The following is a 288,358-nucleotide window of genomic DNA, read 5'->3' as shown; positions in this document are numbered from 1 at the left end:
ACTGCGAAAAAAACAAAACAAAATCATTATTTAATAAACTTGATAGATTTTTACAATTTTTACTTCCTGACAAGTGAAAAAAGGACTTTTTGTGTTTTATAACTTAAAACCACTGAGCCATCTGATTCAACCCTCAAGCCAATTTTCCTATTTAAAAAACAGTCCAAAAACAGTAAAAGTAATGGTTGAAATTTTCCTCTAGAAACAAAGTAGTTTAAATGTAGGAAAATGTGTTCAGTAAGAAGTTTGATACATAAATCAAAACGTTAAAAATGTCCTAAATGAATCTCCTATGTAATGCATTGTACTTGCATTGTAAGTACTGTATCACTGCACAGACAACAGTCTGAGAATACTTGTGAAAATGCTTATTTTCATATTATAATACTTATAATATGAAAATTCATATTTTCATTATTATTATTATTATTATTATTACACTGTCAGCACAACATTTTTAATATGGTAACATCTTATTTTAGGGTCATTTAACTAGTTGCTCATTAGCATGCATATTACTAGAATATTGGCTGTTTATTAGTACTTATTAAGCACATATTAATGCCTTATTTTGCATGACCTATTTCTAAATTCTTAATCTTACCCAATACCTAAGCTTAACAACTAACTTACTAACTATTAATAAGTAGTAAGTTAGTTTATTGAGGGAAAAGTTAATAGTGAATATGTGTTCCCTATACTAAAGTGTTACCTTTAATATTTAGTATGTGATATGTTTTGCTGTAATGACATCAGCAATCGAGCTGACATGAACAAAACTTGATCATTATCCAGCATAATTTGAGAATGTCCCAAAGTGCATCTTGTGCTTCAATGGAAGCAAGAAAATCTGTACAAAGTTCACCTGCTCAGTGTCATAACTTCACTATTAATTAGTAACTTAGAAATCTTAAATATTTGTGCAAATCATCTATAATGTTTTTTCTATTATTATTATTGTTGTTACAATATTCTAAAACTAAAGAATAGGGGGGGGGGAAGAATCTATATTATAAAAACAAACATTTGAGTGGCTGATTGTTAGTGTGGTCTCAGACATTTGGACCAACCTGTATATCATACATGTTGGCGATTCACCAACAAATAAACCATGTAAATTATTTAGATAATAATGACTAAACCTGTTACTTTACAATGACAATTTTGTCCAACATTTTCTGGCAAATTAAGTCAGATACTTAAGTTGGATATAAGTTGGTCATGTAGTACAATTGTTAACGTGTGAAATACACAGTTATTTTTTCTTTAAAATACAATTTAAATTTTCCTTACTACATCACATTGCCACTTATTGTTAGTGTGAGACAAGTATGACTTATAACTTCACCTTTTATGACAGCTGCTTTCTTATAGTAAACATATTCTAATAATCAGTTAATGGTAGACATCTTGAAATATATTTGGGTCTATTATTACTTCTGTCTTCTTTTCTTTGTGCCTAAAGGTAAAATGTGTCTCAATCCATCTGATCAAAATTATATTTACAAAGGAAAAGTAAGCTTAGGTTTCATTCCTAATGCATGTGAAATACTTACTGCTCTCTTACAGTTTCAAGACTGCAAACCTGATATACTAATAAAATGAGGCTGTTGAGATAAACCTTCCTACTACAATGTACCTTCTCTAACATAGTTATGCTGAACTTTGTAATATTAGTTTGTAGTGTGTCTGGTGCCTTGATGTCCTGTTTCCTCTTGTCTCTTTCTTATTGCACTTACCTGTATCTTGTCTTCCAGTTAGCTTTTGTGTATTTTTAGACCCTAACATTGTCTCCAAAGGCTGGGAAATGGAGTGGAAATGTGGGCATTTTAAGCTTGTGCATTGTCTTGTTAGCACAATTTTCGATTAGTTTGTAGTGTTAGTTATCTGCTACACGTGACTCATTTTAGTGTAATTTTGTGAATTGGTATGACGAAACACAAAAATGCATAGTTGATATAAAAAAATGGATGACTAGTAATTCACTACTTCTTACTTCTGAAAAAAAAAAACAGAGATTTTTATTATTGGACCAAAGATTTCTGCACGTAATAACCTAGAATACTGTCTAACACTTGATGGCTGCTCTGTTAAGTCTTCGTCGTCAGTTAGAACCTGGGTGTGCTCTTTGATACCAATCTTTCATTTGAAAGCCACATTTCTAGCATTTGTAAAACCGCATTTTTTCCATCTTAAAAATATATCTAAATTACATATGCTCTCAATGACATATTCGTAACAGTTAGTTCATGCGTTCATGACCTCAAGGCTAGATTACTGTAACGCTCTACTGGGTGGTTGCCCTGCTCGCTTGCTGGTCCAAAACGCAGCAGCTAGAACCAGGAAGTATGACCATATTAGCACAGTTCTGTCAACACTGCATTGGCTCCCTATTAAACATAGTATACATTTTAAAATCTTGCTAATTGCTTACAAAGCACTAAATGGTTTAGCTCCCCAGTACTTGAGCAAGCTCTTAACGCATTATAGTCCTTCACATCTATTGCGATCTCAAAATTCTGGCCAGTTGATAATACCTAGAATATCAAAATCGACCTCAGGTGATAGATCCTTTTCCTATTTAGCACCTAAACTCTGGAACAGTCTTCCTAGCCTTGCTCGGGAAGCAGACACACTTTGTCAGTTTAAATCTAAAAACACATCTTTTTAACCTGGCATACACATAATACATTATCACATTACTATAATTCACATCGGTTAAAGGATGGTTAGGCTGCATGAATTAGGTCAATCAGAACCAGGAACAATTCCCATAACAACCGATGTACTCATTACATCAAAAGAAGAATGGCATCTACGCTAATATTAGTCTCTATGTTTAACCCGAGGTTACCGTAGTCAGCTATATCCGGTCCATATCCAGATCGATGGAGGGCCTGCACCTAGACATGACCACAACGCAGCCCTGAATGTCAGCAGAGACTGTGTCTACTAGACAATCCCCTGTGAAGGCCTCGTCGACATGACAGCTATCGACACAGATCCTCAGCAAAGACCACTACAACCAGACAGGTCCTCCACACAGACCTATGACCAGCTTCAGCTCCATAACAGTGTAATGACTCTGATCTTCAAGCAGAAGGAACTGGATGAAATATTTGAATGCTACCAATCCACAGTCTGAATTCTGACTTGTGATGCAGCCTGAGTCACTGTGTTCGTTCGTTGGCCAGAGGAGAACTGGCCCCACGACTGAGCCTGGTTTCTCCCAAGATTTTTTTCTCCATTCTGTCACCTGATGGAGTTTGGGTTCCTTGCCACTGTCGCCTCTGGCTTGCTTAGTTGGGGACACTTAATATTCAACAATATAATTGATCTGACTGCACTGAGACTATTGGTTGAGAACTGAACTGAGCTGGACGATGACATCACTCTTTTCTGCACTGTTTAACTGCTTTATTAATGAAATTAGCTAATTTAATAATTGATGATCTTTGCAACTGAACTGAATAAACACTGAACTGACTTCTAAACAATGACACTTTTTTCTTTTAGAGCTGCTGTACAGCCAAAATTAACTTTGCATCATTGCACTGCTGTACAATCTGTACTGTATAAAGTGCTATATAAATGAAGATGACTTAAATCTTTGTTTACTTATAGGGGAATTTTCTATACAGACTGCTGTGGTGCCATCTAGAAACCTCCAGGAGTGTAGTAGACCATCCATGTGTATGGAAAACAGGCTACGTTTACACTGCGAGCCTTAATGCTCAATTTGGATGTTTGCTCAGATCTGTTTTTTTTTTTTGTTTTTTTTTGTATAGCTGTTCACATTGTTTCACATTGTTGTTTTAAATGTGGCCAATATCAGATTTCCAGTGTGAACAGATCATGGTTCTGAACTGACCTGCATGCGTAAAAGTACGATACAACCGGGGTTGCCAGGTTTTTACCACAAAATCCACTCAATTGCTTCTCAAAACTAGACCAAAACTAGCCCAATCGCATCCCGTGGGGTATCCCTGTAAAAAAAAAAAAAAATCACAGTCCAGGCATTAAATATCACATTAATATGGTCGCTTCAACCCACAGAGTTGCAAAAACAACCCGTTGAAACAGTGAAAAAGTAACCCAATTCTGTGGGAAAATCGCAAACTTGGCACCACGCACAGTGCACTGTCATACAGAAGTAAACACAGAGGGCATTAAAGTAAGCGATTAAGTGTTTATTTATAGTGTGATCTGCCGCAGAAGCCAGCGAAATTATGCGCAGGCAATATAAAAAATAAAGACAATGATGTGACAAAAGAGAGCAGAGTTTTTATAAACTTTTATGATGCGAACCCTCATGTTTTGCTTGTATTACAGAGCTGTCTCTGTAATACTTACGAGTTCTGACACATCACTGCCCTTCTACTGACTACCTTTCACAACTGTATTGATAACGTTGGGTATGTAAAATCTTTGAATAGACTCCCATGAGTGCAGAATCATGACGAATGTTGATCTCCAAAAATCGCATGAATTCCGATATAACTGTTCACACTGCGGTTGCATTACAAAACATCTGACCTGTATTGGATTTAGTACCACATATGGAAGTGGCACAAATCAGAATTGAAAAGATCAGATTCCATGTGGTTTGTACTGTTCACACTGTCATGGGGAAAACAGATATGAGTCATACGTGGGCAAAAAAAAAAAAAAAAAAAATTCAGATTTGGGCCTCATTTACCTGCAGTGTGAATGTAGCCATGGAGTCATAGCGGATAAGACGATACATTCTACACAACACACTAAGCCATTTTTCAGTCCTGGTCCTGGGGACCCACTGCACATTTTAACTATATTTCAAGGGTGCTGATCACAGTGTTTTTTAAGTCAGACCCTGCATCCCAATGTGCATACTATCCACCTTAAATAGTATTGAATATTAATGTCACATACTATTTAGAATGGATAGTATGCACATTGAGACGGAGGAAGAGTCTGATTTCTCTCGCCTTAATAACTTCTTGACCCATGCTTTCTCTTACTTAGCAAATGATCATCATTATCATGATTGAGAACATTGGAACAGCAGCCAGGACAGAGAGTGAGAGACTTAGATTATGACTACTGAGCTTAATGCCTGAAATGGAAACACCTTGCGTTTCCGCTAATAGTAGGATTAGAATTCCTCATGGCTACATTTGCATCATGGCTACCAACCACAAAAACTACACCTATTACCCCTTCATGAAACCTAAACATTCTAATAAAAAGTAAAGTCTAGCATGTATATTCTTTCAAGAAGAATATCTTTGATGAGCAGGTTAAGAAAATGCTCCTTGGTCTTCTCCTGTGATCCTGGTTGAAAAACCTAATACTTCCTTTTGGTTTTGTATCAGTGATACGGGGCTCTACAGCAAGACCATACCTAATGCTGGGCATTCGGCCACATTCCTGTTAATAGAGGAAGTGCTGGCTGAGCTTTAAAGGTAAGATCTGAGGTAAACTATTTCAAATACTACAGGCCAGTATGACTTTCTGGTGATAATGCAGATATATTTTTAAAAGTAGAAATATTTTTAAATCTCTGAACAAAAAGTCCACATATGCATGACGCTCAGACAGGCATTCTGACTTCTCAAAGCAATGATTTAATTGATGCTCTTAATTAACTATTGGTTAATTCGTTTTTTACTTCTACAAGCACAAGACTAATAAACTAAATAAATGGAGGTTGATTACCATCAAGGCACTCCATCTGGCTAGGATAGAGTTTGCTAGAAGCCATTGAAAATCAGAAAAGAAGAATTCTGTCAGAGTGCTGGAATAACGCCACAAATAACGTCTCAGGTTACGTATGTAACCATGGTTCCCTGAGAACAGGGAACGAGACTCTGCGTTAATCGCTATGGGGAACCGTCACTCGTGACAGGTGTCCGAAATGCCAAAGAATCACACCTCTCCAATCCTATTGGCTGGCGACAGCCTATGACGTGAACATGGCACGAACCCAGAAGTATAAAGGGGGCGCCCGAGGAAGCAGTCAACACCTACTCGTCTTGAGGGACTGTCCAGCAGGCAGCCCGAAGCATGGCATGGCAACGCAGAGTCTCGTTCCCTGTTCTCAGGGAACCATGGTTACATACGTAACCTGAGACGTTCCCTTTCGAAAGGAAACTCAACTCTGCGTTAATCACTATGGGGAATGATATACCCACGCCGCCATGCTAAGGAGAGTGCATGCCAATATGACTAGACAAACGCACAGCAGTTTCCAGAGAAACGCCGGGAGCAAATCCCCCTCGGGTCACGCAAGGCTGTCAGTGACAGCATTCCCTACGGCCAACAGCCCAAGCTGAGCCTAAAAGAGGCCCTCCGTAGAAAGCCTTCCAAGGCTGCCTAGGGCATCTGGGACCAGCATTCCGTGGAAAGTGGTCCCTTAAAGGGAGTGTGGCCAGGAAAACAAAGGGAACCCCGGCCAGTCACTAGAGGGGAACAGAGTCACCCTCAACGCCACCAGGGAGGCCGTACCAACTTGGCGAAGGCCAGAATTAGTCTGGGCCAGCCCTGTCTGTCACACAGAATCTCCATAGCGCATTCTTCAGAGAAGAGAGCAAGTAAGAGCGACTGCGAAAGAGCAGTGAGCAACTCAAACCCACGCGCAGAGATGGGCATCCTGGAGAGCAGAACTCAGCTGAGTGCTATAAATACTCGTATTGAGGGGAGTAAAACCCTGCTCATCCTGGGATCTACTCAGTGTCTGACAAATGCACCTGAGGAGGCTGTGCGCTAGAAAAACCCCGGAACAGGGGAGCACAAACCAGCCTAGGGGGCTGGTCTCAGCGGGAGACTTCACAGAAGTCTACAACCAATGACCAGCTTAGGGAGCTAAGCACAATTACAAAGTCAACCCAAAGGGAAGTACGAATCTCAACCTAACAGATAGACCATACTGTAGGCACATAATTATGGAGGCCGGAAAAGAGCCTACAACATAAATGAAGTTCTGAAGAAGAACTAAATTCACACCAGAGACATAAAAAACGGATTGTGGTATTCCGGGGTGGCAAAGAAGCCACTCGCCTAAAACAAAAGTACCGTAGCGCACGACCAACCATACAATAAGGCTACTGTGGGTGCCCACAAACAGTCTATCCGAACACAATCCAGCGAGCAGTGTACTCGGTAAAGAACCTTTTGCTCTTTAAGCAAGAGGAGTACAACGTACGCCATCAAGCGCTAAAGAAGGCCCCATGGGCCTATAGCCTCAGCAGGCACGTGGCATCAGCTCGTGTTATCAAGCTCCAGGCAAGACAAACCGACTACGAAGGAGGTTAATGAGTCAGCCGGAGCCCTGGCCAGCCAGCGACATAAATGCCCTTTTACTGTTTTCAGTAAAAACTATTAAAGAAAACACAAAAAAGGTGTAAGCCAGCATGTTAGTCAAGGAGGCCCCGAGTGCCTACCCGTCACACGCGGCGTCAGCTAGCGGCCACTAAAGTTCTAGGAGCAAAAATAGAACCAAGTAAACAACAATGGTAACTACTTAGCTCAACTAGAGCTAAAGGAGACCAAGCTCAAGGAAGTAAATGCATAAAACCACACAAATAGCTGGTTTTAACACAAGAACTTACCCTGAGAGGCAAGCCACTCAGAAAAAGTACTCAGTAAAAGCACCTTTTACTCTCTTAAGCGAGAGGAGTACAAAGCCTGAGCTCCAACATGATACATAGGAGGCCTAAAAAGGCCTACGACTCGTAAGCACGTGGCAACAGCTAGTGGCGATCAAGACCCATCCATGGTGATGAGTCAAAATAGAAACCAAAGCAAACTGAGCCAACATGCAAACTAAAGGGAGGCCCTACTAGGGCCTATAACCTATGAACATATGGCACCAGCCAATGGCAACTAAATGACTAAACCAGCCAGCAGGCCAAGTACTCGTAAAAAAACAACACTTGGAAGAGTATGCACACACAGCACTTGAGAGAGGCCTGACCTAGGGCCTACTCTTACTCTACTTGGCAGTGTAAGTCAGAAAAATAAAGACTCAACCATGGAATGAGTGCAACATAACCAACTCAGCTGTGCTAACATGAAGATTAAAAAGGAGACCTGAAAGGGCCTACTACTTTTAACACCATGTGGCGCCAGCCAGTGGTCATAATAGGGACCAAGCTCCAAGGGGACCAGCTCTAGACCCAACAAGCTAGTTGTGGGTAACTAGCTACACAACCTGAGCTAAGCCTACACAATCCAACAGGCAAATGTACATGGTACAAGAAACATATGCTACCATGGTCTAAGGGAGGCCCCAAGGCCTACTACCTCAAACGACATGCGCAAAAGCCTGAGGCAGTGCTAAGATATGTGAGCAAACTCATGATCGTAAACCAACAGCGCCCAAGACAAGCTGTACCTGGAAGAGAGGCTACTAACAAAAGAGCCAACAATCTAACAGTAAATGTAAAACAGTTGCTGTGGTCAGGATCAACCAGGAGTGAACAAGACCAAATCTATTCTAAGCAGAATAAGGCCATCTACACTCAACCTGAGTGTGCAATCCAACAGGTGATGCACTCAGTGAAGCACAAACCCTAACCGGGGAGTACAAAAAACACCAGGCACTTAGATAGAGGCTAACCAAGCCTACAATCCAGAGACAGGTGATAACCTGTGGCAGCACTAAGTAAGCTCACATAATCGAAGATATGTAGGGCTGCGGCTAAGAACCCAAAGCAAACATGCTTTGTAAAACATGCCATCCAACAGGATAAATGTTTCACAGCCTTAACAACAGAACTAAGATCTGTGATGAACCCTTGAGAACGAGAGCTAAAATCATTTAGCATCGTACATTCAACTTGAATAATATCAATGGGCTCATGCGGAAACATAAGCATGACAGGTTCTGAAAGTGGGGCCTAGCAACACTGCACAGCTACCACCTGGGGGAACAAACCAGGAAGGCTAACAACAGCCTATAACCTTAGCTGTTAACCCTAGCCATAGCACCTACATATAATGAAGGGGAAAAGGGCATATGGCTAACATCTCCCTCGGGAGGCGGCCAGAACTAGGAAATAAACACCCTGAAAAAGGGGGTAACAAAGGGTGATGTAACAAACAAACACCTAACCTAGCTCTAGCCTAGCTACAAGCTAAGGCCTAGCAGGCTTGGGCTTCACTTTGCAACCTTCAAACATGAAGGGAAAAATGAAGCACTACAAGCCAACCAAGTCAGGTGGCAGAGACAGGCCGACCTGCATACAAATAACTGAAATTGCAAGTGCAAACTCAAACAAGACTATAATATAGCTGAAAAGCTGCACTTAACACAGGGAGCTAAACCTAGCGGCCAAAAACAAGGCCTGCAAGAAACTAGCCAGCCTATTGATTCAGTTATTTTGCCCAAAATAACCCCTTCACAATTACTGACTATATGCTCAGGAAAACTATACAGGAAAATAAGGTCTCAACTTTTAAAACATAAAAATTAGACCCATCTTACCTCCTGCGGCTCGTAGAACAAAGATTTCCCTTCCTTTCTTAGTATGAAGAAGGATAAAATCCAAAGTTCTTTTAAGCCTAAAAGTACTTTTCACTATCAAGCCAGAAGGCGGGCCTTCAGAAAAATATTCATCATGGGCCAAACCGTCAGCCTGACTGTCAAAAGCCTGAGCACATAGATGTCTGAAATGCTCCCGGGAGGCGGAGGAAGAAGAGAGAGAGCGAGGGCAAACAAAAGAATTGCCCCGCAAGAGAGAGGAGATCGATCAGCGGTACTGTCGGCGCCTCTGATCGATCACCTCCCTCAGGTCCTGCTTCTTCCTCCTCGCATCCCGCCGTCTCTGCGACTTACTCCGAGGAGGAGGCGCACGAGCGGCAACACTGGATTTCTGGGCCTGTCTCTGAGCCTCGACTCGAGACGGGCACTGCCTCACGGGACAGACCCTGCCCCTGGTCCAGATCCTTAAGCAGGTCAGCCTGGTAGGCTTGCAACACTGCCATCGTGTGCAATGCCGCACCAGCCTGACCCGCAGCAGCGTAAGCCCTGCCATTCAAACGTGATGTCATTTTCAGCGCTTTGGATGGCAGGACCGGAGCTCTCAGTGTCGGTGCGCTCCCTGTAGCGAGATAGTTCGCAAACGTCTCATCAACAGGTGGCATCGACGCATACCCATGCTGGCCCAATCCCTCAACATCAGCGAAACTAGCCCGCTGATATCGATGAATTCGGGCCGAGTATGGGTTCTTCCATGCCTTCTTGATCTCAGAATGCAGATCGGGGAGGAATGGAAGGCTCACTGGAGTTATTGGGTTATGGTCCGAAAGGAACCATTCGTCAAGCCTGCCACGAACAGGCTCCCTCCTAACGCGCTCCCACGGCAGCTGCAGCCTGCTCCAATAACTCCATATACGCCGGGCAGGGCGGCCTGGAGGGAGCCGCGGGCTCGCCCGCTTCTCCCTCCACGGCCATCTCCTGCTCTCTGGGGCTTGCAGCCAGAAGAGCACTCGCTCCTGGATCCGAAGACGTCAAAGACAAGACGTCATCGTCATCCAGGAGCACGTCCTCGTCAGCCGCTTCGGTTTGAGAAAGGTTTACGCCCTTCTCAAATTCCTCAGCGAGCTCCACCTGTGAGCCGCATGATTTCAGCCGCCGCTCAGCCTCAGCACGAGCAGGGAACCACCAGGCAAAGGTGCCGACGCCTCTTCCCTTGAGAAGAGGGCCAGACGAGAACGGAGCGTCCTCATAGGAAGACGCTCACAATTAACGCAGACAGCGCCCTCGAGCACTGTCCGCGCGTGCTCTTCGCCCAAACAAAAAACGCACAGGTCGTGTGAATACTCCGGTGTTAGAAACCTGGGACAAGGATCAGCAAACGTCCTGAAACGTTTGTCAGTCATGATAGAAAGTAATACCTTACCGGAGATGAAATCAATGGCAAAGACAAGACAGTCCCGAAAGACGAGAAGATGTTGACTGCTTCCTCGGGCGCCCCCTTTATACTTCCGGGTTCGCGCCATGTTCACGTCATAGGCTGTCGCCGGCCAATAGGATTGGAGAGGTGTGATTCTTTGGCATTTCGGACACCTGTCACGAGTGACGGTTCCCCATAGCGATTAACGCACAGTTGAGTTCCCTTTCGAAAGGGAACTGAATGATTTGTATTTTCTAAAGAAAGTCACTTTCATTCTCGTGTGCAATATTTTTCATAGTGAGGACATAGCCCTTTTCCCCTTTAAGTTCAAAAACATTTGTGTGTGTGTGTGTGTGCATATTTTTTCCCTTTTATTTTCTTTCATCACGTTTTTTTTTTTTTTTTTTTTAAACTTATCCAATATATTGTTAGGTTTTCCTTCCAAGTCAGATTAACTGAAACGGTTTGTGTTTTTGTAGCTACTGCTTATACCCTAAAACAGATTTGGTTACACTTTAGACATTTTACTGACTAAAAGTAATGTTGAACCTAAATGCTCGAGACTGAGCTTACTTTCCTGAGGGTAATCCACAATTGTAACCCATATAACAGGAATAGGGTCAAAACCACAGGGCAAACAGTCCAGATAATAACAGAGTCCAAGACACAGGCAAAAAGGGAAATCCTGGGAGACAAGAAGTTTAAAACCATGACACAGAAAACCAAAACTAGCACCCAGAAATGCAGTGTAATACATACAAGACTTCGCAAAGAATGAGCGAATACACAGCTCTTAAATAGGCAAGAGTAAATGAGATAACAACACACAGGTGGACATAATCAGAACATGATTAGTCCAGGCAATAGGTTATGGAAAATGTAGTGAGATAAAGGAGACAGGAGGAGTGCCCTCTGGTGGCAATCATAGGCACTCCGGCTGGCAGGCGTGACATGTCAAATAACTCTTGTTAGAGTATTAGTTTAGTATTACTAGACTGTTAGGTTAGGGGTCAGCTTAGTAGAATAAGTTGACATGTAGTTGCAAAGTTACTTATAGTCAGTAGAATGTCTGTTGGGGAGCATCAAAATAAAGTGTTAGCAGATATTAAGCAGACAGTCTATTAATACTGTAATGACTGCTAGTTATTAGAATGTCTAAAGTGGACCATCAAAATAAAGTGTAATCATATATTTTTATTCAAAAAATGACGCAAGGCATTCCAAATGGAGTTTATGGAGTTTGTGACATTAGGCAGGTAATAATAAGCTATTAAACTTGCAGTGCCCTCTTCGTGTCTGGTAGGTCTGGTAATGTTACATTTCTGTTTGCTAACATTAACTAGCTAGCTAACATCTCACCATTACTGAGAGTTAATTTCTTAATATAATCGGCAGAGTCCTTGCTACCTAGGCTTCCAAAGTAACTGATGCTAGCCATTTCCTCACTGTCACACACCTAGATAGTTGTCACACGTCTCATGTCTTGTACAGTATGTTTACAGTATCAAATTTCTTTCAAAATGTGGCGGGTTGTGACGTAGCCTTGTCGTAAACATTTAGGATAGAAAGGCTCAACATCAAACAAAACCAGGTAAGTTCATAAATTCATAGGGTATGTCAGGTTTTTATGATTAGCAAACTTAGTTGGACAATTTCATTCAGAGACCTGATGACTAACGTTATAACTTAGCCTTCTAGTCAACTGTTGTTAGCTAATATTTTACATAATGTTATATTAATATGCAACTGAAACACAAACAAACAGATCCAACTCTGAAATAGCAGTTTATTATTGAGTCAACAAGAATTTACAAACAATGTGAAATCTATGTTAATTACAATGGTTGATTAACGTTACAATCTTCTACAGGTGTTATGCCGAGTTCTGCATAACGTTACATGCCAAGAATTGCATGCACCTCCAAGTACTGTTTAAAAACGATATAATATTCTTTGTGGGGTTCATTAATGGTGATAATTCAGCAGAACAGATGTTGTAGGCTACCTGCAGAGATTTGCATCCACCTCTTCTCTCAGCGTAAATGACTGTTACCTCCTGTGAGGTGCACTTTAAAAATCAAAAGTTGAGAAAACTTAAAAGTTTAAGGCAACCAGCTTCAGGAGATTTTTGAGTTTTCTCAACTTGTTGTAAATTGAACTTATGACAATAAGTTGAGAAAACTCAAAAATCTCCTGAAGCTGGTTGCCTTAAACTTTTAAGTTTTCTCAACTTTTGATTTTTTACAGCGTTCATGCAGAACTCGGCATAACACCTGTTAGCGTTTTTGCCCCCTGAATCCGCGTGCATTCAGTATTGTTTGTATACAAGAAACCCATCTATATGTGGTACACTAGTTAAGGCTGTAAATGTTGTTTATTTATTTATTTCTGTTTAATGCAATTCCATGATGGTAAAGACTCTTATTTAGGAATTTAAATCTCAAAGTGTTTTTGGAGACCATGTGCATTATTATAATAACACGGGGTGCCTAATGCAGTATGAAAACAACAGAACAATAGAACCTTTGTCACAAAAAATGGGTTTTCATAAAGCAGTGTGAGGAACATGAGGCAGTGAGTTTGAAAATGAGAAAATAACTGTCAGATAAAGAACATATGTTTTTGTTTATTTCCTTATCCTGCGGTGAAAGATAAACTGAGATGGGGAATTATTTTGTCAGGCTACCACTGAGGAGTTAAAATAACTTCCAAAAAACCGCCAAACCAAAATTCTCGCTGCACTGTTCCCCGTGTGGCAGTGCAGGAAACATCCAGGGAAATTCCTGAAAAAAACAGAGCTTGTAGAAGAACGAAATCTGAATCACACTGGCGAGTTTATCAGCAGCCGGTCCAAAACCACAGTCTTAGTACAGAGAACTGGGCAGAAAATAGGCCAAGCTACAGTATGTGTCTCTGGAACAAATTAATCTAGATGAGCTTATAATCATCACAATCACAATTTAGTCAGAGCTTGGGTCAAGATATTATTATAATGCAGGTGTAAATTTTTAGATCTCATAGTAAGTGTTTAAAATAATTGGTACTTTTAAGTGTTTTGTGCTTTGTCAGCCTCTTTTGAAAGCCATCTGTACAATTAATAGTCATGTTTTTAAAAACTTTACACTGCTTACAGCTGGTATTAAGATCCGTTGCAGTTAATCTGAAACAGAGAGCACTAAATACAAGTGTAAACAGGATCCAAACGTTTTGTGATCTAACCACTGAAACCAGATACAGAGGTACTGTGGTACTGTTTAATGGTTTTACAAGAAGGATTGTAAATCAAAACAGCTAAGGTCAAATCTTGCCCTTCAGTCGATTTCATTGGTCAACTCAATCATGCAGTCACCTGTTAAGAAAAGTTCAGTTCTCAGATTTAGTTTAGAGTTCAGAAAAATCATGGATGGATCATATTGTGACAACTAGTAATGCTATCTATCAGGATGTACTACTAACACTATACTAAAGTTAAGGTTGAGGTTAGGGGTTAGTAGACCTACAGTATTTGTTTCAGTGTTGTGCAGGCAGTCAGCTCTGTGACTGACGTGACCAGTGAAATCTTTAGAGTCAGCTACAGGGAGGGTTTTAGGGTTTTAGGAGGCTAGTAATGTAAGTGTAAGTGAACTACCCTAAAATAGGTTTAAATGAATAAATACAGACATAAATTACACTGACTGATTGTCATGTGGTGGCTGCAGAGAGCTTGTTATAGACCACTTTGTAAAGACAGGATAGAATGCACCATGAGAAAAATAGAGGTCTTTTCTCTGAGTCCCTGATTCCATCCGTTCTTTTCCCCACCAATGACAAGATTTTCCATCATTTATGACGCAATGCTTCCCTGCCATTTAATTTCTCTGGCAATCCGGCATTTTCCCTGTTATACGGTACACTGTTATGCATCTTCTGAAATAGTACAGCATCTGCAGATCCAAAAACAAGTGAAGAAGATCAGAGTAAACCAGGAGTGGATAGAAGTTGCTTATGCACATATAAAATAACGTGTTCATCAAACATTCAACAGCATATAAATCAAAACTGCCTAAGGTTACTGAATATAATGTCGAACCCATGAAGAGGAAACGACTGTGAAGCTTTGGGGGTGTTAATGGATGTGTTTTGATCATCATTTGAATCCCATCTTTGACAAAAATGCGATTCTCTCAGCTTTTTGTTTGAAATGTGTGTGTGTGTTTTAATAAATTTAAAGGTTATTTAATTTAATAATTTAATATTCTGGGGGCCATGAAAGGTTTGTGAATATGATAAAAAATGCTGGCATTGGCTGGAAACTTTTTTTAGAAAATGCTGGTGGAGAAAGAGTTAAGAACTATTCAGTGAAAGATTCTTTGGGGAACCCAAAATGGTTCTTCTATGGCATCATTGCAAAAATTATCTTTTGGAACCTTTATTTTTTAAAAGTGTACGTTATTGATGTTGGACCTTTTTTGGCTTGTGAAATTAGTGAAAAATAGCACTAATGTGACCGCACCTTTATTCTCTCACACCCTACATCACTTTTGTGTCGTGTCGTGCACAAATACACTTGGGAAGCACTTTAATTCGATAGTCCACTTTAGACATTCTACTAACTAGAAGTAACTTTACAACTACATGTCAACTAGCAGTCATTAGTATTAGTAGACGGTCTGCTTAATATCTGCTAACACTTTATTTTGATGCTCCTCAACAGACATTCTACTGACCATAAGCAACTACATGTCAACTTATTCTACTAACCTGAACCCTAACCTAACAATCTAGTAACTCTAATGAGAGTTAGATGAAAGGTAGTTGCAAATTAATGAGTGTTAGTTGACTTGACATGTAGTTGTAAAGTTACTTATAGTATGTCTAAAGTGGGCTATCGAAATAAAGTGTAACCTACACTTGAATGACTTGAATGGACAAGGTCATGTTAAATGGCTTACAAGCAATGTACGGATAAAGAAGATAAGGAGGAAAATTGCAATTTTGATCACAATCAGTGTGGTTTTTGTTCCACGCAGCAATGTTTGAATACCTTATTTTGGTGTGCTTCCTCATGACATGTCCCGCATTGATTAGTGAGCGACGTATAGGCTTGCAGAGTGGTCACATGCATTTTTGTCTACCTGGTTTCAGTAATCTCATCAGAAAACTTTTTGCACCATATTGGGGCCAAAAGTTTTCTGGAGACCAGGTGGGACTTGTCTCAGTCAAAGTACGGAAGGTCTTATTATGACGAAACCTTTCAGGAATTTCATTTCATTCCTTTAAACACATGCCTTCTAATTGGATCAGACATGTCAGTCATGGATTAACCCTCAGGCAAAGAGGGGGTCAAATATGTCACCTTATCTGTTCACGATTGAGTGGAGTGGCATTTTTGGCTAAGTTGCCTTTCATATTTATTTCCTTGTAGATATAGTCAAAAAAGAGGCCCCATCTGTTCATAGGGAAGGACAAATCCTGGTTAGAATAGTCATCACTTCTGTGGGAAAATTAAGAGAAAAATCCAAAATATTTGACTATTTTTGAAAGAAAAAATATCAATTTGAGTAAAAAAAAAAAAAAAAAAAAAAAAAAGCCAGAAAGTCAAATAAATGAAGCTAAAACAAGACTCAATGACAGACTGCAACATACTTTGTTTTGCAGATTTAAAGAAATTAGGTAAATAAGACGTTGGAAAATTACTTTAACTGAAATACAGTTACATTTAAGGACTAGATGGTAATATCCCCTACATTTGCACCTTTCTGAGATGAGTGGGGAACAGATGTCGAGGTAATAGGGATAGAGGGAAGGAAGTACAAAGCTTCATTGCGGTCACGTGGGCACCCTCTTTCCTTGGTGTTTCGATGATATATGCCCACAACACCTCCAGAGGGCTCATCAGAGACAACTGCCATCCCAGTTGCGCCCCCCTCTGCTTTTAGCCTATTCTGTGCTCCAACTGTTACAAGGCCCAACTGATGTCCCTCCTCTTAATCCAGAGCCACTTGTTCAGGGGCACTGGAGAGGGCCTTAACAGCTTACCATTGGGCTTGGCCTCTGATTCCTAAGTCCTTAATTATTTTGATGACAGATTGGTACCTACAATTTCGGGTGGGAAACAAAGCCTCTGTGCAATGTGCAAGTGAGAAATGTCCACCGGTGTATATACAAATGTCCAAGTTTGCAGTACTTTCTGGAAAGGTAAGTCCACAGGTAAGTAGTGTCTGTTAGTTTGCCATGCTGCCTCCTTTATGCTGGCTTTCTTCCTGGTTCCTGTCATGTGATCAGTCACATGACAGGCAGACCCATACACATTTAAAGACATACACACATTAAAACAGATAAGAGGAATAAAAATGGCTAAGACAACATGTGAACCAATTAAAACTCAAATATACATAAAACCATCATGTTATATATTGAGCGGTTAAAGCACGTCTTATGTGACAGTGCCACAACTCTTCTCATAAGATTTGCACCTTTTTAAGCATAACTTTTGGGAAGAGTTTGCACCTCTTCCTTTGTCAAGTATGAATGCTGTCTGAATACTACATCCGTTGCAATGTTAACATTGTCATGTGATTTCCCTGCCATTCACGACTCCTCTCCCATGGTCTATGGATAGTAAAGTGTCCAATGGATGTGAACTTTAGAATCATGGGAGTAGTAGGTCATCTGGGTACTTTTATTGCCTACTGTTCTATTAAAGCTGCAATATGTAATATTTTCTGTCCGCTAGAGGCCGCTAAAGGCCAATTCAAAACAAAGGCGTAGCTTGATGATGCCAAGTTTGAGCGCGGAATCTTGGGACATGTGGTCTTCACCTCACAGCCGGTGGAAAACAATTGGGATAGGACTCGGGAAGAAATCATGTTCATGGATGCGATTATTAACGTTACTGTAGTATGAAGCAGAGCAGGACCGAGTGTTGTGGGAGCTGAACGAGGCCGCTGGAGCGATTGCACAACACACGCCTCACGAGCAGCGGAACTTTCATTATGCCACATTCGCCGGCGCCGCTTCCGCTTTTCCGGTCATGAGTATGAGGTAACACAGCTCTGTTTATCATATTAGATACATTTGAGTGTGTTGAAAATGATATTATAACGTTACTCTGTGCGTTCGCTCGGCGGCTGCTGTGAGACACTTGTTTGAGACACACTGCAGTAAACTAGATCGATTTTAGAATCATAGAATCATATTAAATGCTGGATGGCTTGTTTTGATAAATGGCATGCAATTAATTTTAAAACGTACTGTATGATGGAGAAAATGCTGTATTACTATTACTAAAAATAAAGCTGCATCTGATTATGCTATGTTAGCTACTTGACAAATTAATGTTTTTCTCTGAGGCATGGTAAAGCATGGTACTCGCAAAAAATCAAGAAAATTAGATTTAAACAATAAGACTAAATGTGTTGAGCTATATAACAATAATTAGTTTTCTGTCTACAAATATATCAAAACAGATGTTCCCTTGTCTATTATAACATGTAAATATTAAAGTGTCTTTGGTGTTTCCATGGTTTCTACAAAATAAAACCAGAAACCGATGGTAACGGGGGTATGACGCAATTGACAGGCGACTCCTCACACGTCCCGGAGCCTTGGTCAATTTTCTCACAATTTACAAATAGTTGGAAACATTTGGGATATTGTAAGTACTCAAGTGAACAAAATATATAACACTGGTCTAGTGGTTTTTGGATATTTTACTGCAAAATTCTTACATATTGCACCTTTAATACTGTGAATTCAGACATACTCTTTTCACCTATATAATAGGGAGATATGCGTATTCAGACACAGGGTTGGTGTCTGAGACAAATTATTAGCTCAGAGTAAGAAAGTCAACAGTTTTTTTTTTTTTAAGTAATCCATAAAGTTTAAAAAAATATTATTGACAAAAATGTATCTAAAAATACTGTCAAAATTCCACAGGAATTGAATATGACCAAGAATTATGAAAATGACATTGATGAGTGTCAGAAACAAGGTTTTTTTTTTTTTTTTTTTGAAGATTTCATGGAATATCAAATACATAAATGTTTTCATTTATAAAATATTTTAAAAATCACAGAATGCTGGGTCAATTTGACCCTCTTTAAGCTTTCTAGGGTTAATTATGATTTCTTATCTTGTTTTGGCCAAATTCTAAGGTCTACCTGTGCATGATCTTGTCTTGTTTAGTTTAAAGGGAACATCGGATGCAAAATTCACTTTTACATGGTGTTTGGACATAAATGTATGTTGGCAGTGTGTCTACACAACCACCCTATAATGATAAAAATCCACCCAGTGCTTTTTTATTAATCCCCACAAATCATAAGCACTTTGTCAGATCAAGCCGTTCACAGATTCTTGGCAAAGTGATGTAAATTTGCACAGGCCCCTCCCACGACTCTTGACGAACACTGCTGTTTTAGCATAGACCTGCCCTGAGTGAGCTGTACAGTCCGCCATTGTTTCGACACCGCGCAGGTGTAGACAAGAATGTCTCCAAACTAACTGAGGCGTTTTGTTATTGGATATAAGAATGAACATAGCAGTCATCCTTTACTCTCAAGATCTGAGCCGCTGAAGACGCAGTGGATTAATTTTGTTTTTGAAGGGAATGCGCCCCCAGATCTACCTATATTATAGGTTTTTTTTATGAATCTTTGCAAATCGCCTTTCCTAATAATGTGCTAGTTAGCAAGTTCCACGACGAATGCGGCTAAAGTTAAAGGCCAGTTCACACCGCACAGAAAAAACGCCAACAAACATGTCTGTTGGAGTTTGTTGGATCAGGACGCAGCCTCCGAAATGAGACGCAGCTAGTGTGATACCCCTGTCGGCGTCTGTTGCCGTTGGTCGGAGTTTGTTTTCACCCGACTGAACATGTTTAATCGACGTTTGTTGGGTCGGGGAATGTCTGAGCAGTGTGTTATGATTTTCCAACAAACAATAACAAACTCTGACGTAACCTGACCTGGTCACGAACCGTTGCCATGACGATGAGGCGAGTCCCTTGCAAAGACTGCTGTTTGATCGCGCCGGCGCCTCACGCACACACAACAAAGCACTGCAAACGTGACATCGCGGCTTGTTTATTATCAAAATTACAGTCAAACAAACATATATGTCGTCATTTCTATTTAGAACCTTCTGACTGTAATTCATAACTGCACGTTTCAATGAACAATGCATTAAGGTGATTGTCTTATTACAAACTGTGCACATTTTATGTAAAGATAACATGGTAACACTACAATAATACATACAATAGTTAATGACTAACAAGTAATTTTCAAATGTATTTTAATCGTTTTTGAGCATTTATAACTGCATAAATAAGAATGGTGAGTTCAATGCAACACCTGCCAAATAGTGTTTACAGCCCGCTCACGGAAGATAAGGGTGGGGTGAACAGTAGCTCATTATCATTTAAAGGGACATGCACCGAAATGGCTCACTGTGAACAGAGCTGTTTTTGACAAGGTAAAAGGGTGTTTTTTTACACAACCATTAAGAAATTTTAATCAAAAATGTTATAGACTTTTCATGAAGACCCTAAAGAATCATACTAAGTTGTGGAAAATTGTCATCCGATGTCCCCTTTAATAATTTCTTTGTCATGTTTTGTTTAGTTTGCATGGTTTTCCCTGTTCCTGTTTTCCTGAGTTCTCATTTCTAGTTTGTTGCCATAGTTTCTAATGGAGTTACGCACATGTTTCTTGCCAGAATGCTCTGAGAATGTTTCCTGTTAGCTGGGCAGTCCATTGACTTGTGAGCTATATTCTAAGTCTTCTGAAGTAAGATGACTGTATATAACATCAGAAGACAGACTATAACGCACACTGGTGATTTCACTGGCGGCCAAGAATCATATGGACTCGTATCTGGATGTTTTGATCATTTTGGAGCTTGACAGCCCCAGTCCTCATAACAAAGAAAGGATGCTTTTTGAAATGTATCTCAATATCTGAAGACTATATCTAGGTCTTGGTGCGTTTCTGCAGAATCCTTGCTAAAAAAGATTGTTATCAGGCTAAAATTTCAGTATTAGTTATCATCTGCTAAGTGATGCAAAGCCCAAATATCAAGATGTGTTATCATTACCGACCGAGACCAGGATTCGATCAATTTATGGTCAATTATGGATGTAATGTAGATTAAATTTAGCGTGAATGTAACTAAATAAAACCGGACTATCCACATAAGCAACCATTGATTAAAACCTTGCAAAAACATGCAGTTAAAACCATGAACCACCATCTAAACAGCAAAACGACTTGATTTTTTTTTTTTTTACATTCTTAACTCTCACTTTTACATTTTTGTGCAAGTCGGACTACATGCCCAGTACAGTTTTTATACTGCATATATGCCTGGTACTGGCAGGCAGCAGGGCCCCAAAGTGACTGTTTTTTCAAGATTCATTTCCCTGCCCTGTGGGATCCATGTGGAATGGGGATTTTAATCCCAGGCTGTGCATTCCCGTGATATGCAAGGTGCCTTCTGATGTACCTCTACTTTCAAGTGACTGAAAGGAAGAAAAAAATGGTAGTTGAAACTGAGGATATAAAAATCCATGTGGTTCCTAGAGTTTAACATGCTCCTATTTTACTTAATGACAGCAGAAAAAACATGAGCTGACATGAACAAAACCGGACGATCATGTTCTCCAGCATAATTTGAGAAGGAAGCAAGAAAATGTCTGTGCAAATGAAATGGCATTTTCAAAATTAAGCTCCAGCTGTCAGTGATATGTAATTGTAGTACTATATTTTATGATTCATATTTTTTATCATGATTAGACAAGTTAATTAGTCCAGTACTGCAGTTTCAGTTTGACCTGTTTCAGTTCACAATCACAATATGTTATCTAGTTATAAGACAGCATAGTTTCCCTATAGCCATTAGGGATGCTCCAATCAGGATTTTTTCAGCTGATACCGAATACCGTTTACGTTTTTTTTTTTTTGTCATCATGATTGGCCAATACCCATACCCTTTATATAAGTAATAATTAAGCTCTCTGTTGAATGTCAGTTTTTTTGTTTTTTTCAGATAAGTAATACCACAGAAGTTATTTACAGTAATGCTATAGATTGTTGTTTCAATTGAGAAGTACAACAAATATTAATTTTACAATGAACATTTTCATCAGGGCTTATGCAAAATGGGATACTCTGGCTCAGGCACGTGCACAGATAGACCTCAAGTGCTGTTCAAGCACCTGCCCTTTTGGCCTCTGACTAGATACGTGCCTTTTTGCAAGACATTTTTTATTTTATTTTATATTTTAGTTTTTGTTTAAATTTGGCCCGTGGCATCAATTCTCAATCAAAGTGTGTGCCCAAAAACATAATATAGTTAAGCAATATCACATAAGCAAGAGTGGGTTTTTTTTTTTCCAATATCAGCATGATTGAAAAATGTGATATTCATTTTATATAACAGATCCATAAAAAATAAGTTGATTATATGAATTGACTATTTTTAGACACAACGTTTTCAATTTTGACTGTTTTTGCTTTATTTTGCCAACGCAAATATTTATTTTGCTTATTTTGCCAAAATAGTTCCAAACAAAGCAGAGAAGATCATAGAGTCAGTGGACACTTGCTTCTTTCATGAATGAATCAGCCGGTTTGAGTGACTCGGTTGAATGAATGATTCTATGATTCACTTATTATGACTTGCCGCCACCTACTGGCAGTTTTAGTTTCATATATAATATTAACATTTCATTTTTCATAACATTTCATATTTCTATATTCAAAATGTTATATTTAGAACAATAATCTCATAATATTATTTAGGCATTGTAATTGCAGTGTAAATGGATTTTGATAAATGATGGATTTTGTTGATACCGATTTAATTGATATAACAGCCCTATATATAGTGTTAAATAGTGTAATTAATGAAGAGATGATCAACAATATGTAACTTTACTTTTTATGAATAATTACGAAAGGTGTGCTCTTTTTTTTTACTTGAGCACCTGCCTCCCAAAATGTCTGTGCACAGCCCTGCTCTGGCTTATTAAAGAACCTACAAGACTTAATGTCAAACTGAACATAATTACAACCCCTAAGGTGTAATTAAACATTGTCCGATATGTGACTGAGGACAAAAACAAATAGAAACACTGCAACTCCTAAATGAACAAAATGAATAGTCTGATACAAAAGTGATCAGAAATATTATTCAGCCAGTGCTGAGTATTTGTGTCCTTCCTTCCTACGTCCTACTTAAGTAGGTAAGGCAAGATTTTCTTTATAAATTCAAGCTTTTCTGCATTTTGGGGTCTATTCCTCTTTTCATCCAAAATATATGCAGCTGTACTGAATAGTCGCTCACCATCAACACTCAAGTGCTAAACTTGAAGCACTAGAAATAGAAATACAACATAAATTGTATAAGGTAATCAAATGCACAAAAACAGTGCATAATCTTCACAAAAGTGTTTATTATGATTAGTTAAATGCAAAGAGAGACACCAAGAACAGCAGCAGCTTTATTAGCTTGCTTTCACTTTAACACCGAATGCACTGTCTACGTTCACTTAAGACATAATGAATGTTTTAGAAGATACTCGCAAAAACTGGCATTTTGACACATAAGTGTGTGTATTTGACCGTTCAAGCCCAGTAAGATAAGTACTTACGCGCTGTATGAGCAGCAGCTTTATGTGCATGCGCTCCAGGTGTGTCACTGCGCTCAGAACCGTCTCACACATATCGAACGAGCACTGATTCATGCTTACTGCGCGTGAGCGGTTTCAAATCACTTGTTCCTAAATCACAAGGCTTAAAAACGCATTGTTTCTTGAGACCACATAATAATTTCACACTGGTGATGACATGACTGCGGCACTAAATCTGACGTCATCAATTTGCGATCAGTTGGTGAGATCGGCCTATTTCAGTGACTCCCGATGGAGTCACATAATGTGATTATCGGCCGAAGACTCCTATGTTCATTCTTATGTCCAACAACAGAACGCCGGGATTGCTTACGGACATTGTTGACGCTACAGCTGCTCGAGAGCAGAGAAAATGGCGGACAGCGTACAACTCGCTGAGGGCGGAAACTATGGTAATGAAGGACTGTCAGTCAGCGGCTGTGGGCGGGGCTTGAGCAGTGTGACCTCACAGCGCTCAGAGAATCAAAACGGCTTGTCTAACGAGACTGCTTTGGTTTAATGGGGATTTTTTTTTAAAAAAAGGAATGGTTGGATTTTTATCATTATAGGGTGGTGGTGTTCACACACTGCCAACACACATTTATGTCCAAACACCATGTAAAAGTGGATTTTGCATAATAGGTGCCCTTTAAAAGTAAGAATTCTGTCTCTCAGAAGCATTAAAAGAGCAATGGTGAGGCCAAAAACACGCACTGGATACAATTTACTGTCAGATTTTAGATATTAATCAAATAATTAAAAATGATTTGAAATTAAAAGTTAAATTATACACCATAACAAACATGCAGTATTCAGTGTGTTCTCTATATGATGAAGAGTTTGAGATTGAGCCCCTCCGTTTGTCTGGAGCCCCTGAAAAAAACGTATATTTACAACCCTGGTTATTTATTTGAATCATTTTTATTTTTATCAAACAAATTTGCTCCCACTGGGCCTTAACCACCCTTATATGCCCACTTGAATAAACAGTTCATTTTACTAACAGCTCTGGAGTCTCCAGTGTGGTCCCTTGATTAATGGGTCTGCAGATAGGGCATGTAATAGGTAAAGCATTGTCAGAATAAATAAAATGTTGAAAGCATTGACCTCTGTAATTACCAGAGACTTGGCATTAGGTGATGGCATTAAAATAACGTTCTCTTGCGTGTGTGTGTGATTTAATAACATACATATGACAACTGATTCAGCTGTAGAACTGAGAGCGGGTGGTGCCTCGCGGGCTGATAGGTGCTCACTATAAATCCTCAAAGGGGGAATTGAGCGCAACTAATACCATCTGCTGCAGAAACCCGAGGATGCTTTTCTGTCGCGCTCCGCTCTTCTGGCACCCCGCAAATCTGAAACAAATGACAGACTGCTGCATCCACGTGGGAATAAAAGAGTAACGAACAAAATGATACTTTTAACTGCAGTTGGATCACTCAGCACTTCTGGTCAATCCTGGATTTTAAACTGATCTTTTTCACGGAGACTATCTGGAATAACTGGGATGGCCAATGTGTCATTAATACATTTGGGAATTTTGCTTTTTATTGGACTAACAGTCGCAATGGCCAACGGTGGGTTTAGATTGCATTGCATTTACACGAAGAAAACGTATGTAGCCTACTGTTATTTGACTAAAATCATATACTTTTAAGCACAGAACACTTTATATTTGAAAACTTTAAATATGCCAGTTTATATTGTATAGACGCATAATTGAGGCGTTAGATGATGAATATGAGTTGTTTTATATCGAGGTGACTTCAGTGGTGCGCATTCAGTGGTGCCGACTATTTTAAAAGGAATGTTTTTTTAAAGAAATAAACATATTCTAAATTATGCAATGTAAATGTGAAAAAAACGTAATTTTCGGACGCAAAGCAAATTGTAATTTGGCGCCGCTGTCACAGGAACGTCAAAAACCTGATGCACAATGACGGCAGTGATCGAACAGCGTGAATCATATTGTTTACCTCATATTGTTTAGGTGAAAATACGCGCTCTGACTAAATCTTTACATATAAGTTTGAAGCCTTTTGTTTCGAATTTCTTCAGGGTTCAACCCTTCATTATTGGGTTGTGACCCTGTGCCTCACTGCATAGTTCGCACCCTGAATAAACTAAGGCTTGACCCTTAAAATAGGCTACTTTCAATGTCACCCATAATAAGGCGAAATTATAGGCCTATTTTTGACTTTAATACATTCTTACATGAAGCAGTTTTTTAGGATATTACATCTATCACATTCTTTTTAAGGTGAACGCTACATACTTCGAACGTTTAAAGTGACAATGTAAAACGATTTATAGAAAAAAGGTCAGATAGAAAGGCGTTTATCGTCACGTTTTAGTGCTGCTGCAACATGAGATCATTTGAATGAATAGAGTTGCCATTGTTCTAATTAAAGCATTTTCATATTCAGGCTTTTCCTCGTTTCGTGAAGATGCGCTTGTGAAAAACAAGGCGAAGGATTTAATTAAAGTATCAAGTGCGACTCCTAAGCAGTTTGGTGATTCTGCTAATAAACCTGGAGCGTGTTATTTCTGCCAGCTCCTAAAACCACGGAGGAGAGCCAAGAGATGCACATGTTACACCTACAAAGACAAGGAGTGTGTTTACTACTGTCACCTGGACATCATCTGGATCAACACACCAGAGTAAGTTTCTGAGGCTGTTGAGTTGCCCATCAAATAACGTCCGGATCAACAGGTGCTCGAACCCGACAAAGGCTTTTCTTTGCCGAGTGGGAGTGTGTTCTTGACATGCGGTAATATTTAATATTTTTTGGATGGATTTACTGATCCTCTTACTTTAAAGACAGAGTTGTATTAACAATGGCTATAACAATCTTTAATCGGCATTACATGGTCAATGGCATAACATAAATAATACTGAATAAATGTGACAACATTTATGAATAGCCTAGGCTACTTGAACACCATGTGAACATTAAAGCAACACTATGTAGCTTTTCGACCTTAAAATAATGTCTCTAAAATTATTTCAGTGGTAGAACAACTCTTAACTGGACGAATTCTACTGCCGCTTGTACCTGAGCAGTCTCTTAGCGGCTACAACCACACTCTGCAAGCTTCGTGTCCGGGGCTGCGTTCCAGTTCGTTTTTTTATGGCCTTCCGTCGCTAACTTCCCTCAATCTCGTTGAGTCGGATGTACGTCATTGCTTACGTTGCACAAGTGCCCACTACTGGCGGAACCCTTGCAAAGGGCTGAATTGGAACGTTCTAAGCCCTTGATCACTTGGAATCTGCTATGGAGTTGATTTATTATTTACATTTTTTCCCTTACAAAACTGTTTAATGTAGCATTCTGTATGTAAATAGGTGTGTTTTGGTTGTTTTAGATATTTAAAAAAAAAAAAAAAAAAAAAAAATTATATGTCAGAGTTGTTTGTGGTGGGGTAAATTAAAAGCGATATGCAGTGACGTCACAGCTGCCTGAAGTGTACATATGAAGTAGACTCGCTCCCTCTGTCAAAATTGAGGGAGGGGAAGTACTTAGGGAAGTTAGCGAGTGCGTGTCTAAAAGTGGAGTGGAACGCAGCCCGGGTCAGTACACACAGCCCCGCCCATCCCCTGTTAGGAAGAGTGCGACCTGCTTTACGGCATACGTCACATATTTTACTTGTAGCCCGGGTGGAGTTAGCCAACAGCTAATTATAAGACGAAACAATCTAATACGCAAGTCATAAACCATGCGGACAACATTTTATTCTATTATACAAATTACACCCTTTGCAAACAATGCTATACGAACTATGCGAGCAAAAAAACTAGGCTAACATACTAGAGTTATTTTTGTCAGTGTACTTTTCAATTCTGGAGTAACAATAAATAAAACTATGTAATGATATTTATAGAACATAGTGTAACACGGGCTACTTTACCTGGTCGGTAGACATGGTTTCCAAAGAGGTTTCGCCAGTTCCCTCAGCTTAGTCTACAAATTCATGTATACTGCGCTGCCCACAGGGAAGCTTATTACAGCGACAGTATTTACGACACTGGTAACAGACAATTGCGCTTATCAACCACATGGAGGAACCGTGAGCAAAAACGACCCTATAGGTCGTTTTTCAAGCACCTTATTACGACCTATATTTACATTTTAAAGTCATGCGCCCTCTAGCGGCGTAAAAATAATGACAGTGTCGTGTTACGTCTGTCGTCATGAAATGAAGTATGACTGTCGTTACCAATCAAAATGTGTGTTCATTTAAATGCAATGTGTGGACTTTTTACACCATTTGTCCTATTTCCATTTATCAAAACTCATTTTTTTATTAACGACTACAACCACCCCACCACTAAACCTACTCTTAGTGATTTATAGTGCATACACACTTCATGAGCACATGCATTTCCTGGGATCGAACCCACGATCGCATGATCACATAATTGCATATTGTTATATATTGTAATGCTCTGCCAGTTGAGCTACGCGAAACCCGAAATATACCGCAGACAAAAGGGAACAATGCATTAAAATGAAAGTGTCCTGTTGTCAATAGGGGCGCAACTTTACAAAACGCTCCTATGGGTCGTATTTCAGGGAAGTGACAAACATAGGCGTATTGGTTGGAGTATATGTCGGAGATAAATGAAACAATCAAACCACCAACTACTGTGACATTTAATTAGAAGAAAAATGGTAGAATAAAACAATTAAAATTTGGTTGCTGAAATGAAAAATAATGAATGAAAAATGTTTTGCTGCATTATATTTTAACTGTAACTGTAAAAAGAAAGTGAAAAGTGAGCTATTACATTTGGCAGTCTATAAAAACTCAACAGAGGCACGTGGACAAACCTTCTCCTTTCTGTCAAAACTGAATTATTTCTGGCCTGCCCCCTCCTTATCAGAGATAAGATTGCAAACGTCTTGTGTAGTTTAAACAATTCACATTCATGAATCTTATCCAAAATGTTCATAATAACAATTTATTGTGCATGATGATGATTAATTTTCCTTAGAGTAACTTATCTTTATTGAGAGAGCCATAGTAGTTTCGGGAAATGTTTCAGCTTCTGCTACGAGCTCCGTCTTAGTAAATTAGCAAAACTATATGTTTTTACTAATGGCATTTTAATTTGTGTGTGTGTGGGGGGAGGGGTGATTAATATTCTCAACCAGTTGTCTAGCATATAATACTGGCTAAAGAGAAAAGACGGAGATCAAAGAGATGCTTTCATGACAGGATGTTTGCAGGAGTAACTCTTAGCAGATGAGGCCTTTAGCTCCCTGAGTACAGCTGTTCAGATTTACTGAGCCTCGGAATCTGCTTCATTCGACATAAGAGTCATTTATTGAGGTGTTACCAAAAAAAACACAAAGTCTAATGAACTGAAAGGTGGCCCGTGATGAGCTGAACTGAGATATGTCATGTAATCAATGAGCTGTTACACTCCTCAAACTAAGCCTGCTGTGTATGATCAGTCTTAGGGTCTGCACTTTTGAGCTGAGGTGTATTTTTAATGAAACGCATAGATTGTGTATTTTATTGCATCTGTTATTCTTACTGAAAAAATTACTACATTTACATGTTCAGTATTACTACTACATCTTCTAACTTTCTTGCCCATGAACACACAGAATCTGCTCATGCTGAACTCTGCTGAAAGCTCTAGATTTCTGCAGAACTGATACGCCTGTCATTCTCTAAAGTTCTATGCTTCCTTGTAACTCTTTGGGAAAAAGGTTCAGTGTGGTTCTATATAGAACCCTAGGGGTTTTTATTCAATTTTAAAGAACTCTTTATGCCAAAAAAAGTTCTATATAAGGAGAAACATCTTAAATGATTGATAATGCTTTAATGTTTAACAGCTTATTTCAGTTTTTTTTTTTTTCTAGTGATAAAGTATAAAAAAATGAATTAAATGAATTAAAACAAATTAATTAAAACTATATGCATAAAATGATCCCACGATGGTTACCCCTAAAAAGTTCTACATGTGAAGTGCCTGACAGAAGCCTTTAAGGTTCTGTACTCATAGAACAAACAAAGGTTCTACAGTATATAGAAAATTTATGAATTCATGAAAACTAAATCCATAAACCCTTAAAAGTTTCTACATACGAAGCACTTGAAAGAACCCTCTAGGGTTCTTGAACCTTTTCTTCTAAGAGTGTGCTTGTTTATTAAACATTAAGGCTCATTTAATAATGCTGACAGCTATCAATAAGGGTCCAGTTCTCTCAGTTTTATGTGTTTTACCATATTCCAATCCATGCTCATAGGTGTTTGTACAGTGAGGTTGGGATGCCGATCACATTCATAATCTGGGATGGTGCTGACAGTTTTCTGACCTCCATATTATGCATGGTTCAGTGTCACATTTCAGTCCTCTTGAACGATTGTGTATGTAACCTGCTCCATGAGTGCAAACGAGAGATCAAACTAGGGCAGTGAAACACTGCATAAAGACTCTAAGCACACATTAAATCCTTCTGGTTTAAACTTTCAGCCTCTGACATTTTAAGGTGGATGGAGACATGATATACAGTATAATTTTGAGGGAGAATTTGAACTTTACATAAAAAAAAAAGAAGCTGGGTCAAATCCTAAGTAAATCAAAGCATTGAAAGCATTTCTCACTTTCACTGTATGCCTTTAAGCAGTGCTGCAGTAGTGTTTTCTGTAACTCCAAGGTCATACTGTAACCCTTTCCCCTTTGTGTATTGGCAGGCGCACTGTCCCATATGGCATGTCAAGTTATAGAGGCTCCCAGCGGGTACGGCGTTCTGCTGAGGGCAGCGTAGGAGGTCAGCGCTGCGCGTGTGCTTTACACAGCGACCAAGAGTGCACCACTTTCTGCAGTCAGAGGTAATAATAAACCCTCAAACCACTAAAATACCAACAGCTCATTGAAAAAATGTGCCTCTACCTACATTTTTTTCAAAACTCCAAAAAACAAAACAAAGCTTTACATATAATTCACTGCAGTTTTCAGTTGAAATGAAGAGTAGAGGCAGTAAAATACCGAAAACTTACAATTCCATTTTGTATTTTTACATTAAGTATGTAATTAATGTTCTATTTTTTAAAACCAAGTATAAATCTCATTAATTTAGTGTTTTGTATATATTTTTACTCCATTATAACTAAAGGCAGTAACCATTTAAACAATATATTTTATTTGTAAACAAATGTTCAGCTGTTAATATTTTTGGATCATCAGTCATCAAGCTCAATAAACACTGATCACAGATATGAAGATGTACCTTTAATTTCACCAAGCTGACTGCTCACTAAAACCCCCACAGTCATCATGTTTTCAGGCCATTTCAAGTTTGATTTTGACGTGACATAAAGTGGTGATATCTAAGTGGCTTACTTACTCTAAGCTGTTTACTTACATTTTAATTAATACTTCCATTGACGCTGACCATTCAGGCTGATTCGAAACGCAAATGAAAATAAGAGGCAGGATTTATCGCACAAACCAATCATATCCAATCATAACTGATCATATCTAATCATAGCACGATGGAGGCATTGCCTCTTCTCACGTGACTTTCCCCCATTTATTCTCAATTACCCCCCACTAAACCCAGCGCAGGCTTTAGGGGGTCTGTTAAAACTCAATGGGCTCAGAAGAGGCACTCCTGCTATACCTTTACCGGTGACTTTTATGCTTTTTAATGTCACATTTTGTAATATTTGCATTGATTTATGTTTGTAATATGGATTTTTTTCTCATCCAATTTTTTGAGGAGGCACTGTCTCCCTTACCTCCTCGGAGGAAATGCCCCTGGTTGTGCGTTATTTTCAAAAAAATGTAATAGAGCGTTAACCTTTTAGTGCCATTCATTTCCAAACTGCCACAATATAACTACCAACATAATAACATTGCCAGATTCACATTCGTCTGTTTCAGATGAAACTAAACATGCTTTTAGTGCCACTCATTGGACATGTCACTTTGAAAGTGTTACGAAATGTGCAAGAAATAACGTAATATCATTTAGCAGAAATGTCACCACAGGCACATTTTTCCTTTAAGCCTGGGTTTTGTGTCTAATGTGTATCTGAATGGGATGTGTTGATTCATATAGATTATGTAGTAATATAGTACAATTATTTGTGTCTTTATCTAAATAACTTCAAACTTTAGGCGCATACAATGTAACTCTTTTCATTAATAGAATTGAAAATAACTTACACCAGCTTTCGCTATCCCATCAATACTTTGTTTTCTTTTCCATTGTTCTCCTTCAGTAGGGGCAGATCAACATGATCATCCATTGGAGCACAGCTAAACTGATATTCACACATCTGTTGGACTGCCTCTTCATTCTTCTGTCCCAACACCTGGAGAATCACCTCAGAGAAAAGGTTCATGTCTGTCCAAAAGGAAGGCCATCAGAATTCCATTACGGAGAGGGAGAATTAAAGAGCTGAGTGAAGGAACAGAATGTTTTAGGGAGTATTTACGCTGTGATTGTGAAAGCATTACATAACAGCACCTAAGCTAAAGAAGAAGCAATGCATTGACCACCACTCTCAACGTGACCATGTGTGTCATATGCATTTAAGTGAAATGTCTGTGATGGTCTGAATTTGACTTGCCACTACAACCTGACTTCCAAATCAGACATGTATGGTGGGGTTGAATAAGCATTTTAATGCAGGATAAATAAACTTTTTAGACCAATCGCCATCATGTAATGGTAAATGACTTTCTTAAAATATGTCTTGAACAATATATTTAAAATAAAATGTACTGTACAGAAAACTCTTCATTGCAACATTGGCTTATTCTAAAAAATATGTTTGTATTTAATATGGTCTTTCATAATTTGATACGTGTATTAAGTGTCCTTGTGAGTATAAATAATTAACGAATAGACAAAAGGAAAATTCCTGGCTCTCTCAGAGCATAAAAGAAACCATGTATTTCATGACTAACCACAAGATGTCCATTTTAAATGCCACAATAATATACAACATATGAATAACTGTCTGAGATACAGAGTATATGCAATAGATTATATATTTATTACACTAACCAAACATTTTACAATACATTCTCCAAATTGAAATAAAATGACAATATTATATTATATTTCAAACCATTACAAGATAAACCATCCTTTATTTATTCAAAGCTTTTAGTCTTTTTTTTTTTTTTTTTTTGAGTCAAAAAACTTTGAGTCAAAGATGCTGATAAAATGCATTAACTGAAATGGATTGTGCCTGTTCTCACTTTTCACGGCTCACATTTGTGCAAAAAGTCCTGTAGAGATTCTCTGTTTATTATTAAATTAAAACCTTTTCTGTTTTTATATCCGTGAGTTGTATTATTGTTTGTTCCATATGGAGCTCAACTGTGAGCAACAAACATTAAACTAGAGAATGTTGAGATTATTCTGCTGAGCTAATTTGAAACTTGCGGCTCAAATGTAAAATTAATGCCTTCTGGCCTCAGGCTAGAATACATTCTCTCATTACTTCACAAAGGTACGTCTTATCCTTTCACACGGGGGGCCAGGCAAGAATTGTTTGCTGTCTTGGAATGTGCCCTCAATACACCCTCCTAACCGGGAAATAAGAGGTCATTTCCCATGGTGCATGATGGGAGAAACACACAGAGAAGTGTACATCAAAAACAGGTGTATCACAGTTCTCATCTAGAAATATTGTGTTCAAAGACAATAGGCTTTGTGATTTTACTTGTGATTTTACATTACTTCAACTCTTTAATATTGTGAAGATCAAGCCAAATAAGAATGACATGTGTTTCATTCATTTCAACATTTCACAGCTTATCTGTGTAAAAGCACTTTTTCACAGACATCTGTCTACAGCAATGGCAGTAAAACTTAATTTTATCTAAAATATGGTAGTTTAGTGAATGAGAAGGCTGGCCAGGCTTCAATGATCTAAAAACATACCAGTTTTTTAACTGTAAAATAAAATGAATGGGCATTTGGATCCTAAAGAGAAATATCTCAGTGTTCTACACACAACCTTTGAAAATATTGCATGTAATTGATGCAATAATGATGCGTTAATGAAAATGTCTTTTTGTTGGCTGCATGCTGATTTCAGGCCAGTACTCAAACATTTATTATACTCAGCTGACACAGAATGAACAATTTCTCAGATTTTTACAAGACCACCAAGGGACGACCATGAGTGAGGTTAATCCACATGAATCTATCACCAAAAACAAAACTCGTTTAACATGTGTTGAGTGAGAAATTTAGCATTTCTTTTCATATGACCATAGTGAAGCCTGACTGCAGAAAATCTCCCCGGGACACTCCATATTTTTCCTGGAGCATAGTTACTTTTTTGCTTGATGTGTCCCCTTCAGGATGACTTACTACATTTAAAGGCTGATTTTGGCTCATTGGCACATTTTATCTGCAGAGCATGACAAAGCTACTATAGCTAATATCTATAATAGTTTAAACAGAAACATTCCCATCCAAGAGATCATGCAATACATTTGTTACCAAAAGCTACATACTTACAAAACATGTCAATATCACTTTACTTCTCTGTAACAGATAAAAGACACAATTTTGCAATTAAAAGGTAACATTTCGGCACTCCTGTCACAAATTGATGTTTTATGGAGTCCTATTACATTCTTCTGTAGTGATTTTGGTCTAGCCTCACATGAGGGCACCACAAATGTAGTTATTTATAGTCTTAAATATTAATATTAATATTTTGCATTAATATTAATATTGAGTCAGATGATTCCTTCCAATATTTCGGGGCACCAGTCAAGGAGTCTACACTTCCATTCCACCTAAATCTTTCTGATTTATCAGAGGTTTTAAAAAAATCATGAAACATTATGTCCAAAACACATTCCACCTTTGTCACATTCTTGATTTCATGCTAAAAGATTCATATCAGGTGCTGCTGGTGTGAATCACATACGATCCATACACAAGAATCTTCAACCACATTGAAAAAAAAAAACATTTTCTTCCTCAATATTTTTGTCTTGTTTTCCATTACAAATATCTAAAAATTCTTATATCAAGATACATTTACTTGAGAAGCAAAATGACTTTTTGAAAAAATGTCAAAATTAAGTTTATGCTTAAAATAAGAACAAATATCTGGCAGTGGAATAAAGGGAAAACAAGATTATTTTTCTGACTCCATTGGCAGATATTTATTCTTGTTTTAAGGACAAACTCGCTTCATTTTGATACCTTTTTTTTTTTTTTTTTTTTTTCAGTAAACAAGACCTAATATATTTAGTCAATGTGCTTCTCAAGTAAATGTATCTTGATTTGAGAATATTTAGATATTTGGGTTACACTTCATTTTAATGTGTCCTTGTTAAGGCCAGGACAAACCAACCTGATGTCAAAGAACTAGCGACAATGGCTTGGTGTGTTCCGGGCTTTATATGTTTAAGTACTGAGTAATAATATAATTGCTATAGGGTTAGGAGTAGGGTTTGGTTTAAGGTTAGTTGCATGTAATTATGCATAATTTACTGTTACTACAATAGCACGTATATGTAACACGTAACAAAGACACTGAAATACAATGTTACTGATATTTGTACTGGAAAACAAGACAAAAATAATTAGGAAGGAAATCATTTTGGTTACAAGTTATTTCGATAGTCCATTTTAGACATTCTACTAACTATAAGTAATTTTGCAACTACATGTCAACTAACAGTCATTAGAATATTAGTAGACTGTTAGGTTAGGGTTCGGGTTAGTAGAATAAGTTGACATGTTGTTGCAAAGTTACTTATAGTCAGTACAATGTCTGTTGAAGAGCATCAAAATAAAGTGTTAGCAGATATTAAGCAGACAGTCTGCTAATACTCTAATGACTGCTAGTTGACATGTAGCTGAAAAGTTACTTATAGTTAGTAGAATGTCTAAAGTACTCTATCGATTTTTGATCATTGATTTTTTTGCAGTGAACATTAAATATGAATCACATTATTGCCTGTTTGATGGATCTGCTCATACACCATTCATCAGTTACTGTGGAGAACATCAGTCACAGAGGGGAGACTCTCACATAATAAAAAAAATAATGCGAATATGGATTCATTTGTACTCAGTGGGACCTAGACCATGAGAACACAAGAAAAACAATTCATCTTGAGCGCCACCTGTTCTTTCAACCATATTTTTAACTAATAAGATCTCCTGTCCCCTCATCTGCCTACAATAGGTCAAATAAGGTTCAACTCAAGATGACATTCATTCACCAAACAATAAGAGATGCTTCTCCGAAGATTTGCTGCAGTTATGTGCGGTTCGTTCACAGTTCAGAAAACGTTGTCATGCATTCACTACAAATAATCAAACCTGCAGAGGAATTCAAGAAAACCTGACCATATGGTAATATTGCAGTTGTTCACATTCAGTGTATAGCACAGTCATTTTCAACATGGTGTAGTTGTTCAAACAGCAGATATAGCTGTCCAGCTCAGTTTGTTTGATCATTAAGTGTTATACATCCACAAGTGAAAGCCAAAATAATAGCAATAGCCGGCCCCTAATGGATTGTAAGTCCATTCCAGCAGCCAAACTGTAGTCACGATATAACAGACAGCTTCATGTTGGTATAGTGGTTCATGTAATAATGAAGAGTTGTGAGCTTAAAAATGTATGTACTCGAGTGGTAATACTGTATGAACTAATAAGACTTGTTTTCAGAGAATATATCTTGAATTAAGTTTGTTTTTCTTACACCTAAATATTTTTTTCTTTCACAAAATGTTGTTCAATTTGTATGCTTAATAGGGTAGAAAATAGTTGTAACTACTGACTAAAATGTAACATTCTGTGAATATTGGGCTGAAATTTGCATAAAACTGAACATTTCTCAGATTCCAGCAGGACACAGCTTTTGGTCAAAATAGCAGTTCTAAACCCAGAATGTTATTAAGTAAATAAGTGCCTGTCTTGTTTTTCAGCACACTGCTGTGAGGTCAGAGGTAAGACTACTTATTGGTGGGTTTGGTCTCATGCCAAATTTCATTGAAAGTCATACATATTGCATTGGTTTCCCTTCTGATTTGGAAATAGCTGGGATTCAGTGTGTCAAACTGTGGGATACAGCAATCTATCAGATGTTCTGTAAGAAAAGTCAAGTAAACTATTGGCCTCATGAGGATTTATCTGCCAGGAATTTCTTTCATCCAGTTAACAAGTGGAGGTGAAGAAAGAGGAAAGGCTTCTTAGTGTCCACTGGGACGCATCGAATGGAAATGGCAACACAAGCAAGAGGAAATGTTTAGCTCTCCGCCTGATTGCACAAAACAACACAAAGCACTGGAAAGTCAGATTTTTCTTTTTTTATGAGAAAAATTAATTGCCAATACATCTGTTAGTTTAGTTTCAAGCAGCATTTAAATGTACAAGCAATTATTTAAACACATTTAAAATCAGTTTAATACATTTGCTAAGTAGTGTGTTTTTGATCCTGATATTCAAAACATCACAAAATGAAAATATCTTGAGATTATTAATAATGTTGATGTAGTTGTGAAAACGATCCCCATTCACACGGATCCGTGAAAACTAACATACACAACTAAAATAGCTGTATTCTGCTGCCAGGCCAGTAGTTTTGTAAAGAAACATTACGCACGTATAGACTGAACATGTAACATGCATGACATCACCGTTTCACAGATTCATGATTTTATAGTTTACATGGGGATGATAACGATATCATTTTTACAAACTTGCACTTCGAAACCAGTTTTCAAAAATTTGCATTTTCAGGCCCCCAAAATGGCGTTGTCGTGTGAATTACCATGGCACGTGGTGTCATGTAAACAGCCCTAACGCAGGTAAAACAGAAACCTCATGTGACAGGAACCTGAGCCTCAACGTAATACAGCGTTTACAGATATAGGCCTCATATATTTTTTTCACCAAAACATTCCGTTTACACATTTTTCTCAAAATTAGCTGGTTGTCTGTGATTTGGCTCATAAAAAGTGTTTGAGCATGGATCTGCGAGAATACTGCATTTGACAAAATTCACAATTGATGCAATATTAATAAATAGCTACAGTTAAAATATACAAGACACAATTGTATAAAATTCAATTGTTGTGGATTAAATTTATGTTTGATATTTCAAGAGCTTAAAAAGGCCTGTTCTTTTGTTTTGTTAATGTGGTAAAGTCTCCAGAACATATATGGTATGCCTCCCAGTAATTTGGCAAAAAGGTGCTCTTTGAGTGTCACTGAAGTCAGTTAACTGCTCATTTGATTCTTTCAGGGCAAATGTAAAGCACCCCTTAAAGGAACGTTGGATTGCTGACATTGCAGTTGCTGTAAGCTGAATGGTAATGTGGATGGATGCATCTAAGGCTTTTGTTACCAGATAATATACAGCAGTAAAAACGGGTTGATTTAAATGCTGCCTGACAGGTTTTCAAGACTTGAGGTTAATGCTCTACAATTGAAGTAAACAACTGCACACATGACTGTAGGTTATCTTCTGAATTGTGGATCTTGTGAAACACTCTAAAATGGTATCATTTCAACATCTATGTTTCCATCCATTTAACGTGTCACAACACTTTGTCATTTGTCTTGATTTCCTTCATTTGTAATTCATCTCAAAGAGTGTCATTGACTTTTCACTGCAGGTGTAACATTGGCACCCCTTTGATTTGACCAAACAATTTAAGGCAGAAAATAAACTTGAAACTTTTAAATGTAAACTTTTAATTTTGAAATGTTTAGTCACTGATTAAATGTCTTTTTCCAAATGTCATCAGGATTCAAACAGCAGTAATCTTATGGGCACCCGCCCATCTAACAAAATATATTATAAGAACGTTTTGCTAATGATTCCATTAAGATATTAAAGCATTATTTCCTTTAATTTAATTTGATCATTTTGAAACATTGTGGCAATGTTACTTTTGAATGTTCTTGGAACATTCTGAAACAAGTAGTAACATTTTAAATAGTTAATGATTATGAACATCCAACTAAAACATTTCAGAAAAAAATGTTCCATGAACAATGTATAGATAATGTTTTTGTAACTGAGCAAACATTCTATTACCATTACTGGAAGAACATTTGTTCATAACTGAGAGAACCTTGCCAGAACGTTCCCAGTTCCCTGTTAAATGTGAAGTGTAATTTCTGTGCCGCCAGCAGCACCAAACACAACTGTTGCTCTCACACCATTGGTTGAAAATATGCTGCTAAATCCCTCCCAGTCTGGCCATTTAAACACACAGACTCAAATTCCATTTGGTGCCACAAACTGCACACAAATTACGCATATCACCTTTAACAAATTAAACTTCTGATCCTAATAACTCTTGTCAACATATGTAGTTGCATCTGTTGCATTTGGCTGTTGTTCATTTTGTTGGCTCGTGGTCTCACAGATTCAGGGGTGGGTCTCCCAAGTGCTCTCCTGACATTTGATTTGCAGCCGTATAGTGATGAAGCATGACATAAAATGTGTTTGTAACATAAATCAACAAAACACATGGTGGTGTGTTTCCTTTCATTCACAATCAAAGCCTAATTAAAAGGTCTTTGGAGTTTAACATTGAACAAATGCTAAATAGCATAATAAAGATCAGATCCAATCATCCAATCTTCACTTCTTTTAAGAACATTATTTTATCAATCTCTTACGAATGGCTTGTCTGTAAACTTGCGCATCTCATGCTTTATTGACTGCATGTTGTATGACGGGTCTGAGCATCTCTAGAAACAAATCACCAGTGGTTTAAGAAACAGACAAACAGGGCATGCATTCAGGACATTCAGGCAGACTTAACAGACTTTGCAAAGACACTGGGAAATAGTAAGCTTATGCATTCCACCAGGTACTGTTTGGCACTATGGCAATATGTGCATACAGATGTGTTGCGCTTTTGCAGCCAGAGAAAACAGAATATAATAATTAATTCAGTGGGAGATAAACATTCCAGTACTTCTGGGTCATGGCTGAAACAGGCATTGATGATACAGAGCATGTTCAGATTTGAAACAGCATCATTGACAGAATAAAGTAGATGCCAGACCAATGTTATTCACTTACTTTGCTTGAAGTTATGTGTTGCGCATGTAATCATGAATTTTTTTTTTAATTTTTTTTTTTTTTGAACTGGCAACTAAGCCAAGATCCTGGCATTGGTTCAGCTCATTTTTATTTATTTATTTATTTTATTTATTTTTTATTTATTTTTTTATGTAAAACTTAAAAGTTTGCATAGTTATTTATGGTAGGGGAAGATATCCCCTTAAGAAAAATGTTGAGCATGTTTTAACCCTAATGTTTTAAAGTTGTAATGTAATGTGAAATACTAAATCTACTATTCTATTTAAAATAGTTTTTTGACAATTGAATAACTGAACAACTGATGACAGAAATAAAGATTAATCTGAAATGTACATTTATTCTATTCTTATATACAGTCATACTATGAATATAAATACATATTTAATTGCCCATTTTTTAACTGAAGATATGTCAGTAGCAACATTATGAATTGAAATTAACCAATAGGTTTTAATAAATAGCGATAATCTCTGAAATGTACATTTTTGAAAAATAACTAGAAACTACTTAAGTATTAAATTAAAAAATTATAACAACACGCCATACCCCAAATTATTTACTATAATTAATTTAATTCAATTATTTTGGCTGACTTAAATTTTATTGTTGCCATGACTTAAAATCTGAAAATCCAATAACCTATGTATCTTATGTAACTTATTTAAAATGAAAAGTTTTACCAACAAAATTCAAAATCACATGAACAAAATCACATGAACACTCAAAATGAGTCAAAATGTACAGATAAAAACTCATTTAACTCCTGAACACTTAACAAAACTGATCATGTAGAGCAGACAAACAAACTTTCACTAACACCACAAGACAACATGATCACATTCATTATTCCTGCTCTTAAAACCTAAAACAATTTTTCAGAGAAGGTCTGTTTGAAGTATTCTTCCATCTCACCTGCTGTGCTTTTTCTATTATGATAAAAACAGACTGTATCGTAATAGAAAAGCTGAATTGACATACATGTTCCAATTTGTTTGGTGTTGTTGGTGATTATATTGTTATCACTGTGATTGTTGTAGGATGGCCTGAGTAAGATCAAAATTTCATTTAAATTATTGTGTTCAAATTTTAGCTTTTTTTCTGGAGAGAGACTTTTAGATATCTACTGGTAAACACATTTGTAGAAATGTATATTTAAGCCTTGTGCATATAATTGAGTATCTGTTCCAAAAGTTAACACCAAAACTATTTCCACACGCCCTACTGTAACACCTTCAAAACAATTAAAACCTTTTTTAAAAATCCTCCATTGCCAGCCATACAAACAAGGTGCTTAACAAAGGCGTCTCTCCTGAGTTGAGTGCAAGGAAATCTTCCACAGAAAATTAGGAATGTTTTGCTCATGAGAACCAAAATCTACAAGAATTGAGTTGGTAGTTTAAACATTAGATTCGACACTGACATCCAAAAAACACAGTGTTGTTGTTGTGCCACAGAGCTCAAGGCCAGTGTTTTTACAGGTCAAAATTAGCAAGGTCCAGGTTTGTCACTTAGGTTCATGAAGTGTAAAATGATTCAAGTGTACGTAATGTATGATTCATGAATATCATATGAATGAAAGAAGAAATGATGACATCATCAGAGATTTAGGGCCAGCTTGCACCAGCGTAAACCCTCTTTTGCCGTTAAAAAAAAAAAAGAGTATTTACTAATGACACCCAGTGAAAAATTAGCGCTGAAAAGGTGTGGACACGGTTATTTTTGCAGCTGAACTTATTGCATATACATTTGTAGGAGTTTCCCTTTCAAACCCAAAATTTATGGGAGGAGAGTATTTAAATGAATCACGCAAGGTGATTTACTGATGTTTGCGCTCGTCAATTAACTGACGTTTGCGCCATTTTTAACCGCCCCCCCCCCAAAAAAACCCTTCTTAAACCAGACCCTAACTGGTAGATTGCGTTGGTCATTATGGAAGTCGTCAGTAGATCAAGCGCAGAACTTTCCACTCCCATCGGCGCTTTTTTGGAACTGCGCTCTCACGCTAATTTGCCCTGTTTAGTAAATCTGGCCCTTAGACTGCTTCATAGTACAGTTCTCAGGAAACCTGACTCCAGTCAACTCCTGATCCCTTCACCCCATTATTTTCTTCCTCTCTGCACTCAATGACAGTAAAGACAAAAGATCCTTGTCTTCAGGTTCTGTCAACAGGTCTCTCCTGTCAACATGCTGTTAGCATGCAATGGAACAATTTCTTGAGTCAGTTCTTAACTATATATTATACAATACCATTCAAAAGTTTGGGATCAGGAGAATTTTTATTTATTTTTATTTAGTTTATTTAAAAAAAATTAATACTTTTATGCATTACATTGTTCAAAAGTGACAGTATAAGGTCATATTAAAATAAATGCTTTTCATTCTAACTTTCTAATTACCAATGAATCCTGAAAAAAATATATAGTTTCTACAAAAATCTGAAGCAGAAACTGTTTTCAACATTGATAATAATCAGAAATGTTTCTTGAGCAGCAAATCAGCATATTAGAATGATTGTGACACTGAAGACTGTAATGATGTATATATATATATATATATATATATATATATATATATACACACATTAATTCCTTCTTTTTGTTCTCTCTCCACCCTACTATCTTTATTAAACTATAATTGAAAAGTTAAGATTTTTTTAATATAATTTGATAGCATACAAATGTTGGAAACAGCGTGACCTAAAATGTGTATAAACTTCACCTGATGTGAATATTTACATTTATGATGTACTAAAATTCAAAGTGGCCATCAAACAGAGTTCGTCAAAACACTGAACAGCAGCCAGGGATCCCAGCAGTGACCCGAAAAAGCTTAAAAAACAAAGACAGCTACAATGATTTAACAATGATTTATACCTCAGATGTTTCATTCCAGAACAATACAGATGTTTATATGAAAAACTACATTGGAGGAATTTTTTTTTTTTTTTTTTTGACACACAGGTGCAGGTAAATGGCTTGACTATGTGACCTAGGTTATTGGAAAAATTACAGGATCACATTTCAAACCACAACACATTAAACTACAATGTCAACCTGTTTATTTATTTATTATTTAGTTGAGTGGTGCATAACTTGTTTAAATAACAGCGCTCTCCAACCTCAAGAGTTCATTTCCTTAGGATCATTAAGTCCAGAGTTTGGCTGCATGGCGTTCAGAGAAAGAAAGGCTGAAGGCCCCGAGGCAGAAGGTTAATATGGTCTTTTTGCTTGCAGAGTGAAACAGGAAAAAAGTTCCCAGGTTGGTTGTTCATCACAGCAGGAGTAATGGGAGAGAGTTATGATTTATGTTTCTGTAGAGTAAGGACATAAGTAACTTGACTTGACTATAGGTCTATTCCTACTTTCCACTGTGGGAGTTTTTCTGCTTAATGAAGTGAACAGTGACGAAAAGCAACACAGTTGTTAACAAAAGAGTTAAATTAGTACTAAAAGGAAAAACTCCCTTCTTTACGGATGGCAAGCCAAATTTGTTTACCCTTATCCTAACACAATTAGTCATTTTAAAACATACGTCATAAATTCTGAGAGCCATTAAAAATGATTATTGCAGTGCTCAGAAGAGACGGTTCAGCTTCCCTCAGGTCTGTGTGTGTCTCCACAAAGGCTTACAGCACAGCTCACACAATTTGTAATGAGAATGCCATTGCCAATAAGCATTTCCAAGGAGATCATGCGGGTCTGGGAAATATTAAAATTGTTTGAAGAGTTGCAGTCTCCATTATGCAGTTACAGCTGTGTTTTCCTTACAACTAGATGAGAAGGGTTAACATTATTTTCCTTAATTGTTATTTTCCTGCTTCATCCCATTTCTTGGTTCATTTTCTTCAGCTTGTTAGTTTAGAGTTTTTTGTTTTGTGGTGACACTAAGCTGTCAAAACATCTTTTAGACTTTTACTGATAAGGACTGTGAGATGTCTGAAATCCCGCTCTAGGAGAAGGAAATTAGCAGCATTTTGAGATGGTGTCAAACTAATCCTCTGGAAAAGTATATCAGATATCCTACACTCACTATACCGTCTTCCAGCCTCCATACTAACTAACAAACTTCTCATTTGCAACATTGAAACTTTTATTGAACGGAATTGAATCAACATTGAACTGACTCAAAATGAATCTTTTATTTCGAATCAGTGGTTCGGAGCGTCAAATTCACGTGATTTCAGCAGTTTGGCAGTTTGATACGCGATCCAAATCACTGATTTGAAACAAAAGATTCATAAAGCTTCGAAGTATTAAGGTAGAACCACTGTACACAGTGAGAGGTTCGGTGTCATTGCTGTCTATATAGAGGCCTCACTGAGCCATCAGATTTCATCAAAAATATCTTAATTTGTGTTCTGAAGATGAACAAAGGTCTTACGGGTGTGGAACGACATGAGGGTGAGTAATTACATTATTTTAATTTTTGGTTGAACTAACCCTTCAAGACAAAATGAATACCAGGTAGCTGTCAGTTTACTGTTAATTTACTAAAAATAGCCAAAAGCAGAAAATCCTGAAACGCAGGAAGTTAACTTAACCATTGTCTGCAGCTGCGTCTCATTTCGAAAGCTGCGTCCTCTGGAGGTCACATTTGAAGGCTGCATAAGTCATCAAGTATGTCTTATTTAAGAAAAGTAACCATAATAAAATTGACTGTTATTCCTCTTGAGGTGTAAAATACTGTAATTTCTTTCTTACTTTGCAATCTAACAGTTACTTTTCTTAAATAAGACCACCTCGATGACGAATGCAGCCTTCAAATGCGACCTCCGGAGGACGCAGCCTTCGAAATGAAATGCAGCATGCATGTGTAGGTAGAGTGAGGTTGGTGACCTTGACCTGTCTGTAGCTTTAGCTAGGCGCGGCTTGTTGGGTTTCTGTTAGTCTCGCACAGCCAGGCCTTCAGTCAGACGGCAGAAGGTCTGGACCAGCAGCTTTCACTGGCTAAAGACCGCCGAAGAGGCCGTCTGACTGACAACCGATCACAGTTCATTTTGTTAAAAGGATTAAAAGAAGAAATTACTTTCATAATGTAGTACTGAAATATATAGTAGACACAGGGATAGGAAAACAAATCTGATAGGTCACAAAAATTAAAACATACAGATATAAATGGGAACGCACATGCTGGGTTTTTTGGCATGGGAGCTGAACACGCAGCAGCCAGAAATACAGCACTGTGTGAATCCGAAATAATAAAAGAATAAAGGCGAAACTATCATCCATGTAAGAAAAGAAACAGGTATGTGCCTATGGTGCAGAATACGGCAACACTCCAAAGAAGAAGTTTGTTTTGTTTATTGTCATGTTTAGATGCGTGAAAATGTAAAGTCGATGTCTCTACAATAACAGACTGGTGTGCAACCAATAAATCATTCATTCAAGAATGTTGTGCAAATTTAATGCAACAGTGGTGCATCACTCTCCAAAAATTTGGAAGATCCATTTAGTTGATCCTGAGTTTAGTTGAGCGCTTACATTGTCACAGCTGTAAACATGACGGCTTTCTTCTTACATAAGGGGGTTTGGCATAACAACGGTCTAGGCAGATCATTAAAGAATTCAAGCAATCAGATGACGACTTTGAAGTGTTTCCCATTTTGTGTGCCTTAAATATCAGATGTTCAGTCAATGGTCATCTGAGACTAGGTTTCTGTAAGAACCAATCAATCCTACAGGACAAAAGACAACGGCGCACATCAAAAGGTTATTGCAGACTTTTCAAAAGAGTTGTGCCAGTTTGTTTGTTTGAGTACATTCCATCACCACGTAGTCTTCTGAGGGCATTTGTGTTTGGTGTCTTTGAAAAAAGTTCACACGCTTTCAGAGGTCACACACACATCTCACAGAGTTAAGTAATGAAGACATCATAAACACTACATTGGATATTGAACATTGTCTCCAGTACCACGGCACAATGAAAACAGCAAAAGCTCTCAGCAAGAAGGATATTTCAGTTTTGTTGGGCGGGTGCGGATGAATAACAACTTACTGCAAGGTATTCACCCCAGGCCCCAAGCGTATTTGGACATCAGCATTTGAAGGGAACTCATTGTGAGAAGGGCTCTAGCAGCAATAAATGCCACTGAGGGGCAACCAAGGGGCAAGAGTGTTTAAGTGTTTTATAAAGACTAGCCAAGGCCTACATCTACACATCCACAATAAACATCTCATCTTACAATTCCAGAAGCCCTCACACTAAGGTCGAAAAGCATTAGGGACGTGTTTAAACTACCGCAACACTATAACACTTCTGCCAAAACCAGAGTGGCATTCCTCATGAAAGTCTGTGGCTGGGTGTCATTTACGTAATTCTATTGCTTGTTACCTTTCTTGTTCTTTAAGAATAAAAAGGAGAATGACAATAACTGTTTCACACAAGAAAGAATTTTTCAATTACTTCCAAAAACTTGCAAAGCCTCTTGTTTGCACATAGAAACTCAATGAATCCCAGGATGACGGCCCTTCGAGAATTTGCTGGAGTCGGACAAACGCAGGCTAAAGAAATACAATCAAAACAGAAGGTTCAAATCCATGTCCATCCCTGCAATGTGAACTGTGATTTTTGAGACCTATTAGATGCATACCAATGTTGAAATGCAATTTTATTTTCATCTCATTTTCAGTCTAGCATGAAGGAAAAGTTAAAGAACTGTTTTCATGCCTAATGCTTTCTCCATAACTCAAGGTTTGGCTTCATTCTGAGGCTGTATTGTGTTATTAGAATGTCATCCAAGTTTTGATTTAGGAGTTACATTCAGATCACCTATGATGCATTCAAGACGGAGGTCATTTTCTGATAATCTGCATTCTTTGTGGTGTTTTCATCTACATTAAAACTAAATACTGACATTCCAAATACCATGACAGCACAAGATGAGCCAATAACCTGAAATGCAAAGCGTTTGAGTAGAAACACACTAGTAGCCTATTCTTGTTTGAGAAGGTGCAGACCTTCGTCTGGTGTTCATAAAGTTTTGATTTATGATTAATCTTAGTGGGGAAATGCAATAGTGGTTTTAATTCGCTATTTTCCCTCATACTACCACAAACAATTAGCCTCAGTGCTTTTGTGGTATGTACACTGGTTAATGTCATCGGCTTCCATTCTTCTGGGAAGGCTTGCCACTAGACGTTGGAACAGGGCTGTGGGAATTTGCTCCCATTCCGACAGGAGCATCAGTAAGGTCAGGCAGTGATGTTGGGCTCACCGTTTCCATTCATCCCAAAGGTGTTTAGTGAGACCAGTCGAGCTCTTTCTCAATGGATTCCTTAATGGAGCCCACTTTGCGCACATTGTCATAAAGAAACTCTTCTGAAACTGTTTTAAGTTTGTAAGTGCACAGTTCTCTAGAATGTCATTGTAATAAAATGATTTTCTTCCTCAGTATTTTGCTATGAAAGTCAATGGCTACTGTCTACTGTTTGACTAACAACATTCTTTAATAATGACAACATTTTCATTTTTGGGTGAACTGTCCCTTTAATTTAAAGTGAAAACACGTTTATTTTTCTAACCCCATTGGTAGACATTTTTTTCTTGTTTTAAGCATAAAGTCACTTAATTTTGATATATTTTTCAGAAAACAATACTTGTTATCTGTGATTTTGCTTCTCACGTAATTGTATTTTGATTTAAGAATGTTTGGGTATTTGTACTGGAAAACAAGACAAAAATACTGAGGAAGAAACTTTTTGCATTGTGAGATTCAACTGCTGGAATTAATTGGCCTGGTTATCAGAAGGTGGTGTCCACATACCTTTAGCCATGTAGTGAATTTATACAAAAAAAATGTAAATAAACTCAGAAAAATACAACGGAGCTAGTCTTTAGTTTAGCCTGAATTTTAAATGCTTAATAACAGCAGGATTTCTCGAGCCTGTCAAGCTCTTAAACACTGAAGAAAGACAACAGACAAGTCCAAAGAAAGCTGCATGGAAGATGATGAATTGATTTGTAATTATTTGTCAAAGTTTTGACAGAACTGTTGTCTACAGTCTCACAAGGAAAATAAGATTGTTACTTCATAATTCAGAAGCCAAAAGCAACAGTATTTGACTCAACAACTGAGACTAAGAATAAATGCTGTAGAAAAAACATTTGCTTTTAGACAACTGTTCTGCCATCTTATCTGGAAATACCTTCCATATTTAATAAAAACCTGGGCATTTTCTTCAAGCTATTCACGATTTGGGTCTCTAGTTGTATGTTGAGTAATGCAGCAAACAGACAGCAAATATTTGCGGTCTTCTACTCAAAGTTGCCCTTTGGCAAGTGCAGTGTTTAAATTATATGTTTGTAATAATGGGGCACAAATAAAGCAGGAACAGACAGTCTCAGCTTTGACTCATCTCTGCGCAAACTTGATGGTATTCGATCATTATGATTGTACACATCATGGCCCGAGAGCTGATTTGTTCCTGGCCATCCTCCGTGTTAATGGGAGTGTAAAGATCTCTGTGTCATAAGAACAAGTCTTTATCGTTAAACATCACAGCAGTATTTTTGCACATAAAATTAGGCCGGCTTTGCATAACTGTATGTTATGAACCTGTTGAATGTGTTTTCACATGTCGTTCTCCTCTAGTGGAATGTCTTGTTTTGGAGATTATATAACTGAGAACAGACTTCTGTTTCCCACCTCATTCTGACTCATGAATTCATCACACTGGATGGCATCCAGGACTGTACCACTGCACGCAACCTGGAAAACCATCCTCTGCCATTTAAACTAACCCTGCTAAAATGTGACCTCTCATTCTCATTCTGCTTATTTTAGATCAGAGTTTTAGTGGAGAGTTTCACAGCGACTGTCTGTACATTAAATGATCCCTGTTCACACAAGTACATTGCAACAACCATAAAAACACTACAAAGACTAAAGAAACACTGCCACCTAGAGTCAGAGAATCGTCCGTGCAATAGAATGGCTCCTTGGATGTTAAAGGTTCTTCATAGAACCATAAATGGCAATAAAGAACTTTTATTTTTTTAACAGCGTATAGACCTTATGTACCAGAGAAACGAGCGCGCAGCCATCTTTAGAATTTTGTGTTTGAACTTCTGTTTTTGCATTAGCTCTGTACATTTCTATGGCATCGCTGAAACAGATGTCATAACAAGTAGACTGGGAAGATTTTAAACTGAGTGGTTCATTCCTAATGCTGTGGAAATGCAAACCGGAAGACAGAACACAACGAGCGCAGCGCTGGAAAGGGACGGGGCTACAGCTAGGTTCTTGTTTAACTGCTGATAAAAATCACCACCTTATTCCTGAAGAGCGTACTGCGTTTTGAATTATGGGTGGCACTGCCGGTTTGAGGAACTTCCATTCAAAAAGACTGAAATTAATCATTTCAAATAAGGTTGCCCTACAAATAAAGCTTATCTGTCAGTTTGACTAAATGAGCCGTCCATTTTCCTTCACGTTTTATTTTCAGACATCATGAGAATAACGTAACGCTCGGTATTTTAACGTGACATGTTTTAACAAGAATATGGCAAGAGCTCTTTTCAGTCGCTGCATTCTTTTCCTTATGATTTTTTTTTCCTTTTGCATTCCACTATAATAGTATGAAAAAAGACAACATATACTGCACATTTGTGGTCTGTTCTCCCAATTTAATTTATGATACATCCCATTAATAATTCACTGGAATGCACAAAGAATCTCTCGTTTTTCTCCTCATGTCTCTTTCCAGGTTTGTTTTCACAGGTAAATACAATTTATCATCTGTCAGAATGACAGAAATCACTTTGAGATAGTAGCACACAATGCTGAAGTTAATGAACATTTTTGATTAAGGCAACGTATGTTACATAATACAGATATAAATTACTACAGTGATATTTAACCCGTCCGTAATTGCTGTGGTCAGAATTGCACTTTTGGGTTATTCATGATCTGTTGAAAGTACCTTGTTGATGCTTTTACACTTTTAAATGTCCTTTTAATGTTTGATGGTTGAAGGGTGAGTAGAATAATGTCATCTCATTGTACCACGTTTAAAAAAAAGAAAAAAAAAAAAAAAAAACAAGTATTATCGCATTCATAGAGCGTTGAGTTACACCCATAATTCATGCAAAGCATCATGGGGCGTCGGAATAAGGTGGAAACACTATTTATGTTGCCAAACTAAAGGAATCATTACTATTATCAGCTCTGAACTTAAAATCAACTGAAAGCAAAAATCATAAAGTGATGAAACATTGAGTTTACTGAGTAAAAAGAATACATTGTCAATTTAGAACATGTAAATCACACATAATTACACCAGAAATAAGCATGTTAATGGGTTTTCAGACACTGCCGACAAGTACTGAATTTGAATTTGTTTGTTTGCTATGTAGAATCTATTTTTTTTTGCATTATGCTCTTCAACAGTTCAGTTTTGCTTCTCATTCCACAAAACACAAGCAAGACCTTTAAACACAATCAAAATAAAAGCACTGAATGATGAAAAGACCGTGTGAGCCAGTCACCAAAAAAAAGAAAGAAAGAAGCGAAGAGCTTGCATTGGTCATCTGCGGAGTCAGTAAAGTCATGGGTGGTTTGCGTTTACTTCAGTTCAGTGCAAATGTTTCCAGGTTCAAGACGAATATCATTTCTTAAGGAGGCTGTTAATCGCCTTCATCTCATCATTGCTCAGAGGGGCAAGGTTATATCCTCTCAGCTCAGGCTTACCTGTGCAGGAAACAGAGAATATTAGATGCTCCCACATCTACTAATATTTCACGACAGTAACCTGACTCTGGCAGAAAATACAGAGTAGATATTTACTACACACTGACCTAAAGATGAGGTTTTAAACATGCCAAAGTATGAATGAATCAGGACGGTAAGGCAACTCTACCTTGTATCTCATTGAGACGATTTACTTTTGCTTTTAGCCTTTTGCGGAGGTCAGTTATTTCCTTGTCCAGCTGTTCTTGGTCTGTTGAGAACAATATAACATAAATAACAGCAAGCGGCCAAGTAAACATGTATTATATGGTTGAAGAAGGCATGCTCACCTTTAAGGATCATGGATCTGGTGCGCTCTTTGGGGAATTTGATGAACATATTTCCAAAACACACCTTAACATTATCTAGATTAGATTGGATTACACGTTATTGTCTTGTTCAGAGGCAAAGCATCAAATTAGCATCCAACCAGAAGTGCAAATAGCAATAAACTGTTTAAAGCAGTGGTCTCAAACTCAGTTCCTGGAGGGCCACAGCTCTGCACAGTTTAGCTCCAACCAGCTCCAACTCACACCTGTTTGAAAGTTTCTAGTAATCCTGAAGACCTTGATTAGCTGGATCAGGTGTGTTTGATTAGGGTTGGAGCAAAACTGTGCAGAGCTGTGGCCCTCCAGGAATTGAGTTTGAGACCACTGGTTTAAGGCAGGAACACACCAAGCCGACGCTGATGAACTAGTGCCGACGAAAGCAGACTACGGGGTTGGCTCACGTTGGCAGCGTCTGGGTCCAAAGTTGACCTGACACACCAAACCGACACTCAACAGCCAACGGCCAAGTAGCACGTCCGTTCTGCGCCTGCTTAAGATGAAATGCCGACGGTGCGGAACACACTGAGAAAACTTGCCCGACAGCCGACCGTCGACTTGGTGTGTTCCTGCCTTTAAAGTGTTAGTTCACCCAAAAATGTAATTTTTGTCATTAATTTCTCACCCTCATGTCGTTCCACACCCGTAAGACCTTCATTCATCTTCAGAACACAAATTATGATTACTAGGATGTCTTTAGTACCTTTCTGGACCTTGAAAGTATTGATTATATTGCTGTCTATGGACAAGTCATATCTCTCGGATTTCATCAAAAATATCTTAATTTGTGTTCCAAAGATGAACGAAGGTCTTACGGGAGTGGAACAACATGAGGTTGAGTAATTAATGACAGAAATTTTCATTTTTGGGTGAACTAACCCTTTAAGTAATATTATGTTTCAAATAGTATCAGGAAGAGCCTCCTGAGATCCAGACATTCTACTGATTAGTGTCTGAATTTCTTTAAGATCATATATGCCTTATACTGTATCATCTTAGATATTAAATACATAAAATGTGTTTGGGCATTAGGGTCATGATAACTTTCTCTTCTGGGTTAAAAACAAATGTCTGACATCACAATAAAAAGAAATATAAATAAAGACTATTACTATTAAATAAATACAATATATTCTTATGAAACTTTAGCAATTTTTAATGCTGGATTTTTTTCCCCATTAGAGGTTGCCCCAAAAACACATTAATATATACACTAACACTGTATATATAAATCATCATGTAATATATTTCATAACATAGATTTAATGCTTATCAAATACAGACACTAATTGATGTATAAACTACAGAAATACATGTAACCATATTTTATAAACATCTAAAAACCTAAACGCTAATTTCTGAAATATGACATAAATGCGAATGCAACACATAAAATACGTTTGACTGTCGGACAACAATAATCAGATCACATTCTCTGACAGGCTACGCACGTAATAAACAATATTTTGGACTTGCCGTTTGAGGAATGATTTCGTAAAGCGCTGAGAGCTTCTCGATTTCTGTTTCTCCGCAAATCCAGATCCACTATCTGTCAATATTTAAGCGACAATTAGTTTACACTATTTTAGCGACACTTCTTCTTCCACTACAACTTTTTATATAATTCTAACGTACCTGTTGTTTGTCAGAAAGAATGTCTTCTGCAGCAACCTCTACTTCAGTCAAATGCTCCAATATTCGCTGCGCACCCTCGTCCATGCTTGATTCTGCATATTGTGCGCTGGAAAAATAGGCTCGACTGATCACGGAAACAAGTTCTGCTTTATTTCAGTTCCGCCTGCCATGCGCTGAATTTGGAACCACATACTAACATACTACTCTTACTATTTTTGCCATAGAAAGATATAGGGGAAATATTAATAGTATGTTCCCACATGAAAAAAATGCTATAGTAATTTATAGTAAATACTATAGTGTTTTGAACCATACTATAGTAAACTGGAGTATACTGTATATATTTTAGTATTTAACATTTTTTAAATGAATGCTACAGCTTACTGTAGTATTAACTATAGTGAACTGATAAACTGTAGTGCATTGTAGTATAATATACCCTATAGTTGTAGAAAACTTAGTAGTATTGGGTAAAGTAAATTGTTTATATTACTATAATTGTTATATTACCACAGCAACTATAGAATTACCACAACAAATTAATTCAAGTACTTTACTATAGTATGGTTCAAAAGCCCTATAGTATTCACTATAAATTACTGTAGTATTTTTTCACTTGGTTAGCATGCAGTTCCGAATTCAGAATGGTTTAGGTGAGCTTTTGATAATCATTTCTGTAAACCCTAGTCTTTGCTACAAAAAAGCATTTTAACATTTCTGCTTTCGCTGACCATCTAAAATATACAGTTAATCTGAAGCGTCAATCTCAAAAAAAAAAAGTATGCCTATTTATTAACATCTTGATATTATTATTTCTATACATGATGGACAACTCGACTTTTGCTCTTTGCTTTTATTTTTATTTCATACATTAAGAAAAGGTTGTAATATCAGTGACGATAAAAAATTAATCAGCTAAAATAGTGTCGAAACATTAAATACTCTGATCAGACTGTATAATCAACTACATTTTAACATAATTTTCTTTCTTTTATAACAATCAAAATCTTTTACATGCATGAAACATCAAGAATGACCCTAGTCAGGTGGCCTGCCCATCGCATCACATCATAAGTGTAGCCTAAGTGTAAATTAACAAAATGGAAAAGGTAGCATGTGTAGTAATTGACTCTTGTCTGAACACATTTCATTGTGGATTTAACTATGTTCATTTGTTACCCAACAGCTGTTACAATAGGATAGTTAACACAAAAATATCCTAATTAAACAATATTGAACGAGGTGTTCTGAATTCAAAACCACTCGACTGAACAAGCTTTGACCTTCAATAGCAACATCACCATAACGCCCTTGTGACAACTATTGCCAGTCTTCCCTAATTCAAAATATGAATCAGATTAAATTAACTTATAGGCATTTATTTTATTCAACAGAATATTGTAGCAGTAGTGTTGATAACAAAATTAATCTGTTCTCAAAACATCTGGACTTACTTTGGATATGGCTATAACTTCTCCCATGTCAAGAGTGTAAAGAGCTTTACAAGCATATTTTATTTATAGTCATCACATTGACCTTTTGAATCAGACACAGAATAGGAAAATTAATAAGTTATACAATGTAAGATGACTGCTTTTGCTCACTGGGACAGTCGAGTTGGGGTATGGTGCGCAGACACGTGAAGTTTCATCTACAGCACGTCATTTGTGACTGTAATCTCTGGTCATCTTCTGCGAGTGGTTAACCATTGTTAAGAAACTGAACATTACATACACTGCTGTAACTGAATCATCTGTGACGTATAAGTATTGCTGAAAAAAAAAACATTGTTTATTTTTATTTAAGCGCTGATAAAAGATGCTTCAGAGATATTAATGTAGATATACTGCTATTACAAACAATAAAAGAACAGTTACTAAAAATAAGAATTTAAACAAATAAACATGCATAGAGTTCTACTGAAACACAACTTAAACTTCATTTTTAAAATAATGCAGTCATAAACAGGCAAAATGGTTGTGCTGAACTGAAGAGGCTTAAAGGCCCGTTCACACCAAGAATGATAACTATAAAGTTAAAGATGATAACTATAAAGTTAAATGCTCGAGCTCTTTAAAGCAGGATGGATTCTGATTGGCTGTCAATGTTTTTATCGTTCATCAGCTGGAAACAAATCATTCTGAAATCGATTCCAACGATATCGTTCCTCTGTGTCGTTATAGTTGTGGTGTGAACTCTGCTAATCTTTCATATTTACAATGTTTTTTTTAAATGATATCTTTGTTTTTCATTAGCATTAGCATTCTTAGCGCGAACGGACCTTTAAACCACTAAAAAGATTGGGTCTCATTTACTAATAATTGCGTCGGTTATTCGTATTTATACACAGAAAAGAACGTGGCTGTATTTAAGTCCACTTTTTTATGCCTTTTTCTCGCTAACTTCCCTCCGTCTCGTTCACTCGGATGTACGTCATTGCTTACGTTGCACGAGCGCCCACTACTGGCGGAACCCTTGAAATGTGTTTAAATGGAACACCCTAAGCCCTTGATCACTTGGAATCCAATAAGTAGCTGATTTATTGTTTATATATATTTTTTTCCTTATGAATTTGTTTACAAACCATTTTGCCTGTATGTATGCTTGAACTTCACTATAAGATTTCAAATGATAAATCAATACTGTTGAAAATGAAGACAACTTTGCAAAACGTTAGTGTAACATCATGTGATGAACTGACTTCATACATTCACTAAAATAACAGGGATCTGTTGCACACTGTAAATGTCACTGCACAAATTTCTCGTAACTTGGCTTGATATTCTTTTATCAATGAAATTCATTCATTTTACAGTAAGTTTTCCAGGTCACTGTATTGAAGTTACTTTGTGACAAATTCAACGTGTTTCTGCTTCCGGGTCAGTCGACTAGTTGCAGAGTCTTTCGATCTTTGTAACCCATCTGAACATACAGCACAAGACAGTTCTGAGTCCTGCTGTGTTTTATCTGAGCTCTTCCCTTGTTCGCTGCGTCCTCGTGCCCTAAAGCCAGCCTCGCTCACGCCCACACAGGAACGACTCCTCTTTTTCACATCACCGATACTGTCAGTTGTAGCTGCAGTAGAAGCTTGGTCCGAGCTGTATGTGGAAGCAGCAGGATTGCGAATGTTCCCGACAGCCTGCATGCGCCTCAAGTGTCTGCTCTCGCTCAGAGGGTCGCTGAGTCTGTGCTCGCGGGATCTGAGTCTGGGTTCCAGCTGATTAGCCCTGCTCTCGCTGCTGCTCCGTTTAGGCAAACCTGAGGCCTGGCGCTTCTTCTCCAGGAGTGGACTCAACCGTGTGTGGTGATGGTAGGCATAAGAGCGGCACGATCCGTTCAAGACGGCATACTGATTCTGGCAATGTGGACAGGTACAGCTTGAAAGCTGAAGGGCGGGAGCACTGGCCAAAGAGGACAGGAGCGTCAAAGGGAACGCGCGCTGACACTGGAGGATACATTTAGGAGAGCTGAGGCTGAGATGAGAAGATGAATGAGGTAAGCGGCGACCTTTAGGTACTGGGGCATTGGATTTGCTGCTGTCTTCTTGGACACTTTTGATCTGATGCCATTCCATCTGCAATAGCCGGTCCAAGTATCTCTCGAGCTGCCCGACGGGCTTGGGCCGAGGAGTGCTCTTGCCGTCGGTGTTCAAGTACACCGCTAACTGTTTGAGACTCCAAGAATTGAAAGGAGGCGGCAGGAAATCTGGATAGCTTCCTCTGAACCTGTCCTGCCCTCGACAAGCAGGTCTGGAGGGATGAAAGTCAGACGGGTCTATGACCTCTGCACGCAGGTTGAGGTCAGGCGGAGAAATTTGAGTGGGAAACGCAGAATATCTTTCAGAATCAGAGAGGTCACTGGCGCTGTCCTCGTCTCCAGGTTTACTTCGCGGTGTACAGCCCTCGTCTTGGGTTCTGCGCTCTGAAGAGTCTTCTCTCTGCACCTTTACAGGCCTTACACTTGAACTTCTACCCCTGCCACCACTCTCTTTTGCACCATTGCTGTTTGGTCTTTGTCGCCTCTCCTTTTGTCCATTTTTGGAAGTCATATGAGATTTGATCTTGGTGTTATGTTGCCTTGAGGAATCAAAGGACAAGTCTTAGAAAATTATATAATATCTGGTCACACTGTTTTACAGTGTTCATGTATTAACATGAATAATTTACATGTACTTGGTGTGCCATTATTTTTTTGGAGTTGCATGTAATTATTCATAGTTCTTGGCTTATTATAATAATTAATTATAATAACATGTAGACTGTAAAATACAATGTTACCAGTTAATGTCTCAGTTGATCTTTGTGCCATATCTAACCTGTTTGTGGTGTTCGCCATGATCAACATTTTGTCAGGTCTTGTCCTTCTTAATCTTTGCTGAGAGTCCTGCAGACACAAGGAAAAAAGCACTTATACTTCCTATGATATGTTTAATATCTACTGGTATTATCTATTAAATTGCCCTCTTATGCTATTTTAAAGGTTTCTAGTGTTGTTTTGAGTCTCCTACAACAGGTTCACATTCATCCAAGATCAAAAACACTTTAATTTTCTCATAATATCCACTGCAGCATCAGCTCTTTTCTCTCAGTGTCTGAAACGGTTCGATTCAGTCTCTCTAACCCCGCCTTTCTGAGCAAAGAGGGCAAAAGAGACACTGTTCAGCCAATGAAGACCATAGACGGCCATTATGCAAATTAGTTACAAACCCACAAGCAGGAAGTGAGACTGAGAGTCCGTCCACCCGGAGACGCGTTTAGCTGTATAGGCAAAAAAAAATTGTATCGTATCGCCATTTCGTCCAGACGGATCCGGCGCTTTGGAAGCTTGAAACCGCTATTTATTTAAACCGGGTCCCAGACTGGATAAATCTGAAAACGACATCCTTGTGTTTTCGTGTGTACAGCCAATATATTTAGTGAAACGATGATGTCATCACCCCACGTCTCGACCCTAGTCAGACACCGCTACGTCACGTAACAGCAACAACAACCACAACCACAATAGTGGACTACATGCTTGTGTTCGTGCCGCAGAAGCTACCGAGCCTATTAGCTTTACTAAAGTTTGTATACAGCACATGCTCCTAGTCTTCTTCTCTATTTTTAGTGCATCTCTGTGGCAGAATTACAGCGCCACATACTGATCTGGCATGTATACTACATCTTTTTGAGTCTGTTTCAGTAGTTTCATGTGTACGCAGATATATAGATGTGGCCTGAATTACTGATGGCTCGTTTCAGCAGTTCAGAAAGTCTTCTTTCTTTTGGGAGACATTAGCCACATTTCTAACTGTCGGGCCGGACGGGACCAACAGCCTCGGACCTCGAGCACTGAGGCCAAAATCAAGCTGCGTTTGCACTGTCAGAGCAACAGAGGGAGCTCACGGACAGACAACAGGATTATGAGTTATACCAGTTAACTGGAGTATATATCATTTATGACATATGTGGATGCATTGCAGAAGTCCGGTATCAACAAAGGCACAGGGAAGGACAAATGAAACACAAAACCAAATAAATACACAACTATAATCATATATGATTTGTCTAAGTTCTTCAAGCAGCTAATAACTCCATTTATCTGCACTGTGATCTTTGAAACTTTGCAGACCTTTTACAGTCACAAAACATATATTACACACTACATGAAAGGTGTGTGGTGAACTTAATTGCATCAGATTGCATTAAATAGAATTATAATTTGTTCTATCTTTTTTTTAATAAAGTTTACACACAAACTATTGCTGTTCAGTACTCACAGTTTCAGATGACAGGCTGATGCCACTATTCGGTGGTGGATGTAAAGGCACCTTTGTGGGTTTCTTGCTTTCAATGAAAAAGTGAGGATCAGGATCAGTTCAGAAGTAAATGGATGATGGCTGAAGTACAGCCCATTCAAAAGCACCAAGAATTTGCTTAACATTTTAAAAATGCTTATCCAAGCTACTTCATCATAAATGGATGACCTGGCAGGTAAATAAAACATGACCTGAATCTAATTATGGTTCTTTTTTCTTACCTTGGTGCATGTCCCAAAGCTTTAGTTTTTGTTCTATCAGAAGAAAGAAGCTTATTCTGACTGTTGTGCACATTGCTCTCCTGTAAGACTGTTCCCATCACTGGCATTTCTCAAAGATCTCCTAAACGGATGAATTCTCTCGTATTACAGCCACGGAGTCTTTTGTTTTGAGGGTTTATCCATTTCCTCGTTCATGTGAGGTTTACTCCCACGATTTATCGACAGTCCCTTTAATCCCCTGTGCATCTGTACCGTTCTGTCGTAAATAATTCAGCGAAGACCGGATCAGCCTGTCTGTAATGAGATGCATCGGTCAAATTAGGCGTTCTGCTCGGTTCTGTCTCATACTGTAGACTAATCGATATGGGGTTAATTGTCTGAAGCCTATAAATGAGGATATTTACGCAGGCGTGTATTCCAGCTGTGAGGATGCTGAAGCGCGCATTGCTGTGTGGGAAATGTAGTTAACAGTGTCACAGGCTCAAAGTCGCTGTACTACACGATACTGTATGTGCACTGTAAGCGAGCGACGCGACAAAAATACAACCCGACGCGCGCTATTTAAGACAACTTCATTGATTGTGCTAATTATGAGCGCGTTCTCGTTCATTTAGAATTGCTCTCGCGAATGTAAATTGAGATCTCTCTGAAATGTTAGCGCTATGCATTGTTTATAGACATGCAGGACGTGAGAATGTCTTATATCATGTACGGTGGTCTAATAATAATCGCTGCTGTGGTTTCGCCTACACCTCCCTATGGGATCAGTAGTTAAATGTCATAGGCTCTTGATCTCTGCGTATATTATTACAGCCACTCTGGGTGAAGTGGTCTTCTCCACTGTAAAATTAATATGTTGTGTGTTTTTTAGTTTTAACTGGACATTACGAGCGCGTTCTTCGTAATTATATTCCTCACAGCCTACAGTGAGGTAAGAATCTGTTGCCAGATCTAGAGGTGTATCGCTTGAAAGAGACCCGTCAACTGTGTGTTCATCAAGTGTTACGCATTTGTTTTTAGGCTTTAGTATTAGGTTAAAGGGATAGTTCACCCAAAAATGAAAATTCTGCTCACCCTCATGTCGTTCCAAACCTGTATGAGTTTCTCTCTTCTGCTGAACACAAAAGAAGATATTTAAAGAATGTTGGTAATCAAACAGTTGATGGACCCCATAGTAGGAAAAAACAATTCTATGGAGGTTTGGAACAACATGAGGGTGAGTAAATGATGACAGAATTTTCATTTTTGCGTGAACTATCCCTTTAACATAGCCTAATGAAGAAATTAACTAGCGTCTCCAAAGGGGCACTTTATCGCAAAGGGTTTTTTTTTTTTTTTTTTTTTTGGTTGGTTTTTTTAATGTCTGAATGTCTTTACATTAATATAGCAAAGTTTTTCACTGAAAATTGACATTATAAAATAGAATTACGTATTTATACACTTTATGGTTGTCTAATATTAGTGGTCCATAGTTTGTAGAAATGCCAAAAAATCTTTTAGTTCTGGCAAAAGTACAGAAAGATGCTACTTGGAAAATACAACAACACTCATATATTTTCAAGCCTACGTGAAACTACATAACTAGTGTATTAACAAACTTTGTTCATCTTCTTACATATTCTCCTTTTGCTCATAGTAAACGCAGTGAGAATGGAATCCCATCCGCATGGCTCTGGACCTGCCTTGCAGTTCACAAGCGGTGTTAGTGAAGTATCAAGACCTGTCCAGACCTTTCATCTTCGGGACATCTACAACCCCAAACCACTTCCACAAAGGACCCCGGTGGCAATTCGGCCACCCAGCCCAAAACCAGGTCCTCCTCAGGAGCCCGTCGTCCGGCGTAGGCCGTCCTGTGAGCCGGAGCCAAAGCCCATCATGAGGAGACGGGCGAAATCTCTCTCCTCCTCCACAGACGAGCATTCCTGCAGGAACGTGCAGGTCCGCTTCGTTGATTCCTTAGGGTTGGAACTGGAAGATGTGAAGTTCTTCAAGGCCAGTGAGGACCCGCTGGTGCCGGTCCACGTCATCACGAGACTGCTGGCAAGTTCTGAGCTGGCCTCCAGGAAGAAGCTGGAGCTCTCCCTACCCTACTTCCAGCCGTCCTTCCCTGACAATCTGGGTGCCGAGGCTGGATTCCTCAAGCGCTTGTGCCAGCAGAGAGTTTGCCTGGAGCAGGTGTTTTGCTCTGAGCTGGGAATTATAGGAACCGTGCAAGTGCTGAACGTAGCCTATGAGAAAGAGGTTATGGTGCGCTACTCGTTCACAGACTGGAAAAGCAGCGCGGAGAGTAAAGCGAGCTGGACCTGCACCATCCACAGACACGGGCCTGATCCAGAGTCAGACATGTTTCGTTTTCACCTGCCTGTCCCACCTTTCATCGTGCAACCAGGTGCCATGCTACAGTTTGCCATCTGCTTCCGGGTCAGAGGATTTGAGTACTGGGACAATAATGGTGGATGTGATTATAAACTGACCTGCCAGACGTACAAACTGACCGTCCCCAGAGAGTGTGAAGACAGCCTGCTGCATTTCATCTGACTCTCCACTCAAGCTGCACTGCGATACAGACCTACACACACACAATTCAAGGTTCATCTGATAGAGCCACACTTTTGCACAAGCATTTTAAAATGGAAGTTATCATTAAAATGGCTCTTATTTCAGGACTGACTTCCACCCAAGAACAATTAGCTTGCAATACCTGATCGGTTCAGTATTATAATTGCAGGAGGAGACTTTTGTCTTTAATTGTCTGTTCAAAAATAGAACAAACTTCATGCCCATTATTTCAATTCCTTTAGAACTCAGAGCTCGTCTGCTGAGATATACTGCACGTTATAGTGCTCTTTACATCACTGAAGGGTTAGTTCACTTTCAAATGAAAATTAGCCTAAGCTTTAGATGGCTTGACGATGAGTAAAGCTTGGGCTGATTTTCATTTGAAAGTGAACTAATCCTTTAACATCTCTTGGAGAAGTCTTGTTGTGTGTAAGATTCTTTCTCTAATTATGTGATTGATTGTCTTGCATCAGTTTTACATGCTAAACATTTTTGGATTATTTGGTAACACTTTACAATAAGGTTCCATTTGTTAACATTAGTTAACATGAACTAACAATGAGCAGTACAGCATATATTAATCTTAGTTAACATTAATTTCAACATTTACTAATACATTTTTAAAATCAAAAGTATCTGTTAACTTTAGTTAATGCACAGTGACACAAACATTGAACAATTGTGGTTTTAGTAACCAACATTAACAAAAGTTAATAAATGTTGTAAAAAAATATTGTTCATTGTTAGTTCATGTTAGTTAATGCATTCATGTTAAAAAATGAGAGCTTATTGTAAAGTGTTACCAATTATTTAGTGAGGTTTAGTACATTTTTTACTCTTGTGTCTAGTTAACATCTTTTCCTGGTGTGATATGTGGAATTAGACATTAATGCACAAGCTGACTTAGCAACTTATTGTATTATGCACTTATTCGATTCTAATGTATTGCATGTTACTCATTTCACCCCAGCAAAACAGGGTTATTTATGCTCTTAAATTTTGCATATTTAGAAAAGGATAAATTTGAGTGATCATTGTTATTCCCTTGCGTTGCCGCTCTTGTTGACAGAGATTTCTCCAGGCAGTAAATGGCATCTGAGGAAGGCAGTCAATGCGCTTCTGACTCTACAGCTGTAAGGACACATGAGAGAAATGCGAGGTCAGTTCTAAAAATATCCATCGTCTTTAAACCAGTAACAAAACTACTATAAGCACACCTTCACCTTTGACACATAGCCTGACAGCTGAGTGTTTATCTGACATTCTCTATTTGATGTAGATTATTCAGCCTGGTTGTGTTTTCTACTGCAATATAACTTGAGTAAACCAAAGTATTCATCATTCATCAAGATCATTACCACTAAATTGAGAGTTATTGTCCTGTTTTATGATTAAATGTTTGTGAATTTTTTTAATTTGTTATATTTTATTTTTATTTTCTTTCTCTCTGTAATTGAATAACAATAACTGTGAAGGGGTTTGTTGATATTCAAAGAGAACCTCTCTGATTTTCAGCAGTACTGTGAGCGAACACTAGATGGAGCTGTGAATCTTGAGGAGCTCATGCAAGCCGAATTCTTCCACATAAGATTGGGAAAAAGGGACGATAAAGACAGGCTGATGTCCACAATTTTAAATATTCTCTGTAAAAATGAACAATTTGGAGAACATATATATTGTAAGTTTTTTTTTTTTTTTAGTTTAGCTTATTTTATTTTTTTTATCTGAATTTTAGTGTTGGACAATGTGCAATATTACATATTCATAGGCACTACTGATTATATGTAACTGTATCTGTATGACAAACTGTTGCCTTATATGTCTGCTGATGTGTGTGAAATAAACTAGATGGACCCTTTTCACATTTCCAGGGTTCTCAGAAGCGGAACTCGTCATAGTTGGGTAAACTTCTACAGCGGTGAATGGAGATGACAGCAAATATAATTTTTGTATTTTCATTTGCTGTAATAGCAAAAGAAAAAATCTGCAACAGTGTTTCCACAACTTTCCAAAAGAGGGAAAAATATAGAGATTGATTATGTTGGTCAGAAGGGAGAAAGATGTCAAATTTTCTGTCACTTCCTCAGCTGCTGTAATAGAAACACCTGCACAGAAGCGTTAATTTGTTTTTTGTCATTTATACCCTACTTGAGAATCTCTGCAATTTGTTTGTTTTCTGATATTTTCCTCAAGATAAAAAGGAGTCTGAGTACAAAGACACTCGATGACAGAATCAGCTGCTTGTGTTTCAGAGAAATATTAACCCTGTGCTTCAGTGGATCAGGCGTCCATTTCCTCCACTGAAGGAGGCTGACCCAGTTTAGGAGCTCATCTCTCATGCATGAGCTTCATTAGGGGTGTCACGTAAATAACTAGATTGTAAGTGCAACAGCCATATAAAAGAGGAGATTAGATGTAGATCTCATTATATTTACATTGGATTTGCTGTCTTGTTTAGGGAAACGGATGATACCAGTGAAATGGTATATGTCTGAGAACGTAAAGCCATATTCTACATTTACAGTATGTGACTTTGTCATTTACTCATAGACAGACATCCAGGGGAGGAAGTGATAAGCACTCATCATTACAGCTCTTTGTGTTATATCACACGTGTCAGTCAGTAATATAATCAACATGCTGAACGTAAACTGTTCTGAGAGCAGACCTGTGGAGCTCATGCAAACACAACTCTACTGAGAACAGATCAAACTGAAAAAACACACATCTGATGCTCTTAAGGCGCTGCATGGTACGGCTGATCAGGTACAGTGATCTGATCTGACACAAAGGTACTTCTGTCATTCACACATTGTGTTGTGCAGATGTTATAACACCAGTGGAGAATCTCTGCCAGCGTTATTTAAGTATCATTGAGATACTTTTATAGTTTTTATTAATATTTTGAATTACTTTGTATTTTTATATTTTCTGTTTTCATTTTAAAGATACACTATGTAACTTTTTTTGTTCAAAATTAACAAAATTTAAATAATGAGTCAATACATCATCATTCCTTCTTGTAAAATGTGGTACGCCTATTATAAAGCCCTGGGTGTATGTTTTTTACGTGAACGCTAGGCGAACACACAGCCTTGCAAAGTATACTTCATTTGACTCGTACACGTCCACAGGCCTTCGATGCTTGCGCAGTTTAGAGCAATCTCTCTCCACGAGTTACAGCCCATGTAACTCCATCTTTCCATCTTTCATACTAGAATTGTACAAATGAGGGTACTTTCTAACCTCTTCACACAATCTAGGCCTCCGTCGCTGTGGCTTGCATGCGTTCTGGTCTGTTCTGTTTATGCAGTTTTTCTTCACCTACCTTGTAAATCGACGCCCCCAGGGCACGGCTGCCACCTTGTGGATAAACTAATTACTATAAAAAATATTAAATGTGCATGCGCGACCTGCGCGTACAAAATAAGCGCGGTTACAAAAATTCGATGGTGTATGTACAGTACTTGTGTCCTCTTCTGATGACAATATTCACGCACACTGTACGATGATCCTTGTGTATGCGTACTAACTGAAGTATACAGGCTTGTTCGAGATGCATCGGCGCTGCGCAGACCGATCGGCATACAGGGCCGTCGCCAGAATATATAGAATGGGGGGGCATTCGGTTTTCATAGGGGGGCACACATTTTTATAATCTGAGAAACAGACGTTCGCCAAAATAATAACGTCCCGTATTTATTATTAATGAAATAGACTTCTATATCTAAAGAAATAGACTTCTATAATGAAATAAAGTTCTATATTACCACAAAAACACAAGATAGTTGATCCTAATTAGATCAAACTACACCAAAAACGAAACCCCTTTGCATTATGGCAATACATACTTTGCAAACACGAGGCACAAAAGCTTTTCAATTCCTCGAACAACACAATAATAAAAACGATACATACCAAATAGCAATAAAAATATGTAGGCTAGCCTACATCTGTAGCATATTGATGTGTAACTAAGATGTACTCACCATTAAAATAGTTGAAGGCGGCGGGTCTCCGAGTGATAGTCATTTATAAATATAGCCTAATTATGTTTGAAGTTCAGTTTTGTGTAATAATGCGTTAAATATTAATTTTCTGATCATAGGCGGAGGGTGAACCAACTCCAGGTTAAGGAGATGTGATTCCCATTTAAAAACACATTTAAACAGATTTCCTTGAAATAGTTTTAACTTACTTGTCACAGCACAACCTACATATCCCGCAAAAGTCCACAAAAGGCGCTCCCTTTATAATCACTAAAAATCTCACTCACCTTAGTTCAGACATTGCGATCTGAAGACGTTCTGTAACAATAAATTAAACTGACTGCATAATTACACAACAATTTACATAATTGTTTGTTATAATGGGTTAGGGAATATTTGCCACCATCCACAACTCAGAATCCACTCACCGCTCAAAACGAGTTTTTGTTCAGTGCTAGGTTACACCTGGTCATTGCGTTCCAGAAATCAACAGATTTGTTCGTGATTGGCTATATTGCTCAACGCTTCAAGAACACGTTGTAAAGCCTTGTCGTTCTTCAGAGCGCAAACACAGACGCGTACTGGATTGTTTGCCAAATATGTTTCGCCAACATGCTAATATTAACTGATCCTAGACCAGTAGTTATGTGCAGTTTTTTCCTCTAAAAGCAATCAGAAGCAGCAGCAGGTAGGCAGTGGTTTGAGTGAGAAAATAGTCTCAAGTCCATGGCCGGCCTTAAACACACTCCGCCTAATTTCTGTTTCATATTTCTGAAGATAATGTGTTATTTAAAGTTACCGTTGTAGAGACAGTGTCCCTATGAGCTAAATGCTGCTGAAGACTTTTCGTTATGGAATATGTAAATGGCCAGATCCACAGAAATAAGGTTTTTCTGCTCTCTATCGGAAGTTTGCTGAATGACTATACGATTAGGGGGGCACGTTGTGTCATCTGGGGGGGCACTGCCCCCTAATGCCCCCCCTTGGCGACGGGCCTGTCGGCATATGACATCAAAGTACTGCAAGCATAAAGTTTGGTTTATACTCGAGGTGCTCTCTGTGAAAATGACATCATCGCAGTGTGGGCGGTCGTGAGTGTTTAGTGCTGGCGGTGTCGCTGTCTCTGACTGTGCGATCTCTCTATGGCAGGGAGGGTCACGTCGGTCCTGGAGAGTTCAGCTCCAACCCTGGTAAAACTCACCTGCCTGTAGACTTATCTTGTCTTCTCGGAGATGACGAGAACTGAGGGGTTTGAAATGTTGTAAAAATGACACTGAGATGATGGTGTTTTAATCACTCAACAGGTGAGTAAGGTGTTTTATTGAACAGATAAATGGCCATGTAGCTTTCTAACAGAGTTCACTGTAAAGCATTATCTATTATGAAGTTCATTTCATTATGGTTGTTGTAGCTGTTCTGGAGTTTATTTTCAAGGAAATGCCGTGTCTATTAATGGATAAAGCTACAGTCACGTCTTCAGCTTGAGATCCTCTTCATCTAAACTGGTTAAATCTCTAGTAGTGAATGTTTTATGAGCAGCAGGAGAATCACATTCATCCGCACAGAGCCGAAGCACAACCAAAACAATGTTCTTCCACGAAAATGCATGCAGTTTTGTTTTTTAACCACTAGATGGACAAAAGTTAGTGTACTTTCAGTCTTAGTTAAATTTTTAGTAATTTAATATTTTTTGTCATTTTGATTTTTATTATTATTTTTAAATAGGTTTATATAGTTTTTATTCATTTGTATTTCTATTTTAATTTGTTATTTTAGTACATCAAGATAAATGAAACAGAAATGTTGCTATATAAATATTAAATAAATGTTAAATAAATAAATGTTAAATAAATATGTTAACAAGTTGTTATATGGCTTATTTCAGTTAATGTTTACTTTCTTCAAGTAACAATGTTGTTGCTTTTTTTATTTTAGTTTCAGTTAATAACCCTGATCTCTGCATAACAAGACATTGGTTTGTTTCTGTTGTTTATCTCACATGATTTAAACCTGTACAGTATACAAAAGTGTTAATGTGATACAAGCATGAATTTCAAGTCTTAATATGAACTACAGGGATTGAGTCATTTGGGAGTGGTCAGTCTGAAGGTCCTGAAATTGCCACTGTGTGAAATTACACATTTCACATTGCAAAGGAAAACTGCAATGCACAAAATGTTCCTATTATCTTCCAGATAATAACCTGTGGTGAGAAACACGCCTGTGTCTGTTCCAGCCGTGAGCGGTCAGAGGAGCTGCCTGTTTCTGTTTTAGAGAATTTACTACATTAGCCAATCAGAAACACTCTCTGCCAGCAGACAGACTGTCTGTGTAATTTATTAAAGTGTTGAATGCAGCCCTTACTGACAACTACTGTCTCACCAGAGGAAGACCTTTGTTCTCACAGGTTGGAAACAGCTCTGTCTCAGCTCTATAAAAAATCCTAAGGAGAATAAAATTAGACATAAATGAGACAATTGTTGTTGACTTATAGTAATAATATGGACAGATCAGGGGTGTGTTTCCCAAAAGCAGCGCTAGCCAACTACAGTCTCAAGCTCCCCTGAATTGTGTTGGGAAAGACGGAACTTGTGATCATAGTTGGCTTTGGGAAACACACCACAGATCATCTGGTATTGGAAGAAACTGAGAAGAAATGTTTGCTTTTTATATTAAAAACACATTAAAGAATTAGGGGTATTTTTTATTTTTTTTTCAATAGTCTGCATGTCAGAACAGATGTTATAGTTAACTAAAACTAAAACTATTAAAAACTGTTTTGAGTAATTGAAGTAAAGCTGAAACAAAATAAAATAAAAAATATCAGATGAAAAACCTAAACTTAGATTCACATTTAAATGATAATTAGAAATGTTGCTTTGGAGATAAGTTGAAGTGCTAAAATTATTAAATAAATAAATAGATAAAATTAAATAAATGAAATAAAATAATAACAAATTCAAGTAAATGATGAAATTAAATAAAAAAAATAAATAAATAAATTAAAGCTAAATAAAAAAGTATAAATCAGAGAATGACTAGTTGTCAACATTGCTGTAGTTTCCAAGGTTTCCATGATTGTGTAAATATCGTGTCTTTGTCTTTATTAATTAATGTCAGACTCTTATTTTTGGTCTTCACATCTTCATTAAGAGGGAACTCGTGTCCGTGTGTTGTGAGGTGATTAGTGTGTTCTCTCCATCCACCCGACACCACTGACCTGCTTTCTGCTGACCGTCTGCAGCGGCTACTCTGTCATGATGGAAAAACTTTATTAAACACTGCCTTAATTCAACAGGACCAACTTTAAATCGGTTTATTCACAATAAATGTCAAACTAAAGCCATGTTTTCCCTCCTCACAGTTCTCTGTGTGTGTGTGTGTCTGTGTGTGTCTGTGTGTGTCTGTGTGTGTGTGTGTGTGTGTGTGTGTGTGTGTGTGTGTGTGTGTGTGTGTGAATAATGAGATCTGGTGTTTTCTTCAAGGACTTCCTGACAGCTTATGTCAGACTACTGTACGTGGATCGGTTTGTTAAAGACACAGAAGGAATGGATGAATTCTCCTCTTCTCACACACGAGATCACTGATCAAAATATGGATCTTCAGTAAAGTTGTTGTTTGGTAACACTTTACAATAATGTCCCGTTAGTTAACATTATAAACCCATTAACATGAACTAACAATGAGCAATACATTTGAACAACATTTATTAACCTGTTCATGTTCACAGTGCATTAACTAATGTTCAAATATACACCTTTATGACATTATCATTAACTAAGATTAATAAATGCATTAGAAGTATTGTTCACTGTTCATGTTAACAGATTAAACAATATTATTCAGATACAACTTTTGATTTAATAATGTACAGAAAATGTTGAAATTAACTTAACTAAGATTAATAAATGCTGTGGAAGTATTTTCATGTTAACGAATGTAGTTAACTAATGTTAACGAATGAAACATTATTGTAAAGTGTTACATTGTAGTAATAAATGTAGTAATTCATCCATCCTAAAGTCCATTTGTTTATCCATCCGTCCGTCCATCCATCTATCCATTCGTCATCCATCCATCCATCCATCCATCCATACATCCATCTGTTCATCCATCTGTCCATTCATCCATCCAGAAAAGAAGACAGACATTGTTGTTTGATAAAAATCCAAAGCTTGTACTGTACAGACAATAAATAGTCCTTGCAAAGGTAAGACATGATTTCCGTTCCTCATACTAACATCTATACAGCTGATATGAAACTCAAGTTTTAGTAGGAGCCCAGAAACGTTGGGGTGTCACTACAGCACCAACACTGGTGTGGGAAAAAGGTTCGAAAGAGTCACATGCTTGATCCCCAATCCCCCCATCCCGCCCCCCATTGGCATCAAAAAGCGACCGTTTAAAACAGTCCATTACAAAAAAAAGAAGAGAAAAAGTCAGTGTCTTTTTATTTAAACAGTCTTCCAGCATCCCACGAGAGTCCCCTGAAAAGGATAAAGGTTCGATAATCTACAGACTGAGTGGAGTTTGGAGGGTTTTGGCTTCTTCAGGCTGAAGCTCCAGAGACACGGTCTCCAAGGTTCACTAGCGCCCAAATATCAGGCCCTCCATGCAGCGCCCATGGACAGCCTCCTGAGGTCTTCGACTTCACAGAGATACCGTTAGCATATTCTTCACGGAAGAAACCTTGCTATGGTCGGTGGAACCTGCGGTGCAGAGGGAGAAGACACCTGTAAGAGCCGGCCGACAAAAAGCCAACCATCATCCATCAAAAGTGTATTAATAGCAGAGCGGTGTGTGCGTTTACTGCGCTCAGCAGGACCTTGTTCAGCTATTTGTGCCCACAGAAATGAAGTCTAACGTAAAACAGACGTAAGCTGAATGTGAGCAAGCATTTGTTACATGTCGGCGAGGGCTAGTGTGTGCTGATTCTGCACTTTCAGAGCAGCAGAGATACGGCTATATTTAGAACAACCTCCCGTATTGATCTACTGTACGTGTCCCGCACCTGTATCGTTACGCAAGAGACTGCGCGAGCAGGTGCCCACAAGTGATCTGTCATACATGCCATGACTTTTTTGTGGTAAATGCTTATGCAAACATGGAACGATATATGGAAACAGGCCACAAATACACAAAGAGGAAATGGAAACACAGACTGACCTTGTCAGGTGCTTGCTTGACGCATGAACCTCCATTTCGTTGCTCTTGAACTCGTTCAGCTCTTTGCGTATCGCCGCCTGCGAGGCATAAACAAAAACAATGAGCCGCTGGACACAGATAATGCAGAAAGAAGATCACCTGATGCTGTATATGATACGGCAGTTCTGCAGAAGATTAATGCCCATCATCCTCTGGACCTTGTTTATTCACTAACACTGCCATTCAAAAGATTGGGGTTGGTAAGATGTTTATTTATTTTTGGGAGATAGTCTCTTCTGCTCACCAAGGCACCATATATTGGATCAAAAATACAGTCAAAATTGTGAAATATTGTTACAAAATAAATTGCTGTTTTCTACTTTAATATATATTTTTTAAAAAGCTGATTTTTCAGCATCATTACTCCAGTCTTCAGTGTCACATGATCCTTCAGAAATCATTCTAATATGATGATTTGCTGCTCAAGAAACATTTATGATTATTATCAGTGTTGAAAACAGTTGTGCTGCTGTGAAACTGTGATACATTTTATTTTTCAGGATTCTTTGATGAATAGAAAGTTCAAAAGAACAGCATTTTTTTTAAATAGAATCTTTTATAACATTATAAATGTCTTTACTGTAACTTTTGATCAGTTTAATGTGTCCTTGATGAATAGAAGTATTAATATATATTTTTTATTATTATTTTGGCTTATTTATTTTTATTAAGTAATTCGATAATGCTGTGTGGAACTGTTTAACACACCATATATTAATCCTTTCTGTAGAAATCCACAGATTTCCCCCATGATTTTTTTTTTATCAAATACTTTTTAATTTATTTATCATTTTACTGATTTGCTATAACATGATATTAAGATATTGTAGATCCATAAAACCTACACTGTAAAAAATGATATGATCTGTAAGTCATGGCAATACAAGATTCAAATCGTTTTGTTTTTTTCATGTCAGTTTAATATAATATAAAGTTGAAATGACTTTTACAACCAAGTACAACCAGCAACTTAAGCTTTTAAGTTGAAAGAGTTAGAGGTTTTTTACAGTGTAGTATTTTATATAACATCAAATGCATCACTGAGAGCGCTGGTCTTGTGTGTGGTGTCCTGTAGGGGGCACCTGTGAGTCCAAACACACACACACACACACACACACACACACACCTTATCTGCGGCCGACAGTCTTGTCCAGGGCTTGTCTGCTCTCCTGTCGTAATCCTGAGCTTTGGCCACTTCCACATAATCACTGAAACGGATCAGGATCTTTCTGTCCCGCAGCTCGTCGACAGTGGGCCGCTGGTTGAGCTGGACAGACGAGGGAAAGAGAGAGCTTCAGTCAAACAGCTGCTTTAACGAACACTTTTAACAAATTATAAATTCTGTTTCAGTCTGTTGTGATGCCAATAAAAGACACACTACAGTCAGGCTCAGGATGAACTCCATTACTCTGCAAAATAAATAGTTATTTTGATTCAGGTCATTCCTGATATCAGTAATAAATACAGTTATTTATTGACCGTTGGCCATTCTTCTGTTTCTACAAAGCCTCTCAGGTTGTGTTTCAATGATATGACCACAGACGGGGCTTTGCGTCATTTAATGCTTTAATATACATCAATCAAAGCTTTTCCATTAACTTCAGCATTGGCAGAATGCAATATTTACAGAGTGGAGGTATTTGGGATTGTTCTCTTAAGAATTGTAATCTTGTCCAATCATTATCAATAGGCTAATATTCTTAAAAATATTATTTTTATAGGGCGACATAAGGAGTTTATAGGCAAACACCCTTCTGAAACCTAAAATGACAAATGGGACACCCTACGGTCTTGTTGACATGCTCCATTTGGGACAGGGCCAGTGTGTGTAGATTCAGGATGAGATCCACACACCTTTCTGTTCAGTCTTTGCTTGATTTCCCTCCTCTCCTCTTGCTCTGTCTGGTCATTCCTCTCTGCAAATCCACAAAAACACACATGAGAAGAAGCACAGAGGAACAGATCGACTCGCTCGACTTCTACTGCTACAGCATCTTTAAGATATTCGTTTCTCTTCATTAGGCCTAAATGTCAGTATATATTTTTATATATTTACTTAAACCCATATTCCTATTTTTGTGTCTGGGTTCCATATCAAACTCATGTTAAATCAGATCTCTTGAACATCTGTTGGCAGCTGTCCTGAAGACCCTCGACAGCAGATTACAGCGTTTCTTTAACAGGCTTTATTCTTTCACAGCACAGGATAACATTGTTCTCTTACATCTCCCTCTGTGGATTATCTGAATCTGTGCTGCGGAGGATTTAACGGGACGCACGTGTCGATCCAGAATGATTAAACTCGATAAACCACTTCTGAAAATGCACTTAATGTTCCAGTTCTTCTTTAGACACTCTGCTTGTTGCTCGTCCTTGCTTTGACTCGTACAAATAACAGTTGAAGAACACATCTTTCTCATAGTGGAAAAAGATTCTTTAGACTATTAAAATGTTGTTCACACTAAGAAATACATGGTTATTTTTAAAAACAGAGAGAGGTTCTTCTATAGACCTTATGCACCAGAGAAACAAGAATTTTGTATTTGAATGTGCATTTTTGCGGCAGCTCCCTATATTTCTATGGCATCACTGTCGAAGAGTAATTAGCTGATGAAGTGAATTTACTTATTGTAGAGTTAATGAAAGTTATCATGAGCGTTGTAATGTTGGAAGCGGACGTCATAGCTAATGTCAGTAGAACGGGAATATTTCAAAACGAGCGGTTCATGCATTTCATGCTGTGGAAAAACAAACTGGAGACAGAACACAACCAGCAGCGCTGAGAGGGGCGGAGCTACAGAAGCTCTACAGCCACACCCCCTCCAACCTTTCTGAAACCTTTATTTTTAAGAGTGCAACATTGTCTCAAATCACAGTTGTCTGAGAGTGTCTGGAGCGTGTGTGTGTGTGTGTGTGTGTGTGTGTGTGTAGAGTCAGCAGACAGCTGCAATAAACAAGTGAGCTGAGGACTGAACACACCATCAGAAGAACTAAACACAAAATTCCATTTACACTAATAAAGAAAAGCCTAAACAGAAAATAACTACTCAAAGATAGAGATCACTAATTATTTAAATAAACATCAAAAAAGGTATTATAAGGCATTATAAAGCAATTAAATGAAGCTGAGCTCCATCCAGACATGTGCAGACCTGTGTAATGATCTGTAATCACTGAAATCACTGTCAAGATCCACAGATTTACACCTATAATCTCTCTGTTCCAAACCTGTACGAAAATACAATCGCAATCTGATCTGATCATAAAAACTTTATAACCTCTGGCTGTTCATTAGACTTGCATGGAATATTTGTAGCTCAAATTCATTTGTCACACTGGAGGACTGAAGAAATGTGATTAAATATGGTGTCCAAGAAAAAGTGACCATTACAAGACATACGGTTGTGACCTTAAAGATATATTTCTACCTGACCTAACTCTTAAAATTGACTTTTGTGGTGTCAAGCACTTTTGTTGAATACAACCAGTTCAATTAGACATGATCACATGAAGCAGAATTTTAGGTTGCCTGACAGAATTGCTTTACAGTGAATAAAAATATACATGTTCTTTTAAATATAGTAAATATGCATTTAAACATGCAGGCAACAAACATTATTGCAAATTGTGACTATTTAACAAAAACACAGACAAATCCATTATAAGTTAATTTCCAAGAAAAGAAAAGAAAAAAAGAAAAGAACAGGTGTGATACTCACGTTTGAGGATGTTTCGGCTCTCCAGCTCCTCCACAGCTGGTCTCTGACTCAGTCTCCTGCGGAAAAACACCAAAATCACGTTCTGGACCATTTTCATTCAATCTCCAAAGTGTCTGTGACAGTCTCTGATCAGCAGCGCGCTCCCGTGAGTGTCAGTGGGGATCCCGCGATCCGCGCATGTTACAGGCGAACCCTGCGTCCCATCTCGCGTCTAAACATCGCCGAGGATCATCATATCTAAAGCACTTCCACATCCACATCTAGTATTATCTGTGCTTGAAATTCCCTGATTTCACGGAAGGAAGCGAACGGCACTTGTTCATGGGTGCGCGCTTACTACAGGAAAGCCTCATCGACGAAGAAATAAGTAGAAAGAGTCGGTTTGTATCAAAAAGGAATAGAAAAGAGTGAAAAAGACGCAGAGATGAGCATCTGGTCCTGAGTTCTCTGAAGTCTCAGAGTGGTGTGATCCTGGAGATCCTTTACGCATCATTTATAAAGGGGGCGGCGCGTGCGGGAGAGATTCCCACGCACACTCAGTGCGCGCGCTGGAGGAATATGCTGCAGTCAGGGAAAATACAACCTCCATCCACTCCTCTGAGGGATGCTTTAATATCGAAACACATCTATGTTGATCTCAACAGAACATATGAGAAATATAGACCGATAAATTAGAATAATTCATTTGCAACAGGACACTATTGTTCGAAGGGAGAAGAGTGTCGTTTTAATGCTGAAGAGAGTGTAAGACCCGCTTTAATTCTGACAGTCAGTGTTCTGGGTTTCTAAATGCGTGTTGGGCGGGGCTCTCATATTCATAAGAAAACATATGCGTGTGATTATGTAATCATTCAGCTTATTTCAGCATTAATGCTTTTTTATGATGTTTATAATGACACGATAAACGCTTCTCAAAAACTTCTGAATCCTAAAGATGACTTTCAAGGGATTGGCTCAATAAAGCCTTAAATTAACCAACGGCAAATCCCAGAACAGCAAAAGGATCACGTGTTTGACAGCTGATAAAATACACTCAATGCATACACTCCGTTACCGAATTTGTCATTTACAGAGTCTCAAAATGAATAATTGAATTAATAACGTTGTTTTAATCAGCATTAGCACATTATCACACTTCTATTTGTTAAATGTCTGTCAGAGAGCTCTCAAAACATGAAACATCTGCAGATGCAATATAGTCTAAATCCATCTGTGACAAACACACACATGCTCATCCGGACGGTGATGTGCTCATCTGAACACAAGCAGAGAGTTGTGATGGTGTTAAAAATAGATTTGACACATTTGTTGAATGAAACATGACTGATCTTGTTTTATCGAATGGTGCTGCTCAGATAACAGGACGAGAACAGTCCTGACGCTGAAACCCCCGGTCACTGGGGCTGTATAAGTGACTGCTTATATGGTTTCACATCACTTCTTCACTGATGGATCCACATGACAGCTGAAGTATTCTCTGTAATGAACGTTGTGTTCGCCCACTTTAATTGTCACAGCAGAACATGACGCCATGAATCACAAACAGCAGGCTTAAGGCTGACTTCATGAATACAAACTGCTGTTGAAAAATGCAGTTCCAAATAACAGAAGGATATTTTTAAATCCTTCCTGATTGGCCCAGATCCTGGAAATATTATCTGTGGACAGATTAAACCGAGCCATGAGGCCGGAAGCTCAGCTGTGATACCATATTCACCGAAGCCTTTAAAGTCCCCATGAAATCATAACTGACAATTATTATGTTTTATGGAATATTGCAGTGTTTATTATAAATGATTCATCAGTGCACATCATTATTGTGTTAAATTCATGTTCCTGGTAATCTTGAATCAGAATCTTCTCCCTCTTGCAGCATCTCTTCTCTTCTCTGATGATGAGGGCGGGGCAACCTGTCACTCACATGAGATCCACCAATAGCAAACCACAACCATCCAATCAATTCCCCACAGACAAAATCAAGCCCCGCCCTACATTTGTTCTTGTTCCAAAAGTGTTTCACTCGGATATACGACACAATAGAGAAGAAAAGACCAGCGCAACTTCCCTTTCATGATGACTTTAAATGCACTATAAACAAAACACAAAATAAATAATGGTGAATTCCGCAGGTTTTAATAATTTGTCATTTAAAAATTAACATTTATTTGTTAACATTAGTTCTAACAATGAAAAGTACTTCTAAAGCGTTTATTACATTATTAAAGTCAAAAGTTCGATGGCTCAGAGGTTGGTTTGCTCCTGTCAGAGATCAAACCACATGTAGTGTACATGAAATCAGTGCTTCCCGTATGAAACTAACAGACCACAGAAAGGCAGGGTGTGAAAAATTACGTAAAAACCTGAAATACATCTAAAAGCCATATAAATCCAGCATTTATTTCTGAAATATACAGAATGTGCTATAGAGAGAACACTTATGAAATCTTCATTGGGGCTATTCAGAGAAATGTACTTTTTAGCACAATACAACATCTCAAAAGGTGTTTAGTTCTTTATAATACAGAACGCCCTGCTTATTCAGACACATAAAGACGCCCCAAACCCCGAGGTCTTGCTCCTTCCTGATGAAAACTTCTTCCACTTATGAAACATGAGGACTCGATGTATATTAAGTGACCCAGCGATGTGTCAGAGCGATAAGCCGTCTACAAGAACAGTTCGTGATGGGAGTGTCAGTGAGGGGTTGTGAGTCGGCCTGGATTTCACGGGCTGCCGTGCTTACTGAGCTGTGCCTTAATGCCCGACCCTCACCCCGGCCCAGCCAGCGGAGGAGCTACGCTATGAAGGAAGTTTCAGACACTCGCTGGCTGCATGGGTGGCCATTATGGCTTTGATTGACAGCCAAGTGTGTCTAGGACACCCTGAGGGACAAGAATGCCAAGGATCATTATAAAAGTTTACATCCATGCTTAAGAATAGTTTGAGCGTTTATGTAACTTCTAGGGTGCTTCTTCCAGTGCCATTTGGATTCCTGACTGCATGCTAAAAATGAGATGTACAAGACAGATGAAAGAACAAAAATCTTCATTCCTTGTTTCTTAGTCTGGTACGCATCTGCTTGAAAAAATTGGTGTAGAAACAATGTTCACTCAGAAATTGCTAGTAGATTTCACACGTAATCGCAAAGAATCAGCAAGTAAAGCATTGACTTAAAGTGAAACTTTGAAGTAGAAAGACTGAAATAGTATTTTCTTGTAAAATGTACTCCAATAACCTTCAAAATATAATTTTAATGTATGTAATGAAGCAGCTATGTATCCTATTGGGATATTTGGGATCATTTTGCTGTATACAAAAAACATGAATATCATAAAACATCATAAATATTGTCCATTAAGTTAACAACAGACTGTGTCATTGGACAGAATTAAGACAGATGTTTTAATATCATCTCTGATGTTTACTTCAATAGCAGAAATGATTTTAGAGTAGTTTGATTCATTTCTGTGAATCATTTCAATCCATTAATCACTCTGATTCAGATATTTGTTTGCATCACCACTCAGAAATCTTTAAGTTATTCTCCGCTTGGCATTTTACAAAAATATATGCCATTCAAAAGGGTTAGGGTTGGGGATGAGTAAGACAGACAGATCATACCTTGAGTATTTAAACTGCATTTGGACTGTATTATACTATTTTACCTGCATTAACCCTTTGAGTCAACATAACAACAGCTGATTAAAATGATGTGTCAAACAGAAAGGCTGTTGAGCCATAATCAAAATGCTGTTTCTACTGTACACTTTAGTAAATATATATATATATATATATATATATATAAAGGCTTAGACATGAAAGCAAGTTTATTCCGAGCTGGCTTTCAATAATTCATCAAATCTCCGGCTGACCCCAGGTCTGCTCTTTAGAACAGAGCGACACATGAGACGAAGAGCCATAACCACGACCGGATCGGCGTGAGCTCCGATCTTCAAATGCTCGCCACCCGCTGATGTACTTCACAAACACACCACAGCTCTGAGGCACAACACATTTCAATGATTAATTACAAGAAAATGGATTTATTGACACAAATGGCCACTCTTCAGAAAGGATGCTTGGCCTACCCTAAATGCATTATAAATACTATGAGAAAGCATATTTATATTGAATCCAGACAAGATACTAATTGCTTCATGCATTGTTTTTGACCTATTCAGCTCTTTCCCCCAAATAGATCGTATCCTCATGTGGCCAGAGCTGGGAATTAACACAAATCGATTTGCTGTTGGGTTAAAACAATGTCTGCTATTGGAGGAACTGTCTATTTGTGGCCCACATAACAACCCAGCTCTTTCCAGCCATTGATTTTCACTGGAAACAGCTTGGTGGATTGGGGCTGTATGAGATGCTATAGTATATATTACATCTCACTGTAGCCCTAACGCTCAAAATAATTAATTTTTAATTAATTACCTCAAATGTTTTGAGTTTTGCCAACTTATTTGGGTTTACAGTGTTAGGGTTAGGGTTGACAAAAAAAAACATTTCTTGTTGCATTTGGTTCTATATTTTGTTTGTTATTATTTTGTCATAATGTACCATATTTTTGGTAACACATTATATTAAAGGGGGGGTCTAATGCTATTTCATGCATTCTTGCTTATTTACACTGTTAAAGAGTTGGATTCTCATGCTAAACATGGCCAAAGTTTCAAAACACGAGTTGGGTGTATGACAGGAGTATTTTCTGCGCTGCACTAGAGAAAGATTCATTTTGTTTTTAGACCACGACATCAACAATGTCACTAAAGAAGTATGTTTTTGGTTGTGAGGGAAAGATAACCTTGTTCAGCTTGATGTGTGGATGCAGTTGTGCAAGTGTGTTTGTTTGTTCCCGGCATTTCGGTGACAAATGTTTAAACGAGGCTCAGTTCGAAGCTGGATTTGCAGATCGTTTGAAACTGAAAGATGGAGCGGTCCCGGCAATAAAAGATCCTGGTCATGAGTCAGAACCGCAGGCGCTAAGTAAAACTGCATCAAATGTCTGTGTTTTGTTGGCAATCGGCACGTAAGCGCATATAATGTAAAAAACACGAATGTATAGTGAATCAAAAGTTATCCAGGGATAATGCGATGGTGTATTGTGTGTGTTTAAATACTTTAGCTGACCACCTGTAAGTGTCCATTTGTTTATTATGCTTGTGACTCTTTAGCTCCGCCCACGACACGCCTCCAGGAGCAGTTCAGCTGTATCTGTCTTTTATAAATCTGATAAAACTAAAGACTCTTCAGAGATATGAAGGATGCTATACTACTCTATAGACACTCAAGATTATCCTGAGATTGGCAGAAACTGTGTGTGTTTAGTCCCCTTTAAGGTTCAATTTGTTAACATTAGTTAACACAAACTAACAATGAAAATTAATTCTAAAGGATCTTAAATAATAATATCAAAAAGAACAGGTTTTCCTGCTTGAATGTTGATTATTTTCCTCATATTCTCCATTGTTGCAGCTCCTCTCTTCCCAGTCTGTCAGTAACGCCCTGTTTATTTCCTGTCTCTATGAAGCCCCTCCTTCTGAAAAGCACAATGTGCTCTGATTGGTCGGCTGAAGCAGTGTGTTGTGATTGGTGTTTGGGAAATGTCCCGCCCCTTACCATAACCACCAGTTTTCAACGCACTACTAACTAACTCAACCAGGCCCCGCCCCTTTATTCTGCGTATGAATTATTTAAATGAGGAATATTGTGAAGAAAACTCAAGATGGAGGCGTTTCAGAAACACTGACACTGATATAGAGAAGAACTGGAACTTTACAGAGCTTTTTCATGATCAAACAGTAACATTACACACTAAAGACAGATGAACATGGGAAAAAGCAGAATAAAGCCTCTTTAAACAATGTATTGATCATTGTTGGCTAATGTTAGTCAACGCAGTAACTAATGTTAGCCTTACTGTAAAGTGTCACCATATGTTTTTACACTCCTGTAGACTCGTGTACTGATGAATCGTTCGCAATAAGACCAGGAATGTAAAGAGGGTCTTTCTTGAATCAGGACAAAAGATTTGAAAGGATGTGAAGATCTGGAAGGCTCTGGATGTGGGCTCTGATGGTTGGCTGTGTATGGTATTGTGCCTCAGATGACTTAATTAGCACGTGTATTCAGATGTAAATATAGCGCTTTCACTGTTGGATGGCAGCATGTAATTCCAGGATCGGGGCTTTTTTGGAGTTGTAAAGACGATGTCACATCCGGTGCTGGCGTCATGTGTGTCTCTATGATATCTCATAGTTATGAAGTCATCAAGCATTGGGCCGGTGCCCGGGATGTGAGGCAGAGCTTAATTTAGCAGAGAAAACAGGCCAGGAACACACAGTCAATAACTCCAAACCGGCCTGAACGTCCATCACATCACATCACAACACAACACAACACAACTCGAGCTCATGATTCACCATCAGAACGTGTGACAGATCCACCGGGGAACATGAACAATGTGAACTGTATCATGTTTGTCCTGAACATGAAGCAATAATAGAAATAAAAGCCAGCTTGTGGAAGTCAAGCAATCAGGCACAGCACTTTGGTCACTGTGTAACAGGACGGCTGTTTGTGCCTTTGCTTTGTACTGTAAAGAGGTTTCCTAAGGAATTAATATTTCAGAGAGACTCCTCTACAGTGCCACACATCCAGCCATTATTGACTGGCCACTGTTGCCTAGCAACTCCAGCTGCCATGGAACGCTCTGGAGAGGGTAATGAGCCGCCGCGAGTCGTGAGTCGTGATGTGGGCTATAAACTGCTGCTTCTTTAAATAGCAACGGACTGGGTTTTTACACTGGGGTGTTTTCTGGAAGGAGGGACTATATATTCCCTAGTATTATACAGTACGTGACATCCGTGCCATCGGCATCAGTTTATAGTAATGTTTTCATGAGGCACTGCAGCTTTCACTGTGAGATAGACAAGACATCTGTTTTCTTTCTCTTAAAAACAATTATTAATTCAATTTAAACAGTAAGATTTTGTAAGGGTTAATGTACAGTTTGCTGATCATCTTCACTCATTTTCAGGATCTGATGTTAAATTGCTTAAGAAATAAATAATAAATGGGCATGAAATATTTGTTTGAGTTGAAATAATAATGCAAGAAGAAGAAGAAGAAGAAGCGTGTATACGGAGATTTGAGACTGCCTCGTTTGTTACACACTTAAGCAGGATTCCAGAGAAACGTGAAATAAGACTGTAATGAAGACTTTTGTTCTGTTTTCTTTCATTCATGAAGAAAAGACAGCTCTATTTTGATCTTCACAATCATTATATCATGTACACTGTAATGATTTTTCAAAGTTGTGAATAAAACAAAGATTATTGGAGTAAGTTTTACAAGAAAATACTGTTTGAGTCTTTCTACTTCAAACTTCATATTAAATTCGATGTGTTCCCTGCTGTTTCTTTGTAATTAATTGTGAGATTTACTAGCAATTTCTGAGGGAAAATTGTTTCTACACCAATTTTTTTCATTGTAATAGTACGCCCAAAAAGAAAATACTGTCATTATTTAACCACAATTTTGTTATTTCAAGGCCGTTTATTCTACGGGGCTGTTGAATGTTTGAATCTGATTGGTTGACGAACATTCTAAGGTGTGCAGTTATTTTCAGGGAAGTAGTTCCAGGCAGATCTTGACCGCATTACAGTTCCATATCACTTCGCCAAACGATTTCAGTTATTTATTTCAAAGGTTCTTAAAGCCGAAAACAGCAAAAGAAACAAAACCCACAATGACACTGACCAAGCAAATAAATATAGTAAAGAACAGGATAAAAAAAACAATTTTTCCATGTTATTTGCCACAAAATTACGTTTTATTATGAATAGAAAGCACATACTCTCTTTCTCCCACACTCTCTCACACACACACACACAGTACGGACACACACTCACACAGAAACGTGTTATCAGTGCTGCTCTGACGATTTTATCAGTAAAATAGTTTAGCAATTTAAAAGCTTCATGCCATTTCTCACTAGTGAGGTAATAATGCCACTGTTCTTGAAGCAGATAAACTTACACACTACTTTTCTCTGTGTCTGATTTAAAGCGGACAAAATGCTAGATCCTATGAGCCCGTAACTGACGAAAATAACCACCATTTTAACCCTTCCGGTCAAATTCAGCGATGCCAACATCAATGCCAGCTTTATCTTGTCGATGCTGGCTCTGTTTGGCGTCGGACGGTTCTTTGCCTCCACCTCGTGCGTGTGGATGACCCCTTACTGGATTACACTGTGTGTTCACCACACACTCCACAGCTTCAGTGGCTTCTGTATCGAACTCGAGGGGTCTTTACTCAATTTTAAAAGACCCTTTATGCCAAAAAGGTTCTATATAAGGAGAAATGATTTCATAATACCTTCACGTTTGACAGGTTATTTCATTTTTTTCTAGTGATAATTATGAGCTGCACAATTTATAAAATTAAATTAAAATTTAAAAAAGAATTAAAACTAAATCCATAAATTATCTCATTTCTATATTCTCAGGTTCGAAATGAAGCACCTAACAGAACCCATACAGAACCGTTTCTTATATGAACTGCTGTTGTATTGAAAAGTGTGAAGAAATAATGATAATGTACATTCTGGTGACCTATCCTTCAGTCACACACAGATCTGCTATTTTTATAGCTGTTGTATCAACAGATTGGAGCACTGACAATCAAAGATGGCATCCTAAATCTAGGTGAAATCTGGTTTCTGGAGCATCTGTGAGTGGGCGTCTTGTTATTTTAGCACCGAGCCGTCGCCTCAAAATCAGCATCGGACTCTAAACAGCCAGCTGTCTTCATCTCCCTCTCTCCATCACGAGCTCGGCTCCGCTCTCATGAATGCTCATGCATAATTCATCAGCTCGCCTGTCTATATTTAGCTGCAGCTCGGGTCCTGTGGGGAGCCGGCATCACTGCTTCAGAGGACTATTGATAGTAAGGTCATCCCAGGAGGGGCTCGAGGATCTGCCGACCAGACGTAAGATCGTTACGGCAAGCCAAGGTCGATGAGGAACAGTGGGCCACTACGACAGGATTGGACTGGAAAGTGGCGGTACGGTGGGCTGCGAGGGGGCCGAACGCAATCTCTTCCCTCCTGGAGGTAGCAACAGTGACGTAGAGGATTGATCAGGAGTCCTGCTGCAGTTTTTCAGTGCGACTGACAATGCAGCAGGTTAAAAATAGCATCGGAGAGGAATCCCCCTTCCCTACCAACCCACTGCTCTGCAGTCTGGCACAATTCAGATGCTGATGTGCAGAAAACAGTGTTACACAAGAACACACACACAAAGAAATTATACAACAGAGAATGGGAAGATCATGTCAATTGATCTGAATGACCTGACAGAGGTTTGTTTCCTAAAGGCTACAGTTACATAATGTTGGTACAGTAAAACAGCAAAACATACTCAGAGCTTCAACAGCAGATCATGCATACGCCATTTACTGTCAGAACGTCTAACTAAATGAACACACAGATCAAATAAGGTAACAGTGCAAATATAGCCAAAAACTGAGTTCTCAATGCAATTTTCATGATGCTGATTCTCATCATGATCACTGTGACTGTAAACCATCACATCTAAACCAAAAGTGCACTCAACTCAATATGCTGATAGTTTTTGTGAATATTTTGAATTAGAATTTATTTTTATATTTCTGTTTTCAATTTAATTTTAGTTAGTTCATATGGATATATGCTTGCTATTTATTTGATATCTCTATGAATAGGACTTTTTAATAATTACTTACACTAGGAAACACTAACATGATTCTGTTTACTTCAGCAGATGGTAATAAAGCAGCTTTAACAGAGGGAGGAAAATACCCCAGACTATATTCAGCTATAATCTATAAGAATATGTACATATTTGCCTAGAAAGAGGGTGTTTTTGAATGGAAAGTAAACAAATTTTCCGACATACCACAACGATTACAAAAAATTGCTGTAAATTTAACAGGACATGTTTTTTCATTGTGCTATGTAAATTTTGATGGCCTGTTCTTCAAGCTGTATCATTTAATCTGCACTGTTTATGGTGCTTCAATCATAACTAAAGATTAATTGACAGGGTTTTTTTAGCTTTCCAATAATAGGTTAATATATAAATTGTCATTCTGTGCTGTATCAATGCATACTTGAAGGAATGAAAATGACAAATTACATCTGTTTATTATCTCAACTAGACAGCAATGATAGAGAAAACGGAGACTTTGTGTTTTACACGTCTCTTAAAGACTTTCTGTGTTCAGATTTGCAAAGATACCAAAATTCTCAATATGAAGCTCTCAGTATGAACTTTTTCCAAGACCGAACGGTTGATATAGTTCAATGCAACATTACTAAGAACTCCATTAAGTCTCACAAACTATTAAACAACTTTTCAGAAATAAGCTCTTGGTACTAGAGCAAACTGGTCAGAGCCGCATGAGAGGCTACTGCTGAAACACACGGCATCAGTTTACTGTTGACCAGTCTTTCTTGTTAAAGATGATTTCCCAGCACTGGACAAAAGAGCTGATGTGTGTCATCCACAGGCTCCCCTGCTGTCGCTGCGAGCGGGAGATCCACACCTGTGTTTACACACCGCACACGGACAGATCGCATTACACTGACTCGCTGCTGAGCGCATGATGCCTCATACTTCTATTTCACACGGGTTTCTTCAGTTTCTTCCCATAAGACCTTTGAGTAATTAAATACCATCATAAAGTTCCTTTCATATCTGGTCATGCAAGAATCTCCATGTGTTTCTGTGCAAAACATTGATCTAGGACATTGTTTACAGATCCAGGGATCTCCAACCAAGCCAGCATAAAAAAGCTAGATTTTCATAATAACACTTATTATGATCTTACATTAATACATTATAATGCTTAACAGACAGTTCATTAATGATTCAAATGATAATAAATTTAAGTTGTATTTAGCTGACCCCTGGCGTTATTAATTATTTTTACCAGTTTCTCATTATCTGTTCACTATTGCTAATGTTCATGCTTAAAGTTACAGGGTTTCACCTCAAGGCTGCACTGTAAAAAATGAATGTGATTTTAACAGTAAAATATTGTAAAAACGCTACAGAAAAAAATTGTAAATAGGTTAACAGTAAGTTCCAGTACTATATACAGGGAAAAACTGTAAAAGCTCTTACCAAACATTTTATGTAATTTTCACAGTAAAATGCTGTAAATTTTACAATTTTTAGAAGTAAAAAAGAACAAATCAATGTTTAATTTACAGTCAAAAACTGTAAACTGATATTCCCACAATTCCCTTTGTGACACTCCACATTTGAAAGTATTTTGTTTAAAAAATCATGTTTCTTAATAGTTTTTGTTATCAGTTATGTACATTAGGGTTTTATGTTACATCTTCTGTTGTTTAATGAATGTTTATTGCATTATTTAAGTGTTGTGTGTTACCATGATGGTGTTTTGCATTTGCGTGAATGACTCTTTGCACCTTCTTTGTATTAGTATATACTTAAGCTCCTGGAAAAGCTATTTGTGATGAACTCTGATTCTTCATGTGGCTTTCTCTTTTACCGCCTGCATTATTATGGTGGTTGTCAGTGTATGTTAAAGGTACAAAACAGATTTTAGTAGTGTGCATTGTTGAATTTACTTGTTTACATTCAAATTTTCTTGTTTGTAAATTACAGTTTTATACTGTAAAATTGACAGTTTGTTCTGTAAATGTGTTTACAGTTTTTCTGTATTTTTTACAAAATTATTCTGGCAACCACAGCTGCCAAAATTATTTTGTAAAAACTACAGAATATTTTTTACAGTGTGGAATTCTCTACAGGACTCTTAAAATCAGGCATCAAACACTAAGTGACTGAGGATCACAAACTAACATCTTTTCAAGTCATTCCGAAACACAACAAACGTCTCTCGTGATAAATGAAAAATGTGTTCTAAAATCAGCTCAAAATATCAAACTGATTGTTTATCTTCAGATTGTGTTTCCATCCAATCAGAGGATCTCAAACATGAGTTTGTGTCTATCGTTATGTGATTTTTTGTGAGATCTGCGACTGCTGAAAATCTGTAGACTGGCTCTGAAGAAAATCTGGGCAAAAATCATATAGTGCTTTTCAGACTTAACCCTGAGAGTAAAACTTTGACACAAAACTCGTCTCACACAGTCGAGATGAATGTTACCTCAGATCATACGGTTTGTTGACAAACTAACAATCACTGACATCACTTACATTTGATCAGAAAAACTAGTTATTAGGTTATTGTGGAAAGAAACCACTCTAAACTACAAGAAAAAGGTTGTCTTGTTTTCCAATAGAAATATCTAAACATTCTTAAATCAAGAAGCAAAGTGACTGAAGAGATTACGTCTTGTTTTCTGACAAAAATCATCAAAATGAAGTGAGTTTGTGTTTAAAACAAGAACAAATATCTGCTAATGTGGTCAGAAAAATAAACTTAATTCAAAGAGAAAACAAGATTTTTCTGACTCCACTGGCAGATATTTGTTCTTGTTTTAATCAAAAACTCACTTCATTTTGATTCATTTTTTCAGTAAACAAGTCTTAAAATCTTCAGTCATTTCTCTTCTCCAGTAAATGTATCTTGATGTTTAGATATTTGTACTGGAAAACAAGACAGAAACACTGAGGAAGAACATCATTTTTGCAGTGCAGTCCCACCTCACGTCCCCAAAAACATCATCTGATGCCCATCATGTGTTGATTTGTGTACAGTGATGAAGTTCACACACACACACACACACACACACACACACACACACACACACACACACACACAGTGATATGTAACTCCCTGAGGCAAGATCTGCCTGGGATCAGTTCCTCTTATCACCTCAATAAAGTTCATCCTCATTGTGTCCAGCATCGATCTTCGCACTCGGTTGCATAAGTGAGTCCAGTGGAGCCTTACATAAGCTGTTTGTGTGAGTTCTCCATCCAAGAGACCGTCAGCACCACACACACACACACACACACACACACACACACACACCACAGGGGCTCGCTGTACACTTGCACCTGTAACAACACGACACAGAGTAACCCTTCAGCCTAACGCTGTTAATAAAGGCAACGTTTCACTTCTGAAAGTCCAGATTTCAACAACCATTGCCATTTAGCTCATCACTGAATTTCCCACAACATCTTCTGATCTCAAATTTGGTTACTAAAGGTGCGGTCACATTCACTCTTGCTCAGTGAAATCCAGTCATTTCAATTTGATCCCATGATTGGAAGTTTTGTGTAAGGGCGAGTGAGGACAGTAAGGACAGTAAGAGCACATTGGGACACTAATGACTCTATTTCCGGCGACACAACATCGTTCTTTACACCATATTTATGAACCACAGTAGAACTGATATATTTCTGACATTATGTTTTAATGTTATTTAAAGTACAGTATGATAAATACTTTGCTATTTTACGTGCAACATTTCAGCCATAAATAAATTATAAATGTTAGCTAGAATATGTTTATTAACTGTCTACAGATGTATGTTTATGTTGAAATATATAATAGTTTGTATTTTTAAAAACATCTATCATGTGTCATTATGTCTATAGTGAGTTTGCTCAGCGCTTCAGAACTTCTGTTAAGGGAACATCGTGAGCACCGATATTCCCTGGTTTTCATGGTGCATTGTGGGACTTTTTAGGGAGTGAACGTGTCAGTGCAGTGGTAGGATTCTGTGATTGAAACAGCCCTTAAAATGGCCGACTCCCTGATCAGTGCCCTGACTACTGAACTAGGGAGCTCATTGAGACGCACCCTCAGTGAAACATTGATAATGTCTCTGGCCTCTTAAAGAGATTTTCTTAGAGTTCACCCAAAAATTCTGTCATCATTTACTCACCCTCATGCCATCCCTGATGTAAATGACTTTCTTTCTTCAGATAAACACAAATGAAAAATGATTTTCCTAAAAATTATCTCTGCGAGTCCATATAATGCCACTGAATGGCTGCTGCTCGGCTGACGCTTGAAAAACCACAAGCAGCGATCGTGACGGTGATCCACACGACCCCAGTGGATCCATCAATGTCTTCTGAAGCCAGACGATAGGTATGTGTAAGAAAAATACTAATAATTTAAACTGGTTAAAATATAAACCATCACTTCCGGCTCACTGTTAACGTGTGTAGTGAAGTGAAGCACAGAGGACCTCCGCTTCTCCAGCTTCACGCATCACGACGTCCCTCACGAACGCTCATATGACAGAAGACCAGAAGCACTGATTTATAGTTGAAAATATTACTATTTTTCTTACACACGGTTATCTTTTGGCTTCAGAAGACGTTGATTCATCCACTGGGGCCACAATCGCTGCGTGTGTTTTTTCAAGCACACATTCACTTGCATTATATGGACTCACAGATGGATTATTAAAAAATCTTCATTTGTGTTTATCTGAAGAACGATATACATCAGGGATGGCATGAGGGTGAATGATGAGAGAATTTTCATTTTTGGGTGATCTATCTCTTTAAGAGCTGTATTTAATAGTGGTTCTTGCTAAGGCAGTGTTTTGAACAAACCTGTAACACATTAAACTTCAGTGTTTATCTCATGAATGATTCTTCAAATCATGTGTCTTGTCGAGGAGAGCTGTGCTGTTACTTTAGAAAAAAAGGTACGGCACTTTGTCACTGGGGCAGTACCCTAAGGTACAAAAGGGAAAAGGTACATCTTTGTACCTTACTTACCCCTAAATGGTACATATTAGTACCTTTTCCCTTTTGTACCTTAGGGTACTGCCCCAGTGACAAAGTGCCGTACCTTTTTTTCTGAAAGTGCTTAAGTAGCCAAACTTACAATTGTATTATTATTATTATTATCTTGTAACTTCTAAGAAATATCCTTCTTATTACTTTCAAATTTGTCACAAAGGTGTGAACTATTGAGGGTGTGTTTACGTAGAAAATGAATTGTGGCATCCTGCGACATGAGGCCGAAAGCTCTCACGTGGAAACATAGCGGGAGCAGGAGAGAGAATGTCAGAGGAAGGTGAGATCTCTGATCTGTGAACGTGTGATTCTGCTGCAGAAGACCCCGAGGTTCAGTACTGAAGCAGCTCAATGACACTGACACTGGATTGATTTGACATTTTCTAAATATTACTCTGACATGTCAACCAATGGTGTGAGTAGGGGTGAGCAATATGTCTCGTGTAAGATGAAATCATAATTATCTTTTTAATGATGTGTGAGCTGACATTATAGCATATGTCACTTGCCTTGCAAAAACCAAACAAAACCACCTCTTGAGAGAGCATGCTTTCACTGCGTGATGTAGCCTGTTTTAATGCCGTTAGAATGCCATGAAATTCAAGACATACAGGACTATTTTTTTACCCATGAGATGTGTCTTATATTTATACCAAATTAAATAGTTAAGCAATATCACACGAGCAAGGGTGCCGTTTTTCCCAAATGTTATGTCGATTTTATAAAACAGTTTAATAAACAAGAGTTGTGTCCCAAATGACGCACTACACACTATGTACTTATGCACTATGTACTCACCCATGTAGTGTGTGAGGCTATTTTGTCATTCGTCACCAGTGTCTGAAGCCCCGCCCCCTCTGCTACATAATTAAAGTTGTGACAGTCGAGTGCATGAAGTGTCCATCTTTCTACACTTCGTTTGTTCGGTTAATTAAGTGCATCATCCTGATATATAAACTGTACTTTTTCTATTTGTAATTTTCAGTGTGAACACACACTATTTACACTACAAAACATCATAGAATAGTGCACAAGTACACCGATTGGGTCGCACCTACAGTATAGAGTTATGATTTTGAGTCACATTTTAGACACAATATTGTCAAAATGTTCTGTTTTTGCTTTTTGTCAACTAAAATTTCCAAATGAAACCACATCAGAACTGTTTTGTGTCTCTAAATAAATCCGCAGTTTTAACAAATCAGTTTAATGAATGATTCAATAGTCCTGAAACTGAATACGCCATTTCCATACTGCATATTAGGTGGAAAACAGTATGTGAGCCGAGTAGTATGTCTGAATTCACAGTATTCATAAAACTCACCGGATTACCTTCTGCTTACAGCAATATTCTGAAATGAGCATATGATGGATACTTACTATCCCATGAGGCCACCGGAGCGAGGCAACTGATGCCGTAGGTCACATGACAGTGACAACATGGCGGATGTAGTATGTCTGAATAAAAATGCTTTCAAGCCACCTCTGAGCTGCATTAAACCGTCTGTGTAAACACACCTAAAACCCACTTCAGGTTCAGTGTCTGTGCAGCTCTGCGGTGGAAAGATGAAAACCAGCACAAAAACACAAAATATCGTCTAACTATCGTTATTAACAAAATCCCAGAAAATATCAAGATATTTTTTTTTTTGTCAGTATCGCACACCAAAGTATACTTTGCGGTTAGGTGATCCCCTTGCAAGCACATTTTCTTCAGAAAACACTAAAATCTAGTTTATACTGTGCACTAACTGAACATGTGAAGCTCAGGAGACGTTTGTTGGGTTAATCAGACGAGACAGTAAAGCTTCACTTTACATAACAGAGCAAGCAGTCGCTTATAAAGCCTCATTCTCTCGCTCGGCCCTGTTCTTCTTACTCCAGCAACTCTCCAGTTATTTACAACCACTGGGATTACACACACAATGTTCTCCATTAATATTTGATTAGTTCAGTGATAATCACAGCTGAGGAGGAGCCAAGCACACACCGGCAGAAACCGCTGTTTATTACCCAGTCAGTCACTGAGGAGGCATAACCAGATAATGACTTGAGTAACTTCAGCAAGAAACATAAATGACAATCAAGTCTGTCGCATGAGGATGCTTGAATTATGCAACCACTATAAAAAACACAGGAAGCCATCTTTGTGACAAGAAAACAGGAAATGAAATTCAAAGTGAGAATACTAAGAGAAAATACCACTGCAACACAAACATGAATTACTTTTGTAAGGATGAGCAGGTGATTGTTTTTCCTCTCATGAAATGGCTTTCAAACCACTTACGGTGAGCAGATGTCCTGTTCTGCATTGGGCAGTGCTGCATTTCCCCGGAAAAACAGGACATCTGGCTACCCTAAAAGCTCTCCGTAGAGACGGACACAAAAAGGTTTACAACCTAAAATATCTTTGACAACCTAAAATATCAAAACCGTTTATCTTTAAGTTTATCTTTATGTTTAAGATCAACCCCATGTCTGATTTTGATTCATTTGAACAAATCTATTAATAGATCCTTTTTCACACCACCAAAATATCAGTTAAAAAATCTGTAAGGATCACAGTTGAAGAACTGCAGATGTTAGCTGGTCTGGGGTCAAATCTCTACCATTAGACTCCATCTATATATAATCACCACTGCTTCGGGAGGGTTTCCATAAAAAAGTGTTTCATGTCATCAAATAACAAACTTGTGCACCTACAGAAATTCACTTGAACTTTCAGTGGAACTAGGTTGTGTAGTCGAATGAGACCAAAACAGAGCTTTCTGAACACAAAACTACAGGTGTTTGGCATTGACAGCTTTTCATTCAAAGGCCCCAAGACAACTTTGAATGGAATCATAAATATGTTATGTTGGTTGGATATTCCAGCAGGACAAAGATCCAAAGCACACCTCAAAATCACACAAACCCAAAACTAACACAAAAATCAGAGTTTTTCCATGCCCATGTAAGTCCACCATAGAAAAACAGAGCTGCTGATATTAGTGTGATCGCTCCACAGAAACAGAAAAAATGTCATAACTGGCTGAAGTGCAGTTAGCGTGTGCTGTAGATACACACACACACACACACACACACACACACACACACAGAGGTTTGTTTTGCTATCTTAGTGAGGACTCTCCATAGGCGTAATGGTTTTTATACTGTACAAACTGTACATTCTCTCCTCCTACCCCTAACTCTACCCATCACAGGAAACATTCTGCATTTTTACATTTTTAATAAAACATTGTTTAGTATGTTTTTAAAGCTATTTTAAATATGAGGACTCATGAAATGTCCTCATAAAACATGTTTACGCCGTAATACCAGTGTAATACCCATGTCATTATACAAATTTGTGTCGTCATAAATCATGAAAACAAGCACACACACACACACACACACACACACACACACGGACATTAAGCTGAAGGCTGAACACTCAAAACTGACAGATACTGATACAACACCTAATCTATCTCATATTGAGACATAACAATAAATGTCCAATTTTGTTCTCCGTAAAGTCTTGAGGGTTGGTTAATAATGACCAAATTCTCATTTTTGAGGCCAAGGATTACTGTAAGTTGTTCAACAGTTTAATCAGAGTTTATGAATTCAAAGCCCAGCATTAGTGACAAACTTAATATGACATGCACATTCCAAAGCTAAATAATGTACTGAAAAGTGTTTTCTTGATTTATTTTCACCGCATGAGTCACTCTAACTAAATCACAGACCATCTTTAAAACGAGTGCTTCTCAGCCTGTGCTTGTGCTCAATGCTCACTGTAAACCAGAGTCCTGAAGTAAAGCTGCTGAGAACTACATACACCTTATTACTGAAATGAGTACGCTACCATTCAAAAGTTTGGGGTCAGTAAGATTCTTAAAATGTTTCTGAAAGAGTCTCTTCTGCTCACCAAGGCTGCATTTATGTGATCAAAAATACAGTAAAAATTGTGAAATATTTTTACAATGTAAATCAGCTGTTTTCTATGTGAATATATAGTAAAGTGTAATTTATTCCTGTGATCAAAGCTGAATTTTCAGCATCATTACTCCAGTCTTCAGTGTCACATGATCCTTCAGAAATCATTCTGATATGATGATTTGATGCTCAAGAAACATTTATGATTATTATCAATGTTGAAAACAGTTGTGCTGCTTCAGATTTCTGTGGAAACTGATACATTTTATTTTTCATGATTCTTTGATGAATAAAAAAAGTTCAAAACAACAGCATTTATTTGAAATATAATCTTTTATAACATTCCAAACTGTCCCTTTTAAATCAAATGAATGCGTCTTTGCTGCATATAAGAAATAATATAAAAAATCATACTGACCCCTAACTTTTGAACAGTATAAAATATTTGTGTATGAAGCTTGAATCCACCTGCCCAGCTCAATGACGGGACATGGAGTAAAGAGACTCACTTGGCAAGCTTCATTTCAATCTGCTGGCGGATCTCCTGGCGTTCCTGATCACTGCGCACAGGGAAGATGTTCCTGTCCTCCAGCTCCTGTTTACTGGGCCTGTTACGCAGCTTCACCGCCAGAAGCTCTTTCCTTATCCGTCGTGGAAGTGTACCTGCACACACAAACACGTGTACAGGGTCATTAATGATGGAGAAATCTGCACAAACAAGGGTCAATTATACACACACACTCATACCCGAGGCTGATTTTAATAAAACTAACCGGTTTAAAAAAATAACATAACAAATCATTTCAATATTCATTGTATAAAATTGATGTATATCAGTTTTTATGACTGTGTCAAACATCTTTAGAATATTGTGTCATTTCCACTATAACCATTAATTTTTCTCCTAATATAGTTTTTGTTGATCAGAGTCAGTGAAGAGCTGGAGATGAAATATGAGATATGTGAAGAAAACAAAGATAAATCAAGGTAAATATCACTTGTGAACAGAATATATTTGTGTGTAATATATTTTTTGTTTCCAGTCAATCTGTAAATATGTTATTTTAGTATTTCATTGTGTTTAGAATACACTAAATCATTGCCATAAAAGACAAAGGAGTCTTTATTTCAATGTTTTTATCATTTCCCCCATCAAACGTTACCAGACATCTTGCTCCTCCAAATTTGCTGTTTGTTTTCATGACTTTTTCATGCCCTGTTTCGTTCAGTCCCAGAGTTCCTTCTGTTTGTGCAGTCTGTCTCTTTCTCATCATGACAGAGAGCATCAGAAGTAGGACACCAGATGTTGCTGCCCAATCAAGTCTAGAGGAAGAAAAGCCTCTTCGTTTCCGAACGCAACAAACGCAACGTTATTTACAGCCACTCGGAGACCAATTTGTGAAGTAAAATACCAACAATACTTAGATTTTTCTGGGGAAACGCGAGTAGTGCTTGCTCGTTTAACCCTGAAATGTGTGAATGTTTCGTCAATCATTATTACACATTCGGGTCTATATCTAACACGGATGGATCTCTAACTGCAGCAAGAGTATAAAACTCTCCTGATATCTTAATAACCTTTACAGAAGAATAAAATAAAGCATATTTGGACCTTGGAAGGGTTGAATTTTTTATAGCAGATGTTTTCCCATTATCACTGTCCTCGTCAGAGCTCATTTCTCAGTACACTCAGCATCTGCTCATATTCACCATCTCAAACAAAACTATCATTTTCAACATCTTCAAAGTCAATATTTTGATCAATGGCAGCTTCTTCAGATCCACCATCAGTGACACTAATATCTGACTGCGTTCAGAACTTGCTCATTTCGAGCTGTTTCAGGTTTTGCTGATGACCCTCGTGTGTTTTTGTGTTTTCTGCCTGCATTAATTTGAAGCATCACGTCATCATTGTGTATCAGACACTGCCACCTTTAGGAGTGAAGGTGAACTGCACTTATTGAGTCATCAGAGATTCAATTATTGTTGCAAAAACATTGAAAACAGAAAATATAAAGGTAAAAGCTAATTAAAATATTAATAAATACTATAATAGTAAGTATATAAATAATACAAAAATAACACTGATCCCAAATCTCAGTTCAAATTAAACAACAGTAATAATGATAGTCTGTTTTTTTGGGTTTTTTTTTTTTATTAAACAGATACTTTGTGAAACAGTTAATCTAAAATAATAATTCTCATGTAACACCTGTGATGTGAGAAACACACCGGAGATGACGGACTCGTTCCAGCTGTCGGGGTCGCTGAAGTATTCGTCCAGACGCATGTTCTCCTTGTTCTCTTCTGCCTCTTTCTTCTCCATCTCTCCGCTCGGCTCGTTCTCAGTGCTGGCGGCACGGGACAGACGTCCATCCGAGCGCCGTCTGGGTGAACTACGGACCTCCTTACCGTGGAAACTACATGAAAGCAAGGAGGTGCATGTAAAGGAATTGTTGAAAAGGGAAGATGATGCATCTGAACTCCCTGACTGACTTCAAATCTGTCTCATCTGAGGGTTAAATGCAGTTAAATGAACCGCATTTATGCCTTAAAAGTCATACTACAAGAACAGTTCACCAAAACATGTGATACAAGAGAACGATGTGATTGCAGTCGCTGTCAGACATGGTGTGATGCATTTAAAGGAGCCATTTTTAATTGAACAAAACTTAAAAGTTCTGGTTGAAAATTTTCAGTGCATAACAACACAAACACTGCCATTCTGAATTATTTTGCAGTCAGAGATTTTTGTTGTTGTTATAGTTAAAAGAAATTAATAGCGAGAATACTTTAAATTGATCAAAAGTGACAGTAAAGACTTTTACATTGTTGCAAAAGATTTCTGTTCTGAATAAATGCTGTTCTTTTGAAACAACATAATTCTGAAAAAAAAAAAAGATCATGTGACACTGAAGACTGGAGTAATGATGCTGGAAATTCAGCTATTATAAATTGTAATAATATTTCACTGTTTTTACTGTATTTATAATCAAATAAATGCAGCCTTAGTGAGCAGAAGAGACTAAAACATTAAAAACCCCAAACCCCAAACAAGACTACATAGCACACAATTCATGTGAACGATTTTATATGGTTCTTTTTGTAAATGATGATAAAATGATCTCTGAAGAACTGTCCCACTGAGCCTCTCACCTGTCCTGCCGGTGTTTGGAGGCCAGCGCGCGGTGCAGTTCCTCTATGATGCAGCTAGGGGGCAGCTGAGGGTGCAGGACGCCCAAGTGAGGCGAGCCGGTGGGGGTGGAGATCCTGCCCCTCAGGGCATCTTTGGGGAGGGTGAAGTTGCGGGGCAGTGTGGCTGGAGCAGGCCGGATATGATTGGAGTGGGTACCTAATGGACGAAAAAAAAAAGATTTCACTTTTGTCGTTTTGTTTCATTGTTACACTCCTCTGGACTAAACTAGAAAACATTTATACATGCAGTTGATAAATTGGTACTGACTGTCCAGACTGCCCAGTCTAGTAAGCAGCTTCACAGGAGGTTTGGCAGGAGGAGTGTGGACTTCTCTGAGCGGTGGCTCCTCCTTCTTCTCCTCGTGGCCCTCAGGGGCCTCGGGGGGCCCGACACTGGCCTCTACAGAGGGCCTATCCTCATCCTCACTTTGCCCAAGGTCCCCTTCTGTTTCCGTCATCTCTGTGGTGTCTCGAGCTGAAGAGAGATCAGGACAGAAATGTGTGTTCTGTGATCTCTGTCGCCACCTAGTGGTCATTCAGTGCTGCTCATTCTCTCAAGACAACAGATGTGTCCATTTCCCACCTTTCATTGTCATCACTTACAAAATCATATTCACAAAAACACAAAGTGAACATGCACATACCATGCATACTTATCAAATCAAATCTGTATTTATAATTGTTAAAGTCAACACGAAACAGCCTCCACAACCCATTTTACTTCCCTAATGACGCATATTTCTGAAACAGACAGAAAAGTCAGACAGGACTTGATTTTATCCACTGGGAATTGACTGGAGTGGCATTTCATATCAGATTGGGGTCAATGAGTTTGCAGTGGATTGTGGGGGATCTACTTCTTACCAACAACACACTTGTTGGAAGAGGCTGTTTGACGGGACGTGCACTGGGAAGAAATGATGTGGGATTTACTAATTGATAAGTGATTTACTGATTTTCACTCAGATATTGTGAGAAAATTTCACACATAATTATAAAGAAACCAAGTAACAGTATTTTCTTGTAAAGCGTACTCTACTAATGTTTGTTTTATTCACAACTTAGAAAAATCATTTTTACACTGTGGAGGCTGAAGGTCAAGTTCACCATTACATTACAATAACATTACTGTAAAACATTACAACAGCAACATTATAATTACTTTATTAACTATTGACAATATTTAAGGAAGACTATATCACCTATTACAGTAGCCTAAAACACTGCCTTAATAGATATTTAGCAAACGGCAGGACTTTTTCCAGGTATATTTTGAACCATGAACACAGCTAACAAAAATCTACATTCCCATTTAGTTATGAAAACATTATTTCTGAATGTTTCCTTCCAGTTCAAACATCCAGTTTTTTAAATGTTTTCTCTGTTTGTTTTTGATTGTTTTTTGTTATATGAAAGTTAAAGAAACATTCCATTTTAGAATTTCGCAGTCATCACAGGAACGTTACTTTTGAATGTTCTCTGAACGTTCTGAAACAAGTCGTAACATTTGAACACTTAAAACGTTAAAAAAGCTCCATAAATGATGTATAAATAATGTTTTTGTGCTAACATTTTGAGAACATTATTAAAGACCAGATCATTTTGAACAAATGTTCTATTAAAGTGCCCCTATTGTACTTTTTTGAATATTCCCTTTTATATAGTGTGTAATAGTGCTGTTTGTGCGAAGTTTCACAGATCAAAGTTCAGATAAATAGAGTTTTTGTCTCTTAAAAGAAAGAATCGATTCTGAACTGAAACGAGTCGTCAGTAATTCAGTAATTCAGTCTCACTTTCTACTGAATCTACGTATGTTTGTAACTAATTTGCATAATGCCCGCCTCTGGTCTCTTTGCCCCGCCCTCAATCACTGTAGTTGTATCTGAGACTGGAAGAGTTTGGTTCGTGTTGTTCATGTCGAGAAGACGCTGTTTTCTGCTGCCAAAGCAAATCCACTTTGATGAGATTGATACGGTAAAACCCACGCCATCGTTACTGTTCGTATCACTGTGAATCAAGAGCTGAGATTCAGATATGATAATGAGCGTTTGGTTTCTGACCAATCAGAGCGGAGCAGCTCTCAGAAAGGCGGGGTTTAGAGAGAGCGAATCCTTGATGGAAGCGTTTCAGACACTGAGAGAAAAGAGCTGATGCTGCAGTGGATATTATGAGAAAATTAAAGTGTTTTTGATCTTGGATGAATGTGAACCTGTTGTAGGAGACGCCAAAACAACATTAACCTTTAAAATAGCATAAGAGGGCACTTTAATGTTACTGTTCATAACTTTGAGAGAACCTTGTCAGATCATCAGCTCAAGTTCTGAGAACATTCCCTGTTAGCTGGGAACACATGGGCAATCATTTATTTCTATTGGACTAATGAAATACAGTCAGGAATGTGCATTAATAATGTTAATAGCCTCGGATGTAGTTTCGCATTGACTCTTTTGTCATCTGTTTCACAAGAGACCAAGTCCTGACCTGTAGACAGATTGTCCTCATCAGATCCAAGATCCTCAGAGTTGCTGGCCAGCGGCGCCATAGGCTCGTCCTCTCTCTCTTCTGCGTCTGAATCCTCCAGCGCGGGGCTTCCGGGCTCGTCTGTATTCCCACCGCAGGCCAGGCCAGACTCTGCAAGCATGAGAAAACCGGTCAGTCTTAACGGCCATCATCACTTCCTCATAAAAACCTCACAACTCTCCTGGTGGTCAAACAGCACAAGCTGATCTGGCTACAGTTGTTCATGTTCGCTGCAGGAGCGTTTGGCAGTGTTGGTGCAGTGAAGAGCGTGATGTGGCGCTTTCTCACCCATGCCAGCCTCCGCCAGCCCCTTCCTGACAAGATCCTCACGGTTCTGCCTGCTGGGCACTTTCCTCTCCAGCGCTGCGGATTAAACACAGATCTCACTGAACACAAACACTACAACACTTCTGTCTCGAATGCTGCTGGACAGATACTAATAATCATTTATAAAAATTACAGCTTTCAATATGAAAATGATATTGTATGAAATACGTGAAAAATGTTAAACAATGTTCATATTTAACACCATTAACAAGTTCATTCAATTTGTTATTGTAAGGTCAAGCTTTATTCGTAATAAAAGTCATAACTAAAGATGATGTCAAGGACATTTTTATTATTTCAGCCTAATTTTCTAATTATGTCAAGCTCTAAATTTTATTTTATTTTTTTCGGGTAGAAACTGCAAAAATTCTAAAAAAGATTAGAAAAGTTGTTAAAACTACTGTAATTATAAAATGTAATCATTTAATTTATAATTATTTTATTTAATTACTTATTAATATTATTATTATATATATAAATATATAAATAAAAACTTAATATTTTTTAAATACCAAATTTTAAATACATTAAAAAATAAAATTAAAATTCTTTTTAATAATACATTTTTAAAAATAATTTTGACTAAACAAACAAACATCTTTTCAGCAACTTTTCACTGCTTCTACACCTCCGCTTGTCTGTCAGTCAGGATTGTTCAGTATTTCTGTAGGTCACATCCTCATGAGTGAGTCATTGAATCATTCATTCAACCGATTCTGATTCATTCAGAAACAAATCACCAGTACAATTCTGCTCAGAAATTATTTGCATTGACTGACAAATATAGACAAAGTTACTTATATTAGTAAGCAATACTATGTCTAAAATATATGTTACTCAAAATTTGCTACTGTATAAAATAAATATCACACTAGCAATTGTGCTGTCGAGCTGTTATTCGGCACAAAGTCACAGCTGCTCCTTTTGATATTTATATTAATCACACTGTTACTTGAGTGATTTTGCTTAAATTCAGCACATTAATCAGTCAGAATCCAGAACCGGAAATATTCATTTTATTATTGCCATTATTTTAGTATAATGAAATAGTATGACAGCAATGACGTTTATTTGATGATTATTATTCAGCAATTAGATCTTTGTTTCTGAACTCACCTGTAGAGCCCTGTCTCAGTTTTTCATTTTTCTTTTTCCTCCACTTCCAGGGTTTGAAGATGCGGCCCAGGCTGGCCAGCTTACTGCTGCGGCGGATGGGCGGTGTTCGGACCCCTGACACCAGACAGCCGGAGTGAAGCGTTCTGTGCGGATCCATCACATCTACAGCACAAAACACACAAGCAGGAATCTTCTCAGAGGAGGTTTCCATCAGAAACTAATTTCGACTCATCTCTCCGTTTGTAAAAACAAGCAAAAATCACGTGTGCAGTATGAACTTTAATGCAGCTGCAATTTTTACAAACTTAAGGACAAGTCTAAAGGTTTTATTCTGTTTGTTTTTTTGTAGTGATCAACAGCGTACCACAAGTGCTGCTGATAGAAGAACACGGCTTCAACATTAAAGTAAGCATTTAAACTGCAGCTGGAGTAGGTGTGTTTCAGTCAGAATGAATCCAGTCCTATTTCAGGTTCTAGTTCTGTTTGTATTCATTAATTCATTGCAGTCGGATTCACATATTCATTTACATATGCATTAAATTAATTCCAAACATTGCGTTCAGAACCAGAAAAAATGCTACCGTGATGATGTTACCCACGGAGAGTGCAATTGTCATTTTTTGCCTTGATGATATATAAATATAAAGCTGAAGCATTTGTCAAAAGAGCTTTTTAGCAAATATTTCGTATATTTCGATTCGGGTGTTTACATGACTGCTTTTCAGTCCGATTAAAGCATCAACCCACTGAGTGCATGTACACATAGCTACTGACTGCATCACAAAGTGTTTTGGAGCCTGTTCACACCAGTATTTAGTGTCCACTGACATCAGAGCACCTGAGACGGACGATAAGAACAGCTGTGAGAGCCGGTGATGCTCCGCGGGGACTGAGGGTGTCTGATATCAGCAGCAAGGTCCAATCTCAACATACATGGGTGAGCATTTGCTGTGCCAACATGATTTGTTTACCAAGGTGGAACAGCACATGGGTCATCTCCCCTGACACAAAACATCAGCTTTAATTAAAAAAATATAGCCCGTTGGCCCTACTGTTTTACTGAAATGAAGATGAAGTGTTTTTTACTTTGTACACAGATGAATCCTGTTCTAAGACAAACAGCAGGAGACAGAGCAGCATCATGTATGTCTCACAGGGTCTGCGCAGACACAAACAAGTGACTGTTAAGTGCCCTCTTATGCTATTTTAAAGGTTTCTAATGTTGTTTTGGCGTCTCCTACAACAGGTTCACATTCATCCAAGATCAAAAACACTTTAATTTTCTCATAATATCCACTGCAGCATCAGCTCTTTTCTCTCAGTGTCTGAAACGCTTCCATCAAGGATTCGGTCTCTCTGATTGGTCAGAAACCAAACGCTCATTATCATATCTGAATCTCAGCTCTTGATTCACAGTGATACGAACAGTAACGATGGCGTGGGTTTTACCGTATCAATCTCATCAAAGTGGATTTGCTTTGGCAGCAGAAAACAGCGTCTTCTCGACATGAACAACACGAACCAAACTCTTCCAGTCTCAGATACAACTACAGTGATTGAGGGCGGGGCAAAGAGACGCTGTTCAGCCAATGAAGACCAGAGGCGGGCATTATGCAAATTAGTTGCAAACCTTCGAGCAACAAGTGAGACTGAATTACTGACGACTCGTTTCAGTTCAGAATCAAGACACAAACTCCATGAACTGTGAACTTTGAATCTTTGCAGATCTTTTACATTCACAAACAGCTCTATTACACACTACATGAAAGGTCATATCTGAAAAAGCTTAATATGTGCACTTTATAAGACAATCCTGTATTACCCACGGAAATCAAGTCAGCTTCGATTCACCTGCAACTCAAGACACAAACTGCTCCTTGGTTCACTGACAGATGAGTGAAGCTTCAAATCCACACCCACTTCTATACATCAATCTATCAGACAGGCTGCCACTGGACTAATCTGTCCGAAACCCCATCAAACACACGACTGTATCTCCAGTAGGAGCTGCAGGGTGCAGCACAGGCGTCTGCGGCTCGAACCCTGCGCCGCAGCAGGAATAGAAGCAGTCTCTGCCCACACAGTCTGGCTGCGACGGAGAGCTGACACCTCAGGAGGAGTGCAGATGAACCGTGGGCAGTGCTGAGAGCTTCTATCTCTGTCTCTTTCTTCCGATTGTCACACCTAAACGCACCAAAGTGAAAAAACAACAATAACAACACCTGTTTATATCAGAACGAATCGTGATGGACGTAAAATCATCTATAATACGTTTATATAAGTTGTCCTGGTTTGCACCAGCCGTTCACAAGTTCTTAAACTGGATAAAGTCCACAGAGGATCAGTAACTACTAATTATTTTGTGTACTAATTCAGTCACACCTTTAGTTCTTAAAGCAGAACATCACTAGTGACGTAAACTGATCGTACATGTCAGGTGCGGATGAAGGGATGAGGCCAGAACTCAGGTGCATTAATAAAAAATAAAACAGAAACAAACAAAAACTGCCCCAGAGGGGAAAACAGGATGGCAATTGATAAGACAGGACAGGACAGATACAGCAGGACACGATGGACAGAACCTGAACCATACTTGAGTAAAAGTACAGATACCTTACAGTAAAAATTACTCCATTACAAGGTACAGACACCAATTCCAATACGGCTTGAGTAAAAGTCTTAGAGTATCTGATTTCAACAGTACTGAAGTATTTTACTCAGACTGAATGCAGGTTCAAAGATGCACTCGTCCTCGACACCTGAGAGACACGCCAGTGAAACACAAGAAACAGCTGATTTATGAGGAGAGCGATCACGTGTTTATTTTATAAAATCAAAATAAAACTGAACACCTCAATACTGCGATAAATCAAGGTCGACACAACAGCCTCTTAAAGGGACAGTTCACCCAAAAATGAAAATTCTGTCATCATTTACTCTCCATCAAGAGTCAAAGTGTCAGTTTGTAGCTGTTAATGGAGGGACAGAAACCTCTCAGATTTCATTAAAAATATCTTAATTTGTGTTCTGAAGATGAACGAAGGTCTTACGGGTGTGGAACGACATGAGGGTGAGTAATTAATGACAATTTTCATTTTTGGGTGAACTAACCCTTTAAATATCTACAAACACTCAAGTCTCATTTAAGCTCAAGTGTTCAAAAAGGGAATAGGCAACCAATATCCTTCAAAAAGACAAATATAATCATGTTTAAAAAAATGAAATAGTCAAAGTCTGCTTGCACTGGTCTGGGCCTCGTCATGACCTCATCTCATCAGTGAAACACCTGCGATTCAGCAACGACCTGCTAACACACTCGCATTCACGTGAAGTAGCCTTGTTGACAAGTTTGGGTGATTAAGGACAAAAAACACAAGATATAGTACCTCCAATGCCCTGTAGATGGCGATATCGCTTCTTTATAGCAGAAATTACTGCAGCAGAAAAAGTTAGGTGCCAAGCCAGACGTAACGAGTAACTTCATCACTCATCATAGATATACTGCAGTAAAGAGTATATACTCCTTCAAAAATGTAGTCAAGTAGAGAGTAAAAGCTGCCAATATCTTTGATAATCAGTAAAACAACAGAGTAGCCAAAATGATACTGAAGTACAGTAACTAATTACATTTACTCAAATACTGTACCACACTGATGATGGATCCGGAAACACTTCTGTAAAGCTGCTCTGAAACTAACTGCGTTATACAAACTTGAACTGAATATTAAAGAATTGCTGTTGAGGTAGGGTTAGGGTTTACTGCATTTATTATTTCATCAGATGCTGAGGGTGGACTTGAGAGATTCTGAACATTGAAACGCATCAGTCAGTCTCAGAAGTGTGATGTTGTGTTTTTCTGGTGTGTGGATGGAGCGACTATAACATCAGTGAAGGAGCACGTCTCCTCCAGATCAACTTCACACACGCTGTCACCTGATGAAATATCCAGATGAAAAGCATGTGTTTGTCTACAATTATCCAGTCTAAGAAAGTCTCGCGTTGTGTAGTTAAGATCGACGCTGTGCTGCGTATAATGCAGAACAAACTGCGTATGAATGTACTGCAGTTATATAAGAGCTCCAGTGAGAGCAGAGGATGTGTGAGCGGTCAGACGGAGCCAGACGAGGTAAAGCGGGTCAGCTGTTGGTGTCTCACTGAAGCAGCAGTGCAGAATCCAGGTCAAGCCGTTCAGTTTCTGCAGCTACAGCACGAGCTGGGGTCAGAGCGCCGTTGCCATGGTTACTCCTCCGGATGTGCAGCGCAGCCCCTCGGAGGCGCAGCATCACTAACGGGGGTTGCTGGGCGGACGGGGAGGCTGTTGCCACGCAGAGCGACTAGAAACCCACGAGAGCCAATCGGAGGCGAGCATCCCTCTATTTATAATTTCTAGATGTTGTTTTGAAAAATCCATCATGGGATGCTGAAAATCAATGTATCGTGTGTAAACGTATATCAGGACATATGCACGGAAAAAACCCCAAATGATGGCTTTCCCTGCAGGTGATCCGGTGTTTTCCACTCTCTCTCTCTCTCTGTCATCTCATGCCTGACAGTTTCTTCACATTATCAGACTGGAGAAAATAAACCAATGGGAAGTTCTTCGATAGCAGCCGATACAGACGAGTGTTTCTCATGAATCCAGGTTCCCATCCTCCACACGCACCAACACACACATATAATACGCTTTTTGCACATAATGCAGTATAGTATTAATAATATTAATAATTGAGATTAGATGCTTTACAGAAGTACATTACAGAATGTGTTTCTGTGTTTAAGACAGTGGATTAACTGCACATTACTCACGAGACGCCCTGAAAGTCACTGAATACTGTCAGTGCAAACAAATTAAATGACAGAAAGATGCTGTAAGTTTCTTGTTCTCCTTATTTTTGATGAAGGTTACCGGAGATCATGATATTCTGGAAGAAACTATGATAGCTTTGGTGAATTGGTAATATTTTAGAGTAATGGTCCGTCATTGACACTGCACAGGAGGTAAAGATAAATGAGTAGAACTACATTAACAAGATTAACTAATCAGCAATAGCAAATTTAAGACCAGGATAGTTCCTTATTAGGTAATGAATAATTACTGAATGAAATGAGCCTAATTAAGAATATTAACTATGACAAATTATTAAAACAATGACCAATTATTTACTAAACACAACATTTACGTGTGTCTGAAGCGTCTTTCTTTACTTTGAACATCATAAAGTGTTACCGAGTAGATAAAAATGCTTTTAAATAATGCTCTATATCACTAATAGATCTTGATATACATATATCTATCCAGAAATCATTCTAACATGTTGGAAACAGTTGAGCTGCTTCAGATTTTTTTATAACCTGTGATACTTTTTTCAGGATTCTTTGATGAATAAAAAATTTAAAAGAACAACATTTATTCAAAATAGAAATTCTTTGTAACAATACACACTACTGTTCAAAAGCCTGGGGTAATTTTTTTTTTTTTTTAAGTAATTTTTTTTCTTTCTTTTTTTATGAAAGAAATTAATACTTTTATTCAGCAAGGATATATTAAATTGATAAAAAGTGATAGTAAAGACTTGTATTGTTAGAAAAGATTTCTATTTTGAATAAATGCTGTTCTTTTTAACTTTTTATACAAAAAAAAAAACAAATCTGAAGCAGCACAACTGTTTTCAACATTGATAATAATAATAAATGTTTCTTGATCATCAAATCATTATATCAGAATGATTTCTGAAGGATCATGTGACACTGAAGACTGGAGTAATGATGCTGAAAATTCAGCTTTGATCACAGGAATAAATTACACTTTACTATATATTCACATAGAAAACAGATATTTACATTGCAATAATATTTCACAATATTACTGTTTTTTCTGTATTTTTGATACAAATAAATGCAGGCTTGATGAGAATTAGAGACTTTTTTCCAAAAACATGAATGTGTCCAAAGTTTAGACCGGTCCTGTATAAATACCCTCAATAAAGGCGCTTTGCCGTTTTAACATGAACTATACTATAACGGAAATGATGTAACATTATTAAGAAATTAAACATACGTAATTTTCTTCTCACGCAGATAACAACACAGAGTCGATATAAGTAAACAGATGTTCATAACTAACACACACATTATTTCAGACACTTCAGGAGTTCAGCTGCAGTTTCACTGAAGACCTCATGGTGGAGCCTTTAGTGTGACAGCTGCACTCTGGATCTACACTGCTTCCATCAACAACAACAACAAAACTTAACTGAAGGGAAGCGAGTGGTCATTCCCGCGGCGCTCCGTCAGCAGAATCCCTCACGCGCACACATCATCATCATCATCATCATCATCCCGCGCGATCAAAAGAGCTTTGGTCATTCAATGTCATTCAGTAAAAGCAATATTTTTTCCCAAGCCTTTATCCTGCTTATATATAGAATTACTATCAGAATAACGATCTATTCACAATGAAAAACAATTATTTGCAGGAAAAAAACGTTGCAGACATGTGAGTGCTTTCAGAGAGAGAGAGGATGGTGTGAATGTGACAGAGGAGAAATATCCACAGTGTAGGCTAACCAGGACACTTTTAATTTTGAAAGACAATTTTTGGCACATTCCTTAAAGTCTTGGCTACAAAAGAGCTGTTCAACACCATTATTGCCCATGACTAAAAAAAGAAAGAAAGAAAAACAACAGATCATTTAAAACACAGTGATGTACAGTGGAGCGTTTTCATATATAGAGTAATAATTCATTATACAAGAAGACAAAGAAAAGAAAAGTGTTGGTTTAGATGGGATATAAGTCAGCTAGCCATTACATCTCATCATGACAGTGATGGAATCAAGGTCACTGAGGTCACTGTGAAGAAAACACTCAGAAGATCTCTAGGTATTTTTAAAGTTTCCCTTCATTACACATCTGGAGCCACATGGGATTTATTCTGAAAGCATGTTCAGAACAGAATGAATTTCACAGTCAGACGTCAACGGCAGATCCTCAGTTGTTCACATGATCACACTAACACTACTGATGGACACACGTCACATGACTCCTGAATTACTGCCGAGAAACGAATCATTCTGAAAGGAGATGATGGCATTTTTAAAGTGTTAGTTCACCCAGAAATTAAATTTCTGTCATTTATTCCTCACCCTCATGTCGTTCCACACCCGTAAGACCTTCGTTCATCTTCAGAACACAAATTAAGATATTTTTGATAAAATCCGAGAGGTATATGACTCGTCCATAGACAGCAATATAATCAACACTTTCAAGGTCCAGAAAGGTACTAAAGACATCGTTAAAACAGTCATGTGACTGCAGTGGTTCAACCTTAATGTTATGAAGAGACGAGAATACTTTTTGTGTGCAAAAACAAAACTAAAATAACCACTTTATTCAACAATCTCTTCTCTTCTCTGTCATTATCCTTATGCAGGTGACGCAGTAACACAGTGAAGGCTTCCGTGTTTATGTCTGAATGCCGGCTCAGTATTGGCCAAAGCTGATCACGTGATCAGCACGACGCATGCGTGTGATGCTGATGCAGGAGCCGGCCAATAATGAGTCGGCGTTCTGACGGAGAACCTGGAAGCGCTGGACGTAAACAACGTATGAGAATGACACAGAAGAGAAGAGATTGTTGAATAAAGTCATTATTTTTGTTTTGTTTTTGCGCACAAAAAGTATTCTCGTCTCTTCATAACATTAAGGTTGAACCACTGCAGTCACATGACTGTTTTAACGATGTCTTTAGTACCTTTCTGGACCTTGAAAGTGTTGATTATATTGCTGTCTATGGACGAGTCACATACCTCTCGGATTTCATCAAAAATATCTTAATTTGTGTTCGGAAGACAAACGAAGGTCTTACGGGTGTGGAACGACATGAGGGTGAGGAATTAATGACAGGTTTTGGGTGAACTAACCCTTTAAATTTAGAATTTAGAAAAGAAAGTCACACAGGTTTGGACAGACGAGCAGATTTTCATCATCACAGATTACTAAAGCAGATGACAGTATGTTGAACAGAGCCGATGAGAGGCTGATGGAGTACAGGGAAATGTCGAGAGGTTTGTTTTCTGCCTTCCATCTCTCTTCATGAGCTTTCATGGGCTTGTTAACAAATTGGCAACACAAATAGGTCATGATGTAAAATTGATTAGTTGTGGTCCAGTTTTTAAATGTTTCATCACATTGGCCAAATAATAGGAGTCCCGTGGAACGAGTCTCATTTATCTGATTGTTTATTGTGACAGCAATCAAAATCAAATTCTCTTCTGGATTTCAGAACCAATATGAAAATGAACCATGATCCCGGATGAAGTGAAGTTAACCAGAACGTCCCCAGAGCGACTGTAGCAGTAAATAACGCCGTATTAAAGAGAGAAAGCGTCTCCTTCTCTGAGGACTGGTAATGGAGATCAGTCAATATTTAGAAATATTGTATTACAGACGCGATCGATTGCGGTCGGTGCAGCATGAATGCGGTTTAAAGTCTTCAGTGTTCAGGCTCATGGGAACAGACTCGACAACATCGGAGAAGATGACCGGCATGAATCAAAGCATCAGACGTGTGCAATACAACAGAACTGCAAAGTGCTTTATGATTGATTTTTCTCTGTGCTAAAACAGCACTTTAAACACATACAAAATATTTATGGTCCAGTACTGTCGGCAGACACAACAGCAATAGTGTTTACATTTAGCATTAAATATGCAGGCACTGAGTTCATTGATTTAGAAGGAAATCGTTTTCTTTTTCCTGTCTTTCAGGCGCTGGGAATTCAGTTGTGCTGAAGTCTGTGTGAACGCTGACCCGAACCAAACAAGCGGACCGAGACCCTGAGAAGATGCTCTCGATCGCTTCCAAATGAACTCTGGTGCAGTTCGACTGAAATATGAACACAACACAGAACAAAAACATCTAAACAAACCAAAAACAGGACGTGATGTCACAAGATGTGACCCTAAAAAAGACAGAATGCAGAAGCACACCTGGTTTTTCTCATCATATGTCGCTCATGTTCATTTCAGGTGTTGGAAATGCCGTCTCAGATCTTTGTTTGTGTGTAACGGAGGGATTCCTGCTGTTTTGATTCATTTACACATTTCATAAGCTCTTCATGAGTCCTGAGCTGGTCAAAACACCATCATATGTACACACATACATCGAGCGCATGTCAACTCACAGCATTGTTTTGGATGTTCGGTAACTTCCGTCATGAAATATACGTCATAAAATATACGTCATAAAATATACGTCATAAAATCTGTTTGTTTTTTTTTTTTAGGTTCGGTGTTAAAAATGACAGTGTGACCGCTAAGCGAAGCAGGACTATGGCCCGGTTTCACAGACAGGGCTTAGATTAAACCAGGATTAGATCTTAGTTCAATTAGGACATTTAAGTAGCTTTTATTAACGTTCCTTAGAAAAAAACATTAGTGGTGTGAATCTTGAGACAAAACAATGTCAATGACATATTTTAAGATATAAATAATTAAGATAAATCAGTGCAAGTTTCTTTCAGTTAAAACAGCTCAAACATGCATTTTAGTCTGGGACTAGCTTAAGCCTTGTTTGTGAAACCGGGGTTAAGTGTATCATTTTCTTTTTTGGTCCAAACCAAAAGAACCAAAAGAACCAAACTACAAGTGTGAACACTCCCTAAATGTTAATTGTAAATGATTATAGTAAAGCAATTTCCACAGAAGTTTTTTTTTTCCCCAGAAAGCTAGTACATTGACAAATGCCTGAATATCTCTGGAAGACATTTTCAACAGAAATGTGGCCAAACTTTAAAGAGATGCAGGACAGAAGAAAAAGGGTTAGTGTTTTTGTATACAGTAGGAGAATGACAGGGTAGAGAAAAATTGTTGAATAAAGTGGTTATTTTTGTTTTGTTTTTGCGCACAAAAAGTATTCTCGTCTCTTCATAACATTAAGGTTGAACCACTGCAGTCACATGACTGTTTTAACGATGTCTTTAGTACCTTTCTGGGCCTTGAAAGTGTTGATTATATTGCTGTCTATGGACGAGTCAGATTTCATTAAAAATATCTTAATTTATGTTCTGAAGATGAACGAAGGTCTTACAGGTGTGGAACGACATGAGGGTGAGTAATTAATGACAGAAATTTACATTTTTGGGTGAACTAACCCTTTAATATTTGATTACAATAATCTATAAAAGGTAATCTTCAAAGATTGTTCAAAGAAGATTGAAGATTGTCAATCTTAAATCATGCTAAAAGAAAAAAGACATATATTATCTAAGCGCCACCAGAGGCTGTACAGTCTGATGTGTGGTAATGAGAAAGAGCAGTGGGATTCCTCCGAGACGGATAAAACCGCCACAGGTTGGGGAAGTATAGCTCTATGAAAGTGAGCTGTACAGCAGCCGTGAACACAGAGAATGACTAATGACCATCAGACACTCAGTTCACTTCCGCAGGGCCAGACTTTCTTACAGAGAAAGAGAACAGGAGTTACAAAACTACTCTTATGAAATGTTTATGTGCCACTGCAGCAAATCGCTCACACACAAATACATTTGCGGCAGGCTATTGTGGGTGCCTGATATGATACTGAAATAATGAACAATATTTTCTGTGAATACAGCTTGAAGAGCATGCAGCACATTTTGACTGCAGTGGAGGATTTAGGCAGTGACACACTGGACTCGACACTGTAGTAAAACAAATCAAATCTAAGCAGTCTGAGGCAAACAACTGCTGTCGTGAGTGTAATACAAGTGTCATTCAGCAGCTGAATGAATAATCTCTCTCCCTGAGGATGTCTGAACCGCAGCAGAGGAACACCAGGAAAGTCTATGGGACACTCTCCATTTATCCAAATGCATTCGAGATAAAATCACCTTGATTTGAAATAAAAGACATATACACTTTCATTGCACCTTATGTAAAAATGAATTTAAATGACTAAAACTTCACTAGTTAGTCACGAATGTTTCCCGAAACTGTAGTAGCAAGATCACTTCAACCATGTTGGTTCAAAACCCTGTTGTTAATGACATTGTGAGCAAGTGGTGATCACAATTCATGTCAGATTAGCCATTATAGTTCATTTACACAAAGGACTTGCTATAGCCAGTACACAGACGGCACGCTGCTGTGAGTGAGACACTGCACACCTGAATCACCTGCAGCAGATCTACACAGGTGGAGCTGGGGAGGGTGGAGGGGCGCTGCTGATACAGCACGAACCAATCAGCTGTGCCCTATAGAGAATGATGTGATTAAGGACCTATCAGCCTGTGCCATCTAGAGTTTCATGACAGTACTTTGCATTGCAACTTCAAGGCTTAAGCTAGTCCTAGACTAAAATGCATGTTTGAGCTGAAAGCAACTTGCTCTGATTTATCTTAAAACATGTCAGTGTCATTGATTTGTCTCAAGATGAACACCACTAATGTTTTTTCTCTAAGGAACGTTACTAAAAGCTACTTAAATGTCCTAATTGAACTAAGATCTAATCCTGGTTTAATCTAAGCCCTGTCTGTGAAACCAGACCTGTGTGTTCTTCAAATGTTTAATTACAAATATATTTAAATACATGGCATAAGTTTCAATTGAATTGACATTAACGTAAATTTTAGTTTACCATCAGTACATTTGGCAGCACACTTTAATCATATTTCAAAGACAATCGAAGTAATAATTAAATTACACATAAAAATGTACTTCAGTTCATACTTAATGTTCACTACGTAATGTAAGTCCTACTTTAGTGGGTCAAATAAGCTCCCTTAAGTTCAACTTAATTGCATTTAACATAAATTTCAACTATAATACATTTTAATTTAATTGTAAATAACATGCATTAAATGTCCAAAACATTACATTCAGTTCACATTTCAGTATATTCTTTTAAAGAATATTGTTTAAATAATAAGTACTCTTTTTTAAAATGTGCAAAAGTGTACTTGTACTTCAGAAGGGTTTGATGACATTCACTCTGCACACGGTTAAATAATCCGTCATATTTTACGAGTGGATTTTGCCTGTATGCTGGAAGGATGAAAATCCATAATGAACAGTGAAACCATGAAAATCACTTGTATGTTGTCTGAATAGAGCGCGTCACAGGGGCTGAGATGAGGCGTGACTCGTGACCTCTCTCCGAGCGGGATGTTTTTCTCTCGCGCCTCCTTTGATGTGTGGGTGAGCGGCAGCTACATCCGTCAGCGTGCGGCCCTAATTACCGCCCAAAATCAGGCAAAATCTCTCCAGTCCAAACGCTAAACATGGCTCAACATATGATTCGTCACCATGATTTTTCTCTGATATATGTGTGCATGCACCAAAAAGACTGGAATGTGTTAATTTAGGAGGCTTTTCATACAGCAGGATCTGGTACAGTTGGAGGAGGATCAGGTGGGTGTGTTTGTTCCATGTGTGTATTTTGGTGTTATTCAGTTCTGCAAGCATTTAGGTCAATGCGTGAATCATTCATAAAGACACGAGCAGCATGGATGAAGCTCTTAACCGCACTCCCTCAGGGCAGATTCACATTAGCATGGCATGGAGATAAAGCAGAACATAGGGTTGAGCGACATATGGGGCTCCCTATGGAGGTCAGTAAACCCAACCCCCAAACACACATGACCTTATGGGATGTTCTGTGATTCTCAGCTGGTTTTGTCTCAGGACTTACACTGGCCATCGAGTGGTGAACCAATGCAGTACCAAACAAAGATTCCCTTAAAATAAGACTCTGTAGTGTGCGAATACATTTACTAAAGGAATGTTATTCCCTGGAAATCTCAGCGATTACTAGTAGAACAGCAGCAACATCCAATTCATGAACAAATTGTTCTTTTGAGTCAGATCTTCAGTGAATCAGCTGATTCATAAAACTATAGTCTGTATGAATTGTTTGTGAAATAAACTTCTACGCTTCTCGAGTTCATCCAGTCGCAGTGGTTATCAGTTCACTAGAGATTAAAATGATCAGTGACTATCATCACAAAAATCCTTCATATTACTTCAGAAGACTTGGAATATCGAGCACATGCACTGCTTTTACTCTTTTTGAGTACTTTTGCATCCCTTTTTAAGCATCCTTGTAATTTCATGGAAAATAGTGACTACAGTCTTGAGAACTTGTGCTTTTGTGTTTCACCGAATAAAGCAAATTACAAAATGACTTTGGGAAAATAATGACAGAAACATTCCTATTTTCTTTTGGTAACACTTTATTCTGATGATCCTGAACAGACATTACTGACTATAAGTAACTTTTCAACTACGTCAACTTCTCCTACTAACCCGACCCCTAACCTAACCGTCTGATACTCTAATGAGAGTTCATTGACATGAAGCTGCAAAGTTTCTTAGGCCATGTTCAGACTGCCAGCAAAAATCTGATTTTTTGCATATCAATATTTTATCCAGATGGGTTTTTGAAAGTTTGGAGAGCAAAAAAACACACAAAATCAGATTTTGGAGGTGGTCTGAAATGTGATTCCAATCAGATTTTTACAGATGCGTCTCAGTCTGGATGCTCCGGCTGCTCAGATCAGATTTTAAACTGTCTTTTGCGTCACTCTTAATGCAACACAACGATAACATCAAAACTGGGAATTCCAGAAGTATTCATTCGGTGTTCAGATGGTGTAAGCCCAAAGATTTCAGCATTTTTCTGTGCAACGGAGAAGTTCTGCACCGCGACTCGAGATGATGCAAAGAAACACATGCAGATCGGCTGGTTATGGACACACAAATCTTATTTGATCACTTGCAGTTAATAGTCTGCCTGAAGAGATCTGGTTTGTCTGAAGTCTGAACACAGCCTTATAGTTAATAGACTGTCTAAGGTGGACTTCCGAGATAAAGCGTAACCTTTCTTTAACCCTACATGGTTTCAGAGGAAGAGGCCTCATGTCAGCATCTGTCTAATCTGACTTCTATCCTGTGACAGACGAATTTGTGAAAAGAGTTTGAATGGGTGCACAGCCCCAGACATGACAAAAGCCTTTTTTTGATGTTTATTTTTCTATCCTAACTATGAATGATTATATAATTGCATTTTATTATTTGCATTTAACTGTATTTTCTCCTGCTAATAGAACAGATTTGCACCTTCTTTTCTCTCATGACCCATTGTTCTGGTTTGTTTTGCGTCCGCTGGTTTATGCTGACCGGTGTGCGTCCTGAGACAGCTCGTGTCAGTCTGGTTTCTGGAGCTGTTGGTGTTTGAGCTAATCTGCTCTCCGGCGGCGTGTGCAAATGTGGATTTAATGAAGTGTGGAGCGTCTTGAGTGATGGCTACAGTTCATCATCTCTCTGCTCTCTCAAGCCTGCTTTTTCAAGCTGGTCAGAGCAAAAACAAACACTCCCACTTTCTCTTTCAAGCTCCAGCTAGCTCCCGCCTTCCCCTGTCACTCATCCAAACCAGCCAATGGGAGTGAGGTGTTTCAGAGTCCTGGGAATCGACTGGCTGACAGTGACATCATAACTCTGACGTCGTGGTGCTGAATTTGGGAAGACGGGGAAATCTCTGCGTGGTACTGGAGAAGTCAGTGCTGGAGTTGGACTACAAGGCTGTGTATTGAGTTTCACACACACTGCTGTCAGCGTGACGGATTACACTGATCCAGAGCGGAGAACAGCACAGTGTGACACAGCAAAACACTTTCAACAGGCTTTACTTCACCATACAAAGAAAAAAATGAATGAATTTGTTTCTTGATTACTTTACTATTTTAAGATTGGTGTGGACTAATTAAAGTTTTGTCAAAATTTGTGAATATTTTTTTCTTCTTCATTCATCCATCTATTTTCCAAATCGCTCATCCTATGTAGGGTTACAGGAAGTTTAAAATACCCTGGATGGACGGCCAGTCAATCAAAAATATTCACTAATAATTTACACATAAAAAACTGACAAACTATAAATACTATAATCAGTTGACTGTATCATAAATTGTGTTAATACTTTGTTAAAATAAGAATATCAACTCTTACTTTTGAAAGACAATAACTTTATATATGGTGCACTTTCAGATTTAAAACATTGCAGGATGTTTTCATTCACTTAGAGCTGTTACTCACTACATGAAAAGGCATTTTCAAAAATCCATAATAGGGGCACTTTAAACACAATCTACTAAATACAGACAATGTCATTATAAAGAAAAACAACAAATGAAAAAAATATATAATCATAATCTATGACAAAAATACTATTGTAAATTAGGTTAGTGGATAATTCAGCAGCAAAAGTTACTCTAGAAAAATCATGAGTACAATAATTGTATAAAATCTAAACATTTAGTGAAAAAATTCAGTTTTAAATTTCAGTGTGTGAAGAAAAGCTCATAGCGCTCTGTACTCCAGCGTCGTGATCTGACAGACACCCGGGAGAACAATGACATGATTTAGAAACAGCAATAAACTCCAGCAAGATAAAGTCATTTTATGTAAAACCACAGACCTTTATCTACAGATCAAGTAGAAACATTGAATCATCTTGGAGAGTTTCATCGTGTTGACTAACCGAACACGACACGTGCTGATGGAGAATGACTGACAGCCGCAGCGGAGGGAAGAGTTTACCTGAACTTGAATTTAATGACTTAAATATTCATCAGTACCTCACATTAAGCTATGGAACGGCTTCAGAACACTAGGAATATAGTGCATGAAAACTTGATTTATAATGTTTGTGTGCCTTTTGTGGGGCTTAACAACAACACAGAATAGTTTCCCGATTCCCGATCCGGCAAAGAATGGCAGTATCGGAGCAGATACCAATACTGAGTATCAGATAGGTGCATCCCTAGTAAATTTCACAAATAATTACAAAGAAATGACACATTGAATTAAACATGGAATTTTGAAGTAGAATGACTGAAATAGTATTTTCTTGTAAAATCATGTTTTTACAGTGTAAAAGCAGTGTAATGCTGCATTATGTCTCTGCGCACACATACAGTGAAAGCGAAGGTCAGGTAAGACTGATGGGTCATCGGTGACCTTCAGCAGAACCCGCCTGAAGCACGGCGCTCTGTGACCTCTGCTGTCGTCCAGCGCGTCCACATCGTCACTATCACAGACCAAACGCACCTGCAGTCCCTCACAGTCACCAGATCTCATTCATTCCTCAGAAGTCTGTTTTGGGATGTACAGAGGACTTCTGCAGGTTTCCACAGCGTAGACAGACTTGATGAATTGCTGTCTCAGCAGCAGTGCAGAAATGTTCTCCTCTCGTCTCTTAACCTCCCTCTTTAGCACCATTTTCTCAGTCCTCAGGGGAGCAGCAGGAAAGTACCTGTTTTAGAGCGCCTGCTTTTTCTGACACTTCCCAGCATGCCTCAAATAATGTCACAGGACTCTCATTTATTAATGTCCAGCCTCCTGTACACAGCTTTAAGAACAGAGCTCAGTGATACACACATGGAGCGATGGAGTCCTTCATGCAGTAAAGTCATTATCACAAACTCGGAAACTGATATTTGGAATGATTATCTGAGCTGTGAGTTTGCAGTGTGAATAAGGTGTGATGTGAGATAAAATCTGCGGAACAACATAAACACAATAAGCAGAAAACACAATAAACACACCGTTATATTGTGCGCAGCAACAACAAACTTACAGTGAAACACGGAGACCAATCTGAACGTGTCCTAATGATCTTAATGAGAAGGTTCTTTGTGATGAATCAGTCAAAAAGACTCAAGAATCATTAATGGAATCATTAACATTTGGATTAATTTAGAAGACGCTTTTATCTAAAGCTGCACTATGAAACTTTGGCCTGAATGGCCTCTCTATCGCCATCTGTGGTTGAAACATAAAACTGCACATCACTTGTGGAGTAATTGGCCTCGTCTCAAACGGCACACTTCATGTGCACTTGCGGTCTTGTGGACTTACAATGGTATGACCGTAGGGTGTCCCATGTGTCAGTTTAGATTTAGCAGTAAAATAATTGTAATGACACCACACAATTGAGGATTTTTTGGACAAAAAGTCAGTTGAGGCAAGCCTCGAATCGGACCACACCCCCAGATAGTTGGGTTTGCAAATTGGGCTTAAAATCTTCAAGTGTGTGTCCAGCCTTAGTAGTGTGTTGAAACTGGCGGTTATGGTAAGGGGCGGGACATTTCCCAAACACCAATCACAACACACTGCTCCAGCCGACCAATCAGAGCACATTGTGCTTTTCAGAAGGAGGGGCTTCATAGAGACAGGAACTAAACAGAGCGTTACTGACAGACTGGGAAGAGAGGAGCTGAACAATGGAGAATATGAGGAAAATAATCAACATTCAAGCAGGAAAACCTGTTCTAGTAGAGCACAAAAACAACATCAAGACTGTATAATAGGTCCACTTTAATTCAGTGTGTTACTTGCCCTTTCTTTATATGATGGTCTTTCAGAAGGAAATGGAGCAGGCGGTCTGTAACAGTCACGCTGCGGTTACGAGTCTGGATTAATCACTGCTCTGAATATTCACTGTAAAAATCCTACCATGGCTAAATATAGATGGCTGATTAATAAAACATGAACACAAATGGAGGGAGGAGGGGTCTTAATCTAATAGTCCTAAAATCAGTGGAACATTTAAGAGTCTTATCCAATGAAAGTGAGGGAGAATCATGGGTAGTCTTTGATGTAAGCTCAAAACTGATCCAGTAGTTAGCTGTCGATGAGGAGAGGCGGTTAATCCAGCTCCAGACACCCTGGAGCGACTGATCTGCTTCAAACTGATCTGGGATCAGCCAAACACTAACCATTTACAGATTTTATACTGGTCTAAGATCAGTATGGAAGGAAAAATGTCAACCAGATTTTTTTGGTGCAAAAACTGCTGCCGCAATGTTTTCCAAGGTGTCGTGCACCTTCAGCGTCACAACATTGAGCTTCTTTCATCCTTCATTTAAAAAGCATTTTCCCTGAAAGTGTGAGTTATAATAGTGTGCAAGAGTGTGATTATAAACACAATGAGGCTGTGAAAGCGTCTAGTGAGTAGATGAGTTTACCTGTTCGCTGATGTTTAACGGCCCAGACAACCTCTGGAGTCTCAAACCTCGTTAGGAACCAACTTTTTCATAACAAAAATATGTTCTAAGAACGTTTTGCTGCGTTTGTTCATAACCTTGCCAGAACGTTCCCTGTTAAAAAATAAGTGGGTATTACTGGTGTATTTTATGTTGTAGAATAAAATGTGAAAATATCTTGAGCTTTTGTTCACCACAGACTTTATTTCAGGCATTTAACAAAAACTCATTGACTTCAGGACGATGAACCGGAGCCTAAAATGCAACTTGTTTCCGCATTTTTGCCTACAGAAATACGTTCTCCCTGCAGTACTCCAGTACATACACAGAAATCATCACAATATGACATTACCCAGATAATCAATTTGAGACGTGAATGCCAGTGGAAAGCACAGTTCATGGCCTGTGTGAGATGAGTCAGTCTGGAGTCAACTCTACGAGTCTTCGCTGTGGAGGAAGAGCTCTCGACACTGAACAATACTGATAACTGATGACTGATGGGAGAACATGTGACTAATGGGTCAGCGGTCAGTTAGTGTGGGCTCATCTGTGCAGATAGATTCCCTCTTCAACCCCAAACACTCCATTCCTGCATCGCTTTCTGTTCGGCCAAAACATGTAAAATGCGTCTGCTGTCTAGTTAAGAAACCTCCATGTGTGTCATGGCCTGTTTTCAGCGTTCTCCTGTACTGTATCTGTCTTCTCCAATGAGGGCTTTGGCTCTGTTTCTCAAGAGCAGCTCAAGAGGCGAGATCAAAGCCGCAGTGGGTGTGCGGCAGGGATGAAAGCCTTCATTCTCACAGTGAACGAGAGGAGAGAGCTTGGCCAGTGGCGTCACCATCATGTCGCATTTTGTTGTGCAGCACACTGCCAATATTCTGCTGTGCATTGACACGATTATATGGACTGATGTGTCTTTCTAGGGAAAAAAACTTCTCACAATCTAAAAAGCACATACTGTCCAGTATTTTTAATTTCACTGGAAGTCGCTTCTCTTCTCTGATGATGAGGGCGGGGCAACCTGTCACTCACATGAGATCCACCAATAGCAAACCACAACCATCCAATCAATTCCACACAGACAAAATCAAGCCCCGCCCTACATTTGTTCTTGATCCAGAAGCGTTTCACTCGGAATTACGGCACAATAGAGAATAAAAGACTAGCTTAACTTCCCTTTCATGTCAACATTAATGGGGTGGTTGATTATGATTTCACTTTTTTAACTTTAGTTAGTGTGTAATGTTGCTGTTTGAGAATAAACAACATCTGTAAAGTTTCGACGCTCAAAGTTCAATGATATTTTCTTTTACAGAAATCACTGTTTAAGGACTACAACAAGCGGCTGGAAGGGACTACAATGAGCTTCTTCCTGAGTTAGTGACATCACAAACCCTAAAATTTACATAAACCCCGCCCCCGAGAACACACAACAAAGGGGGCGGGGCCATGTTGGGCTGCTTTAGAGAAGAGGAAGAGTTGTTGTAGTAGAGTGTTGTTGTCATGCCGTCATTTTACGCCGGACTGCTTCACAAACGAGGGTCAATTCAACGCTGGATTTGCACAAAAGATTAACATGACGGCACATGCTAGTGGATGAGTTGAATCAACTCCACAGCAACTACATAAATTTATCCACTAACCATTCAGAAACGTCTAAAAGTTGTAACTTCTTCCTGAGTCTCTCCATCAGTGTCGACTCCGGTTTGAACAATGTAAGGCTGAACACCGTTACTGACAATCCTCATTTTGGCTGCGTGAGATTCTCCAGCTTTGTTGTTGTTGAGCGACCGAAGCGTGAGCTGTTAAAGCTCCGCCCTCTTCTGGAAAGGGGGCGGGAGCAGCAGCTCATTTGCATTTAAAGGAACACACACAAAAATGGCGTGTTTTTGCTCACACCCAAATAGGGGCAAATTTGACAAGCTATAATAAATGATCTGTGGGGTATTTTGAGCTGAAACTTCACAGACACATTCTGGGACACCAGAGACTTATATTACATCTTGTGAAAGGGGCGTTATAGGTCCACTTTAACAAGCAGTGTTGTAGTACTCAAATCCAAATTAAAGATTATATTAAGCCAAATAAAACTGTTGAGCATCTTCCAAAGATCTACATTTTGTTTTATTTAAAGCAGGTAACAGGCATTCAATGTTTTTATCATTGCAAGCACACGGCAAGAGTAAAAATGTGCAGTTTGATTTTTAAAAACGACCCTAATGTAGCGTAGGTTGAATAATAATAATTATAATAATAATAATTTTGACTTTAATAAAACCAGTATATTTAGACGTTACCACACAGAGTACATGTTAGGTTATGTGATAAAACACTTTTTTACACCAGCATTTGAAGCCAGTGACCGGGTGAAATTCAGCAAATCCAGAGATCAGTTCTTTCAAAACTTGTTGCATAAAGCCAGACAATCACAGTAACAACAAGTAAAAAAAACCACACTTTCGCATACTTTTAAAAAGAATCCTTATTATGGAAATAATATACAGGTGCTGGTCATATAATTAGAATATCATCAAAAAGTTAATTTATTTCACCAATTCCATTCAAAAAGTGAAACTTGTATATTATATTCATTCATTACACACAGACTGATATATTTCAAATGTTTATTTCTTTTAATTTTGATGATTATAACTGACAACTAAGGAAAATCCCAAATTCAGTATCTCAGAAAATTAGAATATTGTGAAAAGGTTCAATATTGAAGACACCTGGTGCCACACTCTAATCAGCTAATTAACTCAAAACACCTGCAAAGGCCTTTAAATGGTCTCTCAGTCTAGTTCTGTAGGCTACACAATCATGGGGAAGACTGCTGACTTGACAGTTGTCCAAAAGACGACCATTGACACCTTGCACAAGGAGGGCAAGACACAAAAGTTCATTGCAAAAGAGGCTGGCTGTTCACAGAGCTCTGTGTCCAAGCACATTAATAGAGAGGCGAAGGGAAGGAAAAGATGTGGTAGAAAAAAGTGTACAAGCAATAGGGATAACCGCACCCTGGAGAGGATTGTGAAACAAAACCCATTCAAAAATGTGGGGGAGATTCACAAAGAGTGGACTGCAGCTGGAGTCAGTGCTTCAAGAACCACTACGCACAGACGTATGCAAGACATGGGTTTCAGCTGTCATGTCAAGCCACTCTTGAACAACAGACAGCATCAGAAGCGTCTGGCCTGGGCTAAAGACAAAAAGGACTGGACTGCTGCTGAGTGGTCCAAAGTTATGTTCTCTGATGAAAGTAAATTTTGCATTTCCTTTGGAAATCAGGGTCCCAGAGTCTGGAGGAAGAGAGGAGAGGCACACAATCCACGTTGCTTGAGGTCCAGTGTAAAGTTTCCACAGTCAGTGATGGTTTGGGATGCCATGTCATCTGCTGGTGTTGGTCCACTGTGTTTTCTGAGGTCCAAGGTCAACGCAGTCGTATACCAGGAAGTTTTAGAGCACGTCATGCTTCCTGCTGCTGACCAACTTTATGGAGATGCAGATTTCATTTTCCAACAGGACTTGGCACCTGCACACAGTGCCAAAGCTACCAGTACCTGGTTTAAGGACCATGGTATCCCTGTTCTTAATTGGCCAGCAAACTCGCCTGACCTTAACCCCATAGAAAATCTATGGGGTATTGTGAAGAGGAAGATGTGATATGCCAGACCCAACAATGCAGAACAGCTGAAGGCCACTATCAGAGCAACCTGGGCTCTTATAACACCTGAGCAGTGCCACAGACTGATCGACTCCATGCCACGCAGCATTGCTGCAGTAATTCAGGCAAAAGGAGCCCCAACTAAGTATTGAGTGCTGTACATGCTCATACTTTTCATGTTCATACTTTTTAGTTGGCCAAGATTTCTAAAAATCCTTTCTTTGTATTGGTCTTAAGTAATATTCTAATTTTCTGAGATACTAAATTTGGGATTTTCCTAGTTGTCAGTTATAATCATCAAAATTAAAAGAAATAAACATTTGAAATATATCAGTCTGTGTGTAATGAATGAATATAATATACAAGTTTCACTTTTTGAATAGAATTAGTGAAATAAATCAACTTTTTGATGATATTCTAATTATATGACCAGCACCTGTACTTAAGTGTGAACTGAATGTAATGTTTTCAGACACTTAAATGCATTGCAATTAAATGAAAATGTATTATAGTTTAAATTTATATTAAATGCTTTAAGGCCCGTTCACACCAAGATCAATAACTATAACGATAACAATAAAGATAAAATCGTTCTAAATGTAAAAGAACAGCAGAGGAACGATATCGCTGGAATCACTTTCAGAACGATCTTTTCCAGCTGATGAACGATAAAAACATTGACAGCCAATCAGAATCTCTGCTTTAAAGAGTTCAAGCATTTAAAGAGACAGATGACAAAACTGAGGCACTAATAATGAACAGAACGAAACCATGCACTGGTGTGGACACTAATATAGTTATATTACAGTGCTTTTTTGGCCCAATTAATAGGACTAATTTATAATTTTATATGTAATTTCATTTCTTTGAAATATGGTAAAGTGTGCTACAAATTGATGAACATTTATGATAAACTACAATATGCTTTAATGTGATTTCTATTGAAACTTAGATGTCATGCATTAGAATATACTTGTAATTACACATTTGTAATGACAAAGTTGCGATTTAGTTCATTTAAAATATGTGAACTTTAAAAGTTATATCAAAAAACACTACAGGTAATATTATAATCAAGCAAATTACATGTTCTTTACTATGTTAGTCAATACATCAAAATTTAAATCATGACAAAAGATTATTAAAACACAATGATTTAAAAATGTACTTTAAAGTAAAACATTCAACTTGACATTACATCACATTTAAAAGTGTCATGAAAGTGTACTGTCTTTAAATACACTTAAGTGGCCTTTTATTTCATTAATATTATATCTTCATGTGCATTTTTTTTAAAATATATAATTTTAAGATTTGAAGTACAGTACAAGCACACGTTCAATACTTCTTTTTCGCAATAGGTTTTCCAGACTGAGAGAGTGCTTTTCGTCTCTCAGTACAGCAGTTTCTCTTGACATTTAAGGCAGTGATGTTAAGTGACATCAGCGTCACATGATACAGCAGTCATATAACAAACATATAAATAAGGTCTCATCGTTTAGGAAAGAGTGCATCAGTTCAGTCAGCAGTATGTCAACATGTATTACAGGACAGTGTGATCAGCTCTAATCCAAGGATAAATGTTCAGCACCTGTCTGTGTCCAAACAAACAGCTTTTAACACATTTCAATCTCTAATCCCACTTCAGCCGCTCAGTTTCCACGCTCTGAGACACTGATGCAGTGGAAAACAATAAATAAATCCAATACAAATGCCTTTTCACCACCAGCAACAACTACGAGCTTCTACTAATGAAAAACTCTTAACAACTGTAAGATTGTAAAGGATCTTTGTGATAGATTAGGCCTGTCCTGGCTAATAGCGTTCATCCTCTTTAATGAAGCCATTGCAAACACTTTGTTACAACTTAAAATAATGACGCTCATCCTTCGTCCTTCTACTGCAGCATGAATCACACTTTACTGTATATTCCTCAATGTAAAGGTCAGTAAAGGCAGTGATTCACAGCTGTAATTAGTGCTGCTGGGTAAATGCAGAGGACACTGGAGGTAAAACGACTGGACACACAGGTTTACATTGACACGAGCTCCTCAAGCTGGACATCTGCAGATCCATCAGTCACGGGGAAGCCCTGCGCGTCACCGCAGCATCAGCACCATGAACCCTGAACAACACGATCTACATGATGCGCTTCATCTTCATGCATCATCAGCGATACATGTGTGTACAGACATCATGCCAGTCATGCCAACGGCAGCTGCTGCCTATCTAACTCTCCCCCCGCAGATATCTATGCAGTTAAACAGATATATATGTATATTTATTCACTCACCTGTGCTGTTCGTATAAACGACACGCGTGTCGGTAATGATGCTCGGGTCACTTCGAGATCTTCCTCTCTGCACAACGCAATCTTCTGATCCATCTGATGTGGCCATGGAGATGAGAACACAAAATAAAACACGGAGAAGCCAATCTGCGTCGGGAATATGAGCAGCGAGCGGTGGATGAGATTCAGTGTGACAGCAGCAGAACACCAGCGCAGGAGGAGGAGAGCCCGCGTGCGCGTTCACGTGCGCGCGCCTGGTGACGGGGAGCCGCTGAGGCACATCTGGGGAGACCATCGGATTATTTATTCAGATTATCATTGTCATTATTATGTTACATCTCATTGCTACAGTTTATTTCATGTGTGGATGAATATCAAGTGTTAGTGTGTTTTTGCGGAGGGATACAAGAAACTTGCGCAATAATTAATGTGCTGATTGACATCCATCGTGTTTTTACATGAGATGGACGTGTAGCCCTATTAAAACCGTAATATAATCAGTGTTATTTGACATGCTCATTCAAGAGAACAGCGTTACAGTGATTTGTCAAAGGAACTACAGAACGATGAGCCTGTGGCGCCCTCTTGTGGAGACACTGATGAGAACAGTCTGATAATAGATCAGATCAGACTGAGTAAACAAGTTTGGGCTGATCAGCAGTCAGTGATTCTAAATTTTGTCTCGATCAACTAAAACACAACACACAAGGCAAAATACGGTGGGTTTTTAGAAAGCAAAAGTCAGACTGATGTTTTCTGATATTTAGAGATGCAAATGGTCTACAAAGAGTATGAAACAAATATAATTTATGTTTCGGTAAAAACGGAACTAATTTGCAAATGTTATGAACAGTGTTGGGGTAACGCATTACAAGTAACTTGAGTTGCGTAATCAGATTACTTTTTCAAGTAACTAGTTAAGTAACGCATTACTTTTTCAATTTGCAACAAAATATCTAAGTTACTTTTTCAAATAAGTAACTCAAGTTACTTCTTCACATGTATTGACTGACAGCTCTCCTGTCCTCGTGTTAGGGTCAGAGGTGTTGTGTCTCTGTGTGAACATGATGTGTTTGTAGTTCTAGACTAATTGTGAACATGCATTTACTCATCTCACTCCACGAAAACATTCAGTGTTCCTCAGAATGATAAAAACAGTGAAATGCAATCTCAGAATTTTACGCAAACCTGTAATAATGAACTATATTAAATTACACTTTATTAACCAATGTCTTTGCTGCTGACCTTCTATGATCTAATTCAACCATATAATAAGCAAAAATGACTTAAGATTTAGAAATAAGAGTGTTGAACTTCCTTCTGTATCCTATTCTTCTTTAATCCAGAATAGCAGCACAGCTGAAAGGTTTGTCTGAGCAGCGCCCTCTACTGTACAGGCGTAAATATGCATCTCCTTCAGCCTGAGGCTTATTCATTTCACTTTTGGTATGAAAGGGCCTTAACATCTGCCAAAAACAGGAGCTTTTTGTTGTTATTAAAAACAAATAAGCAAGCCCAGCCCAGGTGAGAAAAAGTAACGCAAAAGTAATGTAACGCATTACTTTCAATAAAAAGTAACTAAGTAACTAATTGCGTTAATTAGTATCTTTTTTAGGGAGTAACGCAATATCGTAATGCATTACTTTTAAAAGTAACTTTTTCTCAACACTGGTTTTGAATCATTTTGAAATGCTTACGAGTCGTTTTATCTGCATTTGACCAGCAGATGTCCTCCATGTGCCGTTCAGTGAATCATGGTTTAATTGATTCAAAGATTCGGAACTAATGTCTCCCGTTACTATTGTAATAATTTTAATTTATATAGACCAATACAACAACACGTAGCAATATTTACCAAAAAAATGACTACAACGTTTGAAGCACGTCACGTGGGCAGTACTTCCGTGAACATTTTGACTGATGACGCAAATGAATCGTTGAAAGGGTTTTGAATCGATTCAGAAGATCCGCCCGCCACACAGATACAGTAAATATGGCTGAACGCGGCAGTGAATCTGGAGTTGACATTGTAGTAAATCAAGCGTCCAAATCAAGTGAAGCTGATCTCAGAAGTGTTCTGGTCACGAGTGTTCTGAATTTAGAGAAGCTCGACACCGACCTGTACAGGTAAACCAATGTCTCTTCAAAATATTGAGTGTGTTAGTTAACGTTCTTCCAGTAACATTAACAGAACGTTAATTCAGAGTTATCTGGTTTTTAATAATCTCTCAAAAACATTATTTATTCGTCAGTTGGATGCTCGTCTAACGCTTTATAAATGTTTCAGAACGTTCAGAGAACGTTTAAAAGTAACGTCGTAATGTTTGCAAAATTCTAAAATGGAATCTTTCCTTGATATTCGTATAACCAAGAAAAAACGTTTATAAAACATTTAAGAAACTGGAATGTTTTAAAGGTTCAGGGAACGTTCAGAAATAATGTTTTTGTAACTTAGAATATATTTTTGTGAGGTGGGCTTCTACTCTTACCATGGTAATACCATGTTTTGTTGCCTCACAGAGGGACACATCACTGGGTTCCTCGCACCAAGCGCCTCTTCGGTGGTCAGATCGTTGGACAGGCTCTTGTAGCTGCGGCCAGTTCTGTCAGTGATCATCTCTACGCTCATTCACTGCACTGCTACTTCGTGAGAGCAGGTAAACTCAGGTGTATCTAATCACACACAGGTTTATATGGAAACTTTGGTTTTCCCATTGTTCCCTTGTGTGCTCAGGGGACCCAAAGGTGCCAGTGCTGTACCAGGTGGAAAGGACTCGGGATGGCCGCAGTTTCTGTGTGCGATCTGTGAAAGCCATTCAGCACGGTCAGCCCATACTGATCTGCCAGGCGTCGTTTCACATGCAGCAGCCCAGTCCACTGGAGCATCAGTTCAACATGCCCACCGTCCCTCCGCCGGACACACTGCTCACGGTCGAGGAGCTCATTCAGCGCACCCTCAGGTCTCACACCAAACCGCTGTGTTTGCCATAGAGAATCACAACAGCCTGTCCCAAACACTCTTACGTATGTTTTTCAGTGATCCAAACCTGGCAGATAATACGCGACAGGGTCTAAATAAAATACTTGCTGATGAAGTTCCTATAGAGATCAAGCCAGTCAACCCGCCTGATTTCTACAGACGTGTTGCCATGGAACCGAAGACGTTATTCTGGGTGCGAGCGAGAGGGCATATAGGTAAAATAAGCCTGTCGTCTCACCACATCTTTATAGTTAAAACCACTTATGATGTCATGCACTCAGAGAAAATGTGCAAAAACGGTAGCTTTACAGGCACAACAGCTTGTCACTGACAGGACCCTCAAAAGGTCATCTGTGGGCCTTGTGCTGCTTCATGTGCTCTCGGAATTACCGTAAATATGAGTTTCCTAAGTAAAAATTGCAGATGAACACCCTCCCATTTCGAAAATTGAATGCAATGAGCTCGTAATCACGACTTCAGAAGTGGGAATTATCCGATAGCACATGAAGGCAGCATAATTTACCCATAAACGCTCATAGTAGAACCTGAAGGGTGTATATATTACTACTCTGTGGTACTAGAATACACCTTTCAGGGGTAGATAAGGCACAAAATTGTCCAAACTGTTTTTGCACATTATTTCTCACAGTACAATTATTTATGATTAATGTGCTGTACAGTTAGGTTAAGGTTTGTGAGGTTAAAATTAAAATTGCAAGATTATTTTTCTTTTCAGATCGATGAACCTCTTATTTTTTCAGTATTCGGGATTCCCGTAGTCAAGAAAAACCTTGAAATACTCTTTAGCATACTTATTATGGAAATAATATACTTGAAAATAAGAAACTGATTGTAATGTTTTTGGGCACTTAGTTGCATTTACAATTAATTAAAAATATGTAATAGTTTCAATGTAATGTTAAATGCATTTAGTCGAGAGCTTTTCTGACCCACTTACATTACGCTTCAAGTACATTTTTATATGTAATTTCATTATTATTTTTATTGTCTTGGAAATATGGTAAAGTGTGCTGCTGAATGTACTGACAAGCATTTATGGTAAACTAAAATTACTTTAATGTAATTTCTATTGAAACTTGTATGTCATTTATTTGTAATTACACATTTGTAATGATGAAGCTGCAATTTAGCATATTTAAAAAAAACTTTAAATGTAATATTAAATAACACACTACAGTTGAAATTATAATCAAGCTCTTCAGTATGTTAGTCGATACATTATAGTAAGTGTGTTTTAAAGTACGACAAAATATTATTACAACATAAAATTAACTTTAAAGTAAAACTTCTAAATGTGTACTTAAGTGTGTTAAGAAACAGCCATGAAAGTACACTCAAGTGCCCTTTTCTTTCATTAATATTATATTATATTATCTGCATATTTTTTCAAATATACTTTTAAGATTTGAAGTGCACATTCAGTACAGTTAAGAACATTAATACAGTCGAACTGCGTCACTGGAAAAGTCATGGAATGCAGTAAAATCTTCATAGAAATCTTCAAGTCATGAAAATTCCACGGTGAATATACATTTGTTTTGGTTACGCTTTTCTCTAAAATATTGCTTGTTACATTACTGCGAGTACAATCTCTGTAAAATTAGTTTTTAAATTCCTTACCTAGTAACTTCAAATGTTAATAAATAAATAAAAAATGTATGGAAATTGATTGGTCAGAAGGTGTAGGAACTGGATTGTGATTAGTCATTCATGGCATTCAATCAGATATTGTTGTTTAATTCAACTCAGATCAAAAATGAATTTCCATTTATATACATCTATTTATATAGTCATATATTAATCAATGTACAGTCAGATGGACGGCCATTACTGTAAGAAATGAGCTGTTGTGTTCATTTTGGATAATGACTGTGTTTAACTTATTTCATATTTCTGAATATTGTGTGTATTTTAGGAGCTGGTAACATGAAGCTGCACTGTTGTGTGGCGGCGTACGTGTCGGATTATGCTTTCCTGGGGACGGCGCTGCTGCCGTACCCGAATCACAGGGCACAGTTCTCGGCCTCGCTGGATCACGCCATGTGGTTTCACAGCACGTTCAGAGCAGACGAGTGGATGCTGTACGAGTGTGAAAGCCCGTGGTCAGGTCAGCAGCCGCTTCTGTCCATTCTCACATGTTTATGGAGTTCATTAGAATGTACCACATGATTCCATCCCAGGTGTTCATGTGAGTTTTGATATATCTCACAAAAACATGCTGGATAGAAACGACAAGATGCGCTTAACCTGTAAAAACTAATGAGGCAAGTCATTTTTTTTATCCGATAAGAAGATGCGCATGAACTTACGATGGAAACACATTTACCGAATAAATCCCTCAAAACCCTCTGTGATTGGATAACTGGACTAACCAGCGGACCAATCATGTCGCAGCATCTCAAATGTTGGTTTGGTGGTTCTGAGTCAGTCTGTCATCAGAATGATTTGGTTTAATTCCCTCCAGAAGCGTCTCACAAACACCAGCATCCGAACGCAAGAGAACATGACAGCGTTTATTGAGTTTCGTCTGACGCTCTGAGACCAACTCATTTATGATGGAGGAAAAAAAGAGCCACTTCCATTTTTATTACTGATGTTTTGTGGCAGGAAATGACGATTTTGTTCTCTTGAGCATATGGTATAGAAAGTTTTATTCGCAAATGTTTCATGCAATATTCCAGTTTTGTGCATAAGTTAAATTCACAACTTTGCATGGAAACAGAGCTAATGATGAGTATATATGATAATAAATACCATTAATGTCTTATTACATTGGTGTTCCCCTCAGGAGGCAGCAGAGGCTTCGTCCAGGGCCGTCTGTGGAGACAGGATGGCGTTCTCGCAGCTTCCTGCGCCCAGGAGGGAGTGATACGAGTGAAGGCAGTTTCTCAGAGTAAATTATAGAGGATATACTCTTAAATAGAATAGAATTCTTAAGATGCCTTATGATAGTTGCCAGGCTGACTTTTTTGGTTTATAATTTGTCATATTACAACAATGTCAAGATTGCAGTTGGTCTGCAGAATATGGCAATAAATAACAGCACTTATAAACTTAGCTTTTTTTGTCTCTTGTGTTAAAATAATTGTCCATTTAGGTTAACCCTGTTCAAAAATGTTGAAGACAGTGTTTTCTTATGAAGTGTATGAACAATGAGATTATCTTCACTGTTTAATTATAAACAAAAAGTCTTCAGTGACATACTGCAAGTTGTGAATGTGGGACATTTTAAATGTAAATGAGAACTTGAATTATTTATAATTTATTAATAAACAAAACAATCTGAGGTTGTGTTGTACATTTGCAATCATTCAGTATCTAAACAGTTATTATTGTCTAGCCTACTACTGCTAGTGTGTGTTTCCGCGTGCGCGTAGAGACGCCGGAAGTGACGCCGCTAAAACGTGGCCGTTATAACCGCTAGGTGGCCGTTCCGAGGAGACCGATAGCGGTTAAAGCTACGGGGGTTCGTGCGTTTGACTATTATTTACTAAGCATTAATCATGCCGCGAGTGTACGTCGGCAGACTGAGTTATCATGTGCGGGAGAAGGATATTCAGAGGTTTTTCAGCGGGTACGGGAAGCTTTTGGAGATCGATCTGAAGAACGGGTAAGTTTGTGTAGCAGAAGAGCGCCGCGGCCTCGACACTGCCTCGTCATGATAACATCTTCACATCTTCAGCGCATTTAGGGACACTGAGTGCCTCTTAATGTCTGCGATCTTTAATTTGAGTGGCAGTTTAAATGCTCAGTGTGGTGGCTTGTTGATTTTATCCGTCTGACTGAGGCTCTTACCGCGTGCTCAAAATGGCGGACGTTTGTTGTTCACAGCGCGTGAACTAATTTTATACGATCAGATATTTAACAATACTGAAAACATCGACGCTTTTACATCGTCGCTGATTCTAAAGCACAGTAAATAAATGACCCTTTATCTAAGGGTGGTTCAACTAAGCTTTGGTATGTAGAGTAACGTTACACATGTTTAATGGTGTTGACCTGAATTCGCAAACCGTTGTTTGTGTGTCGCGCGCATCAGTTCTCCCGCACTTTAGTGTTTGTATTTGTAAATGTATCTAAAGTTGTTTGGATATTTTTGGAGTAGCATGTCCACACGATTCTCGCACTATTCTTCCATTATGTAGTATGGCCCCGTGCACAGTTTGCCAAAATGTGTTGTGCATTTAAAAACTGGCCAATATGGCGGTCGTTTGTCCTTATATTGACAACGAGCAGCTTAATGCAATTTAAACTATTAAACAAAACGCTTCATCTAACGTGAGTATACAGAATGCGTTTTAATAATAATAATAATAAATAATAATAATAATTTGACTAAGACTTTGTGCATGTCAGACTTTTTTTTCCTGGTGTAGTGTTAGACCAGGAATTCTGCAGTTAAGCGCGATTATTTAGATAAATTGAAATTATGCGCACTGAAAGCATTAAAAAAAGCATATGGCATCATTTATCGACCTCGTTTACAAGGTTAATAACACCTTTAAATAATAATGTCCTCATGGAGAAAATAAATGAGGTTTTTTTTGTTTTTTTTTCCTTCCAGAACAGGTGTTGTGCCGAATTATTACCCTCCTAGTATTGGTAGTTTAGGTGTGGGGGAGGGGTTGGGATTAGGGGTGGAGTTAGGATTAGCCAATCAGGTAGTGATTTCAGAAATTCGACACAACACCAGAATCAATTTCCAAAAGGGACTTCTGTTGCTTTGCTATTGGTGGATCTCATGTGAGTGACATGTTGCCCCGCCCTTGCAGCAGTAAACACGTCATCATTTTGACACTTTTTTTTTTTTTTTTTTTCTCTCTTATTTGTTTATACAGTGCATATTTTGCTATTGTTTATTTTTATTCTTCCTGGTTTGTCTTTGTGTATTTTTTTTTTTTATTGCCTTGGCTTTTATATAATATGTTCCCCTTCTACCCTCTGTCATGAGGAGGTGACAAAGAATTTAATTGTACCATGTACGAATGACAAAGATCTTGAATGTCAGAAGAAAAACAAGAATCGTGGTGACTAACTGTAGCCTGTATTCCTGTGTCGAGGCTGCATTTACATGTCATTTATGTAGTGCTGTAGATCTTTGTTAACCCAAGTTCTGATTATGATTTATTTTCAGGTATGGGTTCGTGGAGTTCGAAGACACCCGCGACGCAGATGATGCGGTGTACGAGCTGAACGGTAAAGACCTGTGCGGGGAGCGTGTGATCGTGGAGCACGCCCGAGGACCGCGACGGGACCGAGATGGATACGGTGGGGGTTATGGGGGCGGCGGGCGCAGTAAGTACAGTCTCATTCATCATCCACACAACCCTGTTCTCTCTTCATTTCCCCCTCAGGCGCGAGGAAGAAGTGGAGGTGAATAATAACTGTTTTAACTTGCAGAGGACTGTCGTTTCAAAGCAATTGCGCCTGCATCCAGTGACTAACTACATTTCTCTGAAGTCTGCAGTTCCTGTGGTCCGGATCGAAGGCTTTTGGGATCTATGTTCTATTTAATGCAGACGGTCCTGAAATGTGACCTTTTTAAATGGGGATTCCCTCAAAAGATGCCTTTGCTTTTGTAGTTTTGGCCCATTTTAAATGCCAAGGGTCATGAGAAGAATATGCAGTATAACTTGAGTAATCTTCAAAAGTTAGGGACTAAAGATGTTTACATGTCAGGTGGTGGGCTGTTTCCACTTTTCATTGGTCCAGCTCTAAATCTATTCTAGCCAATAGATTTAGTAATGAGTAGGGCTGCCCCCGACTAAAGATGATATTTCTAGTCGACTAGCAGTCGTTCATTTAAGTCATTAGTCGACTAATCGCACGTCTATATTAATTTAGTTATTTAAATATATACTGAGAAGAATACTAAACCATAATGAGTGTTTATTATATAGGTGTAATAGCTTATTACACGGTCAATCACACAAAGCTGTCGCAAAACACTGGCAAAAGTAATGATTATGAATGTGTCTGAAATTAAATTATAAACTAGTGTATTAATAAACTAGCGTTTTCTGAGTCGGCGTCGGCTGCAGAGATGTTGACTCTCATCTCCGCAGTATGGTGAACACGCCTACAGAGAGAAATGCTCCTTTCATAAGGATTACATAAGCCGAGAGTATTTCTTTTCGATTTTAATTGGTTAGTTTAAAAGTAGACATTTCAAGCCTTCTGTAGATATATTTCTCATGTCTGTGGAGGAAGTATGCACACTGAGTTTCGGTTTATTTTGTGTTGCGCTCCAGTTCACAGAGACCGAGACGGCAGAAAGCGCATCCTGTTTGTTTTCTTTATTTTACAAAGGCACAATGTTTCCTGTGAGTTTACACAAAGTAGTAAACTCGTTTAGAATGATGTATTACTCTTATCTGTATGACCATAAATGGAGTATTTTAAGTGATCGCGCCTCCATGTCTTGCAGTAAAGCGTACTATACTTCAGCTTCCACACAAACATGGATATGCGTCTAATAACAGCGCACATTTATCTACGTTAGAGCCAACGGACATGTAAAGTTGCTTATGTTTTAAGTAAGTCATATTTGAGGTCGATGGACTAACGTTTAGTCGACTGTTAAGGGGCAGCCCTAGTAATGAGTTGTTTTGTTTTCGTTGTTTTCTGTCACAACCTGACGCCTCACTGGCATGTAAACAGTATGACGTGTGACGATGCGATTTTGTGTTTACATCTGAATTCAACATTAACAAAAGTCCTTGATGTTTCAATTTAAAAGAGTCCGGTGCGGGCTGAGTCCGAGTCCATTGAGGCTAAGATGACTGCCTGTCCCGTTTGGCCTTGGCTTTCACCTTACAATGTGTGTGTGACCTTTGCCCTTTGACCCTTGGCTGACCTAACCGGAAGCCATGATGACAGCTGCCTTTTGCCAATAGACCAGGGTGATGGTGAGGAAACCCATTGGTTTTTATGTTGAACGAAATATTGGTCAGGTTAAACGAATTTATGTAGCTACCCGCTAGTTTTTCTTTTTCTTTTCTTTTTCTTTTGTTTCTTTTTTTCTTTTTTATTAAAAAGAGCAATGGGCTTCCCTTGCTATCTGTCTTGTGCTGTCGCTGTTCTGTCAGTAGACAGGTAACGTCAGCATCTAATGTAAGTAGTCTTGGTTATTTTTTAATTTTTTTGTAGTTTTCCTTCTGTTTGTTTTCATGAGGGTATCATGTACTCGTTTGTTAAACCTGTGTCGCTGCAGCGGTATTCATGTTCAGAGCATTGCTGTTCTTGAGCTGTTGGGTAAAGACCAGCAATGCGACCTTTGGCCCTTTCAGAGGGACTGATTGAACAAATGCAGTGCGGTCAAATGTCAAGATTTATTTTGTTTGTTTTTAATAATCCCACAGTAATCGTTCCCTTCAGAACTGTGTGGTGCTGAGGTGCGTTTATTTGGGTGTGTATTGATGGGGTGGGGTAGGAAGACACCTGAACATCATGCTTTATGCAGTTTGATGTCTGAAGAGGTTGCCTTGTGTGCGCCCTGTGCGTCGGCTCTAATTCAGTACTGATTGTCTGCTGTCTTTTGGCTTTTGTCTGAAGGCAGTAGTGGTTATAGCAGCAGGAGCCGAAGCGGAAGAGACAAATATGGGCCTCCGGTTCGCACCGAGTACCGTCTGATCGTGGAGAACCTGTCCAGTCGCTGCAGCTGGCAGGACCTCAAGGTGAGCGCTTAGTTGAGACTTTAATTGATTGATTGTTGCTATGTTCTTAGGAACAAGTACCTGATTCAAATACAAGTGAAACTTTCTACTGGACTTCTGAGGTTTACACAGCCACTGAGCCTTTTCTGTGGCAATGATTAAAGGGTTAGTTCACCCAAAAATGAAAATTACCTCATTAATTACTCACCCTCATGTCGTTCCACACCCGTAAGACCTTCGTTCATCTTCAGAACACAAATTAAGATATTTTCGATGAAATCTGAGAGGTTTATGACTCGTCCATAGACAGCAATATAATCAACACTTTCAAGGTCCAGAAAGGAACTAAAGACATCGTTAAAACAGTCATGTGACTGCAGTGGTTCAACCTTAATGTCATGAAGAGACGAGAATACTTTTTGTGCGCAAAAACAAAACAAAAATAACGACTTTATTCAACAGTATCTTTGTATGTCATTCTCATACGTTTACGTCCAGCTCTTCCAGGTTCTACGTCAGAACGGCGGCTCAGTAGAAAGTATCCTCGTCGCTGTTCTGTTAGAATAAATCCCTCTAAGAGACTGAGCTTTAACTTTGCAGACCGTATACATGCACAAACACCTTTAAAAGGCATCATGTGACCCCTTGAAATTTAATATTGAATCACGTGCTTTATATATTCGATACATGTGCTTTAGTAGTTAGTGAACACGTCAAAATAAGTGAACAACAAAAGATTAAAACAATTTAAAATGTTGAATAGTACAATATAAAGTGCACTTGAAGTCAAACATGGAAGTGTACTCATTTTAGGAACACTTGAGTTTCATTATCTGCAGGTAGTTTTTTTGTTTTTTTTAATATATACATTTTTCTTTTGAGATTTAAAGTACATTCAATACAGTTAAGCACACTTTTCCACAAGGGTTTTCTTTTTAATTAGCATGTGTAGATTAATTGAGCTGACAGCCCTTGTTTATTTAGTAATTTTAGTAATTCTGACACCGAGTGACTTTGGGAAGCTTTGTGTCCGTAACAGAAGGGCTTGTTGTTCTTCACCACAGGACTTCATGCGTCAGGCTGGAGAGGTGACCTACGCCGACGCCCACAAAGAACGGACCAATGAGGGTGTGATTGAGTTTCGCTCCTACTCGGATATGAAGAGAGCTATTGACAAGTTGGATGGCACTGATATTAATGGAAGAAAAATCCGTCTGGTAGAGGACAAGCCCAGACGCCGCCGTTCCTACTCTGGGAGCAGGTCCAGGTCAGGCCTTCATCTTCAGCTTCATCTCAGTCATGTGTTTATGTAGATCTCTCGACTCAAACACTCTTTCACAGGTCTCGTAGCAGACGCCGGTCTCGCAGCAGGAGCCGCAGGAGTTCCCGGAGCCATTCCCGCTCCAGATCTCGGTAAGATGGCACTTGTTTGTTTGTGTGGTTGAAATGCGACTCTGATTGCTTTTCTAACTAACTTCTGTCTGTCTTCTACAGCTCCAGGTCCCGTAGCAAGCGCCGCTCCCGTTCCAGGTCCGGTCGCAAGTCCCGCTCCAGGTCTGGGAGGAAGTCTCACTCCAAGTCCCCAACAAAGTCCCGCTCCAGAAAGTCCAAGTCTCGGTCCCGCTCGCGCACGCAGAAGTCCCGCTCTCGCTCCGATGCGCGCAAATCTCGCTCCAAGAGTCGCTCCAAGAGCCGCTCCAAAGCAAAGTCGGAGAGAGATTCAAGAAGCCGCTCCAAGGAGAAGTCTGTGAGTAAGAAGTCCCGAAGCCGCTCTGCTTCGCCGAGGGAGAACGGAGACGGAGAGAGGGCCAAGTCCACCTCTCGTTCACCGTCCCCTAAAGAGAATCGCCGTCAGTCGGAGTCGCCCGGCAAACGCTCTGCGTCTCGCTCTCCGTCTCGATCAAAGTCTCGTTCCCGCTCCAGGTCTGCGTCTCAAGACTAGTGTCTCTGATTGGATCTCACAGCAGGAACATCTGATGCAGTTCAGTGTTTAATTGATCATTCACAGCCTATGAACATTCACCAGACGCTTGAGAAGGCTGCGCCCAGTGTAGTATTGATTCACGTGCCGTTTTCAACATTGCATGAAAACAAAATTGCATACCAGAGGGTTTTTCTCCCCCACGTGAGGCGTGTCAAATCAGAATTTGTAATATTTTGTGCTTGTAAGCATTGCTCGGGTCATTGGTTGTTCTTCTTGCTTTAGTATGAGACGTCTTTAAGAGGCTCATGTCATGTTTTGCTTCAGCGTGAGGTTTGAGGCTGAGTTTGATAGGATGTGTATCTTTCTTCTGTGGTGATCGCTGAGCTTCCTCACTCTAGTAACTCATTCCTGTCTCTTGCTGATTTTTTTTTTTTTTTTTTCATTTCCCTGGAAGCTTTTGTTTCTGTTAGCGCTCTTGCTCATCTTCAATTGTCTTTGTGAAATTTTTGTTTTTGTTTACAAAAAGTTGAATGCATCACTTGCGGTGTGATTTCTGTGATTGATCTAATTTTTAAATGGATTTTTGGATATTTTCCAGTGTTTTAGTTTAATAAACATTTAATTGGTTATTAGTGTTGCTGCTTTTTTCTTAGAGCAGATTTTTTTATTATTTTTTTTGTTCACACATGAGGTGTAATTAAGTCAAATACACATGTGCCTGTACAGACATGTCCAGCCATTTAACCTCAACATATCTTAGTATTTATTACTTTAATAATCTGGGTTAAAATAATTCTTCAGCTCACGATTTTCTCACAATTCTGACTTTTTTTCACAATTGTGAGATAAAATTCACAATTCTTTTAAATTGTTTTCTGTCAGAAACGAGCTTCCATAGGTCAGAGATTACAGCTGAATCAGACTGACAGACTATTTCATTTGGTGAGTTAAATCAAAGAATCACTGCCTTCTTATGCTAAAATTCCTACAGCTGTTGAACAGTTCAGACTATTACAGGAAAATATTTTCAAACCTGAGACTAGAGAAATGAGAATGTAATCTGTCACCAGTCCATGTGACTATTGCTGAACACACAAGGTCTTACTGTTTCTTTTAATGCTGGTTCGTGTTAATTTGCTCATTATTAGTTCCTAATCCATTAACAAAAGTTAATATATGAAAACTAATGGTAAACACCCTTATAAGAGTTTATTTTAGGTAAATAAACACATTTTGGTCTCTTCTCACATAAAAACAATCCAACTAAAGCATCTGCATGATCATGTGTTGCTCTGGAGTTTGATCTGTTTATGTTTATTATTTCTGCTCATCTTTGGATCAGAGTTTATGATTTCAGGTTCATGTTACTGTCTGTCCTCAATATTAAGCCTTCACTGTCTGTCTTTAGTTTCATCTAAGGTGCTTTTGTTTTTTGAAATTTGACAATTTTCATAATCTGGAAGTAAAATAAAATTTCAAATCAATATTTCATGTCCATATCTGATGGGTAGTAATGTGTATTCGTGAATCTCTAAGTTAATGTCACTAAAAGAAAGATTATTTCTTGATATTGAAATTGTAACTTTGATCTGAGCAGTTTATTAATTTTGTCTCATCTCATCCTCTCAGGTCACTTTGTTCTGATTAATAATTCTTCATTCGTGGACTTTGTATTTGTTTACATTTTTAATATATATACTGTATGTGGCGCCAACTTCAGAAAGGTAATTTCGACATTTAATCCAAATATAAGCTAGTATGTCATAGTTTTGTCTTAGTGTGTCATTATTTCGACTTCTCATCTCATAAATGACTTAGTATGTAAAAAAAAAAAAAAAATGTCATTATTCCGACGTTTTATGGCATAATTTCGATTTAACAAAGCCTGATCTTTTCTTAAGTGGTGTAGATGGACACCCATAACTGTCACTTTTAAAAATGAATAAAAAAGTATCCCGTTTTATTTTGCCGTGTATCTACACAAGTACGCACACTTAGTAGAGCACAGTTGCTATGAAGGAAGCGCCCCTGGTTACGCTTGTGTTGTCCAAAAATACCCACAATGCATCGCTCACGGCTACTACATTACGGTGAATTCTGTGGTAACTTTTATGCCTTTTTCGTTGTTTAGAAGCATTTACATTTAGTACGTGATGTAGCGTTATAACTGTCCCGTATTTTAACAGATTTGATCAGTTGTGTAGCGAGAGTTATTAGCTTTAGCCTGCTAGCTTAGCCGCTCATAACGGTGACGTGATGTACAATATTTACAGTTTATGTATATTTTGCAGTTCTTGCTGTTGTTGTCGTTTAACGTCAGGATCGTCCCGAGATAATGTATTGAAACATTAAATACATCAGCCTGTGAGGAGGAAAACAGTGATCTGTCCATCTGTACATATAGTATCGTGATCATATGTCAGCATGAACAAAGAGCAACGAAATATCGTTATTTTCAACGCATCCAAACGAGAGCTCTTCACCAGCAGCTCTGGATACAAATCCCTGCAGAAGAAGTTAAGAGCACAGTGGAAGATTCAAAGGTGAAACATGTTTACTGCTGATATTCACTGCATCTACATCACAAAACACGAATTATACACACAGTTTGTTGGATTTGCAGACATGCAGCGAATAAAATACTAGAAATGAATGATTATGAATTATGGCAGTTTCATTAAGAACTAGTTTGACCAGTAGTTTGCCCAGGAGTGGTCAGTCTTACTTTTCATATTCAAATGAGACCAATCTACATGACTTCACTGTGTTACTGAAATATGGAAGCTTGTTTCTGCTACAGAATAAAAAATAAAATAAAAAGGTAATTTGTGACATCTCACAATTCTGACTTTTTCTTAGAAAATTGCGGGAAGTTAAAATTGCAAGAAATAAACTCAGAATTGCGAGAAAAGGTTAGAATTGTGAGATTTAAAGTCGCTATTTTAAGAAAAAGTTCTTAAAATAAAATAAACCCTGAGAATTCTGAGAAAAAAGTCAGAATTGTGAGGTATAACTCAGAATTACGAGAAAAAAGCAAAAGTTATGAGATTATTTTTTTAACTTTCACATCAGAAACAAGCTTCCATGCTAAACTGTACATGTTCCTCAGCATCAAAGAGGAGCTGAGCTTGGAGAAGCTCCAGGGAGTGAAGTTATGGATCACTGCAGGCCCTCGAGAGAAGTTCACCGCTGCTGAGGTGAGAATCTGCGGCACAAATGTTCTGATGCTGTCAGAAGCTCGGCTTCAATCGTCTGTGTGTCTGCTGTGCTTCAGCTGGAGGTTCTGAAGCAGCATCTGGACGGTGGTGGAGGGATTCTTGTGATGCTCGGAGAAGGAGGAGAAATGAAATACGACACTAACATCAACTTCCTCCTGGAAGAGTTTGGCATTATGATAAACAATGGTGAGTGTGACTTGGTCTTAATGTCATCTGTACATCATAGTCTCGTTATTGAAAACAACATTTTCACATTCATTCAAAAAATTACTGTTTCTTTATTTTGTGCCTCACAAAAATCAAAAACTTGAATTTAGAAATTTTAAATGTGTTAATCTGGGAAGAGGTGTGCTCAAGTTTAAACTATTCTGAAATGGATCTTTTTTTTTTTTTTTTTGTATTGGATTTGCAGATGCAGTAATAAGGAACGTCTATTACAAATATTTCCATCCCAAAGAAGCTCTCGTGTCCAACGGTGTTCTGAACAGGTTTGTGTCTCCATGTGCATTAAAATGTTTCTCTGTGAATTTGTGTGGAGATTATATTGAAACAAAGCAATCTTTACAGGATTTAAATGATTTGAATCTCTTTCTTTCAGGGAGATCAGTCGTGCCGCTGGTAAAGTGGTCACAGGGGTGATTGATGAAGAAAATTCGGGGAATAATTCACAGTAAGCTTGAGCTGAATGTTCTATTTATGTTATTGTGAATATCAACAGTCGTACAGGTCAGTAGATGATCGATGTTTGAGGAGTAACCGTACAGAGATACAGTGGTTTTACAGTTAAAGTGCCCCATTATGCTATTTTAAAGGTTTCTAATGTTGTTTTGGCGTCTCCTACAACAGGTTCACATTCATCCAAGATCAAAAACACTTTAATTTTCTCATAATATCCACTGCAGCATCAGCTCTTTTCTCTCAGTGTCTGAAACGCTTCCATCAAGGATTCGCTCTCTCTAAACCCCGCCTTTCTGAGAGCTGCTCTGCTCTGATTGGTCAGAAACCAAACGCTCATTATCATATCTGAATCTCAGCTCTTGATTCACAGTGATACGAACAGTAACGATGGCGTGGGTTTTACCGTATCAATCTCATCAAAGTGGATTTGCTTTGGCAGCAGAAAACAGCGTCTTCTTGACGAACAACACGAACCAAACTCTTCCAGTCTCTGATACAACTACAGTGATTGAGGGCGGGGCAAAGAGATGCTGTTCAGCCAATGAAGACCAGAGGCGGGCATTATACAAATTAGCTACAATCCTATGAGCAGGAAGTGAGACTGAATTACTGACGACTTGTTTCAGTTCAGAATTGAGACAAAAACTAAACTTTGCAGACCTTTTATATTCACAGACGGCTCTGTTACACACTTCATGAAAGAGAATATCTGAAAAAGCATAACAGGGGCACTTTAAAGTCCCACATCAGAACATGTAATGACTTTATTTGATGATTAAACAGGGCACTTACGTTCGTATACCCTTACGGGGCCACACTGAATGTGATGAAGCCGGCGGTGGCCGTCCTGTCCACTGGATCTGTGTGTTTTCCTCTCAACAGGCCTGTTCTGGCCTTCCATCAGCTGAAGGTGTGTCCAGTCAGTGTGATTATCTGTGTTCAACTGTCTTTATTCTGTGCTTTAACGTCTCTGTTTGTGTCAAGAACGCTGGCAAGTTGGCAGTTCTGGGCTCGTGTCACATGTTCAGTGACCAGTACCTGGACAAGGAGGAGAACAGTAAAATCATGGTAGGATATTCAGTTGCTATTGCAAATGTCACTGTTACTGATGGTGAAAATGTAGGGTTTGTTCAAAGTGTGATACACTGTAAATTAGCAGTGACACTTTGAACAAACCCCTGACCCTAAACTTTCTCCACTCGCTTGTCTTACACCGTTAGTGTCAGTGATGAACCTCAAATCATGTGGTTCAAGGCTGGAACGCACTACACATCTTTTGACCAGATTATCATATAATGTGTGTGTTGCAGGATGTTGTGTTCCAGTGGCTCACAACCGACAGTGTTCCTCTCAACCAGATCGACGCAGAGGACCCGGAGGTGAGTCACATGTTTAACCCAGTTCAGCCTTCATATCTTCATTCTCCATACACTACTGTTCAGAGTCTGGGGTCATAGGATTCCTTAAAAAGAGTCTCTTCTGCTCACCAAGCTGCATTTATTTGATCAAAAATACAGTAAAATTGTAAATATTATTCCAATGTAAAACTGTGTTATTCCAATGTTTTCTATGTGAATATATAGTAAAGTGTAATTTATTCCTGTGATCAAAGCTGAATTTTCAGCATCATTACTCCAGTCTTCAGTGTCACATGATCCTTCAGAAATCATTCTGATATGATGATTTGATGCTCAAGAAACATTTATGATTATTATCAATGTTGAAAACAGTCATATTTTTGTGAAAACCGTCATACATTTTATTTTTCAGGATTCTTTTAATAGAAAGAATCATGAGTAACATTATAGATGTCTTTACTGTCACTTCTGATCAGTTTAATGTGATTCTAACATCATCACAGCTCATGTTTCAGGACTGAGGAGTGACGTTGTTCCTTTGATTTTTCCCAGATCACAGACTACACCATGCTGCCGGACACTGGGAGTCTGTCCGAGCGTCTGAGGGTGTGTCTGCAGGAGGGAGACGAGAATCCGCGAGATTTCACATCTCTTTTTGACACGTCTCTGCTGAAGCTGCACACAAACACTCTTCCCTCAGTCCTGGAGTAAGACGCCTTCAGTTCACGTTTCATGTTGTGTTCAAACACAAACACTCACAGTCAGTCATCGAGCTGTTCTTGTGTGCTTAAAAAACACGAGTTGGTAGAATAAAGAACCAGCAGTGGCGTTTGTGTTCTTGGCCAATCAGACATGCGTTGAAATATTAATAACTAATTAATGTCTGCATTTTCAGTGCTTACAAGCAGCTGAATGTAAAACATGAAGCTCTGCAGCTGATCACGCCTCAGTTTGAAACACCTCTGCCTCCTCTGCAGCCGGCCGTGAGTCCACACACACACACACACACACGCACAACAGAGAAAATGAACCCTTTTATCAAACTGTTTTCACCTTCTCCATCTCTGACTCAACCTTTGTTTCTGCTGATGTAACCGAGGCCACATGGGTGGAGCCAATTACATCATAGCTTACTTTTCACAAGCCAACGGAATGATCAAATCAGTGCAGCGTTATTATAATCTGCTTTGATTTTCAATACATTGCCTTAATGATTGTGTGTGTTTGTAGACGGTCTGTGTTTGACTGTGTCATGTGTTCAGGTCTTTCAGCCGGCGTTTAGGGACCTTCCTCCACCCATGCTGGACCTCTTTGACCTTGATGAAACCTTTTCCTCTGAGAAAGTGAGGCTGGCTCAGCTCTCAAACAAGTGTGAGTTTCTACCGTTGGTTCAGAACGCACAGATTTGTAGTCCTGTCATTGTTCAAGGCGATTCGTAACGGATGCGTCGTCTTCTCTAAGGTACCGACGATGACCTTGAGTTTTATGTGCGTAAATGTGGAGACATCTTAGGAGTGACAGGGAAGCTGGACAAGGAAAAACGAGATGCCAAGCACATACTGGAACACGTCTTCTTCCAGGTGGTGGAGTTCAAGAAGCTCAATGTAGTAAGTTGAACACGGAAACATTTCAATTTTATTTGGCCTAGATTACACTTGTATCGTCATTTGTGCACATTTCAAACCTGTTTTCTTCTTTCTGTGAAACACAAAAAGGAAAGGATATGCAAAGTGTCCAGCAGTACTTTCCCACTTTTTTGGCTTGATTTTGTCTGTGGGGAATTGATTGGATGGTTGTGGTTCGCTGTTGGTGGATCTCACGTGAGTGTCACTTTTGATTTCATGGTGACAGTAAGATGGCTTCTTTTTCTCTTTCCTCAAGGAGCATGATATCGACACCACAGAAGCACGGTTCAACATGTACTGATGCAGACCATGGAGCTGAGGAGTATCAGAACAAAGACTTGTTTTGGAGATGTGTGTGTGTGTGTGTGTGTGTGTGTGTATATACAGTATAAACACTCAAACTGCAACCGGATCATATCCACATTGCTTCAAGAACAGTCAGGTGTGCTTCATCAGACCTCTCTTAAGTCGATGGTTTAAAGAATTCACAAGCTTTCTTGTAACATTTGAGTTTTTTCAATAAATGAGTTTTGTTTTCTCATGTTGGAACATGTTTGTATTCACACACACATTGCCATCCAAATCTAATATTCAAGATTGATTCTGACACACTAATGACACTGAAAAATGTCTGACAAGCATGTGAGCGCCTTTCTGCAAAAGATTGACTCTCTATTTCAGTGCTCCTCGAGCCTCTGTCATGTGACACTCATTTCAGCTCTTGGAGTCGTCACGAACGGAACATTTTTTATTTGTGTTTTTCACGTACAGACCACAACGTTGTCAAAAAGATCCCTGTTCACACGGATCCGCAAAAACAACTGTAAGGGCTGTAATCTGCTGCCAGGCCAGTAGATGGCGACATCACTTCATAATGAAACACTACACACCTGTAGACTGAACACCTAACACACATGACCTCACCGTTTCACAAATTCATGTTTCTGTAGTTTACACAGAAATGATAACAGTATAGTTTAATAACTTGCACTTTGAAACCCATATTAAGTTTGCATTTTCACGCCCCCAAAACTCGTTATGTAAATGAACAGCTAAAATATATTAAAAGTGTTTGTTTTTATAGTTTTGTGTAAACAGTCCCTAAAATGCGCAGGGCTGGGACACTCCAGAACCAGAGTTAGGAACCGCTCAAGAAGTATAGTTATCTGATATCTGCTGTGTGAATCAATCAAGTGATATTAAGATATGATATTAACATCTAATTTTGCTTCAAGCATATCTTGAGGCAAGAATTTTTCCCTTTTCTTTCGCAGTGTGAATCTCTCACTTGCCCCAACACTGATCATCTTCAGCAGATTCAACACTTTATTTTGATGAAAACCAGTCTATAAATACACTTGCAGTACAAATACATTTACATAATCACAGGTGCCGTTCATCACATCATCTGTGAAACAAAGCAGAAGGTTAGAACAAGCTTTCATTACTTCAAATGTCTCTCAATGATTAGTATTATACCTAAAACAGGGTGTCCATCACATGGCCAAGTTGAATGAGCTCTGTTCCTCTCGGAGATCTGGGACTGCCAGAGCTTGAGCCGATCCTTGCCAGACAATCTCCCTCCACGAGCGCTGGAGCTCCTCTGAAGCTCCGGACATCAGCAGCGAGATCTCAGGAGGCGCCGGCGGGTTGATGGGACTCCATGTGGACTCCAAACATGACTTGGGGCTCTCGACTATGGCCTTCACAAGGGACACTTCCCATGAGGGGTGGGTGGTGGTCAGGTCGACGCAGGACAGGTCCAGCGAACTGGCCAGGACAGGCTTCTGAAGTCTGACTCTCTCATAGGGCGTGGAGGACTTTCCTTCCACCGGGCTGCTCAGCGCTGAGCTCAAGGTGTTGCCTGGAGAGAGAACGTTCTTGTTGAGGGCAACTAAAGGTGATAAGAGACTGGTGGAGTAGTTCAGACACGGGTTGGGCTCTGAATACTCCAGCACAACACCTTTACTCGGCCTCAGGAACCCGTCGACTGAAACCGCTGATAGGGACAGACTCTGGTCTGTACAGAAACCTCTGTCAAAGTCAGACATGGACGGGCCCTCGCAGCTCATGGTCAGCTCTACAAAACAAACAGTGTTTAATTAAGTTTGTTACATCTTACTGTTGAAAAAGTAATGTTAGACTTCATTTAAAAAATCAAAATGAGTGTATTTTTTATATATGTATTAGGGCTTCACCAGGTCTATCCCGTCCTGAATCCATTAGGAAAGTGTGGAGTTAATTAGACTCAGCTTGCATTTATAGCTGTGCTTGATTGGCCCATTAATGAGCAGTTCTCCATCTACTGGCTCGCTTAGTGATCGCTGTGTTGCCAAGTCTAAGGTTTTCCCGCGAAACTGGGCTACTTTTACACTGTTGCTGTGGGTTGCGACCCCAAATATTTTTATTTTATAAGGGACTAAATATCATTATTATCTGAAAATAATGATATTAGTCCCTTAAATGTAAATTTTACCAGGGAACCCCGCCAAAAACATGGATTTTACCCCCCGGACCCCCCCTTGAAGCGCGATTGGTCTAGTTTTGGGCTAATTTTGAGTTTTTGGGCGGGTTATGAAAACCTGGCAACCCTGGTGATCGGCTCTTTTTACCGACTTGATCTCCGTCAGCAGAATGAACAAATCTTTATTCGAGTAATTTTAATAAATAAAATGATTGAAATTAAATTTTATAAAACAAAAATAATATTTTCAATAGCTAAATTCTTCAAACATGTCCAAATACGCAATCTTTGATTGTTATAATGAAATATAAATAAAAGAAACATGAAAGATAAGTTATAATCGAAGATAAATTAGTTTACCCGTCGAGTCTCGTCATTTGCAACGTGAAAAAAAAAAAAAAAAAAAATCAATTCTTTCACGAACGACCAAAAACTAATTTAGTCATGAATGTTATTTATTTATTTATTTTAATTAAACACTTTGTAAAGTTGTTCCCTACTATTCTATCAGGAACCTAACCATAGTTGGAATTACTCTTTCCTAACATATATTTTGGACAGTATGTTTCGATTTTAACAAATTATCAGAGATCTGTAAATTAATAAGTACATTATATTCGAAACAAATACATACAGTAGATGTTTCTGACACATTTTGTTCATGTTAAAGTACATTAAAACTATTTTTATCACTTTGCCGTGATTTACATCAAAAAATGCAAGAGAAGCGCGTCCATGTGTTTCTGAACGCGCACGCACTGCGTCCTGTGCTGAGGGAGGTGCGCGCGCAGCGTGTGTCCGCTGACGTCACTCGCGGAATGGCTGAGAAAAAGAAGCGCGAGATAGAAACTTGGGCGCGCAGGAGTGGATGTTTAGCTGGCGCTTTTTAATGAAAGCGTTTACTATATTTGATCGACCATCTCATTAACATCACAGATGTTTTTGCGTTTGTGTGTTGCGTTCACTGTGTCCTCGTAAAGGTGTGTTTTATTGGTGTGTTTAGATAAAACATTAGGGAAATGTCGTGGTGGGCGCGCGGGTAAGTACACAAAGTTTATTATTCTCGTATTTTGTGTAATAGAGTTTTACTTTAGCGCAAGAAAATGAGCACGAGAGATCCGTTAAACACAATGATTGTGATTGTAGAGATTGTTGACATGAATGATGTCGTGAACCCGCCTAATATAAGAGCACAAAGAGCTGAAACACGCATTCGCGCGGCTAAACTGACGAGATTACAGTCAGACTGTGTTTATAATGTTATTAATAACCCAAAACACTGTAATGTGTACGTTTATATAAAAACTGAGAGATGTTGATGACATTTATTGAGAATATTAGCCAGTAGATTGAGGGTATCCAAAGGTGATGCTTTACTTTTTCATTATTCTAGAGCTTCTTGACACTGAGAATGATGAAATTATGACTATTATTTATTATCACTGCTGTCGTTAAAAATGGCGCTGAGATGTTCAAACCTGCTGTTGATGAACATTATATGATGTAAACACACTGTCCGTGAAGATCAACACACAGCTGCCAGTGTTTGCTGATCTGTAGACAGAGATGTTTTCCAGCCCTTAACGTGTGTGTGTGTGTGTGTGTGTGTGTGTGTGAGAACAGTGAGGATGAGGAGGAGGCCATGTGTCAGGACACAGACTCTGATGTCGCTGACCAGAAGGATTGTGGGAAAGTGAAAGTGAAGTGGACGCAGGAGGAGGTACAGTGCTCATGTGATCAAAGACATCACTTGGTTTGGAGGTCTTCTATTGCTGACATCTTAGACAGCAGTAACATTATATTATATATATATATAACAAAACATGAGATTATTCATAACAATCAAGAGGCTGTTGTTAGACACCTGTAACATCATGTTTTACAGAATTTACAGGGTTAGTTCACCCCAAAATCGCCTTCATGTCCTTCCAAAGACTATAAACCTCTCTCTCTCTGTGTGTGTTTATCAAAGTTTATTTGTGAATGAGAAGACTCGCTCGATTCCTGTGATTCTTGTACTTCTTAATGCGTGAATTTTTTGGTTGTTTGATCTGATGAGAGAATAAATACACCTTTTTACTGTCGCATGGTATATCCAGCTTCAATCCCAAAAAACTTTGTTGAAAATGAAGCTTATATTGGCTTTGGTTTTCCAGGATGATAAGCTGCGGAAACTGGTGCTGAACGTCGGACCAAATGATTGGAAATACATCGCTGGCTTTTTACCTGTAAGTGTGTTTACCTCAATGATGAGAGACTCGTTGTTGTTCTGTCAAACATTCGTACATCTCCACATTAATGTCTCCATTAAAAGTGTCCGTTGTTTTATCATAAAGAACCGATCGGAGCATCAGTGTCAGCATCGCTGGTTCAAAGTTCTGGATCCGGATCTGGTCAAAGGACCCTGGACCAAAGAGGAGGATGAGAAGGTGTGTTTTATATACAGTTATGCTGTAATAGGGCTGCTCCGACTAAAGATTTATTTATTTTTTTTAAGTTGTTAATTTAAGCAATTAGTCGATTAGCCGGAGGAGAAATACTAAATCATAACAGTGAACATTTAACCCTTATATTGTGTTCGGTTCATTTTTACTGAAAATGTTAGTTAATGTTATCGCATTGGACTAAAACTTTGTTCACACAGGGAAAAACTACTTCACAACATTTTTTTTGATAATTTTTGTACTTTTTTGGGGGATTTTTTTCCCCCCACCTTGTTACACTTGTGGTGTTCCCTGGTCAAAAATGACAAAAAATAGCTTATAAATCTCTCGTTATGCTGTATTATCACCAATTACTGGATTCGATCTCTTTGTCAACTTGTTTTTTTCAGATAGGACAGGTTTTGTGTTTCTTTTTGAAACTGACTGATTCTAGGCCTCAGTGGTCATTTTTGAGCAGGAACACCACAAGTGTGACTTTGTACCATTTTGTACAAAATAAAAGCGTTTTTGTACAAACATCCTGGTTAAACATTAAAGCAAACTAGTGTGATAAACAGTAAAAAAATATCCATATTTTGTTGAATATTAGTCAAATTATCCACTTTTTTTCCCCTCAGAACCTTAAGAGCATGACCTCAGATCAATCAGATCCAAAAAGAAATTGTAAACAAGTTGACAAAAAGATTGAATCCAATATTTGGTGATAATAATATATTTAAAAGGCCGGTCATTTTGACCGGGAACATCAAAGCTGTCGCAGGGTTTTCATCACCGCATCAAGCGCACACATGAAGAACACCACATGACCTTCTGAGATCAAACAAAAACAAAATAAATGACATATAATATAAATAACATCTGAAATTAAAGGAATATTTTTTTTTTTTTAAATGTAGGACATGAGTATAGTTATAAAAAAAAATGAATAAATAAATATACAGCAAACTGAAAGAGTTAAAAGAGAAATATCAGTGCAAACATTATCAGCCTTGACATTGAATGAAATTCAGTTTTTCTGAGGTAAAAACACACGAAAACCCATACATTATATAAAAACGATTAGCCTGAATAAAATATATAGCGGTGAACTGAAACACTGCGACAGTTAGGCTGTTCCTGACTCACCGTCGCTGGTTTTCCTTCCATCTCAGTCTTCACACATTATGAGAAAGAAACACGAGTCATTGAGAAGTGAGCTCCGCTCTCGCTCACTATGAAGCCGCCTTGGCTTTGTGAAGATGCACTCCGATGGCAGAGACATTGAAACGAAGTTCCACATTTATCTTCCACACTCCACACAAACACTTGGATACACGCATAATATTATCGCACATCATCTAGGTTCACATTAGTGCGAGCGGCTGTGTAAAATGGCTAACGTTAGGCTACCGCTGTGTTTAAATAAGTCATGTTTGAGGTCACACATCACCTTTTTGTAGTCATTCTTTATCCTCTTGAAGTGTTCCTGGATTTTCTGTGTGACTTCACTTCCTGTGGAGTTTTTTTTTTCTGCGACTAAACTAATTAAAATTTAGTCGACCAAGCCTCTTTTCGTCAACTATTAGGGTGTCATTATCTGTCTGTTATTTAAATATTAACAATGGAAATCCACATGGCAGTTTCTTCACCAGTAATCCTGACCAATCAGAGTAGCCGTAGAAATGTGTTGGTGGACATGTGTTTAAGCCCTGCTTGACTGTGTTGTGCTCTGTCAGGTGATTGAGCTCGTGAAGAAGTACGGCAGCAAGCAGTGGGCGATGGTGGCCAAGCACCTGAAGGGCCGTCTGGGAAAGCAGTGCCGGGAACGCTGGCACAACCACCTCAACCCAGACGTCAAGAAGTGCTCGTGGACTCCGGAGGAAGATCTCATCATCTACAAGGCTCACTGCGTGCTGGGAAACCGCTGGGCGGAGATCGCCAAACTGCTGCCTGGAAGGTCTCAGATTTGAAAAACATCTATTTTCATAATCGACTAGACAGTCTGAATGACTCGTAGACTGCCTGGCTTTTAACTCTGTAAAACCTCTGTGTTTTTTGAGTATCATGTGATCCATCAGGCTTTTATGGCTCATATAGTGAGAATATAGAAACACCTCAGTTTTATTCAGAGGCTCAAACTGAGCAAAAATATATGCAATTTAGTGCAGATGATGGTATTTATATGGACAAAAAGCAAGATAAAATTCTGATGCTTATAAATATCAATATCTGCCAATAATGTCTTAGTAGGATGATGTTTAAATGCTTAGTTTTATGAACAAAGCTGTAGTTTTACATATGATGCAGTGCAGTACAATAATGATTGAGAGATGAACAAAATAATCTTCCTCAAAAGATGATGATCATATTAACTCATGATTTGGATAATCAAGTAAGCCCAGGTTGCTTCAGTCCAGTAAGTGTTCATCTTGAAATATTACTAAGAACATAAAAGTTATTCTTATTTTTCCTTTATAAAAATCACCAGCCTAAAGGTGGACGTTTTTGCAGTTATACTAAAAGGCCGTTTACTTGCTGAATGTAATGGATGAAGGGGTGAGCCTCTGATTAAAAGTTCTGGTTTATGTGAAATTGAGTATATTTTTGTACGTTTGTTTCTCAGAACAGACAATGCAGTGAAAAACCACTGGAACTCCACCATCAAGCGTAAGGTGGAGACGGGTTATTACACCGGTGTGGACACGACGCTTCACGAGCTCCAGCAGACCGAGAGCGAAGAGACCGGTCAACAGCAGGTGCGGTCAGCCGTGTTTCTGACTGCACATCATAAACCGCTGATGAGGTTTGAGTTTAACACTGTGTGTGTGTGTGTGTGTATGTGTGTGTGTGTGTGTGTGTGTGTGTGTGTGTGTGTGTGTGTGTGTGCGCGCGCGCAGGTGGAGTTCTGCTATGATGGAGCCAGTGAGGGACTGCCAGGAGAAGTCTTAAAACGGGTATAAACATGAAAACAAAGTCTTAAAAAGATATACACACAGTCAGTTTTAGGCCTGTTTCTCAAATCCTATTCAGAAGCCGTTCTGTTTTTAACCCTGTTCAAACCCTGATTTAACAAACAAGCAGATGTATATTCATGACTTACAGGCTTGTTTATTCACAGGATCCTGAAGCACATGAGAAGGTCACCACTGCTCCACACAAAACTGCTTCTCCCAAGACACCGAAAGCTCCAACAACACCCAAAAGTGAAGGCGGAGACTCTAATGTGTCCACCTGGGTGATGGACAGCTCCGGATTCCTGTCTCCGTCAGCGGCCCCGACCCTGAAGGAGGTGATGGAGCTGATGGACGGGGTGAGTTAGACCCTGAAAACTACATATTATAGTATAAGCCAAAACATTGTGAAGCGAATATCGTCGCTGTTTTGGCAGCAGCAGGAGGAGTGAGTGTAAGTGAGTGTAATCCTGGTTTCTTCCTGGAGGATCTGGAGGGCTGGTGTACGATGTCAGACTTCGAGCTGCCGGAGGAGAGCCAGAGCTCAGAGCTGCTGCAGTTCCGTCTGGAGGGAAGCGCCCTGCAGGAGCTCAGCAAGGGCAGTAAAGGAGAGCTCATCCCCATCTCCCCCGGCGGAGCCACGCCCCCGTCCATCCTGAGCCGCCGCAGCCGCCGCCGCATCGCCCTCTCGCCCGACCCCAACGACTCCATGACCCCGAAGAGCACGCCGGTCAAGATCCTGCCCTTCTCTCCCTCACAGGTGCTGCCCGCGCATTTACACGCGTTCTTCACAAATAAAAAAATTAAAAATGAAAATAAAATGATTAGACAGAACTGTTAAATGGAGACTGTAAAATAAAGAAGGCGGAGAATAGATTGCTGCAGTGATGACGTGTTTCTGTAGGCCGAGCCGGAAGTTCCCTCCATAAAAACCCAATAGAATTTTTCCATTGGCTTTTGGATCGAACACAACAGATTTTTACACATTTTGTTTATCATGATCATCTTCACAAATAACCCCTTTTATGAGTTTTGAAGCTTAAATACAATCAGCAGAAGTAAAAATGTAAACGTAGGCTATAAATCAACTACACCACGGTCACCTTGTTAGTTTGTGTTCACCGCTGACCTTATTTCAGGTGTTCAACAAAAACCCATTCAAAAAACATATTGACTTCAGGATGATGGGACCAGAAGTGCTAAAATTGTACCCGTTTCCGGGGTTTTGGCCTACAAAAACATATATAGGAGCTTTGGCGATCAGTGTCAAAATAAAAGTCCTGCTTCCGCCACATCAGCCAAACTCAAAAACAGCAATGCTGATTAAAAAATGGCAAATATCCGCCAATATAAGAACTATAATGTGTGTGTGTGTGTGTGTGTGTGTGTATATATATATATTTCTTCAGTATCCAGCCTCAGTCATATTTTCAGTGTCGTGCCTAAATGTCTCCATTTCAGTGTTTTTGGACATCAACATGCTTTGTTCATGTTTTTTCAGCATGCGCACTTTGATCAGAGTGGAGTAGATGCGAATGTGTGATCTAAAATGAATATAAATGTAATCGTTTATGATTTTTGACTCATCCCTTTTCTTTAAAAAATGATTTAAAGGCTGAAATGTGAGGTTTAACATTTCATAAAACTTTGTCAAAACCTGTATTTGAAATGTAAAGTTGCTTAAATTGTCATGTTATGGTTTGAATGTTACCGTAGATCTTGCTCTGCTCATGTGGTATTAATTGTATTTGTGCAGATCTTAAATTTGATTTAAAAAAAAAAAAAAGCCTGCAGAAACTAACCTTATCTATTTTGATTCAGAAAGACTTCTGTTTATTCAAAGCTTCAGTGACACTGCTTTCATTTCATATTTATTTACTGTAAAATAGCCTTTAATTGTAATATTTTCTTAATGTTTTCACAGTTCCTCAACATGTGGACCAAGCAGGACACGCTGGACCTGGAGAATCCGTCTCTGACCTCCACGCCGGTGTGCAGCCAGAAGGCGGTGGTCACGACCCCGCTGCACCGGGACAAAACCCCGCTCACGCAGAAGGAAAACTCTCTGTACGGCTCGCGTTCCCTCACACACCGCTGGATTCAGATCATTTGAGTTCACATGTCACTGTTAAACCTGTTTTCCCCTCCCATAGATTTATCACACCGAATCACAAGTCTGATCTGGACACGACGCCCCGTACGCCCACTCCGTTTAAGAACGCCATGGAGAAATACGGCCCTCTGCGGCCACTGGTGAGACAGTCCCACATCTTCTAATAACTGAGGTCTTAATTGAAGGTTAAAACTAACACACAGTTGACTGAAGTTTGACCTCCTGTTTGATATTCTAGTTTTGATGCTTTGAGATGAAGAAAAAGTTTTTTTTGAGTCTTTGGTTTGGTTTTCTTAAGCCTCCGACACCAAATTTGGAGGAGGACCTTAAAGAAGTGTTGCGCAGCGAAGCCGGAATTGAGTTGATCGTAGAAGATGAAACTCCTACTGAGAAGAAACGCAAACAAGTGGTAAGAGAGTAAAGAGACTCATGTACGAGCAGTTTCCAGGTTATTACTGTATAAAGACACATTGTGCCATTAATACATCTCTTAAAGGGGCAGTTCACCCTAAATTGAATATTAACCCATCGTTCACTCACCCTGCTGTTGTTCTAATGCTGTACACCCTTCATTCTTTTTTGGACCACAAAAGGAGAGTTTCTAAAAATGTCCCGCTCGCGCTCGTCCGTATAATGAATAAATCAGCCGTCGACAGACGTCAACTCCATAACTTCTTGTGACGAACACGACGGATATATTCACCTCAGGAAGTACATGGAGTTTCTGAGTTAGGGTTAGAGAACTCTGAGAACTCTATTGTAAACCCACAGAACACTTGGAATATATGACTCGGGTCCCGTCAGATCATTCTGTGATGCTTTTGCCTCTTTAAAAGCTTGTTGCAGTTCACGATATATGGACGAGTGTGAGCGGGACATTTTTTTTGGTCGTGGTCCAAAAACGAAAGAAGGGCTTAAAATGTTACTAACAATATAAAAGTTACTCTTGTTTCTATAAAAATACTTTTCACAGTTGAAAGACAGATGAACTACGAGCTGAAGGTGGACGTTCTTATAATTATACTACTTGTCTTTTTACTTGCAAAAGAGTGTAAACTATCGATCAGATGAGAGATGTGTGCGACAGGTTTATCAGATCATGTTGATCATTTCGAGCTCTTAGAAATCTGTCGACTGTAGACGTGAAACGACCTAAAAACGGTTTGCTGCTGTATTGAGTTGTTTGTCTCCTTTAACAGTATCGTCCTCCCATGAAGAAAGTGCGTAAATCTCTGGCTCTCGATGTCATCGACTGCAGCGAGACGGCTTCTGCTCGAAAGCAGCAGATCAAACACATGGTCCGAACGCATCAGAAGGTACAGAACCTGACGGATGTCGCGTTTGCCCGGTGTTACTGAACAGATTATAGAGCGAGTGTTGTGTTTTGATTTTGCAGGCTCAAACCGTGCGGTCGCTCCCTCTCGTGACGTCCTGTGCGGTGAAGGAGGAGAACCTGCTGGATCAGGGATTTATTCTGGGGCCGAATGAGAGCGGGCCTCCCTCCAAACCTGCGCCGCAGACGCTGAAGATGACTCCTCCACTTCCTGTGAGTGATGTCACATCAGACCGCACCATTTACAGAACATTAGTTATTATAATTCTTGCAAATTGTATGTAGTAATAAAAGACAGTCACAAAACTACGAGTATGTAGTTGTATCTGAGACTGGAAGAGTTTGGTTCGTGTTGTTCATGTCGAGAAGACGCTGTTTTCTGCTGCCAAAGCAAATCCACTTTGATGAGATTGATACGGTAAAACCCACGCCATCGTTACTGTTCGTATCACTGTGAATCAAGAGCTGAGATTCAGATATGATAATGAGCGTTTGGTTTCTGACCAATCAGAGCAGAGCAGCTCTCAGAAAGGCGGGGTTTAGAGAGAGCGAATCCTTGATGGAAGCGTTTCAGACACTGAGAGAAAAGAGCTGATGCTGCAGTGGATATTATGAGAAAATTAAAGTGTTTTTGATCTTGGATGAATGTGAACCTGTTGTAGGAGATGCCAAAACAACATTAACCTTTAAAATAGCATAAGAGGGCACTTTAATTGTGTTAATATAAAAATGGGCATTAAACCATTTTATTGTTAAATTTCCACTGAAGTGTAATATATACTGTAACGATGATGATAAATTAGGCCACTGCTAATTGTTTTTCTTCGTCTCATAGATGTCTCCAGCCTGGGAGACTGTCGTCTGTGGACGGACAAAAGACCAGCTGATCATGACGGAGAAAGCCCGACGGTACCTTCGCTCTTTAAAGTGTCACGCCCCGAACCGAGCCCTCATCCTCTCCTGATCCCAGCGCAGCTTCTTCGATATTCTTTACAAAACATAATGTGGAAAATTTGATGAATATGAACCCAATTATTGCTCCAGAATAGAGACTTTCTGATAATGCTCTCGTCCTGTTTCCTGTGGCTTATTAGTGCATTCAGAACACCATTTTACTTCATTTAACCCTGTATAATAAGTGTGTTGCTCTTTTGTTTTATTTATGTATTGTCGACCCATTATCGATGTGGCAGCGAACACGTGTGAACATTTTAAATGGCGAACAGGGGAAATATATATATTCAGGGATCTCAGTATCTTTTTATATTCTGTTGACATTTTCTGCATTTCTGTAAGGACAAGTAGATGTCTACGAGAGGTCATGTGACGCACCACCTGTATGTACAGTTTGTGTATTAAAAAAAAATAGGTTGACAGTTTTTCCTGCTGTTCGGAAAGTATTATATACTTGTTGAAGTTTTGTAAAATAACTTTTAGGAGCTCAGAAGTCATGTGATGAGGCCTTAATTCAGTGTGCATAGAAACATGTTTTTTCTTTAAAAAAAAAAGTAGATTATTGTATGCTATGAAAAAAAATAAAACAGTTGTTGACTGTTTTGGTGCTAACACTGTATATTTTGTGGAATTCACACATTCAGAATAACTAAAATTGAAATAGCTGATGAACTAGAAATATAGTGAAGTTCTGTTAGCCATTTTGAAACTTGAGTTTGGAGGGAAATTGTGATGAGTATGTAAAGTTTATATACCACATTTAAACACTGACTAAAGTTACATAGAATACATCAGATATACAGGTGCTGGTCATATAATTAGAATATCGTGAAAAAGTTCATTTTTTTATTGTAAATTATTTAAAAAAATGAAACTTTCATATATTCTAGATTCCCTACATGTAAAGTAAAACATTTCAAAAGTTTTTTTTTTTAAATTTGTTGATTAGAGCGTACAGCTCATGAAAGTCCAAAATCCAGTATCTCAAAATATTAGAATATTTACATTTGAGTTTCATTAAATGACCATCCCTACAGTATAAATTCCGGGTATCTTTTGTTCTTTGAAACCACACTAATGGGGAAGACTGCTGACTTGGCAATGGTCCAGGAGACAATCATTGACACCCTCCACAAAGAAAGTCACAGAAGGTCATTACTGGATGGGGTGGCTGTTTACAGAGTGAAATATCAAAGCATATTAAATGCAAAGTTGACTGGAAGGAAGAAATTGGGTAGGCAAAGGTGCACAAGCAACAGGGATGACCGCAAGCTTGAGAATACTGTCAAGTAAAGCCGATTCAAACACTTGGGAGAGCTTCACAATGAGTAGAATGAAGCCGGAGTCAGCGCATCAAGAGTCACCACACTCAGACATCTTCAGGAAAAGGACTACCAAGCCACTTCTGAACCAGAGACAATGTCAGAAGCATCTTACCTGGGCTAAGGAGAAAAAGAACTGGACAGTGAACAGTGGTCGAAAATCCTCTTTTCAGATAAAAGTAAATTTTGCATTTCATGTTGAAATCATGGTCCCAGAGTCTGAAGGAAGACTGGAGAGGCACAGAATCCAAGCTGCTTGAAGTCTAGTGTGAAGTTTCTGAAGTCAATAATGATTTGGGGGGGCCGTGACGTCTCCTGGTGTTGGTCCATTGTGTTTTATCAAGTGCAAAGTCAATGCAGCCATCTTCCAGGAGATTTTGGAGCACTTTATGCTTCCATCTGCTGACAAGCTTTATGGAGATGCTGATTTCCTTTTCCAGCAGGACTTTAGCACCTGCCCACAGTGCAAAAACCACTTCCAAGTGGTTTGCTGACCATGATATTACTGTGCTTTATTGGCCAGCCAATATGCCTGACCTGAATCTATGGGATATTTTCAAGAGAAAGATGAGAAACAGTCGATCCAACAATATACAGATGATCTGAAGGCTCAATAGTGCCTCAGCAGTGCCACAGGCTGATCACTTCCATGCCACACTTCACTGATGCAGTAATTTGTGCTAGGAGCAAGTCATTTGCTGTAATATGTCCTGCCGATCAAGTATTGAGTGCACAAATGAACATACTTTAAAGAACTTGAACTTTTCTGTTTTGCAAATCCATTTTTTGATTGATCTTAGGAAATATTCTAATATTTTGAAATACTGGATTTTGGACTTTCATGAGCTGTACGCTCTAATCATCAAAATTTAAAAAAAAAAACTTTTGAAATGTTTTACTTTACATGTAGGGAATCTAGAATATATGAAAGTTTCATTTTTAAAAATAATTTATAATAAAAAAATGAACTTTTTGATGATATTCTAATTATATGACCAGCACCTGTATATAACAATATTCTCCTCAGAAATCCCATGTTTTGCTCTCCAGGATCAGATAAACCATCTTCTGTACCAGTTTTCAAAGCAAATTAGGATTGGATCACCCTGAGCCAGATACATGCCTGTTCAGATTACCAATCTGGATTAGCAGATTTGGTAATCTGATAATTTGGGTTTCATTCACAGTGCAGTCTGTGTCTATATGAAGAAGAGTCGGTGTGAGTCACTTTAAGTGCTTTTATTTGAAGAGAAACAAACACCCCTTCCATTTTCATTTTCCTTTAAACTAACAGATCCATTTGGAGGCACTAAAGGAACAAATATGAGATGGAAGAAAAATTATATTTCAAAGCTTTTGAGCTCATTTGCAAAAGTGTTAAAATTCATTTTTCCTCCCTTCAGGGTTTCTGTAGCACCTCATGTGACCCACAACAAAAAACAAATATATACTTTTCTTACTACCGGTTCATCTCTGATTATTGTGCCAATGTGGTTTATATACAGTAAATAAAACAAAAAAGTGAAAACTAAATATATTCTCTTTGTTTGGTAGACAGCTGTTTGAGGGAATATTTTATGGTGCCAAAATCTTTTATACTTTCCTGTACTGAAAAGCTTGATATCCTAGAGCCAGTTAGCAAGGAATCTGATCGGATTTCGGCTATTGGATTGGATCAAATCTTGAAAATGGGTTGTTCAAAAGGAAAAAAGGATTCTGAATTCAGATTAGATCACAAAATCCAATCTTGGTTTTGATCTGGATCAAATCATCAGTTTGTGTTCAAAACTTTTTAGTAAGATTGAGAAACCTTTGATCCAAAAAAATCTGGATTATACTGATCCCATCAGAAGGGTGGATTTCAGGAACAAAAATGTAATAAGACTTTAAAACTGGTCAAAAAACTACAACTTTTGTAACATAATACACACACACATATTTTATATTTTGCTCTTGATTAGTTTAACTAAAGTAATAAATTAGAAGCAGCATTAGGAATATTTAGCCTACTGTAAAGTAAAAGAGATTTTGGAGCCATAAAATAATCCCTGAACAGCTGTAAATATCCAACAAAAATATATTTAATTTGAAGATTTTTTTTCATCACTTTGTAAACTACATTGGCACAATCATAAGAGATGAACCAGTCAGAAGTTCTTTGCAAGCGAATGTAAAGTTTCTCAGGTGAACGCTAAGCAGAACTTTTCAATGCAAAACCATTGAAATTTTTTCCCCCACATCTCATATTCTTTCTATCACCATGTCCCTTTAGGGGCTCCGTAGAGCTCTAGTAATCCAGATTTGGAAAGTGTGTATCTGGATCAGGGTGATCTAATCCAATTTTGCTTTGAAAAACCAGTTAACCATTATCTGATCCTGGAGAGCAAAACACGGGATTTCCAAATCCAGATCATTCTGATCCAGATTAAACTTTTTGAACTGTGCCCAGATCTTCTCTGTATTTTCTGACCAGCCCAGGATTTGTCAACAGAAATAATGAGAATTTAGATTAAAATATGCCTTTTTCAAAAAAAAAAAAAAAAAAAAAACCATATACATATTTCATAACAGTTAATAAGTTCTTTACATTTAGGTCATACAGGAAAAACAAATAATCCAATTCTTCCTGGCAGTTGTTCAAAAAGTTTAATCTGGATCAGAATGATCTGGATTTGGAAATTTCAGATAATCCATTTTTCATACTGGTTTTTCAGAGCAAAATTGGATCGGATCACCCTGATCCAGAATGTGGATCAGCTCCAAGCAGGGTTTCATTCAGTGTAGTGTGTTTATATGAAGAAGAGTCGGTGTGGGTCACTTTAGCTGCTTTTATTTGAAGAGAAACAAACACACACCTCTTCCATTTTCATTTTGTTGGATATTGACAGCTGTTTGAGGGATTTTATGGTGCTAAAATCATTTTTACTTTCCTGTACTGAAAGGCTTAATATCCTAATGTCTACTTCAACAGTTAAACTAATCAAGAGCAAAACAAAGAGATATAAATGTTTGACAAAAAAAAAGAAAAAATGTATTTGTTAAGTTTGAGTTTTAATAAGTTTTATGAAGTTATTAAGAGAGCGAGAGACAGACACAGCGTTCCCAAAGCATGGCTTTATTGTGTTTGGTATAAAGTCCTACTGGAGAACATCTGTACACCGGTCACTCAGCGGTCTTCATCTATTTAGTCGCCGCCGCCGCTGCTTTCCTAGCGATAGTCCTCGCCCCCTTCTTGTTATGTTTCTTGGCAAAGCGCATGTTCCTCAGAAACTTGGGATCCACCTGTTACAGGAAACACAGGCATTAAAACCACAGGAACCCAACACTAACAGACTGAAGCTGGAGTTGAGCTTCACACAGAATCCCAGAGGAAATCCTCTCATTACAGCCATGAACCATGAGCTGACCTGTTATTGTGTGTGTGACCCTTACAAACTCAACACTACGTGTACTTCAGTCGCTGTAACAGGGCTCTCAGATCATCACGCTCTTCACCAGAACATCACAGGACGATCAGAGCTGAAGCGGATCTGAGGAACCTTCCATTCTCAAATAAACACTGGTCCAGTTTTAGGGCTGATTTGATTCAGTTTTGACTGACAAGCTTGTGATTCGATTCACTATCGGTTCATTTGGACACAACAGGTACAGTACATGAACCTCAAAAACTTCAAATAAAGGTGCAAACTATACAGGGAACGAGGAAACATTTTCATGATTGATTTATTTCAACATTAAATTCTGAAGAACAGGTCGAGTAAAAATATAATGCATACATTTATCAAAACGCTCCTCTCTAGAGTTATTTTTCTAACTATCGACTTCATGGTCATTGAATGTCTTTTCTGAGGCGTTACGGTTTTACTGACGTCTTTCCTGTGGTTCAAACACTGATCGACGGATTACAGACATGATTCACTTCAGTCAGTTGCTCTGAATCTTTCAACATTTCTTCTGATGTTCACTAGCAGCGAAGAGAAGATTGGTTCAACTACAGCGATCCGTCACTTGACATGAGACAGTCTCAGCTTTCAAATTCTGTCAGTTTCATCACTAAATTCAAGCAATTAATGTGTTTGTGGCTCTTTAATGTGGCGTGAATCATCATCTCTTCCTCTTTATTATGAGTTACACCTCCAAATAAACATGATCAGAAGATCAGAACAACTGAAATGAATCATGTCTTAATCTGCTCTTCAATATGAATAAATCTGTCATGAAAACGAGTTTATATCACAGTCACCCTTTATATGCTGTTGAAGTTGATAGAACTGGAGTAGAAAAAAAAATTATTTCGTTAAAAGTTGAATGATTGTAAATGTTTGTATTTCAGGTCATGTTGCCCGTTTGGGGTATAAAGGAAGTGAAAACAGAATGCTTGTTTGGCAATGTGCGTTACAACATTATAGCCAGATTTAACATTTATTCTCTCCTAACTTAAACTAAACATTTTGTAAGTATCTGTTGAACAATAAGTAATGCCCATTTATGAATATATAGTATAATGCTGTATAATATTTACTACGCAAATTTCTAGGCCCTATAAGTTATCAATACGACCAAAACTTTGCTGAAAAACTGTTCTATCCTCTCCTTCTGTCCTGTCCCCTGAGAAGGCCTTCTTCCTTCCCTTTGTAGATAAAACATTATCCAAATGATTTCAGTTCGTATAGATCCACGGACATGACTAATTTTTTTCTGTATTATACGGGCCAGACAAGTAATTTGGCGTTGTCACTTTGTAAAAAAGACTAAGCGTCTGCGCACACACACACTCAAACACACAAACCTATAAACTAAACACACAGATGAACGGCAAGAACGCATTAAACACCTTCTGTTTTCAGTTAAAAAGGTGTCACTGAAGCGGCCCCTAACTTAATTTTTACAACGGAAGTGATTCAATCAAAAAACAACTTTAGCTCGATAATAAGTTTCTTAGAGCTGCTGTAAAGACAAAACAATGTCCATGAATTCTCCTGTCCTCACTGTGAAGCTGCTTTGAAACAAATGAAAATACTTTAATCAAGTAAAGTCCTTTTTGCTCAAATCTTTAATGATTTTTATACAGTAAATGTAAGATAAACACTTACTGTACTGAAGCAACTTGGGTTTACTTGATTATTCACACATTTTTTATGTTAAATATTAAATTCTTTATACATTTTTTCATATTAATGTAATTGTCAAATATGACAGACTTTTGGGGAACATTTTCCATCTCTCAATTATTGATTTGCCACAACTATATGCTATAAAAGCCTGATGTATAAGAGTGTGTGTGTGTGTGTGTGTGTGTGAGAAATATGATACTCAAACACATGACTAACATTACTCACAGAAAACTGTTCCCCATTTTAAATATCAGGACCAACACTGATGGAGAACATCAGGATCTCCAGCAGAAACTGAAGCCTCAGATACAGTCATGTGATGACGACACTACAGATGTGCAGATCACAGAAACAGCTGGAAATGTGTCTTACCCCTTTGAGAGACTCGTAGCGCTGAGATCGAGGCTTCTTGATGCCGTTTCTGTGCCACTTACGAGCTGCAAACACACACACACACACAGTTATTAAAACACAGCAACACACACACATACACACACACACAGTTATTAAAACACAGCAACACACACACACACACACACACACACACACTGGGACAGACACTTACACTGGTTGTGTGTGGTGTGGTTCTTCGACTTGGCCATTTCTGATCAGTGTCTGCTGAAAACACAACAGATGAAGAAGAGTTAAAGAACAGCAGAGAAATCTCCAGATCTGCAGGACATCAGCTGCTCTCAGACACATTTTCACACTCAACTCTGAACTGCTTCTGATTCAATGTGCGTCTGAAAATAAATCTAGTCACAATCCTCGGAACATTAGCATCATGCTAACAGCTAAATAACTCTATAGTTCATAATAAGCGCCGCTCGGGCTCAATACTGCTCGTGCGCTGCTTATTAAGTGTCTCTGGACACGATACTGAACTGATGTTCCAATAACAGCTTACATTTTCTGAGGATTAATTCAGATTTCATTTTAATACGGACACAAACTCAATACCTGCCACACGAAGCGCACGACAACCGGAAGAGAGAGAGACAGCAAGGCATTGTGGGAGATAAGAGTCCCCGTCACCGGATGTGAAATACGGCAAACCATCGTTTACTCATGTAAACAAACACAATTGTAGTACCACATATAATTTTATTTCACTGTTAAGTGTGAATACTATGGAATCCCATTTATGACACATAAGAAAAAAATCATAACTATGACACAAAAAGTCGAAATTCTGATTTAACGTCATAAATATGACATTGAAAAGTCGACATTACGAAATGTAATATAAAGTCATAATTATGACATAGAAAGTCATAATTTCGAATTTTTGTCATAATCTCGACGTTATCTCATAGTTTTGTCATAATTATGATTTAAAAAAATCTTTTTTTTCTTATGTGCCGCAAATGTGATTTCATAGAATACATATAGCTTTAAAAAAAAAACCCTCCGGATTGAAACAAATGCTACCATAAATCAAAATACCAAGTTAATACAGTTATTGAAAGTCACTTGTTGAGCCTCCATTGTCCAATAATAATAATAATTATTATTATTATAAAACTAGCACACACACATAAAATAAAAATGTAACAATAGCTATAATAACTTATTTCGAAACTATAATTACCATGGTAAATTTACTAAATTGTATGTAGGCCTAACTGAACGCTACACGTGATGTAGTACAGCGAAGTGTCCGGCAGATGTCAGTATAAACACACGGAATTTCCGCTAATGGAACAGAGATCACGTGAGGTGAGAGAAACAGCTCCCATTCAGTAATGGCTTCATATTTATGTTTCACATGAACAGAAGTACACTTACTATGAGACGCAGAGATGAAGGCCACTGCCAACAAATGCACATATTTACATTTATATACATGTTTTGTATATTTCTTAAAGGAACCCACAGTCTGCAGTGATGGAGTCAGAAGATGCTGAGATTGAATTTCAGTCGCGTCAGATCTATATTTTGAGCTCTTTGACTGTGTGCATCTCTCTTCCTCTCAAATCTCAGCCATTCTCCAGTGAAGCTGAAACAATCACACTCGCTGCTATTAATAGCGTTTCCTCCAGCTCAGGCCTGGCTTGCCTTACTGTCTAATGATATGCGGGAACTTCAATGGTCTAAATTTAGACCACCGAACAGCCTCTTTCTAAAAAAAATATGTAGTTTATTACGGGAACAGAATGATCAAAGGCGCTTTCATATCATTCCTGTGGGCCTGAGAGGACTGAAGGTAAAGACATGATGTCAGTCATACAGAATATTGTTTTAAAGGGGACCTATAATGCCCCTTTCACAAGATGTAATATAAGTCTCTGGTGTCTCCAGAATGTCTCTGTGAAGTTTCAGCTCAAAATACCCCACAGATCATTTATTATAGATTGTCAAATTTGCCCCTATTTGGGTGTGAGCAAAAACACGCCATTTTTGTGTGTGTCCCTTTAAATGCAAATGAGCTGCTGCTCCCGCCCCCTTTCCAGAAGAGGGTGGAGCTTTAACAGCTCAACAACAACAAAGCTGGAGAATCTCACGCAGCCAAAATGAGGATTGTCAGTAACGGTGTTCAGCCTTACATTGTTCAAACCGGAGTCGACACTGATGGAGAGACTCAGGAAGAAGTTACAACTTTTAGACGTTTCTGAATGGTTAGTGGATAAATTTATGTAGTTGCTGTGGAGTTGATTCAACTCATCCACTAGCATGTGTCGTCATGTTAATCTTTTGTGCAAATCCAGCATTAGGTTTGTGAAGCAGTCCGGCGTAAAATGACGGCATGGCAACAACACTCTACTACAACAACTCTTCCTCTTCTTTAAAGCAGCCCAACATGGCCCCGCCCCCTTTGTTGCGTGTTCTCGGGGGCGGGGTTTATGTAAATTTTAGGGTTAGTGATGGAGATGTGCCCGAAGCCGAATACCATATTCGGAAAAGGAAATGACGTGTACTACAGAGCCCCTAAAGGGAATCCAGATGAGATGGGAGGAAAAAATATATTTCTTTCTATATATATGCTTTCTCTCGCAATTATATAGTTGGGTAATTATAATGTAAATAATTTGCGTAATATGCGGAGTATTGAAATCGCTTTTGAATGCGCGCGCGCTTTTACTTTCACTTTCGAGATTCGCAATCACACGTGCTGTGTGTATACTAGGGAGCGTCAGTACTTACATATTTCACAAGATTAGATATTTGTCAGTGACGCTCAGGAACTGCAAACCATTCACCGTTGTCCTATCAGCCATCTCTCCTTACTCTCTTTACATGTTATGTACTACAAAGTAACAGGCTCCTGCTAGCAAACAACTAACCATGTCCCTTTCGGGGCTCCGTAGACTGTGTTTTTTTTCCTGTGCCTTTCCGAATATGGATTTAGTATTCAGGCACACCCCATAGTGATGTCACCAACCCAGGAAGAAGCTTGTTGTAGTCCCTACCAGCCGTTTGTTGTAGTCCTTAAAAAGAGAATTCTGTAAAAGAAAATATCTCCCTTTGCATTGAGTGTAGGGTGTGGCTTGGTTCTGTGCATCAGTTGTTGATTGGAGGTTGAGATGTGGGCGTGGCTCTCAAAAGTGTATGCAGATGAGCGTGAGCTGCGGGGGCGGAGTTTAAGTGCACTAAATGATTGGAGAATCCTGCGTACGTCACCAGAGAGACGACTGATGCTTCACTGTGAGATCCAGTGATCACGCTCTAAATAATAACGGTCAACATTTTTTAAAAAAATGAAACATGCATAGATTAATTGCTCATAATAAGATCTATAACATGCATTTACAAAATAGAATGGGTGAATTTTAATTTGAAGATCATAATAATATGAAACGGCTCTAGGGTTTGTTTTACAGCATCACAGTCTCTTCTCTCTTTTACATAACAGCTGAAGCCCGGCGTCACACGGTCTCAACGCCACTGCTATACGGCAGAAATCCCAGAATCCCTCAGTCATACCACACACTCTACAGCGCCACAAACATCCCACAATCACTCCATTCATCAAAACAGATTCTTCATTGGAATAATATTATCATTTCTCACTTATCTGCCACGAGCGGTGAGTTTGCTGAATTTACCCAGAAACCACTGCTGCGTTTGGCTATAAATGAAAGCCTGAGTTTCAAAGCGATCAGATGGATCGATATGAAAGTCATATGAGGGGTTACATATTTCTATGGATATTAGCTTCCAAATGACACAATATACCTATGCAATTTTTATTACTGATTGCAAACATAAAACAAAAATACAGCAAACCTTTCCATTTCACCAAAGATGCTTTATAGTAGAAAAATTACTAAAATATTCTAGTCAGTAAGAAAAAAAAAAAAGGTTCTTTTAAGAACTGTTCACTGAAAGATTCTTTAGGGAACCAAAAATGGTTTGGAACCTTTATATTGAAGAGAGCAGTCATGTTTAGGACATGAACCAGAGTACCATGTTAAATATAAGTGTTTGAATGAGCATGACGCCTCTGAATGTAGTCATCTATGTTTACTGGTGCCGGATAATGAAGCTGAAAGAACAAACGCATTGCAGTGTGTCTCTGTCTACACATCTGGCTTCTGTTACAGAGATGAAGTTGTGAGTCGGCTCATATTTCAGAACGTCTCTAGAGGGGGTTTGACCCGAGGCAGAGGCAGCGGTTCGACGGGGACATTTGGATGTCGTTACAGCGCAGGGCTGTTCTGTAATCAGTGCCTTCAGCTTCCTCTTTCTTCTTAAATGAAAGCCTGGTTGAAGCGGCACCTCCACACAACCTCAGTGGCGTGTCTGAATTTAGCTCACGCCTGCAGCGGTCGCATGCATGCCAGGCGCAGAGGGAGTTTCTGCCACAAACAGCGTGGGGAAACGGGGCAGATCAGGCCTCTTGGCTGGATGTTTACTCCCCTCCCGAGCCCTTGACATTCTCCTTCCTCCAGCCCACATGCAGCACGGCAGACGGGTTTAGTGTGCCAGGCGCTGAGTGTTCGAGGACTGTTCAATGGCACACGTCCTGCATGCTGAGTTCAGCAGCGCTCCAGCGCACATGCCCGTCTCTGTCTGGCCGGCTGCTCACGCTCTATGGCGGGCCAATCGCAATGCAGGACAAGATGGGGGAGGGGGGAGAGGACGGTGATGTTTTCACGAGAAGATGCTCTGTGATTGGATGAGAGGCAGAATGAATGAAGACAGTTGATTTGAATGAGCACTGCCAGATGTGTACACCGTGTCCTAACCAGATACGATTCCAGCGACAAGAACTTTGTCTGTCCACACCAGACACGACGAGACGCGACAAAACCAATCCACAATCACAGCCAATCAGAAGAGTGAGTGGGCGGAGTCTCTCTGCAAGCCCACTGCACTCGCAAAAAAATGGCAGGGGCGTTTCCTCCGAGGAGGCGAGGGAGGCAGTGTTTCCTGAAAAAAATGGAAAAGAGATTAATCACAATTACAAAAATAAAACAATGCAAATATTACAAAATGTGACATTAAAAATTTAAAAGTCACTCATGTTTATAAAGTAACACTGTCCAACAGCGACACCCGCAGGTAAAGGTACAGCGGGAGTGCCTCCTCTATTGAGTTTTAACAGACCCCCTAAAGCCTGCGCTGGGTTTAGTGGGGGGTAATTGAGAATGAATGGGGGAAAGTCACGTGAGAAGAGGCAATGCCTCCATCGTGCTATGATTAGATATGATCAGTTATGATTGGATATGATTGGTTTGTGCGATAAATCCCGCCTCTTATTTTCATGCCCGTTCTCAAATCAGCCTGAATGAAGACAATAATGGAGTTAATGGAAGTATTAATTAAAATGTAATTAAACAACTCAGCCTCTTAGATATCACCACTTTATGTCACGTCAAAATCAAACTTGAAATGGCCTGAAAACATGATGACTGTGGGGGTTTTAGTGAGCAGTCAGCTTGGTGAAATTAAAGGTACATCTTCATATCTGTGATCAGAGTTTATTGAGCTTGATGACGGATGAAAATAAGTTGACTATTAAAAATAAAATAAAATAATTATTGTTTAAATTGTAACTGCCCTTAGTTGTTATTTTGGAATAAATATAAAAATGCGTAAAACACTAACTTTAATAAATAGAACATTATATGGTGTAAAAATACAAAATAGAATTGTATTTGGTCTCTGTTTCTTATGTAATGTTTATTTAACCAGGAAAATTAAGTGTAATGGACATAAATGTACATTTGATATATAAAAAATTGAGGACTTTGCCTCCTCGTTGTAAAACACCACCACACACCACTGATAGCACATATCAGTAAGAAGATTGTAGTGTGAAATAACACTTGAAAACAGAGAACGTTTTGAACCGAAAACACCATTTTCATATATTTCCAGATAAGTAAAGACACAGATCCACATCAGTTCATTTAGTGACCTGGTTAAGCAACTGACTGCTGCTTGCATTCTACTATATGATTGTGTAACATACGGGACGTTCCTGTATTGTGACACGAGTGGAAAGTAGAATGTTTAAGCCTTTCACGCAAGACCCTTGACTGTTATCAGGCCTGTTTAGAGACAAAAGCAGCAGACGTGGCCATGGGAGACATTCACGGCATTACAATCAGTAGAGAAATTAAGTTATGTAAGGTGCGGCTGATGACTCATGCTCTTTGTCACACACACACACACATACACACACACAGTATTTTTAACCCAGCTTTATTGAGCAATCCGTGCACCACTCCCAGTTCCAGCTCGTAGCCGCTGACCTGCTTTTCCTCTGATAAGAGCGTGGCCGTTCGACCCAACAACTGCTTCATGAAGAGTGTGTCGACTTTCCACACCTCTACGGGTCGATATTCTCCGCCAAGTATGATGATGTCTTTGATGAAAGCTATATTGATGGAAGTTCATTCATCACACACACACACACACACACACACACACACACACACACACACACAGGTTTGTTTTGCTATCTTAGTGAGGACTCTCCATAGGCGTAATGGTTTTTATACTGTACAAACTGTACATTCTCTCCTCCTACCCCTAACTCTACCCATCACAGAAAACTGTCTGTATTTTTACATTTTTAATAAAACATTGTTTAGTATGTTTTTAAAGCTATTTTAAATATGAGGACTCATGAAATGTCCTCATATTTCATGTTTACGTCGTAATGCCAGTGTAATACCCATGTCATTATATACATTTGTGTCCTCATAAATCACAAAAATGCACAGACACACACACACACACACACACACACACACTCAGATAACAGTGTGGGTGAGACTGTGAAACGGGTTCAGACTGGTTTGTCCTCACCTTCCACCTTTCATTATGATGATGCCTCACCAGAGAGACTTTCACATTCTCTGAAGAAAACAGGAGTGACGCTTGCTTGTGCAAAAGTCACCAACATGACGCTAGGGTTTTGTGGATGGTTGCCAGGGTGTTGTTATGTGGTTGCTAGGTGTTTTCTTCCTGTCTGGTGTCCAAGAGTCTCTGTGATCTTCAGATCTGTAGATGTGACTCGGGTCAATGACTGTGGGATTTTTGTAGTATAAATGTAATCCGGATGTACTGCGTCTGCCATGTTGTCTACGGAGTCTGTTCTGTCGCTTCACTGACCTCCTCTCCTGTGGCCTCATGGGATAGTAAGTGTCCATCAGATCAGGATCTCGCCGGAAGTAGTACGTCATCTGGGGACTTTTACTGTTTTATGAGCACTGTGTATTCAGACATCTGCTCTGTTGGCCTACTGTTTGTCACACACTATGTAGGGAAGCAGGTGTATTCGGACGCAGCCTCAGACTGAGGAATCATGATGTTGGTTTGGCAGACCACCAGTAAAACGTGATAAAACATGATAAAAACATGTAATGTCCTTAAACATGCTTGAAACGAGGCAGCGGAGCCGATATCTGTATCTGTAACAATCTCAAAATTATTTGGATCTTTATCTGTATTCGGAAGCTGTAACTGGAAGTTTGTGAAACCACATGAGAAACCTGTTTTAAATGTTTCTGAGAACACGGTGGAAAATAGCTAAAACAACTTTTACTACGCATATAAATGCAAATCTGAACAAATTATAAAGAATACCAAGGCCTACATAAATGCTGTCTCCGAGCGTGAGACAGAAGATCATATCGTAGAAGGTTTAAAACATTTAAATAAACATAACGAACAGTATAAAATGTGTATAATGTAGTATTTTAGTTGATATCACTCCTGTCTTGTCAAAGCCCTGATTCCTAAAAGACTCACAGAGACGCAACGCAGCTTTTAGATCTGCGCTCATTTCGTTCATCAAGTTTACACTCGTTCACTTCACACACTCATTATTGCCTAGTTTATGTATAAATCGTGCTTTCCGCTGCTCACCTGTTATCCAGCAAACACGAGGAGTGGATGGGTCTGCTGAAAATTTTTCCTGTTATTCAGTCGATATTCGTTATTCATTTTGAAGCCTTTATGTGCTAAAACATACTAGAAAACATGCAAGCATTGTGATAAAACATGCTAGCAAAGCATTAAAACATGTCAGTAAAGTATGACTACAACGTGCGTAAGCAATGCTTTTGTCACTAGTGACTATAAATGTCCAGTTCATGAGGCTCTTGGTAAAGCCAGTGTTTTCCCACAGTTGGTTCATCTCACTGTCTCTAGTATGGACTGTAGCTGATCTCGCGTCTCCTTTATTGACTGCAGTTTTATTTCTCATTGCTAATCACTGCTGTTCTTAGGAATGACTGTCATTTCTTGTAGCTAGAGTACAAATATCCATAACATGTCTTGAAGACCTGAATGGCCTGCATTGCTCTCTTGACTTCTCCATCTTCTCACGTGAAGACTCGACATGCAGGTGATTCCATTTGCTATTTTTATTGAAATATATATGTATTATATTTATAATTAATGCTTCATCTCCATCTGCCGTGCTGAATGAATTTTTCATGGTAACATTCTGGAAATATACTCAACACTGCAGCACAAATATCTAAACATTCTTAAATCAAGATACATTTACTGGAGAAGAAAAATGACTGAAGATATTAAGGCTTGTTTACTGAGTTTGTGCTTAAAACAAGAACAAATATCTGCCAATGGAGTCAGAAAAATAATCTTGTTTTCTCTTTGGCAAATATTTGTTCTTGTTTAAGGAATGACAAATTCAGTATATTTACATTCATTTAAGCAGCAGATATTCAGTTTCACGTTCCCTAGCTCAACACCAAAATTGTCTTATTCCGAAAGAGGCATGACAACAATCAAAAACACGTCAAATATGATTCAGCTTGACTTGGCGGTGAAATTTTGTGCTTGGTTGGCAATCTAAACCCTTCAGCAGTGCAGGAAAGCCCCTGTTCGACTAACACGACCACACAGAAAGTACAATGAATAAACTGAAGAATCAGGAACAACGGGTTGTTGAGGGATTACCGGTGCCATACGTGTCATTGTAAAACTGAAATCTGGTAATCCCCATAATCCTTCCAACATTCAGGGAATTGGGTTTTCTTGGAGTCCTCAGGCTCAGAGTTGGACACTCTTACGGTCCGCCTGAGGAACATGTTGTTTTGAATGAGTGCTGGATGCAAATCCTACAGTGCTTCCACTTCGTACCGTCAGTGGGGATGTAGAGAATATCTGAGCAGCATCACGAGGCATCGGTGAGTGTGACGAGACACTTGTGTTGGACCGTGTGGAGAGCGGGGCAACAGGGTCCGGATGAGAGCGCAGACCTCTGGGAAGAGTGTTGTGGAGTGACTCAGTGATGACAGAAGCTCAAGATTACAGGCTTTAGGCCTGTACTTCCCTTCACACAACAAGCGTCGCCCACGCAGGGTGTGTGTGTGTGTGTGTGTGTGTGTGTGTGTGTGGACTCTGACAGCCCTAAAAATGGAGCCCTGGTTTCCTGACCAAGAGCCCAGAGAACAGGATTTCACCGTAAAAGCCTGAGAAAAGGTGAAGTGAGTTCACAGTTCACACATTGATTCTCAGGTGAGAGGTTCATGAATCTTTTCAGATGTCCAGAATCTAATGGCGTTTAAAATATTCATGGTTTCTGAATCCAAATGCTTTCAGAGGAGAGTATTTTCTAACCAAAATTGACCTCTAATGGTAAGCAATTCAAAAATAATTCACTCAGAAATATCAATTCTGTCATCATTTATTCACCTTTATGTAGTTTCAACCCCGTTTGGTTCGATTTCTTAGTCATCACTGAACACAAAAGCAGATGATTATCAGAATAGTGCTGCTCTTTTCCCTACAAATAAAGCAGAAACAGACTGAAAGCGGATCACACTTTATTTTAAGGTGAAGTTGTTCCAGTGTAATTACACAAATAACTACTGAGTAATATTAAGGAACTACATGTGCTTACTACAGGGTTAAGGTTTGGTTTAGGGTTAGTTGCATGTAATTATGCATAATTTACTGTTATTACTATAGTAAATACATGTAATGAGTAAACGTCACCTCAGAATAAAGTGTTTCCTGAAAATGACCTGCATCGAGACACAACACACCAATATATGATACTGTGAAAGATGTTTAGTAAATAACGATAGCTATGTCTTATGACTTTATGTTATGGAATTCAGTTTTATTTTGACAATCTGCTAACGCTATATCTCCTAATATGTAGTATGGGTTTAAAACTGAGTAGGGTGAATTCTGGGGTTATTGGGACACTTTTTACCATTGAGATGAATTGGAAAAAGTGTTCCAATCAACCTGAATTCACCCTATATGATGACAGATTTGTCATTTCGGGGTGAATTATTCATTTAAAGGAAGACAAAGAGACTAAATAACCCGTGTTTCATCCAGTACTGAAGAACTGTGACTCGACACTAAGTAAGAATATATTACCTGGAATTTATCAAACCTTTACTGATAGTAATTACGCATCACTGTAAAATGGACTTTCCATTGTGGAAGTGACCAGAGGAAGCAGATTCAGACCTGAGCTCAATCACTCACTGTTTCACAAGAACGTCTCAAAGACTTTGCTAATTTTCAACAACATTTTTAATAATACAGAATGATGTCATTTCCACAACAAAATAATCAAATATCAGTAATATGTGGCGGGGGGCAATGTTGATAACTTCTAATGATCTGAGTTAATATATTCAGCAATGACCATTCCTCTTTTACAGTGTAGTGGTTCAATACAGTGTGTTCATACATCTGTATGAGCAGCAGCGTCTGACAGGGACACTGGGGGGCATAACTATAAATAAGACATTATCTTCAGAAATATGAGTCAGAAACCTACACAGAGTTAACTCAGCCTTTCCCTCGCCACAGACTTGAATCTAGCGTGGAATCTTCCCACTCAAACCACTGCCTGCTGCTGCTCCCGACTGCTTTAGAGGGAAAAACTACTCATAACTGCTGGTCTAGGAACAGTTTTCTCTGTAATAATAACAGATTTGGAAAACGATCCAGTGCGTATCTGTGTTTGCGCTCTGGAAAGCGTCAAAGGTTTCTATTTACAATGTGTTTTTGCAGCGTTGAGCAATATGAGCAATTCTGCACGCTCGCAAATCCTCTCATTATAACAAACAATTATGTAAATAAGAGATTCACTGTGCTGTCGGCTTCATTGATTATAACTGAATTTTATGAAATCACGACAAACTAAGATGAGAGACAGCTTTTTAGTGATTATAAAGGGATTGCTCTTTGCACACTTTCTGCCATGCCAAATCACAGTGGTTTGTGAACATAATTGCTTTAATAACAAATAATTTATTGGGAGTGTTTAATCTGGGATGTGTAGGTCTCCTTGGCCTTACCCTGGAGTTGATTCATCCTCCAACTACAATCAGAAAATTCATATTTAATGCATTATTTCACAAAACAGAACTTGAACATATATTTATAAATGACTATCACTCTGAGACCCGCCGCCTTCAACTATTGTAATGGTGAATACACTCAAAGTCTGCTACAGACGTACATATTTTGCTTTTTGATATGTATTGTTTTTATTATTATTGTGTTGCTGGTGGAACTGAAGAGCTTCTGTAGGCATAATGATGTAGGTGTAGGATGGACTTTCTTGTGTTTTGGTGTTGTTTTAATATAGAACTTGGCCTATTTCAGTTATACTAAATAAATATGGTTTCTTATTGTTTTAGTGAATTTCTGTTTCTCAGATCATAAATGCCTCCCATTCTATATGTTCGGCCGAGGCCTGGTGTCTCGTGAAGGGCTTGTTTCTGCTTTTCACAGCTCCATAGTTTCACATATTGGGAAATATCACTTCTGCTGATGGTGCAGATATTTAAGGTGATTGTTTTGGTTACTTTATTTCAGTGGTTCACTGTAAGTAACAACATGTCAACTTATTCTACTAACCCGAACCCTAACAGTCTACTGATACTCTTATTTAACATGTAGTTACTTACAGTCAGAAGAATGTCTAAAGTGGACCATCAAAATAAAGTGTAACCTTGTTTTTGTCTCTTTGTTGCTTGTTTGTCACCAGCTGTTCAAAGTGAAGCTGCTCGAAATCAGGAAAAAGCACTGAAACGACATTTTTACCAATTTCACAAAAATGTCTAGTTGCAGAAAAAGTATGTTGCAATATCTTATCGATGGTGTTACACAGAAGAGATATGTGGTGTATTATCAGTTTGGTTTCCTATTTTGTGGAAATTCTGCAGAAAATTGCAACAAGAGTCATTTTGTGGTCATTAAGATGAATAAAGCCTAAACATGGAACTAAAGTGTGCTTTAAAGGAATAAACCACCCTAAAATTCAGTCGTTATTTACTGTCCGTCATGTCATTCAAACCCACATGACTTTCTGTCTTCTGTGGAAGAGAAAGCTGACCTTGGGCAGATTTTGAGTGAATAACAAACAAATCCATTGAGTGACTTAAGAAGACTAGTCATTAAATCGTTGTGATACTTTTATGGTGCTTTTTCATCCATTTTGAAGCTTGAAAGCCTCAGCCACCATTCATGCACAGTCTTCACAATGTGAAGCTTTCATGTTCCACAGAAGAAAGAAACTCGTACGGATTGTTGCATGAGGAATAATAAAAGCGTCCAATGAGAGCTCAGCGTTTTCCTGCTACAGCAGCATATGGCTCATGTTTATTTTATAAATGAAAAGACCAGCACTTTCATGAAGTTTGCATAAGGCTCTCAGAAGCGCTGTGTAACACTTCTTGAGAATTCGCTGATGATTTTGAATGTTTTTGTGTGTCATATGAAGTAATTATACAATAATACAATTTTGCATTCATAAATTGTTGGCCTGTGAGATGCAAACAGACGCAGTGCGTTCTTATTTCTTCTCCAGCAGCTATTTGCTGACAATCTCATCAATGTGTGTGCTCTATGCATTTTTATTTTATTTATTTATTTTTTTTGCATTTCACACAGTCAGACTGTGCCGCCGCTGGCTCATCTGGACACACTGTGATTGTGGAGGAAACGCTCTGCCACACAAGCAGCAGGTGGAAACAGGGAAGACCTCCAGAGAAGCAAACGCAAATACACAACCCTGTCTAACATACAAAACTCTCTGTTTAGCTGGAGAACTGAGAAGCTTACGTTAGAGTATATATATGACGTCTAAGCAAAGATCTTTGAGAGGTCTCTCAGTATACGTTCTTACGTGATCTTGCGTCCTTGTACTGCGTCATCATTAACCGTCAAAGTCTGGTTCCAATATTCAAGAACGCAAGTACAGAGAACGCATGAAAGTACCTGGACGTGTTCTTGATATCATGTGCAAAGAGAAAATCAAACCGTTAAAATTCCCAGAAGTCATCACAGACGGATGACATCGCCTGTAAGCTTCAAACTTGTTCTCACTCAAGAGATTCCCGCTGAAAGCTCGAAAGTACGTGACGGCAACTGTCATGACAACAACTGTCTCATAAATTGTTTCTAAACATTCAAAAAACTTCATTTTTCTGGCATAAGTGTGGATCTCCACAGATTTTCTATAGCAACCGGAGCTTCTAACGGCAGCTGCAGTGATGTGATGACTTTACCAATCGGCCGTCGGCTCTTTTATTTAGAAGGCGGGACTCATTCCGTCATATGTTGCACTTTCTCCCATTCGTAGTAATATGAGTGCTCCGTCTTTGTATATCTAAAGTCTTTGGATCAAACCAGACAGCAGTGCTTGTACTCTGGAAGTGGCAGAAGACTTCAAGGGTCAAAAAGTGATAGAAGTTATAAATACATACAAATAAATAATTAATAGAATAGTAAAGCCTCCTGTGGTGGAAAGCCTGAAAATCTCCACTGCAGTCAAATTTGCTGGGGTTTGATCTGTTCACCGCTTCGGGATTCTTAAAATCACGTTTACTCACCAACCTCTCCTCAATCCCACCGTCACCCCGCCACATTCCCCTGGCAGGTCTCATTGAGCCTGTGGACACTTCGCCCTGGATCCCAAACAAAATATTTACAAAATATCAGGTTCCCTGCATATGTATGTGGCTTTGCAGCGATTTGCAGTGATCGATCAATGTGGATTGATCAGTCACTGCATGTCTAGGAAAAAGTGTTTGATTGGTTGAGTCTGGTTCTGTTGTTCGAACAGTGTGAGAGTGGAAGTAATCAAAAGTGTGAATGTGAGTCATGTGATCACCTGTGGTCTCGTGTCTACAGTTGTGATCACGTTCAGAGCAGCATAAACACACAGGTGTGTGGGTCACACACACCCCTGCAGACACGCGTCACATGTGCTCGTCCAGAGCGAACGTGAGAGATAAAAGCACCTTTACAACCTTAGCAGCCGAACACGTGATCATGTGTGTGGAGAAAGAGCCACACGTCAACACTCTCCACATACATGTTACCTATTGTGTTTTTCCCCACAATTCACTGTTGCACATTATTCCACAGGGTTACACTTTATTTTTTAAATTATTTATATTGTTAGTTCATGTTAACTATTGTAGAACCGAGCGAAAGAAGTCATTTACTGGAAAGTTTGACATTTGAATCACTATAAAAAGGATTTTTTTTGAAGTTGTAAATGAAACAAATATTATTTACAAGAAAACACTACTTCAGTCTTTCTAATTCAAAATGTCATGTTTCAGTTTTACTTGCTGTTTCTTTGTAATTATTTGTGAAACTGACTAGCAGTTTCTACACCATTTTTTCAGCGTTGGTGCATTCATTCAGAGAGACAGAGATGTTTGATTCATGAATGAATTGCTCTTTTGAATCAGATCGAGTCCAGTCTGGATTCACTGTAAAGTGTGAGCATTTATTTTTTGGCCGAAGTGTTAGTTTGTTCTCTTTCTCTCGTGATGCTGCAGCATTAGCATCTCTTGTGTGCTTGAGTAAAGGGCGGAGGGAGTCGAATCCTGTCGGATGAGTCGTATTGCAGCACAGTTAGTCATACAGCACTGCAATGAACCCATTGAGCCCCTTACACAACCGGAAATCATTCAGAGAGAGAGATGGATTACATCACCGCGTGCTGACAGAGGTGCAGCACAGAGAGAGAGAGCTCTGTAATCAACACACACGTTTCCGCCCCATTTATCAGCCTGCTATGAATGGAGCGGTGCAGCAGGGTCACATGACCACACATGATGAAGCCCCCAGACACAGATAACACGGCTTAACCGGGTCTAGATTTAACCGGTTCATGAGAATTCAGATGCAGCGATGGTTAAACACAGGTCAATAAACTGATGTGTTGCAGGTTTACAGACATGCCAAAGCTGGGGAGTATCTTTAACAAAATTCACCATCCCTAAATCATATATTTTAATTCTGAAATGATAGCATAGGAGTCATTACAGCATCAGTTACTGAATAGAGAATATGCAACTCATTGTTTTGGTAAATATTCTGTTGTGCAACATTGCAAGGTATTAAAGAGGACATATTATGCAGTTTTTCAAAGCCTTGATGTTGTTTTTGTGCTCTATTAGACCAGGTTTTCCTACTTGAATGTTGATTATTTTCCTCATATTCTCCATTGTTCAGCTCCTCTCTTCCCAGTCTGTCAGTAACGCTCTGTTTAGTTCCTGTCTCTATGAAGCCCCTCCTTCTGAAAAGCACAATGTGCTCTGATTGGTCGGCTGGAGCAGTGTGTTGTGATTGGCGTTTGGGAAATGTCCCGCCCCTTACCAAAACCGCCAGTTTCAACACACTACTAACTAACTCAACCAGGCCCCACCCCTTTATTCTCTGTATGAATTATTTAAATGAGGAATATTGTGAAGAAAACTCAAGATGGAGGCGTTTCAGAAACACTGACACTGATATAGAGAAGAACTGGAACTTTGTAGTGATTTTTCATGATCAAACAGTAACATTACACACTAAAGACAGATGTAAAAAAGCAGAATAGGTGCTCTTTAATATTGTACAAAATAAGAAGGTGAATGGATATGATAGAAGTGCACATAATAACACAGTTCATTTATATAATGGTGATTCTTCACGTTTCTCAACTTTTTCTCTGTTGATTTTCCGACTCGATCTCACAGGAAAATATGACTATTTTACGAGGTGGTGATTTTGTATGAATTTGTATGATGTGAATCGTACAAAAAAAGGTTTTTAGAAAAAGTAAGCTTGAAGGTCTAACACTAAACCTAACTGTCGATGAGATACGAATAATTCACCAAAACATAATACTGCCATGAGTGTCACATAGATGGTTGTGTTCATCAGATGCATGACGCAGATAATCCAGGAGAAATTCTTTTAATAAACACAGAGAATATCCACAGGGAATATAACACTCTAACCACACGAGAACCGACAAAGAACTGAACAGAAGCAGGTGTAAATACACAGAAGAAAACAAGGGAGCTAAACGAGAAGCAGGTGACAATAATAGAAACCACAGTAACAAATGAGACGGAAACTAAACTGAAAAGAAACAAAATGAGAACTAACAAAAGATAAACCAAACTAAACATAATCCTGACATTGAGATTGTGTTGGATATATTCAGATCATATCATTTTTAAACATTTTATCACTCCATCATTATTCAAATGTCTTTTCTGTACAGAATTGCCCCAGATCCAGACTGTCAATCGAAATAGAGAAATCCATCATAACATATGAATCATCATGTTTAAAACTATGATGATCTAATCAAATAAAAAAAAACCATTCCAATATTTACTGGGTAAAAATGTCCAGTTTTCACACAAATTAATGTCGCTCACTTTTACCACAACCAACCATTTTGTCTTTGATGAATTATGAGATGAAATATGAGATGTGTGAATGTAAAATCAAGGTAAACCTCAGTTATGTGACAACATTACACACATCATTTCCAGTCAGGCTGTAATCTTGTCAAATTATACAAAGAGCATGAAAATATTATTTGGTAACTTTATTTTACAGTGTCATTGTTACACATGTTACATGTAGTTACTGTAGTAATAACTAGAAATTATGCATAATTACATCCAATTGACCCAAAACCAAACCCTCACCCTAAACCTATAGTAAGTACATGCAGTTAATTATTTTTACTCAGTACTTAAATGTATAACTACACTGTAATACTGACACCTTTACTTACTTAGAGTGCATAAAGTTCTAGCTATGACAGATGAGTTGTCCATTTTATTCCAGACATGTTTGAAATCATTTCCTCCTGATGATTTGAGATGCGGTGGTGTTTGTTCATGGATGTTCACTGCTGGACAAATGAAATACACTAGTGAGAGTGTAAAAGTGTAGTTAAGATGCAAAGAAGAAACGGATCACGAACACGTCATAACGGATCTTTTCCTCCAGCGCCCTGAATATATGATCAGCTGAAAAAACTGTTATTTTCCTGATTATTACTGTGTTTTGAAACAGTCTGTATTGTATAAAGCGCTATAGAAATAAATGTGACGTGACTAATGTAGTGTCTCACTGAATTCTGCTGTTGAACACTATTATTTTAAAATTAAGTTGAAATAACGCTGACTGATGGCTTCAGCTAAAGCGTACACCATCGATTAACAACCTCGGAGCTCACAGTACGGCTGTCTTTAATGGTTTATAAGTTATCATTAAAAATCGTTTCCTCTGTGGAGAAAATGAATGGATTTTTACTTCTAAACTCGACTGCAGTCGTTCGTGGCAGTTTGTTACACAACTTTTGGCTTCTTTTGATCTGGAATACTTCATTACTGACATGCTTCTGAATGCTGCATCATGATTATTAAACAGTTTGAAGTGTAAACTTGTGAACCAGGAAATGAATCTTGAGGAATATGTAGTGTGGAAAAACTCAAGCTGGAGTGAAACACGAAACCAACCCTGTGTTTTGAGCCGAACGCTCGTGAGGGAAACCTTAAATATTTGTTTCACAGAAAGAGATTTAGATGAATGAGTCAGTGAACTCTGATGAATGAGTTCACACTTTCATTAGTCAAATAATCATTCACTTCCGTGCAGGTTAAAGTCAACATGAGTAATACCTGATAGTGAGCGTTGGGTGCAGCCTGACTTTATTACTAACCATCACTGCTTCTGTTGCTCAGATCAAACCTCTAACAGTAAGAATTAAAGTTCATCATCGGTCACTGGGGTGGGACTCATATAGCTATTAATATGTACACTTTACGTAATATGTACATTTATGCACTCTTTAGGGGTAAATAATTTACACTGATGTACCGCCTCAGTGACAGCTTTTGTGTAAGAGCGTTTGTGTCGTCCTGCAGTGTTTGTGAATGCTTCCTCAAATCATGTGTATTGTTGAGAAGTGTGTTATTACTTCAGTAATTGATCGAGAACACTGTAGAAACTTCATAGAGAAACAGCCTCCTACTTGTTTATTATTAATTGTCTAACGTCATTGTCAGTAATCACAGAGAGGAAGTAAAACTACAGTCAGATTCTAGGTGGCCGTCCATGTAAGAAACGACAAAGGCAGCTGCTATATAAAGACGTCCCTGTGAAACAAGAGTTTGATTAATGTGATCTAATTAGACATGTGGCATCTCTGAACAGAAGGAACTATTTTTAATCCTTTTTCTCTTCATCTCTTTCTTTGTCTCATCTCGTCTCACTAGGATTCAGAGCTGCAGCAGTAATGGAAAAACAGCTCAAGTTGACTTCAGAAACGCACATTATCAGGGCGTTTAGAGGAAGAAACTCTAATTCTGTGTCTTTTCTGATGTAGTAAACTTGCTCGACAGCTCACCCGGTACTTGTGATGTGAAGCGCTCGAGTCCTGTGAAACACCAGTCAAAATAAAAGACTTGAAGAAGCAAGTTAAAATGGCATGGTTGCTTCAGTAAATGCATTTTTATCTCATGTTTGCTTTTGGGTTTAGTGTAAGTGGTGTATTATATTCAATAGTGATAAAGCATTAACCTTACACTCACTGGACTTTTCATTTACGAACTGCTGCGATGCATACATTAACCAGCATAATAAAATGTTGCTACAGTCACATTTTAATATTTTGTAAAAAATATTTAGTGCCACTCACTGGACATCTTACTTTGAAACTACGGTGAAATGTGCTTCATTTGGCTATAGCGCCTCTTGTGGCCGTGACACCTGAAAAGTGCAGCAAAAGTGCAACTTATTTCAGGTTTTGCAGAAGTGAAGCCTCAGTCATGTATTTCAGTGAGCCTGGCTTGCAGAAAACACAGCTGAGTTTATAAGGCACAGGGTTGCTGCAATGAGAGTGTTTGAAGAAGAATTAATCACTGGATTTGTGACGAAGACATGAAATCATATTTAATTTGTGGCGTTTCACATGCTGACGAAAAGCTGTCTAAGAGACTGAATCTGCTGTAATGTGGAGCAGAATTTATGCTCAAACATCATATCAGATACTGATTCACATGTGCTGACTGACTTGACCACTGAATGTTAAAGTTGTAGTAGTCAATTACTTTTCCAACTTTTCTAATTAAAACCTGTTCTTGTTGACATTATAATGAGTTTAAACACACAGATTCATTTCTTGAGAAAAAATCTTTTGTCTGTTACATTTATGGAGAAACACCCAAAGATATTTCTGGAAGGGGAAATCCATAGACAGAATCAGGATGTGACATGTTAGGCCGCCAGTCTCACACACAGACACACACACAGACACACACACACACACACACTGTTGTGCTCTGAACACTGGTGAATGAGTTTGATTTGGGTGTGGTGTGTGTCATACAGGTCTGCTCACGTCTGACAGCCTCACAGGATCAAGTTTCAGTAGAGAGAGAAAGAGAGAATATGAATCTGATCATCTGATCTACATCACAGCATGTGCGGGTGAGATTTAATGCCAGCACAGATCTTTATAATCCTGCCATCACACCGCAAAGGGTAAAAAGTTCACACAAATTGTACTGAAGTTTGAGTACTGTGTTAAACTTTACACAAATAAAGTGTCTAGCCAAAAACATACCAGTTAACTCAACCTCATGTAAATGTGTTGAAAATAAACCTGTTCTTAGCTTTGAAAACAGACTGATGAAGTCAAGAGATTTACATATTAAAGCAACTCAACTCCAGGAAAAAACTCTAGAGCACATCAAACGTTAAACTATAACCTGAAACTACAAACTTTCAATTCAGCAGCACTTTATAGCTGTTTGGAATTTGATCACAGTTGTTGAAGCAATAAAATGTATTTGCTGTGCTGAAGTGAATTATTGTCTGTTCACACAGAAATAGATGTCATTGGCTGCTGTCACACTGTAGAATAATGGTCTGTCATTAATAGGAAACTATGCAGGAAGTAATGCTGAGCAAATAAATACTACATTAACACTTCAGCTACTGCTATTATCTAATATGGAAACAAGATATTAGCCTCATTAAGAACAATTATGAAAAATTATAAAGACTGTAACTTTGATACACATTGCATTGTAAAAATGTCACGGAACAGGGTGGATTCTTTAAGCCAATAAAGCTCAATACTAGCTAGGAAAGATCCACATGCTAGCAGAAGATTTATATATATATATATATATATATATATCTTTTTTTTCCCTTGTCTATTATTAGTCGACACAGGGTGGACATGTTATGCTTTATGCTAATAGATAAGTCTGAGGAAAAGAGAGAAAGGTTTATGACTGACAATGATCTGAATGTCCAACTGTGGAGGAAGAGGGCTTTAGAGGTGGTCATGGACCTGGTGATGAACCGGGACATGGAGGAGCTGGTAGAAGGAGACACCACGGCGGAGCCGAGAGGCCGACCGACCAGTGCAACATCGACGGTCCGGAAGCCCAAAGTGGAGCCACTGGCTCATGGGACCGAAGTGGAGATGGGGGCTCGGCAGACCAGAGTGACAGAGCGTGTGAGGATGACGGGGAAGCCGGAGGGAAGAAGGAGCCTGGTGGATCCGAAGGGAGGCACAGCCAGAGAGGTTGAGGCAGAGTGACGACTGACCGAGGCTGAGCCAGATGGACGAGGGAGCCCAGAGGAGTCCTAGGGCTGACGGACCATGGTAGAGCCATGGAAGCGCAGAGCTGGGATGAAGTCAATGGGCTGACAGGCCAAGGTGGAGATGTGGGCTTGGAAGTCTGAGGTGAAGCTGGGGGATCCGTAACACTGTGCCGAGCTGGGGATCGTGAGGCGGAGCCAGAGAGTTTTATGAAGCTAGCGGCGGGGGTGGAGCCAAGGAGCTGGAAAACACCAGCGGACACAGCTGATACAGGGGATTGGACGGAACCAGTGGAGGAAATTGAAGCAGGGAGTAGGGCGGGAACATGAGAAGAGGAAGGTCTCTGGATGGGACCGGAGCATCCAAACAGCTGGATGGGACCAGTGGAGAAGGTATAGATTTGAGGGTGGGGACTCTGGAGGGAAGTGGATCCTCAGGTCAGTAAGGCAGTGGTCCCCTCCTGGCTCTGGGCAGTGTGTGTAGACTCAGAGACAACACATGTGGCAGGCTCTCTCTGGGACTGACATGGCAGCCAGCTCTGGCTCCGGTACGGACACGGTAGCTGCCTCTGTCTCCATGTTAGGAGTCAGCTCTAGTGCTTGGTCCGTGGCGGGCACAGGCTCTGTTTCTGGGTAAGTGGCAGGTGCAGGACTGACGGGCTTCTTTTCTGCCTCATAGATGTTAAGAGGAGAACTGCAGTGCAGGAGCACCCACTCCACATAATCCACAAAAGTCCCTCAAGGACCATCGGAATGGTACGAAACTTGGTTTTGGCACTTGCTATGTGAACACAAAAGAAAATAATGGACATGACTCAAAAAGGTTAAATGGTTCTGAAAAAAAAAAATAGTCACACTTGTGCTCCTCGCGGTCAAAAAAGAGCATGTGGGAAATGAATGGGAAGCGAATTTCATCCAGTGGAATCGTTTGGTACTGCGGCCAAACAAAATCTTACTGAAAGCTAATTTTTTGAGATATCAAGCTCAAATTTGGAACACAACTTGTTTATGGCTTTGATATTCTTGCAGATTTAGAGTAAAATGTGTTTTGGAAAATATATAGAAACTGAAAATAGTAATTTTGTGCATTTTTTAATAATAAATGCTAAATTCAATAACTTTTTTTAAAGTTAGGGTTAGAAACAAATTTAAACTTTTAAACACTTCAGCAATAATCTGCAAAGTGTCGTTTTTAAAAAAACAAACAAACTTCAGTCTGTGCTCCAAAGCATTCAAGATTTATTATTTAAGTTGAAAATGTCATTTTCAGGTGTATGCTCAAGAAGTGAATAAATGGATTATAACTACTACATAAGTCTATAGAGCCTACAGAGCCTATAGCATTCTATAGAGGCATGAGAGGTAGATACACAGTTGCTGTCCCTCCAAGGAAAGTATGTCACTTCTAGAAAGTCATGTGATTTAGGGCATACGCTTAAGATGTTAAAGGGCAAGTAGCACCAATGTAACAGGGTTGACTGGAGTTTGAGGGACAAACTAATTTAATGGTTTTACATTTTAAAAAATATGTATCACAATAAATTGTATTTTATGTCAAAGAATAAATGTAGGTTATATATATTACTCAAAATTGTTAATTTAGAAATATATATGTAACCTTTATTTCAAAGTGAAGTTGAGAAAACATGATTTTTGGGCACTTGGGAATTTGCCTGTCAAGTGTGTTAATTGAGGTAATTTAAAGTTTATTAACGTTTATGTAAAGTTTTGTTTCATGTTTTCAAACTGTAAGAATGTCTCTGATGCATTTGATGACCATGTTCATAGTAAAAAAAAGACATTTGCTCACATCTCAGACTTAGTAAATTAGTAAGATGGGCAAAATATAATCTTACAATATTGCAATTAGCAACATAAGCTCTATCAGCATCTGTGGCCTTCAGTCCACTGCCTCAGAAAATAAAGTCAGTGCGTTCCTTTAGTAAGCAGAAAACACCTGTTCAGTCTAACATAACTTAACAACTGTACAACATGAGAGGAATAATCAAAAACAGACTGCAGATGCTGGTGCAAATTACTTTTCTGCCATGATACTCCTTATGGTTAAAAAAGTTGGAAAATACTTTGAAGGTGTGTGTTAACCATCAGATTGATTTGTGTTTGAATATCAATGGCACATGAGCTGTAAAATATCTGCTCGAGTAGATTAAGGGATTTTACAGCCCTTGATAAACAGAGACAAAGTCCAGACTTCAAACAGAAAAGCACATGTGGATATGATGAAATCCTGTCGATTCATTAGTGCTGTCGTCTTCAGTCAGACGAGAGAGGATGAGAGAAGCTCAGTTCTCTCTATACCTTTACAGAGACATTTAAAGAAATAAATCTGTTTGCTGCCGTTTGACTCCTTAAATAACCAGAGACAGTGGCTGGTAATCATGTGATTACTGAGAAATATCTTCCTTTTGAAGAAGTGTGGTGAGGTAGACATGACACACACTGACTCATCTGAGGTCAGGCTGCGGCGTTTGCTTTCTGTTTGAAACCTGTAGATAGGATTTCATTCAGTGCAATAGAAATATTTCTGGGTCAGTGACAAATAAGGTTGTCAAAGATGATGAAAAGGACAAACATTTTAAAAGTCAAATTCTTAAACGTGTCAACTTTGTATTGTATGTCGGTTTCACATTCTACTAATTATTAATGATTTAGGTACTTGAAGTTAATAACATATTTACAATAATCTTGAATAAATAATTTCAAAAACCACACAAAGAGACTTTTTAAGGTAAAAACTTTTTTTTTTTTTTGACAAATATCATCTGACACCCTGAATTAATCTGTCATGTCATAAAAATGTCAGACTTTTACACACAGTATAATGTAAACAGCTGTTTTCTATGTGAATATATAGTAAAGTGTAATTTATTCCTGTGATCAAAGCTGAATTTTCAGCATCATTACTCCAGTCTTCAGTGTCACATGATCCTTCAGAAATCATTCTGATATGATGACTTGATGCTCAAGAAACATTTATGATTATTATCAATGTTCATATTTTTGTGGAAACCATCATACATTTTATTTTTCAGGACTCTTTGATGAATAGAAAGTTAAAAAAACAGCATTTATTTGATATCTTCAGTGTCTTCATACTCTTGTTTTGCTTTGATGGACTTTTATTATGTAATTCTGTTCAGTTCCTGCTTCCCCTCGTCACTCCCTGATTGTTTGCATTGTGTATATACTTTTGTTATGTGATTATTGAAGTTCATTGCTGTGTTTGATTCAACCTCTCATAATTTGGTTACAATTCATTTGAAATAAAGAGCGTTGTAACATTATAATTGTCTTTACTGTCGCTTTTGAACAATTTAATGTGTCCTTGCTAAATGAAAGTGAACTGAAATAGTATTTTCTAGCAAAACATAATCAAATAATATTTGATTTATTTATAACTTTGAACTTTTTACAGTGTATGTTCATTGGCGGAGCAAACCTAGACAAAGTAACTGTCGATATTGAGTCTAAAATGTAATATTAGCGACTTGTTTCAGCAGCAGCATCACTCACAGATCCGCAGGTGATCCTGTCAAAGTTCTTGTCGATGTTCCAGCACTTCTATTTCAGCAGCACGTCACGTGAAACCTCATTCCCCCTGAGCCTTCCTCGCTTTCTCCAGAAACACCACTCAGGCTCTGAGAGTAACTGGAACCTATTGATTTTGCCTGCATTGTCTCATTAGGATGATGTTTATTACGCTCTGGTTATGTGCCATATTGTTTTAAAGGCAACTTTCATTTCACATCAGCCCTATAAAAGCAGCGAGATGGACTTCATACACTGTCGGGTCGATGCTGAGGAGGATTACATCACTGTTTTGCTGCTGTAATTGGACGTGATGGCTGGCATTCTGACAGTAAGTGTTAGAAACCAGAGAGCTTTTAAATCATTGATGGATGGCAGAATAACGTTACAGCAGATGTGACTCCAGACCCACACGACACAAACACACGTCCAAGGACAAAGCGCTCGTGGTGTGCTCCTTTCCAGTTACGGCTCAAATAGAGTCTATATTAGATACATGTACGCTTTATTGTTTAAGAAGCGATATTATCATACCACGGGAAATAAACGCTTGAGGCCGATCTAAATGCGGTTAAGCAGTCAAATATCTGCAAATGGAAAATGTAACCTTGTTAAACTGTGCTTTTATTAACGTTCAAGTGACTGAAGCAACAGTCCTTTCTATTTCCAGCGTTCACATTTATTCTTCTGATGTGATTTGGGTCCTAATTGAATTTGATTCACTTCTCTCAAAGTTGGAAGATTGCAGGGCCGTCAGCTACTGTGATTCTGTCAGGAGCGTCTGTCTGTAAAACATCAAGTCACGCAGGAGCTATTGTGATGCTATAAACTGGCAGAGGAAATTGAAAATAATTGAACATAATCTAGGTTCTGAATTATTATGTGTCGAGTTTAAATTACTTGGAGGTGGGAGATATTACTAAAATCATTTGCATGATCTTAAAGTGCCCTCTTATGCTATTTTAAAGGTTTCTAATGTTGTTTTGGCGTCTCCTACAACAGGTTCACATTCATCCAAGATCAAAAACACTTTAATTTTCTCATAATATCCACTGCAGCATCAGCTCTTTTCTCTCAGTGTCTGAAACGCTTCCATCAAGGATTCGGTCTCTCTAAACCCCGCCTTTCTGAGAGCTGCTCTGCTGTGATTGGTCAGAAACCAAACGCTCATTATCATATCTGAATCTCAGCTCTTGATTCACAGTGATACGAACAGTAACGATGGCGTGGGTTTTACCGTATCAATCTCATCAAAGTGGATTTGCTTTGGCAGCAGAAAACAGCGTCTTCTCGACATGAACAACACGAACCAAACTCTTCCAGTCTCAGATACAACTACAGTGATTGAGGGTGGGGCAAAGAGACGCTGTTCAGCCAATGAAGACCAGAGGCGGGCATTATGCAAATTAGTTACAATCCTACGAGCAGGAAGTGAGACTGAATTACTGACGACTCGTTTCAGTTCAGAATGAGATAAAAACTCCATTTATCTGCACTTTGACCTTTGATCTTTGCGGAGCTTTTACATTCACAAACAGCTCTATTACACACTATAAATGATAGGGAATATGTAAAAAAACATAAAATGGGCACTTACTCTGCCTAAAATCAAATCAGAGATGCTACTAACTGAAATTAAAATATGGGTTCAGGGTGGAGTTCCTCCGTGACCCACAAACGAGGATCTGCTGCCAAGAGACGGTGTAATCTTGACCATTCTGTCATTTTGTGACATCACATCCTGTTTTTGGCTTGTTTAGATGTCTTTTGCCGAGCCATGTCTGCGTCTATATTCCCCTCTTTCTCTTCCTTTTTTTTCAACACATAAAAACCACCGAAGTTTGTTTACCTCTCACGCATGCTGATGACGTTTTATTCTTCTATACTAACTTGCGTCGTAGCCTGTGATTCAATAAGTGTTCAGGACAGTCTACATGCATGTCGTTCCTAAGTTTATTTTAGATCCGTGTCGTACAGTGTGATTTGTAATGATCTTACAGGATTGCCAATTTTTTTTTTGTTACTAGAACAAAACCAACCAAGGTTTAGATCTCTTCACAGAAGAAAACTGAGCATAATTGAAATCCTCTGATTTTAGCTGTTCTGCAGGTGTATTAACGGGTTCAGTGTGGTTTATTAATGTCCTGGGAGAGCCCAGAGTAACCCGACTCCTGCCCTTATTAACTTTAATAGCGTGTAGAATGGCTGTTTCCTGTGCTGTAATCGCACACGACCGCATTCATGCCATCAGCAGACCGGCTAACGAGCCGCTGTATCTCTCACAAAGTGCTGAGCTGATTTAATCTACAGATAAACGCTTGTGCTGCACGTGTTTCTGATTGGCTGTGTGAGCTGGGTGATCCTGTAATGATTTGTCTAATCTACTTCTTTTACTATTTAGTTAAGTTTTTCAGCGCTGCAGACTAAAATAAGAGGAACCGAATGACTGTTTTAGTTGCCAAATTACAAGATCCCTTGATGTAGATGGATGTTAAAGGACTAGTTTTCCAAAAAATGACAATTGTGTCATCATTTACTCAATTTCATTTCATTCCAACCCCGTATGACTCGTTCTTGTGCACTGGCTGCTCTGTTGAGGGTCACTGATGACAGAATGTTTATTTTTTTGTGGATGAACGATGAAGATCCATTGATTCACATCTTCACTTTCAAATTGTATACTTTGAAGCAGCTGCAAATGCAAAAATCTACATTAAATGTTGTCTTAAATTTAAATTTGAAGTGCACTTTAAATGTGCCACTTTTGGCAAATGTTCCTTCATCCATGTCATTTTCACCAGTCAGAAGTATTCAGGGAATTCGGGAAGCGGATGGCCCATGTTACGCCTCTTGGTTTCACAACCATCCAAGACTCTGACCTGGAATCTGATACGGCGTCTCTAATTGGCCAGTGTGTTCCTGTGAGGAGAGCCAAGGCCGATCCGTCCTTCTGACGCGACGGAGGAATCTGAGACATGTGACCCAGACGCGACTCCGCGGGTCCTCGGAGAGCACTTCCTGTGGATGACATCACCGCAGAGATCGGCTCCCACGCTCTCGGATCCAGAGCGTCAGCTGCGTGTCCATCCAGGTTATTAACGGCTCAAGATGCCTTCACTCTTGCAGTTTCACCACTTACATTTGGCCTGGACTGTGAAACTGAACTCTGAGATCATGAGAATGTTGAAATCTTCACACTCACACCATACAGGCTGGTATCGATCTGGTAAGATCTGGTCCACTTTGCATCTTATTCTCTGCAAGAACCGCCCACTTAGGGAGATTCATTTAACTGACATGACAATTGGCCAATCGATGTTTAGGGACAGATAAATCTGAAATTACTGATACCACAATAACAGGCCGGTGTGGAAAAACTAACTGCATCAGTAATATGTCCATTCATCCATAGGAAAATTGATTTTGAACGATAACCTATAAACCATTAAAGACAGTCAGTGAGCTATGACTGATGGTTTATGCTTTTGTTGAAGCCGTCAGCCTGCCTTTTTTCAACTTATTTTTTTAAATAATCATTCTGAATTTATGGTAAAAAAAAATACATAACCCATGATACACCAATCAGAGAGTCACAACAAGCAAATGTTTTAAAAAAACATTTTAAATTGTGGCATAGTATCCAAATACATTTTGTGGGCCACTGTGTTAAAGAAATAATTAAGTACTACAGGAATTGTTCTGTCATCATGTGCATTTTGCTGAAAATCTCCAGTTCATTCCTGTGGGAGGTTCTGCGTTAGCAACAGTAACCATGGCTCAGTTCCCTCATAATGAAGAGGTTTGTGTTGATGTCTTATAGACACCTGATGGAGCGTCTGCCACCTGTCTGTAAACTCCTTCCTATTACCCCCCTTTCACAAGATGTAATATAAGTCTCTGTTGTCTCCAGAATGTGTCTGTGAAGTTTCAGCTCAAAATACCCCACAGATCATTTATTATATCTTGTTGTGAATGCCCAGTTTTGAGTGGAAGGAAAATCATGCTTTCATGCATGTGTCTTTAAATGCAAATGAGCTGCTGCTCCCGCCCCCCTTTCCAGAAGAGCTTTAACAGCTCATGCCTCTGATACTCTGCCAAAAACGAACAAAACATCTGTTTGGTTTTGATTATCATCTCTATCGCGGTCACGCTCATGTGACATTTCAGCTCTTCATCATCATGAAAGTTTATTATCTGCATGTGTTTTAAAGACATGTCAGTTGAAACTTCTGATATGTGGTTTTCTGAGCGCACAGAGAGCTGGATGTCAGACGGAGCGTTCTGTGAGTATTAAACTAAGTTCTCTTTCACATCTTATTGCACTTAAGCGGTCAAATACACACAAGGTTCACATAAACACAGTCGGTTATGTCTGTGAATGTAAACAGCAGGGAAAGAAATCGCATGTGTATATTAGATCTGTGGATTGAAGTGAAAGCAGCGTAATATACAGTACCTACTGCTGTAAATGTTGTTAATATGAACCAAACAACAAAAGAAAACTAGAAAATCACTCACTGTTCTTGACTGAATAACTTCAGTAGCTTTAATAAGAACACATTTCTACCTTGAATGCTGCTGTTAAATGAGATAAACATGGCGGACTGTGTACAGCTCACTGAGGGGAGGAGCTAAGCTAATAGGGCGGAGTCCATTAGCAGTCGTGGGCGGGGCCTGTTCCAATGTGACGTCACATTGGAGTACATTCCTGAGCGGCTCATTTTGACTTAATTCAAAAGGTGTCCATGTAAACAGCTGATACTGTTTCAGATTTATGGGGAAAATAACCAACGGAGTGTATGGAGTTTTACCACAGTAGTGTGTTTGTGTACACACACTGTGGACACGTAAATATGTTCAAAAACATATAGAAGTGAATTTTGCATAACAGGTCCCCTTTAATGTCAGTAAACACTGCGCACTCTGGTTATTTTTACGCTTTTTGTGCTCTAAATTGGTTTATGACTTTGAATGGTAAAGTTAGCCTTCATTGACGATCCCCCCAGATTTCGTCTTCATATAACAAGGCTATTCATAGTACGTGACCTTCACAGTGGAAAGAGTAGCATGTGACAGACAGATGAAACGCTCTCACACTGCGAAGGAAGTCTGGCTTCATGTTTCAGCTCAGCTGAGGGCTGATGGAGGGTTGTTGTTGTGAGTGACGCTCCATAATTAAACACGTCCAAAGGCACGGCTCATTCTCACCGCTGCCTTCGCTCGGCTCACGCTAGTCAGGATTTTTCCAGACGCCTCGTCTTCTCACAGCTCCAGTGATGCTGAAGACTCTGAGACGCATCAGCACGCTTCAGACAACATCACAGCCAGGATTTCCTACGGTGCTTTCAAAATATTACAGCTTCACATTTAGAGGAATATTTCATATATTGAAGCAGAGTTTATTTAAAGAGGATCTAATCTGTCTTTAGTGTGTAATGTTGCTGTTTGATCATGAAAAAGCTCTGATAAAAGCTCTATATCAGTGTCAGTGTTTCTGAAACGCCTCCATCTTGAGTTTTCTTCCTCATTTAAATAATTCATACGCAGAATAAAGGGGCGGGGCCTGGTTGAGTTAGTTAGTAGTGTGTTGAAACTGGCGGTTATGGTAAGGGGCGGGACATTTCCCAAACACCAATCACAACACACTGCTCCAGCCGACCAATCAGAGCACATTGTGCTTTTCAGAAGGAGGGGCTTCATAGAATTATCGGTTAAAAATAATTATTAGACTATTTTCAGACACTCTTAAGAACTGAATGAATGTTCACATATTTGTTATATTTGTGCCATCAGCAGGTCAAGGGTTTGATTCCCAGGATTGTATGAAGTGATGAGATATATTCTATGAATATGATGTAAAATGCTTTGAATGAAAGTATCTGCCAAATGCATAAAGTCTGTCAGGTACAACATGATCTTATTGATGCAATTCAGTCAATCTGCTATTTTATTCCATCCGTTACTCCTGATCGGAAACTTCTGTAAATATTTAGTTTATACGTAGAGTTATGCTTCAAATAAGTTTAATGGTGCAACACAAATATATTTAGTAGTGCATAAGCTGGAGCTTAGAGCTCCTTTCTAAGTTGGTGTAACCGGCCCGAGGATCCTCCAGCGGACTGACAAGAGCCCTGAGAAGCGCAACAGTTTCCCACTTTAATTTCACCCGGCCGCGGTCATGATGGAGTAATACAGTCTCAGAAGAGGACCGGAGCTCATTATGAAGATGTGTCCTCTCATTATCCACTTATCTAAGAACAGTCTCGCCTCTCCTGTAGACATGAGCGACTGCAAAGTCCAACATTACACAACCATATGTGAGGAATTAGTTACAGGTACTCGATCAATAGCGGTCTTTGAATTGTTCCTACACTCTTATAGTAAAGGTTATTTATTGGTGTTGATTTTTCCATGAAGAACCTTTAACATCTTTAGAAACTTTTCATTGCACAAAAGGATCTCTATATTAGAAAAATGTTTCTTCAGATTATTAAAATGTTCTTCATGCTAAGAAGAACAGGTTCTTTTAAGAAAACTTCTGGAAGCTTAATTTTTATTTATGTGTCATTTATGTGTGTTCACAACATGAACGTTCCAAATCCAAGTACACTGTAAAATATGATTTTTAGAAGTTGTAATTAAAACAAAGATTACTGAAATAATTTTTTTTTTTTACTGAAATCATATTTTTGATGAAATCCGAGAGATTTATGTCTCATCCATAGACAGCAATATAATCAACACTTTCAAGGTCCAGAAAGGTACTAAAGACATCGTTAAAACAGTCATGTGACTGCAGTGGTTCAACCTTAATGTTATGAAGAGACGAGAATACTTTTTGTGCGCAAAAACAAAACAAAAATAAAAAAAATAATGACTTTATTCAACAATCTCTTTTCTTCCCAGTCAGTCTCCTATGTTGTTTACGTCCAGAGCTTCCGTGTTTACGTCCGAATGCCGGCTCGCTATTGGCCAAAGCTGATCACGTGATCAGCACGACACATGCGTGTGATGCTGATGCAGGAGCCGGCCAATAATGAGTCGGCGTTCTGACGGAGAATCTGGAAGCGCTGGACGTAAACAACGTATGAGAATGACACAGAAGAGAAGAGATTGTTGAATAAAGTGGTTATTTTTGTTTTGTTTTTGCGCACAAAAAGTATTCTCGTCTCTTCATAACATTAAGGTTGAACCACTGCAGTCACATGACTGTTTTAACGATGTCTTTAGTACCTTTCTGGACCTTGAAAGTGTTGATTATATTGCTGTCTATGGACGAGTCATATACCTCTCAGATTTCATCAAAAATATCTTAATTTGTGTTCTGAAGATGAATGAAGGTCTTACGGGTGTGGAACGACATGAGGGAGAGTAATTAATGACAGAAATTAAATTTTTGGGGGAACTAACCCTTTAATGGTCAGGTTTTCAGTGAATAATGGCTTATATTTCAGTCTGTTCAAATCTTTAGAAGACTTCTGTAATAGAGTCATTCTGTCATCACTTCTATCATGCTTGTCCTTTTTGAGGTTTAAAAGCTTCAGTGCCCTTTCATTATAACTACACATTATTCCAAATGTGATTTTGTCTTTCTCAGAAGAAAGAAAGTAATTTGGGAGGGAGAGTAAATGACGACAGTATGGTGATTTTTGGATGAACTATCTGAGGAGAGGCTCAACTGTGTGTGACACGACATTTCGGTTAATCGACTGTACCTGACAGAACAATGACACAGACTTCCAAAAGTGTCCAGTCACATAGCCGCCATTACTACAGACGTGAATCTGTGTCAGATAGTGTCTGTCTGAGTGTCTCTCATCATCTCACTCACACTCACTCCAGCTGATAATGAATCTACACACACACACACACACACACATATGCTCACAAATACATGTTCAAGCCTCAAGAAGCTGCAGCAGTCGAACAGGATAAATACAGATGATCTCAGTGTGAACTCAAACATTTCTCTTCACAACACTGCATCACTGAGTTTCACTATTACTCTGATCACTGACACTTATACAATATCCCAGCTAACACAAATGTGTTCTAACATTCCCATTAAGGGGCTGTTTACACGACACCGTTTTCAACTAAAAACAGAAAACCTTTTATGCGTTTTGGCCTTTCATTTACACGACAACAGTGTTTTGGTGGCCTGAAAACGCAAACTTTTGAAAACGGGTTTCAAAGTGCAAGTATTTGAAAACGGTGCCATTGTCATCTCAGTGTAAACTGCAAAAACGTGAATCTGTGAAAACGGTGACGTCATGCACATGCGCATTACGTGTTTAGTCCACCTTATTTGTCAACACGGAATTAAGGTATTTCTGTGAATGTGCGAGACTTCCGATTTATTAGCCGCTATAAGGAAATAATGAGGAGAATATCAAAGTGCAGGAAACTATAAAAATAAGGTGGATAGGCATGTGCGTTTGACGCGAGTGCTCTGTAAAAGAAAGCATATGCGCAGATGCGTAATCTTTCTTTACAAAGTGACATCGCCATCTCCTGGCCTGGCAGTTTAATACAGCGTTTTTAGTCGTTTTTCGTGAATCCGTGTGAATGTGGATGATTTTGATAACGTTGTCTTCATGTACAAAGAAAAATCTTTTCCGTTTTTAGTACATCGTTGTCATGTAAATGTACCCTAAGTTATGAAAACATTATTTCTGAATGTTCTCTGAACGCTCAAAATGTTTTAAAAAGGTTTTTTCTTGGTTATGTGAACGTTAAGTGAACATTCCATTTTATCATTCTTGAAACATTATGGGAATGTTACTTTTGAATGTTCTCTGAACGTTCTGAAACAAGTAGCATCATTTAAATATGTTAGACGAACATCCAACTAAAACATTTCAGAAAAAACATTCCATGAACGATCCCACAACGTCTACATTGCTTTCTCTTACCTTTACAGACATGTATAGTTTTGTATACATTCACATTTTTTTAACGAAATTCCAGAATTGTCATCAAGCCGACTATCTTGATAGTGTTGTGAATGTATATAATAGCGCGGGTAAATTTTGTCAACGAATGGGGTGCTACATTTTATTCAAAATCTGTTGGATATTGATTTCCACAACAAATAAGTAATAATAAACCTACTGTCTGTGATTCATATTCTTTTGCTGACAGCAAAGCGAAAAAACCCCCCGACTTTTTCAATTTCAATATTTCTGATAGCAAGTGAAGGCATCATTATCCTCCGGAAACTCCAGGCCTTGTTAAGTTGCACACGCTGCTAACGTAGGCTGTGTTCACACACGGCAGGTTTGATTCGATTAAAGCGATTGCTCTGTTCATTTGAGTAAGTGTGAACGCTGCCATCTGAACAAAACAATCACTTCCAAACAAACTGGTGCAGTTCGACTGATATATGAACGCAACACAGACCAAAGACATCTAAACGAACCAAAAACAGGACGTGATGTCACAAGATGCGACTTTAAAAACTGACAGAATGCTCGAGCACACCTGGTTCTTCTCGTCAGAGTCGTGATGTTGTCCATTACGGTTCAGTACAGACGTCAGAACCGCGTCTCCTCGCAGCAGCATGTGCATACAGGCATCCATCTATGAAAATTATGTATGTTTTTTGGCTGTTTGTTAAACACACGAGTGTGTACTGTATGAAAGCTATCCAGTCTGATGTGCAAGCTCTGACAAGCTCGAGACCTCATTTAAACCTGTTTTTATCGTTGTTGTCCACTTGTGATCGACAAACACTCATCTTAATACCAGAGCCTTATCAGCAGCTGAACGTCGTCTAGTTCCAGTCAGTCTCTTTGTGTTTGATGTCAGTCTCTTTATCAGCAGTCCAAACCAGAATCACCCTACATTACACACCTCAGCAGATTCAGATGAGAGCGTCTAATTTAATTATGGAGGTAAATGTGTTAACATGGCAGGTGTGCATGAGAGAATGTATGTGTCTGTGGATGTGGACGTCACTCACACCAGAGCGCTTTAGGATCCAGTCAGGCTTCTCTGTGTTTCAGCAGCAACACTTCAGCATCTGATAACATACACCAAACACAGGCACGCCGCCCACACTGACACCTACTGCCTAAAATAGGACCCTCTGCGACGGGAGGATTCAGCCGGTTTATCTCCCAATCCTCTGCACATTACATCTGTGAAGTGAATCAGAAGCGCTCAAATACACTGTGTCTGTAGTGCTGCCGTTACACAGCATCTTTTCCATCCACACGTGTCATAGAGAGTGATACCAACTTTATCACTAGATTTAGTGACTTAAAAACATCTAGTGATCTAGAACTTTATCTAGTCACCAGTAGTGATCACTGTACATGTAAATATTGCTGAAATTGCAGCACAGCCAGTGTCTTTTTCTTGGAGATTTTGTCTGATGATGACCCGATTATAAATCAGGATTTTAGTTCACTCTGGCTGGTAAACACCCCTGAACTACCATTGGTCCATGGTGATGATGTCATAGGTGGGTGTGGCTTTGAGGCTCCACCTTTTTTGAGGTGTAAATCTTGTCTGGTCCATTTCTTCTGTTCAGTCCGTCGAGGTCAGACGTGAGTAAAAAACACACTGGAGAGACGCTTTATAGTAGAAACTGAAGCTGACAGAGACACTGACGCTGTTTGATACTGTAAAGCTGCTGCTTTAAAGCAAACTATTGTATAAAGTGCTGTCCCAGACAGCAACATAGTGTCGGCCCAGATCCGGCCCACATCTGGTACACGTGTTATTATACTGGGGTATAAATAAACACGACTGGAGTCTGAATCTCAGAGCTGCTGCAAACATCCACATCACTATGATCAGATGCTTTCTAAACTGCTGTTTTCTCATTTTTATGCGTTTATTTTGTTATCGAGAGGAAAGCACAGTACATATTCACATATTAATTTAAATGCTCGCTAGCAGCATATCAATGCAAAGGTATTTCAAACTCTTTTTACCCTTAAATGAAGAATGAAAAAGAACTTGTCTGTGAGTATATCAGTGACTGCTGGTTAACATTTAGTCTTAATGGGCCACGTTTCAATCACTATTTCATATTCGTTCCACAATAGAAACATGTTTATGTAAATGAGAACAGCTTTATTTTTATTCATCTGTAGTAAAATAGTGACCCAGTCGTCTAGCCATCACAATTTGGTCCTTGTCAAACTCGCTCAAAACCTTACGCTTGCTGCCCATTTTTCCTGCTTCTAACACATCAACTTTGAGGACAAAATGTTCACTTGCTGCCTAATATATCCACTCACTAACAGGTGCCGTGATGAAGAGATGATCAGTATTATTCACTTCACCTGTCAGTGCTCATAATGTTATGTCTGGTCGGTGTGTGTGTAATGTTGCAATTTTATTTGGTTTAGAAAGCAGCAAAATTTGCTCTCTGTCTTTTTTAACAGCCTTGGTGGACCAAGGGTGCATATGAGCCCTTAAAATGCTGTCTGTGTAGGCAGTTCTGTATATGAAGCATACATTGAATGGCGTGAGCTGCTACAATCATCATTATAGGGGATGGAAACAGGAAGTCACTGGTAAACGCTGTATAATCACAGCGAGCAGCTGCTGCACTGTGAGCGCAGATCGCTAGACTCTCACTGCAAAAAATGAGAAAAAAAATCTTGTTTTCTAGTACAAATATCTAAACATTCTTAAATCAAGACACATTAACTACTAGATTATTTTTCTGACTCCACTGGCAGATTTCTGTTCTTGTTTTAAGCACAAACTCTTAAAACAATATTAAAATCTTCCATCATTTTGCTTCTCCAGTAAATGTATCTTGATTTAAGAATGTTTAGATATTTGTGCTGGAAAACAAGACAGAAACACTGAGGAAGAACATCATTTGTTTTGCAGTCTTGAGATCAATACTGATTGATTCAATTCAAAAACACACCATGAAGCATCATAAAAGTAGCTTATATGAGCATTATATTCTGAATTGAATATGAATAGATGTAATGAAGCAGATGCACATGTTCTCTGAAGGCTTTTTTACGTATTCAAAGGCCTGTCGTGTTGTTGTGGTATTAATAGAAGCGGCACTTTTGACGGGTCAGTCTCTCTTGTGATGTGACATCTACAAACACACAAGACTTCAGAGGAAAAGACACAAAATAAAGTATTGAAATGAAGACGCATTTAGACGTGTGTCAGTTCAGTGACACCTCAGCTCCAGCAAAGGAAGCTCAAACACTTTCAAAAACCTTCTCAAGTAAATATGAGAAGAGTTTGATCAGTGAGAACAGGTTTTAAGGACCCACAAATATGATGATCCCGTTCCGAAAATATAAAGACAGCTGCATATTTCAATCAAACTGAATCAAACGTTAGTTCTGGGTTGATGACCTCACACAGCACCGAATGAGTGTGTCCAGACGAGTTGGTCAACCAATTAACTAGTTCCAAATGAATGAATCAAACCTTCAGGTAGAGATGAAAGTCAGCATTCGGTTCAAAAAGAACTGAATTCATTGGAAAACTTCCGGCTCGTTCATTTCTTTTTGATTAATCTATTTAAAGCCGGTTCTTTGGTTCAATAACCCGTATCATGCTCTACAGTACTTCAGATGTGTGTCTTGCATTATCAACCCGTAAATCCTAAAGATTGATTCAGTTTGATTCTCTCAACCGGTTACCAGTTTAAAAGATCGAAAATACAAAAATTCAGCATGTCAATCTGCTGTTTCCTGCTCTGACGGTTCAGGTGTCTGAAACGGAGCTCCGCTCGTGCGTCCGGGCCTGCGTCAGGGACCTACGCTCTGTCTGAAAGCCTTCTGGATGACGGACTCCAGTTTCTAACTTCATGGGGTTTCATGCGCTTCATTTATAGGTTTCGTTGTGTGTCTTCTAGGACGACACTGTGAGAAACTTCCGTTTTAAAGGTCCGTTTATTATTTCAGTGAACATGTATCTGGACACATGCGTGTCTGATGAACAGACGGGAACACACAGTCCCAGCATTCAGTTTAATTAGGGTTCAGAACGTCCCCTTCACTTTATCACATTTATCAACTATTCATACATTATTCATCTGAATGAACCACACGTCCACATTCAAAAATGAAAACAGAAACACAAGGCAATATACACACAAACATACAGGGACGCACTGCTAAACATGATGTTCTTCCTCAGTGTTTCTGTCTTGTTTTCCAGCACAAATATCTAAACATTCTTAAATCAAGATACATTTACTGGAGAAGAAAAATGGCGCTGGATTGCATGTTTAATAACGAAGGCAGGAATTACAGAATATGAGGAGGTTTGTGTTCTAGAAGAACACATCGAGAGCTTGAAACAGGATTACGCTGAAGACACATCTCATTCATTACACACCAAACTGAGCTTTGATCATTTCTACTCGTGATCATGTGACAATAAACACACCAATAAAAAAAACAATTAAGCCTGTTATAATCCTGTCTGCTGCAATAACCATGTGAGAATATATCATAATTAATATAAAAAGATGCTAAATGTAGTCTCTAATTACATTACAGCATAGATGAGGATCAAAACAGCACATAAAAATGCCTTATATTATAAACAAGATCATGATTCTCATTCATTTCCATATTGCGCTTCCTCTGAGAGTAGATGTGGAGATGGAGATTATGTAATGTGGCTTTTAGGAGCTCATGTACTTGTTGGCCGATGAAAGCGCATGAATTATTACAGCGCAGCATCTTAAACGCCGGCAGGTCTTCAGTCTGTGAGTGCTGGAATAACATCACACACACACACACACACACACACACACTCATTCACTCACTATGTGATAAATGAGCTGGGTCAAAAGTAATCTAAAAGTAATCAGAAAGTAATCTGAATACATTAGGCCTACCTAAAATGTGTAATGCAAAACATTACGTTACTAAAAGCAATTTTCGTCATGTTATTTGTAATCTACTGAGCAGAAAAATTAAAGCCAGGAAAATTAAATTAAACACATACACTGATGAACATATCAGATGCATAGTACCAGCATATGTTTATTCATATGAGAGCGTCAGCCGTCGGACGGTTATATCAGCATTAATGTGCATCTGCTTTGAGACGCCGCCATATTCACACGACTGCTGCACTTTCAGCTCACACATATTCCAACAGCTGAGATGTGAAAACTCAGTCCCGGCCTTCACAAACCTCTGTTTTCCTGTGTCGTATCTTACTATCCCACACTCCTGCCAGCTGCAGAGGAAGAATTAATACTAATCCGGCATTATGGGTCAGGCTGTGTCCGTCAGGAAGAAGGTTGGCGGCACTAATGGCTTGAGATGTGACCTGCAGCGCTGGCCTCGTAATCCCTCCACAGCCGCACATGAAGCAGAAACAGCACCATTCATGTATGAATGAACTGTAAGTGCAGCTTTCAATTCAAAGAAATGATTACAAATAAGGTGTTTATTGATTACAAGAGTATAATGAAGCTGCATTTCAGTGGTGGAAGTCAATCCTGGCGTTCCCAGAGCTGGATGGGTTTTTCTATCCGATGCCATCCAGCACGTGCCGAACTGATGAGGATTACTGAGGGCAAAAGTCAGGAAATCTGCTGCGTGTGGCACATCTGCTTCTCTCTCTCACACAAACGCATCATAAATTCAGATTCACGCTGAAATATTAATGTGAAACTCAAGAGGAGACCATCTGCTGTCTCAACACCTACTCAGTGTTTGCTAGCACATTCTCAGAGCGTCTGAAGAGAACAAGAAACGTCCTCTAAACTTCTCTGCGCATGCTCAGAAAGCATGAACGAAAACTATGAGAGGTAAAGAAGAACCAGTTGATCGCTTGTTTTTAAGGACAGTTTTGTTTACCAGTGTTTTATTGCCAGTGTTCAGTCGCCGCTTGAAGAATACAAAGTAAGATTTGGATACTTAAGCAGTTGAGAACCGAGAAAACTCACCGCAAAAGATGCTTTGTGAGAATTTCCACTAAAGCACCCTTAGGGAAATGCTGACAAATTCAAGTATATTTTCTACGGAGCCCCGCACATGACATGCAGGAAAAAATAGTAGGCTAAAGCGTGCACACGATTTAGCAAATCACGGGAACGAAACAGAAAATTTGCGCACACGATTTAGCAAATCGAGAGAACGAAATAGTAAAGTGTGCGCACGATTTACTTTTTTTCCTGCATGTCATGTGCGGGGCTCCTTAATTTCCCATGTATACTTTTGCAGTAAATCTATCAATGCACTAGCAGTATACATGTATGTGTACACTTCTTGGAAGTAAATTAATAGCTTATAAAGTGCAACAGTGGTAAACTTTGAGTAAACAACTAGTTTACATCTTTTTCTTTATTATTGAACATGTAAACTTATAGGTATACTGTTAGTTTATTAGTTTATAGTACTCTTTGAAGAATACTCTCAGTAAACTACTAGTTTTATACTACAAGTATACTATAGTTTACTATTTACTATTTATTTATTTTTGCATGTTAAGTATACACTGAAATAAATATGTCTCAAGTATGTCTTATAGTAAACATTACAGTATACCATTATAAGTACACTTACTGCATTAAATATACTTGGAAAGTACTTGAACTTAAAATTAACTTGAAGTACACTTCTTGTTTGTATGGAGCATGAGATATTGCGACCGTGAAACCGTGCTTGTGTTCACGTATTTACTCAGCGCTGCAGATGTCATAATCACGGTCACACCGAAGGCTTCCTGCATGTGGAGGAGTCTCTGTCAGTGACATGGAAGGAAGGAGAAGCATCGCTGTTCCTCTATTTGTGACAAACACAGCAAAGTCATGTCCGCTTTCTACTGATCTCAGCAAAACCATAACCTGCACTTCCTTCCTCCTGAGATGACTGAAGTCTGGATGTGAAGACGCTCTAGCTGTATCACACGCATGTTTGCTGTCTTTTGAGGAAATGGCACAATCAGTGGAAATGGACTGGATTTTCTCTGAATCGATGAACTTTTAAAAAATGGTACTCTGAAATGGTAACAGCTAAATTAACTGGTTTCATTCAAATCAACATCAACATCACTTAAAGGGGGAGTTCACCCAAAAATGAAATTTCATCCATCCATCCATCCATCCATCCATCATCCATCTATCATCCAATCCACCCATCATCCTTTCATCCATCCATCAATTCACCCATCCATCCATCATCGATCCAACACATCCATCCATCCATCCAACACATCCGTCCATCATCCATCATCCATCCATCCATCCATCCATCCAACACATCCACCCGTCCATCCATCCATCCAACACATCCATCCATCCATCCATCCATCCATCCAACACATCCATCCATACATCCATCCATCCAACACATCCGTCCATCCATCATCCATCGATCCATCCATCCACCCATCCATCGATCCATCCATCCATCCATCCATCCATCCAACACATCCATCCATCCAACACATCCATCCATCATCCATCCATACATCCATCCATCCATCCATCCATCCAGCCATCCGCAGTATAATCGTCTGTCCCGCTGGAACTGAAGCGCTGTGATGGCCGGAGTGCCAGAGAAATGTAATCACTATAATGGCCATTAATCCAGCCTCAGAGATTCAGACATGAGATCATTCCCACTTTGGGAGGATAAACGGGGCTAATGTGAGCTAATTGGAGCCCACTGTCACTTCTGAGTGTGGGTTTAGATGAGTCTCTCTCACATGTCTTTTCACTACAAAGGCAAGAAAATGTAAAGGCAATGGATGTGTTTCAATAAAGATTTGCTATCCGTTGTTTGGTTTCTCTGTTTAACATATTTCTGTATGTGCACAACATGACAATAAGTTTCAAATGGGCACATTGTTATTGAGGAACGGCAGCACCTGGCTACAAAGGCAACATTTTAAGGCACTACTGATGAGCATCAAACATGAAAACTGTTCCAAAAGCTGTAGCCAGTAAAAAACACCTTCTTTTGGTCATATTTAAGGCAGTGCTTCTGTCCTTCATGGATACAGCAAACACAGAACAAACCCAGAGAAAACAATCCACCCAAGATGGAAGATAAAACCAGAGAAATGTCAATGTGGTGCGGGCCAAAAGCCTGAGACCATGTGAAAATGCTCTGAATTTAACAAACTGAGTCAACTGCTTGAGTCTCCATATCTGTCAGCACAATGCTTTCCATTAGGAACAGAGCCGATATCTCCAGTCCTATAAAAGCCTGATCTGAACGTTTGTGACATCATCACAAGCTCTCTTCATTGATCAATGGTAAATGTGTAATTATAGGCAAACATGAGCTCCCCGTAAGTAGACTCTGATCACAGCTACTCAAGCTGACCTGTAAAGCGGTTCAGTATCGACATGTTCAGAGTCTGTCAGACCGATAGAAATCCACTCTTCCAATCCAGCTTCAGACACTTCACCAAAGCAATGTGAAACCATTTTAGCTCTGTGAGAAAAAGTAGGTTTGGTGAAAAAACAATGAAATACTGAGGGTAGAGAGTCACGCTAGTGGAATATTTCAGGCAGACTAATGAAATGTTTGCATTTTTTGTACTTGTCATGTAAAAGGGAGTTCTTCTCTATATCAGTGTCAGTGTTTCTGAAACGCCTCCATCTTGAGTTTTCTTCACAATATTCCTTATTTAAATAATTCATACGCAGAATAAAGGGGCGGGGCCTGGTTGAGTTAGTTAGTAGTGTGTTGAAACTGGCGGTTATGGTAAGGGGCGGGACATTTCCCAAACACCAATCACAACACACCGCTCCAGCCGACCAATCAGAGCACATTGTGCTTTTCAGAAGGAGGGGCTTCATAGAGACAGGAACTAAACAGAGCATTACTGACAGACTGGGAAGAGAGGAGCTGCAACAATGGAGAATATGAGGAAAATAATCAACATTCAAGCAGGAAACCTGTTCTAGTAGAGCACAAAAACAACATCAAGACTTTGTGAAATGGCATAATAGGTCCTCTTTAAAACATTTGTCTCATTTCTCGTTTCTCACTCTGACCCCTGGGTTTAATCTGAATCTCACCCTTCAGCCAGATGCTCTGCCACGCACGCATGATGAAAACAGCCTCATAAACGAGGATTACAACAAGGCAGCAGGTCAGACTAATTGATTTGAGATGAGAGAAGAGAAAGATGCTCTGAAAGGAAAAAGAACGGGGCTCTCCTGAAAATCTCAAATGTATTCATATAGAGCTTTCCTCTTGTTTCAAAGCAGCTTTAAGGAAATTATTATGTTAATGTTTATAATATCTTCATGCCTTATAGTTGCATTTAGCAGATTAAAGCTGGACAATGTATGTGGGTAAAGTTTGATATATTTATATAGAGAGCTGTGTGATAATATAGTTTATATTTTGCGATGATAAATACAACTAATCAGTAGATTTGCTATATAGTATAAATCTCTTTGCGTAAAGCAGTAAATTTGGACATACTTAACAGATGACCTTTGATTTTACAAGCTCCTCTGAGAGATGTAAAAATAAACCTGACTTCTTGGCACTTTTCCATTGGTGGTGCATCATATTCTTCATTTTCTGTTCAGGGTCAGTAACAGAGCTGAACCCGACTGGTGTGTGCCATGCAAAAACTAGAGCTGCTGGAGTCACGTCACATCATTAAAGCTGATGTTTTCTGATGGTTCCTGCGGCTCTGCTGAAGATCAATTTACTTTTACAGTAGCATGTGTTTCATAAGGCCTCAGTCTGGCCTCAGCACAGACCAAGACAACAGCATTGAACTGTGTCAACAGAGTCCCTATATTTAGATATGTACACTGGCCTATCAGCCATGAACCTACCCACAATCCCTCAGGTCGGCACTGTTAAACCTGATGATACCCATGGCTGCATGTCAACGTGATTTTGTGTGAATATCTGTGCTATAGGAGATGTTACGTTATATTCTGAGGTTCATTTACTGAACATAATATGGTATAAGGTATCTATAATCTGGGTAAGGTCTGTACTGTTGAGATTCTCTAAAGTTAAGATATTGGCCCGGTTTCACAGACAGGGTTTAGATTAAGCCAGGATTAGGCCTAGACTAGCTTAAACCTCTGTGAAACTGGGGGATTGTTCATTAAATCAGGTGAACGTAGTGTATGCTGGGTTTTTTACATTGTGAGAGCAGAATAAACAGAAAAAGCCACATCAAAGCGCTTGATCAGAAGAGTTCTTGACACAAAAGCACTTGTGATACCCAACATTAACAATGTCAGAAATAACAGTGTTTGGAACAATGACTTGTCAAAATGTACATTTGTGAAATTTATTGTAGATGTAATCATTTATACTTTGACTTTTCAAAGCTTCAAGTGTTTTTGTGAGTCCATAATTGTGATAGTAGTTCCCCTACCGGAAAGAGCGTCCTCGTGCCGTAACTGTTATTCCTTTGGAGGAGGGCCTGGAGCTGGAGACAGACAGGGACCAGGAGGAGCCGGTAGAGGGAGATACCATGGCAGAACTAACGGCGGGAGGAGCCAGGGTGGAGCTTCGGTCTGCGTAGGAACTGGGGGACGACTGACGGAGGCAGAGCCGAAAGCAATGGAGTTCCAGGCGAAGCTGAGAGTCCGATGGACCAGGGCGACATCCACGTCCTGGAAGCCCAAGGTGGAGCCACTGGTTCGTTGGACCGAGGCAGAGATGGGGGCTTGGCAGGCTGGGGCGACGATGGAGGGAGTAAGGACGATGGGGAAGCAGAAGGGAAGGAGGAGCCCGGTGGAGCTGAAGGGGTGGAGGGTCGAGGTGCAGCCAGAGACCTGGAAGTCTGTGACGTGGCAGAGCGACGACTCAAAGAGGCCCCAGGTGGAGCCAAGGGAAGGAAGAGCCAAGGCGGAGTTGGAGTAACGGGCTTGGTGGCTTGAGGCAGAGGATCCACATGCCAAGGTGGAGTTGTAGACTGGAAGACCTGAGGCGGATCTGCAGAGCAGAGTGAAGCAAACAGAAGAAGAGCCGAGAAACTGAAGGGAACCAACAGAGGTGGAGGTAAAAAACTGTCTTGGGTAAGAAGACTTAAGTAGAAGACTTAAATTAAAAACAATTATGAATAACAATAGAATAGGACAGATAATTTCAAACCCCACCCACTGACGTGATTGTTGTTCATTGTTACATTTCAGTTCGTTTGTGGCATCATGGAGAAACTATTCATTAAATTCAAGCAGTGACAGAAGAGCCGATTATAAACATCTCAACATCATTATTATATCATCTATTCCTACATTGCCTCTGTGATGTGTCAGCAGATTATTGTCAGGGATTATGATTATAATTCAACTTGATCTTATTTATGTGTCTTTGTAGCACACACACACACACACACACACACACACACACACGCACGTCTGCATAAGAGCAGAGTGAGGCTTTTGCAATCACCTGTTAAAGTTTAACTGGACACACAGCAGCCTTATCAGCAGAGCAGCTGGACGAGATGGAGTGAGAAACACAGGAGAGGAAGAAAAGACCAGAGATATCTGCAGATATTTGTCTCCTATGCTGGAAAAAAACTAACAATGACGGGATCTAATCGCTGTCTAACGTCTGTGGATGGGTTTTCAAAGACTATCCTACAGCCAATTTGACATTTTGTGATCTAACTCTGCTTTTCTGGCAAAATCTACATTCATGTAGGAAAAAAAAAAAAAAACCACACACACACACACACACACACACACACACACACACACACACACACACACAAAAACAGTTGTTTAACAAATATTGCTAGCTTTAGACTCTCACATGAGAAAATAATCTGCCAACCCTAACCAACTGTGACACAACACTGCAAAAATTGTTCTTCCTCTGTATTTCTGTCTTGTTTTCCAGTACAGCTATCTAAACATTCTTAAATCAAGATACATTTACTGGAGAAGCAAAATGACTTGAGATATAAAGTCTTGTTTTCTGAAAATACACTGGTGTAGTCAGGCTTTGACTATCCTCACACCAGCCTTTATTATTAACAGAACTATGATCATGAATGGAGGGTGTAACTTATATATGTCCTAATGTTTATTACCAGAACACATTTTGTGTAGCTCAGTGATCTTGATGGGCACAAGGACTCTTACTACCCTTCGTGTCCATCTGACCTGATCGGGCTGAGGGGCCGTCACGATCTCTGCACAGGACAGGGATGGTCATCAGTCCTGAGCGACTGAAAACATGCCTCACCTTGTATTGTTCCTGCAGGGCGTTGGTACTGTGCCACGCCAGCTTTATGTAACCAGGGAGAGCTAACTTTTCTCATTTGTAAAAGGCACAACCTCATAGCAGAGGCTCTTCCATTAACACTAGGCTTGTTATGCTGATCATCATGTTGCATAATCACAAACTCAAGACACTTGTGACCTGGTTTAGGTACGGTTATCATTGTGCTCAAGCACAAGAAGAGGATCCAGATCACACATCTGGACATTCGATTTGATTGATCATCTGCTTTTGTTTCCTGCATTTCAGTCAGAAAGGTTGAGCAACACAATATATGCTTTGAGAACGAGCACAAAATTGTTCATTCGTGTCTTATGAGATTTCTGTGCACAGGAATAATGTGACTTATTCTTCAACCCGAAAACCAACCGGATGAACAGGATGAAAAGATGATGAATGAAGCTGGTGGTAAAAAGAGCAGCTTCTTCCAGCCGCCCACACATGTTGTGTAACGTGAAGTGTTTTCAAGTGCTAACAGGAAGAGGATTTCTGCTTCATTCACCACTGCACTGGACGGATCTGAGCGTCTGTGACCCCATTCACTCCTGCGGGTAACATCCGATTCAGGCAACACAGGTTTATTGGGGGAAAAAAAAAAAACATGCCTCTATAAACATATAAACTCCAAAAAAACATACCTATACATAAAACTGGCTGCAATTTCCAGCTGAAATGAACACTATAGAGAGGCATTAAAACACCTACAACTCATCTTCCTTTTCACACAAATTATAATTACAGTGGCAGATTAATAGATTAATAAAGACTTTTTTTTTGCACGGTTCTTATCACTACAAAACACTTTATCATAGTGCATGATTTGTAAACTAATAAATTTTGACGTTTGCTCCATATGTGTGTCTTTTCTGATGTAGTAAACTTGCTCGTCAGCTCACCGGTACAGCAGAGCTCTTGTGATGTGAAGCGCTCGAGTCCTGCGAAACACCAGTCACAATAAAAGACGACAAAGACTTGAAGAAGCAGCTGAATTGCTTCAGTAAGTGCGTTTTAACACTATCGGTTAGGTTTAAAATAGGCGGTATGTTATTTTCAAACACATTAGAGCATTAACCTTTCAGCAGCACTTACCAGACATTTCATTTACAAACTGCTGCAATATATACAACAACCAACATGATAAAACAGATTCATGTTCATCTGTTTTAGATAAAATTTAAAGAGGATCTATGTTGCAATTTTCCTACTTGAATGTTGATTATTTTCCTCATATTCTCCATTGTTGCAGCTCCTCTCTTCCCAGTCTGTCAGTAACGCTCTGTTTAGTTCCTGTCTCTATGAAGCCCCTCCTTCTGAAAAGCACAATGTGCTCTGATTGGTCGGCTGGAGCAGTGTGTTGTGATTGGTGTTTGGGAAATGCCCCGCCCCTTACCATAACCTCCAGTTTCAACACACTACTAACTAACTCAACCAGGCCCCGCCCCTTTATTCTGCGTATGAATTATTTAAATGAGGAATATTGTGAAGAAAACTCAAGATGGAGGCGTTTCAGAAACACTGACACTGATATAGAGAAGAACTGGAACTTTACAGAGCTTTTTCATGATCAAACAGCAACATTACACACTAAAGACAGATGAACATGGAATAAAGCTGGAAGCATGGAAAAAAGCAATTTCACTTTGAAAATGCTGAAAAAAAAATGCAAGAAGCAACATCTCATTTTGCAGAAATGTTGCCACAGGCATGTTTTTCCAGTGAGTCTGGGTTGGTTTTGGTCTATCTGTTAGAAACAGGGTGATGCTAAATACAGGTGTAAACGGGGTCCAAAACGTTTTGAGATTCAACTACCAATTAGTTGATGCAACACTAGAAGACACGATCTGTTATATGCCTAATTTCATGGGATGAATTCAGCAGACGCACTTATCCAAAGCAATCTGACAAAGATAAATGACAATATGCCACTTGTTTATGACCGCTCGTTGGCTTTCTTCACATCTGGCCAGAATAAAGTTCTCACACCTGTTGGCAGACATGATCAAGCATCTCACGCTAGATGATTTCCAAGCTGGTGTCACAGTTGAACACGTCGTGGCTGCCAGTGCGTGTCTTGTTCAAACGTGAGACTCTTCTCAGCTTTGAGGTTTGGGTCGTCAGTGAAGCGTCTCTGTGCTGGTGTGGGTGGAGGTCGGAGTCGTGCGTCATGCAGTGTTAGCGGTCTATGGGAGCTCAGCTGTTCTTTAAGACATTGCTCCAAATCTGGCCAATTAACACCTGCAGCACAGTCTTACTGGAGCATTGAGCTGGAGACGGCGCTGCTCGGTGTGCTGAAGACTATTAATAGTGTCTCAGAAACATGAGTGCACAACCAGGGCTGTGTGCTGTTCAATCATTGCCATCTAGTCCTCGTACATGTTGGCAGATGGACGATGACTGCGTTTGGATCAGTAACATGCCTTAGTTTACACTGAAAGACAAAAATCTGACCGATTCAAAAGCATTCAAACAGTCTAGTGAAGAAAAGACCTGTTGTAATGTGCATTTTATTACACGTCTATTATATATACAAATCTGTTAATTAAATTATCTTTGTTTTCATCATGTTTTGAGTCGTTCTTCATCAGAGATGTTGTCTGACAGTATCTGTACTGCATGATTCCAGTTTCCTGACACTTTGTAACACTGTTATGCAAATCCAATGACAAATATTTCAGTATCACGATTATCATCTCCAGTGTCCGCATCAGATCCCACATTAAACTGATTCTCATGGAATGACTCAGAGCGAATACAGGCTCCAGAATCCAGTATCTGGCCTAATTCCAGCTCTCCGTGTTTGCGTGGGATTCACTGCTTTCTGCTTCTGTGAAAACGAGAAACGAAGAGCTGTGAACGAAGAGAACGGCTGCGTGATATGTTGTCCTGACCTCTACGAGCTTGAGGTTATCAGTAGCAGATTGTAATGGTTGCTGTACGTCTCGGTTCATGATGTGTAACTCATCTTCAGTTAATTAACCCCCGTGTACTTGTTGCATAGCTTCAAATTTAGAGTATATTCAAAAGCAAGTCTCTTTAAGTAGTTATTTTTGCACTCCGCATGAATCATGTTTTGAACACTACACTATATTCACTTAGCTTTAATTAGCACTGCTTTCCTTCGCTCTGTTAGTGTGGTGTGAATGAATCTGTGTGAAGGTGTCATCGTAGTACGCTGTTCAACAACTACTAACCCATCAGCCGCTAACTGTTGATAGTATGATTGTTAACGCTGCCGTGATTGAAGAACCTCACTGGACTCATAGAGAGAAAAGCAAGTCTGTATTTTTTAGGAGTTTAGACAAATAATTAGAATATCTAAGTTCATTTATATGGTGAAAAGGCAGCCGTGGCAGAGGGACTAATGTAGATTAGTGTTTCACCAGCAAAATAAAAACAATGACTTTATATCACGCAATTCTGACTTTGTCTCACAATTTTGACTTTATTTCTCACAATTATGACTATTTTTCGGAGTTACGAGTTTATAACTTGTAATTCTGACTTTATTTTTTTTGCAAATGCAAGTTTATATCTCAATTCTTTTATTTCTCATAAATCTATTTCTCACAATTCAGACTTTATTTCTCAGTTGCAAGTTTATATCTCAATTTTGACTTTATTTCTCGTAAATCGGACTATTTTTCCACAAATGCGAGTTTATATTATAATGCTGACTTTATTTCTCGCAGTTGTGTTTGTATCTCACAATTCTGAATTTATTTCTCGTAGTTGTGAGTTTATATCTCGCAATTCTGTATTGGTGAATTGCAGCATGCATTTGTGGGAATGTTTGGTGCTTTTAACCGTTCCTGACTTACAAAGAACGCCCTCCACTCACGTCAAACCATAATCAAGGTGAACATCCCAACCGCTTCTCATAAGAAATCTCCCCTTACCACTCAACATGACAGGTTCCCACTTGTTCTTAAACAATGAACTCAAAAAGACAGGCTGAACGCATTCATCTTAGCATGTCTTACATTCTCCGTAACCTGACGATCCTTGAAATAGACACCCAAAAGTAATATTTGCTTCTTCAAGCAACTTTTACCCAAACGTAAGAAACAATTTCACAATGCTTCAGTGCAACAAAGCCTAATTCATCTAATACTGTACATCTAAAATTTCATGCGGCACAACTCAAAGAGTAAATCTGACAAAGGAAACACCAGTAAGCGCCCAATCTCTGTGCATATCACACTGACCTTTAAAACAGTCAAATTTTGCACTCATTCTATAAAAATAAACCAAAAAGAGGACGTGTGCTGTAGTGTGAAACCATCATTGATGCTGACGTTCATCAAATGATGTTTGGTTCCTTGCCACCATTGAACTTTAGCTTACTTAATAGTAAAAAACTATTAATATTCAGTTCATGAACACCATATTGTCTTCTGTAGAGCTTCATATAGTTGAAAACTGAAGTTGCAATTAAAACTGAAATGACAGATTCCTGATTGAAGAATTGGGCAACACTGACTTTTTTCCTGTTTGTTATGTAAGGCTGCTTTGAAGCAATCTGTACGGTATGAAGCGCTATATAAATAAACATGACTTGACTTGGGTTACGAAGAGGAAGCAGAGCGGTGATCGTTTCAGCAATCGGATGTGGTGTCATCACATGCTTCAGAAACCATCTGTATCTGAAATTAACCACAAGGCAACAGGAAACCAAGTGGGCGGGGGGGAGGAAGTCTCACCTCATGTAGGATTCATGTTACAGAAAGACACCCGTGAGGTGCCGTTTTCCAAGAAAAGGTCAGAGTCATGAACAAGAGGGAAAGATAAGACCAACATTTACAGGAGAAACATGGCAGATCCTAACAGAGAGCGTTTAGTTGATCTGGAGGTGGTTAATGGTCTGGGGATATTTCTGGTCATCTTTTTATAGCACACTTGAAAGGGTGTTATGGGAAGAGAAGCACAGCACATGGGGGGGATGGAATGAACACACCAAACCAGACTGGATAACCAAAAAATAATTCAATATTTATTTGCAGTACAAACAAGTCTTGTATTGGTTTTCATATACTATACAATACATACGGACAATTTTATATCCTTCATAAACCAGAAAATTTAACTGCCCGGTTACCAAGCCCAGTATTATACACATATATAGATTGTATCTTTTAAAAAATGTATACAGCACATATAAAACAGCTCTTTGACATTTGAAGCTGTAACACGATGCCGACGCATTGTCAAATAAAAATCCCTGAAAAATTCCTCGGTGAGGTAAGATATACATTTCCTTATTCGCTCGTCTAGTTCCTGGGTGTCGTTCTCTTCCATTCTTACGGTTATTAAATCGCACAACTGTTGTGTAGCTACAAGAAATGTCCACAGAAAGCCTTGTTCCTGTGTTCTGGCAATATACAAACGGAGAAAAACATGAACCATTCCTCTCTCCCATTGTTACGGATACAAACATTCCTCCACGAGAAGCAGCCTGAAATCAAGATTTACATGTAAATAAAGAAGCTGTGAAATGAAGCACGTTTCAGTCCCGAGGTGACGCCGTGTTGTTATTGTGACTGGGTGACGACGTCTCCAAAGTTGTTTCAAGCATGAGAAAGAGTCGTCCACGATGATATATTAAGGGGACGACCGTTGCATATCCGCACAAGATGAATACTATATAATATATATATATATATTTTGAGATATATGAAAAGGCCACAGGAGTCAGTAATAGCACATTTATTATGGAAATCCGTGGGGGAAATCGAATCGGATGAAACGCACACCCAGTAGCCAGTGAGAGACGTCACTTCGGACACCCCGGGCGAAACGCCGCCTCAGTTTCAAGCTATATCTCTGTGGATCTCTAGTATCAAAAGTAGAAGAGTCAAAAACCCGAGGCCATTTTCTAGAAAATACTGCAAAGGGTTGTTGAGTATATTGCAGAGTAACAAACATAACCTTGACTGACCCGTTAGAGACCATTAGTCGTCTATTATTATTACTACATATCGGTTTCTTTAAAAATGAACAAGTACAACGATTTCTAAAGAGAAATACAAAGAGTATTGAACAGTCAGAGTAGGAAAGAATTAAAAAGGTTATATAAGGCCAGCTTAAAGCAACCCTGTTAACTCAAGCACTCGTCCACTCGGGTCCAGTCGCTCGTTCCTGCGGTCAGGAACGCCCTCGCTACACACTGTTTACTGCCGGAGCAGCAAGAGTAGTTAAAAAAACAGTCCTCAACATTCAGTGACGTGCCGCACCTCGAGAGGATCGCATGCCCAAATACATCGAGTGAATAGATATACTCTTATTGAGAAATTAATACAATATATTCATACTGTAACGAGAATCACCAAGGCCAGAAGGTGAACGAGCCCGAACCGAGCCGGGACTCGTAGCTAGGACACAAACGTCGATCTGTCGTTTGCAGTTAAGGAACAATGAGCTTTAAGTGCGCGCGTCGTCGCTCGCCGGTCCCACGCAGCTGCGCGGCCTCGTCGCAGCCTAGGACTGGCAGGACCTCTGAATGTCTCTTTCTGTGTGTGTTGGAGTACCGCTTTTAAGTGCCAAGAAGTGAAAGGCTTCACCACTGTGCAAAACGCATTAGGTCATTGCAAACGTAGAGCGAGAGAAAATAAAGAGGGGGAGGAGGACTCACAATGTTTGTTTGTGTTGGTTCGGCCACTACTTTGACGATGTTTCGTCTGCGAGGAAATATACAAAGATATAGAAACAGACAGACTGCATGTGTTGAATGTATTGTGCACCTCGGTGATGCCAATCCAAACCACCAATCCGACCCTACATTCTCCTCCAGTTAGAAAAGACAAAAATCCCAGTCGGTACGTTGGCACCCTTCGAGACAGGAGAGGTCGAGGGCATCGCACAGCAGTTCCGCTTCCTTCTCTTCGAGTGAAGCGCTGTGCGCTCGTGTTTCTTCTGGTGTATCAAACCGTGACAGAAAAAGAACAGTCTGTTCCATGAAGGCAAGAAAAGCTGCATTAAAATCCACCGGAATAGCTGCAGGGGCTTCAGAGGGCCCCGTGTGCTGAACCACCCTCCGTCCCTCCCTCCGCCGCCGCGGCTGCTGGCCGCTCCTCCGGGTCAAAAGCTCCCCTGGAGACGGGAGATAAACATTCAAAGGGTGGCTGCTCCCACCCAGCGTCCTCTGCTGGCCTTCATGTGGACTCCAGCGTGTCCAGCTGGAACATGTTGTGATTGGTCGGCGTGGTGAAGAAGAGCTGGTCGTTGGGCGAGCGGTTGTCGCAGGGGCTGTTGAGCCCCAGTGTCCTCTCGAAGTCCAAGAGCTGCCCCATGAAGTTGAAGTTGGGCGAGATGTTGGACTTCTTGCGCTTGACGAAATCGTAGGCGTCGTTGAGCGACAGGTTGAGCTTCTGCATCAGGTACGCCACCGTGACGGTGACCGAGCGACTGATGCCTGCTAGGCAGTGCACCAAGATGCCACACTTTTTGGAACGAGCTTCATCTGAGGAACAGAAGAACACAAAGAGATGAGCCTTGAATGCCAGACGAGCCCAACTGAATCACACACACACACACACACACACACACACACACAGAGTGAATGAACTCAAGGCAGCATGAAAAACTTACACATTAAAATACAAAAAATAAAAAAAACTCTTTCTGAATGAACAGAGGTCATGTAGAAATGGGTCAGGATGGTCGACTAGTTGCTTTAAGCTCTACTAGAAAGTTTTATCTTGATTTTAACTGAGGCTCAACTTTGACTTAAACTAGGAGTTGTCAAAAATATCGATATGTATCAATACTGAAAACTCCTTTTCTGCAGTATTGATCCACCGATACCAGCTGCATGTTCTCATTCCTGCAGGTTTCGCTCACATCAAAAGCGTGTGCACCGCTGATCCATATGTCGCTCTCATAAAGCCGCCTCTCAAACAGCTCGAGAACCAAATTGAGCTCTTTTTGTGGTTTATTGCTCTTAAACGGTCAAATACATGCGTGGAAATTCCCATCTTGCCCAGTATTCAGGTAAATAGTCCATTTTGGAATGTAAACAGTTGAGAGAAAACGTATGTTGTGTAACAGTATATTGGATCCGTGCATCAGCTCTTAAAGTGACAGCAGCCTAATAAACCTGCTGCTGTCTGTCATGTTAATAAAGGACAAAAAAGAAAATCACTCACTGCTCTTGACTCAATTTTATTAATTGTAATTGTAAGCATTCACCAGCTTCAACAACATTTTAAAAGACAATTACAGTCAGACTACAAATATTTTATATATACTGCTGGCCTGTATACTCAATCGATGCCTGTTCGCAACAAGACGAGTGTTTGGTACAAAAATTCAGTGAAATAAACAAGAAATAAAAACGCTTTTTTCAGCTGCATTAGCACCGGCTTTTTAAGGGGTTGTCAAGTTAAAAACAGCATAAATGTGTCTCTCAAGCTGGGATTCATTGTTAAAATAAAAATGACAAGAAACCCCAGCTGTTGTTAAATGACAGAACAGATCCTATGTGACTGCTCCTTTATCAAACCTCATTGGTTCTTGTGTGTCACCTGACTGAACATCAAACCTCATTGGTTCTTGTGTGTCACCTGACTGAACATCAAACCTCATTGGTTCTTGTGTGTCACCTGACTGAACATCAAACCTCATTGGTTCTTGTGTGTCACCTGACTGAACATCAAACCTCATTGGTTTGATACACGAGTTGATCAATGTTTTGGTTTGATTTGAAAGTAAATGTTATCAAAAAGTGAACAGAAGCACTAGAGTTGTTTGGATTACTTTAATTTCTGTTTCCTTTAGGTCACTTGAAACTTTCAGACACCACTGACTACAACTGTGTGGACAAACAGTCATCCAAGCAATACTAGTTAGTTAAAAGAAAGTCTCAGGTTCGGGATGACGTGAGGATGAGTAAATGATGACAATTTTAGTTTTTAGTGAACAATCCTTTTAAAATACAAGCCTGATGAGTGTCTGTTGGACACTGAACCTGTGTAATCCTGTAGGACAATTAGTCAGTAGGCACTCGTTTGGAAAATAAGTAGTTACATGCCAACTTTTTAAGGAGCAAAAACTAAAACTCTACTGCACTCCTGAAATTACTAACCACAAAACAGGTCGAGACTGATCTAAAGTCTCCTTCAGAACAGAGCAAGGGCTTTCAGTGTGGAGTCTGTGCAAATGTTCTGAGAAAAACATTGTGAAAGTGAATTTTTTTTATTATTATTATTTTATAAAAAAAAAAAAAAAAAAAAAAATTTTTTTATATATATATACATATATATATATATATATGAGTAAAAAAAATAAAATAAACAAAGATTAAAATAAGAAAAAGACTGAATAAATGAACAAACAAACATCTAACAGTACAGTAGCACGAGTTAATATAAACGCTAAATATTTTCCAATATTTGTCATTATCCATATATTTTTTTTTTTTTTTCCACAGTACAAGTTGGGTTGTTATACCTGGGTTATCATCATTAACTAAAACTATTTATTTCTGTTTAATTAAAGCTGAAATCAAATACATTTTTAATTATTTATTTATTTTTAGAAAAGTTCAAAAGAAAATTAGAAATGTTGCTTCGGCAATAAACTGAAACAAGTTTAAAATTGAAGCACTCAAATTATTAACTGGAAATAAAAATAAACTAAAACAAAAATTAATTAAACCTTAAAAAGCAATATTTAAAAAACTAAACGCAAAAACAAAAGCACATAAAATTCTAAAAAAAAAAAAAAAAAAAAAAAGTAATTAAAAATATTAATGAAACATAATAAAACTAAAATAAAAACTGCTTTATACAAGAAACTATATAGCTATAAGCTATATAAACTATACAGCTGTAGCGTGAGGATGTTTGGGGCTCTAAACGACGGAAACGAGTTCAGCGGCCGATGATAAGAGAAGCGCATTTCAGACGCTCCACACACACCATCACGAGAGAAACACCCTCTAAACTTCTCTAGAACTCATCTGTGAATGGGAAACATTACAGCTATACATTATTTAGAGACAAAGTGCATCTGGTTTTGTGGGGCATGACGTACTGCAGAGCCATTAGTGCCAGGCGAGGCTGAGTAAAGTGGCCATTTCCTCTTCTCTGCTCGTGATGGATGCTGAACCCTGGAACAATGAGGTCACTTCCCCCAGAACCACTGGCTCCAACACGGAGGCGCAGCGAACGGTTTCTAAGCTTCGATTAATTCGTTAAATCGGTATGTAAAACAACACCACTGACCTCTTTAGCTTATGCTGCTTTCGTCTAAACAGGAAGTTTCTTTCAGCAAGACTTCCTAATGTCAATAGCTCATGAAAAGTATGTTTACACAGCAAAAGTGAAAGTGTTCAAACTGAACAACAACGTCCAGCCGCATAACAGGATGTTGTGATAGTTCAGTGCACTAGTTTGCCCTTCCGTTTCTCACTCACCAACACGAGTGTTATAATAACGCACATCCACATTAAATGATTATTTCTCCAGTCAATGAGCCTTGTGTCATCATCTACTCATCCTCAAGAACAACATGAATTACTACCATTGTTAACTCATCTGTAATATCGTTCCTACAGACTCAATGATCATAAAAGCTAGAAACCAGAACAACAGGTTCCAGTCAAAGGCGTGTGAATGTCAGAGCACATGGACAAACGTGAATGGGACATGATTTCAATTCCTGTGGTGTTTCTCAGACTGTAAAAACATCGACAGCCAATCAGAATCAAGCTTGAGCATTTAAAGCGGCAGACGACAAAACTACAGTGCGCTTGGAATAAACAGAATGACATCGTTCACTGATGTGGACGCTAGTATATGGTTATTGTTCTCGGAGTGAATGGGCTTTAAAGCTGTACATTAAACACCGTCACATGATGTAAACAGTGAGCTCAAACATTTTTTAAAGATCTACAGAACAAAACTTTCAGCACTTGATAGGAGAGAGAGCATAAAGACTACAACTAAAGTGACTTCATGAAAGAGTGTTTGTAACGCAGATATAACCTCAGTCTCGATGTTTTTAGGAAATGACTTTAGAAGGTGTCAACCGAGCCCTGCCACAAACGACACGTGTGGCTTCATCTGAAAACACAAGAGAAACTAAAACCTTTTCCATCCTTGTTCAAGCTTTCTACCCGCTCAAAGCGAGACATGAGATCTGCGTGTGCTGTGATTTGTGTGTCGATTCACTCATGGTTCAGTTGGCTCTGTGATCTACGGCCCACATCGATCACTTCTGCAGAGCTCGCTGAACCCATCAGATCCACTTACTCTGCTGCACCATTCCAGTAATGTCTTACATCACCCTAGGAAAGCTCGTCTGACCCGAGAACATTTGATTGAGAAATACCACAATTATGCTTAACGCAGACGGTCACGCAAGTGTTAACCTGAACGGCTTAAAGGGTTAGTTCACCCAAAAATGAAAATAATGTCATTAATTCCTCACCCTCATGTCGTTCCACACCCTTAAGACCTTCGTTCATCTTCAGAACACAAATTAAGATATTTTTGATGAAATCTGAGAGGTATATGACTCGTCCATAGACAGCAATATAATCAACACTTTCAAGGTCCAGAAAGGAACTAAAGACATTGTTAAAACAGTCATGTGACTGTATTCTCGTCTCTTCATAACATTAAGGTTGAACCACTGCAGTCACATGACTGTTTTAACGATGTCTTTAGTACCTTTCTGGACCTTGAAAGTGTGTATTATATTGCTGTCTATGGATGAGACATAAACCTCTCGGATTTCATCAAAAATATCTTAATTTGTGTTCTGAAGATGAACGAAGGTCTTACGGGTGTGGAACGACATGATGGAGAGTAATTAATGACAGAAATTACATTTTTGGGTGAACAGCTTATTTATTTAACATCACATCTCACATAACAAATGGACACACAAATGATAAGGTTTGGCGTCACTAACAGGGAATAACATGATTTATTAATAAAGTCTTTTAAAACACGGTTTATTTGCATTTCCAGGTTATGGGTTTGTGTGTAAACTGGGACAACGGGTTTGATCAATGAGCCGATTTTTCGGATATATCAGCGTGTCGGTGTGTATGTAAACATGCTCAATGTCTAGTGATGACTCTATGTCACTTGTTTTCTGTGTAAATCTGACCCATCTGACCCTTGGCAATGCACTTCAGTTCACAGCAGAATGAATTCAAGAAAAAGAGCTGACGTGAGGAGTTTGGAGTTTGGAGTTGAATAAACTATGATCTGATGGACATGAGCCTTAAAATTCTGAAAGTCCAAGAGGCGGGAAAACTTACCTATGAAAGAAATGGCTTCTGGGAAAAACTGAGAGAGGTTTTGGCTCCAGTGATCAGAGATGGGAATTTGTTTGTACTTGAATTCCCCGTCGTGTTCAAACATGTTGGGCAGGTTGGGAGTCACGTTCAGGATGTACTTGATGTTGTACTTGCCCAGAACGTCCAGGTTGGTGGAGTCTTTGGCACAGCCCAGGTAAAGATACGGTAAAATCTGGACTGGGAATGCTGGTTGGTTACTGGGTAAGGGGCTGCCCTCGGACTCCGTGGCACTGCCCGGCTCCCGGTCCGACTCACCGTCGGAACAGTCCGAACTGATCCGCAGTCCACCCAGACCCAGAACGGACGAGGGCGGAGAGCTGCTCGGACAGGAGCAGTCCAAGTTAGTCTCGCAGTGCTCTGGATATTCAGTCTGAAACTTGTTAAATCCTCCTGGAACATGCCAGATAACAAACACTTCAGTATCATAAGTCATCTTTAACAGATCATGTTACTGTACATTTAAAGAGTGAAAAAACTATAGAACGTTTGCACACAAATGACTTGTATTATAACAGCCTTATGTAAATATGTGTCTATGGCAAGGTGTTCTAACACTCCTTACAATGTTATTAAAAAGCAAATTTTAGTATACTAAAATACTAATATATGCAAATAACTAAAATAGTAATAAGTCTCGTAATCATTAGTAATCCAAATAATATCCACTAATATCTAAGTACACACTGTATCTATTTATTACACACTATTGTGTATTCCAATTGGTATTATCTACTACAAAAGTCACTAGTCATGCTGACTAGTTTTTATATATGACAAAACACGAATAACTAGTGAGATAAGAAATGTTACCATTAAAACTGTAACGGATGACAGCAACAGCTGGATTACTGAATAGTTAAAGGGTTAATTCACCCAAAAATGTTCATTCTGTCATCATTTACTCACGCTCATGCCATTCCAAAGCTGTACGACTTCCTTCAGTGGAAAACAAAAGATGATATTTTGAAAAATGTTGGTAATGGTAACCAAACAGTTTTGGTGACCACTGACTTCCACTTTATGGACAGTCAAAAAAACAGAAATGAGGCATTTCTTAAACCATCTTTTGTTTTCCATAGAAGAAAGTCTGTCATTCAGGTTTGGAAGGACATAAAAGGTGAGTAAGTAAACTATTTATGAGTGAACTATCTCTTTAATATCTAAACCACAGATCCTCATAAAACTCAAACGGCAAAATCACCAATGGAAGAGTTACATAAGGGCTAGGAGCAAAGGATTAAATGCTAATATCTAATGAATAAGTACGAGTGAAAATGAAAAAAATATATTATTTCTAGTAAATAAATCCGAGTAAACAAATCCGGAATGAGTGTTAAACGTGTCACAAGTTGAATGTTGGTCACGTTGTGAACGATCATGACTGACACTCGATGTGTATTTTGTGAATGGTGGCGAAACCGAGAATTACACAGACAAACTCCATTTTCACGACAAAACGCTCGACATGTGCTTATATTTGCACATAAATATCGAATAAAACGTGTAGATTTATCGAAAAGAGTCCAACCGCGTCGTGATTCAGTCTTTTTGGTCGTTCATTCATGAATTGCTCGTTTCCCCTCTGAAAGACAACATGGCGGAGCCATTTTAGGAAATTAATTGAAAACATCTTTGTTTCTCTTTTTAAAGGATTGCAGTCAAAACACACCACGAGAAAGACAAAAAATGGTACAAATGACCTATTTTAGGAGCAGTGTGTTCTTACAAAGAAGCCTGACAGAATCAAAATATTTCACGTAACGTTAGCGAGAGCGCGACCAAACAGTTCGTAACCTAAACGAACTTTTTCACGGTTTAAAAGCCAAAGAGCGGGAGCGATTTAATCCATTTCTCTCTCTCTCTCTCTCTCACACACACACACACACACACACACACACAAAGCGTTTCGAGCTCTTAAAAGTTTTGAATGGCAAATCAAAGTCCAAATAAATCAATCTCCTTGCCTTCCAGGTAATACGCTTTACAGCCGTCATCGCGGAGCTTCTGCATGAGGAGCCCGAGCACGGAGCCCGCGGCGCCGCTCTCCTGCCAGTCCGCCGTCGCCTCGTCGTACAGCAGCACCGTGTCCGTCTTACAGCGCTTGACGAACTTCTCCTTGTCCTCGTTATTGGGGATGATGGAGCGGATGGGCAGGTTGCCCTTCTTCAGCCTCCGCAGCATGAGTCCCGGAATGGCCAGGTTGATGGCGGACTCGATGTGCGAGGACTCGAAGAGCTCGTGCGAGCGGCAGTCGAGCAGCAGCAGCGAGCCGCCGCCGGACTGCAGCTCATCCTGCAGCCATTCCGCGCTTTTGCTCGACATCATCATCACGCCGCTCCAGAGAGTGTTTTTCATGGGGGAGAACGGGCGAGGCTGCTGTGTGCGACAAAACGGGGGGAAACGGCGTCCATAAGAGGCTGAGGAGGCTGCTGCGGCGGCAGGGTGATCCGTCAGACCCGGTGAAGAGCGCGGCTCATGATCGCGATCTGTCCGCTCGCCTGTTTGTCATCTTCTGATGGCTGTGTTTGACAGGCTGCAATAAAACGAACGCGTCATCACACGAGTGGGCGGAGCCTGTCCTGGAGGATTTAAAGGCGCAGCGCCTCTTATTTTCCCTCGCAAAATAATGAAGCTGTTAACTCTTTCCCCGCCATCGTTTTATTTGACTCTTTGACTCTTTCATCGTTTTAGTTGCCAGCCAGCATTTTTGATCACAAAACTAATGGCCCCCAGATTATTTTGTTGTATGAATCTGTAAACGGTCAATATATCAAAAAAACATTTTATTCTAGCTTCATTCATTCTTTTTTATATTTGAATGTGGGTAAGTTTCATAAAAAAAGCAAACAAAAACCTGTGAAAATCGCATTTTTGTCAAAGACTTCATCCGGATGGGATTCAGAACAATGATAAAAACATACATGGAGATGAAGTCCATCAAAGCTTCACAGTCGTTTCCTCTTCATGGGTTCGACATTTCATTCAGTAACGTTAGACAGTTTTTATTTATATGCTGTTTAATGTTTGATAATCACATTAGCTTACTTGAGCGTAAACAACTTCTATCCACTCCTTCTGGTTTATGCTGATCTTCTTCTTCGCTTGTTTTTGGATCCAAAGATGCTGTACTATTTCAGATGTGGAACAGCGCCCCCTACCGTATAACAGGGAGAACGCGGATTGACGGAAAATGTTGTCAGTGGCAAGGAAAGAGTTAATATTCACTATAAGTCCCCCTGTTGTCAGTAAAAATGTCTTTAAATAGGGTGAATGTAACTCTACACCCTTGCCTCATTTATTATACGCAGATCTATGAATATGCTAATTAGCCCCGCCTCCACTCACTCAGAGATCCACTCGGTCAACTTGAGGTAAATGCTCTTTACATCGTCTGACACATAATAATTAATTTGACTGACTATATTATCAAACAGCTGCTAATAATGTTAAAAACACCACATGGACGTATAAACAACGTTAACAACTTGATTTTCTCCACGGGGGACTTTAAAAGTAATGCTGCCTCATCTATACGCTAGTGCACTTCTCTTCAGGGAAAACAAACCAAAGGTGTCTTTTCAAGCACAGACACATACAGATTGTTGTCCAGTATGTACGAGCTGTCAAAACAACTTTGAGGGAAGATGTGCCGTATGATCTGTATATTGTACGTTCTTAAAGGGATAGTTCACCCAAAAATGAAAATTCTGACATCATTTACTCCCCCTCAAGTCGTTCCAAACCTGTCTGAGTTTCACAAAAGAAGATATTTTAAAGAATGTTGGTAATCATTCACCCACTAACTTTCTCAGTATGTTTTTCCTATTATGGAAGTCAATGTGTGCCGTCAACTGTTTAATGTTTGGGTGAACTATCACTTTAATGCAGATGAGGGACAGACAAGAAGATGGTTCTTCACTGAATCTAAGGTGTTCACCCTCAAAATCACTTTTCACACACCTGTAATAATGATCACTCATGCACAATAAGACTATGAATAAAGTAAATAGGGTCCTTTTCACGTGGTAATGCAGTGAAGCCCTAAATATTTGATCCTAGTGTTCTCTTCAGACAGCACGCGTGTACGGTGACGGTGATCTGTGCGGTTGACGGTACACCGGCCCTTTAAGGCTCGCGCTCTGAATCAAACAGTGTTTATGTGTGTAGATTGTGAATGGATCAACCTCAGTTTAAAAGTTAATCTCATTAACCATCAACTCTCTTTCATACATCCAACCACGAAAGGTCTGATTCTTACTTTTAACCACGGCTGTGTAACATCTGATGGTTTAAAGATGAGCTCAAAGGATTGAGCAATATGACATGGTGTTAATTCCCAACATATGAGAGGCCTGGAACAGTGCTGCTCTCCAGGAATGAGGCCAGCATCTCGATCATGTGAATGAAGCTCAGAATTCCCAACATTCACGTTACCTGTAACTCATAACGGCGCAGGAACGCAGCGTCAGTCTGACACAGATGCATGATGGGAGCCCAGCCGGACACAATGGCCTTTTATGCGTCCAGATGAGTCGCAGTTCCTCCAAACGGTCAGCTCCTCTCATCCTGAAGGCTCTCAGACAGAATGAAGAGAGAACAGAGCGTCTCTGACAGGAGAACACATCTGATCAGAGATCAGCACACTGACACCGTTTCAAATTACACGCTTTCTGAAATGTTATGTTTAAATATGCAAATGAGGCATTATCTAATTAAGGTAGCACAAATTTGCATACATTTCCAGAACAGAAATCTGAACACTGGATAAAGCCAGGTTCATAATTATGATATATTAAAGGTTTTTTTTTTTTTTTTATATTCTATTTTTATTACTCCATAAATCAGAAAATACTGTCAGACTGAAACCAAAACATTTTCACCATGTTTTTCGGAGTAAATCGTTGTATAAATCAATGGTTTATGAACAAATCTTCAGATTATAGATGTGAATAAAACTGTAAAGTTTGTTTGTGTGAAACTGCTGAAGTGATTTCTGACTCAAACTGCAGATAATGATGTTCTTCCTCAGTGTTTCTGTCTTGTTTTCACAAATATCTAAACATTCTTAAATCAAGATAGATTTACTGGAGAAGAAAAATGACTGAAGATATTAAGATTTGTTTACTGAAAAATGAACTTAGTTTGTGTTTAAAACAAGAACAAGTATCTGTCATTGGAGTCAGAAAAATAATCATTTTCCCTTTGAATTAAGCGTATTTTTCTGACTCCATTGTCAGATATTTGTTCTTGTTTTAAACACAAACTCACTTCATTTTGCATTAATTTTTTACAAACTGTTTGAGTGCAAAACACAAAAAACAACACTTTACTTAAAGCCTTTATATATAATGCATTATAAAAGTATTTCTAATGTAATGCACATTATAATACATGTATTAATTATCTATTATGAAAGCAAAATAGCCCAGAATCAACAAGTTTTTCCTGTAGCGTCTCGCCTTAGTCCCAACATTTTTAAATGACATTATCAGTATTAAATTCCTAAATGAAGATGGATTTCATGATGCTGATGTTCTCCAGCATGATTTGAACTTCTGACCGAGTCACATGATCAGTGACACCAGAAGTGATGATAGTGTCCCGTGTGAACGGGTTCATCTCACATTCTCAGGGTCAGTGATCTGTGATGAAAGAGAGGTTTCATGAAGAATGATCATGTTTTCAGGTTTACTGGAATCCCGCTGCAGTGCATTTCTGTCTGTCACTCGTCAGAGCAAAGGATGATGGGCAGGAAACACACTGAGCTTTAATTTCCTGCTGGATCCGATGCCAACGGTTCCAGAGAGTCAGCATCCCCGCGCATCCCTACACCGTCACAGACACACGAGCGCTTCAGCAACACTTCAGAGCCGAACAGAGAGCTCTCGGGCCGCCATCACAGCCGCTCTTCACTGGTCATGTGATTTGTGAAGGTGAGCTGATGCTGGTTCTGTAATCCGGCAGCAGTGACACTGACCCCGGCTACAGTTTCCATGTTAATCCACCCTCACAGCGGCGACTCCCACGCCTTGACTGGCTTTTCCTTCCATTTCAGTCTGGAAAATCCATCAGTGCGAGTCACTGACACACTGCCTGCACATACATACATACATACATATATATATATATATATATCACACTGGACTAAAACTGACTGACTTTACTCACACAGGGTATAGCAACTTCCCATTTTTTTATATTTCATTTTATATTTCATATTACATTATTAGTTTATTATATTATACTTGTGGTGTTCCTGATCAAAAATGATCGGCCTTTTAAATTGTCAAATATTTGATTTAAAATATTTGTCAACTTGTTTTCTTTAAATCAGCACAGGTTTTGTGTTTCTTTTTGATGTTTTCTATGTGAATATATTGTAAAATGTAATTTATTATTATTGATAATAATCAGAAATATTTCTTAATCATCAAATCAGAATGATTTCTGAAGGATCATGTGACACTGAAGACTGGAGTAATGATGCTGAAAATTCAGCTTTGATCACAGGAATAAATTACACTTTACTATATATTCACATAGAAAACAGATGTTTACATTGGAATAATATTCCACTGTTTTTACTGTATTTTTGATCAAATAAATGCAGTTTTGATGAGCAGAAGAGACTCTTTCAGAAACATTAATAATGATGTTTTACCTCCATCTGGACGCGTCACTGACATGTAAACAGACCTGATCGTCAGTGATGTTATGCCTCTGCTTTAATAATCTCCTTCATTTATTTTCTCACACTGATCTGAGAGCTGACCTGATGCTCTTTAGCTGTACTGCAGATGTAGGGTTGGATCGATACCACACACTAAATCAATACCGTAGTGAAATTCACTGTAAAACTAGCCTGTAACAGCGATGCTGCAGATCAGTGTCAGTCACGAATAATCTGATAACTTTCACTTGCTATTATCAGCGTCTGACAGCCAATCACTGCAGGCGTTTCAGCTCATCTGCATAATGCTGATCTTTAGTTTATTCGCCAGCATTCACTGTCCCAAATCAGACCCACACATCCGCCATTTTAACTCACACTAAAATGATTTTTCTTTCAATATCACAATATTAAAATATCAGAAAGATTCACCTAAAAATACTATTCTGTCATGGCTCACTCTTCCTCGTCTTTTCAAACCCATTTTACTTTCTTTCTTCTGTGAAACAAAGAGACTCTTTGAATCACGTGCCGCTCGCTCTTTTCCATTCAGTTACAACGAGACGTTCAGCCTTCGGAACGGAAACAAGGAAACGCTTCTCATTCCTCTCGTTTAACTTCATATACTAAAACTAAACCTGGAATAAAATTAATAAAAACTACACAGCCATAAAAAAAATAAGAAAAAGGACAAAAAACTAACAAATATCAAAATATAAAGATAAAAAACTATAATAATCGCAGTGATACTAAAATAACACTGTTCTTAAGTCATATGATGAATTATGAAAGTTAATGAATTCATCAATAATCGTGACATTCACTCATGTCACTCCACAGAACATACTTATAAACCATGACAACGAAGGAAACAGGAACTAAAAACACGGGAAGAACCACATGGAATGAAGTGAAAATCAAAACAAGAGTCCTTGAAAAGAAATAAATATAAGTGTATGCCACACATTTGACTTCAGAAATACTGTATGTTGATTTCACTGGAAAAGAGCGACGGCACATTATTCAAATCGTCTCCTTTTGGCTTTGACAGAAGAAAGAACAACAAACTAATCTGCAGATCTGATTGTGAGAGGAGAGTAAACAATATTTCCAGTAAAACTGTTGTATAAAAAGCACAAAGCATATCCACTAAGAAAATAAACGTGAGTAGCTAATAAACGGTGTTTTGCTGCACTATAAACACATGTATGAGTAAGCAGTGAGTTTGTGAAATGAACTGCAGTGGGTTAATCCTTCATAAGCCCTTTCTAGTCTGCAGAATCATTAAAAGGCTGTTTTTCTTTTTTTTCGTGGCACAGAAGCAGCGAGTGGAAACATCATTGCGTGGGCCGGATCACGGGGAAAGGCAAGGCCTGAATTCCCAGACAAACATAAACCCGATACTCGCCGAGGGAGAGGAAGCAGGAAATGAAGCGCAGCCGAGGCCGAGCAGCAGTAGTGGTCAGGAGGGACGTCGCTCAGTCCTGCTGCTCTCTGATGAACACCTACAGTCTTAAAACACTCACAGAGCCTTCAGTCTGCCAGAATCACCTCGTTTGAGCAGAACGTGACCACCTGCTGACGTCAGCTCAGATCTACAGCACTAACCGCTCCTGTCAATCATTCATTCAGCCGAGTGCTGCTCACTACAGAGCTCTGTGAACCTCGTGGGTGGAGCCTGACCTAATTAGGTTAAGGGTGTGGCTGAACTGTTAAGCTCCGCCCACAGGCTCTGCATTGAGCAGCCTCTCCCTTCAGTGTGCTTAAACCCCGCCCCTTTCTCACTATCCACTGCAGTAAGATCCGCCTCCATTCAATCAACACTGACGGACTGAACCGAGTTACGCCCTACTTTTGTTTTCTTTTTCAATAATCCGACGTACGTCACAATGAACCCTTTTCACATTTCTGGGCTTCAGAAGCAGAAGTCGTCATAGCTGTGTAAACTACAGAGTGAACGATAACTACAAACAATATCACATTTGTGTTCCCAACAGCTTTTCTATTGATATTAATTTCATTGGTCAGAAGAGAGAAAGTGCAGTAGTAACTAGTTTTAAAAAAATTAAATATAAAAAAACTTTGTTAGATTAAAATGTTAATAACTGTGGAAACAGTCTGTGAAAAGAGTATACTGAATTCACATCAATATTTCATATCCACACTTATTTATTTAGAAAGTAACATATTGTTATTAATGTGAAATAAACTATTTCAGGATGATTCATGTATATTTTTGCAATAATGACCAGCTGATGCACATTCTGCTTTATTTAACTTTGAATTCCACAATACAGTTTATTAACACCGAAAGGCAATTTTTCTTTAGCCAAAGTTTACTTTAAAAACTGTGGAAGATTGTTTCTGCAATGAAAAAAAAAGAAGTAACTGTGACTTTTTCCCCTCACAATTCAGAGTTTGTGTCACAACACCAAGTTTATATCTAAACTCAGAATTGCGAGAAGAAAATCAGAATTGTGAGATACGAAATCACAATGACCTTTTCTATCCCTTGACAGAAACAAGCTTCCATTAAGGCCCTGTTACACAGACTGTGACATCCATGTTCTCAAAGTCACCATTTCAAATATACACGACATCAGGCAAACGAAAAGCCAGGAGAGCAGACAGAAGAACGCGTCTGAACTCTCACGCTTGTCTGACGGCGGCGAACAGCAGATCAGGGGAAAATGCCTCCAGATGTTATCGACACAAAGAGAGGGAGAGAATGAGGCCGCGGGACACACATGTGCGCCATGAGGCACACCAACACTCCGCTTTTCTTTCCTCGGTCACAGAACAAACACACGGACTGCCGTTTGTAATTAAAAGCCTTCATAAGCCTGATCACGTTATCTGGAAGTGTGACGCTCGGTCCCGTCCGGCACAGACTCCAGCCCCAGACAGGAAGGAAAAGAGCAGGCTGTGTGTGTGTGTGTGTGTCTGTATCCACGAGTATTACACAGACTCGGTTTAGTGAGTTTGTTCGCAGCTCACCTGAACTACAGAGAGCTCATTATGAGTGAACAAAGCTGCTGTATGCATTAAAAAAAGATTTAAAATATGTACAACATGCATTAAAGAAAAAACGACATTAGAAAACTACAGAATAGTTGCTTCAGTCGTCATGAGCTCCAGACACCAGCGTCACCAAGAGGAAACGCAAAAAGAATGACTGTTATCAAACAGGTTTCCTGGACATTCTCCGTCACTGTTCTGTAAACAGACAGCCCCGCCCCAAACTCACGCTATTGGTTGAGTCAATGCTGCTGTGTCAGGCTGTTCAATAGCAGCTCAGAGTCGCAGTAGTCACATGATTCATGGAAATGAACCAATGAATAAACAGCATTACTGCCTTCATATAACGGATACTACAAAATAAAACATTATATTATATTACATTATATTATTATATCCTGTACGACACTAGAGGTGGTGTTATATAGTGAATATTGTGTATCGCGTCTATTTTCACTATATAACACAACCAGGGCTTGACATGAACTTTTTTGCTCACCAGCCACTGTGGCTCGTGGTTTTCAAAGTTAAATTTTGACATCGATACCATGGGGAAAAACTGCCATGTACTGTAGATATTTTTTAATATTATCTCATAATTTGGCAGCAGGTTTATTAGGCTGCTGTCACTTTAAGACCTGACACACGGATCCATTATACTGTTACACATGCGTTTCTTTCTCAACTGTTTACGTTCACTTCAAATATAACTGACTGTGTTTACATGAGTACTCGCCAAAACCGGCATTTTGACATTATTTTGTGTGTATTTGACTGTTTAAGTGCAATAAGCAGAGAAAAAGAACTCAATATAGTACTGAGAGGCGGCTTTATGTGGCGCACTTTGGGTGTGAGAACAAAATCTGTGGGATTGAGTAAAATATATATATGCGCAATCCCATGCTGAAATTCAAGCTCTGTAATACCAACAATAATCATCCAGAGCAAATAAAAGAGGCAGGTTTGTGTGTCGACTCACTGTCAGAGAGATGAGAGAGAGAGAGAGAGCTGGAATCGTGTATCTATTCTGTGTTGGAAGCGTTTCAGATATTTCAATATCAATCTGTATTGAAAAATCGATACTACATTGCACTTAGTTTATTATTTCAGATGCCTTTTTAAAAGACTGCAATTAAAAAAATGTATATATTATATATAAAACTCAACCTGCCAAAGTAGCTAGTAGGAGTGACTGTTACACACCTCTGCTGAAATACACACACATTTGGTGGCTGTTGATGTCAAGTCCTGAACACAACCTCTCGAACCTCATCACTTTATTGCAGCACAGACTGAATGCAGTATCGGTAATCAGCATTCAGGACTGAATCAGTTTTAGAATTTACAGTAATATACAGAAAGAACAACACAGTAAGGGCCACATCTTAAATAAACACATTTACTGGCATTTTTACAGACAAAAATAAAAAGTGTTTAGTTACACGGGGAGATGAGACAGCAAATGTGAAAAAGAAAATGACAGTTTGAAAGTTCAGGACAAACATACCGTTTGTAAGTAGAGAAAGAGGGCTTCATGTTTTGATTTCTCTTATCAGATTTCAGCCAAGGATGAGTTTCAGTTTGTGGTTTTTAGGATGGATTACAGTGGAGCCGATGCAGCACGTCCACGCTCAGCACAAACCTCCATCCACACACTGCTGCTCAAGGCAAAAACCTGCACAAAACATCTGCCACCAAATAATGAGACTGCTTCTGATTTTATCCACTGTTATCACTGTGGATCTTTAACACGAACATGTCTGGACGGTGGTTGGTGAGCAGGTGACACTGAGGTAGCTGTAGCTCGGTTTGATCAGTTCTCAGACATGGACTGACGCTGCTTCTCCATACACTCCTTCAGTTTGTCCTCAGTCAGCGTCAGACGCTGCTCCAAAATGGCCACCGTCTACAAAACAAGAACAGGACAGTCATGAGAGCAATTCCAACCCCATCTAATGAGAAAAATTTAACTATTTAACGAGTTTTAATTAAATTTATATATGAAAACGTACGTTTTTTTTTTTTAGAAAAAAGCATAAACCTAACCCTCAGTGAGGTGTAAGAGAGATCGAACAAATTCAAATTAGCCAATATGTAATATAGTTACAAAGCCATGAGAGTGTATTGGGGATCTTCACTCTTCATTTTGATCGGTACTTGCAGATTCTGATTGAACTCTGTTTACATGTACATCACTTTATCCCAATTATAAATTTGGTACATGCAAAAAGTGGCACATCCTGTCACCATTACCTCAGAGACTCAGAGTCTCAAGTGTCTAAGTGTCTTTTATTTTAAATAAGAGCCAGCATCAGCAGGACGCAGGGATCACTCCACCAGTGAGGAACAGTGAACGAGAATGTTCTGGAAAGTGATTTTGTGCCCCTCTGTGATGGTTTCATCTCTGTGTTGGAAGTCCAGTCAGAAGAGCATTGCAATAGTCCAGACGAGAAATGACAAGGGCCTGGATGAGGATTTGTGCGGCATGCTCAGTTAGGAATGGCCTGATCTTCCTGATGATACGAAATGCAAACCTGCATGACCGTGGTCTCCGCTGGTCATCAAAGATTAGACAAGGGTTCTGGTTGATCTTGTTGGGATTGTCGTTGATGATCCTAGCTGGATGGGGAAATTGTGCTGTACTGTCAGAGTGGCTGGGAAGACACTAGGATGAGTTGCAGGTGATGAGGAGAAACCATGTGTCTGTATAATGGGTCGATGTAGTGTTTATGGAGAAGAGGAGGGGTCCCAGCACTGAGCCCTGAGGAACACCTGTGACCAGTTGATGTGTTCTGGATACCTCCTAGGAGCATAACGATACATCAATATGGATCGATAAATTGATTAAATGACTAACGATGTGATTTATTGATGCAACGCATACAAATCGATATATGTTTTTAAGATGCACCTTTATTTTGGCACTCATGTCAGTGAGCAATCTCTGTCGACTGTTCTACACATTTCTGTGTTCTCTTTTAAACTGTACATTGTGATGCAGCAACCAGCAAACCTGTTGCCTTTCCATTCTGACACTGAAATAAGCTATTCATGTGATTCATGCAAACCCCTAGGAGATGTTTATTTGTGTGTGGGTGTTTTTATATGAATGTATCTCTGAAGGGAAGTGTCTTCAGAAACAACTCAATGGCATTTTCTTTTCATGTTAACTCTGCATAATGCCTAATAAAGTGGCATTTATTAGCGCTACTTTTAGCACTACCAGTTCTGCTGTTCCACAAGTGCCACCTACTGTCAGAGAGTGAAGTTGCATTTCCATTCAGCCTGTCTGCCGTTTTTCTTCCAGAGCAATGCAAAAATCTGAGCATATTTTTGTGCAGCACCTTTGCCATCAGACCGGAGTTTTCATGTTGACTGTTGTCATTGCTTTTTTTCTCTCCTCTATTTGTCTATATTATTTAAAATATTTTTTGTTGTGGATGTCCCAATTGGGATACAATTTGCAAATCTCATAATATTGTACTATTGATCAATATACCATCAATATAATCAAATCGTACTCCTATTGAGGCATGTTTTGAGGTATCGGCAAATGATGCTGGATTGTATCATGACAAAACTTCCAATTTACACCCGTAATACCTTGAAACAGCAATGTGGAGTCCCTGTGATGTCCAGTGATGAGAGAGTGGACAGAAAGATCTGATGGTTAAAGCCCAAAGTATACTCCACTTTTTACAAGTACGCTAGGGTCCATGTACGAATTTTGCCATCAGCACCGTACACGCATACTGTACAAGCACAGATTTTTATAACCGCGTGTACTCCATATGCACAGGTTTCACATGCGCTTTGAATTTTTTTGCACTAATTAGTTTGTCCACAAAGTAGTGCCCCTGGGCCATTGATTCACAGATATGTCAAGGCTACAAAGGCGCTATAGGGAAGGAGCGGCGATGTGGACCAGGAGGGTTAGTGTGCAAGTTGATGTAATGCGCATGAATCAACCACCTCATGTACGCATACACTTCAAACGGAGTATACTATGAATAGCTACGCGTACAACGGTGTGCTAGTGTAAAAAATTAAGTATACTTTGGGGTTAACGGTGTTGAAAGCTGCAGATAGATCTAGAAAATGAGAACTGATCATTTGGAACTAGATTTCACAATCCGGATAGCTTCGGACGGACAGACAACAAGACAGTCTCAGTTTTGTAAAAGGACAAGACAATACTTGGTGGTAAACAACTCATTCAATTGTTTGAATGGGAGGAGAGAGAGATCTGTAACTTATTTTATTTATTTATTGTTATATTAAATAATTACTACTTTGCATCAAAAACATTATTATGTAATAATTTTCCACACAGAACATTGAAACACGGTCAAAGTGTTCTGAAAGCTCTGGGTGGCATTTCTTTGCATAAACCGTGACATTTGATAAACAATTCATACTGAAGTATGCAGAACAAACATAATCCCGCGATCAGGCCCTTCTCTATCAATACAGTAAGAGCTTCAGTGTGCACGAACAGTAAGATCAGTCCTGCTCTGGCCTGTACTGAGCGCCAGTATGGGGAAAAGTGGAAAGGACAAACATAAGCATTGATGCATTGCTGTGGAGGCGGTCCTGCGCTGACACATTCTACAGTGTGACATCATACCGTGGGGAAGCACAGAGCCAGTCGTTTTTGCAGCTGGTTTCAATAAATGAGGAGGAAGGTTTGAGTTCTGAAACGTATAGTATGTTTTCATAGTACAATAATCTCTCAATGTCAAACAAGCAAGCAAAAATCAGATGCATTAAAGGGGTCATGTCATGAGGAATCAAATTTTCCTCATGCCTTGATAACGTTACATTAAAGTCTTAAAGGGCAAGTGGCCCTAAAACATGTATATAGTAAAAGAAAATTCTCATCGTTTGAGAAGCTAATGTTTCAAAGTTGCTTCTCGATACTAAGCTACTCAGATGGATTATGACAGAATGGAAATGAAGAACAGAAAGGAAGCAAAATAAAGGACGGAGAAAGAGTGAGGGAGGAAAAGACATTCAGATTCAAGCGTGGGAGGGAGTCATAATCCGTCGTCACAAGAATGCATGAATGGCATCTATTTTGGCCGGCCCCAAACAGATGTGCTGTTCTCCTCGTAGACAAACCCGCTGATTATGCGAGGCGGAATACGAGCCCCCTCGTTCATGGCATGAGGCAGAAACCAAACACCACATCCTCTATGTGGGGCGGAAGCAGAGACAGACCCCTCAAGAAAGCGTCCTTCTCTGAGAGGAGAAGAGGAATGGAGGCAGGATGACTTGTGCCAGGGTCAGCATGGCGTAGTGGCTCATCGAGAGGGTGTGAGTGAGGAACACACTAACCTTAATGTAGTGTGGGGGCTGGGTCAGAGTGCCACCGTTCACAACAGCACATGTCCTCAAAACAAGCTCCCGGGAGAGATGAGCAACTATGGCTCATCTGTTGCTTTACTTAAACTCAGTCAAAGATAGAAAGCTGGCAGCCCATATTACATTAGAGAACAATTGTCATACCTTGTTTTAAAAATATTAGGGATGCCAATCAATTCAAATCTTTTAACCTTAATATTCTTTAATCTTACAATCATTTCCACAGTAAATGCATTCAGCTCCAAGAAAAATAAATATTAGGCCAATTGAAAAGATTTATTTAAACCGAGACCAATCAGGAATCTGTCTCAGGCACTGACCCCAAAAAGTTGCACCTCTAAATTCATCCGCTTTAAAGGATTAATTCACATCTGAATGAAAATTTCCTGATAATTTACTCACCTCCATGTCATTCTTTCTTCAGTCGAAAAGAAATGAAGGTTTTTGAGGAAAACATTCCAGGATTTTTCTCCATATAGTGGACTTCACTGGGGTTCAACGGGTTGAAGGTCCAAATGTCAGTTTCAGTGCAGCTTCAAAGAGCTCTACACGATCCCAGACGAGGAATAAGAGTCTTATCTAGAGAAACCATCGGACATTTAAAAAAAAAAAAAAAAAAAAAAAAAAAAACATTATATACTTTTAACCACAAATGCTCGTCTTGCACTGCTCTGTGATGCTCCACGCATTACGTAATCACGTTGGAAAGATCACGCGTGACGTAGGCGGAAATATCAATCCAGTGTTTACAAAGCAAACGCACAAAGACTAAGTCAAAGTTAGTATTTGAGAAGCTGCTATCAAACATTAGCTTCTCAAACGATGAGAATTTTCTTTTACTATATACATGATTTAGGGCCACTTGCCCTTTAAGACTTTAATGTAAATACCCACCGATGGTTTCTCTAGATAAGACTCTTATTCCTCGTCTGGGATCATGTAGAGCTCTTTGAATCTGCACTGAAACTGATATTTGGACCTTCAACCCGTTGAACCCCAGTGAAGTCCACTATATGGAGAAAAATCCTGGAATGTTTTCGACTGAAGAAAGAAAGACATAAACATCTTGGATGACCTGGGAGTGAGTAAATTATCAGGAAATTTTAACTGAACTAATCTGAGATTTGGAGTGAACTAATCTGAGATTTGATGGGGTCACGCTCTGGATTCTGTTCGGCCAAGTGAAGTTCTTACACAGCCACATTGATAATCCATTTCTGTATGAGTTTCCTGTTGTGCCTGGGACTACTGTCGTAATGAGATGGGAAAGGGCCGAACTCAAATTGTCAACACATTTTCAAAGCACAGAATTGTCTGGAATAGTGTGAAAAACAGTCTCACTCCATTATTCTTCTCTGCCAAACATGCTTTTGGGCAGGTAGTGTTCTTCTTGGCACTAAGACTGGCAGATGGTGAAGTATGATTCACTCCAAAGCTTCAGAGAGCAACGCCGGAGAGCTTTACACTACTCACTGTGTTTGTTGATCTCAGGCCTGTGTCTGCACAACCATGGACACGATTTCATGAAGCCCCAGATGAACAGTGTTGACGGTGCTTCCTGAAGCAGATTGGATCTTGATATTGAGCGTTGCGACCGAGGACAGCCGGTGTTTTGACCGACTGCTTCACGACTGCGCAGCTGTTGCTGCGAGACATTTACATTTAGCAACAACCTCAATCTGTTGAGCTCTCTATCAGGACAGACATCTGATGTACTGACTTATTGGAGAAGCTGAACGCCGCTGAGATCTTCGGCCATTTTAGTGGAACTGTCTGCAAAGACAGCTGTGAATGAAGACTGAAATGAGAATTACAATCAAAGTGGTGGAACAAAAGAAATCCAAGGGTTTGGGTGTCCCAGTGGGTTTAATCAAGTGGAAGTGGAAGCAACATCAAACCAACCAGACACTGCCTAAAAAGATCAACCCTTGAAACTCTCTGCACAAACAAAAGAGCACTTGTTAGTGAAACTACAGAGAGGCCAATGATGACTTTGAAGGAGCTGCAGAGTTGAGCCGCAGAGAATGAAGTAAAGGTGAATCAGTCAACCACATCAAGAGCTCTGGAGAACACAGAAGCCATTACTCAAACAGACCATCAGCACATCCCACACACTGCATTTGAGATGGTAATGGCAGTGCAACCTTTAAGAAATGTTGAAATACAACACTGCAAATAAAGAACTGTATGGGAATGTTGCAAAAAGAAACACATCTATAGGAAATCTTACACAGCATGAGAGGCAGATGAAGACAAATCTGAGTACGATGGAAACAGCAGTGTTCCTGGAGAAACCACCACCATAGTGATTCCATTCAGGAACATATGAAGACACACAGTAGGTGTGATCTGGTCAGGGCCGAGTGTGTGTGTGTGTGTGGGTGTGTGTGGGTGTGTGGGACAGGCAATTTCAATGAGGAGAAGTAATTTTTTCCATTATTATTATCATTTCACTCTAATGCTAAAACTCTGTATGACAATTAAGGCCCGTTCACACCAAGAATGATAACTATAATGATAACTATATTTGCGTCCACACCAAAGAACGATAACGGCCTGTTTATTCTGCGGTTTCAAAGTGTGTACAACATGTTTTTGCTGTTCTTGTTGCGTTTACACAGCTTTAACCAGCAGATGTCCTCAGCATGCTATGTTTCGAGTGAATAGCTAGTGTAATCGATCTAATCTAACAGTGAATTTAGCTGACGAAGTCAATATAGTGGAGTAAAAGCAACATCTAGTCTTTTTCAGTGTTGTCAAAACTAGCGCTGGATACCTGAGGTAATTTTATTTTACACGTTTGCTAGCCTGGCATATACCGTTAATACTTCTCACCATTTATTCCGAGGGTATGACCGATTGTTTTCCATATATCCATTTTCTTTAAAGTATCCTTGAAAAGGGGGTTTGACTTGTCAATCAGTGGTGGCTTTTTCTGGTCCTCGGCGATTAACTGTCGTCTGCCATTTTAAATGCATAAGCCCTTTAATTAGAAAGAATTCTGATTGGCTGTCAGTGTTTTATCGTTCAACAGCCGGAAAAAAATCGTTCTGAAAGTGATCCCAACAATATCGTTTCTCTATATTATCGCTGTGGTGTGGACTCTTCTATTCTTTTATATTTAGAACGATTTTTAAACCTATATCTTTATTGTTATCTTTATAGTTATTGTTCTTAGTGTGAATGGGCCTTTACTTTATAAATTAATCAAATTTATAATATTGTTGCTGTCGGGCAGAAGCTTATATTCTCCATATTTCGTAATTTTATTCTTTTTTTTTTCATTACTATTGGTCACCCTTTACATCTGTCTGTTTGTTTTGCATATATTTAACCAATGAAAAGTACTGAAAAGAGCTTGTGATTAAACCTCGTAACTCCATTGGATCCTCAAACTGTCAGTCAAACCTCAAAACTCCACCCACCTCTATAGTGCCACACACAGTTTGAAGCTTGTTTGCAATGCAAGGGTAAATAAAGAACTGGTTCTCTGAATAAGTACAGCATTTTCTTTATTAAAAAAAACACTATATATAAAGGATAGTGTTTTATGTATTTGAGGAGCAGAGAAGAGTGTCTTAGTCTAGTATTTGTCGTCGAGTCACAGCCAATACTGTCTTAAACAAACTTTATCTTTAGTAATATGAGATTTTAGCAAATTTCAGAAAAAACTCAGCACCCACATATAGCTACAACAAACTTTATAACATTTGGGGGGTCCAAAAATGTCACAATATGAGGTTTTACCAGCCCTGGATATAACATTATATAACACACAACAGAAACACAAACCCCAACAGCAGACATTCCTGTTTGTTTTAAGCAAATTTGAAGGACAGAATTTTAATTTTGTCTCAGCGGCTGTAAATGCAGCTACACTTCTGAGAACCCGTCATCCAGTAAAAGATCTAACTGCAGATTGGAGCCTTCGGTCTGTTTTTATATAGTTTGAATCAGCACGAGACAAATCCCTGGAATGCCAATTATGGCTGGAGAGTTATTTCTGATCATTGTTCCACAGCGCTTCTGTTCAGAGTCTTCCCTCTATCCGTGTTTGAGCAAAGCACTCCTCCTACAAGGACGTGCTTGATGTGTGGCTCTGGGTTAGCGCAACCCAAGGATGACCCCCCGAGTGCAGGCGGTTCAGAATGTGGGCGAGACGGGCTGATGCTCAGTAAACAGGCTTCCTGAGCCGCCCCCTGAGGCCTGGGAGGCAGAGCTCGATAACATCTGCTGGTATTTCATGCTAGAGGGAATGGGTTTTGCATTTCCTTCCTCTGCAAGTGTGCTTTTCCGATCAATACGAGCAAGAGCCTATCGGCCCATCTGAAAACGCTGGATAGCAGTATACTCACAGCGCTGAAGGTCACTGGAGTTAAAGAAGGTACAATCGTGATATTAATACACTACACAAGATGCATGTTGTTTACAGAAGCGGTGTTCGATATGCTGCTGCTATTGAGCTTTGAATGTACTCAACATATTTTATTGGTTGGCAGTCTAGCTGAATTGGACAAGTATCTTATTGTGTTTGTCCTAAAAGGGCTGACAAACCATTTCTGAAGGCATTCACGGCCTCTTCGGCACAGATCTAGAGATGTAAACGGGCATCTGAGGCTCTATGATCCTTGTGTAAGCCAGGTTTTGGTTTCAGTCTGGTCCTTTTCATTTATTCTTTATTTTTGTTATTTACATTTTTTAAATGCATGTTTCCAGAGTGATGTAATGCAGATGGAAATAATTTACAAATGAGGTTATCTACAACAGTTTGCCATCCAGAATTCAGTAAAAGAAAATCGCTTTGTTTTAATAGAAGCATCTGTACAGAGCCTTTTTTCATGTGCTCTGTAAAATCCGCATTATAGGCCCATTAAACCCTCTCCAGGTTTGATCCAGCTCTATTTTTGTTTCTCAGTTGCCCACATACCCCAGCTGTGGCTTTTCCCTTCTAAAATGAGTCGTGGACACGAAATTGGTGGCTAACGCACCCGTTGAGTGATAGTAATGATGTTTGGGCTCACTGTAACACACTGAACTATTAAAACTGTTCTCAATGCCCCCATACTAACATCTGTAATCTGCAGTGATACGGGCTGGGAGTGTGTGAAAGTGTGTATCTTAGCACATTCCCCCGTTTCAGGTTTAGATGTGAATTATTCATTGGGTCCTTCCAGCAACTGGATCCAGTGTTTTCTTCAGTGTGCGCTCGCAGTGTGCATCAGACGTGCTTCATTAGTCGGTGCACTCCCAGGATATATATGTTTAGGTTTAACATTATGATCAAATGATGGCTGGGGAGATATTGAATGTCATTTTGTGGAAACATCAGTTGCTGGACTCCAGGGTCAAAATGAAATGTTACAAATTCTGCGTTTAAGTAATAATGCAAGAAGGAAAAATAACACTGGAAACCTTTGCTTGTACAGCAAAAAAACTGAATCTATGTGAACTATCACTGTATAAACTTGTGTATCATATGAATGGATTTTAAAGGGATCCTGAAAAATATAATGCGTCACAGTTTCCACACAAATCTGAAGCAGCACAACAACATTGAAAACGACATTGATAATAATCAGAAATGTTTCTTGAGCATAAAATCAGCATATTAGAATGATTTCTGATAGGGCTGTCCCCTAATGTTCAACTAATCGTTAGTCGACTAGAAGAGACTTATTAGACAAAAAATGTTATTAGTCAGTTAGTCGCAGAAAAAAAACGGCGGGTCCTTGTGGTAATTACAGTATGTCGGGAAGGAAATCCAAACGTTCTCCTGTCATTCATCGACCCCAAATATGGCTTATCATTTGAAACATGTAAGTAGTAGCATCTTTACATGTCCGCTCACTCTAGACAAATGTGCGCTATTATTAGACGCATATCCAAGTGTTCGTGTGGAGTGTGAAGTTGAAGTATAGCGCGCTTACTGCAAGACATGGAGGTGCCTGTGCGATCACTTAAAATACTCCATTTTTGGTCATACAGATAAGAGTAATACATCATTCGAAACTATAAAAATTTACTAAAAATATTTTAGTAATGAAATGTGAAGTAAATGAGAAATAATGCAAAGGAAAGTACACTTTCAGGAATTTTGCGCTTTCTTGTGCTTGATTGTTAAAATGGCCCTCCTATGAGGTGTCAATCACAGCAACGGCCCCCAGCCGATTTGAGTTTGAGACCCCTGCTTTAGACAGTCTTCTTGCTGTTTTTTCACGACACACTCATAAATCATGTTTGCCGGTGCGCTGTGGCAGCTTTATGAGTGCGCTCGAGCGCTGATTAGGCTATGTATTATATATAGCCAATTAAAGGCTCATTATTCTGATTTATATGGCTTATTAATATACACGTGTGATTAGTCGACTAACAGCTTAAATGAACGACTAATAGTCGACTAGAAAAATCTTTAGTCGAGGGCAGCCCTAATTTCTGAAGGATCATGTGACACTGAAGACTGGAGTAATGATGCTGAAAATTCATATAAATTAATTATTAATAAATTACACTTTACTATATATTCATATAGAAAACAGTTATTTTAAACTGTAATAATATTTCACTGTTTTTACTGTATGCAGCCTTGGTGAGACTTTTGAACGGCAGTGTATATATGCTGATACAGTATATTTCCTCTCTAGATGAGGTTGCTTGGATCAGATCTAACTTAATTGGATCATGAATCAAGGTTGTATCCTGGCCAAGTTTCACCACCTTCAGTGGAGCTGCAGGTCAATGCAGACACGGGCTATCTGCATGTAAAGGTTAGCATTCCCTGCATGGAGGACGTGAATCTGGAATATGGATAAATGCTCCCAGATGATGAAAAGCCCCCTTTGAGGCCCGAGCGTTTTCCACATGCCAGAGGAACAGCATTAGGACAGAAGGTGGTGTTCTTCTGCAATGGAAACCAGCTGTTACTGGCTAATAGCTGCAGCATGAAGTCTTTTCCTCTCCACTATCATACAGATACGCCAAACACACAGAATCAGGTGAAAAAGCTGACCGGAGCAGCTCAGAAACATTAGCCTTCACTTTCCCAGCCGTAGATGAGTCAGAAAACGGCTAATGACATGTAAAATGATCAGACAGTCAACAGACCTCTAGGTCAGGATTTATTCACCTTCCCTATCATGTCATTAAATGTGTTTAAATGAGTCTCCTCAAACCAAACAACGCACCATTTGCACAGTAGTTTCTGGATTATACAGACACGTTTTAAAGGAACGATGAAGGCTCTAAGAGCATTACTGTAAACACGCTTTCAGCCAACCAGGTGTTGCTTTTTAATTAAAACTATAAAACTCAAACTACAGCACATTTTGAAAAGATGTTTTTATCTTTTAGTTATATGGAGGTCACATTAACAATCAGAAACTTTTACCATCCCTCCATCATGTTCTTTTGCTACTTTCCAAATGTCCTTTGTGAACATGTTTTATTTTACTCTTGTCCTGGACTCCTTATCATCTTCTAACTTTTAATGAAATCCATCAAAAACATTATTAGATGTCTACAGCTGTGATGAAATAAACCACACTTTGATACTTGTTGTGTGAAAACAGAAAAATCAAGGTAAATATCACTTCAAGTTACAGAATACGGTTGGATAATTTGATGGTGTCATGTCTAATTAAAAGTGTGAAAATATTCTATAACTGTATTTAGGATACATGAAATGGCAGTTATATAATTGGGTGCAGTAATCAGAGGCTTTTCTTCCTTCTACATCCCTAATTTAACTGTACTGAAGCCCAGACACTAAACTCAGTGTAATAAAGCAAACATAATAGAGACTCTCCCTCACAAATGAAATGTATAAGTCCTCCAGTATGACTGTGACCTATGAATCACATCCGCTCTGACTCTGAGAGGAGAGGCTTTAGTGGTGTTGTGTTGGTCTGGTACAGTAAGCTCTTCTGAGTGTGTGAGTCTTCTCTTTCAGCGCTTACAGCCGTATATACTGAAGCACGCAGATTATTTAGTGAACTGAAGGAAAATAATGCTGCATTAGGAGTGACGGCCTCAACCAGGAACAGAAAAACTACTGGAAACATCACAATAAAAACACATCTTGCCTCTGTATTAGCAGGCACTTTTAGCTCATAACATAAGTAAGTATATTAATTTTCCCCTTTCCTACAGGACAACTTCAATCAAAAGTGGTTCAGCTTATTATTACTTGCCGTGACTCTTCCTAATCACTGGAGCGTTACTGGTGAGAAATGCCTAAATATTTACAAATATTCAGAATAGATGCTCAGCTCTGTTGGACTCTTAATTTTGTATCAAGACAATGTTATTCATAATTTGTTGTAATTATGCCATCGATCAATTGAATAATTACCTTTTTATTAATTGTATAGAAATGTTTACGTTATTTAAATTATTTCATGACATAAAACATTACAGTTGTAACATCTCATGCTCCATGTAAGTCAGGCTGGCGTCAGTCATGAAACTGAACTTGGTAAATATAAAGTTTGTAGGATATAAGACATAAGCACGTTTGTAAGTGTAAAACATAAACATACACTAAGCACAGCGCATGTGTGCTATTTTTTTTAATTTAGTCTTAGTCCTGTGTCAAATGTACTTTTTAGTTATCATCATATTTAGTCAACCTATCCTGCTTTTTTAGTTGACTAATTGTCTGGGAATTTTAGTCCAGTTTCAGTCAAATAAAACTTTTTTGTCACATTTTCGTCATGCTGCATAATGGTTAAACTCATAATCATGATTATTTTGCTCAAAATTATAATCACAACGATTGTTGTCGTTTGAGAAATTTATTTTTGAATTACTGCAACTCATACACATGGTTAATTTGACTTCTAGTTTCCTGATTTATTATAGGCTATTTATCATATAAATTAACAAACTTTCAACATTATGAAATCTGGGAAATCTCAAAAGCTAAAACTGTGAAATTCCTAATAGTAATTCCAATAATTCTACATTACATTAATGCTTTTCTATTAAAGCAACAGCAAAAAAAAAAAAAAGGCTTTGTATCGTCACACAGAGGTTGTTTAAGTGCATCATGTTTGGATTTATTACAATTCATCACTGAAGGTTTGATGGCAGAATTAGTCACAGTAAATGTGCATGTTTGTCTGTGTTTTCAGATCATCAGCGCTTTATTCTCAGTGTAGAGGGAGTGCATGCACATGGTTGCCAGTTTCAGAATAATTAAAACACCGGGAAGAAAATGTATCCTTTTAACAGAAAAGCTCTGATTGGGGGATTTAAACTCTTGACATCTGGCAACCGCAGGCATGAAAGCTCACAGAGGGTTGTACAGCAGTCCGTCATATTTTGTCTCCTCTTTTTTTTCGAGAAAAATAAAGGAAGATTTTAGTAAAATTTGTATTTTTAACTACATTTTAGTCCAGTCTTTTTTCACCAACAATATTGCACGTTGATATGGTCACAGGTATCGTTTAATGACTTTGGTGTCGTCTAGTCTTAGTCACGGAAAAAAGGTTGTCGAAGAAACTTTTTTTTGTCATAGTTTTCATAAACAAAATGAACGCTAACGTGCACAAGGTATTTTTGAGTCCGACTGAGAAAACAGAATGATTGGGCCATCAATCGGATTATGAAGAGAGTATTTTGGCGTTACCTGTGTGAGCACATCCAGCTGTGCGACGATGTGCTGCAGGGTGCTGGTCAGCGCTGCGGGAACACTGTCCACTGCCGTCTGCTGCGGCGGGGAGTCAGACGGGGAGTCCACCCCAGCTCCAGATGAGGTCACGGCCTGTCTGACGAGGGCTGTGCTGTCACTCTTGTGTAAGGTACGGCCATCGGACACACCAGCGGCTTCTGACACCTGCAGGAGTGTTGGGAAACTATTACTGACTGACATCCGTCTGAATCTGCATCACATGATCCGTCACTGCATGTCAGGCAAACTGACAAAATCCTTTTAAAGTTGCGATGTAACAGAAGTGGTGACAAATCTTTTCTTCTGTAATGTGACGCACATCTGAGTGTAACAGATTATCAAAATAGAAAATGTAGGGGCAGGGTTTTTGCTGCATTTTGGAAATATTTTGGTGGCTGCCAAAATTAATTTTTGTCCCATCAAAGATTTATTTGATAATTTAATGTGATGATACCTGCCATTCTGTGGCATTTTAATTGTATCTGTATATAATTTAATACCAAAAGCAACCCTTCTCTTGCTTTTTTTAAAATTACATTTTAGTTGCTTAGTGATTTTTTCAGCTTTTATGGCAATTAACAGTTTACTTCCAGTCACCGTTGCTGTTTCATCAGCAGCTGTTGCTTAAAGTCCTTATTAAAAACACTGAAGCGGTCACATGTGTTTCTGATGATAGTTTGAGAAATCATGTAATAGTTTAATTAAATTGCTGAATGCAAAGGCCAGCTGTGTAATTCACTCATGTTGCCTGGATACAGTATTATGGACACAAATGAGACTAACAGCATATCAGACTGATCGCCACTGGAAGACAAGAGACACGGAAAAGCCATCTACATTACAACTGCTCCATCAATAAAACATATTACACCAATAAAGACTGATATTAAACCCAAGACGACAATGATTAAAGATACTAATAAGCACTTTTACCACCTCAAGCAGTTTGTGTCAAATGTATATTACACTCCAGTTTCTTTCCCAGAGTTTGTCTTTGAATGTCAGCCTCAGTACGTCTGATGAGTTGGAGGTCCATGATAGTAATCCACATGAAACATTTTCACTGCCACAATGAAACTGAAACCACAGACAGACGACTGAACTCTAGAGTCTGTGTGTTTCCAAGCGTGTAACTGCATGTAGTTATTGTTCAGTGTGATTATTGTTGAGCGGAGCGCAGGAGATCAGATCGTGTGACATGACTTCATGAATGAATATGGCTGATACTGGTGAGGATTGAACAAGGAAGATCAAGAGTAAATAAAATAAGTTCTCAGACCAACAATCAACTGCCAAAGCACAAAGTTCAGAGATCAGAAGCTTCAGGGAGACTCATCTGTTCAGAGCAGAGTGTGTTGTGAGAACAACACTTCCAGCGTGGACCGCATGGAAACTGTTCTTGAAAGTGTAATGTTTCAATTAGAATCATCTCAAAAACGTCATCAGAGATGGGTTTTCTAAAGACACATTTTGTCAAAGGGTACGGCATCATGTCTAAGTTCTTCTGAGAGAGGCAATAGGGAAAAATAAACAGGCAGTCGGCTCGTTCAGAGAATAAAGACAGCGCTCCCGCCATAAAGCGCCTCTTGGACACATCTGGCAAACAGGTGCCATTCGAGTGCCTCTTCCTGGTCCAAGCTAGGTAAATATTTGCCTGTGTGACCCTGGTGATTTCAAGGCAAATAGGGGTGTCTGCTCAACACAGGCTGATGAGATGGTGGAACAAAGCCACCCTGCTGAACACCAGCAGGTCTGAGTATGGTAAATATTGAGTCCTCTAAACCACAGCACATTTACTGTAGTTACAGGGCCTCTACTTATCACAGATGCTACCATGACTGTGACTACAAAATTTCCAAGTACACTAAACAGAGAGACTATCTGTCACGGGTGGCTGCTATTAACAAGTGCACGAAGACGAAGGTATAATCAAAACAGTCTTTAATCCAAAATCCAACAAATACATGAGAATCATGGGGAACACAGCCACATAACTTAGACGACACCGAACCATGAACTCAGGGAACACAGGGCTTAAATAACAAGGAGAACTAATGAGATAATGAACAGAACAGGTGAACAGAATTATTAGTCAGACACACTGGGAAACTGGGTCAAATGACAGGCACAGGGAAAACAGAAATTAAACACAATGAAATTGTGCATACGCGTTACAGTAGCCCCCCTTCTGGAAGGCACTTCCTCAAACAAACAGAAAACAGGCAACATAGTCCATGGGGGAGTGGAGGTTGGGAGTAGCCAGGCAAGGATCCAGGCCACAGCCAGCACGATGATCCAAGGGGGAGTCGCAGGAGGGAGGAGCCATGGTGGAGGCCTGGAAGGAGGGATCAGGGATGCTATCTCCTGCGACAAAGCTGGTTGTGGTGGAGACCCAGACAGAGCTGAGGAGACACGGAACCAGGGTGACACCACAGGTCCAGAGGGCCAAGGTGGAGCTGACTGCTCGTGGGAGCGAGGCGAAGGCAGGGACCTGGAAGACCGTGGTGGACAGAGGACAACGTTGGAGCTGGAGAGAAGGTGGAGTCCAGTGGAGCTGAAGGGATGGAGAGCAGAGGCGCAGCCGGAAGCCAGGAATCCTATGGTGGAACCACGGTGACGCCTGACCAAGGCGTAGACTGGGAATGTGGGAGCCCGGTGGAACTGGTGGGATGATGGGCAACCGTGGAGCTGAGGGAGCATTGAGCCAAGGTGAAGCCGATGGGGCGAAGGAGCGAGGTGGAGTCTGGGGCTCTGTGGCTGGAGGCTGAGATGGGAAATCCTCACACCAGGGTGGAGCTGGGAACTGGAAGACCCGAGGCGAATCCACTGAACTGCAGGGGGCCAACTGTGAATGTGGGCTGGTGAACAGGAAGGCTTGGATAGAGGAGGTGGGAGATGGAGGCTGGGCAGGAACTATGAAAGGAGTTCTAATTTGGGTGGAACCTGCAGGGACACAGGAAGTTCTAGGCTGGGCGGAACCAATGGGGAAGGGAGATTCAGGCATATTATTTCCTCAAAAAAGTCTGAAAATTCCCAGAGTCCAGGTTTAGCTCATTCACAGCAGCAGGAAAGTGGCCAGGGCTTCAATCACAGTCCTCTAGTTCCACTAGTACTCCTTCAGAGACGGGCGTTGTTGGCGACTCACGCACCTGGTCAGACGTGTCGTTGGGCTCAGGTTTCGGGGCAGGATACGGCTCAGTTGGGCTCACTGGCACGTTATCTGTGGCAGGTTCAGGCTCCGTGTCTGCAGTGGAATCTGGCTGTAGCTCCGTCTTGCGGGGTGAAGGCTGACTGGGCTCTGAGTCTGGAGTGGGGACAGATGGTGAACAGCGAATCGTTGTTGCTGTTTACTGTTGTCTCGAGGACCGCTCCAGGCATAGCAGGCTAATGGCAGGAATGTCCATGATGACAGGGTGGAGAGGAAAAAAAAAAAAAAAAAAAGAGAAACAAAAATACAGCACAAAAAAAAACTGTTTTGGTTTGGTGTTCGGTCATTAACAAGTGCATGAAAACAAAGATACAATCATAATAGTCTTTAATCTAAAATCCAACAAATACACAGGAGAATCGCAACCACATGACTAAGATGACAACGAGCCATGAACTCAAGGAACAGGGCTTAAATAACAAGAACTAATGAGATAATGAACAGTAACAGGTGAACGGAATCATTAATCAGACACACCGGGAAAATGGGTCAAATGACAGGCACAGGGAAAACAGAACCTATACACAAGTAAATCAAAACAGCTTATACAGGTTAAACTAACATCCCTCTGTTAGTTGTAATTGTCCTGCCAGCCACAGTTTCATTATGAACCAAAAATATGTTACACTTCTCATACTATAGTAGTCAACATTTGAAGTGGATCAGTTTTCCTAATAACTAAGTTGTCCTAAGAAGAAGGTTTTAAGACAACTTTTATGAAAGGTTTTGATCCACTTCAAATGTTGACTACTGTAATATAAATGTCTCTGACATTGTGTTTTGTGAGACTGTAGTGTGCTATGAGTTTAACACAGGAATACAATTCGCACCAGTTACAAATTATTTTCACATTTGCTTAATCTCTGCCATTTTTGAGGACCGATGATTTCAGCATTTCACTAGATTTGTAATGAGACGTTTGTTAACCTGTTTTCACAGAAACCACCGTATTAAATTTGAAGGCCTGTTCACACCAGGGCTGCACGATGATCGCTTTAGCATCGATATCGCGATGTGTGCATCCACGATAGTCACATCAATGTCTAGTATAGGGATCGTTAATCCGTACAAACCAGGCACCACGTTATGAAACACACATGATTCTCGGATTAATTGCAAAGTTTAACCATCATGGAGTGAAAGTTCATCATTTGCACATGTTTTAGGTCCTGTCAGTTGTGCGCAGTTCACACCAAGAATGATAACTATATTAGTGTCCACACCAGCGCACGATTTCGTTCTGTTTATTATAAGCATGCTACAGATTTGTTGTCTGTCTCTTTAAATGCCAAGCTCTTTAAAGCAGGAGGGATTCTGATTGGCTGTCAATGTTTTTATCGTTCATCAGCTGGAAAGTGATTCCAGCAATATTGCTCTTCTGTGTATCGTTATTATTATAGTTGTGGTGTGGACTCTGCAATTCTTTTATATTTAGAATGATTTTAGAACTATATCTTTATTGTTATCATCCTTGGTGTGAACGAAGCTTAAGGGTTTTACTCTTGTAAGTAAGAAATTAAGACATAAGCATTTAAATTTGATTATAAAACTAAGTATTATTATTATTATTTTCAAATGGTTTGGCTTCATAAACACATCAGCGTGATTGTGATGTGGACTGAGGCGCCATCATAACTAAAAATAGGTTTGAGTCCAATGCAAAGACTTTTTGCTCTGTTTACAACATTTTCAGACCACCTGGCAACATGCAAAAAAGCACTTATAAACCCTTAGCAACCACCTTATCAGCCACAGAGCATCAGCCTGGCAACGACCCACGACACCTGAGCATTATCTTCACAAATCCAGTCACTCTAGTATTCTAAACAAGATATGCGTGTCTATTTTCCAAGGCCATGAATGGACCCTTTTTACATTTCTGGGGTTCTCAGAAGTGGAAGTAAACTTCTATAGCGGTGAACGGAAAATACAACAATGTAATTTTTGCGTTCCCATTTGCTAAGAGGGACCAAATATCGAGATTGATAACGTTGAACAGAGAAAGATTTGCCAACACTTCCTCAGCCGTTGTTTTAGAAACACTCACATGGCAGCGTTAACCAGTTTTCTTAAATTAAATGTCAAGGTAATATAACACGACGTGTAATGTTGTAACTGTATATTACTTTTTTTTAAAGAAAGTACAAAAAAAAACCTGCTAGATGTACGATGTTAATAACTGTGAAAACGTGTCATCACAGTCTGTGGTCCATTAATCATCTATTGTGGCCGGATGTAAAATAAGCACACGGCGGTGGAATTCAGTGTGAATATGAGGTGCAGTGAATGACAGCAGTTGTTGGATTCCTTGATACTGCGGAGTTCAGAGGCAGCTGTCACATTCCCTCCGCTCCACCTGTCAGACGCGGTGGACGTGGAGAAGCGCTCATCCTGGCCAGCACATGAGAGGGAACTCTTTAATCAGCGCCAGCTCGTCTCCAGTGACTCAGCCCTGCGCTTCTCAAGGATATTTATGACAATGGCAAGCGTGGGATCGTCTTAATCTCTCCCTTGTTTCGTTCAAACGGAACGGAAAAAGGTGCATTTAGTCATCTGTTAGCGCTGAATAAATTCAGCTTGGATTTTTGTCTTGGTTCTCCACCGATGGTGCGACACAAGGTGCGTTTCTGCAGTGCCGGGTAAGTGGCACTGCCCGGCCAGTTCAAATATTTACTCACAGTGAAGTTTAGCCTTATATAAACCATGTGCGGCTGCTCCGGCACACTGCCGGCCTATATTTAATCAGGCTGGGCTGGTCTGGATCAGAGTAAAAAACAGTTCAAATACTAGATCCTCATGGCTGGAACAATGGAAAATGTCTGGTCAAGCTGCATTGTACTTGGAAACACACGCTCTGAGCTTTTAGATGCTTTCTGTTCTTCAATTACATGTCGATTACTCATCAGTGGGACAAAACCACGTCATTCATAATAGCGTATGGTGAGAATGTACAACTTTCAAATGATTGCAATGAAAATTTTAAATGAATTAGTTACATGAATGCTGATTACGCAACATTATTGTGGCAGTAAAAGAGACCATAGGCTATATGCACGGTTACTTCCTGGTTGTCGTTAAGCCAGCTCGGGCATTTCCGGTGAACTGTTAGCTGTTCATTTTGTAGTCGCTGTACATCAACACAAAACCATCAATGGTTGACTTTTTAATGTTGTATTCATATTTTAATGCAGTTATCACATTTACCTAATTTGCCAATAAACCAGTTTTATTGATTGCAATAAAGACGAAGCTATTGGGACCGTTTAAAAACGCAGTGTCTGTAATTAGACACGCACACACATTTTTTCCCCAGCACTTCAAATGTTATTTTTAGTGTGATGACCACAAACATTATTTGTTCATCCTTCTGAGATTGTCCCCATTGTAAAACCGAACATTTAAAAATGTAGGAAAACACTTATTTAAAAATAAAAAATAAAAAAGACAATAATTACCACTTTAACCAGCAGGTGGTGGCAAAGTAGCATTTATTTGCGCATATATCAGCCATTTCCTCTAATCGTTTTTCACTAAATATTAAACATTATAAAATAGCTAGGTTTAAAAATACATTTTGTCAATGTGAAGTATGAAATACTCAAAAAATCTTAAGAAAAACAATAACTTTTCTTGTGAATGAATGACACTGAAAGCGAGCACCGCGCTCTCCCTTTGTAATCACAGCAGCTGTCAGTCAGTGCAGCGCGAGATCAATGATTTTGGCACACTTGTGAAAACACATTTTATTCAATTAATCTAACTAAAGTGCACAATAAATATTTAATTTTTGAAGCTTTTTTTCACATAAAAGTGTGAAAACTGATGGTCGAACTGAATTTAGCTGAGGAGGAACAATGAGGTACGTCTTTATTTATTTTTTTATGTCATCTTACGTTTGAATAACTGAATTAATGCTATGCCTGACTATTTAAGTGACTATATTCTGATTATAAACTAAGTATTACACTACTGATGCTCAACACACCAGCAAATGACATCTCACCGGAAGTTTTCGAGCTGGCTTATACTATTGCGGAAGTTCTAAAGAACGCTCCGTGCATATAAAAAAAAACTGAAGGGAAACAACTGCACACTCACTGAAGCATATAGGCTTGTTTATTCACCAACGTTTCTTGTATCATTCCTTGACAAAGGCTACTAACTGAAAGGTTGGTGAATAAACAAGCTTATATGCTTCAGTGAGTGTGCAGTTGTTTCCCTTCAATTAGACTGCAGATTTTTCCTTCAACTTGCACCTCTGCAGGTGTGCATTTGCTATGCCTCACTTGCTCTATTAAATAAAAGAGACAAAACAGATTTCAACTGAACATCAGTCTATGAGTTACACACAGGACATGTTTCATTAACACGTTAGAATAAGGTATCATTTAGTTATGTTATGTTAATTTCAACATTTAATAATACTGTTTTCAAATCAAAGGTTGTATGTTAATATTACTTAATGCACTGTGAAATAACATGAACAAACAGTGAACAAATCAATTTGTATTAACTAACATTAATAAGATGCTGTAAAATGCTGTAAAAATATATATTGCTCATTGTTAGTTCATGCATTAACTGCTAAACATACTGTAAAATGTTACCCACATTTCTATTGTTGCTTTGATTCTCAATTTATTTTTCTTACACCATAAGTGTCACGTTTTTTACACGACGTATCAAATTTCATGTAGTTCTGCCCACCTGTCCTTGAACTCATGTATTCAGGCGGTACTTCAAACCTAACTATTGCTTTGATGGCATGAAAACACCTGATTACAGAATGTATGTAGATGAAGGCCATAAATACATGAGCTCATCTTTTTTTTTATCATTAATTGTACTAAACAAACATATTGCGAACATGACAGTCTTAATTTGAACTACATTATGTATAGATGTGGAAAGGCTTGAGGCGTGCAGAGAGGCAGATCTCGGCGGTGGAACTGCAGCTGAATGTTAAGGAAGAGCCCGACAAAACAAACACAAAAACATGAAAGCTGAAGGGAGCTTATGCTGAGCCAACAGGCTTCCAAAAAGCAGGATTAACTCTTGTTGAGAGGTGGACTTATTCACAGCTCAGCAGTAAAACAGCTGCTCAAACACACACACACACATACAGTGAGACACTCACGCACCCTTTAACACCCTCGCCATGAATCACCTGGACTGGAAAAACCAACAGTGGAAAATTTCCTGAGGCCCCAGTGAAACTCTGAATTGCACTGGTCTGACGGATCCATCAATAGCAGCTTCCTCCATACAGTCATTCATCAAGAGCCGCCCCATGCAGCAGTGCACACACACACACAATATTGAATAATGAATATAAGAATATATAAGAATGTTAAAACATTTTCAAAGTGTTTTTTAAGTTTTCAGGCCACCAAAACGCTGTTGTCGTGTAAATGAACGGCCAAAACACATAAAAAGTTTTCCGTTTTTAGTTGAAAACAATGTAAGTAAAGGACCCCACAAAGTAATAAATACAAGTTCACACACACACACACACACACACACACACAAAGAATTGCAAAGAGTTTGATTTAAAAATTAATCATTCGTTAAGAGAGTCGTTCTCATCATTTACCGACACTCGGCGCTCCACTGGGGATTTCAGTACACACAAAAATAATTAATTGAATGAATGTTTTTAAGAAATGAATGCTGTTTAACAATTAATTATACATTAACTTTGACAGCCCTATATGCTTCATCTATTAGGCTTTTTAAAATAAATGAATGGTTAATATATCAATGTCAGTTATAATTTTAGTAATTTATATGAAGTTTTAATTTATATTAACTTTTGGTGCAGGGTCCAAAATTAATTATTTGCCAAATCAATTAATGGCAAATTACTTGAGAAAAAGCTCCAAAAAGCAACTGAATTACACTTTGTTATGCTGACTTTACACAAAATAGTGTGTACTATGTATATTTCAAATTTTGTGTCGTTTCTCTCGTCACCTTTATTAAAATCCAACCGTGTGCGAAGCATTATTTGCATGGTAAAGCTTTAGTTATGTCTTCAGTTAGGATCCTGTGTAGGCAGTGAGGCAGAACTAGCACATAATCTGAATCTGAAGTTAGTCTGGTTTGATGAGATTAATGTGAGCTTCATGAAGCACTAAAAGAAAACAGTTCCCTTGAATGTTTTCACATTGACAAATGCTCTAATTTTCAAAGACTTTCTGCTGCTCATAAATGAAGACATTTGGGCCAGTTAGGACTTTGTAAATTCATAAAGGAAAAATGCCTGAAGATTCTTTCCCTCTGAGAGTATCTCTATTTATCTTCATGTACGATGAGCTTCAAGCTCAGGATCATTTGAGGTGGGAAGGAGAGAGATGGAAAGAAAAGACAAAAGCAGCAGAGAGAGAGGAGCACAGGTCTCACACGCTGCTGCTCTTTATTGCTCGGTCTTCGTTTCTTAGAAGTGTTCTTCATGGAAGCTGAAAGATCAGCCATTAGAGAGCGAGAGAAAGAGAGTATCCTCGCATAAGAGCCTCCAACCTGTCAAACGCAATTCTGTGAAGTACGGCCAAGCAACTGCCACAAGGAATTATGGTATTTTAGTTTTTCCTAGTAACCTGACAGAAGGAAATATTGATTGCTCAGAGTTGAACTTTGAATTTCCCTTCATTGCATACATCACATCACATCATATCATATCACAAGAGCTCAACAGTAATGATGGCTAGGCCGGAGTTTTTACATTTTCTGTGCTGATTTTACAGCAAAATCTGCGGAAAGGATTTTAAGCAAGGTAAAACAATGCATTTATTACTGAAAGACAGATAAACAAACACGGAGGGCGAGGAACATGTACTACTGCGTGAATGGCAGTTGCTCTAGTTCTGTGGAGATCAGCGCCATTTTCTGCATGTGACTTGTTTCGTGAATTCTGCTAATGTGATTGGGGCAAATTCACTAATCGGTGCTACTTCTCTGTCTAATCGTTCTTCTAAAACATTTATTGGAATCAGCAGTTCAAATAGTTTCAGAAAGTTGTTTAGATAGCAACGTTCTTTTGAAACCACAGCAACATCTATAATAACATCCTAAACTGTAATAAAAGATGATTTAAACAACTTTACAGTTCAAATAATACAAGTTTGACAAAAAAATTCTACGATAAACCACCCATTTCAGCCTAATAAATGATTATGTGTTATATATAATTGGTCTGAACAAAAAAAAAGTCAGACAGGCAGAATGAAAGTGCAAATTCACTCTCTGATGGCACTTATGGAAAAGCAGAAATACAGCGGTTACCCCGGATGACCAATATCAGTATGGCAAATTTGCAGCTTTGATTTATTTATGCGTGTTGAGTAAAGCATGTTCATCAGATTTAATGAATGAACGACTGAATGAGGCATTTATATAGCGCTTTACTATGTACTACTGTACACCCAAAATGCTTTACAATCATCTCAGGGGGTTTCTCCTCATCCGGACAGGAGTGAGGGTTTCACCCAGGGCCTAAAACTTTTTGCACACCTGCCAATGGCTGGTGACATTTTTTTTTTTACTGGCCATGAAACTTTTTTTGAAAAAAAAAAAACAGGCAGTTATGACACCAAGATTTTATATACCAGTGAAAATTCATAATTCTCTATTCCAATTTCGATAACACAGCTAAAACTACTAGCCTAACTAACATACGTTCAAGCAAACAGTCAGTAATAAAATATGAACAAATAATCAAGTTACAAGCAAAAGCACAAATAAATACAATATAACAAAGATACAAATGAAATAAACAGTGCTTTTCAGGTTTTTCAGGTGGGTCTGACAGTGGTTTTCAGGTACAGAAATTTAATAAAGGAATCAAATGTAAAATAACACTGCATAGTCTTCACTGTATGAATTAAACATCCTTATTATTCCTTATAATTAATCCTTATTAAAGTTACAAAAGTTTTTCAGTCAAGAACAGTGAGTGAATTTTTTTCTTTGCTCTTTATTAGACTATTAGGCTGCTGTCACTTTAAGAGCAAATGCACAGATCCAATACGTGTAACGGAATGAGCTCACTTTCGCATCTTCTTGCGCTTGAACATTTAAATTGTCAAGGCTTAAACTTTCGTGATCATGCAGCGCTGGCCTGTCAACAGTCCAGAGCGTTGTTCATATTCGGATTCATAAAAATGTTACCGGCCAACTGGCGAGTGACACCGTTTCATACACTTGCCAACGATTGCGTTGATGCTTGCCGAGTGTTAATTTTAGGCCCCTACTCTTTCCGTGTGATTTTTATGACCACAGAGAGTCAGGACCTCGGTTTAACGTCTCATCCGAAGGATTTAAGAGCAGATTGAGGTGATGCTGTGAACGCCAGTCACGCTGGTCTGCTGCATCCTCACAATGTAGAGCTCAGTATTGCAGATGAACAAACTGCTTTCAGCACACATTCTGTAGGCGTATCTGAGTGAGTATGTAACAGTAAGAATACATGTTACAGTATTCAGTCAATATTTTAACTATTTGAGAGTGAATCTAACAAAAGAACATGTTCAGGCACATTTCATGTCAAAATCAAAAGGCCGATGTTTTGAAGAAATGGAGCGGAAAACAGCCGTTTTCATGGATCATTAATGTTTTTCTTTTGCAGAAAAAAGACTATTTACATTGAAACTTGCAGTCCTGCCTTTAAGTGATGCATTTCAGAGGATAGCGTGTGTATTGTGCTGAGCGCAGAGCCGCTCGTATGTCTGCGCACGTGAGCGTGGCGGAGGGGGTGAGACGCACAGATGTGGAGCAGAGAGATTACACGCTCGCTGTGTGTGAGAATCTGATCCCAGCATGCTTCAGCAGCGTCCCTGTCTGTACAGGACAATCTCATTCACCGCCAGTGTCACACACAGATGTTACAGCTGTGATGTCTGACCAAACGCACATGACAACTGCCACATCAAACCAGGCACTGCTGGACATTCAAACACTTTCTATTCAGTAAATCTGCCTGAATCCAGAAGATTGAAGGTGGCGTCTGACTAACAGCCTCGATCCTAAGATCTCAGTGATTACGTCTGGATTAAGGGCTGAGAGAAGAGAAACGGCCACTGACATCATGTGAAGCTTGTGAAGTAAAAGCCCACGCCAACATGAACCAGGGCTTGAAATTAGTTTGTGAAAATGTAGGGAACTCCCTAAGCGGATCATACAAATTAGCCACCAATTCAGCAGAACAAAAATAATTACGAATTGCGAAGAGATTGTGTTGATGACTCCTATGAGGGGATTTTTCATTTGATAGATGAGGTGGAAGTCATATTATAGACATATTAAAAAAAAAAAATTACAATTGATGAATTACGCTCCTTTATGAAAATTATGTGCTGAATCAATTTTGAGGTTAAGACTTACAGAAATCTCCAGATGGTGCTTCTGGGTAAATGTGTGGTCAAGTCCTCCTGGGAAGATCATATTTATGAGTTGGGAAGTCGTTATTACGACATCAGGTTTGTTCAGGTCACTTTGATCGGAGCGAGATGACAATGTAGCGTTTCTACAGAAAATTCAGCAAAACGTTTTTAGCTCTATTTCTATAAAATTACGAATAATAAATCGCACATCAGGTGTGTTTTTGTAATTTATAATGATGCTGTAGTAAATCATTAGATATTTTATCATAACTCTAAAATAGTTTTGTATTTTGTATGTGAAAGTTAGTTGTATTGTACATGAAAACATTTTAATTTCAACAAATTTACCGTGGATACAGACGCTGCATCATCAGACGTGTTTTCTCACCTCGTACACTCAGCTTGAAGAAAGTTCATAATTACGACACTGTGGAGGCTTTCATGTGTTCAACTCATAAATACCATCTTTCTGACATGACTCGAATGCACTATAATTTTCATAGCCTACACACACTGCAATGAAGTCTGATTTCAAACGTTGAATTAAATTTATTATATACAATATAAAGAAAGAAAATCAAATAAAGTGTTGTTCAGCAAAGCCCAGCCAACAGATTCACTTTTTTTTTTTTCATAACTTCACATTGTTTGCTTCACTGTTTTAATATTTTACACACTCAAGATGTGTTGTGATTATCTGTCAAATAAGAGGTAATGTCTTCTGTCAGTGCGTGTCCATACAGAATGAATCACCAGGAACTTCCGTGTTCAGGAAAAAGCTGGATTGTGAATAAATGTTTCTGGGAATATCCTGCATTGTAAGCACAGAACTAGCATGAATGAGTAGTACAGTATCCGCAATCTAGTGGCAAACCTCAGGCCCTGCTGCAGAGAATGAGGATGTGATTGATGGAGTTTCTTTACCCAGTGATTATGTATTCAATCCTTCAGGGCTTGTTCATGCACAGCTTCAGTGACACTCAATCAACACAGACTGTACCGCCTCCCTTCCTTTCACTAGTCCTGTAGGTGGTTCTCTCACGATAACCATTACAACTGAAGACAGCGATTACAGTCAACACTGAACACAGCCAGAGAGAAATCAGAGTAGAGTTGTCTTTAAAGGGCTCATGAACTGTATTTTTTTAAAGGTTTATAATGTTATTACAGATTTTTACATCAGAAAACATCCTAATTTAGAAGTAATAAGAAATAGGCGTGCCACATTCAAGACTTAGAAGTAAACGCCCACTGCTGTGATTGGGTAACAGTTTTACATATTAAAATAATTTTCAATGTCCCGCCATTACAGGTGTGGAATTGTTTTGAAAATGTCCGATGTTCAGCCATTCATGTTTGAGTCAGAGTCTGATCTGAATCAGAAGACAAATAGCCAAGATACTCCAGTCTGTGACAGAGCGGTAATTAATCATCTTTATTTTAATTTATTTCTTATGTATTTGTGAGCTTGTTATTACATTATATTAGTGTTGAAATGAAGACGCTACAGTAAAAGGTGCTTATCTCGTTACATAGTTGAAACATTAATGCATATTTTCCTGTGTTTGCGTCAGTCTCGTATTTACTACTACATGACATGTGAATCGGTGGGCGGGGCTAAAGAGGTGATGATGTAGAAGTAGGCGTCGATCTTCTTCTGCAGAGGCGTGTCTTTGAGACAAAATCCGAATCGAGTCATTTTGGCAGCTTGGTTTCAATAAAAGCTGTTTTTGGACTAACGAGGAAGTTTCTGAAACTTACAGGATATTTTTATGGTTACTTCTTATATGTCAAAAGTTCAAGGAAAATATGTTTTCTCAATTCATGACCCCTTTAACATTCAGCTTCATACGTTTAAATTCTGTGCGGGTTGTTCGTTGTTGTTTTTATCTCATTGAACCTGTTAAAAAAGAACCAATCAATCACAAACTCCTCTTCAGTCACATTAGGGCTTGTGGGTAATATTAGTTGGGAATATGTACAGTAGCCCCAAAAAACTATTTAGATACTTGAGCCACAAATAAAAATAAATGTATTTGCATTCAAAATATCAAAACGAGGCATTTATATAGCAGTTTTTAATCAAAACATTGCACTGAAATTTAAAGAAATAGAGAGTCTTGTCTTGACTTTACTTTTTGGGGCCACTGTAACGGCAATATCCAGCAGAAACAGAGCACCATCTTCAACATTTTATGATATGGGATGCACCAATGATGGTTTAACATAGACAAATGTGGATTCAGCCTATGCAAAATAATAATAATAATTTAAAGATCAGAAAACAAATGGCATTTCATATGATTAGTCAATGACAGACTGCAGCCATAAATCTTCATGCGTTCAGAGCTAACGAGCTCGCGATCGCCGTGTGCTGCATAAACCAGCTTCAGACAAGACCCAATATGATCATTAATGAAGTGTCTGAGCTGAGAACGCAATATACAGACACTGATCTACATACACATGACTAACCCAGGGTCATCTAACACACAGTCTGATGAATTCACCGTTTCATTGAAGACTCAGACAACGGACATTAGCGCCATTTAACATTTCCAGGAAACGGGCTGAACTTGTGAAGACATGTTCAGTTTTCAGGTTCCTCTAATTACATCTGACAAATGTAATGAGTCTATCAAGGCCATTAAGAAGCCCTGGAGAAAGTGCTTCTGTGAATTACCGTGCATTTGAGTTTGACATTTCCAGCATATGCAGTCTGACGGCTTCACAGAACGTCACAGAAATCTCTCAGTCGCCTCTAAATGGACCTATTAGCTAAAAGTGCTCAGTAACACACACATCTTCTGGCCGCCGATCACTTATGAAGCGCTCAAGAGTCACATTAAACAAACCTATTCATGTATGGTGAAAAACACGTTCAGGCCCCGCATCACTAACAGACAACACAGAATTTATGAAAAATAAAAAAAACATTTAATAGGGCTCTACTGCTGTAAAAATGCAATAAATTATGAAATTGTTAAAGATTTATGAATTGATTGGAATATTAAAATTTAATTAAACCATTAAAGTGGACCTATAACGCCCCTTTCACAAGATGTAATATAAGTCTCTGGTGTCTCCAGAATGTGTCTGTGAAGTTTCAGCTCAAAATCCCCCACAGATCATTTATTATAGCTTGTCAAATTTGCCCCTATTTGGGTGTGAGCAAAAACACGCCGTTTTTGTGTGTGTCCCTTTAAATGCAAATGAGCTGCTGCTCCCGCCCCCTTTCCAGAAGAGGGCGGAGCTTTAACAGCTCAACAACAACAAAGCTGGAGAATCTCACGCAGCCAAAATGAGGATTGTCAGTAACGGTGTTCAGCCTTACATTGTTCAAACCGGAGTCGACACTGATGGAGAGACTCAGGAAGAAGTTACAACTTTTAGACGTTTCTGAATGGTTAGTGGATAAATTTATGTAGTTGCTGTGGAGTTGATTCAACTCATCCACTAGCATGTGTCGTCATGTTAATCTTTTGTGCAAAACCCGTATGGACGCCCACTATACATAGCGTACCTGTTTGTCAAACACACCAGGCTAACGTTTATGATTGCTATCAAATGCTGTGAATGATCTAATATTTTTTCCAAAATATCACTCGGACAGAAACGCTCCTTTTTTAGCAGTTGAGCTCACCAGGGTCAACTTCAGGCTATCCAAGCTAACGAGACTCTAAATAGTGTTAAGTGTTCGTCTGTGTAGCCAACGACAGAACAGTTAGCATGCTTTGATCGAACTTTTGTCATGGCGTTAGAACTGGTACACCGCTGTCACTTGTGAAAACAAAATGGAGGCGCCGTGGGTGGAAACATGCAGATTAAGAGGCGTTAATATTATAATAAGATCCTCTTCCTACATCACAGAGTGAAATCTGAGTGGCTCGTTTTTTCACATGCCTTCAGAGAAATGCTTACCAAAACAAAGTTACTGGGTTGTGCTTTTTCACGTTTTCTGGGTTGGTAGATGCACCGGGACACAATTATAGCACTTTAACATGGAAAAAGTTTCCTTTTCATGATATTTCCCCTTTAAAATAAATCTAGAAAAATGAAAACCGAAAACTTGGAATTTGAGAAAAATAAAAGTAGATTTTACAGGGCCATAAAAGTAATTAAATGTTGTTAATTTGTACAAGTTTAATGATTTGCATTAATTAGAAATACCTTTTGGATACTAACATTTTATTTAACCATTAAAATGGAATTCAGAAAAATTTAATTGGATAAAACTGGAAAAAAATAAAACAATCTGAAAACGGATTTCATAGGGCTTTAAAAATAACATTTTTGTTAAACGTTTAATTTTTGATACAAATTAATTTTTTAATAATTTTTTAAAATCATACTTTTGGATTTTTTTATCTGACTAATAGAGTAATTAAAGAAGTAATCAAAAGATTAATTATCAAAATAATCATTAGTTGCAGACCTACAAAATATGAAATCAAAATTAAAATGGAAAAATCTGAATTTGAAAAAATAGTGCCCTAAAAATATCATTTTGGTTAAACTTTTAATAAGTTGTTATTAAATTGTACAATTTGGGGACAAAAAAAAAAAAAAAAAACGGTTTCACTGGGCCCAACCATAGACTGTAAAACAAAATGGTTTCCATTGTAGAAAAGTGAAGCCGCCAGTGTCCCAATATCTTGGGACAACATCTTGTGCTGACTGGAGACCCGAATCTGTGCAGAGGTGAGCGAAGTGGAGCCGCGGGATCAAGTCAATCGCAAGCTTCACTTTACAGCATGTGGCACACTTGGGCCCAACACATGCATGATGTTTCAAAGTCAACATGAAACAACATTCATAGGAGTGTGTATTAATGAAGTTCATGTGATGATGAACCGCTCAGCCTGCACAAAACCACAGGAACACAAGTAGAGCTCTTTCCTTAAAAGCTCCATGCCATCGATCTGTGTGGAAGTGAACTCAGGTGGGCAGGAGACAGCAGTGAGGAACGCCGAGAGCTGAAACTCTACACGCGTTCAGCTCGCCGCACACCTACACCTAATGACAGCGTTTAATATTTAACCGCCATAATGCTGCGCTCTTCCATCTCCCAGCCTGGTGAAACAGCACGTTCAAGAGCTGGTAAAAATAGTGAATCAATGTTGGTCTGGAAGCCATTATTTAAACATGAGACTGTGAAGGTCAATCCAACGACTGCTGATATCCAGAGCGGCTGAGGCCGAACACTTCTGCTCTGTCGGCCGAGCGATATGTGTGGGATGATCCATTAAACGACTGTGGAGGAGAAGAGCCACTCGACGCGAATCCTTAAAATCAGTATGATATGGACAATCATGGACAAGTTAAAGCTGTCAATAATAAAAGGATAAAAATAACTGTTCATTTCCATTAGTTATTTTATGTACGGGTCATTAGAAGCAAAATAAAGTAGCGGGACTTTCACTGCATGGAAGAACAGCATGAATTGCGCAGTGGCATGGGAAGACTGACTCATTTCAGAGAATCTTCTGTCCAGATGGTTCAGTGAACCGGTTCAAACGGCTGAATCACAGACACACTTGAGTCATCATTCAGTAGTGTTCCCAGAAGCCCCTGCACAGCATTAACTTCAGGAATGAGAGACATATTTCATTAAATACTGATGCTTTGAATGTTTTTGATTCAGATATCAGGGTGATTATTAGTTTTATGTGTTCGGGCACATCTGACGCTGTCATCTTCACTGAAATCCTCACTGTTTTTGATCAATACTGCAGTAACCCTTATAAGTGCTCCCTTAAATGAGACGACTTACTGATCTTCAACACTACACTAGATACTGGAGCACATGCACTGCAAAAACTGTTCTTCCTCAGTGTTTCTGTCTTGTTTTCCAGCACAAATATCTAAATATTCTTAAATCAAAGTTCATTTACTGGAGAAGAGAAATGACTGAAGATATTAAGACTCGTTTAGTGAAAAAAATTGTGCTTAAAACAAGAACAAATATCTGCCAGAGGGGTCAGAAAAATAATCTTAAATTAAAGGGAAAACAAGATTATTTTTCGGACTCCATTGGCAGATATTAATAAAACTATTACTATTGTACAGTAGAATATGCTTCTCAAAACTCCTCTGTGGTAATAAGTAATAATCAATAATAATGAATAATAATTAATAATAATAATAACAATAATAATAATAAGTATTACAATATCACAAATTTTCATCCATGTTTTAATTTTAACAGTAAAACTATGTTGTGCAGCACTCTGTTTGCCAAAACGTAAAGATTCAAATTGTTCACATTTAATTTTATTACATTTTAAAAGATTTAATGTAAGTGTTAAAGTTTTATGCATTAACAGTTTTTGATTAATAAATGTGTATTAAATCAAAACACAGAATCCAGAAAAATTAAAATGGACCACAGAATTTCTGAACATTTAACCATTATTGTTAAAAAGTTATTACATTGTTAAATGTTTATGAATCCAACTTATTTGACATGCTTTTTGATTATTAAAATTTAATTACACCATTGAAACGGTCGTGTTCGCAGCATTACAGCACAGCGATGGTTCAGTGTGGAGTGAATGTTGATACTGAATTAATATTTTTAGGATATAACTTCTCTCTGATATGTTTCACCCTTAATTGATTTTGTAGTTCATAACTTTCCCATACACTCATTATCAACAAATCTGTCTCAAACATCAAACGTGTGATGAATAACGAGAGCTCTTTAATCAACACAGCAAGAGTTCATGTGAGTCATGTGAGATGATTCAGTGAGGAAATGATTCATGCCTGACTCTTGTGTTCACTTCAGACTGATCAAGCAATCAGCTCCACTGATTCATTAAAAAAGAAGCAGTTTTTTTCTAAAATTAGACCACATGTTGCGTTGCATGTTGAAGGTTTGTGTGTGCAGTCAGTCAGGCCGTTGTTTAATTGTTGATTTCATCCAGTCTTTCTTTCGTCACATATTCACAACTCAGCTAAAATATCAGCAGAGGTGCAGGACACACTCGGTTATTACAGTCGTATGTTTTGCAGTCATGTGTTTACCTGTGCGGACGGCCCGCTGTAGCCGCTGTGAACAGAAGCAGCACATCTCTGCTCCAGCACTGCGCTGTAATCCACACGGTCAAAGTTCGTCCTCCACACCATCACCTGCAACAGGTCACATGATGAGCGCTGCGCACTGAAGACGCCGCACATTCACTTCTGTGTGGATAATACAGCAGATCACCTGTTCATCAGACCCAGCCGACGCGAAGTAGTCTCCGGTCCTGGAGAAGCACACGCAGGTGGCAGGACCCTACAGACACACGGAGAAAACAACATTACTGAGACAAACGCTCTGCTCTGGAGGAATATAAATGATGCTTCTCAGAGTAGTTAAAAAATAATTTGATGTCGTATGCTTGATTTATACATAAAACAGCAGCTCCTTCACCCACAGTGGAAAGTCAGTCAACTATTCCCTTAAAAACTGCTTTATTGTGCACTGTAATAGAAGGACGCCAGTCCTTTCCTTCTATACACACAATTATCAACGCCAGAAGAGAACAGAAGAAAACCCTTGGCCAGTCTGTAGGAGGAAAATTATAGCGTCATGATGCCATATTGACTTTGGCTGAAGAGAGCAGGTTAAATTTAGGCCGTACATGGTGCTGAACACAGACCAGACACGGCTCTGGCAATGCCAAACCACACGCACACACACGCACACACACACACACACACGCGTGCCGCACAAGTCCTGAAAACTGAAGCCAAAGCATCTCGATCGCCCCCAGGTGGTTGGTCCCAGTATAGGTCATAAACCCCGCCCTCTCCATGTAATGTAATGGGACGTAAGACAAACAAAACAATTAAAGGGTTAGTTCACCCAAAAATGAAAATAATGTCATTTATTACTCACCCTCATGTCGTTCCACACCCGTAAGACCTTCGTTCATCTTCAGAACACAAATTGAGATATTTTTGTTGAAATCCGATGGCTCAGTGAGGCCTGCATAGCCAGCAATGACATTTCCTCTCTCAAGATCCATTAATGTACTAAAAACATATTTAAATCAGTTCATGTGAGTACAGTGGTTCAATATTAATATTATAAAGCCACGAGAATATTTTTGGTGCGCCAAAAAACAAAATAAGGACTTATATAGTGATGACCGATTTCAAAACACTGCTTCATGAAGCTTCGGATAGTTATGAATCTTTGTGTCGAATCATGATTCGGATCGCGTGTCAAACCGCCAAACAGCTGAAATCACGTGACTTTGGCGCTCCGAACCGCTGATTCGACACGCTGATTCATAACGCTCCGAAGCTTCATGAAGCAGTGTTTTGAAATCGGTCATCACTATATAAGTCGTTGTTTTGTTTTTTTGGCGCACCAAAAATATTCTCGTCGCTTTATAATATTAATGTTGAACCACTGTACTCACATGAACTGATTTAAATATGTTTTCAGTACATTAATGGATCTTGAGAGAGGAAATGTCATTGCTGGCTATGGAGGCCTCACTGAGCCATCGGATTTCAACAAAAATATCTCAATTTATGTTCTGAAGATGAATGAAGGTCTTACGGGTGTGGAACGACATGAGGGAGAGTAATTAATGACATTATTTTCATTTTTGGGTGAACTAACCCTTTAAGTTACACTTAAATAATTTTTTTCCCAAATATGGTTTCTGTCATTTTATGTAGTTTTTAATCACGCTGATGTAAGTTCGTGTTCGTTTTTTAAATACGTTTGGTTTTAGTTAGTTATTTGATGCTATAAAAACGGAAGTGTGACATCATGATTGACAGCTTCTCTGAGTGCAGTAGTCACTGAGCCACCAACTTTTTTTGGGGGATTTTCGGGAGAAGATTGGAGGTTTTACTCTAATTTTTACATTTCCAGAACTGTTTATTTCACAACGACATAATGAGTTGTTCTGCAGTAAACTGCACTAAACGAGTCTGCGGGGGGGCGGGGCCTTGATAGCCACTTCATGCTCATTATACTGTGCAAAATCAGGTCCCAAGTTCACTATTGCGCAGACTCAGGTCCCGAATCAGCACATGATGTCAGCGGCATATTGGGACATTGGCGACTTCACTTTACTACAGTGGAAGAGAGTGGAGATGTGTATATTTTTACAGTCTATGACACACACACACACACACACACACACACACGCAGCAGTGCATGCTGGTCCTCACATCACTGACATCTGCTTTTGTGCTGAGTCTATTTCTGAATTCCTATTATATTAATATAATATGATTATATAATACATTTTTACATTATTCAGCATGTAGTTTAAGGTTATGTGAGGTTACATATAAAAGACTGGTTTTATATCTTATCTGTTACTGGTCACCATTTCTTTTATGATTTTCATTTATAAAGTAATGAAATAAAAATAAGGGGGGATAAAAAAGGGAATAACCTTTTGTCCTTCACTATTTACTCTAAAATGGTGCTGTGGTGAAATATTCCATGTCTTCAATCAATTAACATGAGCTCATAAAAACAGCATATGTATAATAATTATACTGTAATGTATAAAATTTTTAAAAGAACAGGGATTTTTTTTTTTAAAAAACAGTCTAAGATGAAATATAGCGTAACACAGGACACTGCTTGAAATTATGAAGAGTTAAAAAGTTTGGGGTCAATAAGATGTTTCAAAGAAATTAATACTTCATCAAGGACACAATAAACTGATCAAAAGTGACAGTAAAGACATTTATAATGTTACTAAAGATTATATTTCAAATAAATGCTGTTCTTTTTAACTTTCTATTCAAAGAATCCTGAAAAATAAAATGTATCACAGTTTCCACAAAAATATGAACTGTTTTCAACATTGATAATAATCATAAATGTTTCTTGAGCATCAAATCATCATATTAGAATGATTTCTGAAGGATCATGTGACACTGAAGACTGGAGTAATGATGCTGAAAATTCAGCTTTGATCACAGGAATAAATTACACTTTACTATATATTCACATAGAAAACAGCTGATTTACACTGGAATAATATTTCACAATTTTTTACTGTTTTTGATCAAATAAATGCAGCCTTGGTGAGCAGAAGTATATATACGGGCAGGAACTCATGGAGTGTTAGGTTTGGAGTGTAATGCTGTGGATGTGAAGCATCCCCTCACTGGGTTCGTCACTGGTGTGAGTGACTCATATCAGGTCCTCAGATGAACTGCAGTCAGCAGAGGTGAATGTGTGTGATCTGCCCTACTGAAAACCCTTCACCATCACAAGCTCCTCTTCTGAATGAAAATCTGCCCTAAACCAGCATCTTCACAAATGTCACGTTTTCCCTCAAAATCAGCTCTCCATTAACTATAGTTATACCGAGTAAACACAAACAGCAGTTTATGGTTTAGGTTCTGAATGGTAACATGCCGTTTATCATTTATAGGACTAGATTTCCCCTAACGTATATTAGACAAGAGACTCAAGTAACTTAAAGATCACAACTTACATTTCCTAAACGTTTAGGCTACTATGAACACAACATACATGGTGTGTAAATCCAAACATGAATGTAACATCATCTGACTACACCGCGTACTTCAGCGCAGTGCTGTTGAATGCTATGACACGCTAAGACCGAACGTGTTCCAGCCTGAAGAGTGTAAAGGCGTCAGAGGAAGAGGATCGGATGACGGCAGATGAACATGAGGAATGTGAAGTGGTGGACGAGTCTGTTCTGCTGAACACGTCTGTAACACGTACATTCACACACATGTGTGCACATGCTCAGAGACACACTCAACTACAACACTGCAGGAAACATCTGCTCAGTCTTGAGTAAAACATGCTAACTATGTACAAGTGACTCAGAATAAGACATGAAGGGTCAGATTTACTAACAGCTCACACCATCACAGAGGCTCTTTTGACATTAAGAACTGCTGTCAAGATTTACTGAAGACATGCAATGGAAATGTGTAAACAGTTATTTCTGCAGCTGATCTTATAGCTTATGCATTTGTAGGAGTTTCCCTTTCGGACGAAAGAGAGTACTGAAATAAACCATGCAACGTGATTTACTAAGGTTTGTGCTAGTCAGTTTACTGATATTTGTGCCATTATTTAACGCCCAAAGAAAGCATGTCTTAACCACTGATCTATATAAATGACTGGATTGCTAATTTCGTAAGTGTTCGAGCGGCCATCTTACAATTCCCTTCGACAGAGGGCATCACTGACTGACAGCAATAACATTAAACTATAATCACCTGATTCAGTGGGACAAGATTAGTTTTTAAAATATATGTATGTAAATAAATTGATACTTCGGACGTTATCTGTAATGTTTATGGTGTTTTCAGGCAGGATAGGAGATATATAGAAATCATTATGATGGGTGTGTCTACTGCACCGACACAGGCAACTGAACTAACACAAGATAGATTTCTGTATGTATGGAATTATGCAAGAAATATTAAGCATGAACATATATCTGGGATTATTAAAAGAAACCGATTCAAATATACAATAAATATTACAATACTTACAATCACCCATTACTAAATTGCACAATATTGTATTAAAATCCAAAGGTTCAGCATCATCTCAGAGCGACAGTATAAATGACTGGATAAAAATCTTCATGTCTTTAAATCCATAAGCATCAGCGTCTTTTCCCTGAATAAGTTGTGAAGCGTGTGTATTTTTCTGATGTCTTTTTGTTGACCAACATCTACTTCAGACTCTTGGAGATATTGGAAACTGTTAAAAAAACTACAGGTCATATGAATTAAGTGTTATTTGTACACATTGTTGAACTAATTATTTAACCAACGTTTGAGTCATTATCTTTACTGCTTCAAAACACATGCTATTAATAAAAACACTGTTGAATCATTTACTGTACAAATAAAAACAGTATTATACTATATAACCACAGTGAATAACTGTACATTTAAAGGGGTCCTTGATTATGATTTATTTTTTTAACTTTAGTTAGTGTGTAATGTTGCTGTTTGATCATAAACAACATCTGCAAAGTTACGACACTCAAAGTTCAGAGAAGAAGAAGAGGAAGAGTTGTTGTAGTAGAGTGTTGCTGTCATGCCGTCATTTTACGCCGGACTGCTTCACAAACGAGGGTCAATTCAACACAAAAGATTAACATGACGACACATGCTAGTGGATGAGTTGAATCAACTCCACAGCAACTACATAAATTTATCCACTAACCATTCAGAAACATCTAAAAGTTGTAACTTCTTCCTGAGTCTCTCCATCAGTGTCGACTCCGGTTTGAACAATGTAAGGCTGAACACCGTTACTGACAATCCTCATTTTGGCTGCGTGAGATTCTCCAGCTTTGTTGTTGTTGAGCTGTTAAAGCTCCGCCCTCTTCTTGAAAGGGGGCGGGAGCAGCAGCTCATTTGCATTTAAAGGGACACACACAAAAATGGCGTGTTTTTGCTCACACCCAAATAGGGGCAAATTTGACAAGCTATAATAAATGATCTGTGGGGTATTTTGAGCTGAAACTTCACAGACACATTCTGGAGACACCAGAGACTTATATTACATCTTGTGAAAGGGGCGTTATAGGACCACTTTAATTCTAAAGGCCAAAGTATACTACACATACACTAAGGTATGCATACAATAGGTCCCCTTTAAGTTGTATGCACATGCCTTACAAAGCATAAATCTGTATTCCGATTTCAGAAGAATAATTTTGACATTTGTAATATAAATGTTGAGGTGTCTTGTCCGTCAGCTGATCTGATATTCGCTACTGTAAAGAAGATGAACGTAACTTTTGATAATCAGGGAATTCCCGACTTTAAACAAATAAGCATTTAAATGTTTAGGATGTTTGCATTGTAAAAATGTACAGGGAGACTGCAGATATAAAAACACTGTTTTCTCATTAAAACCAGATGATTTGCTATTAATTCAATAGAATGTGAGGGAATACCAATATGGCGGCGCGATAGCTTCACTTTTTTTAGTCATGGTCTAAACTTGACCTTGACAAGCTGTGATAGCTGGAGGAGGAATCACAGATAACAGAGAGCGTGTGGAAGAAGCAAGAGAATCTTTTTCACTCGTGTTCATTGATTTGTAATGCCAGTGGAAGACACTGTCCGAACATATCGTTATTTTAATTTGCTGTGCCTGTGTTCTAAGTATTACCCGCACCTGATTATCATCGGCTGTGTTTGTTTGTGACCCTACAGTAATCTGCGCTGCTCCTGATAGACTGTGTTGGTCATTATGTAAATGAGCTGCTGTGTCTGTGTTCTTTAATTCACTCATTGTCAGTAGATCAGCTGCAGAATGCTCCACTCCCATCAGCGCTTCTATGGGATTGTGGTCTCACGCTCATTTGCCCTGTTTGGTAAATCTGACCCTATAGGGCTGTTACCAATCAAATCAGCATTAACAAAATCCATCTTGGCACTGCAGAGGAAACACAGAAGCTGCATATGAAGTGGCATTTAGATGTATTTACACAGACTGTTTAATGCAGCTCAGAGGGACATGAATGTATTTATACAGAAATTACTGCATAATGTTATGAGATCAATCTTTTTCGCACTTGCTCTGTTGACAAAGGAATTATTGTAAAAACTGCAGTGCGAAACGAGACTGTTGTGTAGTGTCGATGCCTTCTGGGAGTTGTAGTTTTTATTCTGATTGTATAATACAGCTATTCGTGAGCTTTAATTGAGTCACTCGCACTGGTGCGCTTAAATATTTTTTCAGTCGCACGCGGTAAATTTTAGTCGTTTTTGAACTAATCTTTTAAATGAATGATTCAATGACTCACGCAAAGACTTCACTCATTTTACTACTTGATGAATCAGTGTTTTTGAACAAATCTCTTGAATTGATGATTCAATGATTCATGCAAAGACTTCACTTGTTTTATTACTGGATGAATCAGCGTTTTTGAACAAATCTCTTGAATGAATCTCTTCAATGAATGATTCAATGACTCACTCAAAGACTTCACTTGTTTTATTACTGGATGAATCAGCATTTTTGAATGAATCTCTTGAATGAATGATTCAATGACTCACTCATAAAGACTTGTTTTATTACTGGATGAATCAGCATTTTTGAATGAATCTCTTGAATGAATGATTCAATGACTCACTCATAAAGACTTGTTTTATTACTGGATGAATCAGCATTTTTGAATGAATCTCTTGAATGAATAATTCAATTGTTCACTCATAAAGACTTGTTTTATTAATGGATGAATCGGTGTTTTTGAATGAATCTCTTGAATGAATGATTCAATGACTCACTCATAAAGACTTGTTTTATTAATGGATGAATCAGTGTTTTTGAACAAATCTCTTGAATTAACGATTCAATGACTCACGCAAAGACTTCACTTGTTTTATTAATGGATGAATCAGTGTTTTTGAACAAATCTCTTGAATGAATGATTCAATGACTCACTCATAAAGACTTGTTTTATTAATGGATGAATCAGTGTTTTTGAACAAATCTCTTGAATTAACGATTCAATGACTCACGCAAAGACTTCACTTGTTTTATTAATGGATGAATCAGCGTTTTTGAACGAATCTCTTGAACGAATGATTCAATGACAACTACATTGTCGCATTTAAAACCACTAAGCAACTGCATACAAACACCCACAACACACTAGCATCGTGGCAGTGAGTTTTGCATTAATACGTCTCACATGCACTCAGAAAAAGAAAAAAATCTAAAAAAACATGGCTTTTCTTCAGCTTATTACAGAGGACTTCAATCTAACCATTTCTTAATAAAATGTTTATGCATACATATTCAGAGGAAGCTAAATCTGTTTAGGCTCACTCCTTATGTGTTTTGTTGTGCACCAAACATTGGTAAACAGAGCTACTGGTAAAAGCACAAACAGAGCTGAAGCAGCACATGTGAGAGACAGACTGTGCTGACTAACGGTCTGTGCCGGTCTATGAGCCTCACAGGACGGCTAGCACACGATACATTAGCATGTAGCACGCTAACAGCACCTGCTAATCTTCTCAGAGCCAAGACCGACTCAGGGCCAATGGCAGCTTCTAGCGAGACAGACACTTGCTAATGACTACAAGAACCCAGTGAACCCTTATGGGCTGTTTACACTGAGCAGTAAAACTTTTATGAGAATGAGATTCAGCCAAAATGTGGTTCCTCTGATGACCACACTAATGCATCAGTAAAAGCGCATTCACAGGCTGCACTGCTCCTGCTACCAACATCACCAGTCTAAATGAATTCTGACAGTACTGATCAACTATCCTAAACTCAGTTGCATTTATTTACATTACATGTATTACTCGATCAAAGCGATGCCTTGCCAGCATGTCACCAAAAGGAAGCATTTTTTCCTTGATGACGCATCTAAAGACATGCCAGAAAAGCTTCTTTATGTATTTGTTCTAAAGACAAAACTTGAGAATAATTTGAACTCATGAAAAGAAAGTTCGGTTACACTTTATTTTAAGGTGTCTTTGTTACACTGTAATTATACATTTAAGTACCGAGTAATATTAAGTAACTACATGTACTTACTATAGGGAGAGGATTAGGCTTTGGTTTAGGATTAGTTGAATATAATTATGCATAATTTACAGTTATTACTACAGTAATTATGTGTAAGATACGTAACAATGACATTGTAAAATAAAGTGTTAACGAAGGTTCAAAAAAAAAAAATAAAATAAAAATATCACTGTAAAAAAACCTCATAAAGTTAGGATTAGGCATGTGATGGTATCAAATTTTCAAGCTTATATCCCGGTATTTAATTAGTCAGCATGAAGTTGCGGTTGGCTTTACTTCAGTATTGTGACATTGTCAGAGTGAAAAGGAATATTGAATGAGAAAAATAGAGGGCGTTGCTTGTTTTTTCTGCTGGGAATTGATTGGATCTAGAAAAGGAGGCGTTCCATTCAGACCTGAACACAAGATTACAATCAGAAAGCCGTCAAACTGTCGTCATCAGAGAAGAAACGCCATTCCAGCGGGGAAGAACATTTTCAGATTTTGATCAAAGATTACAAAGACAAAAAATGTTGCACTTGCACGGATGAATTGTTCACCAAAAGACTAGTGCGTGCTAACAAAGTAAACAGGATCAATTTTGATTTCATGATGACATTAAGATAAAACACTTAAAGGGAAAGTTCATCCAAAAATCATTCACCCACTCTCAAGTTGTTCCAAACCTGAGTTTGAACACGAAAGAAGATGTTTTGAAGAATGTTGGTAACCAAAAAGGTCATGGGCTTCAGTGTACAAAATAATATGGAAGTCAATGGGGTTCATCAACTGTTTGGTATCCCATATTCTTCAAAATATCTTCTTTTATGTTCAAACTCATACAGGTTTGGAACAACTTGAGGGAGAGTAAATGATGACAGAATTTAAATTTTTTGGGTGAACTATCCCTTTAAGTGTTGTCCTCAACAGGTTTAATAACTTTTTTTCTTACAACAAAAAGAAATAGTATTTGGTGTTGATGATGAACACCATAGTGAATGCAAAAATCTGAATGGCTGTTTAAAATATTTAGATCACGTACACACTGCAGTTAAATTCAGTTGTCAATTCACATTTCAGAGTTTAATCTTGTTCTGTTCACACACAGTTCAGACATTTACAGGAGCGACAACCGCTTTCAACACCCTAATTAACTACTGTAAAAACAACCGATATTTACAATAATTCTATGCGGTGTGTACAGAACCAAGCTGAATGACGTATTTAAACACATCAGAGACGCGTGTCTCTTCTGTATGTGTGCAGAGAGAAAACCACAAGGAGAGATGTATGAGCCTCGACTCATTCGTGTTGCCAGATCTTGCTAAAAAAAACAAGCACATAATAAACCTTAATAAATACCGAAATTAAGACCAAAATATTGCAATACTGAATGGACTTTATTTCTGGGACTGACGGTTCTGCTCTATAGCAGGAGGTGCTGGAGAGCGTCTCATTTAAAGGCCAAACACACGGCTGAGGAAAAACACCAGTGGTTCTGAGCGCGCAGCTCCGAGTGTGGATGAACAAGAGCCTTTCAGTGGGAAGTTACGCAACAGCCGTGTAGGAAGATGAGGTCAGACACAAGCGATTCACAGTCCAGATCAGCAGATGGGATGGAGACCTCAGATCAGTGTGGTGGACCCTCAAACCAGCCCATCTGACTGGTGAAAAGACCATAAATGTGTCAGACACGAATCCAGTGATGGACAGCGAGCATCTCAAAGGTCCAAACGTGAGTTCAGCTGCACTCCCACAGGTCTCTTCTCCTTTTGCTTGAGTCTGAACTGTCATCACCTCAAGCACTAGTAGTTATTCATTTAGATAACCAATGGGATTCACCACAAGAGCTGCACTTGTGTTTGTCCTCACGAACACTGCAGAACAACACCAGCTGCTTTCTGAAGGTCATTTATTTCTAGTCTAGCAGCAATGAGAAATGCATCACACAGTAATTATTGGCCACCAGTCATTTTTACAGGGTTTGTACTAATATGATATTAAAAGATCAATTTCAATATGCGCGTTATTGGTGATGCATAAAATGTACAGGAGAGCAGATGAACTCAGAATATAAATACAACGCAGTTTCCTGTTTTTCCATAAAAAAACCCCAAAGAAAACACTTAACCATCAAGCGTATTGTGTTTATGTTCTGGGTTCATCTGCTCGCCTGTATACAGTATGCTTCATCAATAAGCTGTATATTAAATTTGATCTTTTATTATCACTGTTTTAGTACATTAAGGGACTTTAAGGGCTGTATGGGCATGCTGGTCTGAAAACGACGTGTGTTCAGGTGCATTGTTGGCGTGTTGCTATTTTGAGGCAACTGAAAAGGACTGCGACATTGACTTTAGACCAGGTTTTTGTCGGTCAATGGCGCAGTTGTTTTCTGTTGCCTCAAAATTTACTATTTGCAGTAATGACGAATGAAATTGGCTAATTATTTGACCAATCGTGGCAATACACACATGTATTTAAACTGACTATATATTCCGCCATGTAAATAGTGAATCCACCATGGTGCGAGCACAACTGGCTTTTAAAGGGAATGGGAGATGAGACTCTGATTGGTTTATTTCTCGTTACACCCAAAACACACCCATTACTCATTAAGAGAATATGGACAACCCTTTTAGACCATGCGCCGGGTAAGCCGACCATTTTTTCCGTCGTTAAACTAGCAAAAGTGGATTTGGACACGGCCTAAGCGCACTTGCGCCATGCGCTTCAGACCATGCGCTTAGAATGATAAAATAGGGTCCTAAATGTTTTTCACGTTAATGTCCCACTGTTTTCAGTGATTGAAAAACTGCAGCAGATGCCGTATATGGAGCACAAGAGACCAAAACTTGCATTTTTGTTTTTCTTCTTTTGAGATGGAAATCTGACAGGCCTGTGTTGCAGCTCTATGGATGTTCTGCCCTCCTGATGTCTGCGGCAGTCACATGACTGAAAACTATGAATTTGTGGTTCACTTCTGCGTTCATACCAATGTTGAAGCTTTCACAGGGCATTCTGTTTATAATTTAATTTCCTGTTTTATGATTTTTTTTCCCTGCTTGTTTTTGTATGATGGTTGTAGTCTTGTCAAAAGTAGTGACTTCGGATCCGCTGATAGACGCCTGCTTTCAAACGCTCCCGTGTGTTTCTGTGTAAGCGCTCGGTGAAGAGCGTCAAAGATGTCTATTCACAACATGTTTTTGAAGCGTTGATCAATGTAGCCAATCACAGACATGTCTGTTGAGCATGTGAACACAATGGCCAATCAGAGGTGTTTAAGAACCCGCTCAACAGCGCTCAAAATGCTAGAGGGAAACGCTGGTATCGAATCGATGCTGGATTTGGTACCGAAGTTGGTACTGTTAAAAACAGCAGTTGGTTTCCTCACATGACTTTGATCGAGTGGACAAAAGTTTTTCAAATATTAATAAGTGAAGCAATTATATAAAAAAAAAAATATTTCTAAGAAATAATAAAAGATTACGCCAAAACTACTTCAGGCATATTCAAGTCATTGTATGTGTGAACTGCATTTTTAACGCACTTTTGAATAAATTAACAAATCTAAACAATAGATCATGTGAATCATTTCACACAAACTCCACCCCAAGTGCTTTAATACTGACCAATCACAGCGCTGCATTCCTCATGTACTGCATGTACTTCCAGCGTCTTTTACCTTTCAGTGTGTTTGTGCTGAAGGCTGACAGAGGTTACTCGCTCATCCCACTGAGGCTAGCAGGCGTTCGGTACACTGTAACACTAACCAGGCTTCAGGTTTGTAATACACATGACTCATCTTCAAAAGGTAGGCGGTGTGTTTTAATACTCTCAGGACACGATTGATTTAGCCAACGCTCCACTGAAGTGGCAGATTGAACAGATCACTTCTGTGATGTGATTAATTCATTCATATGCAGAACAACATACCGCTTTCACCATCATATTTCCCAAACGCTCCATCAGCCCTGGTGCAATGAAGTGCCTTATGAAGATATGCATCATGTAATAATGCAGATGTTAATGCGAGTGTGATTTAGTGCATGAAGAAGGCCATCCAAAACGACTCAATTTTACTGGTCACCAAAAAAAGTCGGCAGATCAAAGTTTGGCTTATGTAAAAGACTCTGTCTCCATCATACAGCATCAGCGCTCTACAGTGTCTGGTGTGTGAGTGGAGAGGAGAGTCACATGATCAGCAGACACAAGGCCAGTCAGCGGTGCGTTACCTGATGGCCGTGTAGCGTGTAGAGCAGTCGGCCCTCCAGCAGGTCCAGGATCTTGAGCGTGGAGTCGCTGGAGGCCGTGATGAGGTAGTTTCCAGACGGATGGAAGGAGAGGCCGTTCACCACCGCACTATGAACTGAAACACCACACACACAAACACACCTGTGTCATCTAAACACTACATTATCATGAACCACACAAGTGTGACATTACTGACAATTACATAAAAACTGAATCAAATGTAAAACTTGAGTTTGGATGGTTTCCAATAACTTAATTGTGTCGGTGCAAACCATGTTTTTCACATTGCAACCAAACCCACTTTAATGTACAGAATTATATGTAAAACATTATTTTTTTTTGCACAAATATCATGAATTATTAATAATTCATAAATATTATTTGATTTTTGAGGAGTTGCACCACATGACATTTGACAACCTAACTAACCTTGCCTTGTTCATAAGGTCAAATTTGACTTTGCATGACTTTGATTTAGTGGACTAAAGCTTTTTTGTTTTTTAAATATTGAGCAGAAGCAATTTTGTCAAAATATATAAGAAATATTTAATAACATGAGGGAATTTAATTTATGTATTTTAACATAAATTGATGATCCAATCAATATTTCCTGTTTTTTGTTTGTTTGCAAACTTTGCTATCATTTTTGCAAATGTGGTTTCACTGGTTCAGTGTGCTGGAAACACCGTCTGACGTTCATGTTGAAAGCACGGCTGTGGCGTTACCGCTGTCAGCTGAGTTTTAGCTTATATTTCCACTCAGATGCTCAGTTTTCTCTCTCGTTGAGCTGTTGATGTCTTGCACACGCGGCCGTTACTACAGCTCTGAATCGAGTGGGCCTCTTTCTCTCTCTCTCTCTCTTTCTCGGAGGAGGACAAACAGCCTTTGCTCTTCATGATGTCAGCCTCATGAATGGACACTGAACAACAGCAGGCATCAAACGCCCCCCGCAGACTAATGCAGACACTACAGGTATTATTCAAGCTGTCAATTATAACATCATTTACTACTTCATCCTGTATAATCTGACTCAAACCATCAGAATGCCCACTAGTAAGTACAGTGCCACATTACTGCACAAAACCAAACTTTATCCACACTTATATGCTCTACATGTATTATGCATTACTAGATAATGTTAAATTAAAATAAATTAATTTTGTAAATGTACACACTGCCTATTTTGTGTGTGTCAGCCTGCAGCATTTGTGCTCCAGACAGGAGCGATTCCTTTTACACACACAATAATATTCATTTATTAAATGTTTGAAAGGTGCTGTGTGACAGGGAATGAGCCGCACACCGTCTCACACTCTTCATATGGCCTGAAAAAGTCTTTTTTATTTACACAGTTAAATGTTACATTTTTGGCCATTAAAATGAGTTTATATCAGCATGAAATGAAAGTTGTGACTAAATGTACTAATGTATGTGACTTGGTCTAATAAGAAAAATTGGTAACACTTTATGAACAATGAACTTTACAATGAACAATACTTTTTTAATAAATGCTGTACAAATATATTGATCATTGTTAGTTTATGTTAGCTAAGGTATTAACTAATGTTAACAAATGTGACCTTATTGTAAAGTGTTATTGAAAAATCACTCAGTTTTGTTCATGGGTGTATTTATACAGGAATAGAGGCCGATCTGAACGTAACTGGTTTAACTGCAGACATGACAGATGACGAGCGACGCACAAAAAACATAAATGCACAGATAACTTGTTCACAATAACACCAGTAACAGATTAAAATAAAGAAAATATATAAGAAAATAAATTATTTTTAAAATTGAACATCAATTCAACAGAATATGTAAAAATGATGACACTGTATCTGTTTGATACAGTGGAGAAGGTCAGGATCTCAGAGATCTCTTTAAACTGCCTAATTTTCATAGAAAAAATATAAATATTCAATAGTTTAAAAGACACATTTTTAATAGTTTATCTAACATTTGTAATACATCTCACAACAACCACAAAAAACAAGGCCTCTGTACAGCAGTTCAAAGCTGAAATTAGTGCTGTGTGATTAATCGTAATTGATTTTCAATTTTGGCTTCCAACGATTATGACAAGATAACTGAGGTGAAACGATTATTGTGCCGCTGCCGTATTCCGTCCCGCGCAGCTTCCTTTCCTTCACAGCGGTGCGCTTTCATTCCTCCCCAAAAGCCCAAACTTGACATTCAAATCAGCCAAACAAATCAGTGTTGTGAAATGCAGTCGACTGTTGCTAAACTGCGGGACGTGTTTGATATCATACAGTGTGATTAAAAGCACGTTAAGCTGCAAAAGAGACACTGTTCCCCAGGTGGCTTTCTGTGCGCGCTCCGAGACAGAGCCGAACGAGGATAAGCAAAAGGGCTCTGGATGCCCTCCTAAACGCTAATGCCTTTCAAAATGCGTTTTTAGAGAGTATTCACAGTGAAAACAGTGGGTTATGACTTATGACACAGTTGAGAAAGAAAACGCATGTGTATCAGTATATTGGATCTGTGCAGCTCTTAAAGTGACAGCAGCCTAATAAACCTGATAATCAAACACATGACAGAGAGGAAAATCACTCACTGATCTTGACTGAATAACTTAAGTAGCTTTAATAAGGATTAATCTATATTTAATGTGTACAGTAAGACTGTATAATGCAGTATTATTTTACATTTGATTGTTAATTTTTTTGTTGTTTTGTTATAGGCTATTATTATCTGAATACCACTGTTAGTTCATCTTTCTGAAAAACCTAAAACACTGTTTATTTAATTGGTATTTTCGTTCAGGTGTATTTGTCATTGTAATCAGTTTCTTTGTTCTTTTTGTATTGCTGACTGTTTAATTGTCTTCTGTAATTATTTTGAGGACCTTTTTCTTACTTTGGTTAACCTAGTATTAGTTTTTGCTGAAGTATTGATAATTGTGAAATTTCATTAATATTGTGAAATAAAACTGATCATATCACCCATGATTTTTGCCATACTCGAGCAGCCCTAGCTGAGATGTTCATAAAGGCAGCCGTGTCTCTCACCTTGGTAGTGCTGCAGGAGTTTGTGCGTGCGAATGTCCCACACCTTCACGGTGTTGTCTGTGCCAGCCGCTGCGATGCAGGTGCCGCTCGGGTGAAAGTCGGCGTAGTTCACATATCTGAAAATAAGCACAGATGCCAGTGTGAGCGTGTCAGTTCAGCTCTCTGACCAGCGTGTGGCGCTGTCCTCACTCACCCGCCGTGCTCACAGAACGAATGAATGCACTCTCTGCTGTTCTTGTCCCACAGCTTCACTGTTTTATCATCGCTGGCAGAAACGATCAGCCGCCCATCCGGCGAAAACCTACAGGATTCATTCTTCACTAGTTCAGACAGTTCACATCATTATCTACTCCAGTCCTGTTTTACATCATTCACGACACACTCATCATACTCCTTACAGTCAGATGTAACTACTGAAGTGTAAATGCCAACACTGTGAGACGTGAATGTGGTTCAACAGCTCAAAGATCAAACACTGTCTCTGACCTACAGACTCATTCTCATTATTATTCCATAACTGTGATATTATGAAGCGACGTACTTGGCGCAGCGCACCCAGTTGATGTGCTGGTTGAGGGAGAAGAGGAACTTCTGCCGATGGACGGCCCAGACTTTGATGCTCTTGTCATCAGACGCGGTGACGAGCGTCTGTCCGTCGCTGGAGAAGCTGACGCTGCGCACCGTTCCCGTGTGAGCTCTGAACGCCGTCGACTCGCCTTTCCTGAACACAACACAAATCACACATTACACTGATGCGTCTAATATCAAAACATGTACACGCTTCTTATAGTTTTCTATCTATAAAAAAAACCTGTCTGTTAGTTTTTGAAGATTTTTTTTTAAGAAATTAATACTTTTATTCATCAAGGACACATTAAACTGATCAAAAGTGACAGTAAAGACATTTATAATGTTACTAAAGATTATATTTCAAATAAATGCTGTTCTTTTGAACTTTCTATTCATCAAAGAATCCTGAAAAAAAAAATTTCCACAAAAATATGAACTGTTTTCAACATTGATAATAATCATAAATGTTTCTTGAGCATCAAATCATCATATCAGAATGATTTCTGAAGGATCATGTGACACTGAAGACTGGAGTAATGATGCTGAAAATTCAGCTTTGATCACAGGAATAAACTACACTTTACTACATATTCACATAGAAAACAGCTGATTTACATTGGATTAATATCTCACTGTTTTTACTGTATTTGATCAAATAAATGCAGCCTTGGTGACTCTTTCAGAAACATTAAGAAATCATACCGGTTCTGTGTTTGTGTATACTGTACATAATATTTCTGAGTGCCTAGGGAACTAATGAAATTAGCTCACGTTACTCATTTTGATAAATGATGAAAATAACATCATTTAAAAAACATTTATTTTTCATAAGAGTTTAGAGCCGAATGATGTTAATGAGGATGAGCTTCAGATCTGGAGTGTTTCACGGAGGCGGTTCTCGGTGTAAAGCATCGGACAGACACGCTCAGGCTTTCAGACAACATGATTATCAGTTATTTCTGTACCAACACCCACATCCAGCATCTCTCCGATTGAGAGAAAAGACTTCTGGGAGCATTAGTCACTGGCAGAACAGAAGGCTTGATTTCTTTGACTATGAAGAGCATATGAGACTCATAAAGATGATCCGTGTCATCTAGAAACATTACAGGGACATGAAACCAGAACAGGAAACTCAAGGTGTTTAAAGGAGAGACACGTGCATGTTCGAGCCACACGACACGCTCACATGAAGCCGCTGATTCAATCCAGTCCCTGCAGAGGAACTACTGAATGACTGTGTTTCTCCACTCATGGCTTTTGCTGCCACCTAGTGTCTCCATCATTCATGGCTGATTCCCTGAGGAGGGAAACACTGAGTCTCTGTGACATCTGTCTGTCCAGCCACAGACACTTCAGGAAACCTGTCTGAAAACAGTCTGCTTCAGCTTTACTAATAGACATTATTAATAGTCTTTTTGCCAGTGAACATGAACATACTGGATCATGGGTAGGATGTGATAAATGTACTAAAAGAGTTATTCAGTGTCAAATTTTAGAAACTTCCTCTGCTAAAAAGTTTGATTTGAAGTTTGAAAAGTGCTTCTTCCCATTTTTGAACTGTCACCAACAAGAAAGTTATTAAAATGAAAATGAAACATTACACAAAATGAAAAATCAGATGTTTAAATTGATCAAATAACAAACCAAATTCTCAAAATGGCTGCTCAAATGAGAAATCAAATTCAAATGTGGCATTGAGTGCACGTTGATTGACACGCCACATTTTTTATTTGTCTGTTTGAGCATTTGATTTATCATTTGAGCATCAAAATATAGATTTATTTATGACAGGTTTATACTGGATTGATAATGAAAATTAAATATCAAATACAAATTATTTTTTATTTAATTTTTGGTACAGTTCATGCTTCCCTGAATGAGAAAATGAAAATGCATTTGAGAAATTGATTTCTTATTTCTTATCTCGTTTTAATTTTGTTATGAAAAAACTTCCATAAAGGACTGCTGAAGTCAACAGATTTAACGAATCTCTGTGTTAATAACCCATCTTCTGAAGATAATTTGGCTTCAAAACTTTCAAAAATTGACCCCCTCTATAAAATAGTACATTACTCAGTAAAATATTCATCATAGCATTTAATATTTTGGCTTTCTTCTTCATTTATGTATTTATTTTACTAGAAAAAGAAATAATCTCTGGTTGAGTTGACTCACAATAACCCAGTGTGCTTTTGGATCATTTTTAACAGTTTCGGGTTGTTTAGGAGTGAATGCAGATCTCTGTGTAAACAAGGACTTTACGTTTATAACTTCAAAACCCCCTCAGTAAGATCATGTGATGTGACGCATCAGGACTCACACGCTGGGCACCCAGAGCCGCACCGTCTTGTCTCGGGACGCCGAGGCCAGCAGATGACCGGAGGGCGAGAACTGAACGCTCGTCACCGCATCCTTGTGTCCCACAAACCTGTAGGCCCTCATCTGAGGCTTCATGTTCCAGATCATCACACACGCGTCCATGGAGCCCGAGGCTGAAGGAAACAGTGAAGTAGAGTTAGTGTGAAACAGAAGTTGAGCTGGTCTTTTCTTCTCTATTATATTCGAGTGAAACGCTTCTCAAACAAGAACAAATGTAGGGCGGGGCTTGAGTTTAACTGTAGGGAATTGATTGGACGGTTGTGGTTTGCTATTGGTGGATCTCATGTGAGTGACAGGTTGCCCCGCCCTCATCATCAGAGAAGAGAAGATATTCTGATTCAAGATTAACGAATTTATCACAATAATGATTTATCATTTAGAATAAACACTGCAATATTCCATAAAAAACAATACACTGTGAAAAGCGCTGTACAAATGCACTTGAACTGATCTGTCTGATGCGCGTTCATGTACCGATCTGCTTCATGTTAGCGCTGATGTCCAGGCTCGTGACGTCATCTCTGTGACCCTTAAAGTGCCTCTCAAGGGTCGGATCGTCCTGAAACACACACAGAAATCATATAAACACACGGATATGGGAATCATATTTCTCTGGTAATCATGTTTTAATAACCACTCACCAACACAGAGCTCATTCTCGCTCCTTCAGTCTGTTTAGTTTGTTTACTCCACACCTGTCAGCTCACTGTCCCAAACATAAAAGTTGCGAGCTATTTTGAGACGAACATGTAATGAGCAGATCTCGAGTTATTCCTCAGTCTCGGTTGCTATGGACTGTCGGTTGTTTACAGCTTTCATTTTACCCGCCGCGGTTGGCGCGCGTGCGCATCAGCCACACAGCCTCTTCTTCTTCTGATTTGATTGGCGGTTGGCATCCAGCTTTAAGCTGCATTACCGCCACCTACCGGACTGAAAGAATCTCTGGATATTTCCCAGCTATTCATGTCATTTTTCACCATTTGTCTCTTTATAATTGTTTCCCCCTCAGATTTACTTAATGGAATATTCATATTTACTGTCTGCAGTTTGAGTGACAACTTAGCCAGTCTAAATATGAATTTGTATCTTGATCTTGTGCTGATATTCGAGTATCTGTCTGGAGTTACTCCTTAATTGTTGCTGTATACTTAATTCTATTGATGGCATCACAAATAATCTCCATTTCTGCTTTAATATTTCATTGTGTTCCCAAGATTCCTGTATTTTGTAAGGTGAGATATTATTACGCCCCTTCAGAATAATCCAGCATTAGTTTGACTCATCATAACCACAATAGCATCTTCCCCCATTTCAGCTTGTATTGCAGCAGTTGCAGATGTTTTAAATGCTGAACTTCATATTCCTGCTCCTCATTCAGCTGATATAATCTAATGCGGCTCTCATAATAACGGCCGACCGTCGCTCGAGCCCGCGCACGCAACGTCACGCGTCTTAAAGGGGCCGCGGCTCTCATTATCCATCAGAGAACCAAAATTGCCAGTCATCATGATGAACGCTCCGCTTACAGAGGCGTGAATGACTGAAGCGAGTGCGAGTGAACACAGGGTGGCAGTAGAGAGCTATACACTGTATTATTTTACTTGATTTAACCCATTAAAGTGAATTTTGCTGGCATAAATTAATGTATTTAGGTTGATTCAGCCATATTAAGTAATATTTTAGACTTGAATAAAACCAGTCTATTTAGATGTTATAATTTTTAGGTTCAGTTTTTTTCAGTGTACAATAATTTATTTTTCAAAACAAACAAATACAAATTATATCCCATGTTCTATAGATCTTATGTGCCATTTTCTATGGAAAAGGGTATTTTGACAGTGTTAATATTACACCTGTTTAACTTAATACCTGTTTGGCATTTCATGTTGTTTAGTTGATCGATATCTCATGAGGGAAAAGGTTGGACTCTGTGTATTTCCAAAGCATCGCTGTCAAAGAATAATTAGCTGGTGAAGTGGATTTACTTATTGTAGAGTTAACAAAAGTTATGAACATTGTAATGTTTAAAGCAGATTATTCAGTAGATTTACGTAAGATCGCTGTGGAAATACAAACAACGAGCGCAGCGCTGAAAAGGGGCGGGGCTACATAAGCTCAATTACATAAAATATATTTATGTAATTATTTTTATTGTTTGTGATACTATTTTTTAATTACCGTTTCATTCCATTTTGCATGACATCATACTGTCTGTCAGATGCTGCCGTGACCTGTTCTGCTGGACTCTGTCTTTACCTGCACAGTCATTATGAATAACACTGTTTCTTTCGTCATGTCTTTGTTGGTTATGAGTAAATGAGCACAATATATTGTTTATGTGCTGAGTTGTGTTTTGTGTCTTGTGTAACATCAGTAAATAACTCTGTAACAGGATGTGACATAAGACTTTAAAAATGGTCATTTATTGTATTGGCTGTGTCCCAGTTCTGAGGCTGCATCATTCAAAGGCCTCGTCTACCTCAGAACCAGACTTTCTTTAGAGAAAAATTGCCAAATTACACTTTTAAACGCTAGTATTGAATTTTAACTTACTCAAATATCTAATGATACAAATGTAAATAAATAAATAATAAACACAGGACAACTAAAGTGTGGGCTCAAAGTGTTGCACGCTTCTCAAACAAGAACAAATGTAGGGCGGGGCTTGATTTTGTCTGTGGGGAATTGATTGGATGGTTGTGGTTTGCTATTGGTGGATCTCATGTGAGTGACAGGTTGCCCCGCCCTCATCATCAGAGAAGAGAAGAGATGCTGCAAGAAGATATTCTGATTCAAGATTACCAGGAACATTTAACACAATAATGATGTGCACATTTATAATAAACACTACAATATTCCATAAGAAATGTCCGTTTTGATTTCATGATGACTTATAAACACTAGGTGGCAGGAGTGACTTTTATTTCCCTATATAGCGTGGACAGGATGAGATCATCAACTCATCTAAAGTAAACACAGCTTCTCCTCTACGTGTCTCAACATTACTCGAACTGAAAATGAATTCTTCTTTTATTTTAGTGAAGAACAAGATGTAAATCAAACAGGAAATTAAATCCTGACGATCCACTAAAGCCACAGGCACGAATTTCCTTGTTTACAGAATTCAAATAAGGAAATCATGTACAATTACCCGAACTGTTTTTCTGTTTCTTTAGTGTTAATAAATTACTGACATGCAGTTAATAATAGCAGAGGAACTTTAAGTCACACTGGCATTAATGAGGAGGAAGTTTCTAGAGATTTTGACTTTAGTTCCTCTTACTGATAGTGAGGAAACATCTGACTTTTATCATAATCTACAGTCATACATATGGACTTTAAAACATATACTGACCTTGGGCTCTCTGGGGGAAAGGGTATTTCGACAGGGTTAATATTACACCTGTTTAACTTTATACCTGTTTGTCATTTCATAGTTGATCGATAGCTCATGAGGGAAAAGGTTGGACTGCTTGATAAACGTCAAAGCAAAACTCAAGAATCTTTATTGCATTATTTACATAATCTTAGAAACCTACTTTTCTTGGACAAAAGGAACAGATGTGATCCAGCAGATAAACACACAAGGTCCGACAGTTTTTTGCATTTCTGGTTCCCCAAAGAATCTTTCAGTGATCAGTTCTTCTCAGGACGAGTCTTCTTGGCCTCCGTCAGTCCTTCCGCTCTGGATCGTCTCTCTCAGGTTAGCGTGACAGAAGCTCGCTTATCTCTGCTCTATTGTTTCACATCTTATCCTGCGTGACTGCCAAAATATCCCACAATCCCTGCGGTCTAGAATGACTAAAAGGGTCAAAAATCAGTGGTTCACTTAGTGACATTTACCTAAACATAAACAAACCTCACCGATTTGTTAATCTCACATGTTTAAAGTCCCCATGAAATCAAAAATGACATGTTTTTTTATGGAATAGAGATCCACCAATAGCAAACCACAACCATCCAATCGATTCCCCACAGATAAAATCAAGCCCCGCCCTACATTTGTTCTTGTTTGAGAAGCGTTTCACTTCTGTTCACATGAACGTTGCTCTCTTGAGTAGCAAAAGCTCAAATCAGAATAAATCAGTGTGTGGAAATGAGTTCACAGATAATCACATTAATCCTACATATAATTCACTAAATGTGTCAGTCAGTGTCTCTGAAGTGCTCCAGCTGTTATGATGAGTGTTTTGATCACTTCAACACTCTCTTTCCTTCATGAGAACAAGGTCTGTTCCTCTTAAACTTCACAGGCGTTATATAAGCGTATCAGAATGAGTTCAGGCTCGCTCCCGTCTGGGAACACTGCTTCCTTTTGTTTGCCGCTTAAAGAAAGGAAAAGGGTTTCCTATGTTCGCGTGACAAAGTCCCCGAGTGCAGAGATCAGTGCCGCCCACCCCGACATCTGAGATCCGAATCACTGCAGAGCTTCACCTTCACAGGAACACCATCATCATACTCTTACTGCTTCTGCAGTGTCCAGTATATACTGTGCACAGTTTCTGAACGCGTGGATTACCCTGATGATCTACTATATTTGCTGATATCTGATGGATCTGAGGATACTGCATGAGATGCTGTTTCCCACAATGCAACACGCTCCACATGACGCTTCATCTTCATAAAGCACAAACTATCTGTGTTACTGAAAACACTATTGTTGCATTTAATCTCTACAGCAAAAAGAAGCACATTTTAACATGAGAAAGAATGGTTCGCTCATTTAATTGTAAAGGTATAGACCTGCACAGCCGTGCTGAATTAATGTTCAATATTTGTCATGTGACACTAGCATACTACTCTCAAACTGTATTTGTTGCATACTGTATATTATTTCACACACTATTTTAAACAAACCCTGCGGTGTGCAGTAAGTGCCGCTCTGACCACAGCAGTGTAATAACGGCTGGTGTTTTGTAAGATTCAGTTCCTGAGAAAAACTCTTCCAGTGGGTGGAGCAATCATGAATCATGTGCATAAAGTTTCAATTTTAAGCATTAAGAGTTTACATTTTCAAAACAATGCATATTTTGTGTAACTGATAAATCTGAGCCTGAATGATTACAGACATTGAGATAAATAAAGGACAGCAGAGCAAACATGAGCGAATAATGCTCGTCTAGGCTTTTTTACTCTTTGATATCTTTAGCTTTTTTATTATTTGTGAGGTTTTAAATTTAATTTGAGTAGTTTGGTACATATCTACTGAGGAAAA

At 38.9% G+C, this 288,358-nt stretch overlaps 13 protein-coding genes across 22 annotated transcripts; 6 read left to right on the top strand and 7 right to left on the bottom strand.

Annotated features, from left to right (window-relative positions):
* Positions 1 to 24,750: 24,750 nt before the first annotated feature.
* LOC127522973 (endothelin-3) lies at positions 24,751 to 32,843 on the top strand. Its single transcript, XM_051913372.1, has 4 exons — positions 24,751 to 25,112; positions 25,962 to 26,196; positions 30,244 to 30,381; positions 31,777 to 32,843. The coding sequence occupies exons 1-4, from the start codon at positions 25,043 to 25,045 to the stop codon at positions 31,793 to 31,795; spliced, it is 462 nt and encodes a 153-aa protein (XP_051769332.1). The 5' UTR covers positions 24,751 to 25,042; the 3' UTR covers positions 31,796 to 32,843.
* A 16,966-nt stretch (positions 32,844 to 49,809) lies between these two features.
* Positions 49,810 to 52,464, bottom strand: pdrg1 (p53 and DNA-damage regulated 1). Its single transcript, XM_051913368.1, has 5 exons — positions 52,300 to 52,464; positions 52,141 to 52,213; positions 50,629 to 50,703; positions 50,469 to 50,549; positions 49,810 to 50,299 (listed from the first exon to the last, which is right to left on the bottom strand). Exons 1-5 carry the CDS (start codon positions 52,381 to 52,383, stop codon positions 50,217 to 50,219), a joined length of 396 nt encoding a protein of 131 aa, XP_051769328.1. The 5' UTR covers positions 52,384 to 52,464; the 3' UTR covers positions 49,810 to 50,216.
* A 1,326-nt stretch (positions 52,465 to 53,790) lies between these two features.
* On the bottom strand, positions 53,791 to 58,745 carry fam217bb (family with sequence similarity 217 member Bb). 4 transcript variants are annotated; one of them, XM_051913346.1, is made up of 4 exons: positions 58,318 to 58,745; positions 58,058 to 58,124; positions 56,615 to 56,682; positions 53,791 to 56,375 (listed from the first exon to the last, which is right to left on the bottom strand). In XM_051913346.1, exons 1-4 carry the CDS (start codon positions 58,422 to 58,424, stop codon positions 55,142 to 55,144), a joined length of 1,476 nt encoding a protein of 491 aa, XP_051769306.1. In that variant the 5' UTR covers positions 58,425 to 58,745; the 3' UTR covers positions 53,791 to 55,141. The 4 variants fall into 4 exon arrangements, with proteins under 4 accessions (XP_051769306.1, XP_051769308.1, XP_051769307.1 ...); XM_051913348.1 differs by having other exon boundaries at positions 58,058 to 58,120; XM_051913347.1 differs by lacking the exons at positions 58,058 to 58,124; positions 58,318 to 58,745 and adding an exon at positions 57,006 to 57,827.
* A 198-nt stretch (positions 58,746 to 58,943) lies between these two features.
* On the top strand, positions 58,944 to 62,882 carry ppp1r3db (protein phosphatase 1, regulatory subunit 3Db). Of its 2 annotated transcripts, XR_007932788.1 has the most exons (3): positions 58,944 to 59,248; positions 59,954 to 62,035; positions 62,392 to 62,882. XR_007932788.1 is itself a non-coding variant. In XM_051913362.1 (2 exons), exon 2 carries the CDS (start codon positions 59,968 to 59,970, stop codon positions 60,853 to 60,855), a length of 888 nt encoding a protein of 295 aa, XP_051769322.1. In that variant the 5' UTR covers positions 58,944 to 59,248; positions 59,954 to 59,967; the 3' UTR covers positions 60,856 to 62,882. The 2 variants fall into 2 exon arrangements, 1 of the variants encoding a protein (XP_051769322.1); XM_051913362.1 differs by having other exon boundaries at positions 59,954 to 62,882.
* Positions 62,883 to 69,292: 6,410 nt separating this feature from the next.
* phactr3b (phosphatase and actin regulator 3b) lies at positions 69,293 to 124,930 on the bottom strand. 2 transcript variants are annotated; one of them, XM_051913338.1, is made up of 14 exons: positions 124,841 to 124,930; positions 123,599 to 123,877; positions 99,622 to 99,783; positions 98,467 to 98,541; positions 98,140 to 98,289; positions 95,927 to 96,133; positions 95,620 to 95,815; positions 94,696 to 94,883; positions 92,973 to 93,126; positions 73,790 to 73,845; positions 71,925 to 71,986; positions 71,197 to 71,337; positions 70,032 to 70,108; positions 69,293 to 69,574 (listed from the first exon to the last, which is right to left on the bottom strand). In XM_051913338.1, exons 2-14 carry the CDS (start codon positions 123,702 to 123,704, stop codon positions 69,559 to 69,561), a joined length of 1,590 nt encoding a protein of 529 aa, XP_051769298.1. In that variant the 5' UTR covers positions 123,705 to 123,877; positions 124,841 to 124,930; the 3' UTR covers positions 69,293 to 69,558. The 2 variants fall into 2 exon arrangements, with proteins under 2 accessions (XP_051769298.1, XP_051769296.1); XM_051913336.1 differs by lacking the exon at positions 124,841 to 124,930 and having other exon boundaries at positions 123,599 to 124,158.
* Positions 124,931 to 125,537: 607 nt separating this feature from the next.
* On the top strand, positions 125,538 to 129,882 carry acot8 (acyl-CoA thioesterase 8). Its single transcript, XM_051913361.1, has 6 exons — positions 125,538 to 125,722; positions 126,116 to 126,252; positions 126,330 to 126,555; positions 126,633 to 126,790; positions 128,512 to 128,703; positions 129,385 to 129,882. Exons 1-6 carry the CDS (start codon positions 125,589 to 125,591, stop codon positions 129,498 to 129,500), a joined length of 963 nt encoding a protein of 320 aa, XP_051769321.1. The 5' UTR covers positions 125,538 to 125,588; the 3' UTR covers positions 129,501 to 129,882.
* Positions 129,883 to 129,959: 77 nt separating this feature from the next.
* srsf6b (serine and arginine rich splicing factor 6b) lies at positions 129,960 to 136,802 on the top strand. The gene is made up of 6 exons (XM_051913359.1): positions 129,960 to 130,206; positions 131,731 to 131,891; positions 134,151 to 134,272; positions 135,316 to 135,518; positions 135,593 to 135,664; positions 135,746 to 136,802. The coding sequence occupies exons 1-6, from the start codon at positions 130,100 to 130,102 to the stop codon at positions 136,191 to 136,193; spliced, it is 1,113 nt and encodes a 370-aa protein (XP_051769319.1). The 5' UTR covers positions 129,960 to 130,099; the 3' UTR covers positions 136,194 to 136,802.
* A 1,322-nt stretch (positions 136,803 to 138,124) lies between these two features.
* On the top strand, positions 138,125 to 143,595 carry ift52 (intraflagellar transport 52 homolog (Chlamydomonas)). Of its 4 annotated transcripts, none has more exons than XM_051913354.1 (14): positions 138,125 to 138,277; positions 138,467 to 138,718; positions 139,285 to 139,372; positions 139,450 to 139,579; positions 139,806 to 139,881; positions 139,992 to 140,063; positions 140,855 to 140,981; positions 141,056 to 141,139; positions 141,382 to 141,450; positions 141,982 to 142,136; positions 142,325 to 142,412; positions 142,692 to 142,800; positions 142,891 to 143,036; positions 143,311 to 143,595. In XM_051913354.1, exons 2-14 carry the CDS (start codon positions 138,600 to 138,602, stop codon positions 143,353 to 143,355), a joined length of 1,308 nt encoding a protein of 435 aa, XP_051769314.1. In that variant the 5' UTR covers positions 138,125 to 138,277; positions 138,467 to 138,599; the 3' UTR covers positions 143,356 to 143,595. The 4 variants fall into 4 exon arrangements, with proteins under 4 accessions (XP_051769314.1, XP_051769315.1, XP_051769316.1 ...); XM_051913355.1 differs by having other exon boundaries at positions 138,171 to 138,277; positions 138,496 to 138,718; XM_051913356.1 differs by having other exon boundaries at positions 138,172 to 138,265.
* A 767-nt stretch (positions 143,596 to 144,362) lies between these two features.
* On the bottom strand, positions 144,363 to 145,280 carry si:ch73-303b9.1 (uncharacterized; the record flags this gene model as incomplete). Its single annotated transcript, XM_051913371.1, has 3 exons — positions 144,363 to 144,462; positions 144,534 to 145,134; positions 145,253 to 145,280. Coding segments are annotated over 2 exons (612 nt in total), but the record flags the coding sequence as incomplete, so codon positions are not given.
* Positions 145,281 to 146,312: 1,032 nt separating this feature from the next.
* Positions 146,313 to 155,904, top strand: mybl2b (v-myb avian myeloblastosis viral oncogene homolog-like 2b). The gene is made up of 15 exons (XM_051913334.1): positions 146,313 to 146,557; positions 147,142 to 147,238; positions 147,675 to 147,746; positions 147,855 to 147,947; positions 149,678 to 149,898; positions 150,565 to 150,697; positions 150,839 to 150,895; positions 151,060 to 151,251; positions 151,380 to 151,652; positions 152,817 to 152,959; positions 153,046 to 153,145; positions 153,304 to 153,414; positions 154,205 to 154,321; positions 154,402 to 154,551; positions 155,174 to 155,904. Exons 1-15 carry the CDS (start codon positions 146,538 to 146,540, stop codon positions 155,300 to 155,302), a joined length of 1,908 nt encoding a protein of 635 aa, XP_051769294.1. The 5' UTR covers positions 146,313 to 146,537; the 3' UTR covers positions 155,303 to 155,904.
* A 3,809-nt stretch (positions 155,905 to 159,713) lies between these two features.
* rpl29 (ribosomal protein L29) lies at positions 159,714 to 162,741 on the bottom strand. The gene is made up of 4 exons (XM_051913370.1): positions 162,689 to 162,741; positions 162,294 to 162,346; positions 162,101 to 162,165; positions 159,714 to 159,896 (listed from the first exon to the last, which is right to left on the bottom strand). The coding sequence occupies exons 2-4, from the start codon at positions 162,328 to 162,330 to the stop codon at positions 159,795 to 159,797; spliced, it is 204 nt and encodes a 67-aa protein (XP_051769330.1). The 5' UTR covers positions 162,331 to 162,346; positions 162,689 to 162,741; the 3' UTR covers positions 159,714 to 159,794.
* A 50,013-nt stretch (positions 162,742 to 212,754) lies between these two features.
* Positions 212,755 to 222,708, bottom strand: dusp7 (dual specificity phosphatase 7). Its single transcript, XM_051913358.1, has 3 exons — positions 222,058 to 222,708; positions 220,055 to 220,483; positions 212,755 to 215,242 (listed from the first exon to the last, which is right to left on the bottom strand). Exons 1-3 carry the CDS (start codon positions 222,446 to 222,448, stop codon positions 214,935 to 214,937), a joined length of 1,128 nt encoding a protein of 375 aa, XP_051769318.1. The 5' UTR covers positions 222,449 to 222,708; the 3' UTR covers positions 212,755 to 214,934.
* An 8,458-nt stretch (positions 222,709 to 231,166) lies between these two features.
* poc1a (POC1 centriolar protein A) lies at positions 231,167 to 284,578 on the bottom strand. Of its 2 annotated transcripts, none has more exons than XM_051913353.1 (11): positions 283,785 to 284,575; positions 283,618 to 283,702; positions 283,085 to 283,256; positions 280,733 to 280,912; positions 280,385 to 280,492; positions 280,192 to 280,307; positions 277,141 to 277,274; positions 264,611 to 264,679; positions 264,427 to 264,531; positions 244,771 to 244,977; positions 231,167 to 231,687 (listed from the first exon to the last, which is right to left on the bottom strand). In XM_051913353.1, exons 1-11 carry the CDS (start codon positions 283,797 to 283,799, stop codon positions 231,595 to 231,597), a joined length of 1,284 nt encoding a protein of 427 aa, XP_051769313.1. In that variant the 5' UTR covers positions 283,800 to 284,575; the 3' UTR covers positions 231,167 to 231,594. The 2 variants fall into 2 exon arrangements, with proteins under 2 accessions (XP_051769313.1, XP_051769312.1); XM_051913352.1 differs by lacking the exon at positions 231,167 to 231,687 and adding an exon at positions 232,143 to 232,584 and having other exon boundaries at positions 283,785 to 284,578.
* Between the last annotated feature and the right edge of the window lie 3,780 nt (positions 284,579 to 288,358).

This window comes from Ctenopharyngodon idella, chromosome 11 (genome assembly GCF_019924925.1).
Source record: "Ctenopharyngodon idella isolate HZGC_01 chromosome 11, HZGC01, whole genome shotgun sequence".
Classification (NCBI taxonomy): domain Eukaryota; kingdom Metazoa; phylum Chordata; class Actinopteri; order Cypriniformes; family Xenocyprididae; genus Ctenopharyngodon; species Ctenopharyngodon idella.
This window is presented reverse-complemented; position numbering and strand designations above follow the sequence as displayed.

Bases quoted from the DNA above. Each gene is read 5' to 3' on its own strand.
- LOC127522973 (XM_051913372.1), top strand. From the start codon at position 25,043: ATGGCCAATGTGTCATTAATACATTTGGGAATTTTGCTTTTTATTGGA. The intron at 25,113-25,961 runs GTGGGTTTAGAT...TTTCATATTCAG, and splicing joins AACAGTCGCAATGGCCAACG to GCTTTTCCTCGTTTCGTGAA. The intron at 26,197-30,243 runs GTAAGTTTCTGA...GTGTATTGGCAG, and splicing joins ATCTGGATCAACACACCAGA to GCGCACTGTCCCATATGGCA.
- pdrg1 (XM_051913368.1), bottom strand. From the start codon at position 52,383: ATGGACGAGGGTGCGCAGCGAATATTGGAGCATTTGACTGAAGTAGAG. The intron at 52,214-52,299 runs GTACGTTAGAAT...AAATATTGACAG, and splicing joins TTCTTTCTGACAAACAACAG to ATAGTGGATCTGGATTTGCG. The intron at 50,704-52,140 runs GCAAGTCCAAAA...AATCTAATCTAG, and splicing joins ACGAAATCATTCCTCAAACG to ATAATGTTAAGGTGTGTTTT.
- fam217bb (XM_051913346.1), bottom strand. From the start codon at position 58,424: ATGCCAGTGATGGGAACAGTCTTACAGGAGAGCAATGTGCACAACAGT. The intron at 56,683-58,057 runs GTGAGTACTGAA...TTGTGTCTGCAG, and splicing joins TCAGCCTGTCATCTGAAACT to GACTCTCAGCAAAGATTAAG. The intron at 56,376-56,614 runs GTTAGATATGGC...TGATTCCTCAAG, and splicing joins ATGGCGAACACCACAAACAG to GCAACATAACACCAAGATCA.
- ppp1r3db (XM_051913362.1), top strand. From the start codon at position 59,968: ATGGAATCCCATCCGCATGGCTCTGGACCTGCCTTGCAGTTCACAAGC.
- phactr3b (XM_051913336.1), bottom strand. From the start codon at position 123,890: ATGGTCTCCCCAGATGTGCCTCAGCGGCTCCCCGTCACCAGGCGCGCG. The intron at 94,884-95,619 runs GTGAGAGGCTCA...GCTTTCATGTAG, and splicing joins TCCAAACACCGGCAGGACAG to TTTCCACGGTAAGGAGGTCC. The intron at 70,109-71,196 runs GTGTGTGTGTGT...TATGCCTCGCAG, and splicing joins GACTGTCGGCCGCAGATAAG to GCGGCGATACGCAAAGAGCT.
- acot8 (XM_051913361.1), top strand. From the start codon at position 125,589: ATGGCTGAACGCGGCAGTGAATCTGGAGTTGACATTGTAGTAAATCAA. The intron at 126,556-126,632 runs GTCTCACACCAA...TATGTTTTTCAG, and splicing joins CTCATTCAGCGCACCCTCAG to TGATCCAAACCTGGCAGATA. The intron at 126,791-128,511 runs GTAAAATAAGCC...TGTGTATTTTAG, and splicing joins GCGAGCGAGAGGGCATATAG to GAGCTGGTAACATGAAGCTG.
- srsf6b (XM_051913359.1), top strand. From the start codon at position 130,100: ATGCCGCGAGTGTACGTCGGCAGACTGAGTTATCATGTGCGGGAGAAG. The intron at 131,892-134,150 runs GTAAGTACAGTC...TTTTGTCTGAAG, and splicing joins TTATGGGGGCGGCGGGCGCA to GCAGTAGTGGTTATAGCAGC. The intron at 135,665-135,745 runs GTAAGATGGCAC...TGTCTTCTACAG, and splicing joins CATTCCCGCTCCAGATCTCG to CTCCAGGTCCCGTAGCAAGC.
- ift52 (XM_051913354.1), top strand. From the start codon at position 138,600: ATGAACAAAGAGCAACGAAATATCGTTATTTTCAACGCATCCAAACGA. The intron at 140,064-140,854 runs GTAAGCTTGAGC...ATGATTAAACAG, and splicing joins AATTCGGGGAATAATTCACA to GGCACTTACGTTCGTATACC. The intron at 143,037-143,310 runs GTAAGTTGAACA...TCTTTCCTCAAG, and splicing joins AGTTCAAGAAGCTCAATGTA to GAGCATGATATCGACACCAC.
- mybl2b (XM_051913334.1), top strand. From the start codon at position 146,538: ATGTCGTGGTGGGCGCGCGG. The intron at 153,415-154,204 runs GTAAGAGAGTAA...CTCCTTTAACAG, and splicing joins AGAAGAAACGCAAACAAGTG to TATCGTCCTCCCATGAAGAA. The intron at 154,322-154,401 runs GTACAGAACCTG...TTGATTTTGCAG, and splicing joins TGGTCCGAACGCATCAGAAG to GCTCAAACCGTGCGGTCGCT.
- rpl29 (XM_051913370.1), bottom strand. From the start codon at position 162,330: ATGGCCAAGTCGAAGAACCACACCACACACAACCAGT. The intron at 162,166-162,293 runs GTAAGTGTCTGT...GTGTGTTTGCAG, and splicing joins CCACACCACACACAACCAGT to CTCGTAAGTGGCACAGAAAC. The intron at 159,897-162,100 runs GTAAGACACATT...TTCCTGTAACAG, and splicing joins GCTACGAGTCTCTCAAAGGG to GTGGATCCCAAGTTTCTGAG.
- dusp7 (XM_051913358.1), bottom strand. From the start codon at position 222,448: ATGAAAAACACTCTCTGGAGCGGCGTGATGATGATGTCGAGCAAAAGC. The intron at 220,484-222,057 runs GCAAGGAGATTG...GGCATGTTCCAG, and splicing joins TAAAGCGTATTACCTGGAAG to GAGGATTTAACAAGTTTCAG. The intron at 215,243-220,054 runs GTAAGTTTTCCC...TCTGTTCCTCAG, and splicing joins AGAAGCCATTTCTTTCATAG to ATGAAGCTCGTTCCAAAAAG.
- poc1a (XM_051913352.1), bottom strand. The intron at 280,493-280,732 runs GTACGTCGCTTC...TGAATCCTGTAG, and splicing joins AACTGGGTGCGCTGCGCCAA to GTTTTCGCCGGATGGGCGGC. The intron at 264,680-277,140 runs GTAACGCACCGC...GTGTGTCTGTAG, and splicing joins ACACGCTACACGGCCATCAG to GGTCCTGCCACCTGCGTGTG.